Source organism: Camelus dromedarius, chromosome 14 (assembly GCF_036321535.1).
Source record: "Camelus dromedarius isolate mCamDro1 chromosome 14, mCamDro1.pat, whole genome shotgun sequence".
Lineage (NCBI taxonomy): Eukaryota > Metazoa > Chordata > Mammalia > Artiodactyla > Camelidae > Camelus > Camelus dromedarius.
Window position 1 is genome coordinate 22,477,132 of NC_087449.1, and position 207,363 is coordinate 22,684,494.

Here is a 207,363-nt window from a genome sequence, read left to right on the forward strand (position 1 = left end):
AGCACTTTCTTGCTCTCCAGTCAAAATGTTTACACATTGGTTTGTTTATTTAGTAATATACTTTTACTGAGGACCTACTATGTGCCAGACTATATGCTAGGTGCAGTTATTATTGAACTTGGAGTTATGACAAGCAAGTATTCATATAATTACTGTGTGATGGGTGAGATGAAGGAAACCAATAGGGTGAGGAAGAAAGAAAATTGAACTACTCTAGATTGGGTGGATGGTTAATTTTCAAAGATCTCTAGAAATGAACTTACCTGACACCCTCATAGAAAGAGACATTGGAAACAGAGAGAACCTAGCCCAGAGATGCATAGAACTAGAAGCAATGTCTGCCTGCTCCTAGACCCTGCCACTTGGCCAACCTGTGGAACTTTTCCCCCAGACGAAAATCCTTCCAGGAACAATGTCACCTAATAAAAACAAACGTCTTCATTGGATGAAAGCAAGAATTGGAGTAGATACTGACTTACCCAAATTATTGTGATATAAAATAACACAGCAGAATCCTTAATTAGACAGCTGGTATGAACTGGCATATAGTTTTCTAGGGCTGTCTTAAAAAATGACCACAGATTCAATGCTTAACACAACTGAAATGTATTTATTCACTCTTCTGGAGGCCAGAAGTCCAAAATCAAGGTGTCACCAGGTCCAGACACCTCCCAAAACCCTACGAGAAAATTCTCCCTTGCCTCATTCAGCTTCTGGTGGCTCCAGGAATCTGTTGGCTTGTGAATTCATTTCTCCAATCTCTACCTCCATCTTCACATGGCCTTCTCCATGTCTTTGCCTTCTTCTCTTCTGTCTCCTGTAAGGACACTTTTCATTGGATCTGGAATCCATCCAGATAATCCAGAATGATCTCAGCTGGAGATCCTTACTTAATTAAATCTGCCAAGACCCTTTTTTCCAAATAAGGTCACATTCACAGGTTCTGGAGATTACGATGTGGACATATTTTAGGGGGAAGCCACCATTCAACCCACTAGGTTGGAAAGCTAGGAAACTAATGGGGACCAAAATCATTGTCTACTGTGGTATCAGGGTGTCATTCCAGCACCATCATTCAAAACTGTATTAATACTATGTATGTTTAATTATTTCACTGTGAACTGCTAAAAATAAATGTCCTTAAACCTGGGGGGAATAATTATAATAAGGAAAAGCAGTACAGAGGCCCAAGACTTTAATTAATGTTTGAGTCACAGGCAATATTTGAAGGTCAAGCATGGCTCCCCAGAAGCTATCATTGTTAAATTAATACAGAAATACACCCCACATCCGTATGTATGGACTTCTGATAATGTGATCCAATACTGAATGTCTGCTGGGCACCAGGCTCTGAGTCATGAGCTCCTGTGGAGCTTACATTCTAGGTTAGGGGACACCTTTGAATCTCATTCCCTCTGGCACAATGTGTGCTGCATATCTGAGTTCTAATAAAAAGTTGTTGAATAAATAGATGAGTGAAAATAAATCACTACAAATCAGGTAGGCAATTATCACCACATTGAAAAACATCTCCATAATAAGCAGATAAGCTTTACTAGAGCAAAACATATTAACACCCTGACTCATTCAGTATTTTCTTAAGTGAGAAAAAAAAAAAAAAAAAAAAAAACAACCCTGAAAGGAAACCTTTGATTTAAAAGAGAAAATAATGAGATTACCTGTCTTCTCTTTCTAGAAAACATCAATATATGCCTATTTACACAGATACAAATCCTGCTGGGAATAGTCAATCATAAGTGAAGTTATAGTTCCTTAAAGTGAATAAAATAATTTGTCCAAGTATTTTGGTTGATAGTTTCAACTATTAATTTCATAGTATTGATGCATGTCTTCTTGAAACTCTTTACAAACAGTAAGTTCAATGACTCCACTCTCTCCTGATTCACCTCTTCCCTCTTTGAGTTTCCTTCTTACTCTTCCACTCTTACAAGTATAAACAATCAACCAATATGTTAACATCTACCAAACTGAGTCTCATTCATTGACTTACTTGGGTCACAGGCCTGTCTCTGAACCAGTCATGGTGGCCAATGAGTTAGAATATAATGACCATACAGGTGTGAGTTATTTGTAAGTTACTTGGTTAGGGTGAGATAACTCTCTTCCCATCCCTTCTTTTCCAAGAGTGCACAGGTGACTTACACCTGTACAGTCATCACGTCCTAAGTCATTGGTCACCATGATAACTCAGAGTGAGCGGAAAGGGTACCTCAGAATAAAATTAGGGTGATCTTCCTGAAGGAGAAGTGGGCAAAGAAGCCCAGATATCTACTACAATAGACACCTAAAAAGTTTTGTTGTGAGCTGAATACAATTTTAATTGAAACAGCACTTCAACCTATTTGTGGTATTCTAAATGTCTTCTAGAAAGTTATTTTTAATGAAATGATAATTATAACTTGATTGTATATCTGATTACCACACAAATCTTCAAGTTTTAAGTTTATAAAGGACTTTGAAAAATTCTTTGGAGGCCGTGTAGTCAAGCACGTGGGCTCTAGAATCTGATTGCCTGAGCTTTTGTGCTCACTTATTATGAGACCGTGAACAAGTTCCTTATCCTCTTTCTGCCTCCATTTCCTCTTCTGTAAAATGGAGATGATAATAATCAACTCTCTGAATCGTCATCAAAAGTCATGAGATAACAGCTATGAACGGCACTTGTTACCTAGGACTCTATTGCGTTTGCTTACTGTTCATCTCCTTTAGTCGTCAGGCATCTCTGGGAAGCAATCTGGTAGTCACACTTTGATCATTTACTTTTCTCTTAATAGATAATCAGTCTCTGTCGTGTATCAGGGACAGTTACCAAGATAAACAGCATGGGTTCTTTATTCCCGAAAAGAGTCAAGTGAGGATTCTCAAAGTTCAACCACTCCAGGCTGGGGAACAAAGTGTGAAAAGAAAGGCACCGAGGAGAAAAGGCGTGGCACCTTAGGGAAATGTAGGTAGTGTAGTGAGAGCTCAGGGTATGTTCAGAAAAGTGTGCCCAGAAAAGTACATAGACGTCTATTAGGAAGACCTTTGAAGGTCATGTGGGTTTTGAAGGTCATCTGGACTTTAACCTTTATGCGTGATGAAATGTTGGAAACTTTTAGACCCAGGAATTAGTGTTTTCAGGTTTGTAGGAAGGAAAGCGCATCATGGGTATGTGAAGTATGGCAAAAAAAAAAAAAAAAAAAAAAAAGATAAGCCTAAAGCCAGAGTAACAGGAAACTAAGCAATTGCAGTGGACCAGTGTTTCTCAGACTTCAGTATGCAACTGAATCGAACTTGGGAGACTTGAAATACAGCTTCTGACTCAGGAGTGTTGGGGTCGGGCCCCGGAGTCTGTATTTCTAATAAGCTCCCGGGTGATGTCAGTGCTGCTAGTCCAGAGTAGGGCAATAGACTATTTAAATGCCACCAATGCCATTGCCAACAAAAAGAAATGTATATGTAATATATATCAACCTTTTAAATCCTCACGGAGAAATAATTTGCAGCTTGTAAAGTTGCAACTGCTGATTGAAGAACTATTATGTACAACCAGCCAATAAGAAATATTTTATCTTAATCCTTAAGATATCTCTGAGAATAAATCCTTTTATAGCCTGAACATGCGAATGAAAATTACTAGGTTATATGTGAAGAGGCAGCTGTGGTTAATGGACGAAGCATAATACAGGACACGATGATGGTCTTCTTGATGTGTCAACTTGGCAAGGCTACGGTCCCTCGTTATGCAACCCAACATTAATCTGTGTTGCCATGAAGATATTTTGTAGATGTGATTAAATTTAAGTAAGACAGGTTATCCTAAATAATCACGATAGATCTGTTTTACTCAGTTACAAGGCCATAAAAGTAGAGCTGGGGCTTCTCTGAAGAAAAAATTCCACCTGTGCACAGAAGGTTCAGCCCATGACCAAGAGTTCTAGCTTGCCTTTCCTGATAGTCTGTTCTATGGATTTTGGATTTGCCTAGCCAGTCCCTACAATCACATAAACCTTGCAATAAATACCTTAGTATTTATCTTCTACTGGTTCTGCTTCTCTTGTTGAACCCTAACAAATTTTGGTAACTGGAAGCAGGGTGCTCCTATTAAAAAGACCTAAAAATGTGGAAATGGCATTGGAATTGGGAAGTGGGCAGAAACTGGAGGAATTTTGAAGGACATGATGGAAAAAGCCTATCTTGTCTTAAACAGACTCTTAGTAGAAATACGAATGTTAACAACTCTGCTAGTGAAGCCTCAAAAGGAAATGAGGGAAATGGGCCAGCCATAGAGTTAATGAATAAAAGCCTCATGTGGAGATGAGATGGGGAAACAGAACTCTGTATTCTAACAGGCACCCCAAATGAAATTGGAGAAAATTAGCTTTAAAGGAAGGCAAGAATCATAGTTTATTTCAAACACTGGAAAGACACCCCTCCTTTAGCCTTTACCCGACACCATCATGTGCTGGTTGAAATCCCAGCCATACACCAAGATCCAACTAAACTGACCATTTTTGTAATCTCCCAAATTGAAGCTCTGCTATCTATGGTCTATGATCATTTGGAAATTTAGTCTCTATTTTATAATGAAACACTTTCTGATTAACCTAATGATTAGCTGTGCATATATGTATATGAAATGCTCTGAGGATAAAGGTTATATCTTATAAATGTTTTGTTTTGTTTTGTTTTTAATACACTAAAGTGATTATCACAGTATTTCGGATGTAGAAATTGCTCAATTAATATACTTTGGACTGAAATATCAAAAGCAAATCTTACAGTTTTCTGTCTGTATAATTAAAAAGAACAAAAATAAAAATGCTTTCTATGAATAAATACTTTACAAAGATTATTTACCTATAGTACTGTTTAAATTCACATACCAAAGAGAGATTTTTATTCTAAATTTCCATAGCATATGTGTTATAGGAGTTATGTATATACAGCATAATTTTAGTGGGATTTAAAAATATATATGCATAGGGAAAAAATGATGAAACATACACCAAAGTGTTGCCAGTGACTATCTTTGGACTGGGGAATAATCAATGAGTTTGTTTTGTTGGTTATGTTTATCTTTCCAAGTTATCCACAATGATTACATGTTACTTTCACAGTCAGAGGAAAAAAGTTTTAAGAAGGTACCTACATAAGATCATCTGTTCTTTGGAAACTATGCCTGGGAACCAGAGCCATTTAGATGCCCCTTGAGGCCTGGGGTGGCCCAGGAACTATCCGGCAGGCTCAACTTGTAATCCATTTAGGTTCCTAATCTCTTGAATCATCTTTCTCTACTCTTTAAAAAGCAACTAGTATGAATATGGGAGAATTATATTACCCTGACTACCTAAAAAGCCAGATAGCACCAGTGAAACTCACAGCAACTATTTAAATTGCAACCAAGAAGTCTTTGGCATCAGGGTGGGAGGAGTATGGAGTGAAAAGATAAATTGGGAGTTCAGGATTTGCAGATACTAACTACTATATATAAACTAGATAAGCAGCAGAGTTCTACTGTATAGCACAGGGAACTATTCAATATCTTGTAATAGCCTATAATGAAAAAGCATATGAAAAGGAATATAAATATGTATAAATGTATCACTAGGCTGTACACCAGAAATTAACACAACATTGTAAACTGACTATACGTCAATAAAAAAAAAAAAATTTAGAGTTGAAAGGCAAATCAATTAGATTATTTGTTTACAATTTAGTACCAAGAATAAAAATCACTTCACTCCAGGCTTAAAATTAGTACCAGAACCTAGACTAAAATATGACTTTTTTTCCAAGGAATTTATCTTTTACTTTTTTTTTCAGTACTTCCTGCTCTTTCTTTTTTATCTATTTACCTCTTCTTCAGCAGCAGTGGGCATCAGCGTGTAAGAGAAATTACAAAGTTCTCCGAATTTTATACTTAAGCCAAAGTAGTTATAATTTCCTTGCATCCGAAAGAATACAATAAGAAGTAAAGTTAAGGGAATAAATGTGGAGAAGTTACTCCTGGACAGTTGCCTGAAAAGCCTGCTATGAATGAACAGTTGACTAGAATCATTTCAGAATCATGCAGCTAAATGAAGTTTTCATAGAAATGCGTTTCAGCTTTAAGTCCCTATGGACCTTAGAGGGAAGTGGCCAATATTTCTAATAATCCTGATGATTCGGTACACACATGCTATAAACCAATTTTCACATAGCACAAAGCACGTTGTTCTCCACAGGAGTATAATGGGATTTGAGAGCAAAAAGCGCCAGGGCTACTTGCTGGCCTGTAAGCCAAGTCTCATAGTTAAGCTGTTGCAAAGTTTACAAATTTACAATGAAAAGACTGTGTTGTGAGATTTTTTGCTTGTTTGTCTTTTTCAGAGCCCAGGTACTAGTTCTGAACTAATAGGTTGTAAAAGACAGAGGCAGCATCCTATTAATTATTTTAGTTACTTGCCTTGATCATATCAATGCGACATTACAGAAACCTTTATTAGTATGGTCCTACCAGGCAGATACTCAATACACAGGTTATAGATGACACTATTTGTCAGCAGCTCCCCTTCTCCTCTTTCTGATCAAAGCATTTCCTTTTGGCTGAGGAACAGCTTCTCCTGGACTCCAGGCACATGGATCTCGTTGGGGCTGTCAGTTACAGCATCCAGGCTTCAGAGGCTACACAACACATGGTCCAAGTTGGATCTATCATAGAATCTTATTCTGCTGGTGGATCTATCATAGAATCTTATTCGTCATTGGTCCATGGGACAAGAGCATGACTAGAGGAAGGCCATTCAAACAGGAGCTAGGATGGAGTCCAGAAGGTGGAGTCCCCTTTGGGGTAATAAAGAGCTTTTTTCCCTCACATGGTGAATCTGTGTGGTTGCAAGCTGCCACTGCCAGCAGTCAGGTTCTCCGTAATATGGATGAATACAGTCTGCTGTAAAAAATAGAATTTGAATTTCAGGCCGCACAAGCAGGTGTTGAGAAAGTGTGCCTTAATTTTTTTTATGCCAGGAAACTTAATTTCTTCAGTGAGATCTTGTTTTACCAACAATAGAAGCTAAACCTCAATAAATTCCTGTTCCTATTTCTTTTCCTTAAGTTTACTTCTAATTTCTAAGCAGGAACCAATGGGCAGGAAAAGAAAAGCAGGGCCCAGGATAAACAAAGGTTCTGATCCTTGCTCATCTGTTGAATTTGGCATCTAACTCTTCGTCCTGTCTGTTTTTCAGGTGTTGATCTACATGGGTCCATGCCAAAGGTTACTTTAGAATCAATGACTTTCCTCACTTGCCCCTAACACCTTTCTGAAGCTCTCCAAACACCGCTCTAGGCTCTAGGCACGTTGGTGAGGCTTTACAAGGTCCAGACCCACAACTACGCTACTCTCAGGAATTATTCTAAGGCTCCTACACCTTGAGTCAAGTTGGAACTCTATGAGGCTGCTTTAGATTTGACTGCCTTCATCACACAGTCATTCCTATGTACTGTCCCACGCTGCCCGAAGTTGCCAAAAGCCCTAAGGTCTTCTCTCCACCCCTAGTTCTATCTAGGTTAAAGGGCAATGACTCCTTCTACTCCATGACTCTCTTGGCTCTTGGATTTCCACCAGATTCACTGTGAGTGTCTGTTGCTGCTCCCCTATAGGGTTCAGTCCCGGATATAAACTTCATAGGGTGCTTCAAAATTTTTGTTTCAGTTGTAGATTGTCTGTACTTGATGTGATGAAACATACTCAATTTAAAACAATGAACACAAATGGCCACTGTGTGCAGCTTTGTGATGGAGTCACCTACTGGGTGCAGGGCCTCCTTCTCAATGACGCTCCTTGCTTCCTTCTTGACATTCTTCTTTTCCCCCTAACTTGGGATACCTCTCTTAATATTCAGAGCTTGAAATGGCTCCTGGTTAGAGTTTTTGAGGCTCAAAATACAGTCTGCTATGACATCTTCTTCTGTGTCAATGGACACAAAAATGCTCATGAATGGAAGAGGGTTATGAGGTAAATAAATGAAAGTGCTGGGGAAAAGACACAGCAGGTAACATATCGAATTATTCCACATGAAGGAAACTTGAGTCCTGATGGTACCTAACTCCTGGCCGTAGGTTCTGGGTCCCTCCACAAATGTCTGCTCCTGCCTTCTAGAAGCTTCACTGATCAACTTTAATTCTGCAAGCTACCTCAGGTCTTTTCTTAAGTCCCTCTTTTTATTTAAGTTACTTCAATCTTAATTAGCTAACTCAACCTAATAATAACTCAGCCCAAAGGGGGAATTTTTATTTCTGGAATCAGGTAGAACTGAACAGTCAAAAAACAGGAAGAGCAGACATAACAGCTAATCTTCAAGAACTCTGAAAACCACCAGTAACCTTCTCTGTCTCTTATCTCTGCTTCTCAACATGAGTGAGCGTCCTTCCCTCGTACTGACTAATTGGCTCCACACAGTAGGAAACATACTGACTGACCATTCCCAGGCTTTTCATCGATTGGTTTTCACCACCAGATAGAGGAGAAAATATATCAAGGTTTAAAGTTTCTATTAAGTTGTTTCAGTAGTAGAAATGCAAAGAGAAATAGTTCTTGAGTTGACCAATTCTTCTTTCATGCTATATGGACAGCAGTTCACGTTTGGATTGTAACCTCTGTATGGCAAGGCTATTTAATCCTTCTAGAGCTCCCTTTTCAAAGTACATAAAAGAAAGAATGAATTTTAAAAGATTGCTTTGTGCCTTTTCTGATGCTAAATGAAGAAAAGAGAAAGTAAGGAAAATAAAAACAAAAGAATGTTTTTAAACAAATGAAAACAAACAAGAAAACCCAATCCCGTGTTAATGCCTTTGCAGTCAAAACCAAATGTGATATTGTTGCCAGAGAATAGCTTCCTGCCTTGAGCAGGAGAGAATTCAAGAGCAAGGTATAGAGTGAAGGCAAGTTTATTTAGAGAGAGAGATACATACTCCATAGACAGAGTGTGGTTTGTCTCACTCAGAAAGGAGATACGCACTCCGTAAGCAGAATGTAGGCCATCTCAAAAGACAAGAGGTAGAGAGAGGCTGAAAGGTGTGGACTGTTTAGTTTAAAGTAAAAGTAGATTCACACTCTATAGACAGAGCGCGGGCCATCTCAGAAGATGAGACAGACAGCGACCACAAGGTGCGAGGTTGTTTTTATAGGCTCGGGAATTTCAAATGCTAATGAGTAGGAGGATTATTCCAACTATTTTGGGGAAGGGGCAGGGATTTCTAGGAATTGGGCCCTACCCACTTTTTGACCTTTTATATAAGTCAGCCTAGGAACCGTCATGGCACCTGTGAGTGTGCCGTGAGGTTCAAGGTCTACTGGAAGTCAAATCTTTTGCCATCTTGGTTCCAACCAGTTTGTCCTGTCCTCAGATGCTGTGTCATTCCTTCAGTGGTTGTGCTCCTTCCCTCCTGTCTCAGTATAATGCAACAAAGAAGGGTATCACGTTCTCTACATAGAATAATTGTAAAGTCAAGGAGACTGAACTGTGGTAAATATATACCCTATGTTCCTCTACCTTACCCAAGTGTAGGGCACTTCAAAGATTTTGTTTCAATTGTAAATTGGTTGTACTTGACATTATGAAACACATTCCATTTAAAACACCAATAAACACAAATGTCCAATGTATGTTGCTTAGTGATGGAGTCATCTATAAGTGAGCCTTTGTAATAATGTCTAATAAAAAAAAAAAACTTGGAACAGTGCAAATACAAGTGTTTCTGGATCTGTGAATATAGAAGTTGTAAATCACTGTCACCAAAACTTCACAATTCATGGAAGAAGAGCCCTCTCAACTTCTTGCCAAAACTTCCAGATGCACTCATATCTTCTTCCATATCCCTTCCCCCATCAGATCTCCAGAGACATGCAATCCTGAAAGAGGCAGAAAATAAGCACTTTAATTTTTTAAATGCCTTCGGTTTTCCCCTGATACCATTTCCCTCTTTAACAGGAGTGGGACAATCAGTTACCCAAACATCTGAATCCCAGTAACCTGAGCGCCTGCCACAACTTTCACATTGGCAACTTTCACTAGATTTGTAAGATTCTTGTGGTTAAATTAATTACAGCTGAATTCCCTGAATATTTCAAATACTCATTTAGATCAATGGTTCCCAGACTCTGGATTTCAAAAGTGAAATTTCAAAAGTGTGTGGTGAACCAGCATAAGTTTGCCAACTCTCTCTTCTGCCAAGTAAGGATTTATGGGAAATTATGTTCTCTACTATCCTGATGCTTTCACAAAATAAAGGGCATTTTTAAGGCCAAAGAAGTAAGCAGGACATTATCTCTAGTTTTTTTAAAAAGGGGGAGGTAGTTATCATTTCCAAGTACAAAGAGTGGACAATTGCACACGGATTGTTTGTGTCATAATCCTGACAGGAAACAGATGGCATCTTCTAAGGGTTAAACTAAAAATGTTTCAGTGAAGAGACTATTTATAGAGGTGCAGGCAAATTTTTTAAAAATCCAACAAAGGATGGTGAGTTACCCTGAGACTAGTCACAGTAGAAAGCCATTACTTCCCCGGGGCCTGAAGAGGTAAGGAAAGGGAATGGTGTTTCCAGAGCCAAGTGAGAGCTGGAGGACACAGGAACTGGACCTGGGACAAACACAGCTACTGCCAGAACCATGACGAGGAAGGGAAAAAAGTTGGGCTAAAAATACCCCATCCATCTCTTCATCCTGCCTGAACCCAATTGGAAATCAGAGAGTAAGGGGCCCTGAGGGTTGTAATCCACAGAGTTAGCCTCAAGGAGCACAGAACAGGTCATAAAAGGGTGGAAAACAGATCCAGGGTCGGAGTCCACTAGAATGTGTTGATCATAGCCTGGTGAGGTGGCCTGGGACCAGACAGAGGAAAGAGTATGCCTGCAAATATCCTTTTTCATTTCAGTTGCAGAAATTTACAAGAGAAGTTTTATTTTAAGATATAATATTGTTTGTAATTAAATGCTTGACACAGTTGTCAATTAGTGGCTCAGTAGTCAACAGTGTAACATCAAGTGGTGCTCAAATGGGCAGCTTGTTCCAGGACTTTATTTTTACCACATTCATTATTAAAAATTCCACTTCACGTAGGTATAAAATAGAAGCAACCTTCAACACTTTTATTTAGTTTGGAACATTCTGAGCGAATTGAGGAATGCCAAAATATGACAGCCTCCATGCCTCAGCGACTTTTACCCCAGAGATTCCCAAACTTTGCTGCACATTGTTACCACCTGGGATCGTCAAAAAAAAAAAAAAAAAAGTACTGATGCCTAGCTTGGGGCCAAGATGTTCTGATTTAATGCTGCAGAGTGAAACCTGGAGTAGGAATTTTGAATTCACTTTCTATTTTAGTTTTAGATTTAAAGAAAAGTTGTAGAGATGGTAGAGTTCCCACATACCTTGTACTCAGTCTCCCCTATTATTAACATCTTACATTAGTATGATCATCAGTCACAATCAATGAGGAAATATTAATACACATTTTTTTTCACAGTAGAACTTTTAATTCAAGGTGTATCATGAACCATTGTTTCATCTACAAACACTGCACAGCTTTAAGAATTTTCTGAAACCCAACTATTCTCACTATATGTGGTAAGTGCAAAGTCTGATTACAAGCATTCAAATCCTAGCACCTAACTGAATTGAGTGAATAGATGGTCCCAATTTTACACAATTTTTTTTTTAATGGAGGTTCTTGGGATTGAGTCCAGGACCTCATGCATGCTAAGCAGGTGCTCTACCACTGAGCTATATCTACCCCCCGATACACAATTTTTAACTAAAGTTCATACTTTACTCATATTTCATTAGTCCTTAATGTATGCTCATTTTTTGTTCCAGTATTCCATTCAGGGTAGACATTATAATTAGTCACCACATCTCTGTATTCTTCTCTTGGCTCTGATAATTTCTCAAAATTTTCTTGTTTTTGATGGCCTTAGTATTGAGGAGTATTAATCAGGCATTTTGTACAATATCAGATCTGTCTAATGTTTTTGTCAAGCTTAGAGAATGGTTGTATGCTGGGGGGGGGGGACATCACAAGTAAAGTGCTATCCTCATCACATCATATCAAGAGTACACACCACCAATATGACTTCTCACTGTAGATGCTGATCACCTGGCTTACACAGTGTTGATCAGGAAGGAGTAGAGAGTAATGTTCTACCTCTCCAAGGACAGAGGATCTACACAGATTATTTGAGATTTTGCATGGGAGATTTGTCTATTCTCTTATGATTATTTACTTAATCATTTATTTATATTAGTATGGATATTTATTTTTTTCTGGATTGTAATCCAATGTTATTTACTTTATTGCTCAAATTGTTCCACCTTTGGCCATTTAGAACTCCTTTCACTGGCTCTTGTCTCCTTCATATGCCCCATCATTGTGGGTATTTTTTTTTTTTTAGCACTTCCATATTTTCTTTCTGGCACTATAAGATACTCCCAGCTCATCCTGTGTATTTCCCTGTAATCAGCCACTTTTCCAAGGATTCCTGGTTCCTCTTATTGGAGAGTAGTATTAGAAACAAATTTATCGGTGATAGATGTGATCTTGCTTCTATTTTGGCTGACAGAACACAATAATAATAAAATATATGTGCACATAGCTAATTCATACATATATACACACATATGTGTGTGTATATGTAAACATCTGTATCTGTGGTAAGGTAAGCATGAGTTCATACTGATGTCTCCAACTCTAATCCATATCCACGGGGATCATTCCTTCCTTCTCCCCTTGCTTAACTATAAGCTCCCATTTCAACAGTAAGAAACCTGGCTCCTACTATCTGACATCCATTTACTTAATTTTTTAGTTCCAGTATGCAAGTATAGTAGTTTCAGAATTGTCAACCCATTCCTTTATGGAAGATTTTATCAACTAGAATGTAGTGGTAACAAAAACATACATATGGGCCAATGGAACAGAACAGAGAGCCCAGAAATAAACCCACACACTTACAGGCAATTAATCAAAGGAGGCAAGAATATGCAATGGAGAAAAGACAGTCTCCTCAGCAAGTGGTGTTGGGAAAGCTGGACAGCTGCCTGTAAGTCAGTGAAGTTAGAACACTCCTTCACACCATACACAAAAATAAACTCAAAATGGCTTAAAGACTGAAACTTAAGACAAGACCCTACAAACCTCCTAGAAGGAAACATAGGCAAAACATTCTCTGACATACATCTCATCAATGGTCTCCTAGGGCAGTCTACCCAGACAGTAGAAATACAAGCAAAAATAAAGAAATGGGACCTAATTAAACTTACAAGCATTTGCACAGCAAAGGAAACTATAAACAAAACAAAAAGACAAACTACAGAATGGGAGAAAATATTTGCAAATGATGAGACTGACAGGGCTTAATTTCCAGAATATACAAACACCTCATAGAACTTAATAACAAAAAACCAAACAACTCCATCAGAAAATGGGTAGAAGACCTAAGCAAGCAATTCTCCAATGATGACATACAAATGGCCAATAGGCGCATGAAAAAATGCTCAAGATTGCTAATTATCAGAGAAATGCAAATGAAAACTACAATGGGGTACCACCTCGCACTTGTCAGAATGGCCATCATTAAAAAGTCTACAAATGATAAATGCTGGAGAGGGTGTGGAGGAAAGGGAACCCTCCTACACTGTTGGTGGGAATGTAGTCTAGTGCAGCCACTGTGGAGAACAGTATGAATATTTCCTTAAAAATACTAAAAGTAGAGTTACCATATGATCCAGCAATACCACTCCTGGGCATATATTCAGAGGGAACTCTAATTCAAAAAGAATTAGAATAGTTCATAGAAGCACTGGTTACAATAGCCAAGACACAGAAACAACCTAAACATCTATCAACAGATGACTGACTAAAGAATTTGTGGTACATATTTACAGTGGAATACTACTTAGCCATAAAAAAGAATAAAATAATGTTATTTGCAGCAACATGGATGGACCTGGAGATCATCATTCTACATAAGCCAGAAAGAAAAAGAAAAATACCATATGATATCACTTTTATGTGGAATCTTAAAAAAAAAAAAAAGACACAAATGAACAGACTCACAGACATAGAAAACAAACTTATGGTTACCGGGGCGGGAGGAAGAGGATGGGAAGGCATAAATTGGGAGTTCGAGATTTGCAGATACTAACTACTATATATAAAATGGATAAACAACAAGTTTATATTATATAGTGCAGGGAACTATATTCAATATCTTATAGTAACCTACAGTGAAAAAGAATATAAAAAGGAATATGTGTATGCATATGTATGGCTGAAACATTGGGCTGTACATCAGAAATGACACAATATTGTAAATCGACTATATACTTCATAAAAAGAAAAAAAAAGAATAGAGTGCTTATGTACAGTTGCTTTTTTTTACTCCACTCATTTCTAAAGCTATTTAGATCAGCCAACTTCTCCCCTAATCCTTACAGTGAGGTTTTATCCATATATTTGTAACAAAAATTATTTTGTCATGTTCTGCATTTCACCCTGAGATCCTGCAACCTCCTACATAATTTTTTTTTCATTTGCATACATTAAGGCTCATTCTTTGTGCTTTAGAGTTCTATGGGTTTTGATAAATGTGTGATGTCAGGTACCCACAATTACAGTATCATACAGAATGGTTTCACCAGCATTATTCTCTTACTTCACCTATTCAACCTTCCTTTCTCTCCAAACTCCAATAATGACTGATCTATTTATTGTCTATTTAGTTTTGCATTTCCAGAGTGTAAATAAAGTCATGGAGTATGTAGCCCTTTCAAACTAGCTTCTTTCACCTAGAAATATGCATTTATCATTCATCAATAACTTGTGTGACTTGACAGCTCATTCTTTTTTATCACCAATAGTATTTTATTATATGTATGTACCACAGTTTGTTTATCCACTTACCTACTGAAGTACATCTTGGTTGTTTACAGATTTTGCTGATTGTAAGTAATCTGCTATACCCTTTGCAGGTTTTTGGGTGGACATAAAGTTTCAGATTCACTGAGTAAATCCCTAGGAATTGATTTCTTGATCATATGGTAAGACTGTATTTAGCTGTGTAAGAAACTTACCCTAATCCATCCTACACCTCATGTTGCAAATTTGGGGCTATTCAGAAAATTTATTAAATGAGACTCCGAATGTTTTTCAATTTAGCACAGCCCCTTCCAGAAAGGGAAGAATATTGTGAAAAGACAGCAGTTCTCTTCGGGAAATGAACTATGTTCTTGGATTGCAGTTGGTTTGCCATCTATTGCCCTCCCCCCATCTTTCCTAGCTTCTAAAAAGTTTCCTAGCTCCAATGTTTCACTATCATAAGCATTTAATAGCTTTCTTTTTCCCTCTGGTACCCGAAGGCATCAGGTGCATTTTGACATAGCAAAGGGAAGTACCCCTTTTGAACCATCAATGAAGTGCAGCTAGTCAATACATGTTGATTTTCCTTTTAAACTAGAATCACTTAGTGTTCCTCTGTCACACACTCACTGATGACCATTTAACCTTGAGACATACATGAATGAATCAGACAATTCTTTAATGTTACCGAAATGGCAATAAACCGTACCTCGATTCCTACTTGCAAGTTTATTGTATGAAAATAAAAATACACACTTTTAAAGAGGGCATTCTGTGCTTGACAAAATAGGACAGAAGCTATCCTTTGATGAGCTTTTAAAGAAATCCTAGATTTATTTATTTTTAACAGTAAAATACTAAAGTCAGTGCATACCTGCATATTTTGGGCATTTAAGCAAGTGATCAATGTCATTACAAGGTAACTGGCTGCCATCTTTTGAGAATCTAAACTAAACCCAAAACAGGAGAACCAGAGGATTCGGAAAGAAGAGCACAGAGACCAAATAATTGTCTTTCCTCCTTCTGTTTATATAATAAATACACTTACTGTTGCCATGGCAAAAGAGCCAGTCTGTTTTGCCCATTCCTCTGTTTCTAACCTTTATTATATCCAACACCAGAAAATGTCATATTTCACCAACATCCATCTTGGATCATTATGTTTACCCATGTACTCTGCATTTACTACTATTCCCACGGTCTTTTCCATAGTTAATATGTACTTAAGAGAACTAGTGATTTCAGGTGAGGGAGGTGGTTTCAGACAGAGTTAGAGGAATCAGGGAGCAAAGAACGAAAGAAGGAGATGGGGGGAAATCCCTGGCAGTGTATTTAGCCAGGAGAGCATTCCTAATCTTGGAAAGCCCCTCAGATCCAAAAGGAAAAAAGAAAACTCTAAAAATGCCCTTAAAAGCAAATTCCACCTTGTTGCTAAGCTAAATCAACTTTGTAGAGTTCTATTAGGCTTTCTAAACACAGGTAACCATAATGATCGGGGTCATAATCTATTTTGTCATTATTGAGCTGACCTCATCAGCACATGAAGTCCAAATTAGGGGAATAATACCACTACTCTAAAATAGTCATGTAACACATAGAGTATGATGCCACATTTTGTGATGCTACATTTTGTCAGAGACAATAACACACTAATGTGTTTTCGAGAGATGGTGACCAATTTCTCAAAAAGTTCCCATTCCAATCCTGCCATGCAAGAGGGTAGTTAGATGTTTGTGAACAGGGTGTTTTTAGTTCAGAAAAGGGAAGACTGAGTTTGAAGAACTGTCCCTGAGAAGATAGTAAACTTAGGAAAATGCCACAATCTATAGGAAACAATCAGTAAGGGTGAGAAACGTGGTTTTATCCTCTTTATATGCCCTGAAGCGTGAGTGCATGAATAATCAGCTTAAATGTTCTTTCTTGTTCATTGCTTTCCACCAATCACGAGGGCAAAGGGATGAGGCAGCCTGCCTTTCCTGTCATAAATGTTTCAGTTACAGACTGACACTGTTGTTACAACAATCCTGCAGGACAGAGATACTATGGGAAAGCTCAGGACAGTAACGGTTCCAGCCTTAACGATCTAAGAGTCCAGCTAAGGAACAACTGGGATTCTGCCTTCAAACATTTGAACAGCTGTCTTGTGGAATAAGGAATAGATTGCATTTATGTAAAGTTACAAGAAACTAAATTGAGACTAATGAGTGGATACTGTAAAGAATAAACTTTTAGGTTGATATTGTAAACCAAAAGTCCAGGGCAATACTTCTCAAATTTTAATGTGCAGATGAATCACCAAAGGACCCTGTTAAATGTAGATTCTAATTCAGGTCTGGTGTGGGGCCCAAGATTTCTTCATTTCTAACAAGATCCCAGGTTGTGCTGAGGCTTCTGGTCCCAGGACCACATCTCATGTATCACTGCTCTAGAATTCTCTGACAATAGGGCTCATTAGGACAGATGGGGTTGCTAGTCACTGGAGCTATTCAAGTAGAAGCTGAATAACTATTTGTCAGGACTGAAACAGAAAGGATTTCTGCAACACATGGGAGAGCAGGCTAGATGTTCTCTTTTAAATCTAAATGATTTGACTCAGGGCTTTTCATAAAAGAATTAATTTTACATGTGATTGTTTCTTTTAAATATTAAAATACTTGCACATAGATAATGAAGAAATTAAAATGAGTCTTTTCTTCCCACTTCAATAGATGTGGAAACAGAATCTTAGGCATTAAGTGACTTGTCCAAAATTCACTCTGTCGTATAATTATTGAGCACTTACTCTCAAGCCGAGACCTGGCATAGGGCTGGGTAACCAGCAGTGAACAAAAGAGACATGATCTCTGCCCACCAAAGGTCACAGCTGAGCTGAATAGCACATAACACACCTCTGTGATAAATTTCATTTCCTGTTAGCCCAGTGAATTGTCACACAAAGACTCTAGGATCAGGAAAAACTGATTATAATGACAGTGAGATTGTAAAGGTGAGGGAAACAATGGATCATTTGAAGTGTCAGGTGCCAGGGAAGGGCATTGCTAAATTTTACAAGCAGTTTTGGCTGTATTAGGATGGACAACATGACTCTGACACTTGGACAGGCCAACCTTTCACCCCACCCCAAGAAAGTATGATATTAGCAAGGATTGAAGCATTCCAATGTCTACAAACAAAACAAAAACTCTCAAACTCCCACCTACTCCCTTCCCCACCAGCTGACCTACCCTCTCCACCTCCTGCTTTGTAGGACAGAATAGAGACTTCCCATTAGACCCTCTAGCATTCTTCATGCGGCAAAAATAAGCAAACTGAGAAAGGGAAATAAATACCCACCAAGATGCTGCAGGCTGCTAACACTCGTGTGTTCAGTTTTGGTGTAAAGTTAACGTAGAAATTTCTTTCTTTCTTCAACAATCTGGTCCATTCACCACCTCAGTGTTACTCTCTTTCAGTCCCCTCAGTTATTCCCTGGATGATATCCATCATATTTTATCTGTTTCTTCTAAGACTCAGAGTATGGCTAGGCCCATTTTGGATTAATGTCCTCTGACTTTTGTCTCATTCTTACCGCAGATTCCAATACTTTAATTGTTTCCCTATATCATCTTTATCTTCTATCTTTCAACCTACCATTCCTGGAAAGAAAATGAGTAATTCTGGACCTGGAGTAGGAAATGTACAAGATAGACCAAAATATCTTTTAATGCCAGAAAATGAGAAGGTCCTAAAACATTAAAAAGTCCAAAAACAATAAATGCTGGAGAGGGTGTGGAGAAAAGGGAACCCTCCTATGCTGTTGAGAATGTAGTCTGGTGAGGCCACTATGGAAGACAGTATGGAGATTCCTTAAAAAAACTAAAAATAGACTTACTCTATGATCCAGCAGTCCCACTTCTGGGCATGTATCCAGAGGGAACTCTAATTCAGAAAGATACATGCACCTCAATGTTCATAGCAGCACTTTTTACAGTAGCCAAGACATGGAAGAAACCTAAATGTCCATCAACAGATGACTGGGTAAAGAAAATACACACACACACACACACACACACACACACTGGAATACTACTCAGTCATAAAAAAGGAATTAAATAATGTCATTTGCAGCAACGTGGATGGACCTAAAGATTATCATACTAGGTAAAATAAGTCAGTCAGAGAAAGACAAACGTCATATATCATTTACATGTAGAATTTTTTAAAATTACACAAATAAACTTATTTACAAAACAGAAAGAGACTCATAGACATAGAAAACAAACTTATGGTTTTTGGGGGGAACGAGGGGAAGGAAGGATAAATTGAAAGTTTGGGATTGGCTGATACAAACTACTATGTACAGAATAGATAAACAACAAGAACTCACTGTATAACACAGGGAAATATCTTCAATGGGTTGTAGTAACCTATAATGAAAAAGAATATGTATATGTGTGTGTATATATATATAGAGAGAGAGAGAGAACTGAATCACTGTGCTGTACACCAGAAATCCAAAAAAATTAAAATTGTAAATAAAAATAAATGAATAAATAAAAGAAACAAACAATAATTAAAAAAAAAAAAAACCTACAATGATAGCAGTATGTCAGAGAGAACCAGGAACCCAGGAATCCAAGGTAAAACTCCCAACGACCAAAGCTTGAACAATTTGAGCAACAAAATAAGTAGCATTGGATTATAGCCCAGACCATAAAATAAATATCCATGCATCTATACTAATATAAATAAACAATTGAATAAATAAATTTATGAGAGAGAAGAGACAAGTCTACCATGCAGAAGAACTCCGAATGATTTATTTAGCTCCTCTAATCTCGAGGAGGCGGGGCAAATTCCCCATTCCTTAAGTGAGGGCTACACACAGTGGCTTCCTTCCAAAGAATACAACATGGGAAGGAGGGAAAAAGAGTAACTGTGCTGTGGGGAAACCTGATAAACACTAGCTCAGCCAAGTGATCAAGGTCAACACCTACACTCATAAGTCACATTGATGAAAACCATGCTTCACCTTTGTGATCTTCCTCCAAGAAACAGATAACTCCAGAGTAGTCATGAGAAGAATATCAGACAAATCACAACTGAGGGACACTCTACAAAATACTGGACCAGTATTTGCCACCTCAAAAGTAAGTTCACAGCTGTGAAGAGTCTAAGAAGACATGACAACTAAACATAATGTGGCATCCTGAGTGAGCTCCTGGAGCAGAGAGGGGACATTAGGAAAACATTAAGAGACTTTGAATAAAGTATCCATTTAAGTTATAATCATATATCAGTGCTGGTGCATTGAGGGGTGGATATAGCTCAGTGGTAGAATGTGTGCTTAGCATTCACGAGGTTCTAGGTTCAATCCCCAGTACCTCCATTAAAAAAAAAAAAAAACTGGTGCATTGATTGTGACAAATGAGCCATACTAATGTAAAATCTTAATACTCAGGGAAACTGGGTGCAAGGCATATTGAAATTCTCCATACTATAGTCACAATTTCTTTTTAGAGCTAAAATTTTTCTAAAACAAAAATGTTTTTAAAACTAAATTCTTTTTAGGAAGATAATTATCTTTTTAGTAAAAAGAAACAAACAAAAAAATTTTGCCATTATAATAATGGAATGATAGTCCCAGGGCATAATAGATAGAAATTTGGGCAAAATAAGCAGAAGATGAGGGGTGGGAAATAGCTCAGTGGTAGAGCGCATGCTTAGCATGCACAAGGTCCTGGGTTCAATCCCCAGTATCTCCACTAAAAAAAAATTAAATTAAATTAAATTAAATTAAAAAAATAAAGAGCAGAGGACAAAATTTGGTGGGATTGTGATATTCCAAGAACTAACTAGCAGAAGGAGATTAGGGGCCTGGATATGAGCAATAAAGGAAGTGGAAAGAAATCAGCAATATTGCAGGAGACCCTGGAAAGTGAAGAGTGAGGTCGGTCCCCCAAATATTTTCAGTGGTAAAAATGGCTAAGAAAGTTTAAGAACAATTTGCCTAAAACCCAATTTTAAAATGTTTTGCTCTATTATTATGATGGAAGGCAACCTCCACCTTTGTGCTACCTCTTTCTCCATTTAAATATCTCTTCTAGACAATTACCTTAAATAAGTGGTGTGTTTGAGAAATCAACGTAAATGGGTTGCTTTGGGGCACATGTTGGGTAGAGGATAGAAAACAGCCACCAGAGCCAAAATGCAGACAAGAAAAAGAATTCCAGAAGCAGCAAATCTGAACTAGAGGCAACTATAAGAGACAGAAGCCCTCAGAGAACCTTCGGAGAGATGGAGGGGGAGTAGGGAGATAATGGGTTTCGCCTAAGTCTGGAGAACCTAGGTGATGTGTGCAGTATAATACCGTGAGGCGGTTACGTAAAGAAATACATTACTAGTAGAGTATAAATCATGGAAGTATTTGTCACTTGGCCAATTTCATGAGTGTAAAATATTAAACTCCAGTTCACATCAACTGTTTCAAACAAATGGAAGTTGCAAATTATTTGTTACCATCTTAGTTAGAATAATAATATGCCAGCACAGAAACATCCTTTCAGTTATGTGCTCCTGGCTTCTTGCCTTCTTAAAACAAATAAAACAGCTTTCCCACCTCCCAGAACAAAAACAACAGCACCACGTAACAGTTAAGCCAAAAAGCAAAACCTCCTAAACAGATGCAGTATTGCTCAGGCCAACTGCTAACCCTGCTGACACTCATCTGCCTTGCTTACATAAGTGGAAATGTTTTCAAGATGCACCCTGTTTCATTGACTGGTCTGTTAGCGGAGCAGGGTTCCTGTGGAGAGGACATTAGATGAGAACATAGGGGAAACTTGGGTCAATTCAACTTCGTGAAGCAATTATTTGTTGATTATAACAGGGAGTTTGATAAGGGATACAAAAGTCAGCAACATAGCCTTGGTCTCAAGAAATGTTAAGTCTAATAGGCAAGGAAAAGCAAGCAAATAAATGACTAATTAAAAATACAAAGGAAGTTCGGAGGGGGTATAGCTCAGTGGTAGAGTGGAGGTTAGCACGCATGAGGTCCTGGGTTCAATCCCCAGTACCTCCACTTAAAAAAAAAAATACAAAGAAAGTTTGCAAGATGGAGAGAGTTCTGAAGACTAGTTGCACAGTGACATGAGTATACTTAACACCACTGAACTATACACTTAGAAATAGTAAAGATGGTAAAATTTTATGTTATATGTATTTTCCCATAATTTTTTTTTTAATTTTAAAGAGGAAAATCAGTTTTAAAAAGGATAATTGAAACCGACAACATAACGCCATTTGCAGCAACATGGATCTTCCTGGAGAATGTCGTTCTAAGTGAAGTAAGCCAGAAAGAGAAAGAAAAATACCATATGAGATCACTCATGTGTGGGATCTAAAAAAAAAAAAGAAAATACAAAACAGAAACAGACTCAAAGACATAGAATACAAACTTGTGGTTGCCAAGGGAGTGGGGGGTAGGAAGGGACAGACTGGAATTTCAAAATGTAGAACGGATAAACAAGATTATACTATATAGCACAGGGAAATATATACAAGATCTTGTGGTAGCTCACAGTGAAAAAAAAATGTGACAATGAATATATGTATGTTCATGTATAACTGAAAAATTATGCTCTACTCTGGAATTTGACACATTGTAAAAAGACTATAACTCAATTAAAAGAAGTTAAAAAAAAAAAAAAGATAATTGACTGACCACCACCCTGCCTTGGGAGAATAGAGAGGGGAAGGTTGGTGTTGGTTTGGCCCCAGGCAAGATTGGTCTTTTTTTTTTTTTTTTTGGCATTCTTTTATATTGAAGTATGGTCAGTTTACAATGCTGTGTCCATTTTTGGTGGACAGCATAATGTTTCAATCACATATATTCATACATACATTTGTTTTCATATTCTCTTTCATTATAGGTTACCACAAGATAGTGAATATAGCTGGATTTTGAAGAGAGTAGAATAAAAGCAAGATCTTACCCAAGAATATCCATTTTAAGGAAAAAAAGCACACAAACTAGTTCAAAATCCACTATGGAGAATCAATCATCAAATGCTAAGAGAAGAAGTAGAAATACCTAAAAACCAGGATTGGTGTGGAGGTGCGGGGAAAAAAGGACAAAGATGGGCAAAGAAGTGGCAGAGTCCAAGGAGAACGGGCAGAGTACACCAGTGTACCAGGAATGAGAGGGCAGATGCTGGAGCAGCTGCTGACAATCGCTTTGGGCAAGTCTAGCGCCCTCTCTAGGTTGCTAGGTAAGCAATTCAGAATGTGTAAGCACAGAGCCTGGATAGCCAGAGAGTAAGGAGCAAATCCCAAGGATCTGCCAAAGAGGAAGGAGGAGGGAGAGCAGGGAAACCTTCCTGAAAAAAGTGATCATTAAAGTGAGCTTTACGAGTGGATGGATTTTTGTCGTATGGGATACGGGGTGGGTGGGTGGGGGTGCATTCCATATGAAAAGAACAGCATAACCGCTGAAACTGGGAAAGGTAGTATACCCCGCAGATGAATTTGTCCAAAGTATAGGAAAATTAGAGAGTAATGTGAGGTACCCCTGCAAAAAATACTAGGGCCACACTCTTAGTCTTGCAGGCCAGAATGAAGCATTAAACAAAATTAAACTGGCAATAGTGTTTTTGACGTAAGGCAGGGAGAGAGAATACATAAAAGACCCATCTGAAGGTAAGAAGCTTATAACCAACATGAGATTTCAGCTCAATTATTGCTGGTATTTTCAGCTGCTAAATTCTAATACAAAGTATGTAAATAATAAATGTTTGTTGAATGAATAAATTAATGCATAATAAACATTTAATGAATGAAGAAAGAAGGCTTGGGCTAAGATAATGACAATGGTAGTGGAAAATGGGGAGCAAACAGAAAAAATACTAAGACAAAATTAGTATGATTTAATATTAGATTAGAAGTGGAACAAGAACTAATACAACGTTGTCAATCAACTACAGTTCACTAAAAATGTTTTTAAAAGTCAAGAAAAATCATCACTGGAATTATTTCAAAAATATTTTTTAAATGAAGTGGAGAAAGAACATATGATTTTGAAGTCAGGAGCCTGGGTGCTTTGGGGATGAAGGGAGAAGATAGTGTCTTCCAACCCCACCTGTGCATAAAAAGACTTTTTACTGTCAGTCTTTCTCATCTGAGGTATAAACTATGGTTGAGTTTGGTAAATACCCACGGCACAGAAAGGAGCTTAATAAGTAGATTCTAATTGACCTGCAATTGAATTTACAAATTGTCTAGCTATACTTTTTAGAATGGCTGTAAACAGCGTTCTTAGCTAACCTAAAAGGATTCTAAGCAACCTGGATGCTCCAGCATCCCACTCCATTTTTCTCCGCAGCAAATACAAAAAGAAAAAGGCCAGTTAAATAGAAATGCTGCCCTATAGCTCATCTCATAATTTTAGAAGCAATCCATTTGACTTTAACTACACCTAACAGGTACTTTCTAAAAGGCAAGAATACCAGTAAAAATGAAGCTCAGCGTTCCCAGCTCATAATGTTTCCATCTCTGCCCGAATGGACGGTAAAATAAGCAAGATGATCTACATCCTCCCTACGGTCATACTTGGCTATTTGCTAAAAAGGATGTTTGCTCTTTGCACCGGGAATGTCCCGAGGCTCCCTTAGGCAGTCCCGAGGCTCCCCTAGGCAGTCCCGAGGCTCCCCTAGGCAGTCAATCAGAGGACAAAAGGGGCTCTCTCCTAGCAGAGGAAGTGAATCACACTGATAAATCTGGCCACACTTCTCTTTGAAATCTTAAACTAAAGCGCACATAAAGGCTGATCCTTGGTTATCTGAACAGGGGATTACTTAGCAATAGTGAGCTATTCACTCAGAAATCTCATTTCTTGCTTCAGAGTAACATGAGCATTGGAGAGTTTTCTGAAGGTTTACAGGCTAAGCACAGACAGACACAGACCTGTGAGCTGGAAAGGGGGCTTCTTCTGAAGTTCTTTGATTTCCTTAATACATTCTGGGTATGTGAGAAATTAATTGCCTGTGCCATTTTACCATAAAAAGATTTTAAGTACATGACAAATATTAGCCAATTCACAGTTGAACTAGCAGCAGCAAATTTTGAAGACCAGACTGATTCCCCTGCCAGCAGCAAGGACTTATATGGGGTAAGAAAACAGAAGCATATCACACACCCATACGTACAATTGTAGATTGTTTTCTCTTGGAATAGTAACTTCATGGTCACTTGGTCTAGCCAACCCCCTGCTTTCCAAAGAGTGTTCTAGTATATTATTAAAAACCAGCAGGCACCTAGCTTCCTCAGCCTCCCCGACAGGTTTCGTCCAGTCTTCCAAGAACTTGATCAATGACCCACACGTCCGAAATCAGCCGTATCATCACAGTCCTTACCAGGTCTTTGTTTAAGTCTGAGGAAACGCACTCAGGCATTAGATTGGGAGCTACGTCCACAAGTCACCCAAGAGGATGGAGACCAAAATACAAAGCACTTCACCTTTAATGGCTTAGCAATTGGCTAGAAAGAACTTTTCCTTAGATCCAAGGATTGACAGAAAACACACAGGACAGGCCATTTTCCACAAAATGTCCGAGGAGGACAGTATTCGGTGTAAAAACTGCCATTTCTCGTCTCTTTCCTCTAAATACCATTCTTGCCGCAGACCCGATTAAAGCTACTCAGATTGAAAGGGGAAACGTTGAGAAAACCCACAGTGCATTAGGGAAAATAACTCTCTACCAAGAAAACAGAAATTTAAGAAGCACGGGGGAATCTGTTCTCACAGAAAAAGAAGCTTGGGGTAGTCCTCTTAGAATTCATGTGATCTCCCGGACGGGCCTCTAGATAAATGGTGTTACCACTGACACATTTTTAAGATTTTTTTAAACTAGAGCCAGGATTATCAGGCTTTTATACATTACTTCTCTCAGTACTCTACCTCACACGTTGTCTTCTGTGTTCCTCTTTAGGGGCATAGACAGCAGAATCTCACAGTAATAAAAATAACAATAAAAGCCACCATCTATTGAATACTTACTGTGTGCCAGGCATCATGTTAAATATTTTATAGACTTTAATAAGTCTTTTAACCCTCACAGCAATTCCTGTAAGTTGGTGGTGGTGACCTCATTTCAGATACGAAGAAACTGAAGTGCAAAGAAACTGAGAGACCTGCGAAAGGTTGCACAGCTGAGAGGCGGCAGCGCCAGGGTCAGATCCCTTACCCGAGCGCTGTACTCTCCTTGTTGCTAATGAAAACGGACGTGGACCGGTTTCAGGCACTGCCATTTGGACTACAAAAAGGTCTTCCTCCTCATGTCCCCTCTCGCCCCTAAAACTGAACCCACAAATGACGGGGGCCAGGAGGGTCCCCTACAAATTGGAATTGCCGAAAAGCAGCTTGGGGATGGGTTTTCAGTGGTGGTTAATTTGATCAAAGTAAAGAGTGGGGTGGAAGAGATGAAGTCAAAGCCCAAGGAATGGCCAAGTTTAACCTTCAGTTTTACTCACGGTGCGTAATCAGGAAAAGTCTCTAGTACATCTGCTGGTCCGTAAACGTAACCAATTTTATTTACTTACGTGATCGAAGTTTCCTCATTGTTGCATTCCGGTAGAAACTCTACTCAGTGTTTCCCTAGCTGTGCCCATATATTTAGACAGAAGTTTATATAAAGTATGTGTGTATGTATGTATGTATAAAACCACACGTAACACTCCAGTTATCCACTATTTATTTACTATACCTTCAACAACCCAGAATCTAGGAGGAAAACAGAAAGTAGGCAAAATGTTCTCTTTGCACCCAAAATAGCTAGAGTCAACATCATGTACTTTGAGCCCTGCGTCATCCTCGCACAAGCCCACACTAAGAGCTTCTGATCTCCCATTCGGCTTGTTCCTGCTCACGACCTCGGCATTTGGTAAACTGTTTGTATTTTTTCCAGTGCTGATAAGAAGCAAATAGGAAAGGAAGGTTATTAGAGGCCACGGTCCTTGTCAGTAGCAAGCAGTGACAAGTGATAGGCAAAAAGCTAAACTATAAACAGTACATTCACATATAGTAGTTGCTTAAGATGCAGCTCCTGCCGAATGAATGGATGAATGAGCAAACTTCCAGAAAAATCTATCGCACTTAGAACTGCTGAATTTTAGCAGGAGTTCATGTGAAAAACCTGGGCCTTTTAGTTATCTGTGTGCAGAATATGAGCCAAAAATTAGTGTTATATTAGGTAGATATAAACTGTTACTAGGCAATGATAGTTTGATTGGAAGGAATAGAACCTAAGCAAACTTCAACAAAGATGTGTGTGTGTGTGTATGTGTGTGTGTACGTGTGTGTGCATGTATGTGTGTGCGTGTCCCTCTGTCAGTGTGGGACAGTGATTATTGTAAAGATTCAGCGATCTCACAAAGTGGAGGCAGCTGACCCTTATGGAAACTGGAGCCAGGTATTTGGGGGCCACGTGGTTCATAGGCAGGTATGCGGGCCTTTTCTCAGTAGCGCTGTGTCTCTCCTCTGCGCTTCTCCCTGTGGAACTGCACTGTTGTTCTTGGCCCTGTTCCATGGGGCTGTAACTAGTCATGTCTTTACTTTCAACCTCAATGCCAGACCTTTCAGCTCCTCTCCTGGGAGATAGGCCTTTATTCCAAATTCCCGGGAGAGGAATCTAACTGGCCCAAATAAAAGCAGATATTTAGCATTATTCCAACAAGTTGTGGCCAAGTGTGATAGGGTCAAACATTATACTATAACTGCCTAGAGCAGCCCTTATGCATTTATTCATTCAACGGCTCACTTATCTGTTTATATATAATACATGGCCCCCGCATAGAGCTCACACTTAAGAAGAGTTAATGGTCACATTTCATGTTTCACAGTCAAAGAAATAGAAAGATATCAAGACACTAGACGATGTTCATAGATGGATCACTAAGTCTATGAGAAATTTAGAAGCCATAGCTCACGAAGAATTGTTCAAGACTTAGAAGCTGCTAGTGTAGAAAAGAGAAAACTCATTCAGCCATTCATCAAGAAATTTCATGAGTGCCTACTTTATTTCCCACACTGTTCTAGATTCTGTGCTTATAATGGAGCACAAAATGAGACCCAATTTTCTCACATAGGAAACCTGTCTCAGGAAGGAAACATGATTGCTGTCTTCAAATTTTAAAGATTTGCTGTGTATAAAATACACACTTATTCTATGCTGCTTTAGAAGGCAGAACTCATCAGAGAGTGAAAGTTACAGAAATGAAGATAGAAGAATGAATTAGCTAATTATTAGTGGAGTCTAGCAATTGTGAGGAAAGAATTAGATCAGTGGTAGAGCTCATGCTTAGCACACCCGAGGTCCTGGGCTCAATCCCCAGTACATCCATAAAAAGAAGAAAGAAAGGAAGCAAGCAAGCAAGCAGGAAAGCAAGAAAGATCCCAGGAGATTACGCCTCTCTCCCCAACTACAGCAAGTGGTGATAACTCTCAGGAATATTGTCCAAGTGATTCTGGCAGAGGAGAAAGGTTGAACTAAGGTACTCGCTAAAGTCCCTTATAATTCTAAGATTGCAAAATGGAGTGGAGTTCAGAAACATAATATGAACATCTGAACCTCCAGTTTACCTCAGAGAGAGGGCTTCCCAACAGGCTGAATTATTCCCCATCCTCATTCTTCCCAGATGTACTCTTTGCACAGATGGCATTGCAGATATGTTCAAAGAGACCCACGGTGGCTCCAAAAGAACATTTTTATGAGTAGCGTTGTAAGCTGACTGTACAAACTGGTAATAGAAGCACTATAGGATCTGTTGTCATGAATCTGTTTTTAGAACAATATTCAAAAATGACGCAAGTCTCAACCAGAAAGGGAAATAGGCTGGCCCTGAGTGTGTGATTGTGCGTGTGTGTGTGCCTGTAATGTCAATAAAGGATTTATGTAAGCAGCCTTGAAGGTCATCTGTATCCCCCTAAGATGCAATGCTTGCTATGGCAACAGTGGGAGGCAGTAAAGACAAGAGCTTTACATGCAGACTTCGGAGCCTGCCAGATAAGGGTTTGAGCTCCGACTCCCTCATCCCTATGCCTGTTTCCTCATTTGTAAAATGGATATAATCACAACACAGGTGATTAGAAGAGATACTAATACACCTGTGGCTCCCAGCCCAGTGCAATGCCTGGCCTGTGGTAAGCACTCAATGTACAGTAGTGACAAAATTTACATGACAGTAAACAGGGAGTGAGTGTTCCTTTACATGCCAGCCAGTGTGTTGACTGCTTTGCACACATTTTTTCATTGCTTTTCTCTAGTTTTATAGATAAGAAAATTGAGACTTAGAGGAGTTAAGTAAATCGTTCAAAGTCAGACAGCAAGTGACAAAACTGGAATTTCAACCCAGGTAGTTTTAAACCAAGAGCCAAAATTCAACTCTAGCTCCACTGAATATAGCTCCACTTCAAGTGCACGCTGTCTGCCTGGCGTCTTTGATACCAGGCTTCTGTCTGAAATAGTATCTCCTTGTGGTGTTAATTTGCATCTCCAAGGTTACTAATGAGTTTGAGTTCATTTTCATGGTTTTTTTTTTTTTTTGTCTTTCTCTTATTCATTTGTAGAAATACTGTATATTCCAAATACTAATTATAAAATTAATTGCCAGATACACACACACAAATACATGTGATGTATATATATGAACTATGTATATATACATATATAGTGAAATTACACATTAACATAACATAATATATAACATAAGATTTGCCACAACAGTTTGTGTGTGATTTCTTACAGACCAGATAACTTTATGAGGCAAATAATCTTGTATCAATTCTTTCATATTTTTTTATGAAAGGAATTAAATGTTGTAAGTAGTTGTTTAAAACCAAGCTCCCAGGGGGTGTGTGTGTGTATGTGTATAGAATTGCTGCTGTAAATAGAATTGTATCTTTTAACTGGAACTCCTTTCCTAAGTTTTTGTTGCTATTGTACAGAAACACAATAGATTTTCTATATTAATTTTTATTCAACAACTTATCTAAATTGTAATCCATTTTAGTAATGAATTTTTAGACTGTATAATCATAAGTTCCTCATAATTATAATTTCCTCTTTCCTTCTAATTCTTATACTACTCTTTTTCTAGTTAGTTTATTTTCTTCTGTTTATTTCTAGCATTAAAGACCTAAAAGCTAATGTGTCTAAAGTTGTACCATTAAGTGTGGTTTGCTGTAAGTTTTGGGGAGATACCCTTTATCAGGATATGAAAATTTCCCCTATTCCTAGTCTTATACGAGTTTTTTTTTTCCCAATCATGGACAGATATTGAATTTTATCGAATGCTTTCCCTACACACATTGAGACAGTAAAATATTTCTCTTCTGATTTGTTATTGTGCTGAGTTTTATTAACAGACCTTTCCAAAATTGAAGCATGTTTATATTCCTAGAATAAATTGTACTTGGTCATGATGTATTAATGTCTTATATACATTGCTGTTCTTTTAAAATATGTATATATGATATACTGTTTGGGATTTTTGCACTTAGTTTTTTGCACCTTGGATGATCTGAGGAAGATTCAAGGAAGTGGGGAGTCGTTCTAGATGGGGTGCTTCCAGGAAGTAGGATCAATTCTATGACTGTACGTTTTTAATATGCAATCTATGGGGAACTGGGTCAAAGACTCCCTCCTTCCTTACATGTAACCCTGGGTACAATTTTATTAACCCCTCTGTGACTCAGTCTCCACACCTACATAAAGGAGATACCTACTTCACTGGGTTATTATGAGGCATAAAAAGAATAATCCACGTAAAGGACTTAGAACCATGACTGGCTACAGCAAACGCTTCATCAGTAGTAGGCAGTATCATTACTATTGTCTAACCATGCTCTTACCTTGTGATAACCTTTAATGAAAAAGAATATGAAAACGAATATATGTATGTATACGCATGACTGGGGCACTGTGCTGTGCATCAGAGATCGACACATTGCAACTGGTGGTGCTTCAAAAAAAAATAAGTAAATAAGGCTGCTGTTGTGAAAAGTGCTGTGTTCAGATATAAATCTATTTCTATCTCTTTCAGCTAAATAATTTTCCTGCCCTTTCTATTGAGATATAATTGGCACACAGCTTTGCATAAGTTTAAGGTATACAGCATGATTTGACTACATACATCATGAAATGATTGCCAAAATAAGTTTAGTGAACATCCATTGTCTTACAGAGGCACAAAATAAAAGAAAAAGAAAAATGTATATTTTTCCCTTGTGATGAGAACTCTTAGGATCGACTCTCTTAACAGCTTTTATGTATAACATAAAGCAGTTCTAATTATATTTGTCATGTCGTACAGTACCTCCCTAGTACTTATTTATCTTATAACTGGAAGTTTCTACCTTACAATTTTGAGCTTTATTTTCTTCTCTGCACCTTAATTTTCTTGTTTGTAAAATTACGGTGTTGGGATACATAATCTTCAAAATCCTGCCTATCCTGACATAGTAAGATTCTGTGGAAGCCATAGCAACGCTTTGTTTCCTGCGTCCTCTGGGAACGGAGATCCTTTATAAGAAGTCTGTTTTAAACAAACACAAGTCTTTAAATCCCACAGAGCAGAACTGCGCCTGGCACAAGTACTTTAACACAAAGATCTGTTTGTTCCAGTGGCCCTGATCAAACATATGATGCTTTCGCAGGGCATCTTTTTTTCTTCTTCTTCTTTTTTACCTCCTCTCTGAGGATCTTTCCCGCTGTCCTAGTCAGCTTGGGCCACGATAACAAAATAGCATAAGCTGGGTGGCTTATAAACAGCAGAAATTTACTTCTCACAGTTCTGGGGGCTGGAAGTATGAGATCAGGTGCCCACGGTCAGGTTCTGGTGTGTGCCCTCTTCTGGAGGGAAGTTTGCCACTTCTCCTCATGCCTTCACATGGAGGAGAACAGAGGGGAAGCAAGCAATCTCGTGACTCTTGTAAGGACACTAATCCCATTGGCGAGGGTTCTACCCTCATAATCTTATCAAATCCTAATTACCTCCCTAAGCCTGGTGCCACCATAATGCCATCACATTGAGGGCACTGGGTTTCAACTTGTGAATTTCAGGGGGGCACATAAACATTCAGTCTATAACATCCTTCATTTCAAATTCCTGGGTCCTTTTCCTTATCAACATGCTATTCCTCCCCTCCAGTTGACATAGTTCCTATATGAATTGATTCACTGACTTTATGAATAATGCTTGCTAGGCATGCACTCTACCACTGATCTATACCTTCAACCCTCCACATAGTATGAACACTTTAGTCATACGATTACATCAAAATTTTCTCATTCACTATACAATGTAGAGTTTTGTTTCCCTGGTAAAAAAAAATCCCAGGCACCACTAAATAGGTGTGCAAGGTATTTGGTAATGGAAAGAGATGAAAATAATCTTACAAATCATACACATTTTTATAATTTCTCCTACCAAGATGAGGCTTTATCCTCTACATTACCTATGTCAGGGCCTGACCCCATGACATCAGAGTATTTTTTACCAGGTTTGAGCAGAACCTATTGCGAGACCACTCAGCCAGACTCTGCCTGGTCCAAACTGCCAGAGCCCACTTCTTTACTTTCACTGCCTTAGCACAGATTGTACCACCATCTTCACTTCCCAGAATCATAACTCAACTCCATTACAACCTACTGTCTACTGCAAGAATTCCAGATACTTGAAATAACTTCAGAACCAGGAGTCAAAGGAGGATCTGTCTGATCCAGAGCCAGTGGCCTTGATCATTCTTCACTGCATACTTGGGATCTGCATTTCCCAAAGTGTATTCAGCAAATGTCTAGTTCCATAAAGTATAAGTGGGCTTTGTGAAGGAGTATAGTGAAAGGTACTATGGTCACAAAAATTTGGGAAGCACTATGCTTAGCAAGATCAAACCAGTTTATTCAGACCAGGAGTTCGCAGAACCTTTAACATGCCATTATGTATTGGGAGTATCTAAGAAATTCCCAAGCACTTCAAAACATGTTCTCATTTTTTTCAAAGGACATCTGTGGAAGTTTGGGTTAATATTTAGCAAACAGTCACTCCCTTTGCCCCCACTGTAGGAGAAGTACACTTCCCAATTCCATTGACGTTGGGCTTGGCCACGTGACTTGCTTTGGTCAATGGAATGACAGAGGTGTGATTAGAACAGAGACCTTCAATTTTCTTGCATAGATTAATTTCTCTCTTGCACTTCTGCCTCTGCCCCGAGAACCTATCTTGGTTAGCCACATGTCCAGAATCATGAGAGACACATAGAGAAGGTCTGAGCCCATGTCTGTGAGTCAGTAGCTTGGAACCAAGCCTTAGTGACTGCAACTTTGAAGCAGAGCCACCCAGAAGAGACCAACCTAGATCAACTGAAGTGTGGCTGAACCGCAGACAATAAGTAGGAACATGAATGCATATGGAGGATAAGCCACTGAGATACTGAGGTTGGCAGTCAGCAAAAGCTGACCAAACACATCTCACTAAAGTAGTGCTCCATGCAAAACAGTTTGAGAAAATGAGCTCTAACGTCCTGCAACATCCCCTCTTCTACCATTCTACCATCATTGTCCAATGCTTAAGGAAATTAGTGCAGCTTTTTAGATGTAATATAATTTTGCAGTCTTCGTTGTGATTCACATTATATAAATATACATGTGGAGAACTATAAAGTTTCCCCAAAACCAAGCTTATGAGTTAGGATGAGCAGCCCTGTTTCCCAAAAAATGGGGGACTTGCAAGGGGAATAATGGGCAGAGATGCCTGTGGGACCCAGATCTCCTGAGTCTTGCCTTAGTGTTTTTCCACTAAACTTTGCCACCCCTCTTAATTTTTATAAAAAGCCCTTCATGATCTTCTGTGTAATTAGTTCCAAATTTCTATTTTCAGGCTCTGATTTGGAAATTCTGTAATTAAAGACTGACTTCAAAACATCTCCAGCTGAATAGTATGAATGTGGGTTGCATGTTTTGAACATCAATAATACCAAGAAGCCTCCTATTTATTTAGTTGCACAAAAATAGTCATCCAATGTACTCTAACCAAAATGACCCAAGTGCCTTTAAAAGCTACTCTAAAGGGATAGAGAGCTGTGGGAACTGACTAAATAGCACTGAAAGCAGTACTCTCCTCATAAAAAGTTCAAAAATTAGGCAATCTGGGTGGCAGAAAGAAGTGAACTAAAGGAATCAGAACATAGTTCCAACAAGTCTCCAAATTTAAAATGTGGACGAGTTACGTGCTCAAGTGCTGAAACCCACAGCTGGGCATGTTTTTTAAAGTACTCCTGTTGAACTTGTTTCAGGGCAGGTGGTCTCTTCAGCATGGCGTCGGCCTCGTGTGTGGCGCCCTCTATTGGCTGAGTGGCGCCAGGTACCGCTCGCGGCTTTAGGGTTGCAAGACTCCTGGCTCCTGAACCCCTCCACAGAGATCCTAGGAAGTCTTCAAGCAAGACCTCATGGTCCCACACATCAAAAAAATTTCTCTAACGTAGACACTGCCTTATACTTCTTGTAGGAGTGGAAATAATGCAGCATTCTTGAAGAACAATTTGGAGATTTCATTCATTCATCTCTCCATCATTCAACAAAGCAATATTAAGCTCCCTCTCTGTGCCAGGCACTCTTCTAGAGGCTGCAGATACAGCAGTGAACAAAGCAGACAAAACTCTCTGCCCTTTTGGAGCTGACATTCTAGTGGTAGGGATGGGAGGTACAGCGGGAAATCAGATGTGCTGGGAGAGAAAAATAGGTGAATTAAAATGTCATTAATAAGTAGAAGGTAAGAAATTAAGTTTCTCTATGGAAAAAACTTAATTATAATGGGGAAGGGAATGGAGATAGGTTATAATTTTAAATAAGGTAGTCAGGGACGATCTCAAAGTTAAGGTGACGTTTATCCCAATATTATATTTAAGATTTTGTAGTTGCAAAAAAGAAAGACTGACTGGGAACATGCCAAGTGCTATTTGTGATTATCTTAAGAAGACGAGATTTGGGGTAAACTTTTGGGTGCTGTGTTCTGTCTTTGTGGGCTTGTGTGTTTTTAGCTAATTTTTTTAAATTGAGGTATAATTGATTTACAACGTGTTGATTTCTGGTTTACAGCATGATTCATTCATACATATATATATGTTTCTTTTCATATTCTTTTTCATTATAGACCATTACAAGGTACTGAATATAGTTCCCTGTGCTACACAGTAGGACTTTGTTGTTTATCTATTTAATATATAGTAGTTAGGATCTACCAATCCTGAACTCCCAGTTTATCCCTCCCCACCCAGTCCCCCTTTTCCCCCTGGTAACCATAAGTTTGTTTTCTATGTCTGTGAGTCTAATTGAAATTTTTGAGAATGTACTTAGACACTTCTGTTATTTAAATGCACACCCAAGGCAATTCTGATGCACAATTAGATATAAAACTCTTCTCTTCCCACCCTATATTTTAGATTCTATAGTCAAAAAGATCTCAATAATTCTGAGCATTTTGAATTCAATATTTTAAAATTATTTATTTTTAAATTCTTCCTGAAATCCCCATCAACTAGATTACTAGAGTCATACATAAATACCTCATAGTGCATCGTGACAAATAGATGACATAATCCAAGTGAAGAGACTGGCCACTGCTCAGTAGACGTTTAGCTACCATCACTGTTGTTATTATTGTAAGAGGCTTAATGGAGAATAAGCTATTTGATCTGGACCTCGAAAAAAGACTGGGATATGGGTCAAGGGTAGGTAAAGGATGTGGTTAAAGGTCAGATATTGGATTTTCTAGGCAGGAGAAATGCATGGCCAAAGACATCGGTGATGAGCCGACTGAGCAAAGGCAACTCTTCCTTTCGTTCCATATACATTACTGGGTTATTAGACCACAAGCATCCACAAGTGCTGGGACTGTGTTCGCCTTGTTCACAGCTTTATCCCAGAACTTGACACAGCACGTTACACAGAGATGGAGACATCTGTTGAATGCTCAAAGTATTTTAACCAGAACTGAAAGGTGTCCATTTAGGATGCATCCTAAAGCCATTCTATGACATCAGTCATCATTTTGCTAAGGTGCTAACCAGAGAGTCATGCTGAGAAAAGGAGATAACCAAGATACATTCAAGGTATAAAAATAAAATGTAATCTTTTGTTGGATTTGTATGCAATAATAATTCAATTTATCTGATGTGGTTAGGAAATCAGTAAACTCTTTTTATTTTATTTTATTTTATTTTATTTTATTTTATTTTATTTTATTTTATTTTATTTATTTATTTATTATTCTTTTAAAGTTGAAGTACAGTCAGTTACAATGTGTCAATTTCTGGCGTGCAGCACAGTGTCCCAGTCATGCATATATAAACATATATTCATTTTCATATTCTTTTTCATTAAAGGTTATTACCGAATATAGTTCCCTGTGCTATACAGAAGAAATCTCCTTTTTCTCTAATTTTATACATAGTGTTTAACATTTGCAAATCTCAAACTATTTCTTTTTTTTTTTAACATTTTTTATTGATTTATAATCATTTTACAATGTGTTAAATTCCAGTGTTCAGCACAATTTTTCAGTCATTCATGGACATATACACACTCACGGTCACATTTTTTTCTCTGTGAGTTATCATAACATTTTGTGTATATTTCCCTGTGCTATACAGTGTAATCTTGTTTATCTATTCTACAATTTTGAAATCCCAGGCTATCCCTTCCCACCCTCCACCCCCCGGTAACCACAAGTCTGTATTCTCTGTCTGTGAGTCTATTTCTGTCCTGTATTTACACTTTGTTTTTGTTTGTTTGTTTTTGTTTTTGTTTTTTAGATTCCACATATGAGCGATCTCATATGGTATTTTTCTTTCTCTTTCTGGCTTACTTCACTTAGAATGACATTCTCCAGGAGCATCCATGTGGCTGCAAATGGCATTATGTTGTTGGTTTTTATGGCTGAGTAGTATTCCATTGTATACATATACCACATCTTCTTTATCCAGTCACCTGTTGATGGACATTTAGGCTGTTTCCATGTTTTGGCTATTGTAAATAGTGCTGCTATGAACATTGGGGTGCAGGTGTCATCCTGAAGTGGAAGGAAATCAGTAAATTCTTTAGAATGGAAATATCCCTTTAATGCTAAAGCTTTTTAATTTTATTTTGACAAAGTTGAATGGAAATATTTAAAATTTTTATAAAGATACATGCATCCCAATATTCATAGCAGCACTATATACAATAACCAAGACATGGAAGCAATTTAAATGTCCATTGACAGATGACTGGGTAGAGAAGTTGTGGTGTATATATACAATGGAATACTACTTAGCCATAAAAAAGAATAAAAGAATGCCTTTTGCATCAACATGGATAGACCTAGAGATCGTCATTCTAAGAGAAGTAAGCCAGAAAGAGAAAGAAAAATACCATATGATAGCACTAATAATGTGGAATCTAAAAAAATAAAAAATAAAAAGGACACTATGAACTCATCTATGAAACAGAAACAAGACTTGCAGACATAGTAAACAATCTTATGGTTAACGAGGAAAGAGGGTGGGAAGGGATAAATTTGGGAGTTTGAGATTTGCAAATGTTAGCCACTATATATAATAGATTTTTTAAAAAAGTTTCTTCTGTATAGCACAGGGAACTATATTCAATATCTTGTAATACTTTAAATGAAAAGGAATATGAAAACAAATATATATATATATATATATATATATATATATATATATATATATATGCATATGCATGACTGGGACATTGTACTGTACACCAGCAATTGACACATTGTAACTGACCGTACCGCAATTAAAAAATAAAATTAAGTAAATAAATAAAATTTAAAAATTTAAAATATAAAAATATAAATAAAAGAAAAGAAAATTTTTATTACAAATACCTGTCACATATAGAACAAAAATTGAGCCTTTCCTTTAATGAATCTTTATCAGGTATGAATCACAAATTGGGAGCAGCCAAAAAAATTCCTTGGGTTAACTTAAGCAAGTTAAATTTCAGATTCCTGCAAGAAGTCAGCTCAACCAACTCAGCTGCCCAGCTTGGATGATGTGCTCAACCTTATCCAAGAGAGAAGAGAACATCTTAAGTGAAGTTTCTGCTGGAACTAAGTACCTCTTGGGAAAGGTAGTTTTCCAAAGGAAAAGCACAGTGTTTCTTCCAAAAACGAACAGGATGAAAGCTGGACACGTGGAAAGACAGAGGTCCAACACAAGAATTAGTGATCATTTTAAACATCAAAGGTAGTACTAGATTATAATCCAGTGATGTTCTTGGAATCTAGTCAGCTGTTCAAGGCTACTTTTCCTCTTTACTTAATGGTCTCAGACTTCTGTACTTTTGGGGTTTCCAATTTTTACAATTTTTTTATCTCCCTTTTTCTTTTAAAATGGTTGTTTCTTGCTACTTTCCTTCCACCTACTTTTGGTGCTTTCAATTTACCTACCTCACTACTTTTAATGTATCTGCCTTCCCCACTTGGCTACGGACTAGGAAATGGAAGAACCAAGCTTGTTGGACATATGTGCACAGTAAAGCTGTAAGTGAGAGTAGGTCTTCGAGTAAATGCAGACTTGGTGTCATCTGCATTGCTGCTCAGAGACTTATCTTGCCAACGTTTAGTTGTTCAGCTGATCTGATGGTGACTAAGATGAGGAATTTCTCTATAAATGGTAGGCTGCCATTTTTTAAGAGCACAATGTTCTTTTATAATTATTTTTTATTTCATCTTCACCATAGCACTGAAAGGAAAAAGGGGGCAAATATTTGCTCAGTTTCACAAGTAGACAAATGGAGCTGCAGAGAGTTTGAAGCACATGGATGGAAAGGCTGGTGCTAAGCCCTAGGTGTCCCAGTTTCCATTCTAGAATTTAGTTAATAGATTCAGCTATGTCAATATCAGGAGATCTACTGCGTCATAGGTCAGAGGCAGCTTAAAACTCAAGGGATCACTAAGGGACATAACAAGTGTATGATGCAGACAGAAAAGCACAGGGAAAATTCCATATGTTGCTGCTGAACATGGGCAAACTCCTGAGACCAGTGTACGTAAGTGGAAACAAATATAGAACAGTGCAAGTTAACTAAAAGGGAACAAACAAGGTCTCATTGTGCAATCACTTTTAGCAACAACTTGGATGAAATACTGAAAATATGTTTACCAATTTTCAGGTGACATAAAACTTGGAAGTATTACTAGTATATCAAATAACAGAAACAAGATTCAAGGTGGAACTATTGGCTAAATGAAATTTAACATGAATTTTTAAGAACTTCTTATATACGGATATCTACAATTTAAATGTACAAACATGGTATGAGGGAAGCCTGGCTTGACAACAGTCATAGGGACTTTGGTTAACTGCAAATAAAGAAATAATACTAATATTTACCATTTATTGAACATAATGGTAGACATCATATGAAGTCCTTTACATGTATTACATCAATTCTCACAACAATTCTAACAAGTGGCCATTAGCATTGGCAGCATTATTATCATAATCCCCGTGTTATAGGTGAGAAAAGGAATAATCTGGAAAATAAAATGCCCAAAGTCCAGCAGCTTTGTCTGTGTTAAAACCAGGAGTTAAACCTACCTAAATCCATGTCTTAACTAGTATGCTTCTGTTCTTGTTTAAAAATAAATTCCATTAATAAAAGACTCGAGGAAGTCCCTTTGCAATGTTCACATCTCTATTGGAGCACTGTGTGCATTTTTCTGGGGATCAAAAACTTTTATTTTGATCTATATTTACCTATTATAGAGATACAGTCACAGTTGATCCTGAAAGCACTAGAAAGCATGCATAGAGGATATGAATGAGGAAACTAAGAAGAGTTTAAGAGATGCTTTAAAATACACAAATTTGAAACAAGAACTATGCTTGGTGTTGAGGAAGGGGACTCGGTGTTGGATTTAGCCAGACTGGGTCCACCTTTCTGACCTGTGTGACCTCGAGTCAGTTTCACCATCTGTAAAATGTGCATGATGGTCCCCTCCTGCCACTATTGTTGGGAGCCCTAGAAACGATGCCTGTGAGGCTCCTTGGCGTATCTCTGGGACAAAGATGTGCTCGAGAGATAGTGTCATGACTGTTCTTTAAAGGAAAATGGGCTTTACCTTGATATTAGGGAGAACCTTTAAAGACGGCCGCTGTCAGCAAGAGAATTAGCCGCCTCATGAAATAGTGAACTGTCATCCTGGGGAGGCGGGAGGCGGGTGGGGAGTGGACGGACGGCACTTAGTCAACGTATAGATGCGCTTTAGGGGAATGGCGCACTGCGTGAGAGGAGTTTTTGGATTAAGTGTTCTCCGAGGTCCCTTTTACGGCTGAGATTCTGAGTAAGCACAGACGTGCTTTCTTCCATCTACAAAACGTGCTGACCAACCAGCGGGGGGACCCATACTTTGAGATGCAGCCGAGGGGTGAGAGTACACGGAGACACTGTCACCACCTTCCCTACTCCCCACGGGCTCAAGGACACACGCTTTCCAGAAATCTATCAAAATAAAGGATCTTTTGTAATCCCAGGTTAGCAAGTACTCTTTGTATTATGAAGCAGGTGACTTTGGTATCAATCATGGTTAAATATAAATAAATATATATACATCGGATTTTAAAAATATTTACATAGCTATATGTAACTTACAGCCACAGCTAAATGACCCAGAGGAGTAAAGCTAGTAAATAGGGCAAAAATGGAAAAGGGAAGGACAGACTGCATGGCTGCATGTGAACTGCTTTGGCCACCCTTCACCCTTCTCCCAGATGACAGCTCTGTTTGTGAATTACAGCATCTGGTCTGAGTTGCTTCACTTTACTATCTCACACTAGCATGTCATGGGAGTATTGATTTTGCCCCTTTTGTTTTTAATGACCGTTTGGGAGTGCCTCATTTTTACACAATGTTTTGAAGACCTGAGTTGATCTTTGCTTTATCTTTTGAGCCAGATTTCATAGTAAGTGTCTTTATTTACAAAGGCAGAAAAAAAAACATTTACTAGGTTACTAAAGTCTGGGAATTCATCTGGGATGATGATAAAGAGTAATTACAAACTGACCTCAAGTGCTGGGGAAGTGTTCTGAGCATTTTGTTTATAAGCCAGAGAAATGGAATCGTCCCCTTTGAAGGTTTCTTCCTGACACTTTTCTGGCCAGTCTCAAGTAAAGTGATGAGATTTTCTAATACCATGGGAGGCTGAATTTCTATTTTGGACTTTGAAAATATTTCACAGAATGAAACTTACTAAAGTCAAAATATGCTCTGTCCCATGCTGCTCCTCCTGTCTGGGAATGGCTTCCCCTCACTCTGGACCTGACCATTTTCTACTTATTCTTCAGGTCTGCCTTAGAGATACCACGTCCTCATAGAGCCTTCCCTGTCTACCCTGCAGTAGCTCTTTCTGTTCCATGCTTTCACGGCACTCTTCCATTTCCTTCTCTTGATGACATTAAATAAAAGAAAAATAACTCAGTGTTAATTCTCTAATAGGATAAGTCTCCTCTAAAAGTTAAAAGTTCCACTCATCCCCTCACTACTCTCAGCTTTTTGTTTTTTCAACTTTAATCCACGTGTCTTACTCTAAAAGCATGACAGTATAGAATTTTATTTGTAAGTAGATCCTTCTTGAAAACATGATTCTCTGTTTGTCCATCAAAGAGTCAGACAAAAGTCTTTCAGAAAAACAGGCCAACCAGATCATTTTTTGACTGGCCATCCAGTCAAAAGTATTCTTGCACAAAGGTCATGAGCAAGACAAACATTATAGATGGAGAACTGCCACAGTTTCTTTACTACTTTCCCTAATATCTCCTGGGACTATATTGTTGTCACGATAATGTTTTGGGGAAGAGTAAAATTTAATTCAAAATATGGGCATGTTTAACCAATAGTAGTGGTTTCCAGTTTGCCTCAAAGATTTCTTTTTGTTTCTTTCCACATGCTGACCTCATAGCCCCACTCTTACTATAGATCCTTGAAGGCAGAGACCAAGTTCACAGTGTTCTTCATCTTACTCTCAGTGCCTGGCACAGAGAAGGTGCTCAGTTAGTAATCACTGAGTAATGAGTAGATCCTACCACAACCACAAGTATGTCTCCTTGCACAGAAGCAAATTAAAGCATGATCAAAACAAGAAATGATTCCACTCCAGGGTAAATATCCAAAAAAACCCAAAACCACCAATTCGAAAAGATACATGCACACCAATGTTCATAGCAGCACTATTTACAATAGCCAAAATATAGAAGCAACCTAAGTCGCCTTCAACAGATAAATGGATAAAGAAGACGTGGTATATATATATATATATATTTGCAGTGGAGTACTACTCAGCCATAAAAAGAATGAGATTTTTGCCATTTGCAACAACATGAATGGACTTGGAGGCTATTATGCTTAGTGAGATAAGTTAAATACAGAAAGACAAATAGTGTATGCTATCACTTATAAGTGAAATCTAAAAATAAGACAAACTAGTGAATGTAACAAAAAAGAAACAGACTCACAGATATAGAAAACAAACTAGTGGTTACCAGTGGGAAGAGGGAAGTGGAGAGGGGCACAATAGGGGTAGGGGATTAAGAGGTACACACTACTATGTACAAAATAAATAAGCTTCAAGGATCTATTGTACACACAGGGAATATGGCCAACAGTTTACAATAACTTTGAACAGAGTATAACCTTTAAAAACTGAATCACTATGTTGTACACCTGAAACATACAATATTGTAAATTATACCTCGATAAAGCATAATAATAATACTAAAAATAAGTAGAAATGTTTATATCAGCAGGGAAGTTTGATTATATAGTAGGTAGCTCTTTAATCCAGCATTACGTGATTACCAATCACCGTAAGTATTGTATCTCTTTACTACCACTTACAAAAAACACGTTGACAGTTCCTCTGTGTGAATTCACATAGCCTTCAGGATCTGTTTTTGAACCTCATTAAAAAAAAAGACTGTCTTGCAGGGAGGGTATAGTTAAAGTGGTAGAGCCCGTGCTTAGCACGCAAGAGGTGCTGGGTTCAATCCCCAGTACCTCCACTGAAAAACCAAATAAATAAATAAATCTAACTACCTCCCCTCTGCAGAAAAAAAAATTTTTTTAAAGATTGTCTTGATTATTTCTTGTACCCTGTTTACTGCCCTTAAAAGATGATCAGATGTCTCAATCATCTACTTTAGTCATCATACTTGACTTCAAATAGTCCTTGATAAGTGTTCCCAATTATTTAATGAATACAAAATATTTTGGACATTTTTTAAATAAGGGTAGGATCTTTTCCTCATGCTATTGCTTGGAAATAGGAAACACTCCTTTAGATATCAAGAATGCTCATGATTTAAGTTTTTACATGAAGTTTAACGCTATTACATGTACATAAATAAGTTGTCATTGTAAATACAAACAGCAACGTCGTAAGCAACTTTGGGTTATCAGTGGTAAATCACTGTGACTAAAATCAGAATTTTTCCTCTGTTTGTTTGGTAAGGAAGCAAGTGGTTAGAGAGCCCCATTAGGGATTTACACTATTCATTTAGAACTTTATGAAGGTTGCTAATAGTTGCTGTTATTTAATAAATGATCTTTCATAGACTGGAAATGAAATTGGAGCTGCTCTGAGTTGCCTCAATGGACAGAACCAGAACCAAAGGGTGGAGTAACAAAACACCAACTTTAATTCTTTTTCAGAAAGGACCAGCCAGCCATTAGCACAATTCCACCAGAAACATGTCGCTGCCAGTTTCCCGGCCTCTGGTGTTTGTACTCTCACCGCAGTGAAAGGGTCTTATCATAAGTCCTAGAAATGACATTTGATATCCTCCGTGATGGCGGTGAGGTGAGAGTCGTTATTTCAGCCTCTGGTGCGCTATAAAAAGGCCAGCATGAGAACAATAATAGCTTGAAACATAATCCTATTGTTTAGGGAGGAATGTGTCCATCTAATGGCCCCGTGGAATTTGAAGAGTTTAAAATAAAAATTATGGGCTAGAATTTAGGGGAAAGGATGCCTGAGGGAGGGTAAGAAGGGACAGCCAGGCAGAGAGGGAAATGTTTCCCCCAAAATAAACTCTTTTTTATTTTGTTAGCTGTATGCTATACTCAAGAAGGCTCCCTAGCTGAGTCGGACCTAATCTCACAACAAATATCACTGCCGTGTGCTGTGTGCACAGGTCAGGCATGGCTTTCTCCATTTCAGCAGCTCTGGATCAGCACAATAGCCCTTGGAGAGGTTCAAGAAACACCAAGAGAGGAGTGAGAATTAGAATGAATCTAGTGTTTGCTTGTGTTATAAACGGGGTGCCCACGGGAGCTGTTCCACATGGGCCAGCCTAGCCCAGTTGGAAAGGTCATATATGCACTACATAAAGTCACATACATACACACGTTCTCTTGGGCTAAATGTTATTAACAGCCACTCTCACCTGAACCCAATTACTCTAACTAGACTCAGCATATTAATTTACTCTTTGTTCTTCTGGTTGGAAATTCCAGCTGTTAACATCAGATTTCTCAGTATAGTGCCTGACTTCTGCTCTGGGCTTTTCCAGGACAACCTGGAGATAGTCATTGGTTGCCAACAGCACAAAGTCCACATGCCCAGGCTCAACATAATCTAGCTCCCACCTAACTTTCTAGCTCGGTAACCTCTCTTCATGAATCTTTTCCCCCAATCGTCCAGTTCCCTAAACACACACTGTGATGTTCTAACCCTGGACCTTTGCTCCTGCTACATGCCACCAATACCATCCAGCTGTGCTCTCCATCGTCCAAAACTTTCAAGAACATTAGACATTTATGTCCATTCATTGATCTAGTCACAGCCCAAGACACAGACCAACTCCATGCTTTATGTCACACAGACAAAGCTCTGGCTCCCCAGACTGGTCCAGGTTTATAGACAGAGACCAGGTCTATGGACAGGAGTTACCCGGAGTGTGAGGACCATGTTTACAGGAGTATTTCCTTCAGCACAGTTTGAGTATGCACGATGTTTAACAAAAACTATCGGAATTAGTTGCCAACGTTTAAAAAGTAAGTGAGTTAAATAAATGCAATCCAAATACTAATACTAAGAAATCACTTTCCTTTTATTGATAGTTTAAATGTAACCAAGCGTGAGCTCTGACAGCAAATATACCTGAATCACACCGAAGTCAACTTACAGGATCACCACAAGGGGGCGGTAACACCAAAGCATTTGTACGTTTCTGGACTATGTCCCACCCACCCCCACCGCGGTATCCCAGCCCTTGCTGCTAAATCAAATGTTAACATCCTCGGTCTTTGTGCCTCAGGAACACACAACGCGCTGCTGGGGATGTGGAACACCAAATGCCACATTATTAAAATATAGTTTGGGTTATTTTGGTTTTATACAGCATTCTTTGCCAACTTTACTGAAAACATGTTTTCATAAGAACCCATCTCATTCCACCCACTGAGGGCTAAATTTATCTCCGCAAAGTTTAACAACATGGAATGATTAATTAGGGACCAAGCCATTTCCTGAGTACTTTGGACATAACTGATTCTGTGACTGTGATTCATCCTCATTGCTTTAGCCATCTGTCCCTGAATAAAATGCATTTATTTATGTTTTCTGTGGTTTGTTGATCTCTTTTTCCCTTCTTTCAAAGACAACGCAGTTAATTTGGAAAAGCAAAATTGTTTATTCCTCTCTCTTTAAAAAACAGTTTAATTAAAACACAATAAAGGAATCCCATTAAGAGTTGTCCTAGCACATCATGTTACTTCTGCTCAAGTCCCTCTAGTGACTTCTCATCTCTAAGCAAAAATCATATCCTTACAATGACCCATAAAGCGCATAGGATCTGTCTAGCCCTACACACACCATCTTATCTCCCTCCACTTTCCCCCTGAGGGCTCAGCCAACAGGCATGCTCTACGTCAGAACCTTTGCACCTGCTTCTTCCTCTTCTAGGATCATCTTCCCCCAGTGCCACCCCCATAACTGCATAAGTCTTCCTTCATTTCCTTCAAATGTCATCTTCTAAGTCTTTCCTGTCCTCTGTATCTTAAATGAAAACCACCACCCTCGCCCATACATGTATGCACACTCATCTCTCTGTCCCCTTCCTTTATTTTTTGCCTTAGCATTTCCAATAACATACCATACCTTCTACTTACTTATGAAGTTTATTCTTTGTTTCTCTACAAAAAAAGTAAGCTGCCTGGGGGTACGCTTTTAAAATATATTTTATTCACTGCTATTATTCAGCATCTAGAGTAACATTTGGCTTACAGTAGGAGCTCAACAAAAATTTATTGAAAGGATGAATAAATAAAACAAACAAACAAAACCAGAACCACACACTAAAAATAGTCTTAACATGTTTGTTTCTTCTCATTATTCACATCTCTGCTCAATAATCATCTGTATCTACCCTTTTAAAGTAGCCCTTCTTGCAAATCATTTTCTATGCCTTTAACCTGATTTATTTCTTCATAGCATTCACCATTGTCAAGTTTTATTACTCAAATATTTGTTTTACTTTAAGCAAATTAATTATTTGTCTTATCTGTGAAATCTAAGAAAATGAGACAAATGAACATATTTACAAAACAGAAACAGACTCACAGACATAGGAAACAAACTTAGGTCACCAAAGTGGGAAAGCGGGGAGGGATAAATAAGGAGTTTGGGTTTAACAGATACAAACTACTATATATAAAATAGATAAACAATGACGTCTTACTGTATAGCACAGGAAACTATATTCAATATCTTGTAATAACTTATAATGAAAAGGAATATGTATATATATATATGACTGAATCACTATGCTGTACACCAGAAACTAACACAACATTATAAATCAACTACACTTCAATAAAAAATAAAAATAAAAATAAATAAATAAAAATAAATGGGCAGAAGAAAAATAGACTTTTTTTTTTTCCCAAAGAAGACATTCAAATGGCCAACAGGTACATGAAAATGTGCTCAACTTCACTAATCATCAGGGAGATGCAAAATAAGACCACCATGAGATATTATTTCACACCTGTCAGGATGACTATTATCAAAAAGACAAGAGATAACAAGTGTTGGCAAGGATGTGGAGGAAAGGGATCCTTGCCAACATTGTTGATAGGAATGTAAAATGGTGCAGCCATAATGGAAATACCATGGTGGTTCCTCAAAAAATTAAAAAGTGAACTATCGTATGATGCAGCAATCCCACTCCTGAGTGTGTATCCAGAGGAAATGAACTCAGTATCTCAAAGGGATATCTGCACACCCATGTTCATTGTAGCGTTATTCACAATAGCTAGGATATGAATGGACATAGATGTGACATATATGTGATGGAATATTATTCAGCCAAGAGAAAAAGGAAATCCTGACATTTGCAATAACATGTATGAACCTGGAGGACATTGTATAAGTAAAACAAGCCAGGCAGAGAAAGACAAACACTGTATGGTATCACTTATATGTGGAATTTAAAAAAAAAAAAATCAAAGGCATAGAAACAGAGAGTAGAATGTTGGTAACCAGGAACTGGGGGCAGAGGAAGGAGTGCAGGGGAGAAATTAGGATATGTTGGTTAAAGGGTAGAAGCAGTTATAAGATGAATGAGTTCTGGAGACCTAATGTATAGCAGGGTGGCTATAGTTAATATTACTGTGTTCTATACCTGGAATTCTCTAAGAAAGTAGATCTTAGTGTTACCCACCCCACCTCCTCCGCACAAATGGTTAACACTAGGAGGTGATGAATGCGTTAATTTGTGGTAATCATTTGAACAACACACACATATATCAAAACATCCCATTTTACACCTTAAACATATAAAATTTTTATTTGTCGAAAATAAATAAATTTTTTAAATCAAAAGAAAAGAAATCGTTATGCTAAGTGCAAGCAGCCAGTCACAAAAGATGATATATTGGATGATTCCACTTATATGAAATATCCGTGGTAGGCAAATCCATAAAGACAGAAAGCAGATTACTGGTTTCTTAGGGCTGGGGAGAGTTGGGGCAGGGGTGTGGGATGAGTGACTGCTGTTACGTACAAGATTTCTTTTGGAGTGATGAAAGTGTTCTAAAATTGATTGTGATGATGGTTGTACAAGTCTGTGTGTATGCTAAAAACTACTGAATTGCACAGTTTAAATATTAATTAGGTGGTATGCGAATTATGCCTCCATAAAGCTGTTTTCTTAAGAAAATCAAAAAGACAGCACAACACATCATATATATATATGTGTGTGATTAATTTAATTCACTTATCAATTCAGGCGCTATTTATTCCCATGTTGCTAAGAGTCTGTCAAACCCAAGCAAGCTACAAAGGAAGAATTTGAGAATTTCTCATTGGGTTAAAAGAGGCAAACTTAAAAAAAAAAAAAAAACCCTTTAATAAGAAACCACAACCCTAAATTGCCAAGGACTGAAAACAGGGCTCAAATATAGGTCACAAACTAAACACTTTAAACAAAATAAACCAATTTTTTTGCTAAAGCTATTTGATCTTACTCCACTACCCTCTGTAAGAGACTCCTTATCAATTAAATTGCCATTTCATATTGAGTTCCTTCTGTGTGCTAGCTCTATTTGTCCAAATTAAAATATTTCTCAGTCCAAATAAATCCAAACCAAAATCAAGGTCAACTGAAGAAACAGGTGAAATTAACCTTTTCTAACTGCTAATGCTGCCTTCAGATAGAAGAGCTGAGCCTTTCTCTGAAAGCTTTTGAGCACCTGGATAATCATTTGGGTTATTGTAGATACAGTGGGGTTAGAAATCCAACGGATTCGGTTTAAAAGAGCCTGTAAGAATTGACTGTTTTTAGCAGTTTCCAACCAGCAGGAGGATAATTTCAGAGAAAGGAAAAATGTATGAAGAGTAGAAAAATAAAGAAGAGAAAGAAAACAAAAACATTTTCTTGTCTTGTCACTGACTTACTTAGTCCTGTAAGTTAATAGTCACTGCTGCAGCTGCTACTGCCTGTTCGTCTGTAACAACCACCTTACTTCCTCTCCAGCTCAACCCTCTCTTCTCTTTGGATGCCCGTAGCCTGGCCAGCACGACTAGCACATAACTCCACTTCTTCAGTCAAGAGCTATTCTGTTCATACTTTTTATTTCTCAAGCTGTAAATGCCAAAGCTAGTAGGAATTGTTTTTTTTTTTTTTTTTGAATGAAAAAAGGAAAAAGAAAAGGTAGTGCAAATTTATTCTACCAAATTTTAAAATGTTCTTATATATAAAGCTACACTTTTTTTTTTTTAATGTGGTACCAGTTCAGGAATACATAAGTCAAAAAGAACAGAAGAGAAAATCTGGAAATAAACTAGGTGGATATAAACTTCTCCTATATGTCAAAGGTGATATTTGAAATTAAATGATTTAAGCAAGTTACCAGCCAGCTGAGCTACCTGGCTAAAAATATCAGGGGAAATACTCTTACTTGATCTCATTCACCAAAGTAAATTCTAGGTGAATGAAAGATAAATGTTCTTTCAACGAATCCATTGCTCTAGGAGAAAATATTTTTCTTCTCTTGGAATAGAGAAGACATTTCCAAGAATACATACAAATTCAAATTTTTAGAAAAAAATTAATATATTTGGGTACACAAAACTCAGAAAAATTCTGCAGGTAGGAAATTCACAGGACTACCTTTTGCTGGTCTATTATCTGATATTATCTGATTAAAAATATATATTTGTAAAAAAGAAGTGTTTAGAATCTTAATATGTAAAGAACTCTAACAAATCAATAAAAAAATGATGAAGGCCCTAAAAGAAAATATGTAGGCAATCCATAAATGAGAGAAAATGGTATTAGAAAAAAAATATGAAAAAGAATTCAGTATCACCAGTTTTCAAACATACATTTAATTAAAAATAACAATGAGGTTGGGATGTTTTTTCCTGAAAAAATTAGTAATTCTTTTGAAATATAAAAACATATTTTTCTGGAAGAAAGAGCATTCTCAAGGACTGCCGAGCAAGAACATGATCTGGCAGCATGAGAAATACTCTTTAACCCAACTTGGCCCCTCTAGAAAAGCATCTTAGCTAATCAAAGATGTGCTCAAAGATGGACTCATCCCTCAAACCCACACAGCTCTCTTGCTCACCTTGTGTGGGTCAGCACTCAAAAGCCTTTTCACAGTGAGGCAAATGCTGCCTGTCCTACTCACTCTCCTTCTATATTTTCCCCTGTGCCACCCATCGTATCATGTATTTTACTTTTTACCTAGTTTTTATTCTTTTTCCACTGGAATATGAGTTCTCGATGGCAAGTATTTTTGTCTCTTTTGATCACTGCTATGGCCAGGGACAGGCCTACATTTTCTGACGCACAATTTGGGGGTTCTCCTTAAAAAAAAGAAGTATTTTCAAATAAATTTTAAAATTTCAAATTTTAAAAATCTGAGAAATAAAATATATATTATAAAACCTAGAAAAATGATAATTAATGCTGGCAAGTTAATGCTTATAATTTGAATTATTTTGATATTGGCTGGATTCCTAGAGATATTTTCCCACTAAGCCTGGGAATAACTGATACACCTTTTTTTTTGTAGTTCAAAGAGTTCACTCATTCATCCATTCATTATGTTTTGCTGGTTTACTGAAATACAACTCACATACCATAAAACTCACCCCTCTCAAGTATGTAGTTCAGTAGTCTTTAGCATAGTCAAGAGTTGTGCAAATGCCATCATGATCAATTTAGAACATTTTTATCACCCAAGGTAAGTTTGTACTACACTTTTCAGTTGATAGACATTCAAGTTGTTTCCAGTTTGTTTGTTTGAGTTTTAGTTTTCTGTGTTTTTTTTTTAATGGAGGTAAAATTTACCTGCTACACCGTTCACCCTTTCAAAGGGTGCAGTCCAACGGCTTGGAGTATATTCAAAATTTGTGCAACTGCCACCACTAATTCTAGAACCACTGTCATCTCCCCAAAAGGAGACTCGTACCCATGAGCAGCCATTCCTCATTTCCGCTTCCCTCAGCCCCTGGCTATGTATCTACACTCTACTTCTACAGACTTGTTTATTCTGGACATTGTATATAAATCGAATTATAAAATATATGGACTTTTGTGACTGTTTTTTCCCCACTTAACATGATGTTTTTAAGGTTCATCCATGTTGTAGCATTTATCAGTACTTCGTCATTTTTTATGGATGAAAAATATTCCATTGTATGGATGGACCACATTATGCATTCATTAGTTGACAGACATTTGGATTGTTTCCACTTTTGGGCTATTGTGAATAATGCTGCTATAAACATTTGTATACAAGTTTTTGTGTGATATATATTTTCATCTCTGTTGGGAATGTGCCTAGGAATGGATTTGCTGGGTCATATGGTAACCCAATGTTTAAAATCTTGAGGAACTTCCAAAATTTCCTGCAGTGGCTGCACCATTTTACATTCCCACTAGCAACTTACAAGGGCTTTTTCCAATGCTTGCTAACACTTGCTATTGTCTATCTTTTTTATTTTGCCATTCTAGTTGCTGTGATGTGATATTTATTTTTTTTAGTAATTTTTCTTCTTTTTTCTAAGCCAGCATTTTATTTTATTTGGTGTTTGTTTGTTTTTTGGTGGGAGGGAGGTAATTAGGTTTATTTATTTTTAGAGAAGGTACTGGGAGTTGAACCGAGGACCTCGTGAATGCTAAGCATGCACTCTACCACTTGAGCTATACCCTCCCCCTGTGACATGGTATTTCATTCTGGTTTGGATTTGCATTTCCCTGATATGTAATGATGTTGAGCACCTTTTCATGCATTTATTGGCCACTTGTACATCTTTGGAGAAATGCTTATTCAAGTCCTTTGTCCATTTTTCAACTGGGTTGTGATTTTACTATTAAAGTGAGATGAGAAGTCAGTGGAGCAGAAGGGTGACATGATCTGATTTACATTTTACAGGCTCACTCTTACTGCTCTGTTGAAACTAGCCCGGAAGAGGAAAAGGACAAAAGCAGGGAGACTAGTTAGGAGGCTAGTGAAATAACCCAAGTAAGACCACAGAGTCTTGGACCACTGGTAGCAGCAAAGGTAGGAAAAGTGTTCTGATTCTGGATACATTTTGAAGCTAGAAGCAACACGCTTTCCTGGTGGAGGGCCTGCGGGATGTGAGTAATGAGGAGTTCTGAAACACCAGGTCTTTTGTTCTGGGGGACCAGGAATAATAGGGGCTGTCAGGAGTTTTGATTGTGGACATGCTAAGTTTGAGATGCCTAATAGGCATCCAGGTGGAGAGGTGATGCTGGTAGTCAGATACACAGTTCTGGGATTTAGAGAAGTCTGGGCTGGAGATTAAAATGTGTGAGTCAGCTGCCTGCAGAAGGTAATTAAAGCCATGAGACAGCATAGACAGCATGAGGTCAGCAAGTCAGTGAGTGTAGATACAGAATGGGAAAGGTTTCTGTTCAATAAATGAAAAGTTTATGCTTGATTATTATATATATATATGTACAATTTTCTGCTAATTAAATTTGTGGGAAGTATATTAATTCTGTAGCTACTTATGCCACTAACTAGCCCTCATAAATATGTTTTATGTGACACCTTGCATTCATCTCTCAAAGATGTGTCAGAAAGTCCCACCTTCAGCCTGTGTGTCTGCCCCACAATCTTCAACTTCCTCTTATTGATAAGCTCTGGAAAATGAGGAGATAAATGTTGATGCCAGTGCTTGGTGGGGACCCTCTGTTTCTGGGCCTCTAGCTAAATGGTCTCCAGGTGACAGAAAACCTCCAAACAGGAGACATACGCCCAGAGAAAGTGAGCAGATGACAGAAGTGCTCTGTGGCACACTGCTGGGATGTGGGTTAGAGAGCTTTGGCTTAGGCACCACTGCAAGAGTCACAGCAGATACTAAGAGTGGTACCTTGCATAAATCAAGCATCTGATTAAAACCTGTGTTTAAAGCTCACTGGACTCATTTCCATCAGCAGCAAGCGGATTTGAGCAAGAGCACCGCCAAGGACCCACAAATGGCGAGGCCGCAGCAGTGAGAGCTGGAGGTGCTGGAGAATTCTGGAGTTGTCGGCGGAGCGAGCACACGGGTTTGGGGGGAGGGCTGTCAGAACCATGAAATTTTACAGAATGTGGCAATCAGATTTGTTTCTCAACAGCAGAGGACATGACAGTATAGAGGCAGAAGCATAGATGCGTGTATGCTTTAAATAATTCAATGAAATAATTATCCAGCTGAGGTTGAATTGATGATTTGATTATTTCATTATTCTGAGAACGAAAGAAATGAATGCACAACTTTTGATTTAATAACAGCTAATAATTAATTTGGAAGTGTGTGAAACAGCTATAATTATCCAATTTTGATAAAAAGATAATCAACAGTGAAGAGATACTGCGCCAAGCCTTCAAGTGTGTTCTTTCCCAAGTGAGCAAACTCAAGACCAAGACCACTTTGCCTGTATGCCCAGTACTGAAGATGAATATTTGTTTCAAAATGGTCAGTTATTAGTCTTGTGCTATTCTGGGTGACTACAGAGAAATGGAAAGGAACTGAAATTTACTTTCTACAAGGGTACACTTTTTTTAAACGTGGGGAAAGGCTTGAAATTTAAATTCTTTGTCAACTTTAGTGCTTAAAAAAAAAAGATAATTGTCTTCTACTTCTGCAAAAACAAGGAAAAGGAGAGTGAAACTTGACTGATAAACCAAATAGAAAATTTTAAGAGCCACTGTAGGAAGCACAGAGGAGAAAATAATTTCCCAATTACAATTACTGGATACTGGCTAAGACCTTTTTATTTACATTCAGCTCAAAAAAAAAAAATAGGGAAGTATTTTTTTTTAATCTCTAGACAGAAGATGCTATGTTTCAATATTAGGTACATGATTTCTCTAGATACATCCATTCCTAGCCCTAGACGAGGTGCCTTGATGCACCTAGCATGCTTTCTAAATGAAAGTGCATACATACAAACCCTTGAACTAGAGACGTTCCTTTGGGAACTGTTTTTTTCTTAAGGACATTTTATAGTTATGTTGGTGTTACCCAATTTAGTAAGAGTTTAACTTTACGCTTAGTTGAGCAACATAATGAAATATCTAGCTCGGTTTCTTTATAATCCGACTGCCTAAATCCACCTGCAAAACTCAGATCTTCCCCAGATGTCCTGAGAACAAGGAGGACATTTACTCCTTAAGCAATGCTTTACATGTGTGTTTTCTTTCCTGTCGTGCACAAAACGATTCTTTAGAACATGCACAGCTACTTTTTAAACTGTTGAATTTATCTGCCTTTTCCAAGACAGTGAATTCTTGATGAACCCTGCCCCCCACACCCACCTCCAACCCTGGGAGTATTGGCAAAGCTGTAATTAGGGACTGGATTCCTCCCAGTTACACATGTTCCTGGACTGCTTCTCTTTAACTACAACAAATATAGGCTCAAAACTAGTGAAATTCTCCAAATTTGATTATTAAGATTATCCAAACAAAAACACTGGGAAAATAAATCTGCTGGTCTCCTTTCCAAATATAAAGCATCCCAAAGCAAAGTATAACCATTTTAGTTTAATAAGGTATGTAAAGTCTTTGTTAAAGCACAGGTGACAAGTTTCATTGAAAAACAAATCACCCTGGTCAAACGCAGACAATGCATTCTGAAGCAGTCTTGCGGATCTTTCGCATCATGTTTGGGGTTACACGTGTCACTGCCCTACTCCGGAAGCATGGTCACTGGAAAGCAGATTGTAACTCATGAGTTATTACACACTGGGATCTTTGCAAATAAGGTACTTCATGAGGCAGAATGGCAAAAAGAAATTTAAATGCACAACTTACATTCATTTACAGAAATAATATTTCCCAGTTGTGAATGAATTACTTACTTGGAAAATGTTAGCATCCTCATAAATATTTTGGTCAAATTATGGTACAAAATCTGAATTTTGCAAACTTGAAAAAGGCACATTTTTGTAACATCTCCTAAGTATTTCTCTGGGAGCCTAAGGAATGCTGTTCACTGAGTGAAACATTTCAGCCTCAAGAAGCATCTTCATCAGGAAGCTACCTCAGAGGTAAAGATTTCCTGGGGACTGTAAGAAAAATCTGTGGGTTCCTAAGTCAGGGAAAAGAAACAACTATGAAATGTAGGACCAGCTGAGAATTCACCCTGAGGAAGGGATGAGATGTGAGGCAGTTGCCCCTGGCCCCAAATATTATCCTTCTGTAAACTGCTGGAATGCTTTTTTCACTTTACTTTGAAACACTGCCACTTCTGTGATGGGCCCCAAGACCTGCCCTCGTGAGAAGGCAGCGGCGGCACCACGAGCTGACGGTGCTCCAGCTGTAGGGACGGGGATCAGTCATTCTCCCTGGGAAACAGTAGGACCAGACTGCTCGCTTCTTAAACATCACACGCTATCAGCTATACTAAGAAAACTGACTGGTCGGAGTAGGAAGGTGGGTGACTTTGGAATAAGAAGAACCTGGGGAGGTGGGGCAGGCGAGGAGGAAGCCTCGAGTCCAGAGAGGAGGCCAGCAAACCACGCACGTTTAATGGACCCCAGGGCATTAGGCGATGGAAAGGGCTGTAAAAATTGAAGTAAGAAAGACCCTGTTCTTAGGAAAAGAGGTGGAAATTTACACTTTCCTTCCTCTAAACTGTCCACACCACCCTGTTTCCAAGACCCAAAACTCAGGAGCATCCCTTGAGTCTGCTAAGTCAGGGTTTCGCCCTCCCCAGAAGGCGTGGCTTGGTAACCCCCTAACCAACTCATGACACCGTTTCTGTGGGAAAAATGTTTCAAAGTGTAAGCCAATTGTTTGTAATGTGATAATCTCTTCATAAGATTACTCGCTGTGGGCAATTTTTCCTGTCCATTCTCAGTTTTAGAATGGAATCAATGTGCTTAGAATCTCCGAAATATATTCTATGGTCTTTGGGGGAAAAAAAAATGAAACTTTTATAAGGAAGAAAAAATACCCAAAATTTGTATTACCAAGAACGAAACTTTTGTATCGCACATTCATATTCAGCAATATTTCCTACTGACACTGATTACCTAAATCATACTTTGGCGCTGCAGAATAAATGCCTCTGTTTCAGACACGTAGCAAATCCAATAATCTACCATTTCGATAAACCATTCCATTAACAGGGAGTAACTACAAATATTCTATACACAAGTACTTCGTATCATTCTGGAAATACAATCAAGAGGCAACACTTGAAGGCCACATATTAAGGCTATCTTGGTTATTTAAAACGTTTATAAGCAACAAAGACACTTTTGCAAAAGATAGTACAAAGTAAACAGCATTTCCATCTTAGGAAAAGAAAAGCCATTATAAGCCAACAACACATCCAAAAGGTATCTTACAACTTATTGCTATTATTCTGATGCAGGACAGATTATTGCTTAAAACTGCACATTTCAGAACAGCAAGAAATTTTCTTTTTTTGTTACCTTTTAAGCAAGGCGACATCAGAAGAAAGAATTTTAAAATTAAACCCTTCTTTTGTGTTAAAAGTGAAATTTATTACAATATGGTAAGTGCAAGTATTAATTAAAAATGTTGGTTAAAATTACAAAGTGTCTATAGAATTTTTCTAATATAAATATTGGAAATAACCTTAACAATTCTATACACACATAGAATATTGAAGACATAAACTTGTGCACAAGGCTAAAGTATCACTTTTATTTTCTCCTGATCCCAGCATCATGCCAGAATCTGAAGGGGTTACAGTTCAAAGTTTCAGTGTTTTGAATGTATGTCAGTCTTTACACATTAACAAGGCTTTACAATCATTCCTTATGTTTTAATTAAGCAGTTCTATTTCCTATATTTCCCTTTCTCGATAGGTCTTGGATAAAAAGTTGAACTAGAAAAACTGTGATTACGGGACCCAGCCTGACATGAGTTCTCAAAGATTCATTTAAAAGTGGCACAAAGTATTATATATATATTTTTAAAGTCCTACAGGACAGGAAAGACAATAAGTACACCAACATGTAAATAAAATTAAGCAGCTCACCTTCTGCTTGCTTACTTGGTTCCAGGTCTCTGTTGAAAGAAGCCACAGCCACAAAGAAGTGAGGGCAAATTAGACTGCTGGGAGTGTGTGTGTTGGGGTGGGGGTGGGTGGGGTGGAGAGCAGCCCCGGGGAAGGAACTGGGGAGAAACGTCAGATTATAAAGGGAAATTAAACACAGTGTTACGTATCCATTCTTCCCCCTCCTGCCAAAGCAGGGACTGGTTCCAGCCCAGCCCCGCTCCCCTGATTCCCAGTGGGGGCTCTGTCCCCCCAGCACTGTGAAGACAACCACTGCCTTTCAGACACTGTGAAGCCACAGCTGTTCCCACTTCACAAATGTGAGGAACAACCTATATATTATAGGTTCAGACACTTCACAAATACCAAAGAGAGGCTGAACTGGGCCTCAACATGAGGGGCAGGTGAAACAATGTTTACAAATGAGCAGCTAACGCCCAGAGAGGTTAAGTGGTCCGGCCAAGGGGAGGCAATACCTATTCCTCCATGACGGCGCTTCTCTGACTTTAACGTGCGTACGATTCGCTTGGGATCTCATCAGAATGCACTGGCTTGGGGGCAGGGCCTCAGATCTGCTTCTGTAATAAGCTCCTAGGAGATGCTGGTGCTCTTGGCCTATGGACCACACTTTGAGAAGCACGAGTCTGCAACACGAAGAGGGAGCCACCTCTGTCTCCCCGGGCCACAAGTGTATCTTGGCAGTCCTGAGCGGAACTGAGACAGCCCCAGCGTTCCGTGCCTGCCCAAGCACATCCCCGGGCCTGAGGTGGCGAGGCAGCGCACAGCTGTCTACAAGCCTGTGTTTGTGAACATATCTTCTGAGAGCACCGTTGTTGACTATACGAACAGCTAAACAAGTAACATAATTCAACGGGATGGAGAGGTCATTGGCTGGGAATAAAACTAACCTTTTTCCCATGTAGTCCTCCTAAAAGTGAACCTGATTACAAAGGTATAAAAAACCAGCATATTAAATTTCAGAGTAAAAGGCCACATGTGCACATGTATACATATAGTATGAATTCTAAGATTAAATGCATTTTGTCAGAATAAAGTGGGTGCTACCACTGCTCCCAGCTAAAATCATCTCCTCTTCCAAATACAAGGTAAAAACCTTGAATTGTAAGGAAAATGACCGCATTGCCTGCCAGCACCAGGCCACAGGCTCCCCATTTGATCTGAAACACAAGAAAAGAGGATTAAATCTTACTTTCTTCACATTGCACTTTTTGGATATCTATTTCCTGCATTAGAAACATCCAATGAAATATTACATAAAACTGCTAAAAGGCTTGATAACGTAATAGGCAGAAGACAGTGAACTGTTTAGTAATTAGTCCAATTATTTCGTGATGCTTGTTAATGAAGTCTAGTATCGTCCTTAACATTTTCCCCATTAGACGTATTTCCCTACTTGTTTTCAGTAGACAATGGCGATCTCAAGTAAAATACATGAAGCAAGATTACAAAGGCTCCAGTTACAATACTAGGCACTGAAAGTCCTGTATGCTTTGCCTTCTTTCACAAAAATAGGAATTGGAGAGTTATGGGATGATCTGTTTCTTTTCTAGGCAAGAAAAGATTTTAAATAACAATCTGCATGCAAACAAAAAGAGCTTTCCAGTGTGGCAGATGGTTTCACAGAGGCACAGCTGGGGGTGAGAGTACCCTCTAGTGGGCATTTGTTTTGTTTTGTTTTAATTCAGCCAATAGAAAACAATGAAAGTTTCTTCATCAAATGTGGTAGGGTACTGAAAGGTAAAAACAGAAATCTTTAGAGCAGAATTTAAGTACTAGTCTAAGGTACAAGAAGAGTAAGATCATGACAATCTTACATTCAAAAACCTTCACTGCTTCTCTGTTATCTGACAGAGTCCAAACTGGCATGGCCTTCCAGACCCTTCCCAGCGAGGCTTCCCCAGCCTTCCAACCTCAGTTTCAACCACTCCCTTTTTCCTCCATCATATTGGACTGTTCTTTATTCCACGTATTGCATTTTCGCACTTGGGTACCATTCCATATAATAGCCTTCCCGACTTCAATCAAGACCCTATTTATCCTTAGAGGGGCACATCAAATCCCAGCTGTAATTTCTCTCTTCTTCATGCTCCAGTGACATTCTGATCATTTTTTAATTACCACACAGAGCACATTTATAGACCACTTACCCATCAGGCTAGTTTCTGTGCTCTTTGAGAACAGAGACAGTATCTGGTTCTTATTCCCAGTGTCTTATTACAAATAGCATATGTTCCAAAGATGTTTACTGTATGAATAAATAACACTTGTGCAGATCTGATATTCAGTGACCCACACAAGAGTTTCATGAAATTGAAACAGTATGTAATTGGGTGAAATAAAAGCAAATAGTATGAAAGACAGTGAACATCAAAGAACTTTATAAATTATACCCATAATGTGTGTTTTAGAGATAAAAGAAAAATTTTTATATTGGATATTGGTGAAATAAAATGCACATTTTATGGCAAGACAAGAAAAATTAAACATAAAAATTTTCTCTGCCCGATTGTGTCTTCTCTTTCCCCTTTAGTGCTTACTGTGCATCTGCATTAACCAGGCCTCCTTAGGAGATAACGTTCCTTCTTAATCTCATAAAGGGTTACAACTGCTTAGAAGATAACCTTCCATCTTGTCAGGGGCCACGATGACCCATGACCCACTACTTGCTTTATACATGCCGATCTGGATTGTGTAAACTGTCAATAATACGTTATTTGACGTATAACCCTTTATCTCAAAACCTTTGACCTGGAACAAGTGGAACAGATGGAACTTTCTTTTCTGGAAGACTGTCTCCCCAGTTATAATCCTCAGGTCAGCTCGAACACAATTTTCCATTTCTTTCTTAGGTTGACTATTGATTAATTTTTTTCGTCAACAGTATGAAGATGTTCTTATTCATTGTATTTTCTAGTTGCTATACAGTTTTCCCTCAGCATATGCCTATTGTGTTGAGAACTGTGTCCATGATCCTATTTGCAGGAGAAGAATTTGATATGATGTTGAGATGTTGTGATTTATAATTAGAAATATATATTTGGTCTTTGTCCCCATTTCTTAAACAAAGCTTCTAAAACCCTTGGAATTTCCTAAGTGATGAGAGTAATAAAGGTGACTTTTTTTCTGTGAATGAGGTGACTTTTGGAAAGCACCTAAGGATGGAAGCCGGTTGCAGGAGACAACCACGTGACTAGAGAGTTAGACCTTTCAGTCTCAGCCCCTAATCTCTGGGGATGTGAGGGGAAAGGAGGTGTAGGAAAAGGAGAGGAAAGGGGCAGGGGGTTGACTCGATCTCCAACGGCCAATGGTTTGCTCAGTCATGCCTGTGTAATGATGCCTCCACAAAAACTCAAAAGGATGGCACTCGGAGACCTTCCAGGTTGATGATCTGGTGATCTGGGGAAAGTGGACGTGGACGCTCTGTGCCCTTCTCCCACACCTAGGCCCATGCATCTCCCCAGCCTGGCTGGTTCTGAGCCATATCCTTTTACAATAAACTGGTAATCTAGTGAGTAAACAGGTTTCTTGAGTTTTAGCAAATTATCGAACCCACCGAGGGGGTTACCGGGAACCTTTTTATAGCCTGTCAGCCAGAAGCACAGGTGACAACCTGGACTTGTGATTGGCATGTGAAGAGGCGGGCAGTCTTGTGGGACTGGGCCCTTAACCTACGGAATCTGCTGCCTCCAGGTAGACAAGAGTCAGAGCTGGCGGACACCCAGGTGGTGTGGAAGAATTGTTCCATCGTGGTTTGGAGAACACCTCCGCATCACACACACATGGGCACATGTACGTGTACACACACACACACACACACACACACACACACACACACACACACTGGAACTAGGTAATCAGGACTCATTTTGATGTTTGTTGTGAAGGTATAAGAGTACTAGTCTCTGGATTGCCCTAAGATCAGAGGCAAGGGTTTCAGAACAACTCCAGAAAATAGGATACTATAGAAAAAGCAAGAAATCCCTTGGTCAGGCTAAAAGCAGTAAGGGAAACAAAGAAAGCACTCTGAAAAACACGGGCAGGATGCTGACAGGGAGCTCTAAAATGGGGGATCAGAGAAACCAAAAACAGTGATGGAAATAAAACTGTGGTTCCAGGCACAGGCCTTTGACGGAAACTCAGCAATAACTGGGCAAAACAACAGACAACCAAACTTACCACAGCCACCCGGGCAAGAATAACAGGAAATCCGAAGGCAGAAACAACGATTCCAGTAGTGAAAAAATAGGCCAGTTCCCGACAGGCACTGCTTGTTGCATCGGAGTCATACGTTGCTCTCTTGGCGATGAAATAGGGAATGGGAGAGATGGCATGGAAGATCAGGACGAACAAGGGCCAGTAAACGCTGTCCGTTGGACCCAGAAGAAACCCAAAAAGAAAAGATGCAGTTATATGATATTTAAAGATACATTACTGTTTCAAAATTAATATTATTTTAAAGGTCCAGGTCAGAAATTATTTATTCAGTTGTCAATATGAGTACATAAAATGATTTCTACCAGAAATAGATAAGGAGTGATCATTAAAAATTACTAATCCATTAATGTGTAGATAGCTTACATTGTGTGAAGGAACAACCACACAGTGTAAAATCTAGACTCTATGGGTTTCTGTATTACTGAGCTGTAATTTCTTTAAGGGCAGAAGCTTCCCTTAGTTATCTTTGCCGTCTCTATAGAACACAGTACAGTGCTTTGCACACGCTGGTTCAGTAGTGATCTTTGGAGTGTGCACACATTGGAAAGCTTTCAGATGTTTGGAATAAAACCCAGATGCCTTACCCTGGTGTACAAAGCCTCACATGATCTATAAGGCCAATTTCTTCCATTCATGCTGGGCCATCTTCCCTCCATTCGCTTAAACTGTAGCCACAGCAGCCTTTCTGTTCTGCGAACGCTCGGAGCTCATTCCTTTGTCTGGAATGCCCTCCCCCTAACTCATCAGCCTGATAAATTTATTCATCCACCAGGTCTCAGCTTAAAGACAACCTCTTCCCCGCAGCCCTCCCTGACGCTCCCTGGGGAACTCGCTGGCTTGAAGCTCTCACAGCACTTGGTACATACCCTCCACCAGAGCTGGCTTACTAGCTGGACTGTTTGCCTGTCTCTCACTCCCAACTAGAACTGTAAGCTCCCTGAGGACACGACTCTGTCTCTTCATTCTTGAATCCCTACTGGTCCAGAGGAGGTTTTCAATAAATGCTCATTAAGTGTTTACATCAGTTTTAAAACGAGCTTTTCTGTGAACAAATACAACTCACCCAGGATGGGACTTGATTCAAAATTTGGGCTTCATTAACTCATTGGTTAGAGCTCAGTGCTACACTGACCAAACACTCTAATACCCACAGTATTGGTAATAGTGACAAAGACACAAAAAGAATAGTTCTTTTTGAAATGATAACTTACCCATAATCCTCTAAGGCACATCCCAGCATAAGAAAAGTCAGCCCAATAGCCCCACTGAAGGACAAAGCCACAAGAGCTGTGAAAAATAAAGCCAAGAGTTGTTAAGCCCCAGTGGTTGCCAGGGGCTGAGGGAGGAGGGGAGGAATGGGGCGGGACTACTACTTGGTATAGAGTTTCTTCTGCGGATGATGAAATGTTCTGCAATTGGAAAGTAGTAATGGTTGCACAACCTTGAAATCTACTAAAAATCACGGAATTTTTCACATTTTAAAAAGGTTAATTTTATGGTATGTGAATTCTATCTCAATTTTAAAAATTAATTAAGAAAATAATAAAAGGTCCTAAATTGAAGTAAGAGAAGTGATTTCCTTATTTCATTAGTTGATGTTACATCTGACTAGCAAATGACCACCTGCGTCCGTCACTTCTGACTCATCAGGTGGAGAAAAGAGCTCAAGCACGCCTAGTACTCAACCCCTATCTAATGGGTGGATTCCCCCCACGTTTGTGACAAGAGCCAGCCAGCCAGTCGATGTAACTCCAGTGAAGGGAAACTCACTACCACCTGAAGCAGGCCATTTCATTCTGACGGTTTTTAAAAGCTGAAAACCCTCTTTCCTTAAATTGCAGCCCAAACTGCCTCCCTGTAATATACACCCTTTGATCATTTTGCCTCCCCAAACCACAGTGCTTCAGATGTCTGAAGACTGCGTTCATGGCTTCATAGAAAATGCTTCCCAACTAGTAGCCACTGAATATTCATGTCCCCGCATCTGTTGGACATTAATCTTTGATAGGGTAGGAACATGTCCGTCTTGTGCTGCTGAGTGGGAGACAATATGAGAGTTGTTAAAAAATCTTGAGCTCCGAGTCACCAACATGGGTCCAACATGGGTTCAAATCTTAACTCTCACTGACTGGTTGTATGACCTTGGGTAGAAGCTTTAAAGCTGCTTTTTTTCACCTGTAAAATGGGAATAATGGTGCCACCTTATTAGGGAGTGTGTGGGAATTAAATGAGACAATCTACGCAAGGTGCTCAGTAAGCAAATGTTGACTGTGGCAGGAATCTGCTCACTTTAGCAGTGTTCTTTGATAAAGGGAGAAATCAAAAGCACAGGACACTGAATTACCCAAAGATTCTTCTGAAAAAACTCCTTAATACTCAAAATTAGTTACTGATTAAACTAATTAACGCTTTGAGTGCTTCCTTTCACTATAAGAGGCAATTTGTGGAGACTATTATAGGAAGATACCAAGGTTCTTTTTACAAATATCTGGGAGTGTACAGACATTAGGAGGCAAGGAAGGACTATCAGTTTCATATATTATTTTCATTTCATGTCACTTTTGAAAAAAAAAATGTACAAAAGTAACTTTCCCCATATTGCTTCCTTGTAGACGATCTTTCCCTCAGTGGCTTTGTGCCCAACCATCTGCACGACTCCCTCCTCCAGGCCATTCAAAGCTAGGAACCCTACACCTCTTCTGTGACACCAGTCTCTCAAAGTTCACAACTCTATCCCTGGTTGATGCTCTTTACCCCCTTGCTTTTTCAGGAATTGCATCTTCCACCATCTCTTAAACTTGGAGCCAAGCAGGAATCCAACTTCATCTCTCCTGTCACTCCACACTCTTGCTGGGACATTGTATTCAACCCACAGCTCCCCAGTACCACCAGGGCCCGGCCACAACTGATGTTGCAGCCCAGAGGAGGTCCTAAGAATTAGGCCCGTGCCTCCAACTCCAATCTGGACTTCTCTGTCTGGGGAGCCAACAAGGACCTCAAATTCAACCTGTGTAAAAATGAAACATCCCCACCTTCTCCTCCAAAACACACACTTCTTCCCTTCGAAGGTTCTACCTTGAAAGATCGACACCAACTCTATACTCTGTTTTCTAGAAAATCAGTAAGTCAAGGTGACTCAATCTCCCAGACCTCATTCAAAACCACTGCTAAAGATGGAGTGACTTTGTCCCACCCCCCTCAAATTCGTATATTAAATCTTAGCGCCCAGTGAGATGGTATTAGAAGGAGATTAGTTCATGAAGGTGGAGCCCTCATGAATGGGATTGGTACTCTAATAAGAGGGACCCCACAGAGCTTCCTCGTCCCTTCCACCATGTGAGGACCTGGAGAAAAGACAGCTGCCTAGGAACCAGGAAGCAGGCCCTCACCAGACAACAAATCTGCTGGCATCTTCATCTTTGAGATCCCAGCCTCTAGACCTAAGAAATAAACGTCTGCTGTTTAAGCCACCCAGCTGACAGCAGCCCTAAGGGACCAAGAACCACCTCTTCTCTCGCCTGCAAACTCAGCCCAAATTTCCCTTTTCTTATAAGGACACTAGTTACTGGATGAGAGCCCATCTAATCTGGTATCATCCTGGCTTGATTACAACTGCAAGACCCTATTTCCAAATACCATCAAATTCACATATACTGGGGAGTTAGAACTTGAACATATTTATTTGGGGGATACATTCAACCTATAACACCACCTAGTGCTCCCACTGTATCTGAGCACACTCCCTTTAAACAGTAACAATTATTTCTAGCTCTGTTACCCGACAATAACCTCCCATTTATCCTTTTATTCCAGGCCTCAGGCATACAGTAGTCCTTTAAAAGTTGCATCAAATTGTCTGTAAAAAGCTTCCATTCCTTAGCCCTTTTCCATTTCACAGCCTATCTTTCTTTCTACTACATCACAATTTCTAACACATTCTCACATAAACATCATTGTTTGATAGTTTCTGAGTATGACTAAACACTGTGTAGTGCTCTCACTTGTCATCTTTTTCTGCATTGGCTTCAAATGGATATATTACACAAGGGACACTGTCCAAGTAAATCATGTTTTCTAAATTAATGCTGAATATAAAAGTCAGCCAGAAATAATTTTAAAATGTGTCTGCTACTAACAGCTTACACATTCAGATAAATTTCATAGTGAACACACGCATGCGGAGAAATATATCCACACTCATGTTTATAGCACATGTTGATCAACTGGAGAGGGAAGATCTTTGGGTACAAATGTCAAGGATAGGAACTCCAACATGGAAACAAGTTATGCTACTCTATTCAAAAGATTAGAAATCTAACGGTGTCCTACGAAACCAACAGGAAGCCTTCCAATAACCTCTCCCACCGCTGCCGGCCACCATCCCTCTGAAGGCACACCGATGAGGGAACTGGTGTGCTTGGTACCCCCCTTTTTTTAATCAACTGTCCCATTCAAAAACACATACTACACAAAACACTACCTTCTTTGTCCATAAATGAATAAACGCTGATGAGAGCAACGATAAAATCCCACCTAATCTACTCTCCCCAATTACGAGAAAAACAGCATTTCAGGGGGCTTCCCGTTGACACCGCCTGCAAACTCTGCCCAACTGGAAAAGCCATCAGGAACAACAGATGTCGAGAAGACTGGAGACAATGGCTCCTTTGCAAGAAATGGGAAACTCAGCAAAGTGGCAGGAAAAGGAAGGAGAGGCGTTAGAGTGGACATGTCAGGAAGTGGAAATCCAGTTTGAAACTCGACAGAGGAGGGGGTGAGGGGACGATCCAAGGAACTGAGAAGGAGCCGGGAGGTGATGCCCTCCGGGGCTAGCCCGGGTCTCCCAGGGAGGGACCGCTCCCGGCGCGGGCTCCACCTGGAGCGTCCGGGAGACGCCGGGAGAAGGCGTGAAGGCCAGCAGCCTCGCAGAAAAAGGAGTGAGGTTCCCCGAAACACGCCTCCACCCGCACCCCAAGGGGCGATGGGAGCAAGAGAGCTCCTTCCCACCCGGAAAGGCGGGGAGGGCGGCGGGTCTCAGGGAGGCCGGTCCCCGCCCACGCGCTGAAGGCGCAGCTCCAGGATTAGCCCCGAGCCGAGGCGGCGACCTCACCGCAGAACCAGCGAGCCGGGGACCTCGGAGGTACCTTTAACGCCCGCCATGTCTCCCAAGCTGGAGCCGCGGCTGCTTCCGGCTTCCTGCCACGGCCCGGGCCCCCGCCCAGACCCGGCCCCGGGCCGCACCCCGGGCCGCGAGCCCGCCCCGCCACGCAGAGCCGCGCCCCTGCCGGTCCGAGCCCGCCCCGGCCTGGAGCCCCGCCCGGCAGTGGCGGGGGCCGGGGTGGGGGCACGAGAGGGGAGCCCCAGAAGAGCTCGTTGTTTGCATGGGCTTGCCCTGCTTAATACCAACTTTAGCGCTTTCGAACACTGGCATTTTCTCCTTCACACCCTGGTTTATCTATACAGGTTTTCACAAACCTTTAAATAAATAGCTATTATTTAAAAATCTGATGTAATCTGATCTCCCCCAGCCTAGCCGCTCAGAGCCCCGCCCCCGCTTTCAGAGTCCCGCCCCTACCGGTCCCGAGCCCGCCCCGGACACTCGGAACCCGCCCCCGCCGGTCCGCATCTCCTCCGGCCGCGCCATGCAGAGCTCTGCCCCAGCTAGTTCATAGCGCCGCCCTTACCCGGATCCCGCTGCCGGGTCCTCCCCGCAAACCCGCTCTCAGGGTAACGTCGACGCCCGAGCACCACTCCTAGTTCCCGAGTTTGCAGAAGCCCCAAACCAGCCCCACGCTCCTCCCTTCCATCGGTCTGCTGGGACCTCGGCTCCGCCGAACCTCTGCGTTCGCGGGCCGAGTCCCTTCCCCGCAGCCCACTCGCGGGAGACCCAGTACCGCGCTTCCTGGCTACAAAGAATCTCTGTGCGAGGGCGGAAAAAATGGAGAGGGGAGGGGAATTACTATCGGTGGAGGAGGAAGGGATACCCAGTTACTCTTATGTTACATTCTCAGCCCCAACTGCGCTTGTGCGCCTGTTTGCGTTTCCGTAGCAGCGGCTGCTGCGGAGGTAGGGTTGGGGCACCAAACACCAGAGAAGAGGCCCGGAGAGATCCCCTTTGTATGAGCTTGCCTTGCTTAATACCAACTTTAGCACTTTGCGAACACTAGCATTTTCTCCTTTATACTCCAGGTTATCTATAGAGACAAAGACCAAAATATGTGCCTGAGGCTTTCATGAGCCTTTAAATAAATAGCTCTTATTTTTATACCTCAAGGTCTGCAGGTAACCAAGGCCAATTTAGACTTCACAGGGCAATTTAGCACTTTCTTCACAGGAACGGAGAGTTTTGTCTTGGCGGAGACAATCTGAAAAAGACGTTAAAAACCACCTGGTCCAAGTGCTTCTTTATTTTACCTCTACAGCGAAAGGCTCAGAAAGGACAGAACTTGCCTGCTTCACACACGTCTTTGGAGGAGGTTGGATTATGGGCCATTTACCCTTATTCTAGCAGACAACCCTTTCACCTTATGCTGCTGCTCCTCTTGCTTTTTCCTAATTTTCAAAAGGGCTGAAAGATAAAGGGGTTCGTGGGAATCCAGGTTCCCTTGGCTACGTAAGTACAATGTCTCACCATCACCACCTTTCAGGATCCCTGTTCAGTTTCCTTTTTCAAAACCACACTGAGCATATTATTGTCTCAACGCATGTTTAATTACTTGTGAGTTTATCTTCTAGCTCCTCCCACTTCTCATAAATGGAAGGTACACTCACTAAGAACATTGTGTTGCCAATCCCTGGCTCACTGCAGAGTTTACAGATCCAGAATCACACTGCATTCTTTATTTTGTAGTCTTCAATCTATTCAAGAGCGCTGATAACTTCTCTTTCCCCACGTTGAGTTAAAGCACTCAGGGGAAACTGCCTACCACCCAAACCCTGGAAGCCTGGTGTTTTTTTGTTTTTTTTTTTAAGTTTCCTTCCTGAAGTGCAAAGCTGCACCCATGAGGAAGACTCTACCCTTAATTGGTGAGGATTTATGTGCAAATTTCCCTTGCATTTCCCCTCCTTTACCCCTCCATTCCCAACCACCCAGCAGGTGTCTAGAAAACCATATTTAAGGGTTTGCTGGAGCCTTCCACGTCAGTGTGAGGCCCGTCCCATGGAAGGGGAATGGTTCTGGAAAAAAGTGACATGACTTCAGAGGCACAGTTTGGTTTGAGAGCCTCAGGCTTAGCCATAAGAAACTGGAAGATGGCGAGGAGCACAAAGATAAGGTGTTTGCCCCAGGGTAATGTCTGGAATCAGAAAAATGCAGAGACAGTATTTGTCTCCAGCAACTTTCCTGCCCACACCAGCTGTCTGTTCCAGTTTTTAAAGCACCTGAAATTTAGCCATCTTGCCAGAGGCTTTAACCATCTACTGAGACAATCTGCATTTCTCTTGCCAGATGTCCACTGGAAAATTGTTCTTCCACATAACCCATTCTATGTATCCTCAAGAATGAAAGAGTTACCAAAACCAGGAAGTAAAACTTTGGAAGCTGAATCCTATCCCCAACTTGCGGTCAGTGTGTTACTTGGAAGTATAAGACCTGTGTCCTTTGTCACACTGCCCAGGACTCCACAGGACTTATTTGGATAAATTTTTATATTCTCTCCTTGCATTCAATTCTCTCACACTATGAACTAGGTTTTATTATGTTCATTTTACAGATGGGAAAACTGAGGCTGAGATAGTAATTAGTGAGTAGGGAAGCTGAGATCAAGCCCCAAACAGTTTAAATCTGAAGTCAGACAGTCAGCACTTCAACCATTCCCCATAGTAGATCTTACGCACCAAGAAGGCAGGAACCATCATAGTAATCAGAAATAACCCCTTATTGTTTAACAGGGCAATCAAATCCATTCATTAATTTAATTTCCCCTTACATCTCTGTTAGTATCTTGTATAAAGTATACACAAAATATCAGTCAAATTCACAAATATTAATAAAGTTCACCATATATAGTATCATATCTCCCTATACTACAGAAAAAAATCTAACCTCAAACTTCAGCTCTGGCAATCTCTCCATGCTTCCATTTCCTGAGCTAGGATTTACAAAGTTTGCCTCTCAGAATTTTTTGAAAATTAAATGAGAAAATGAATATATATAATAGCACCTAAGGGCAGTACATTCAAGATGGAGGCAGTGGCATCCTGTCCGCACTGGGGTGGCTCTCACGTTAGCACTTAAGTTAAATGCAAGTATCATGCAGCACTACTGAAATCAGTCAGTGTTAGTTTTCCTCCCTAACTCTCAACCACCACTTCTTTATACATAGCCATTCCCTTTACAGAACCTACAATGTAAGTCTACCATTCTATGCAGACAGATTTCTGTTAGTCCAGAGAGAAAAAAGGGCCAAGGCACACTTTACTTTTGGTTGCCTTTTCCTACTCACTCCCCACAACCTGAGGGTTCAGTGTAATTCCAGCCCCATACTGACCCCAATACCTATCGGCAATAGGCTTAAATTCTCCCCGCGGGGAGGAGACATATATACTCTGTCTTACTGACTATCAGTTACAGTAACTAGTTACTATTTAGTGAGTACCCACTTGATTACAGATGGTTTATATACACAATCCCCAATTCCTCCATTGCAGGGTTGTTAGAATCGTCTCTGTTTTACAGGTGATAAAATTTAAGACTCAGAGAGTTTAAGCAGCTTGCCCAATATGATAGTCCTTAAGTGGAAAAAACAGGATTCAGATCCAGTCTTTTGGTCTCCAGCCAACACTGCATCACAACGCCCAAACATCATGATTTATGTGTAGAACCGCCAAAGCCTGTCTACTTGACCTGAATTTCCTGACAGACGTTTCCAGCAGGAACGGTCCTGTTGCTGTGATAACTGGTTCTGGAATTCCACCTGTGTGTTCACTCCTTAAACAGCAGGGTTTCATCGGCAGCATTAGGGTCCAGTTTGAACGTTCTTCCAGACAGAGACACAACAGTGACAGTTCAAATGCTTTTCATTTGCAGCACTTGCTTCCAAATGAACATGCTGCTTCTCTTCTTAAAGACCTAAATGATCTGTTTCCTATGACAAAGTCTCGGACTCCCAGGCTCAATCCCTTTGCCTCAGCACACAAATGCATCTTTGAAAGTCCTGCAATGGAGGAATTGGGGATTGTGTATATAAACCATCTACTATCCTAGCTAGAAGACCGGGATTTCTATGCTGATTGTTTCTGAAACATAGCATTCATGCAGCATTATCCAGTGTGTCTACACATGAGGGAAGAGTGGCAGTGGGGGTGGTTAAAGTATAAACCAAGGAATCCTGCCAGATTATATTTTGGTGCAAATGTAGTACATGCTTCTCGTATTCTTGCCCCATAACTTCTTAAAAGTGAATCTGACAGAGGGTGTAAGTCAAGCTTGTTGTTACATTCCTATGAAGGCAAAAATAACTTACGTTTCTACAAATATTTTTGAGCCTTTTAATATACATTACAAATATTTTAGACCAATCACATTTTGTTGAGTGTAACATATTTACAAAACAAAAAGTATATTACAATAAATATGAATGAAACAGTGAATCTGATCAACAGCGAGCTCTGTCACAACCAGATGTTTAGAAGGGATGCAAAAACCTGCTGGTCAGCGTATGTTAAGAGTTTTGATAAATACGGGTCCAGAATTATAATGTATCTGGAAAAGAGATAAGGGACATCCCAAATGTAAGTTAGGTAAGATTCTTTCTCATTGCTAATTACGTAATGTTTAATGATCTTTTAAATTCTGAGCATTGATGAATTATGCAAACATGGTACAAAGCTAATACAGTTCTATCATCTCAAAATGTACGTGACATTCACATAATATCCTTTTAATTATTATCATTATATACTGTAGTTCACGCAGTATCTACAAATGTGAATGAGAAAAAAAATCACAGCAACATGTCTCACATTCCAATTTTAAATAAGACAAGCACATACGGCATCAAACATTATTTTATAATATGTTAATAAATAACATCTAGTTTGTTATGGTTACTCTGAACAGTTTACAGCTGTATATTTAAAAAGAACATTTTCTGCGAGTTTCACATTGTCAGCAAAAGGTAAAATAAATAATGAAGCTTTGTAACAAAAAGAAAAAGAGAACAAGAAAGAAAAGGAGGGAAAAAGAGAAAGAAAGAGAACGAATATAGAACATAAAGTATTTTTGACATGCTGCTTTTCCGGTACAGTTTGTCACGAGAAAATAAAAATAGAAACCAAAAACATGATTGTCTTTTAAAAACAACTTTTGAAAGCTTTTCAGGATATTGAGCATGAACCTTTTAAGATTAGCATGAAAATCGTTTTGCCATCTGCTTTGCATATATCTACTCTGCGCACTGTGGACGTGCACACCAGGAGAGCTTTACTAAAGTCGCAGGACAGCAACTGCTTACCCCTCCAAATGAGAAACAGCCAAAAATGAACCGAAATCCAACCAGTCTGAAGTCTGCGAAGGTTTCATTCTTGCGTTGCTTTCACAGATATGCCTGTGTGGACCCCCAACAACTTTTAAAACAATAAACTCCACTGCAGTAATCCAAGGGGTCCAATTTCATCAGGTGGGAAGACGAACCTCAAAAAAGCAAATCCTGCCAAGCCATCTGACTCTGTCTGAAGTGAGCGTGGCGCTGTGGCTGCAGCTGCACCTGTCTGGTTACCAGCAGTCAGTGCGGTCTTCTCTTCCCACAGCCCTTTGCAAACCCGGAGGACTGGGAGTCCATACTAAACATCCTTCCTGATCAACTGTGAATGTGCCAAACTGCCTTCCAACCTGCTCCCAGCTAAGAGCATTTTCTCTGCTAAGCAAAAAGAAGAGCATTAAGCCTTATGGCAAAATTAGAAGTTTCTTTTAAATCAGGTTTAGGGTTGTTATGGTATTAAGACTTTTTCTTCAGGCAACCACAGTTTTTTTAAAAGGAAAAGAAGGTAGCAGCCCAACTTTCTGACCAGGAATACAGATTTCTACATCCTCAGAGTCCCTGTTTTCTTTAGTCAGCATTTTCACTAAATTTTAGCTCATCCAGGAAGCGTTGGTAGTAATCACTGGATTGTAGTCTAATTACTTTCCACAATCCAGGTTCTTTTACATTGGTTAGTCCTCTTGACCAAAAGAAGTGAACAGTATTATGCTACAGACCATAGTAAATTTCCACTAAAAAAAAAAAATACTTGGTGGTTGTGTTCCTGGAGTCTATGTAAAGCCATTGCTCAAATTACATCTTTCCAAGAAAATCTAAAAACCATTCGCTAAAATCCATTGTGTAATCCTACCATAACTTTTGCTCGTTAATCCTATCCGCAGACAATGAGATGGGTGTTATGCCTTTGGTGGCCTCTGTTTTCCATTTCCCAACAAAATGCTAAGTAGGCTCCCCAAAGGGCAGGCTGGAATGTTGTAAAACTCTGCAAGGTCATCTGACTAAAAGTTCCTCTCCTGCTTTGGACCTTTTACGGTGGGGACTTGAGAAAATAAACATCCACATTCCTTATCAATGAGGAATTAATTCACGAGTTACTTAACAGTTTAGTACTGGATACACGTTACTGGAGTTTTGGGTTCACCTGTGAAAACCTCAGAACTGTGACACACACTAAGCATTAACACAGGTCTGTAGCAGAAATGGAAATGCTCGTAAGTTAATACAAGGGCTTTTGGCCTTGATTTTCAAATTCAGACCAGGCGTCATTGAGCTCCATGAAAATCATCTTTGCGTATTGTTCATAGGGCTGCCCGGTAGCCTATGGAGGAAAAATAAAACACGCGTTAAATACCACAGACCAAAGTTTTTTTATATTAAATTTTTCACTGCCACTGTGTGGGCTCTAAATAATTGAAATGTTTTTCTATTAGGCTACTTCTCTTTTTTACAGCCCAATCCACCTGGCCCTAATGACTATGACCCCCACAGAAAGCTCACCATTCACATATGGCAGCAGGAAACAGTCACAGAGCAGATACCAAAGGCTTGTTGGGCAGCGCAAGATGCACCTGCATTCTCTAGAATTACCCCCCAGACGACAAAGGTTCATGACTGCCCATCTCCAATGGATTGGCTGTCTTTCAAAACACCCATTTTTCCCATTTCTAAAAGAAGTTAAGTTCCTGGAGACCCAGAACGCAGGTATACAGTTTGTAGAGTTCTCTGGGTTGTTTCTTTTCCTCTTTGATTCATTGAAACACATTGTTTTGTTCATTCTATGCAGATCAGTCACAAAAAGTGTGGCGAGATGAAAATCAAACACGTTAGATTCAAGCATGTGTTCCCAAGCAGGACGCCAGTCAGAGCCTCCCATCACAGGACTGGGATGTTCCACACAACAGCAAGTGGCCCAGTTCTGCCAGGGAGGGTTCTGTGTATTATGGTATTCTGTGCATTAGTCGAAGTTTCTGACGATATACAGCATGTTTATGTGTAGGTACGTCAACGAAAACATAAACTAGCATACTCAATATAGTGACGAATTTAGTTCCATTTTGAATATTTGGCTGATCCTCACCAATTCTGCCAACTGCATTCTAAAGCTTTGTCACTATAATCCCGGCTAAAGATTCTACTGTATCTCTGTAGGAGAGTATTTTCCTCTGTCCAGCTCTTAGCCCATCCTTATTATTGTAAGTCAGGACACAATTTACATCTGATCCCTAAAAATTAGTCAGCGGTGAATCTGACACCTGTCTAAGGAAAGCCCCCAGTCCATTATTTGTAATACATGGTTTGGTTTATTTCCTTCTGCTTCATAAAGTGTAACTATTTGTTTAGCCCATAGACTATTTTATCACATAAAAGGCCTAATAACCAGCAAGCTGAAAGCCTGACATTTTGACACATGCTGATGAACCCAGGACAGGAGGACCAGACAAGCGATGCGTGCAGGCAGGTTCTACTCACTTTATCCGGGTGCACCACCAGCACGGCCCTCCTGTACACCTTCTTCACCTGCTCCGGCGTGACCAGGTCTGCCATGCCCACTGGTTTCCACTTAGTCTCCCCAGCCCACAGCACGGTGTGCATCGTGGACAGAAGTGCTCGGATATTTCTCTCTTTGCCTTCAATCCATTCCAGAATCTGCAAACACAAGGGGAATGAAGAAATTCAGATGCTTTGAAGTCCAGACGGTCTCCACTGAGACCCTGGAAACCTCTCCTGCTCCAGCAATAATCGAGAACTTTAATGCTCCAAACCTTCCCTCCACCTGGAATGCTCTTCCTCCGCCGCTGCCTGCCTTGTCTTTGTGGTTAACACTTCATCATCTTTCAAAAGCTTGCTCAGAAATTTCATTTGCCTTTGAGAGTTTGAATTCCTTCCTCCTGGCCCGCTGAGTTAATTACTCCTAAAGTATAAACTCCATGAGGGCACAGACCACATCTATTCCGGTCCCAGCTATCTGCTCTGTCCAGTATGGAGTCTGACACATAGACACTCAAAAAATACTCCTTGAAAAAAAGAATAGATTTCTCTGGGCTACCTTTTAAACATGTTTCTCTCATGATATGTGCCATATTTTATGGTAATTGTGTGTTTGTCTTTCCCTGCCACCAGGCAGACCTGTTTGAGGAAAGATACTGCTTCCCCCATATCACTATGACTCAGCTTCCCCCATATCACTATGACTCAGAAAGTGAACAACATGCCTGGCACGGAGTAAAGCTCAAAAAGGTGTGTTAAATCAACAAATACACTTAGTCGTTCATTCAAACTGCAAGCATTCATAGTTTGAAACTTCATGGTTGGAACAAACGAGGTGATTAAACCGAAAGGTTTGGAACAATATGCATCGGCATTTAGTGCATAACAGGGACTCAGTCAAGGTCAATGATGGCCACTCTCCCATATGGTTAAGTACCTTGGACCAACCAAGCAACCAAGCATGGTTTAAAAGACATAAATGACTTTCTTTCATAGAAAACTGTCAGAGTTTATCTAATGAACAAAGGTTCTTGAGAGGGAGCACAGTATTTTTGGAAAGAATAGGAAACCTTTGTGCTGATGTACGGTGTGAAAAGGAAATGCAGACAAAGGATCCTGCATCGTGCACCAAACAGTATCAACGGGTCTGTGCACCTTCGACAGATGTCCGCATCTGGGAACACGCAGGGAAATCTTGGAAGACAGTGGTGTATTTTTTTCAAAATGTGTAAGCCTGACTGGCTGTGCTAGTCCTGGTTTTGGAGTAACAGACTAGATCCTCGCCTTCCTCATCTGTCACAGGGTCGCTTATTTTGTCTTCCGCCCCGTGGGAACTCAGCCTCTCTGTCTGCGACGCATTCCAGTTCCCCTGATCCGCACAGTGTCTTTCACCACCTCACACCACTCATCACCATAACCACCCCCTTGTTCCAAAACGAACCACCCTCCTCATACCATCCGCATGTACGAAGTAACGTCTCCATTTTCTCAGCTATGAAACAAGGGGGTTAGAGTCACTAGTTTGCAAACTTGAAAAAGAAAATGGGGAAACATGCTTTTTCCCCAATCAAATCTTACCTACATTTCCAGAATCAAAGGCAGATCGAAGTGGAAATGTTCTGCTTAAAATGGAAGGAAGCAGTGGGGAAGCCAGGAACCCCCTCCCTCAGCCTCCCTCTCAGCCACCTTCCCAGACCTCCAGGTCTAGTGGTGCAGGAGCGAGTCATCCCCACGCACATCTATATTTCTCTCTCTATCAGCAAAGAAGAGATCCTGGGGGCTCCGGTCAATCTGCTCTAATATAAAGCTCTCAAGGCAGAAGGAGAACATAAATAATGAAGTCTTCTCACCACCAAATCCTGACGACTCACCTGTAGCTCAGAATGCCATCGGAAGAACAAAATCACCTCTTAAAGCATGCCATTGCTTATTTGAACACACAAAGAAAATCTATACTACTATGCCATGGAATAAAGTGCAATTTATGACAGAAATGAAACAGCATATGTAACACTCCCCAAAACTACTTTGCTATTAAAGGACACAGGTGTCCTCCAATCTCAGCTGCAGGGACCAAATGAAAGCCCATGGGTGGAGAAACCCAGCGTGGCGCCCTCTGTTGGTTAGTCCCACACCGACAGCTCCACACGCCACCTTGTCAGACAGGATAATCACACCGGGTCAGGGGCTCACTCACCTTTAATTTCTCGGGATCCATTTCCTTAGCCATTTCCTCCTTTCTCATCTCAGCTATTGTTCGAGGCCCCTTTTTGTCTTTGTGAGCGTTAAAACCTTGACCAGAGAGCAGGTCTTCAAAGTCAGCTGCTTTTTGTTTCCCTTCTACAACATATTTGAAAAAACATGACAGTTTTTATTCTTCAACATAATATCATTATGTCACAGCACTTAGTGTCTTCAAGGTGCTTTCACGTGCATTAAGCCCCTTAGTCCAAGGGGTGAGTGGGGTATGGGAACGTGGGTCATGTTCATCTTACAGAGGAGGAAAGTGAAGTCTGGAGAACTTACAAGATCTGTTCAGAGTCATATACTGTGTCCATGGCAAAGCTAGGACTCGAGGCTGGATTGCTAGACTAAATCTAATTGTACAATTTCATTCCACTGGTCCATCTTTTTACAGGGGAAGATACTCTTGATTCTACCCTCTGCTCCCTCCCAGCCCCTGTCCCCCAGGCCCCAGTCATACAACTAGTTAGTATCAGTCACAGGACTGAGTCCTGGGTGTTGGTACTTGAAATCCATGCATGCCACTGCCTTCCTGCCCACACTCAGCTGACACTTTCAGTCCATCATAGTCCTCTTTTTCTCCAAAGCTGGTTTTGGCCTCATGATGTTTCTCAGTCCGTTCAGAAAAGCAGCCTAGCATGGTAGTAAAGGGCAAAGGCTCTGGAGACAGACTCCTTGGGTTTGAATTCCAGCTCTGTCCCTTCTGAGCAATGTGACCTTGGGGCATAAGCGCCTTACCAGCTCCATACCTCAGTTTCCTCATCTGTAAACTGGGCGTGGTGTTAACAATACTACTTACCTCATAAGGTTTCTGTGAGAATTGGTAAATTAATATTTTAAAGTGCTTAGAAGAATGCCTGGCTATTTAAATGTTTAAGTTAAAAAAAAAAAAACAGAACCAAAACACAGGAGTCCATGCAGTCCATGCCCATCAGTCAAAGTTGGCGTCTGCATTGAAACCCACTTGCATCTCTAATACTGCAAGGCAGTCTGAACACACATGCTCTCACACGCACACCTAAAACGTGAGTGCTCTGACACTAGGGGTTTTGTCTGTCTTGTTCACTGCCGTATCTCCAATGTTTTCTACACTGAAGATGTTCATCCACCATCTACTCAAAATAAAAGTGGAGGGGAAGCCACGCAACCCTATGGAATTGCCCAGGAATTTCCACTGCCAATCAAAGAACAAACATGATGTTACGTATTCCCAGCAAGAGACTCCCTGTCATGTTAGAATTGTGAGAAGTCACCTGTCCAGGAGACTGGTGAAAAACAGGGGTTCCACAGCCACCCTGCCTAGGTTCAAATCTTGGCTCTGTCACTCCCAAGCTGTATGGACTTAGGAAATGACTTTATCCAGCTTTATCACAGATTCCTCATCTACAATGTGGGGCTGGTTTTGAAGATTATACGAAAAAATACATGAAAGTGCTTAGACTAGCTCCTGACGTATAATAAACACTTAATAAATGTTAGCTACAGCTCCTAGAAAAAGTGGAAGAATTTCCTTTTCCATATTCCATAGAGGGAAAGGCTTGTTTCCTTATCATGTGTGTGTACATTTCATTCTTGGGTATGATCAAACCAACTGAAATGTAAAAAGAGCATAACAGGCCTTTTCACAAACTCAAATTTAATCATCCCTGCAAATGCCAAACATATTCATTTTTCTACATTATCAAAAATCTCACTCAAAAAAGAGAGAGGAGAAGAAAAAACCCGTCACAGGAAACCCAAAGATCTCAGGAACATCCTTCAAACAGAGCATAATCAAGACCAAACATCCAAGATATGTCCACTCCTCTAATTGGGATCCAAGGGCAAATGTGAACCTAATGCTTGAAAGGTTCCCAGCCTTTCTCTTCTATCTCCTCTTCCAAAGAAATGACAGCTTCAAGATCCACCCATCCCTCCACTTACGTCCATTCAATACTCAGTGTCCACTACATGCCAAGCACTCTGCTAGGTGCTAATGACAGTGAGGCAAAAAAAAAAAAGCCACGTTCCTGCCCGCCATCTGGTCTCAGTGTGGACAGCGGCAGACAAGTGAGCCCACGGTCACAACACGACAGAAGCGCGAGGAGCCGGGCAGACCCAGGAGCGCCAGCCACAACGCGGGCGTAGAGATCCTGCTGTGTCTCTGCAATTAAAATACTGCCTCAGAAACCACTGGAAGTGTTTTCTGTCTCCTTCTTCACACATCCATCCATCCGAGTTTCCTATAGCCAGGCTCCAGACCACCATCCTTACCCAAATTAGTTGCTCCTTTGCCACGTTCGTTCTGGCCCCCAGGCATGGATGAGAAGCTCACGTTGTAGTTGGGCCGGTTCTGGGGAGAGGAGTGGGGCATGCCGGGCTGGGGCTTAGACTGCGTCTGCTGCCAGCTGTAGCCACCTCCCTGCTGCCACCCTCCACCCATAGGCTGGGGAGATGCTTTCTGAGGCGAGCTGAGAGGTGGAAATCCTCCACCCAATCCAGTTGGTGTGGAGGGTTTGCTGGCAAATGAAGAACCACCTATAAGGGAAAAGAAAGGCGAGGAGAAAGAAGGCAATGCTATTTTGAGTGGCCTCTCACTCCTGTGTCCCAAGTTACTGTTTGCAATGACTTTAGTGGAAATTCCCTTGACTAGTGGCACAATTAGCCTTTATAATAGTTAAAGAAATTGCAGGCATGTGTTTCCTTTAATCCTCACAAGGACATTTTCGGGTATGTATTAATAGCCCCATTTTTTTTCTTTAGACGAATAGACTACAGCTCAGAGCAGTTAAGTGATTTTTCTCAAAGTCACACAGCTAGAAAGTGGCAGGACTGGGACCTGAATCCAAGTCTTTGTCTCCAAGCTAGAAGGGCCTTGGCTCTTCCCATTGTGCCATCCTTCCCCTCCTTCCCACCTTCTCAGCAGATTCTGTTTCTTCACTGGAGTAAAAACTATCAAATGACAAGAACAGGGAATAAAACAAAATACGTTCATTTCTGAAGGTACTACTTAAACTGCAATGATCAGGACTGTTGATTGTCTGTTATAAATACAAGCATGTTTAGTGCCCAGGAGTAAACAAAGATGTTTGGAAATTTCATAAATAGGTTTCAATTTCACACCACTTGCATTTCATTGCAGTAGAGTAAACACAGCCAACACTCTGACAACTTTGAACAGGGCAACAAATTTCATTCAAGCCTTAAAAATTGATGTTACTTTGTGCAGGAATTTAAGTAGAATTCTCGTTCCGTAACTCCTGTTTTGAAGTACTCACTGCATACATGCTGGCTGTTTCCCAAATATGAAGACCAGTTGTGGCTCATGTTTAAAGAGGTAAAATGAGAAACTGAAATGTGGTGATCTCCAGGGAACCTTTCAGGCACCAGCCCCAAAGCAACAGTGATAATAAAATAACTAACGTTTGCATAGCTCTTTAGAATTTACAAAATATGTTTATGAACATTACTGCCTTCAGTCTACACAACACCCTTAGGAAGTAGGTAGTCTTACTCACCCCACTTTCAAGATGAGGAATTCAGGGCTCAGAGAAGTATACTGCCATGCCCATGATCACACAGCTAGTTAACGGAGCTAGGACTTGACTGCAGGTCTCCTATCTCCAAATGTCATGCTCACTTGCTGCGTCCACAATCCCTAATTCCTCCCCAAGTCTCTGAGTCTTTCATCAAAATTCATCCCTCACCTGCTGTCTCTTCTTTCTATAGAGATTGTTCTTCTGTTGTGATCTGAGATCCTCTTTTCTTCCCCACTGGGGATGTGGTGTTATGACCACCGGACTTGAAGTCAATCTGAGTTTGAATCTCTGCTCTATCACTCATTCATGCATTCATTCTTTTTTTTTTTAACTTTTTTAATTGAGTTATAGTCACTTTACAACGTTGTGGCAATCATGCGTTCATTCTTGCATGCATGCATGCATTCATATATTCATTCCTCAGTATTTGTTGAGCATGACTAAGTACCAGATCCTGTGCTGGTCACTGGGAATATAGCCAAAAACAGTCTACAGAGAATCCTCACTCTTCTGAAGTTTGGTTAAAACCCTTCACCTCTTTGATCTCAGTTTTCTCACCTGTGAAATCTGAATTATGTCTACCTTACAGGTATACCATAAAGGCACAGTGGCTATATGAAAGTTCTTCAGAATCCCTAAGTTAAGCAAATAGGAGGTATTTTTTTTAAATAATGAAAGTTCATATGCTCAGCACACACCACTACACCATAAGAGCTCAATAAATACTTGGTAATAGAAAAAGGTAATAATAACAAGGTTGTATCCTGAAGTTTGGCGTTGCCCCTATCGGTCTCTAACTCAGATGAAGCCCCTCTTCACAAGCCCCTGGGCCCTCCTGCCAACAGCACATCAGCACATGCCTTAGGCTGGGTATGCATTCTGCACTGGGATCTCATTTTACGTTTTAAGGCTGCTCAACATCTTCTTTCTGAATATGTATGTTTATTATTTTAAAATTCAATAAATATGGAAAGGCCTGAAAAACGTAAAAAAACACTTCCATAACCCTATCACTATGTCATTTATGAAACCTCACTGAGCAGCTTTTACACGCCAGGCTGCAGGTACAGGGGGGACATGGTAGACGCTGACTCTGATCTCAAGCTCACCAACATTGCAGGACTTTCTGATGTCTACCCTTCCAGAATATTTTCTACCCATGTTTAGCAATTCTAATTTTTAATGCCCCTGAAGCAGAGAACTGACAGAAATACAAAGCAGCAGCTAAACCCAGAGGCCACTGCTGTCCTCATTAAACACGAAAGCAGTGGCTACCAAGCTTGGCTGTGCATCAGAACCACCCGGGCAGCTTTAAAAACCCTCTATCCCCAAGCCACAGCCAAACCAATTAAATAAAAATATCTGTGGGAAGAACTAAGGTGTTTTTATCAGAACTGCTCAGTGTGAAAATACCTTCAGGAGAAGGACACCATCTTTTGTTTTTTCTTAACTGCAGCTATATAATTGGGAAGTTACATTTTTACTCTAAAGCAACTGCCTAGGAGTCAAACATCCTAGCTTGTAGCTCTTGCTCGTGTACCTGTTCACTGTGTGGCTTCAGGAAAGTCACTTGACTTCCCTAAGTTATGTGACTTGGAAAATGAGGAAGTTTAGGAAACCGTTTTCCCCGGCAGTTTTGAGAAGCACTGCATTCCAAAAACAGCAGAGAACTCTCGAGTCCCTCTTAGCAGGCCTGTTGCTGCAGCGACGTGGGTGCAGCTACTCTGAGACTATTTTTGTTGTCTGCTGATGTTGACACTGAAGGGAATGGAAAATGCATATATGGGATAGGGGGAGGCAAGCAAGCACCATGTGGTATTGGATGATATTTTATATATATATATATATATGAATGGCCATGCATCACTTATCTCTATCTCCTCAAAGGCAGAGCAATGACAGCCACCCTAGCATCAAGGAACACACTTGGAGCACAGATTTTGGTTTCGAAATAACCATTACCCACAAAAGGGAATGAAGATTCTTGGAAAGGCCTGATACCAGGACTGGGGTGTAAAAAGTTCAAGACAAGCCTAGAACATCTTGTTGTGCCATAAAGAAAGAAAGTTCTCAAAAATGATGGGATCAACTGAAAAGGACATAGAAGCCAGAACAAAGAACTTTCACAAACCAAATGTGGGACGATGTGAACATGACAGTAAGTATCAGTACTATTTGATGACTAACTGAGTCAAAAAAGAATCCACTAGTCAGCTAGGAAGCGAGAGAGGGAGGGCGTCAGCAAGGAAAGGAGAAGAGATTCTTCCTTAGAGGGAAATGCTAGTTAATATATATAGAAAGAAGGACGGAATCAAAAAATCACAATTTTGCAGATACCATACTAATAACTGCTTCAGGCAAGAATCACTAATGAATGCTCAAACCACTGGGTAAAAGTCAGATGGAGAACAGGATATCCTCAAATAGAACAGTCTCAAATTATCTCCCCCGGTTACTCATTAATTACGAAAGGGAAAAACGGTAACTTTATAGTGAAGGAACCTGGCAGACATCACCTTAACCAAGTGATCAAAGTTAACCAGGCAAGACTTCCTCCACTGGCCTGGACCCTTCAAGTATCAATGTCATGAAAGGCTGAGGAATGATCCCAGATTAAAGGTGTCTAAAGGACATGACAACTAAATGCAAGACATGATGTTGGATTTTTAAAAAGAGCTTCCTATAAAGGTCACCTCTCCAGCGAGGCCTTCCCTAACCACTTGATCTCTGATATAACACCCCAGCCCATCCATCACCCACCATCACCCCCCATCACCTTCTGCCTTATTCTTTTCTCAGCAGTCTGCATGGGGGTTGCAGTGCAAGCTCCAGAACTAGTCTTCATGGTGCTGAAACCTTGCACTTTGGGCATATTACTTAAACTTCTGTGCCCCTGTTTCTTCATCTGCAAAATGAGGACTATGACGGTCCCTACTTCAAAAGATTATTGGGAAGAGTAAATGAAATGATGTATGTAAAGCACTTCATATAGTGTCTGGCACATAGTAAAACCTCCAGATAAATACTAGTTATTTTTATTATTTGACACTATATGTTTATTTGTTTTGTGTTTCCTTTCCCTTCTAGAATATAAGCTTTAGGAAGGCAGGAATTTTGTTTTGGTTTTGTTAGTTTGGCTTGTTGGTTTTTACTAAAATAGTGTTAGCACATAGAAGGCACTTAATAAATAGTTGTGGAATGAACAGTGAGTAAGATTTTATTTGAAGTAGAACTTTGCCTATTATATACAATGTTATTATTTTAAAATCTGAGGTTGATATTAAGATACAAAAATGGGAAAATAATTTTGAGGGTTCCTAAAAGGTCTAAAGAGTACAAAAGGGAAGGTCAGGATTCTGACACAATTACCAGCAAAAAATAAAATGGAAGCCATGTTCTCATTCCCTGCAGACAACTTGGCTCTTAAATGGCTCAGGAGGGCTTTCTGAGAAACCAAATCATCTACGTGGCTCATTTAAACCTTTGCGTCAGGACTACCTTCCCCTTATTGAACAACTCTGCACTGCCCAGAGGAGGAAGGAAAAGGAAGAAGAAAAGGCTTCAGAACTCGCCAGTCCAGTGAACTCCTCCTTGAAGAAAGGTTCCTTGGTGAAATAGTTTGAGAACCCTGCATCCTGTATCCCATTCGGGATGGGGGCATCACCGTGAGCACTGATTCTCAGAAGTTTTCTCCGTAATCCAAGTCCACTGAACCCAGTGTTTCCAAAACTACTTGTCCGTGAAACACTTATTCTATAACAATGATTAAACGTTTGAGGGAAAAGACTTTGGAAATACTATCCAGAGAGTCTATTTTCTGTATGGAGTTTTACAAAGTGACCAGAGGGCACTGCAGTCAATGGAGAGAGGAGGGGTGCAGTGTGAGGACCTCACTGGCAACGTCCCAGCAAGGCCGGCGCATGGCTGCCCCACGTGGCACAAATCTGCCTGAGCAGCCTCGCTTCTCAGCGCTTCCCTACATGCTCGTGACTTCTGCTGCAGCCAGACTCTGCTGTCAGATGTTCCCAGAAGTCCTAATTTCATTCATGCTACTACTCCACAATCAGGCGTTGGAGAAATGGATTAACAAGGGTGAGTTCCAACCCAATATTTGAAGTCTGTTGCCTTTTTTGAAGAGCCAATCTCGGGTCTTAGAGTACAGCTTAAGAATACGCATGATTTTAGATCCCTGGTAAAAGTACCAGCTTATTTTAACACCAAAGGTTTAGATTTGAGGCTTTGCAGCCATATGTGTTATTTATATCTTAACCTGCCACGTGTGTACCTAATGTCCCAAGGTCGGCAAAAGGATCCAGCGTCTGGGGTTTGCTTTGATGGGTGGGAGTGCCGTGTGACGAGCCTGTTGGGCTGGTGGCAGCTGACTTGCTCCCCATCCCAAAACTGCCTGAAAAAAATAAGATCATTGAAAATGAGTTAGTTGCCCAAGGCTGAACTCTGAAATTCAGAAACCCAGAGCTACTGCTCACCTTGTCTCTAAAGGCAAACTGGGACAGGGTTTGCAATCGCGTGAGAAGCTGCTAGACCTCGTTCCCCTGACTTAAGTGAATAGTGGCCTGGAGCAGGGACAGGGAACAGAGAAGGGATATGCTGTGTCCTGGCCACCCTGGAAACTGTTAGGTCTAGCGTTTACCTCACGTGTCACTTGACTTCGTCTGAAGTCAGGTCTGAATGCTGGTTCTGCCACTTCCTAGCTGAGTGACCCTTGGCATGCTGTTTAACTTCTCGGGGCTTCATTGGTTAAATAAGGAAACAGCAACTGCTTTAGAAAGTTGCTGTGATATATAGATATATAAAGATATATATATATAAAGATAGATGGATATATATAATATATATATATATATATATATATATATATATATATATATATATATATATATAGTGGGTGTGTGTGTAACTTGCACAGCATCAGGAACACAATCACACCAGACAGCTCTCAAGAGATACAATACTAGCCATGAGAAAGAGAGTTGATTTGTTACAGAAAAATCCAGCCCTGAAACAAGTTCTTCGGGAAGAAAGAAGTCTATTCAGATTATTCAGCATCTACTCTGTGTGAGAAATTTCAGATAAGTTATTTCACTTCAACTTATACAGCTGTGTGGGATAAGAATTATGAACCCTGTTTTACAGATAAGAAAACTGAGGTTCAAAAAAAGAAAAAGAAAACTGAGGTCCAGACTTGTACAGAAAAATCCAAGAGCTTCTAACGGGTTGAGTTAGCCAGATTTGTCAGACTCTAGCGTCAAGGCAGACATTCAGCAAATGAGACTTAGAAAAGGTAAGTAACGTGAAGTATGCCGCACTGTCGTGTCACTGAGGGCAACGTGAAAAGCCCAGCCCAAACGCGGGCTGTCAGGAACTTGCACAGCTGAGCTATGACACTCTGTAAGTACTCACTTCATCTTGGGTGAAGGATTATGTTTAAGCAACCGGTTAAATATGCACAAAATTAACCTGCTGACCTTTACCTGGTTTAGTGTGCCAGTCCCACCCTCCCGAAACATCCGGCTGAATGTTCACAGCAGGTGTACTGGAGGCTGCAAATGGGGAGAAGAAAAAGAGTCAGTACAAGATAGCTCGGTGCCCACTTTTCTGAGTTCACATGGGAAAACACTCTCCCTCTCATGAGGCCCACGTGGCCTGTCAAGGTCCCAAGTGATTCAGCTCTTGCTCTGAGCTCTCTCCACATTCTGCAATGTTGTTATTTTGTGCCAACATCTATGGTCACTTACATCAGCGTGGGTGGAAGCCATACACTGCTTGTCTCTGTTCCATCCTTGACTCACCTTTATTTTACCTCCATAGCTACACTGTGAATTATAACTGTGCATATGTCTGTCTCTTAGGCTGAGTTCCCGGAAGGTGAGAACTCTCTTATTCATCTTTGTCTGTCCCACCTCTACACTGAACACAAAGTCAGTAGGCAATTTTAAGAAAAGGTGAAATTAAACTTAAATTGCTGTAAGGTTGGCATTAACAAGTATATGAGGCACGAGCAACTTGGAACTGAAATTTTGTTTTCTCCTCTGCTATGACATGAATGGAGAGTGATGAGTCAATCAGAACATGTACTAGGGACTGACTACATACCATCCCCCTTTTATTATGGTTATTTGTTTAGACTTCTCTCCAAATTATGCCCGAAGTGATTATTCTCTTCAGAGTAGATGTTCAATAAATGTTTGTAGAACTCAAAGGCAATATTTCTTGATTTTCAGAAGAGACTGAGGGTGCCTTGTGAAAATCAGAGGTGGGCAATCTGACATCTGAGTCTCAGCTGTACATGAAGAGGATGCAAATGACCCACTAGCAGCAGAAAAATTCCCTTCTCAGCAAGGATAGTGGAAACTTCTTCCATTAAACTAGCATGGAACAGATTAAAGTAAGTGTGGCCACAAGGAGTGTTGACTGGCTGAAACCGGGTAATAAACATCTCCTATCCTGCTCACCAGAGAGCACCACGTCCGGTACCACCGTGCCTAAGCATGAAATCCATGCCTGTGGGACACAACGGGCAGTAGTCATAGGCAAACAGTAAATTCAAAGTATTAAAGTCAGGCAAATACTTCACCTTATTAACAGTACCATTCTGCAACAAAGACACTTAGGGGAAAAAAATGAGTGAATTTATTTTATAGTTACACATTCCATGGAAAGATAGATAAACCCTACTGTGGGGCCATAATTCTTCTAGACATGAGGAAAGCACTCATAAACGAACAAACAAGAACCCCTGCCTTTGTGAGTTCGTGTTCTAGTGGAGAGAGACAGACAAGAAAGAATAAACAACCCGTAGTAAGTTACTGAGTATACTGGAAGTTAACAAGTACAATGGAAAGGAAAATGCAACATAGGGGCAGGGGGGTGGGTTTCAGTGTGAAATGGAGCAGCCAGAGTAGACCCACTGAGAAGGGGACAGCTGAGCGAAGATCTAAGAGATGAAGGAATTAGCCAGGCCGATCTCTGGGGAAGAGGGTGCTTCTGTGCAAAGCAGAGAGGCCGGTGTGGCTGGGAAGGAGAGAATAGGAAATGAGGTCACAGCACCGGGCACTCAGAGCACACAGGGCCTATGTAGGCCATTCCAAACACATTGGCTTCCATGCTGAGTGAAACAGGGAGCCATTTTGAGCAGAGCAATGACGTAACCTACATTTGAAATAAGTGAACAACAACAACAACAAGGCTTTAACCTATCTCCCTGTATCTTTCCTCTCAGAGGAGCCAACTTCCAATCAGGAGATTCTCAGAAGGGGGCACTCACTACTCAAGGGTCGGAGGTGAATTTCTTCTATGTTGTCCTGCAGACCCACTTCAAGTAGTTTGAGACTTAAGACCAATAGTAAATCAGCCACAAAGGTTGTTTCTGAGCTGCTTTCTCATTGTCGGCCGTTACAGTTTGACCAGAGTTGCACAACGCATCTAACTTGTGCACTTGTGTGGCTTCCATGAAGTCAAGCTGATGGCTGGACTGTGTTCTCCAGGGTGGCTCAGGGTGTCTTCAACAATACATGGCCCTCGAGGTTGAGGCCAGTGGTGTCCAATAGCCTTCAACATCAGGCATGAGCATCAATCCTCCAGCTCAGAGCCCTCTGTCCTTCACTGAAGAGCTTTGGTTTTAATCAGTGTTACCTAAGCGATACCCTCTGGCTCTCACAAACGGATGCGATTACAATTCTTTCCACAAAACCTGTCTCTAACGTAGAAATATAATGTGGGCCATGTGTGATCAAAAATTTTTTCTAGTAGTCACATTAAAAGGGTAAAAAGATACTGGTAAAATTAATTTTAATAAAATGTTTTATTTAACCTCATATATTCAAAATAGTTTATTAAGTGACCAATATCTAAAATATTAATGAGATAGTTCACATTCTTTTTTTGTACTAAGTTGTTGAAATCTGGTATGTGCTTTACATGTAGAGTACATTTCAAATCAGATCAGCCACATTCCAAGTGCTCAGCAGCCACACGTGGCCAGTGGCTTCAGATCAGACAGAACTAGGCTAACATATCAGGGTGCTGTATTCTGAACTGTTCTGTGGAATCCTAATTGTGTGGAATGCTCATCACATCACATTTTATTAACTTAGGACTCATATTCTTTCACATTTCATAGACTTCAACTAGTACACATCTTCCAATCAACTAAAAGTGGCAATGTTTTCCTTCTTTCTTAACAGGACGTAAAATAAAGATAAGTCTTACAATCAATGGTGCCCTAAATTCTGTGCATGTAGCTGTAATGCAAAAAAAAAAAAATCCTACAGTCAAATTAAATTTTAGGAAAGCTGAGTAAAACTAAGTTAGGCAGGCTTCCTCCCTGTAAGACAGCTCAGAGCTTTTAATATGTGAATGTAGATTATTAATTTCCAAAGGAGAAATGTATTATATAGCTTTTCCAAGAAAATAAAAATAAAAAACACCTACAGAATGCTTTTATATCTGAGCACCTACTGACATCTTGTGGAAAACACTGTTCCACTGAACACAATATAAAATGCTTCCTTACCGTGCACTGTGGGTGAAGGACTTCTCGTAGGCTGAAGGAAGGGGTCACTGGAAGCACTAGCTGTGTTCAGAAAAGAACCCAGCAAATCTTGACCTGCTGGTTTAGCAGGTGCTCCGAAAGGGTCAAAGGTGGCACCTAGAAAACAACAGGAAAAAGGTGTTTGCACAATGAGTTCATTCATTCAGTAAATATTAAAGAGCTGTCACTCTTGCAAGGTCCCAGGCCAAATACTGGAAAAATCAGGATGCTGCCTGCCTTCCTGAGGTGCTCCGCAGGCCCAGCCTATCCTTAAACTGCCACCAGGGTTAACAACAGATGAGCCCAAGGATTTCCAACCACACAGGAATAATCCCACCTTTGTGGACAAAGGAGAATTCTGGACTTACCTGATGGACTTGTGGCATCTTAACAGCATGAAGTAAGTCAGACTAAGAGGAATCAGTGAGCGGCAAAACCATGCCTGGACCATAGGAGATGCTCAGTAAATAAACTGTCCTCATATTAAGTGAATTAGTGGACAAATACCAGGCCGGGGAGCTTTGCTATTAAGGTGAACAGTAGAAAACCTCGCCACCAGGTTTTGTTCAGTTTTGTGTTTTTTGTGGTCTCTGGCTCATTGAAAGTTGAAAAGAAAAGAAAATGAGTGTGGCAAAAACTGAACTGTCATCACACCTTGTGTCCTATGACACTAAACTGTTTCCAAAACACTGCCTGTAAACAACTTGCTAGAAACTAGACACAGATGTGGTGAAGCGAGAAAAAGTTTGTGAATGAACTAAGACAAGAACAAAGCAGGCAGCTGAGGTTTCCAGCAGCAATGCAATAACGTTAATAATATATCATTTCTGTAGGGTTTACATTGTCTTTCATAATACCTCAGCTGACCCTTAAAATCTCCCTGTCAGACAGAAGCTGTATTATTTTCCTTCTACAGACAATGAAACTGAGGTTCAGAAGGCCAGGTTTCTTGCCCAGTATTAAGTAAATAACAAGGCTGGAGTCATGCTCCAATTTTCCTACTTCAAATTCCAGGAATTTCCCAGCAGCATTTCACATTCCTCACAGGCGTGAAATAAGTGTGATGAAAACCAGGCAGGGTGGCATATATATAAAGGGGTTTAATTCCTCATTATTGGGCAACAGACAAAATTCCCTTTAGCTCCCTGTAGTGAGATGTCACTTCCTAATTTGTAAGTATGAAGCTAATCAGCAGAGGATGCTAACGTCTTCTCAATATTACTTGGTATACTTTTAATAGCACCTTCTGTTAAATTAACAGCATTCTCCAATAACTAAAAGTGAACTTCCCAACACAAGACCTCAAAATTTAGTCTTTATAACAGTGCTGATAGAGAAGTGTTATCCCCATTTTACAACAAAGAGGGTTAAGGTTTTTTAATAAGGCGACACAAGTATGTGTCGGTCCTTGCACTCAAATCCAAGCCTGTTAATCTGGACTCAGTGTTCTTTCTACTTCCTCTTGGAGGACAGACTATTTGAGTTCCAGATATAAGTTTGCCCTAATCAGCTGTGTATCCTTTGACAAGTCAATTCATATATTTAAGCCTCAATTTCATAGTCTGTAACCCGAGGCACAGATTGAACTAATGTCTGAAAGCAACCCGCCCCCTGTGCCGGCTCTGACACAGGAGCACAACTCTGTGCATGGGCCTATGATGAATTAAATCACTGAAAGTCACACAAGGTGCATGGTCTTAAAACGTGACCATCAGTAAGTACTATGCTGTTCTGGATCATGGGGACTTCTTTCCTGACAGAGCTTTTGTTCACTTCGGTGAGTGAGAACGGCTGCGGCATGGAGGAAATAGCCTGGATTCGGGGCCCTGGCTTCACACTGCATCACTAACTCACGAAAGAGCCTGAGCCTCAGCACCGACACTCCACGATTCTGAGGCTCACTCATATGCAGAAAGCCTCCAGCTGAACTACCTTCAATCAAGACCAGCCCAAAGCCTTCCGAGAACTGAAGGATGAGCTTGGGAAGGGAAGTTCCTAAAGGTTACCACTCGGCTGGAGAGCTAAGGCAGCCCTCTTTATTCTTCCTAACGTGATGCCATCTTGGTTAATGATGACCAAGTGACAAGGGCAGCTGGTTCTTTAGATTCTCTAATGGACCTCTGCTTACCCCACTGTCCTGCAAATGTCAAAAAACTGTGGGCGACCCCCCACACTGGTTGTTGAGTCTGTGGCAATGAGCAGAGTGAAACTAACTGAGAGCTTTATGGGGCTCAGTCTCTTTATCCGGCACCAATTGTTCTGCTCCATCAGCTGGGCTGCTGGCAGGAGTCCCTTAAGTGTCTCTTGAAGTAACTAAGTACTTCTCTGCACAGCCCAAGTGTATTCAGAAGACTACAATTCCAGGAAGGCATTACAGGAAAACTGAGGGGAAGCTCTGGGGTCCTAGTTTTGGACCCCAGCCCCGTCAATTACTAGCCGTATAGAAGTATGCTACCCATTTGACCCTAATCCTCTATTTTCTCAACTATAAAATGGAGATAATAATAGCACCTATTTACTGTGTTTGTATAAGACTGAATTCATGGCTAGTGTTAAATTTCATGTTTGGCAAATAGTAAGCACCTCACAAAGAGTAGCTGTTATTATTAATAATAATTCACCAGTCTACACATCCAAGCAGAAATAACTAAAGCAGCTCAGGGATTGAAGCCCTTAAAAAAATAATAATAATAAAGGAAGGGCGACAAGCTCAAATATTCATTCTTAGACTATCCTACCAAAATGGACAATATTTCTATTTCCTCCTGTAGCACCCATTCAAATGAAGATACAGACCTTTCGGGGACTTTCAGGGAGATCAGAAAAGCCTAGGTTATTAGGGAAGTTCGATTCTACCTGCTTGGCCCCAAAGTTATCATTCAACCCTGAGAGGCACAGCACAGCATGGAAAAAATTACCTTCTCCTCCTCTTAGCGTTGGAGACGCGGAGGTGGAGGTGGCAGACCGGCGTGGCGTTGACTGGGTGGAGGTAGGTCCACTCGGATGAAATACGTCTTCCACCCCCGACTGTCCAGCCTGGGCAGGGCCGGCGGCACCTCCACCCCCAAACAGGTCGCTCAGAAGTTCAGAATTGGTGGGAGGAGCCGCTGGCGAAGAGAAGTTCTTACTCACTGCAGACCCCTCTAGACCCAGAAGGTCCACATCCTCGGGGGGCGGAGGGGCAGCCGGCTCCTGCTGCTTCTTGCTGGGCTTCCTGGCGCCGTGAGGCTTGTCACCACTGGCATTGCCGTGTGGACTGGAAAGGGTCAGAAGTTCATCGTCCGACTGCTCGCTTTCCTGATTCACTAGGGCAGCGTGGTCCTCCTCACAGAATGATTTCTCCGATTTCTGATCTAAGGAAGGCCAGCATGCCGGGAGACAGTTACTTGCTAGCCACAGAATGAATGCTTTTTGGTAGAGTGTATGCACACAACTTCAGACAGAGAGAAGGGGCAGCCTGAGAAGGCAGTGCTTTTAGACCCTTACCCACGAAAAACTTGATGTTTTTCACATTATGTTCGATTACTACCTGTGGAGCACCCGAGAGGCAGCAGATCATAGGAGAGAAGAGCAAGAACTCTAGGGTCAGCCTGGGTTTGAACCCTATTTCCACTATTTACTGGCTCTGTGACACTGAGAAAATTATTTTACTTCTCTGCACCTTGGTTTTCCCCTCAGAAAAATGGGTAATAAATAGAACCTAACTCACATGATGTGAAAATTATATGAGATGATATATGGGAAGTGCTCAGATGGATATAGTAAGTAGTGCTTCAGTGATTTTTATTATTTTTTAAATTATTATTGTCATCATCATCATCACAATCATATTCTTTTCCAAGTACTATGCTAAGTGCTTTGGAAAAAAACTATCTCCTGGTCCTTTACTGCCTCCTCTCACTGTCTTTTTCTTCTCCATGTGGCCTGCAGCCCCAAGCAAGGCCTTTCTCCCACAGTCTGGAGCAGAAGGGAATCCCAGACCTAGTAAGTGACTAGAGGGAATGGCTCTGCTCAGGCTGGTCCTTACACCAACCAGGGAAGAGATACTTTCAGCATAACATGGGCAGCAGGAAAGAGGCCTCTTCTGGGGGAGGAATGGAGAGGCTGGTGAGTGAATTCCAGGCCCTCCTTGAGACAGACCCCCAACTGAAATTTGTTATTTACTGTCAGGTTGAGCCACATTCCAAATCAAGCATGGATCCACATCCCTCATCCCCAATTTGGAAATGCAAAAAAGCTCTGAAAAAGGAAAAGTTTCCCTAAGCGTGGCGCAAACTCAGCTGGTGGAAAAATCTGACTGGAACTGACGTGAAAGTATTTACAGTCTCCACTGATTTCACTCAGGGTTATGGGTTATGTTTCACTGCAGACATATTAACGTGTTTGATTACTAAGAATATGCAGTTTATGTACCATATCACCTTCCTAAAATCAAAAAAATTCAACGTTCTTAAACCCACCTGGCTCTGTGGGGTTCAGATAAAATATTGTGCATTCATCTGAAACCTATTTCATAGCCTGGTAGGAGTGATTTCTAAATTACTTACTAGAATAGCAGTGGAGAGTAAAAGCGAAGTTTTATTTAAAGCCCTTATGTGGGGAAGAAAGATTAGGGGAAACCAAGAGGGGACTGGGACATCTATCTGCTTCTAGGTTTCACTGGGTTTTCCAAATTTTAAATGTTGACCTCATTTCTAGTAGAAAATTCTGAAAGTAAGCCTTTCAATTCAAAGGAATTCTACGAACAATTTTTTTCACCAAGTATGGAAAACTCTGTGTAGGCCACAGAAATACTGCCTTATGTTTACACAACAAAGGCAGGTCAATCAAGAGGATTTTAAGTAAACCATCCCCAAAGCCAGCTTCCTACCCCTTTCTTAGAGAAAGTCCTTACTAAGCAATTCTACATGAAGACTTGCAGTTAACCTCAGCAAACTCTAAAGCAAGGATGGCAAACAGGTATCACTCAGAATGCCAATGTCTGAAGTGTCACATTGGGAAAGATTCTAAACACATCTCCAGGTTCAGCAGAAAAGGACACTGCGATCAAGCCCAATTTCTGCCAAGGTTGTTAAAGCAAGTAGCAGAGATATGTGGACAAAGTGTCTGCCTTCACTGCACCACAGAAGCTCAGCTCTGCCCTGCTAGTGGTTAGAGCCCTGAAGGAGGGTGGGGGGGAATGCCAGATTTTATATTTTTTGAATATTTATTTAAGGGCAGGAGATAGAGTCCTTTGTTAAGTTCTTTGTTTGTCAGCAGCCTAAAGGGAGATCCTAGAAAACATCGTGCTTGTTCATAAACCCAGAACAGATGTGATCTGAAACACTGCATAGACAGAAAAGGTAGGGTTCAGCTTAAGATGGCCTTTTGCTTCAGTCTGAGAGCATCTGTGGAGTTGAAAGTAGGGAAGCTGCTGATTTGGAAAAGGAATGAGCAAGGAATGTGAAATACAGAGGACCCTGGATGGGTCCTCTAAGTGCTGCTTTACTCAGGCTGCTTTAAGGACTAATCCCCTTTATAGAAGAACCACGTGACTTAACCACCTAACCACGTAACTCAAAGAAATGCTTGGAAGTACCTTGCCAACAGAGAGTGGAAAAGAAGCCACCTTGCCCAAAATGCCTGGGGTTGTCTGGAGGGATGTCTATCGGAGCCTGTCCTGCAAGACCAAAGACATCAATGAAACGCAGGAAGGAAGTCAATGTGATAAATAAGCCAGAGGCTTCGTCCCAGACACAAAGCCACCAGGTGACTCATACCTCCTAAGACTAGAGTATCTTGATGCTCCTGGTGAGAAGAGAAGAGGATGCTGGGGTTGACGTCTTTTGTGCAGTAATGTTCCCACGGTGGGGTTAAGTCTATCACTTTGTCGTGGGGCTGTAGTTCTACATCCAGAGTCACCTGAAATAGCTGAGGGTACTTTTCTGGTACATCACATGCATCCAACTCAGGTCTAGATAGGGGTTTAAAAGAGTAAGATCAGTGAAAAACAGTGAAACCAGTATGATGATCAGCACAGAAACCACTGAAGGGTGATTCTTAGGTGAACTCTGAGTCTCCTTTCTAGGGAAAAATCAACCATTAACCAGAGAAGAAACTTTGCTTTCCTGAGCGTCAGTTTCCTTATCTACAGAAAAGAAGAGAATATTGCCTACTCATAGAATTTGAACACTGCAGCATGTGATCGCATTCTACAGAGCAGGGTGGATACACCCAGCCAGCATGCACCGACATGGTCAAATCAGTTGTTAAAATAGTGAAACAGGCCCACAGCCATCATCTTGAGCTCTTGAGTGTCTTCTCTTATCTTGACCCCAGCAACTCCCACCTATCACCCTAGCTTCAGCCACTCCTTTGAGTTTCCTAGACCACATTATAATATAGCAGCTAAGGGTTAGTATCTGGTGCATGGGGGTCCCCCAGGACCCTGCTTCAGCGCTATGGCCTGGCATCCATTCTGATGGGTCACTGTTCCTATCTTACTGCTAATGACACTGCCTTCCCTTTGTGAAAAACACAAAAGGATATATAGATGCAAAGGATCACAGTACTGAAACTTTGTTTCCTCTTTGTTCACTCTTATCCCCTCACATGGTATTTTAGACCTTTCTATTTGAAGGCTGATCCACTTGTGTTTAAGATAAATCATACCCAACTGAAAGTTATAAGATGCAACCAGCTTCTGTGTGTTCCTCAGCCACACTCAACAGTCCTGCAGCAGAGGATTCGAGGGAAAGCTGCAGCACAGCCTGGGACATGTGACTCCCAGCATCTTACAGCAGTTTGGATTGAAAAGGGTTTTCTTGTCCAAACAGCACTCACTTGGTGAACTTTAAAACAGTTGTGTCCAGTGGAATGAATCCTGTATGAAACTGAAGCTGGAATATCTGCGTGTTGGTCACCTAAAAATACGAGAGAAGCACATTATAATCAATTAGTGAAAAGGGAATCAGATCAAAAGATTATACTTTGGGAAGCCACCCACTGTCAACTGATTCTACATCTGAGCCTTTGTTTCCTGTGATTATTAAATGATCTCATCTGAGGCTGGCCCAGCTTCATTTTAAGCCTCTCCTCTCCATGAGCTCTGCCTTGGCAAGCCACTTCCTCACCTGCTAATGCCCTGTGTTCTTGCACCCTGCCATACTTTGACTCATCCCATTCCTTCTGTCCAGGATACCCCTGCTCCAATTCAATGAACTCATCCTTCAAGGCCCACCTTGAAAGTCCACATCCTCTGTAGCCTTTCTCAGCCACCACTGGATAAAACAAACTGCTCCCATGGTAGCATCTCACCCTATCTCTATAATGTTTGTACATATGTGAATTTCCCCTGCTATGCTGAGCTCCTTAATGGCATGGATACTGTCTTATTCTTGTGGATCCTAAACCCCTAGGCAATGGCTGGCACAGAGCATGCCCTTAGCAAATATCTGATGAATTAAAATGCAATTACTTGCTATGAACTAGGGTACCTATTATCTTTTCAAATTAGTGTTTTTGTTTTTTTCAGATAGATACCCAGAAGCAAAATTGCAGGATCATATGGTAGTCCTATTTTTAATTTTAGGGGGAAACTCCATTCTGTTTTCCACAGGTGGGCTGCACCAATTTACATTCCCTCCAACAGTACACAAGGGTTCCTTTTTCTCCATATCCTTGCCAACACTTGTTATTTCCCATTTTGATAATAGCCATTCTGACAGGTGTGAGGTGATATCTCATTGTGTTTCTGATTTGCAGTTCCCTAATGATTAGTAATGTTGAGCTTTTTTTAATGTGTCTGTTGGCCATCTGTATATCTCCTTTGGGAAAAAAAATGCCTATTTAGATCTTCTGTCCATATTAAACTTTGGTTGTTTGGCTTTTTGTTAGTTTATTTTTAATACTGAGTTCATAGCAGCATTATTCACAATACCCAAGATATGGAAGCAATCTAAGTGCCCATCAACAGATGACTAGGTAAAGAAGATGTGTGTGTGTGTGTGTGTGTGTGTATGTATGTATGTATAAGCCATAAAAAAGAATAAAATATGTTATATATATACATACATACATACATACATATATATGGACCTGAAAGGTAATATGCTTAGTGAAATAAGTCAGACAGAGAAAGATAAATACTATATATTTTTACTCATATGTGGAATCTAAAACACAAAACAAATGAATAAATATAACAAAACAGAAACAGACTCTCAGATAGAGAGAACAAACTAGTGGTTGCCACAGGGCAGAGGGGTGAAATAGGTGAAGGGGATTAAGAGCACAAACTACCAGTTATAAAATAAATATGTCACAGGGATGTAATGTACAGCACAGGAAATATAGTCAATATTTTATAATTACTTTGCATGGTATGTAAACTACAAAAATATGGGATCCCTATGTGGTACACTTGAAAATAATGTAACATTTTAAGTCAACCGTACTTCAATAAATTAAAAGAATTTTAATGCAATTACTTGCAGCATTATTCACAATACCCAAACAGTGGCAATAACTCAAATGTCCATCAACTGATAAAAAAATTAACAAAAGTAGTACAGCCAAACAATGGAACATTACCTGATTATATAAAGAAATACTGATACATGCTATAACACGGATGAACCTTGAAAACATCAGCCTAAGTGAGAGGAGCCAGTCACGAAAGGCCAGATATTGTATGATTCCATTTATATGACATGCCCAAAATAGGCAGATCCATAGACAGAAAGTAGATCCCCGGTTGCCTAGGGGATGAAGGAGGAGGAATGGACGATGGCTGCTAATAGGTGTAGGGTTTCTTTGCAGCTGATGAAAATGTTCAGGAATTAGATAGCAGTGCTGTACAACTTTTTAAAAATACTAAGAATAACTATTGTACAGTTCTAAAGGATGAATTTTATGTTCGGTTAACTTTATCTCAATTTAAAAATTGGAAAAGTATAATGACTTAATCCCACATCCTTAATAGAAATATCTCTGCTCACACTGATGCAAAGGGGGCACTTTAAAAAAAAAAAAAAAGCACAACCTTGTAAAAAGCAAGGTTTGCCCTTCTTTAGTTCTAGGGTTGCCATCTTCTGGCAAAAATCACATGGGCAAGTCACCACCTCCGAGTCTTAAGTTTCCTGCCCTGTAAAATGAGGGGGATGGGCATAAGTAATCTTTTCATGCTTTTTCTGATTCTAAAACTGGAAATCACTCAAGCCCAAAGTGACATAGAGAAAAGACTCTGAAACACTCCTATTAAAGGATCAGATGAGCTTAGGTCATGATTCTTTCTGAAATCATACCTTCGCCTGTAGCCGGCTTCCAATGGTTGATCTTAAGTGATACATGGAAACAACCACATCTCCTTGCACGGTGATGCTCAAGGGAATGAAGATTTTCCCATCTTGCACACGGTATTCTCTTTAAACAGAGACAGAAACATACACTGAAAAAGCGACTACTTTGGTGCAGTAACACAGGTATAAAGGTACAGTCCTCTGTGGCTCTAGCCAAGGGACCTGTTTGCCCAGGCCTGAACCCAGGAATCATTTCTATCTTTTTTTTAAGGAAGAAAAGCAAAATTTTCATTCGAGCCGAACTTGAATATTATAACCCAGGAAGAGCATCTCTGAAAGCTCTGAGAACTGTTCTGCCCGTTAGAATTCAAGGCACAGTTGTGTATGTTTTCTGAGACAGAGGGCTCATGGATGTGCACATCCCCATCCCATCCTAAGCAAAGTCAGGAGCACAGCCAGTGCCAATCGGGTGCAAACTGGTTCCGCCACGGGATGCCGGTGGTCTTATGCCAGGCCCCCCTCTCTCTATCCTATCCAGGCTTCCGATAAATCAATTGCCCACTTGCAAAAATCATTTTCCTCAAATACATGTTGTCCCGGTGTATTTACCTTTCCCCAACTTTGAATTAATAATGAAAACAGAGAGAGAACGAATAAACCCAACCAAGATCAATACAGAAACAGCAATGAAATGCTCTGTGAGGGTCTTGGATACCAATCCTGAAATTCAATCTATTTCAGACTAATTTCATTTTCTGTTATTATCCCCTCCCTTCTCTCTGCATCCCCTACCACCTCTCACCGGCACCTGCTTCTATTACAGATTACGTAACTTTTAAAATTACATTAGCATCCACCCAGCTGCTCACCTAGAAACCTCATTCATTCCTGATTCTCCCGCCATGCTCACCAAATCTCCCCAAGGTCATCTCCCCCTTAAATGTCCAGCTCTTCTACCCCACACCACTGTCCTAACCCTCACTGTAGCTCATGTCGGTCCCTTAGCTGTATCACCATTTGAAAGGGGGCTGTGTGCTTTTCTGTGATTACCACCTATGTGGAACTTTTTTTTTAATATCAGCTATTTCACAATGATGTGGTCCTCAAAGGAAGAATGGGACCCAACTTACATAGGAATTGAGCAATTTGCAAGAAGAAGTCAAGGAAAGTATCATGACCTACTTCATTCGTTCAAAATCTGCACAGGTTGTATATATTTTGGTTTCTCCAATCAGTACATCACAGTAAGGGCGACATCCATTTCTCTGCTTGTTGAAAAAGGGAACTGGACTGACAGTGATGGACTTAATCGTGAGAGGCTTGAAGTGAGGGCGGTAGGGTTTGTCCGCGAGGAGGTCACACATGTAGCCCAGGTACCTAAAACAGAAGACGTACTGTTGGTGCTGACCACACCGGGAGAGATAACCAGTTTGCTATAAAATTTGTTCTCATAAAATATTAACCTATAATAAACATTTACTGTGTTAATTCCTTAAACATTAACTAGCAAAAGAGAATACTGCCGAAAATTTAGGAAAATTTTTTAGCTAGTGGCACTGCCACACTTCCCTCCAAAGAGCTGATAAAGGGGTATTTATCAGATGAAAAAGTTTATGGTGGTTTTATACGAGCTCAATGTTTGAACATCTATCTCTGTTTGATCCAGCAGAGTAAATGTATCAGTTAAGGGCTGGCTTTGGGAAAAAATCAGACTTCATCATCAGAATGATAATTCAAAAGAATGTAAGGAGATGCAATTTAAATAAGAGAAAGAAGCAATTGTCACTAAAGGAAAGATAATACGTCCATTATCTGAAAAAGGTTTTTTCCCTGTTTTAGCTACATGATACCAATCAGACCACGTCTGCACCTGCCCTGCCTCTAGCTTACATTACCTCCTGTGAGATGGTGAAAGTCCGATTCCTGGTCGCTTCGCATACAGCAATCGAACAGCTGGGCCAGGAGTCGAGTAGAGATTACAGAAAATGAACATAGCACCAACCAGAATTGACGATGCTGCCCGTCCGTCCTATCAGAGAAAATGTATGAACTGGTCATAACCAGGACCAATCAGCCACAGCACTGAGAATGGCTGTGCTTGCAATTAGAAGAGAGAGACTGGGGGCGAGGGTTGGAGGGGAGGAGAGAAATCTTCTTAACTGGGGGTGCGTGTTAGTTCAAAATAGTTTTCATGAAAACCAGAATCCATCCCAGCTATTTAAATCACAAAGCAGCAAGGGAAGACGTATTCTTAGGAGACCATCGACTCTCTACTAACCTAAGAAACCCAGCAATATAAATTTGATTTGTAGATATTTACTGAAAAATAATCTAGTCTTCAAAGTAGCTTTGGACTTGTAGGATCAGTTGAGGTCTCTCAGTTGAGAGCCAAAGGTAGAGTTCACAGGTGAAGCAAATACTGCTTTTTGGAATATGCTGTGTGTATATTTTACCCAAAGTATGTTCCTAGATTCATATAAATAAAGAAGCTTCACCTGATTCCACCGCAGTCAACACAGGAATGCACACAATAACATTCCTGACAGCTTCTTCTAGAATACTTTAAATGACAGGGAGCTTCCTGCTACAGTCTACAGCGTTCTTCCTTACTGAATATGCTGAGTTGCAGTCTATTCCACTGAACAATCCTCATTCTCCCTTCAGTCAGTTCAGAGAGTGAACCTACTCCTTCCTCCCCAGGACAACCCTTCACATTTCTGAAATACTCTCCATGCCATCAACTTTTCTATTTTCTATGTTTGAAAACATGGCCGATCTGTGATGGTTAATTTTATGTGTCAACTGTGCTGGGCTAAGGGATGCACAGAGAGCTGGGAAAACATTATTTCTGGGAGTGTCTGTGAGGGTGCTTCTGGAAGAGATCTCAGCACTTGAATCAGGAGACTGAGTGAAGAGATCCCCCCTTATCACAGTGGGCTGGCATCACCCAGTGTGTGGAGGGCCTGCAGAGAACACAAAGGCAAAGGAAAGGCGATTTCTCTGTCTTCTTGAGCTGGGACTTCCATCATCTGCTGTTCTTGGATATTGGAGCTCTCAGTTTTTGGTTCTACACCAGCAGCCCCTCTGGTTTGCAGGCCTTCAGACATGGACTAAATGTTACCACTAGCTTTCTTGGTTCTCCATCCTGCAGGAGGCAGACTGTGGGACTTCTAGGCTTCTGGAATCGTTTGGCCAGTTCCTATAATAAATCTTCTCTTACATGTATATCTCTACACAGATCCTATCGGTTCTGTTTCTCTGAAGAAACCTAATACATAATCCCTTCCATTCTTCCTTCCCTGATATTCCACTTTAAGAGACGTCATCATTTGGCGTACTTCCTCTGAACAGACTCGTTTTAAAACAACAGCCCTAAATGTGCTGCCCAGATGTGAAATGCAAGACATAAGATGTGTTCTGACCAAACTAGGGAGGAAGTATCTTCCTTCGTGTGGTTAGAACACTATGCTTTTATTAGCATAACCCCAGGCTAACCCAGTTTAAATGCAAGGTAAATCTCACCGTAACCTCTTATTGCTCTTTCTATCCACTAAAACCGTTAGCTCTTCTTCAGATGATGTGTTAAGCTAATAGACAAATACACTTAATCTTTTAGAACCAGAATTCCGGACTTTACATTTATCCTGTGTTTAATTTCACACTGGTAGTTTCTCCTAGATGACCAACCTGCAAAAATTTTAAAATCCAGATTCACTGTGTGATCCTCCCAGTCTGAGAAAACTAAGCTGATCTCCACGTTTTCATCAAAGTTGTTAATTAAAAGGTCAACCAAATGCAACCTTTCCCTGGGAGGCTGCTGATCCATTAACTGCCTAGATTTGGAAGCAATATGCAGCCAGTATTTGACTAAATGTATAACAATCTAGCCCAAATTTCTCCATCCTGAATATAAGAAATTGGGAAATGTCTTGCAGGAATCCAATAAACTATCTCTAATAAGCTACTAGTCATGTTCTGAAAGTTCAGTTGGTTTGATACATGTGTTCATAATGAACCAATGTGGACTCCCTTTTTCTAAGAGCTTAAAGTCATTTGTGCAGAATTTATATTTGAATTTTGCCTTGAACTGTCATCAGGCTCACCAGCCTGTAACTTTCCAGCATCAACCTCCCCTGTCTTTTGGGAAAAGTCTCCTCTGCTTGTTTGCCTGGCACCTCTTCGGTTTCCTCATGTTACATAAGGAACCCATAATTGCTTTTCCAAGTGCTTTTAGCATTCTGTCATATAACTTAAGTCTAGAGAGTGGATTATCTTTAAGTACTGCGATGCTCTTTAACTGTCTCACTATCAACTTCATCTTCATTATCACTGTTACTCCCTTTCTAGCCTAAGATTCGTTCTCCCAATGAAGGAACAGAATGAAGGATTTAAGATTATACCATTTGCCTCAAGTATCTGTTGTTGTCCTTACTGTTTTTTTAAAAAGACATTTTTCTCAACCTTGTTTCTTTTTAGAATGTAGCCTTCCTACACTCTTTTAACAGGTTCATGGCTCTTGGATACAATTCCCCTCCTTTTTCTCTGCCATGCAGGTCTTTTTTAAAGTTTTATTCATTTTTTAAAGTTAAAAGATAAGTATATGCTTGCTATTTTTTATAAAACAGCAGAATATATAGGATAAAAATTTTTATTTTTTTAATACATTTTTATTGACATATAGTCAATTTACAATGTTGTGTCAATTTCTGGCATACAGCACAATACTTCAGTCATATAGGAACATACATATATTCATTTTCATATTCTTTTTAACCATAAGTTACTACAAGATATTGAATATAGTTAGTTCCCTGTGTTATTAGAATAAAAATAAAAGCTCCCACCTCCAGCTTCAATTCCATTTCCAAAGACTCAGTGCAGACTTCCAACTCATATACATCCTTTTTTAGTAAACCTACAGAGCAGGCTACAGTGTCATAACCCTTTGCCTGCCTCTTCTTTCGTCTTCATTGGGTTTTTATTCATTATAATTGCATCATTAGAAATGGGAGCCTCTGTTCTCTCTTGAGTGATCGTCCCTCACTAAGTTGCCAGACCTAGGCTCTCTGAATTTTTAGAAAGTTCTTGAATGAAGAGAAAAGTACCTAAAGCCTGCTTAGTTTCTAAAAATAATCTGTCCTATTACACAGTCTGTTCTGCCTCCAAAAGGAAAACTCTTTGGTCTTTCACATTAAACTCCAATGAACGCCAAGTGTTCTTCCTTTAATGTCAAGAGTTTGGGGATCAGAAATGGAAAGAAGTAAAAATGTTCTTCAGTTTTCATTCCTCTTTTAGCCAACTGGCCCTCAAGAAAGAGGAGGAAAATCACCAACTAAGATTATAGCAAAAAAATATATACCCTGAAGTTTATAGAAGTGATAAACAGTTCCAGTATTTATGCTCAGATTCCATTTGTGTGTTCATTTGTTCATGGATTCAATCATTTACTCAGATCTTTCACCCCTGGGGTACAAAGGTTAAAAAAGGCACACTTCTTACCCACAAGACGCTCATAGTCTAGCAGGAAAACTGGCAAGTCACCAGCTTTTGATGATGCAGTGTATTAAATGCCACCAAAGACAAAGATACACAGTGGGAAGGTCCATATTGTGAAAATACTCTAAAGAGTCAGAAAGATTTTACCTAAAGTTGAGTTTTAAACAATAGGTAAGAGGCCTCCAGAGGAAGGATTGGGGAAAGGGACTCTAAGAAGTCAGTGGTCAGAAAAATCATCAGTCCCACTGGGAACTGCTATAAAATACAGTCAGTCTATGTGACAACTTACAAGGGTACAGGTGTTTTTATTTCATTTTTACTCAAACATAAAGGTAAAAAGATATTCCAGTGTGTTTATGTCAACTCTACTCACACAGAACTCAGTGGCATTTTTGCCTGTGCACCCACAGCTCTTGTTTCTCCCATTTTTATAATAGTTAGCACATTCCAGAGGCCCTGCAGGATGTGGGTTGGGCACATATCTGCCTCTCCCACTGGTATTCAAGCTTTAAGGCAAGAATAATCCATTTCCCCCTCATTTTTCTATCCCTCACATCACCTAGTTCTTAAGTAGAGTCTTACTAAATGCTTATTCAACTTATGCATGACCCATTCACCAGTCTGTGTTAAAGTCATTTGTATTTGACCAAACCAAACCACCACAAATGACAGCCACAACAGCCACGACACAAGGGCACTCACCAAGCAGTGGACAACACAGACGTTTTTGGGATTCTGCAGTAGCCAGTTATACATATTCCGACACACAGCGAAGAGGTTGTGCAGACTGGGGGCCTGCCTGATGGGCCAGCTGCACTCGGAGACCTGAAGGAACACAGCAGAAGGAAATTAATCTCCTGAGCCACTTCCTCCCCATGTGAGGGCATCACACTGAACAACTTCTGGAAGTGACGCTAAGTCCTCTTAGCATAGCCAGGAAGAGCCGGAGACAGGGTCTGAACATAGGAAGACTTGTTTAATCCAGTAAATTTTTTTTTAATTAAAAAAATTCTGTTTTAGTAAAGCTATGAAAACACATTTTGAAATACATTTTAAATTAAACGAGATGACTTAAAGCACATATTTGTATTTTTAAAAATTCTGCGAGGTTACATTGAATTTAATTTCTATTTAGTATAAAATGTTTTGACCTGCCTACTAGATGCTTAATTATAGGATTATATTATAAATCCTGCACTAACCCTAATTTTATCGCAGCTGATGAAAGTGAAAACGTGCAAAGTGCTGCTGAGGGATCCAAAGATATGCTTTTTCAGGGGATCTTATTTCTTTCTCTTTTAAAGAAGGAACCCACAACTCCTTGGGGGCAACCTTCAGCATTTTCATTCATTTAAACACACGTTCATTTAGCACATTGTAGGAAGTGGGACAGTCACTTTGTCCACTTTCATCCATTACGGCTTATCAGTAGGGCAAAATGGTTAAGCCCACAAGTTGGGTGTCCACTTCAGCTTTACCACTTACTACCTGATTAGCCTTAGATAAGTTATTAACCTCCCCAAGCCTCAACTCTCTCGTGTATAAAGTAAAAACGGGCATTACAAGGTTGCAGTGAGAATTAAGTAGCACAATGGAAACACAGTAAGTGGCAGCTTCTTGTCAAGACATATTCAAATCAATTGTTTATATCTGCCTCCCCTCCGGACACCAAGCTCCACGAGAAGAGAGACCGTCGTTCACTTCTGTAACCCGAGTCCAGGGTCCACGCACTAGTCAAACAGCAGGTACTCAGTCGCCATCTGCTGAGTGAATGAATGAGTGAAAGAATGAAGGAACGGCTTCTATTTGGCAATCTCTTCTCACAGTACAGTTTGTCTTTGTCTACATGGACAATATCTTGAGGAAGGAACGGTGAACCAGTTCTGCTGTTTTTTTAGATTGCAGTCATGCAAAAGTGTAGGAAATGTGTTTTCTCAGGCAGAATTTTTAAACCTTCTAGAAACTGTATGCCCCCCATACAAACACTAAATGCAGTATCTCTAATGAGTCTCAGCTAAAAGCTGGCTAAATTGTTCTTGCGCAATAGGCTCATTGTTCAGAATCATTAAATCAATCGAGTAAATAATATTAATTTAAAGTACTCTGTAATTACATATTTACTTGATATATAATTATACACCAGTAAGCAAACATACAATTACAATTTTTTAAAAGCATGTGCTCTGTCTAAAGGGGAAAAACATTAAGGTATAAACAAAACCAAAAAAAAATTTTTTAGGGAATTCAACCACTGTAAGCTATTTTTGTAGCTCTCTGGGTCTCACAGCTTCATGCAGTAAGCACAGTTCTTGGGCAGGTGACACTTCACGATGCTATCTGCCGTCTCTTTGAACCCCTCCCGGAGATGCAGAGCATCAGAAAACACCATATGGATTACAGGGCTGCCATGATGCCACCCAGTGGGAAAAGTGGCCAGAACAGCACCAGGGCTGGATGCTGTTTGGCTTGCATCTTTCTGTCTCCTCAAGCATGAGAGAGGATGACAGAAGCATCCTCTCTGCTGAGCATAAGAGCAAAAAGGTGCTGTGGAGAATCAGACTGAGGAGTCATACCCGGTGTTCTAAGGATCTGACACCATTTTTGGAGGACAAAGGTCCTTCAGTCAATCATTTATCTGGCATTTTATTTTTACTGATGGTAACCATAGCTGCCCCTTACTGAATGCTCACTCTAAGCCAGACACCGCTATCAAAAGCATTCCTTACAGCAAACCTACAGAAAAATGTTCGAAGTATTTGTGGGATAGTCTCCTTATTGTCATTTCCATTTTCTACAGGGGAACACTGAGTTTTAGATGAGATGAAGTGACTTACCCAGGAAGAGGGACAGCTGAGATGTGACTCTAGGGTCCTTTTTAAAATTCAGAATTTGTGCATATTATATGAATTTCACCTCAATAAAAAAGATAATAAAATGTGTATACCGCCTGATGATTATTAGCTACAATTCCATCTTACATTTGCGAGGTGGTTATGATATCAAGTGATGGCTATTTTTTCCAAGGTTAAGACATTCAATTCACTGAAGGCTCCAGAACCAGAATAGGGGGGCTTCCTGATTCTCTGGGTCCCAGGCCAGGGTTGTATTCTGCCCCATCACTTCCTGTCCTGACACTGACGCATGGTAGCAGAAGAGAGGTGAATACCATCTATAAAGTCACTCCCTTACGGACAACTGCCATCGTCACCCAGCAAACCCCAGCAGAAACAACTGGGAGCTATGGTGATCTCTTTGGGAAGCTTTGGAAGGAAAAAGAAAAGAAAAATTTGACCTTCAAATAATCATGAGCCCTTTAAGAAAACCAAGTTGATCATATATTTTCCAAAAACTAAGTTGTTTGCAAAGAGGAAGAAATCCTACAAGATTATGCAGCTTAGAAATAGTCAGAATGAAGGAAGATTCTAAAAGAAGCAGCTAGGTTTCTCTTTTCTATGCTGCTAACAGGGTTCCTCAGCACACTTTCCTTCCTGGTTGGGCAGAGGAAGGAGGAGGCTCAAAGTGGCCCTGGAATAGCATTAGAAGGAATGTAAGAACTTCAGGGCAGGCTGGACTTGGCGTCCATTCATCCACTTGTTGCCAACAGCAACACCAAGAAACGTGCAGAGCAGTGGTTCTAGACATTCTAGGGCATAGCTATTAACTTGCACAGAAGTGGAACTAGTGCACACACGTGTACACACACTCAGAGTGGATGGGTGTGCTGTTTATGAGGGATGACGAGAAAGGTTTGGGTGTAGATATCGGTGATGGTTACACAACATTGCGAGTATATTTAATGCTGCTGAACTGTACACTTACAAATGCTTAAAATGATATGTTTATGTTATGTGTATTTATTTTACCACAATAAGGAAGAAATAGGAGTGGAAGCAGATGGTTAAACTCTCTGAAGCCTATGCATGGATCTAAATATATAGTGGATCCATCTAAGTTGAAAATGTCTTTTTTAACTCAGATTCAGAACATCTGGTTTAGATGGTGCATCTCATTGGTCTCCAGGACTTTGCTGTCAACATCAGGACTTTTATTTTCTCAAAGTGGATACTGGCTAAGAAGAGCCAAAAGACTGACTGAGTACCTCCTCTACAGTCCTGCATAGGTGTTCTAGCTCTGAATGCAGGGCTATTTGCCATATTTTGTTTTGAGTCAAATCCTCTGCTAAAACTGAAATTAAACACAGAGTCCTATTTTAACATTCCACTACATATGCAAGTACTAAGAAAACTGCTATTAAATTATTTCATATGAGTCCTGTCAACCCATGTGGCTTCTAAGCATAAAAGCTAATCAAAATACAGAATGATGCCCATCAGCAAAATAAAAATCTTCCTGGAAACAGCCTGTCTCTGCCACCACCACCTGTATCCCCAAACACGCATCACATAATAAAAAGGAAAAGTGACTGAATTCAGGATTCAAGGCACAGAGACATAGAAGATGGAGCTGGACTCCTGTGACTCTGCGAATAAACCAGTCTTGTGTTTGGTCTTTTCCAACACTGACATTGATGGAAGCTTCAGCCATCGACATTTATTAAAATAAGATTTAATTGCAGACCTAGCAGTCCACTGGCCTGGAAGAAGGAGAAATTGGTTTTCGTCTTCACGGACCAGAAGATGAGAACCAAGAAAACCTTCCTAAGTCAGGCAACAATAAGTTGCAAGTCGATTTGCAGTGTCGGGGCTGAGGAGAGAAGGGACTAGGGGCTTGAAAAGAGATGCAGTCACATGAGAAACAGAGCTAAGTTGAAAATACTAAGGCCATGGGACTGTTTCCTTGGGATGCAGCTGAGGCTTGAGGGAGCTAGGTCAGAGGGTCCAGTTCCATTCTGTAGAGTTCTGGGACTATCTGTAAAGGGCTAAAGATAGAGTGCAATCCTGCATTTTAGGGGAAAGAACTGGAAAAGCTTTGTGACATGTGGGAGATCGTCCCCTTAGCGAAGTGAGAACAAAGAAGGGGTGGAGGGTGTGGCATGGGTGGCCTTTCAGGGAGTGGGAACAGCTCATGCAAAGAGACGGTGTCTCCCCCAGTGGGAGCACGGGGTTCTCAGGCAGTGGGGAGCAGTGAAGGCTGAGGCTGGAGAGGCACAGAGGCCAGATCCCGAAGAGCCTGGGAAGACAGTCTCTAATTTGCATGGAGAAGAAATAAGCCTCTCCTTTCACCTCTACAAGACTGCCTCATGCTTCCAGGTCCAGCCCCCACTGCTGCCTCCCTTCACTAAACTCCCTCCATACGTATTGTTACTATTATCTGCAATTAGAACATCCTGGGTTCTCCCTGCTACTAGGCTTAAGTGCCTTGAGAACAAGAACCAAATATGTATGTGATGGCTACGTGTTTAACAATTCTTTGCACGTTCATTCTTCTGGGCAAAATTGACTAGCCATGTCAGGCACCATTCCAGGTAGCAAATAAAATAAACGTGCTCCCTGCTCTTCTAGGGCAAGTGAGAGGAGCCGAGGGCAGGTGCTAAATGTGTAATTCCCAGTTCCTTTGGTAAGACTGTGGATTCTGGTCACAAAATACGGAGTTACACTAATAGATGCCTTTCTTTAAATATCTGTATAAAGATCGCTTTTATAAATAATATATGAGACATCTTTATATGCTTGAATGTGTCTATAATGATATTATATCTTTGTTTACTTCCAGAGGGAAAATTTTCCAGACTACCACAAATACTTCAAGATTAAATAAAATTTCCACAAAATATTATGCAGGATGTTCCACAGTCCTTGAATTATGAAAATGATGGCACCGAGTCCCCAAACGAGACAAAAGTCAATTCAAAAGATTTGCATCTGAATTAGAAACAGAGCATCTACCCCCATTTTTGTTTGATGTTCATTCACTTGCTCTGAATTAGGTAATAGACGGAGTAAGAGTTGGAAGGGCAGCTTACTTATAGGGAATTTTAAAGAGCTGCCTTTAAAATCTGCATTATAGAATGGGAATTTAGACCAAACCACCTCAGGATGGTTTTACCAGAGCTTCTCCGAGAGTGTGGTCCCCAGGGCAACTGCGGGAGGAGTGCCCAGGAAGTTGTCAGCAAGGCAGAGTCTCACCACGCCCTGCTCTGCTGAACCAGCAGTGCTGGGCCCAGGGGTCTAACAAGCCCTCTAGGAGATTCCCATGTACACGAAAGTTTGAGAACCACTGGGTTACTGCTTGCCTATCCTGGGAACACTCTGGGAAAAGGGTCCTTCACAAAATTCTCCCCTATCTTACTGAGCTTTGGGGCAGGAAGTCTGGGAGAGCATACAGACCAACCTTCGTCTAGCTTTTAGAGATCAGGAAACAGGCCCAGAGATTATCATGGCCAACTGAAATTTAAAGCAAAGTCTGACATCAAAGTCTTCTGACATCAAAGCTGAGACCCTAGATACACAGTGAGAACAGAACAGGCGGCTATCACTGTGCATGTTGGAGATTAAGATTCACTTTTAGTAAAGGGTCCAATGTGTAGAAAACCCTCTCCATTTATTAACAAATCCAAATGGAGTTGTAGGACCAGCCACGCCTAAAGGCTAAGTCAAACTATTTTTAAATGTTCTTGAGAGAGAAAAAGCCTCATTTTAATGAATAATGCCAAGAATTCAGTGGCCAGAAATATCAGCTTTGACATCAGATTTAAACCAAAGCCAGATCTCATAGCTCCTTAACCAGCCTGAAACTAGAAATTTTTCTTTCTCTAAATACTTAGCTCCTTAAGAGGATAATCCAGGTTTCCAGGTAATACTGTTATTCCACGGTAATGGCTAAGAACACATGCCTTAGGCCACTTCGTAGTTGTGTGGTCTTGGGCAAGTCTGCTTACCTCTCTGTGTCTTAATTTCTCCATCTACTTCAGAGGACTGTTGAGGGAATCAATGAGGCATTGCCTGTTAAGTTCCCAGCACAGCATAAAGGCTCTAAAAATGTTGCTTCTGACTGCTATAAATATTAGCAATAGTATTACCAAACCCACAGTGTGGATGGCTTATGTGCGACACCCTACTTATGAAAGATGTACTTTCCCGAGTGTCAGAAAGCTATTTCCATTAATACCGGTGTGTCTCTACTGGTCCGGCCACACGGCCTCATCGTGATGCCCAGCCAGCAACAAGGAAGGGTTAAAAGCATCATTCGTGCTACAGTATAAGGTCACCAACCGCCCTGTGCGGCAATTCCATCTCCAGCTGAGCCTCGCAGCAACATGCCCTAACAACTGAGCAACCGGCCACAACTGATTGGAGGCCCTCAATTTGATGGTACCTCACTGACAGAGAACCTTCCCTGCCAATCTCGCCCAAGAAAAGCTTCAGAATATCTCATAATAGCCTCATAAAATTTTGTGGATAGAGAAGTGTCCAGAATATACAGTTGTTTTTTTTTTTAGCTCCCCGGGCCTGAGGGCAGAGGCTTTGAGGATAGCTCTTACGATCAGGGCGAGAATTCCTTACCCTGCTGTGAAACTTGGCAGTTCGGTAAGACTTGGGTGACAGATTGTACACCGTGTAGTGGTCAAGGTGTCTGGAATCCAAGAAGCTTCGAATGTCATCAACCTGATTCCTGAATCCGATGTCAACATTGTCCAGAGGAAAGGACATCACTGGGCAGGGTCACACAGAAAGAAAAGAGGTTAAACAGGTCTGCTGTCACAACGGGCAGCAGTGGAAGCTGAGCTACTGAGCGTTTAATACACACGGGAAACTTACCGATAATTCTGGAGGTAACATAAGTGAAGTCTAAATCTCCTTTTGTGTAGCTAAAAGCAAGACAGGAAAGGGCACTCATTAAAATCATCCATATATACCAAGATCTCTCTCTAAATCACTTGCTCATCGTGACTTGGGACATTTCCACCCAACGGGCATATTCTGACCTCCCTCAAGGCTTTCACTTTAACAAGGAGGCATCGTTAACAGAAGATAAGCCGTACCCTCAGGAGCATACATCTACCTCCCCAAACAGGGTACCCCAATACCCTATGAAGATGCCACTTTATGAACGGCATCCATCTCAGAATAGAAGACACTGCTTATTTATTGATCCCAATTGTCCCAGCCTCTTTGCCTACAGCTGCTACGTGTCAGCAGCTAGGAAGTAGGGAAGGAAGTGATGGAGAAAGAACAAAGGATCCTTTTTTTAGCCTCTCAGGCCCAAGCTGGGGATTGAAGGTAAGAGATAAAACTACCTTTGAACAAAGATTAAAATGCAGGTTAATATATTGGACTCCACATTTGAATCTGTGATTTAAAACTGCATACTGTAACTTAAAGTGACCCTAGAACTTTCTAATACTTAAGAATAAAAAAGGAATTCACATGACCTGCTTGTAAAAGTTTCATACGGTAGAAGGGTAGAAAGCTTCTCCCAGTAAATAAATTTTAAAGGGCTATTAAGATACAAAACCAAAATTCTGTTTTGATTACAATCCATGAGTACTGCTTATTTAAATCGCCCATGCATTATTATCTCATGTTAATTCTCAAACCACCTAAAGACATAAATCTTACCAGGATAAAAAAAGTAAAGCTCAGAGAGGTTAATTAATTTGCCTTAGGTCACTTGGTTAACAAGGGCAGATATTGCATTAGAATCCAGGACGCTAGATTCAAAAGCCAGGGATGGCAAACACTATCCTCCAAAGTACCAGTGAGCTGAGTCATCCCAGCCTGGGCTTGTAGCTTCTGAAGGACCCAACTTCATGGCTTCAATGGCATTTCTCAGTCAATCAGATCCCATGCAATTACATCACAAAACTGACAGTCTTTGAGGCAGACAAGCAGCTGGCAGGTACCCAGATCCTTTGGGGTCACAGAGGTCCATTAACTTAACCGGGAAAGATGCACATACCTGGTAACAGATTGTATAACTCTGGAAGATGTGTCTTTGAGGGTGTCTTTCAAGTTGTCCTTCAGGTTACTAAAGAGCCTCCCCGCACCTCCTTTCACCATGTCAAAGAGACCTCCCCCGTAGCTGGGCTCCATGTCTGGAGATGAGGCACCTGCCAATGAAAATCAGAAAAAGAGGTAACAGCACGGAATACACAGGACACCAATCCTTTGTTCCTGAAACATATGCAGACCACCTTTGGGAATCTGGAGCAGATATTCCTGTCAGTTACATCATGTTCCCAGGACGTACTGACTCTGGGTTACAGTGCTGCTGGTCCTCAGAGGGGACCAAGGAAAGTCCCTCACCAAGTTCCAGGAACAGAAACCTTCAGAGCTGCACGTCCAGTACTATAGCCACCAGCCCCATGTGCAACTGAGCACTGGAAATGTAGTTAGTCGAATTGAGATGTGTTGCAAGTATAAAATACATATCCAGTGTCAAAGACAGTGCAAAAAATGTAAAAGATCTCATAAATATTTTTGAATGATCACATGTTAAAATGATAATATTTTAGATATACTGAGCTAAATAGATTACACTATTAAGTTAATTTCACCTGTTCCTTTTTACTTTTTTAATGTGGATGCTAGAAAATTTTAAATTGTATACGTGGCCTGCATTAGACGTATACTGCTGCTCCAGAGAGAGAAATGAGTCCAGGGGCCACCTCTGCTCTTTGATGGAGTTAACCGTGTTAGAAGACTCCTTCCATGGCCATCCCGCAGAGTAATAGCTCACTTCCATCCTGAGGTTGCATGGTGGTCACTGATGTTATTTGTCAAGTATGTCAGGTTCTCCTCCCTGACAGTTTCATACATTTGTATGTCGTAGATAATACTATTTTTCCACTTTATACGTCAAAAAACTGAGGTGAGGCAGCTTCTCTAATGGTATAGAGCTAGTAAGGCAGTGGCAGAGCTGGGATTTGGGCCCTCCACCTTTACAACCATACCCCTCTTTCCTCTCCTAATGCTATCCTGAATTTAATATTTACCATTCCAAATAATTTCTTTAAACTTTCATTACATATGTCTGTTCCATAAGCAATATATGAATATTGTTTTTCATGCTTTCAAACTGTTATATAGATGGTTTTCTGTTTGCAACTTTATTTTTTTTGCCCACCATTATTTAAAATTCTTTCAAACTGATACCACATGTGCCTTTAGCTCACTCACCGTCTGCATCCGTTACCCCACTGATGGATACCAAGGTCGTTTCCTATAACAAACAACGCGGTTATGAACACATTGGCTTGACTCCATGCGAGGGAGCTCTCTAGGATACACGTGGGAGTGGAAATCTGCTGGTAGGTAGGATATGCACATCTTCAAACTTCTAGACAGTAACACAGTATTTCTGAAGTAGTTGTATCGGTTTAAACTCCTACCAGTAGTGCCTCTGAGCCCCCTCCCTGCACGCTCTCCCGAACACTTTATACTGTCAGACTTTACAGTGTTTACCAATCTGGTGAGTATGAAACAGTATCCCCTTTTGGCCTTATTTTGTGGTTTCCCCAATTACTAGTGAGTTGGGGTATCTTTTATTGTGTCTACTGGCCAGGCAGTGCTTCTTTAAATCATACGTCATGTAGCTACTAAACTCCTATGAGCCGTGTAGATGTTCACACATATACCTATCAAAATGTGTTGACTGCTATGTACGTACATCCTAATCACAAGAGCTTTGATGCCTGTGGCCACAGGCATCTATTTGAAAATGAGGCTCTATTAGAAATTGCAAAGAACAATTAGTGCTGGTGAATAAAGGAATGACTAGACACATGGACAGACACTGATAACGTCTAGCACTCACGGAGCTCTCCCCCGCACCAGGAACCCCACTTGGACTTTGATGTTAGCACAGTTTCACGTTGTGGGAAGCAGGCAGGGGGGTTATTATGCCCATTTTATAGGTGAAGAAATGGAGGCTCGAGGAAGGGAAGCAACTCCCCCAAGATCTCAGCTAACGAGCAGCGGAGCCAGGGATTCAAACTCAGGTCTGTACAATTCCAAAGCCACTGCCGCCTCTGTGTTCCACACTCCTCCCCAGCCCCACGTCAGCCCACGGTTCCCACGGCTGTGATCAGGACAGTCCTTACCTCCTGTGCACACAACCACCCCTCTCCCACCCCTCAAGCCCCTTCACCTCCCACGTATGTGCCTTTCATCTGGCTGCTCTCAGCAGCGGACGTCCTCGCAACAAGCACTCTCATAAATCACCGCATCTGTCAGACCAACCAGACCGATCTCCCCATGCATGCAGCCCAGCCTCTGCACCCCCACTGCTTCACAGCCCCGGATAACTGCCAGGAACGGGTCCGATGAACAGTGCCACAGGCCAGGGCGAGAGCTACAGGTGTGAGAATATCCTCGTGTTCTGTTTCCCTATGACATAAGACGTATTACTTCCCTTTAAACACACCCTCGTATAAAAATCTGTATCGTGTTTTCATTTTAAATATATCCTTATACAGCAAGGCCAGAGCAGCATGTTTCTAAGTCCTCATTTCCACTCCAAGTTACCAGTCAGGCCTGGACACCCTTCAGATACATTATTGTTCGAAGAGATGACACCAGCTTGATTATCCAGACTTCTCTCTGACTCTCAATTTCATGATGGAACAGAATTCTGAGGCACCAACCTACTAAAAGATAAAAGATATAAATATCCTTGATTATCTAAAAATCAGACTCTCAGCATCACTCAGGCTGCACGCTGCTCATTAGCACCTTGGAACCCTGCAGAAACCAGAACCATCTGCCAGAGTGACAAAGTCTGTAACCTCCATAGACCCAAATTATATGTCAAAAAAAGGGGAGAGGGCCACTCTCTGATTTTGCCCCTGCGGCTCTCTTAGGTGGCTGTTCTGGCTCTCCCTAACGAGCCGAGCCGTGGGAGTGTCAGAGGCTCAGCTTCTTAAGAGGATGTTGGAGCCTTAGCCAGTAGACAGAAAGGACAGAAAGGCTTCCAACAAAGACACAACAAAGAGGAAAATGGTGCAGTCAGAGCGTGATACGCAGAAGGGAAACAATGACTAGCAGATCAGGGGCTGACACACCACGGCCCGCAGGCCAGATCCAGTCTGCTGCCTATTTTTACAGTCTGTGAAATAAGAATGACTTCTACATTTTTAAATGACTGAAAAAAGTCAAAAGAAGAATCATGTTTAATGAGGTGAAAACTACCTGAAGGTCAAGATTCAACGTCTATCAGTGACGTTTTAGTGGAATGAGCTACCCTTACTCATTTAAGTACCGTCTACGGCTTCTCGCCTGCTATGCCAGCCGAGCTGAACAGTGGTGGCAGCGGCCTTATGGCCCACAAAGTCTGAAAGTACTTACTATCTGGCCCTTTATGGAAAAGTCTTCTGCTCTTTGCCCTAGATGGTTCACAGATTTTGCATTCTTAGGAATCCAGATCTTGCCACCTCTGACCCTTTCCTAAAGGCTTTGGCTAAAATGGCACCTAGTGGGAAGCACATATTTTGAAGGTCTAAGAGGGTGGGAGCAGGGAGGGCAGAGTTGAGAGGGCATGAGAATGCCACCCAAGGGGAAGGAGTCCAGGTCTGTGCCTCTGAGGCTCCAGGAAGATTCTTGCTCTATGATATCTTGTCACTTTAAAATCTAAGAGGACCCAAGCCAAGCATCAGAGCACTGTGTTCTGCGCCCTGTGACATTTCTAAGGTTGTAATAAACAAGTTTTTCTTGTGATTCCTAATATTTAGGAAACCAAAAGCAACATCCTACCCCTCCCAAGTCCTGGGAACTCACCATGGATACGACCTGACCTGTTCTCACTCACAGAGTGACACAAAATTTATATCTCCTGGGAGAGAATCTGTGTCCTACTGGGCTGTTAGTTAGCTGTTTTGCTCATTTACTTATATTAAGCTTTATTCCAAAAAAAGATTTGAGATGATTCAATAGTTATTCAGAAAAAATATGTATCATTTTAAGAAAACCAGCAAAAAGTTAAGGCTGGTCTTGACTGCCTTAATGTAACCAGAAATACAAGAAAAGTAAGTCCAGCTACTTTTCATAAACATCTTATTGATTTGTTAGCTGTGGGCAAAACACTGGGAGAAGTATTGCAAAAGAGGAAGAAAGATGTTGACAAAGGCCTTGCCCTGGAAAGTCCACATTGCACAGTGGTCATTCCTGACACCTGCTCCCAGTGCTCACACAACCAATATATATGCTCATCAACCCTGGGCTGCAGATAGTTTCACTAGGTGACCCCTAAGAAAGGATGCTTCCCCCAAAAGCACAGTCCTCAAAGGAAAAGGAAGGTATGCAAACATTTACCAAAAAAAGACGTTCATCAAGCAAAGCCAGTGACCCTACTCAGGTACTGTCTGCCTCGGTGGGCCTTCCCTGATCAGGCAACCTTCCTACTTAGGTACAGAAACCATTCCTTGTGTCTCCTCACGCCCAGTCTCCTATCCATCCTCGCCAGAGTTCCTCCCTCAGTTACTTGGCTTAATAGTTTTCTGACTAAAAGAAAGTTAGAAAGAAAAGAAAATTTAAATCCAGTTTCTGAAATGTCTTCAGCTCTTTACAGAGATCTCTGACTTTCTCAGGACACTCTTTAGGAGACAAGAGGATAATCGCCAAGGCAATAATGTTATGGATGAAAATATGAGGCCCGAAGCTACAGAAGTGTTCATCCCTGGAGACAGAAGACAGTTCCCTGTCCTGCCCAGCACCGTGGCCAAGGGCCGCAAGCAGCCAGTCGAGCACTTGAAACGTGGATTGAGATGTCTGTAAGTCTTAAACACCCACCAGATTTTGAAGATTTAGTTCAAAAGAATGAGAATATCTCGTTAATAATTTTGTATTGATTAATGTGTTGTAATGATAATACTTCTGATACACTGGGGTAATTAAAATGAATTATTAAAATTTTAAAAAAACACATGTTCCTTGAGGTGGTGCTTAAAATGGCAAGAAACAATAAAGGATGTATTTTCCCATAGTAAGAGAATTGGTTGAGTATCTCTAAGGATGCCACATAATTAGCTATCAAAATCACTTTTTAAGAGTACAGATGCTCATGACAAAGGGCTAAGTGAAATATTAACAGGATACAAAACATGCACAGTATAATCTAATTCTTGTAAAAGAAAAATATTTGAGTTTACAGAAAGAATTAAGACAATTTAATAAACATCAAATATAAATAACAGCAATTCAAACTTACCGAATGCCTACTATGTACCAGGCACTAATCTAAATTCTTTACAGGGAGTATTTAATCTTCACAACCACCCTGTGAAGGAGACACCATTGCTATCACCATTTTCCATGTGAGGACACTGAAGCAAAGATACATCAGTGACCGGCCCCAGGTCCCACAGTTAGTAAGCCAAGATTTGCACCCAGGCAGGCTGCCCCAGGGTCCAGACTTCTGGCTGCTACATTTTACAGAATAGTTACAGCAATTATATCTAAGTAGGATAATGATAAGTGATTTTTGTTGTTGGAATGTAATTTCTAAACTTTCTATAATTTACTCTCATGTATAGTTAAAAATACATCTGAAAGTCTCAAGTTGTTTTTTCAGAGTACACTTCAGTTCTTATTAGTTAAAACTTTGTATTTACATAACATAAAAATTAAGGTTTCAAATGATTTTATTATAAGCATTAATCCATCTTCACAATTGGTGTTATTTTCCCCCCATTTTCAGACACAGAATGTATTTAAACTTACAACAGAAATAAAGAATTCCAAAATTTTGCTTCCCAAAAAAAAGTTATATAAAATAAAGATAACAGCCAAGTGCTATGCCATTACAACTCAATTTGTCCTTCTTCAGTAGCTAGAGAGACCTCCCTCCTCTGTGCATCATTTACTGTAGCTTATAGTCACACAGGGTTTCTCAGCCCGCCCTCTGAGATGTAGGCAAATGTTGCCCATCAGCCCTCAAGTAGCCCTACGTGGATCTTTAACTTCATGTGGGCTAGAAACTTGCCAGGAACACCTTTCAGTACTTGACTCTTTTTCTACAACCTGAGACCCTGCTTCCTCATGGTAGTAACCACGTCAGCTTTGGCTTAAATACTCCAGATAATCCTGCACATTAACAACAGGGAAGAGATGACAAAGGGCGCTTGGCAACAGTTGAAGTTCTTGGAACATCAGCCTTCCTCGGTGGGTCCTCTGGTCCTCCACAAAGACACTGCCACAGACCATCACCTTTCCCATTTCTGGAAAGTCTTTGTCACCCAGTTCTAATAATTGTGGGTTATTATTCCATAGTGTTCGGGGTCAGCCTGTATGAGGGATAACTGATAATCTGAATTCTGGCACGATGATTTCTTCATATTCATGTTCTTTTTCACCAATGGTACATTTTCCTCCATAGTTATTTAAGTGCCATAAAGCTACAAATGCCCTTCCCTGGCTTCTACAAAGTTGGCAATTGCAGGTTAGAAATTCCCAAAACTAAAGGGACCTTGCAGAGATGCACCATTAGCCCCTGTGCCAGGAAAATACTATTTCTTCTCTAAAACACTTGGCAAGAGACAAAGAATCAGTGTCATCACCACATAAGGCTTCATCATCCTTGTTTACAGCAGATTTGTCAGCTCTTGGCTTCCCACAATTTAAAAAAATGGATCACATGGGGATAACAACTAGATAGATCACGGAAAAGCCCACCATCTTAACTCCCAGACTCAGAGACTGCTTAAACCTCATTCCCAGTTCATCCCAGTTCAGGGGAGCTTAGAGAAAAGAGGATGGACTTTGGGGAGAGGGGTCTTAGACAAGAGACTTACTTTTTTCACATAAAACCTGTGTGACCTTACGCATGATGTTTTACTCCCATAAGGGCTTCTTCTCCCTTTACAAATTGGAACAAATGGAAGAAAAATAAACTGTCCTACATGTCTCATGGCATCAAAATGATCAAGGGAGGTCATGTGTGTCAATGTGACTTTTAAGTAGTGTGATTTCCTAAAATAACCAGGAATTTTCATTTTAATTCTTAGAAATTCATCTCTCACGTAAATGAGTCACTGGATTGCCAGCCACAGAATGCACAGGAATCCAACTAGAAATAACAGTTCCACAGAAAAAATAATTAAGTGAAAAAACGGACACCCCCTATGCCAAACAAGAGGCTAGGCATGGAACAAAGCCACCACAGTCAAAAGACGGGATTTGGAGTCAACTTCCACTACTAGCTGGATACATTAACGCGCAGCTGAGTAGCTGATCAAGGTCTTCACTTCTTTATCTGTAGATTGGAAGCTTTTAATAGAAATCCCACACAGGACTGCGGTGAGGATTACATAAGGCAAGTTTCTATAAACTCTTCACACGGTGCCTGGTGTGTCGCGCACTTAATAAATGATAGCTACAAGGCAGCTCCGGGGAGTGGGAAGAATAAAGCCAGAAAAATGCTGTCTCCAGCAGAGTTAGGCAGCCTCAGCGAAAAAAAAAAAAAAGAAAAAGAAAAAGGCCACGCTGTTCAGTTTCAGGGGTGACGAGGGCAGACAATAGGGACGTGCGCAGCAAGGACAGAATGCTCGTCTGGAGCTCCTGCTACAGCACAGGTAAATTCTTCACTTCTGATAGTTCAGAATCAGGAGTGGTGAACAGAGGTGAACCTCTTTATAAGCTCCGGGGTTTCCTCTTCCCATGCTGAAGCGCTCTAGCACCTACTATGGGGGGTGATTATGTGCTGTCTGCACGGCTGATATTCAGGTTCACACAGGTCCAGGGATCCTGGCTTCTGAAACACGGAAATACTTCTGTGCTATCTGGCACATAACATGAGCTATGAGAACTACAGGTCACTTGATGGCATTGCACAGCAGTGGCCCTAGACACGGACCAGCCTGGTAGCTGCTCAACAGACCACAGGGGCAGAGGTGTGGGGTGAGGGGTGTCCACCAGCAGTTCCAGAGAAGCTCAGGGCCGGCAGACGCAGGCCACGAAGCAGATCGTGCCGATGACTCAGGCGGGTCCAAATAACGCGGGGTCCTCAAAGTGCGTCACCGCCCTGACAAGTCTACAGCATGCCCAGTCCTTCTTAGGGGGGAATAAGCTGCCAGGGCCGTTGCGACAAGGGGTTTAACAGGGATCTTGCTGGAAGGATCTGGTACCATTTCCTACATCAAACTACAGCTTGGAAATGGAAATCATTTAGCAAGTGACAAGGATACTCTGGAGAATGTCCCAAATCAACAAAACAAATGGAAATTAGAATGGTAAATAATGTGTGCTAAAAATATTATCACATGGTAAACAATTATATGTGACGTGTAGGTGCATATTTGTATAGAAAATAAAAGGGACTATACCTCACATTTTATACATATTTACATATTAATTTGCATTATTATAACAGCTATTAAATATCTTACTATTACTCCAGATACCATCAAATCAGTATGGACAGTATTTCTGTACCCACTCTCAGGACTTTGATGGGAGAAGCAACCCTAGCTCCTTCCTGAGCTGTGTGGTCATAAGAGAATCACAGACTTGGGGTCTCAAGAAGATAAAAACAGGGTAATGGATTTAGATGATTCCCTAAGTCCCTTCCAGTTCTAAAATTCTTTGAGACCATCATCATTGTAAAAGGGTCATCTTTTAAGCACATGCCCTAGACTAGCCATTCTGCTAAGCAGTTTGCATACACCACTAAATCAGACCCTCACACTAAGCACAGTGGCCCTCAGGCATCCCACTGATAAAACTGAGACTTTGGTAAAATTAACAATAGTTATGGCGGAATGAGATTGGACCTAGGTTTGGCTGGCTCCAAAGACTCGGGTCTTACCCACCTCCCCATCCTGAAGTCTTTCATAAGGACTTCGTCTCTCATGCCCCCATTCTCCCATCTGACTGTGCACCTCCATCCTAGGATCTGAAGCAGTCTGACCTACACAGAATTATTTGTGAATGGGTCTGACCCATCCACCTAGCAACTCTGGTTCCTCAATAACAGGGACAATGTTTCATGCTTCTTCATGCCTTCCTAAACTCTTAGGGTAATACTGGGCACACAGTAAGCACTCAATAAATGTATGTGAAATGGGGCTGCTGTAGATTACAAGAATCAGAAGATGGCAGAGATGGCATGCAAGACCAAACAGATCAACCTTGGTAGAGACTTGGTCTTGGCTTAACTGTAGACAGCAAATATAACCAGATGCTTTCACTGTCTCCTCATATTTCTCTGAATTTCTGACTAACACTGTACCATCCAGCACCTGCTGAGCACGCTTGCCTAAGAGATGGAGATTTCATGAACAAGAGCTTTATTATACAGAAGACTAACACTTGACAAGAAAACCAGAGAGGCATTTTTATATTCAGACAGATAAAAGGAGCTAATTAAGTAACCACCTCAAGCTCCTCTTTCCAAAGGGATCCAAGATATTTTTTTTAATGATCAGAGTAGAAAGAATAAGAAATAGAGTCAAAATGAAGACCACACTGAGACCAAAACTGACTCTGTGTAGAATAAGGGCAAGGCATAATGGTCACTAACAGGGCTAGGGAAATTCCAGCTAAATGGATGTAACACATTTGGTCCCTTCGTGGATAACTGGAATCAGGCTACAGTTGCCATCCAAATTCTACACAGTAAATTCTCATATAAAACAATACATGGATATCGCTTACTTTGATTCAACGAACATTTTAAGTACTCCTGGTGTGCCAGGGAAATAGATCTATCTAAGAGATCCTTGCTCTCCAACATTTGGGCCAAATAAAGAGGTTCACCCTCATGAAATAACAATGATCAGATCTACTTAATGAGATCAGAACCTTCAATGGAATTCTGAAGAACTAGGAAAGGCTCTGTTCACCACATGGCCTCTCAACCCCAGGGAGTGAGGGACCGTCAATCTTGTTTCTTCCTTTCTTTAATCAAAAGGTCAGGGCTTAAATCTCATTAAATGGACTATGACATTTCCCCTTAATGGCTAGTTTTGTTGCCTGGAACAGAGAAAACATCCTCACTGTTATCTGACCCTGTCTGTGATGGGAGACAGAGACAGCAAAGGATAGCTGGCCTGCTTAAAGAATACCACAAAGAAAAACGTCAAGCAAAAATCTTCTTTTCACTGTTTTGGTTCCATTCAATGGAGAGAGGGAGGCAATAGAGGCCTCAAAGATTGACTGAGAACTAACCTTCCTCCCAAACTACTCCCAGATACACTGAGAACCTTAGGAAAGCACTGTTTGTTATGCAAATGAAGTTCTAAGAGGCATCTCTCAACCCTCCTCCTTCCAACAAGATTGTCCTTCTTGGCTCCTCCTAGACAGAAACTCTAGAGCTGCCATTGCAAGCAGATTTCTCAGAGAAAGACCCCAGCACTGCTCTCCAAAGGAGCAGCAACTGTCATGGACAGATATTGTTTGTTACTTACAAGATCAGAGTACATGCATCCCACACAATAAAACTGAAAGGTATTTGTGCTCTTGTTTTTCAGACAAGGCAAGTATGTCTCAAAGAGGCAGATTCATTTGCGCCAGGATTCTTAGCTAGGATATACAAACGCCTGTGTGATGCCAAGACCCATGCTCCTTTCCTTTCATCAGTGACAGTCATCTATACTCAACCACAGAGGTGGAAGTCCTGCTTGAACCATGAGAGGAAGCAAACCAGACTCATACCATTTCAAAACTCAGTGGGATATTAGCAACACAGTCCCATGCTTCACATGGATACACCAGGAAGATAAAATTATTCCCCACAAAGCGTTGCTAGGATTGACTTTGGGGAAAAAAAATCAGCTTTATTGACATATATACAATTGATCTATAATGAACTAAACATATTTAAAATGTAAACATTTAGTAAATATAGTAAGTATTAACATATGTATATGTGGGTGTACACATGTGTGAACGCACACACACACACACAGCACTAACTCCAAAACCTGAGTCCCTCTTGTCTTACCCTTGAATGGAGTCCAGACTGTCTGGGAGAAGACAAACACATGGGTCACCACAAAGTACCATCCTTGGTCCCATTAGACTGTCCACCTTGCCATGGCCATCCTCTGTCAAAGCTCTGTGCTGTGCTAAGAAGTAGGAGGCTGGCTCAATCACTCCGGACAATTCAGAGAAAACTCCATGCATCGCCATACATCACAGAGCTCAGGGGAGGGGTTGACCAACAGACGCAACAAAGAATCCTCAGATTTTAGATCCAGAAGTACAACTAACTGGTCAAGAAACTGTCATGTGTGTGTGTGTGTGTGTGTGTGTGACTGTGAGGCTGAGAGAGGGAAGGAAAGGGGGAAAGAAGGTATGAGACAAATGCACATTCTGGTTTCTACTTTTTAAAAAAGTTTTGTTCAGATTAAAATACAGTATATATAAAATATATGTGTAGATGTTATATATTATTTTATATTATATTTTGTTATGTATCATTATACAATATATATTTTATTATAGAATAATACATATACTACAGAGGTCATTCATACTCAATACAGAAAATTTAGGCACATCAAAGGAAACATAGCAAAAGCATTAGGAAGAAAGCAAGTAGAAAAGAGGATATGATAGGGGAAAAAAGGAGAAAAATGGAAAATCTAGAATAAAACCAGACAAGGGCCAGTGTAATGCAAAGACCACAGAGCAGTATGGTGAACTCACTTCTCTGCACCTGCGGTCCACCAAAACCAGAGAAGATGGAATTAAAACAGAAGAAAATGAAACAAGAAAACAAACAAGGTGACCACTGTTAACATTTTGCAGAACTGCTCACATTTTCAGTTCTGTGTTTCTGTGGACATGCACAGATACATATTATATGATCTGTGCACATGTACACAGAAATAAGATCATACTCTACAGAGGTTGGACCTGCCACTTTTTCCACTTAACAGTGAAAAGCATTCTTCCAAGTCGTGAGGACCTTTTCTCTGCCATCTCTCACTGGGCTGCACCAGCACTGTTAACTGCTTCTCTCTTGCTCAGACTCGCCAAGTATTATTACATATACACATGCATGTAACGTGAACAGGACTTCAGAGGAGTTTATTTCCAGCTCGAGGAGAGGGATGCACGTTGCTGGGAGGAGGCAAGAGGAAGAGGTGGTGCGGCCGCCTCTTGAATTGCAGTTTGGGTAGACCGTTTCTACCCAAGGGCACTTCAGGCTGTGGGAGGACAGCAGGCACAGACCAACAGACCGCCAAGTCAAGGACATACAGAAGGAGGAACAGGACCGAACCTGGGCCCCAGTTAGAACTGTACTGGCGACCGTGTCAGAGATGGCTGTTACAGTCTCCATCCACTAAGTGGATGAGGAAGGAGGGGGACTCGCGATAGCAAGCAATTGGTTTGAGGCAGCAACTATAGTGCACATTGCAACCAAGAGAGCACACTGTTTCCTCGGGGAACTGGGAGGAGGCAGAGGGTGTTAGAGAAAGAAGGGAGGTGAGACTGGGCAGGTGAGTGGTCCTCAGATCCCAGGGGACTGAAGGGCAAGCAAAAGAGTAAGAACTTTTACCCGCTCTCTGTATAACTGCTTGAGGGATATGGTCCTCACACTGACATAAACGACAGCAGATTTCCAAGAAGCCCTTCACAGAGCAGATTAATGCTGCCTCAGACAAGTGGAATTCCCCAGGGATAGCACACACTTTAGAACATATTTCAAAAGCTGGAATTCTGTCTGAGGGCACCTGAAGGAAATTTCAAGGCAGTACCTTCAGCATCTAATTACCAGATAAATGTATTCGCAGGAGCCTCTGACGCGCAGGCTCTGGAGTAGGTCATGTCAAGCATGAAAATGCTCGGTGAGGCTCAGTGAACTTGGAGTGAAGACACATCTATCTGCTAACTACCCAGGGAATGCGGAAATGCTCTGAAGGTGAATCCTGGGACAAAAGCAAAACAGTAACAAAATAAAACAAAAACCCATAGCAAGCAATCGGAGGAAACCCTGCTACCTAAGTGCAAAGAGAACCTACAGCGCCTCATTTCACTGGTCTCAGGACAAAGCTTCTGGCCTGGACTCGCCCGAGAGACATTCTCATAGAGGTCTCACCACTACCCTCTCGCATGGGAAAACCAAACACTGAGCCAACTCGACCGAAGTCAGTGATGGGGGTTGGCTTGGCCAGAACTGGGAGACCACCTGGGTCTGGCCTCGCGCACAGCAGACGGGAGGTAAAGCTCAAGGGCACATCCTCACCTGTTGGATAGAAGGCTGGTTCCTAACCTCTCTTCAGACCCCCTCCACTCAAAAGGAGATGCCCCTCTGTGTTACTTGTCCCAAAGACTCTCAACTCAACAATAATCACTCCTGGAGAATTAGGAAAAGAGAAGCAGCATTTGGTCCCAGCGCGATGTAATTGAAAGGACCCAGGCTTTACAAATAAGCAGACCTGGATTCATGACACTGACCCTGCTTCCTTACTCCCTTTATAGCGATGGGCAGGCTAATTCATCTAAGCCTCAGTTTCCCCAAGTGTAAAATGCGGGCCGATAGTACCTTCCTTCCATGCATGGGATGGGGTTTAAACAAAATAATGACAGATAAACATTTGTCACCTGGAAGGCAATCATAAATAGTATTTTCCCACGCATGCCTGTCTTCTTATTCCTCTGTGAGAAGTAGAGGAGACTCCCCTGAGAAACGCAACCATGAGAAAGGGAAGGAAACAGACACTTGAGAATGGTCTGCATCTAGGAACTGCCACCGTCTTCCTCAATTCAGTGGAAAGGCTACTTACTATCTGTGTAACCTCATGCAGAGAGAAAGCCCATGACACCTTCCTCACAGAATCAGCACAAAGATTAAATCCACCATCTGTAAAAGCACACTGTCTGCTACATTTACAACTTAGTAAATGGTAATGTGAGGTGGAGATGTCTGTGGTGGAACTGAATTAGCTAGAACATTGTTCACAATGGATCTAACAGGGACTCTGAAATCCTCTCCCTGTCTGGAGTTTTTCTGGCTTTCTGTTTTTTGTTTTGTTTTGTTTTGTTTTTTATCATATGCAGATTTGAACTGCACAGAGATCAGACATCCAGGAAATGGTTCTCAGATAAAAATCTTCACATGTGGGCTCCATGTCACCTGAGGCAAGCTTATCAAGCAAAGGAAGGGGGTCCCCACCTGGCTCCCATGTTAACTAGCTCCTCTGACTGTCTTTCTGGCTTAATTATGCTCCAATAATCCTGACAAGACTGGCTGGGCTGCACTGTAAATCATGACAGTGGAAATCCTACAATAAAAGCAAGATTAATGATATGACCTCAATCTTGGCATGCAGGCCCATTAATTGGAAATTATGGACTTAATTGAATTCTGGGCATAGCACAGCTAGCTGGTTTAAATTTCCTGAGACCTGTTTCTTCACCCACATGAAGATAACTTGAATGTACCAATGACAACTAAGCCAAACAGTGGGTATTGCTGAAGAGACAGATAATTGATTATTTCCTTGGCACATTAGCTACCCAACCATTAGTCATGCTTTGGAGGGGCCATCACCATCATCTCAGCCACCTCCCTGTCTTCTACATGTTTGAGGGTGAGGCGTAACCTCTCCAAACTTCAGTTTTGAGATAACTGTTAATTTATCTGACACACACACACACACACACACACGAAGTACCCAGTAAGAAGCAGCCATTATCATTGTCCCTTATTTGCCATCACCTGCTATGATAAGGAGCCTGGAGGTGGGGAGGGAATGGGAAGGAGCCGTGTGGCTTCTCCTCTGCAGGCTGCAGAAATAGCACCACAAAGGGCCCTGACAACGCACTGTACACCCAGAGCCTCCCTGAGTTCAAGGCAGCTTCGGCCCCACCTTGGCTTTCGACAAGTGCGGACTCTGGTATGTCTCTTCTGTTTGCTTCAGTCTAGTCTGTGTGAGGCAATCTGCTCCTGGGACAAAGGTTTACAGACATGAGTCCTCCTCGCCCGACACGGAGATGGGTATCAGAGTCTCCACTATGGAGGAGGAAGGGGGGGACTCCTGGGATGGTGAGAGGGGTGTCTAAAAGTGATCAGTGACTCTAGAACATGCTGGAACCAGGATATCACGCTGTTTCCTCAGGGAGTTGGGGGGATGCAGCGAGAGTGTTAGAGAGGGTGGGAGATAAGGCTGGGAAGGTGAGTGGTCCTCAAATCCCCAAAGGCTTGAAGGTCCAACTGAGAACCTTTAACAGAAGAGATGGAGTTATTTAGAATTATTGGGAGGGGTGTGGGAATGCTTTTGTTGGAAGCTGCACATAGACAAGCTAATGTGCAAGAAAAGCTTAGTGAGAACAGAGACAGTGCTTAATTTATGTCTGTACCAAGCACCCAGCAGGATGCCTACCAGGGTAAACAGTCCAAAAGAGGACGCTGAATCAAACGGAATTAAATCTGTCCAGAAACCAGGAGCGCCACTTCACTCTTAAACCAACTGCAATGGCTTTGAAGTGCCGCAAGGCGATGTGGCAGTGCCTACAAATCACCTTCTGATTGCTGGGAACCGGGACCACGGGCTTTATGTCCATTAGCTCTTTTAATCCTCACAAGCATGTTGCCAAGTGAGCTCTATCATCCCCCTTGTTCAGGTGAGCAAACTGAGGACCCAAGACACAAATACAGTCACACAGCCAGGGCTGTTCCCCAGGTCTGCCACCTTCCAAAGCCTATGATCTTCTCATGACATTTTATATATTAATCAAAAGCTTAAAACAGAAAGGGAAACAGTCAGGAGAATAGAGAAGCCAGATCCTGTGAGGGACCCTGTGCATGAGCGAAGGATAGTTTTAGGACCAGGTGCTAAGGCGAGGAAACTGCTAAACGTCGCTTGTTGGGAAGGCACAAATGAATGGAAGCCACCTTGCGGGACCTGAGCAGGCAGGAGAGGAAAGTCATGGTCTCTCGTGGGCACTGGGTAGCCACACCCAGGGGTGGGGGCAGTGCCTTCAGAGGCTCTTCCCTCACATGTGGAATCTAAAAAAGCCAAACTTGTAAAAACAGAGAGTGAAATGCCGGCTCCCGGGGTCTGGAGGGTAGGGGGCAGGACTGATGTTTAAAGGTATAAACTTGCAACGAGTGGTAAATAAGTCCTGGCAATCTAATGCACAGTACAGCGAACACAGATGATAATATTACATTTTAATCATCAAGCCTGCTAAAAGATTAGATCTTAATTATTTCAAGCACAAAAGAAGTGATAGTTATATGACATGACAGAGGCACTAACTAATGCTATAATGGCAATCGTATTACAACATATAAATGTATCAAATCGGCATGTTGTACACCTTACATGTCTGTAACATTATATGTCAAATATATTCCCATTTTTTTAAGAAAAAGATGCTCTTTCCTAAACTGACCTCTTCCTGCTGCCCAGTCCTACCCACCCTCCAGGCACAGGCCCTCTGCAGGGTCAGCAGCTGCTCAAACTTGGATTCTGATGCTCACCAGGCATGTGTACAAGCATCCCAGCGAAGGCAGCGGAGGTCGGCCACGTATCTAGCCAACAGCAGGGTGAGCCATGAAGCAGGCCTGCCTGGCTCTAAATCCCACACCCTTTCACCATCACGCTCTTCATCTTCCCCCGTAAGAGAGACAAGTAGGGGTCTCAGTGCAATTGCCAACAGTGCACGAGGGGAGGTACCTCTGAAAGAGCCCCACAGAGACCCTGCCCAACAAAAATCAGATATCAGAAATGCCTACGTCCCGAGATGCCCAGCTCTCCCCACAGCAGCCATCATCACTGTGCTTCTCACAAGAGTAGAAGACTGGACTCACCGAGGACAACGCAGGGGGCAGCACACGCGGAGCCAGTATCTCTCCTCCTCGCCCACTTACACTTGAGTCCTCTCCCTCCCAGGCATGAGTCCAGGCATTTGGGAATCCACATTATCTGACCATGACAGTAACCAAAGGTATTCAGTTCCAAATATCAGCGTGCCCTGAAGCACACGGCTTTTCCTCTCTGGGCAAAGCCTCTTCCCCTTTAAAATTAGGGGAGGTGGAATCGGCTGCTCCCTAAGGTCCCATAATACTGGGTGACTCCATGGGTCACAGACTCTATAAAACATGAGTGTTAAATTGTGATGGATGCAATTTGCTACAGGGCAAGGCACTGGTAGGAGCGCCACCAAACTGGACGTGGAGCTGAAGTCTTAACTGCTGCTACAGGGCAGCACCGGTCAAACAAAAAACATTCCATCCTCCATCGTGGCTTTCGTTTTCCATATCTGTGTGGGAAGCCCTGGTGAGGACTGTTATGTAACAGGCTGGCCAGCTGCAAGCTCATTCTGTCTTCTTTCTCTGCACTTGGCATTAATCTCAGAGTGACTGACCTCTCCCCGGCTGCCCTTTTCTGTTAAGCTTTAAACATCTGCATCTTGCCTTTATAACTGTGAGCTTCCAGAAGGCAAGCTGGGTGGTGAGACAAGACTGCAGACACAGTGCAGCGCACAGAGCTGTGGACACAGCGCTGGTGAGTGTTCCAGTATTCTGCTACTGAAAACAACAAACAGTAACTGAAATCAGCTAACCCTTGAGCACCTACTCTGTACCAGGCACCATTCTACATGCTTTACAACTCTTCGAGGTACGCATTATTGCTATCTTATATTTTGTACACGTGGAAACACATAGAGAGAGGCTATCAAATCTGCTGAGGTCACACAGTTAATAAAGGCAAAATGTGGACAGGCTCCCACAAGCATGTGTTGAATGAAATCACCTAGAGAACAGTTGGGAACATGTTCCTTTGGCATCAGAGAGACCTGGATCCAAATTCTAATTCAGCAGTTTACTCGCTGTTTCTTCAGATAAGCTGCTTAAGCCTTTCTGAACTTCAGTTTCTTCATCTGTAAAATGGGATAACAATATCTACCTTATGAGGTTACTCTGAAGATCAGAGACAAATGCCTCTGAAAGAACCTTGTGCGGTGCCCGGCCTAGTGATCTAGTCATGTGTGTGCTAAGCTCCTATGGTGTAGAAGGCGCTGTGGCAGGTGGTGGGAAAACAGAGGAAAGCATGGTCCCTGCCCACAAGCTGCTCAGAGTCTCCTGACCGGGCAAACATAAACAAAAAAAGTATATCCCAGGAGGAAAGGACAGTGTTACGCAAAAAAAAAAAAAAAAAAAAAAAGTGTCCTTTTTTTTTTTTTCAAGATTTTTTTTTCAAGATTAATCTTTTTAATGCTATCCTAAAACAGAATGGGCCAGCAGGGCCTCTGGGCTCAGCAGCTGTGGAGGAGGAGGGACCCCCTCCATACCTCCTAAGGCAGGTCACTGCACGAAGGCACTCATGAGGGGGACTTCAAGCCCCTCTTCTATTTCTTCATACAAAATTGGAGGAGGAGGGGAAGGGCAGGAGCCTGGAAAACATTCTTCCCAGCCTATGGGTAAAGGAAAAACTCAGGGAGCAAAACACTGCTAACTCAGGGTCTACCCTCACACACACACCCATCTTCCATCCCTCTCTAGAGTCTGCAGTGGAGACCTGGGGAGAGGACAGCCCGGGTTCACCTCTTCTTCCTTCTAGCTGGTACGAAGTTGATAATCACCACTCTGAGTGATATAGCAGACCCACGGCAGGGCCTGGTAACCACTCTTCTCGATGATCTTCATGTATCGGACCTGGATCCCGGAACACAGCAGAGAGCACCTGAGGGCAAGGAAAGCTGAAGAGAGTCTGGGCGGATTGTTCTTGGCTGATGAGGCCATACCCCAGGGTACTGACCTTGACCCTGTCCTCATATCTCACATTCAATCGGTCAGAAAATTTTGTCCAGAATCCAAAATGTGTGTAGAGCTTCCACTTTAAGAGGAAACGGAGGAGCTATGAGGGAGGGGTATATATTATACACACACCCTCACAGTCTTATATTGTTTCTAGCTCTGTCCACTGAAAAGGGCTAAACACAGAGGCCAACTCAGTAGCCCCGGCACACCAAGATTGTGGTCTTGAAACACCACGGCCCTCTAAAAACCACTAGGGCCCTTTGGAAAGTGGCTGATTCTAAGATCGGGGCAAAAAATATACAAGATGAGCCTGGTCTGTGATATGAGAAACTAAAAGAGAAGAGCACGGTATGAAAAAGACTCAGATGCCAACTTCAGAGGCTCCCACTTGCCAGAGACGGGTCCATGTGAACGTGAGTGAGAACAGTCCCTGCGATAGGCTGAAGCATAAATACATGTTCACAAACAGGAGTTCATAGTGATAAAATTACAGAAAGAGAGAGAAGCTTCATCAGCTACCTTTGGAGAATGCTGGGGAACCAATTTTTTTAATTTTGAAAACTAATAAGTAAAGGGAAAGACTCAAGACTTTTCGTGCCTTTGCCATATGAGCTGTACTTCAGGGTAACCCAGTATCTGATGAGGGAGAAATACTTCTCTTCATGGAAGTACTCCCAGCTCACAGAGAAAGAGTGGTAGAATTTACCATTTGCAATTCCTCATAAAATAATGGAACTAGGTAGTGATCACAAAAACAGAAACAGCCATGCATTATGACCCACAATGGAAATACGAAACACAGTCTATGAGACAGTTCTGATCTGAATCTAAACCTGATCAAACCTCTAGATCTAACTACCAGGGGACTCAGGGGACACAGGGGACAGAGGAAAAGGTAAGTGCTACCACAGGGGTGTAGTCAGCAAAATCCGGACTTTGGGGAAAACTTAAAATGCAAATCACCTAACTTATTAACAAAGACATTGCAAAGGGACAAAAAAAGAGATGGAAAGGAAACTTTGGAAAATAAAGAGAATTAAGACACATGTCAGCCAACTTCAAGGCATGAACATTATTTGAATTCTTATTCAAACAAACTGTAAAAAGCGAAAAATTAGACTCCCATTTTAAAAATGGGGATATTCTGAACAGGCTGAATATTTGATATTAAGGAATTACTCTTCTAGATGAAATAAGGATGGGTAATGTTTAAGAAGCCCTTCTATTTTAGAGACATATTGGATGACATGATTATTATGACTGAGATTTACTTCACAGAAATCCATAGGACCAGGTACAGGTACAGAAGAAATGAGACTGATCAGGGGTAGATAATTGTTGAAGCTAGGTGACAGGGACATGGGTTTCCACTTTGCACTTAAGCTGTTACCCCTTCCTACTTCTATACATATTTGAAATTAGAAAGTTATATATATTTATACATTATGTACATTATACACCATCATATATAATGTATATATTACTATATGCAAACATGCATGTAGCTATAACCCGCCTTTCCTCACTCCCTGCAGAGCCACCAGTCATAGGTCTAAGTCATCATTCATTTCTCACCTGAATCGTTGCTATAGCCTCTAAACTGGTGTCTTTGCCTCCACCTTGCCTCCCTGCAGTCTGGTCAATAAAGAGCCACAAAAGCATTCTTTCAGGAAATAAGGCAAGTCATGTCAGTCTTCTGCTTAAAATCTTCCGGTGCATTCTTATCTCACTTAGAATAAACATCAAAGTCCTTACTACGGTCTAAAGGCTCTTTGGAGTTGGCCTCTGCACACCTCTCTGGCCTCATCTCACACCCCTCTTCCCCTGTCTCTTTGTTGTAGCCACACTACTCCCCTATTCAACATACGCCCGCCTCAGGGCCTTGGCACATACCATCCACTGTCCCCCCGGAAATCCACATGGCTCGCTTCTCCACCTCCTACAGGTCTCTGCTTAAATGCTTCTTTTTCAAAGAGTTGTCCAGATCACCCTATATAAAGTAGCACCCCCAACCTTCTTATTTTAGTTACTTTTCTTCATCGTACTTTTTAATCCTGATTTTTTTCTGTCTCCACCTACTAGAAAAGAAGCTCTATAAAAGAACACATAGAGTTTATTCTAGGCACTGTTATTTCCCAAAGTGTCTGGCTCAATCCACATTGTTGATTTTGACCTTAAATTCTGAACCATAAACTAGCCAGCAAAACTGCACAGGGAGTATTGAGCAAAGGGTGGTAGAGCAGGTAGGAACCACAGTATGGAAAGCTGTGCACCTGTTTAAGACACTGAATTTTATCTTGTAGGCAATGGGGAGTCTCAGACTACATATAATAGGCCTTTGAATATTCCTTTTGATACGGTTTTGTTATTGCCCTCTCCCAAAGCAGATGTAGTTAAATTAACTTAAAAACAAAATTGCTTCTTGATTATCTAGTCCAAAAGATTCAAAATATATCTTCAAAATAATCTCTTATAATGAGTGAACCAGATATGAACATGGCTGAAGCGTTGGTTATTTCATGAAATAGTTTATTTTAAATTTCTATTCATATCTATGTTTCTTTTAAAAAAAAAAAAAAAAAGGAGAGGTCATTTAAACAACCTCCAAGTCCTTAATAATGATTCTCAAGGCTCTCTTCAACATGATGTAATCAAACACAAGGTGATATTAAAGACAAAGCTCAGAAATAATCAAATAGTCATGAGGAATCCTGGACCCAGGGATGTTATAGAATGCATTATTAGGGATATGGAACAGAATTTGCAGTTATTTCCTTAAAATGTTTAAAATAATACCTATAGGGGAAAAACCCCTAAGTCATTGTCCAAAAAATGGCACTGCTGCTTTTCAACATGTTAAAGCTACTACGTTTTTCAGGAGTTATGACTGTAAGTGCACAGTATCTGAGCTGGAGTCCTGATTCTGTCCCCTGTTGTGATCTTGGGCCAGCCTCTTACCCCTTTTGAGCCTCAGGCTCATCAGCCATAAACTGAAGATAATTATATTCAGCTTAGAAAGCAGTTGTAAAAATGGAGTAAAATGATGTCCGTGGAAGCACTCTGCACACTAAAAATAAGGCAAGGATGGTGTATACTGAGGCCAATGCCAAACAGCATTGCGATTAAAAGATAAAGCTCTTCCCAGAACTCCAGGTCTCCACCTCAGAGTCTGCTTATTTCTCCAGGCTGTTATTTTTATTGCTATTGGAAGTACATCAGAAGGATCACTGCTGAGCCTGGGCAAACACCAAACAAGTCCAGAATGTACTATCAAATGCCCACAATTAGTTACTGGGCTTGTGTGCTTTTTGCCTTTTTTTTTTTTTAAAGAGCCTCTTGGTATGTTACAAACCTTAATGTGACTAGCTGAATTAACATGAGATTAAGAACCCAAGTGCCCAAACTGGAACCACATGCAAATCTGTAGGGATGGATGGCCTGCTGCCAGTGGATGCACATCTGGGAGGCTCTAGTCACTGTACATAAAAGAATCTGCCATTGTTCTCAGAGTCACTCAGCCCCTCTGCCAACAGAACACCCTTTGAGTACCTGCCAACTTTCTATGCATTCCAGGTTTGAGATTCTGTTGTCATCATCTGATTTCTAATCCTTTAAGTGCTTGAATGGATTTTAAGAGGAAAGGGTGATCTAAATATTTTTTATCCACCACTGCTAATATTAAAAAACAGCACTGCTTTCTTATGTTCAAAGCCTCTGGGAGATCTCAAACAATTTCTGAAAGGAACGCTGTCAATGTAGCCACTTGTAAAGATGAGTTTAATGAAGCAAAAGAATAACACTTCATCAAGGAAGCTGTTGATCACGCTCCCAAAGATGCCTAGGCAAAGCAGAATTTGACCAGCATGAAGGTATCTGCCCCAGCATCACTGATGCTTGTCCAAAGTATAGCCATTGATTCTCCACGAGGAGGTGGGATGGGCACCACTGACCATGAGCTTCTGACTCCTACTCTGCAATGAACAAACTCTAAAATAGATGAGGCTTGAGCATATTAGTTTATTTCTTGCCTCTCTTCCATTACGTCACTCAGGGCATTTGCCTCTGCTATTCCTTCTACTAGGAAACTTTCCTGGCTCTGTGCTTGCTTGATTCCTTCTCATGCTCCAGAAGATCCTACTATAAATGCTACCCATTCAGAAAGGTGTCCCCTCCTACCAGCTCTAAAGCAGCCCCCATCACCACCCCATAATTCATCAAATGTTTGTTATTCTGAAATATCCAGGTTTCAAGTGCCCCTCCTGTTGTCCATCTATGCTGATTTGGAGTTGGAAAAGAGACTTAACCATAGAAATATGGTTCCCTCATAGACTGCCCCACTGTTAATATCTGTGGTGTACTATCCATTTACCATACTGATGAGAAAAAGCAAACCAATGACAAAAAGTAAGGTTATCTACAAATAAGGGTCTGTGATAAATTGGAGCCTACAATCTCTAACCAAGCACAGCAAAGCCAGCAACCTGGGCCTGGCATCAGGTCCCAGGACACACTGAGAGACTCCAAAACATGAGGAAACAGAGTTCAGGCTCACCAAAGTAATGGACGTGCGGCAGCAGGCAAATTAAGATTTCCAGCTTGGCATGAGACCCAGGTGGAGTCAGATGTCAGCTCTACCACATGTCGTAAGCCCTGTGATATCTCTGTGCGTCTGTTTCCTCACGCAAAAGAAAATATTCCCAGAAGCAACGGCAAGACGGAACGCAACGACAACAGCTTTTGCCATATTTGATCACCAAATATTTTCTTCTGACCTGAGCTCATACTCAGCCAACCGGACGTAAGACCAGTCCTTTCAACTTGGGGCTCCTAACCTACTTAATACAACACTTCCTGCTCAGGTTATAATTAGGAGTATCTGATGATTATGAGGAACATGAGAGTGCTTTATGAAGTGCTAATGAGCAACTCTGATTTGTCTGGCATCAGAGTGGAGAGGACAAGGACCTCCAGCCACAAGAGCACTAAGATAAACAGGCAGCAGTTTCATTATGTATTTGCTATGTGACCTCGGGGAAGTTACTTCACTCTCTGGAAAATTTGATCTGCAAATTGAGGCTTAATGACAAAACTTGCCTTCTAGGAATCTTCTCAGAATTAAATAAGATAATGTATGTTAAGTATTTAACACATGCACGGCAAATAAACTGTAAGCCCCAAACAAATGTCAACTATTTTTATGAGTGTGACCTCCTCATTAAGATGAATTTCAGTGTTTCATGAAATTCTGAGACTTTTTCTTGACTACACTGGGACATCCTGCTTTGCCATCTTACCTAGAAATGGAACTTCCTAAGTCTGGGAGGCCAGCGGCTGCAGAGTACCAATGAAGGGCCTGTTTTCCTGAAGCTGAAACACAAGGAGGTGGGTGGCAGGACTGCTGTTTGTCAAACGAATGTCCATTCTCCCCTTCTTCTTCCTTGGAACTATTTTTAATCTGGTCACAAGGCCTCCCAGAATAAAAGACTACATTTCCCAGGATTCCCTTCAGCAAGACGTAACCATGTGATTAAGTTCTGACCAATAAGATGTGAGTGGTGGTGAGAGGGAAGAGGTGCGCTGGGAAACAAATGTGTTGGTATCTTAGACAACGAGGAAGAGAGTAACACCCTAAGAAGCATAAAGCAACCAGACAGAAGGAGACTGGGATCCTAGTTATTTCATGGAGTGAGGCTGACACATTGCAGATCAGGCTTTCATATGAGCAAGAAATAAGCTTCCATCTGCTTAAGCCACAGTTATGATGGACTTTGTTACCTGCAGCCAAACTTATAACTCATATATATTATAGACAACGTGGAGAAAGGAAGAAGAAAGGCAGAATGTGGTGGAGGGTTACAACATGTCCCAGGCACATAGTGGGTTCCCACATTTACTTGCAGAATTAAATATCCTCTCTAGGACTCCAGGCAATCAAACCCAATATGGACTACTGACGTCAGCTCCAAAAAAACAAAAGGGACAGTGACCAGCTGGAGAGTGTCCATAGGAGGATGACTAAGGCAACAGAAGCTTGAACAACCCCATCTCACCAGCAAAGACTGCACAAGCTGGAAGGAAAAGGTAAACCAAAGCATCAGGACTAGGCTTCAAGTAACTCAAGGGTAGTAAGTTGAACAGGGGTCCCTTCTTTGCACTCCAGTTTCCTCATCTGTAATAGATAAGACCAGAAAATTATTATAATCCCTTCCAGCTATATAATGAGGGAGCTACAGATTCAGAGGAATTTATGTTGCTTCAAAGGACAGAAATACAACCCACCTAGATATAGCACTGAGAGAGTGAAGGACAGATTTCTGTTGAACGTTAAAAGACAATTTCTAAGTGATATTTCTTGTCCAGCAATAAAATGGCTGCCTTCCAAAGTCCAGAGTTATCTTACGGGAAGAGTTCAGTCAAGGGCTAGACAGGTTCCCAGAGGAAATGCTGAGTTTGGCAAGGACCATAGAGTTAAAACAGCTCCTTCTTACAGACTGGTCAGAAAGTGGGCTTTATAGTAGACAGCCCTGGATTTTAATCCAGTTCTGCCACTTGCTTGTCTATATTAAACAAGTTATTCACCTTTTTTTCAGTCTCAGATTCCTCATTTTAAAAATGGGGAGTGTAAGGGGGAGGGTAGAGCTCATGCTTAGCATGCACAGAGTTCTGGGTTCAATTCCCCGCATCTCCACTGAGAAATTAAGAAATTAAGAAAAGAAAGAAAGGAAAGGAAAGGAAAGGAAGAAAGGAAAGGAAAGAAAGGAAGGAAGAAAGGAAGAAAGAAAGAAGGAAGGAAGGAAAGAAAGAAAGGAGGAAGGAAAGAAAGAAAAAGAAAGATGGGGAGAGTAAGACATAATTTAAAAGTACATTTGTGTTAAAAAGAGAAAACACATGTCAAGCACACAGCACAGTGCTAGACTTAGAGCTGCTTATAGTGGTCATCGTCAATATCACTCTAACTCTAGAAATGGGGAGGAAAGGAGAAAATGGGAGGAGCTCAGAAGATGAGAGTCATCCATCCTGATGGCAGCATCAGCAGGTAGAGGGGCTGAAATTTGTGGACTGGGCAGGCAGTTGCACTGCTAAAGTAAACCCAGGCTTGCCGTATGAATGTGGTGAGTGCAGGCGGAATCGAAAATACTCGAAGAGCAGGAGAGGAAGGAGAGCTGGCAGTTGGAGACTCATCAGAAACTGGGGAAGGACCCATCTGGATATCATCCACCCATCTAATATTTGTTGATTATCTATGAGCAATTATAAGATGAGAAAAGTGCCACAATAAGGAAAGTATGGAGTACAGGCAGGGCACAGAGGAGAAGCATCTGACCCAGAGGTAGACGGTCAGACGGGGGTTTCCAGAGACTGTGAGAGCTAACTGAACACCTGCACTACTGAGACGAAGCCGTTTGGGGTGAAGGGTAGGGAGAGAGCTCAAGCTGGTAATGTGTTTGAAAGAAGGGGTAGATCATAAACCTCTTCACCACCCCTCTAAAATTCCCACATTCTGAGTGGCCAATCAGATGGGGAAGTCCTTTCTAACTCTAAGGTTCCACAGTTATGGCTTCAGATGAAAAAGCAAAATAAAGTAAATGCCCTACTCATTAGAGTTGAATACTTTTTTTTAAAGAATAGTGGTGGGTGTGGATGTGGTTATAAAAAGGCAACACGAGGGCTCTTTGCGGTATGTTGGAACCGTTGAGTATCTTGACTGTGATGGTGGATTCACGAACCCACACAGGCGACAAATAGTATAGAACTTACGTGCGCGCGCGCGCACACACACACACACGTACAAATAAAACCAGGGAAATGTGAGGTAGAACGCATCCATGTCAGTATCTCGGCTTTAATACTACACTACAGTTTTGCAAAATATTGCCTCTGGAAGAAATGTGCCAAGTTTACAAGGATCTCTCTGTATTGTTTCTCCCAACTACATGTGAATCTATAATTATTAAAATAAAAAGTTTAGCTACAAAAGTAGCTACAGAAAAAGAACAGAGTTACATAAAATTGCAGTGATGAAATGTAAATTCATTGTTGAAACTGCAACAAAATACATAAAAATAACCTGTTAAAATTACTGGCAACCTACTATTCAAATGTCTTTTCATAGTATTTTGATCTAGTTCCTTCATTTATAGACTATTATATATCTTTATAATGATTTTTTCTGTATTATATATATATACAAACATATGTGTGTGTTTTATATTGTTTAATTCAGCATGTAGTTTCTCTTATTCCATGAATTTTACACTTTAAAGATCTTCCCATTATAAAATATTCCTTGAACAATTATTTTTAATGGCTGTTTAGTAATACCATATAGGCATATCATAATTATCTGAACCAATCTCCTATTTTGGAACATTTTAGGTTGTTTTTTCTATAAGCAATTCTACAATAAATCAAATCTAACTGGTTGCTGACATTACTGAGATGAAAGAAAAGCAGTCCCTGAACATTAAAATGTTAGAGTCAGAAAAGATCTTAGAAATCACCTGCCCAAACAATCCCCCTAAAACAAACATACACTCACACAGAAACCACTTCATAGTTACGGAAACTATGTGCCTATTTCCACTTTAGGAAGTAAGGAAAACACACAATTTCAACAGCTATTTAAAAAAAGAAAAAAAGCATGAGCCGTCAACCTTGCTCTAAGTCATTTTTGACCTTGTAGGATCAAGTAGAAAAAGCATCAATGAAGAAAGTATAAAGAAAAAAATTTTAAGACTAAAACATTCTAGATGGTTCCTTCTAGACGTCCTGGATGGACATTCTCCGTGACACTGGGGACACAGTTTATTACAATTTTGTCTCTTCATCCATTATCATATCCTCCTCCTAGAGTCCTCAATAAATACTTGTTATCTGAGTGAATGACCCAAGTCACTGGCACATATAGTACTCAACGCTCACTGTTACCCGAACATTCCATCCTATTCGGCTCCCCTGTGGCACGTCCTCCCTAACCCCTTCTCCATCTGAGGAAATCTTGCCCGCCCTTCAGAGCCAGCACTACCGTCCCTCTTCAGAGAAGCCGTCATCAACCCCTAAATCACTTCTTGCTCATATCCTTCATCTCGTACTTTGTTGCAGATACACAGACACCTGTCTCCACTGATCATAAAGGAGCAACTTGAGGGTCAGGCTGTCCCTTTTTCAAGTGTGAGCAGGGCTCTGCCAATCACACTGACAGGACAAGACAGACTCCTGACGTCCCCCACTCTGGCCACCGCTACTGGATGAGAGGCACATAAGCAACACCTAGTAAGCCCACTGGATTTTCTCCTCCTGGAATTAAGAGTTGGGATTCACAGACAGATGATCAGTGAAGACCAAATGCTTGAATTAGTGACACGTAAACCTGGAAACTTTGGGGGAACCATGTGCACAGAGAAGATAAGAAAGCTGGTCTAAGAGAGAGAATAAAGAGTGAAGTAAATACACAGGAGGAAGCAAAATAAGAACCATGAAGCACCAGAGGGAGAGGCTGCCAGGTGGCTCTGGGCTCTGGAGTTCCAGGCACGAAGAAGGCAGAGCTCCACTCTCTGAACCTAGGACTCAGAAGGTAGTCTGTGACTTTATAACAACTCCCTTTCTTTGGCTTTCAATTAAGATGTTCTGAAATAGGCTTTTATTACTTGCAACCAAAGATAATTTACTAAGACATGGAGTCTTCACTAAAGACACTAATGATTTTCCCTCCAGCCCTTTATCATCTATTTCTTCCTCTAAAAATATTCTTCCCAACTTTATCTGAAAGCTCAAATTCTACCCATCCTTCAAGACCATCCTTTAGAGCTGCTAAATACAACCCAACCAAGGAGGAGTCTGTCTCTGCCTTCTCCAAACTCCCTCCAAGAGCACTGGTTTTGTGCTTGACACACACACATATCAGAGTGATTCGTGTACTTTCCTTATCCTACCCCCCCCCATTAAACCACTTCCTCTCTCCAGGCCTCAGTTTCCTCACTCTTAAAATGAGTGAACTGGATGAGATCAGTGGTAGTCAAACTGGATTCTTCTCAGGTTCTGCAGTTATGCGTAAGAAACCACGGCTGGGGCAAGCGAGGCAAGTGATCCCAAGAAAGCAGTGCCCTGGCCTCCCATCCTGACCCTAACCAGAGTTGCTCTGTTTTCATGTATTTCACATAGTAAGAATTTGGATAAGGCTTTATTGAGAAAAGGAATCTAGTACTCATCAAACTTGAAAGCCCTAAACTAGGTAATCCATAGGGCTCTAAGATTCCAGCCATAGTAGTGAAACAAAAAACAACAAGAACTAAAATTTTGCTGAACTAGACACTGCTCTAAACACCCTGTGTTTGTCACTATTTTAATCATCACAGTCATGTAAGGTAGGTATTCTTAACTTCATCCTAAAATGAGGGCCCGATCAAATAAATTACAAGTAGCAGAGGCAGGATCCGAGCCTGGGTCACAACCCAGATCCACGTCTGAGTTCTTAACCACAATACTGTCTTCTACACTCCTCTACCTCTTTCTTATCTCACAGCACTGTATTTGGGCTGACGGTCATTTAATAGTGTTTGCTGAATGAATAAATGCTTAAATGAACAAAGGAAGCCTATCTTGGAGTCCAGGGAAAGTGAGACACAAAGGTGAACTTTCTAGGACTTCGGCTGCCTCCAGGTAATAATCTCAGTCAAGCGAAACTATTCTATAACTTAGGCCTTTTCCATGCCATCTCCCTGAAAAGCAAAGGAACTTCTTGCAGCCAGGAAGAAATTCCTTTTAGGTTCGGTTTAATTTGTAACACTGACTAGTTCCATCAGCTTGATGGGTCCATGGATGCAAACGTCACCATATATGCCATCTGTAACTCATAATCAATCTACTCACTCTACGAATATCAGTTTCTCAGCCTTCAAACTACTGACATTTGGGGCCAGGTACTTTTTTGCTGTGTGGAGCTGTCTTGTGCACAACACCCTGGCCTCTACCCACTACATGCCCACACTGTGACAACCAAAAATGTGACACCCAAATTTGATTAGCACTAGGTCCCCCACATTGTGACAACAAAAAACATCTCCAGACATTGCCAAATATCGACGGAGTAGTGGTGCATGGAATAGTCCCTCATTGAGAACCACTGCTTTATAGGGACTAGGTTTTGTCGCAACACTGGGGGAAAATAAAGAAAAACAAGCAATGCCTAATCATGCTTAGAACAAGAATAATAGTTTCCTTTCATCCTTGGAAAGCTCCTGGGTTTCATCCTCCACCCTGAAAATTCTCCTTCAACTGAGCTGTCCTGAGCAGCCTGTAATGTACCACGCCTGCTGACCACGCCCACGGACAGTTCCGGTGGTAACAACCCTACACATTTGTGAGGGCTACGTGGTGACCACACACTGTCTTAAGTCTTATGAACAGTCCTGTAATGAACATAACAAAGCAAACAGTCAGAATCTTGTAAAATAAAAAAAAAGCAAAATAATCTACCTTGACGAATACGCAGGATAATAAAATATTCCCAACATGGGCTCGCAGAGCTTCAGCCTCTTGGTGAAGTCAGCGTTTATCAAGCGTCTGTTACAGGGCAGGGAATGCACTAGGCATATTTCTATACCTTAACCCCTTTGACTTTCCTAACAATCTAACAAGAAAAGCATTATTCGTTTTACAGAAGGACTCAGAGGAGTAAACTGACTTGCCCGAGATCACAAGGCTAGTCATTGATGTCAGAACTGGAATCTAGAATAACCACCAGCTCCAACTCCAGTGCTCTCTGCTAAACTGTAGTTCCCTTCAAGAAGTCCAGTCCTCTCTCCACTGCTATGCTGCAGTATCCTACAGGAAAATTAGCAGCTCCAATTAATAGAGAGCCCAGAAGGTAACAAAACCTTTTCGTTCATATTTTTACACATAGGTAAGAGACAAAAGGATAAATTCCAAAATGTTAACAATGGTTATTCACGGAAAACGAGTTTACAAGTTATTTTGTGTATGTGTGTGTACCTTTCTGCATTTTCTAAATTGTTTTTCCCTAAATATGTATTACCTAAGTAGTGAAAAGTAATTAGAACCCCTTTCCAAAAGCAAAAATAACTCATGGAAGTATCAACATGTAATTCCAGTTTTAAACAAACCATTATCACTATTTCTCACTTACGAGACTGCCCCAAATTAAGAAGTTCAACAGTACTCAGCTTTGACAAGGATGTGGGAAAACACGTAATCTCACACGCTGTTAGTAGAAATGTGAGTTAGTACAGGTTCTTAGAAAGCAATCTGGCGATATCTGTCCTAATGTGAAATGAATATGCGCTTTCTCCTAGCAATCCCATTTCTAAGACTTCACCCCACGTGTATACCACACATACAATACACAAAAATATATATTCAAAGACATCTACTGCCTATCAGTAGAGGAACTGGGGTGGTGGAATTCAAAGCAGTCATTAAGGAAATGAGGTACATCTCCAGGTATTAATGTAGAAAATTATCCAAGACACAGTATTGAGTAAAAACCAAGCTATATAACAGCATGTAGAGAAGGCTGCCAGGATGTACAAGTCTCCATCACATATGGATGTGTGTACATGCATGTGTGGGTGCGCAGGAATCTGCACCTGTCCATGTGGTGGTGTACAAGTTTGCATATGCTTGCATATTCTGTAAACACACATAAAAAAATTAATGTTAATTATAGCTGGAGAGTAAGACTAAAAGCTGGGAGAAATAAAATGCATCTTTATTTTCACTTTTATACCACTCTCTGACTTGTTTTAAATTTTCTTTCTCATAAACATGTATCCCTGCTATAAAGAAAAAAACAGGGGCTTTTGTTTGGATTTGGTTTTGGTTTTTAAGAGACAAGAAGCCCAGATCTCACGCAAAGGCTTGAAAACAAAGCACCATATGAAATAGAACTGTCTTCTGTTACAACTGCAAATGCTCACAAAACAAGACAGTGTGAAAGCCTGCCAGGCTGTGTGTGCCAGTGAGAGGCATAATGGAGACAGCTCTCTCCTGGCACATTGAGAGACAAAGCCAGCCTCCTGCCTTATGAGGAGATTTAATGGCTGGATTTTAAGGCCAATAATTAAAGAGAAATCTTGCTATACCTTTTTGAGGCAGCCTAAGCCAATTTCCCTAACAGCTAAAACCCCATGTTTCCTGTCCTATCCCTCCAGCTTGTCTCCCCCTAAAGTAGCTGACACAGCTTGGCCATCGGGTACCCGAGATCTCAGCCGTCCTTCTGTTCGATCCCTGTCACCCTCCAGTGTGTCAGAAGACTCGGGCCCTGCTGCTGGCTTGGCTGAGTGTCAGCTCACTGAACTTAGCTCTATCTCTAAAACGTTTTGTAAATGTCACCTACTCTGATGGGTAATTGTAAGTACTAAATATGACAGAGTATTAAAATAAATGTTGCCAACACTACAATGCTATGAAAATGTCATGTGAACTTGGGAGGGAAAAAAAAAGGCTGACCCTTGAACAGTATCGTCGCTGACCTCACCCGTGGTGTCTAAGTCCTGCCTACAATCAGAATACCTACGAAGCCACCTCAAATTCTTTCTCAACACAAGCAGCCAAGTGGTCTCTTAAAAACACAACTCAGACTTCACGTGTCACTCCCTCCTGGCGCTCTACATGCCCGTTACACCACTACTCCTTTCTGCAACGCTTTCTTCCTCTTCCAGGTCTTTGCGTTTGCTGTATGTAGTACTTGAAACCTCTGCCTCCAGCTCTTCTTCTTCTTTTTTCCCTGTTTGCTTCCGTTTCTTCAGGGGTCAACTCAAATGTTACCTCCTTAGAAAAGCATTCCTGATCACACTCTGGAAAAGAGGCCTCCACCACCCTGAGTTAATCTCTTCTCACTCTCGTCCCTCCAGGGCACCTAACACACCATATCATCCTTTATCTTTGCTTACTGGTGTGTGGTATGTCTTCTGCACTAATAGCGTACGCCCCTAAGTGCCGAGGTCTTAGCTGTCTCATCCTCAACTGGATCCCTGTGCCTAGAACAGGGCCAGCAAACAGCAGGCAGTCCAGAGACACATGTGAAATGAGTACATGAAGAGATACTCACTGCTAAGTGGCTTCACCTACATTATCACAGTTCGCCTTGCCTGTGAAGCAGGGAGAGGCAGTGGGATTCCTCTCACTTGAATTGCCTGTCCAGGGTCACAGCTGGCAAATGACCGAACCAGAGTCTGGATCCGGGGTTTCTGACTTGTGACTCCCTAATACCCCGACGGCTCAACGGCATCCACAAAGTGAACTTGGAAAGGATGAAAACAGCAGTTTTTCAAGGCTTCCGCAACCCGGAAGGGGAAGAGAAAGATCTGCTTTCCCGCAGGGGTGAGGCAGGAGAGACGGGGAGCGGTAAGTGGGGAGCTCTCACCTTGCACTCCCTAGTTGCGAATTGGTAAGTAAGATTCTGTCTTTCATCTCAGTGAAACACAGCTGCCTCTGGGATGGAGGCTTATGAAACCTCTCCTCACCAAGTCACGGTGTGGAACACTTTACTAATCGAAACAGCAAGTGAAATTTTAGGTAGGTCAGATGAAATTACCCAACTGGAAAGTGACACCACTGTTCACACCTATTGGACCACCCACAGCAGGCTGGAATCTAAGTCACACACATATACACACACCCCCAAACGACAGTCATCCACACACCTTCCCACGGCACGAGGCTCCAAGTCTCCCAAACATGCTGACTCACTGTCTGGGGAGGAGGGAGAAGACCCGGACAGGAAAGGGGGAAAGAAAGAGAAGAAGGGAGCAGAAGAGTAGCAGGGGCAAAGGAGGAAAGGGGAAGGGTTGGGGGGGGGGCAGGGAAGTTAAAGATGGAGGGAAAGGAGAAAGGGAAAGAAAGAAGAGACGACGGACGGAGGACTGCAGAAGAGGAGAGAGAAAGGAGAAATGAGGGCTGCTAGGACTTGTGCTGCAATGCTCAAATGACCTGATGCTGGGACAAGGCAGGCCTTGCAGATTCCTAGGGTCAGGGCTCTTTTCAGGCACTTGTCTGTTTCCATAGAGACCAAGAATTCCTGCTGCAGTGATCAGCTTCCAAGTTTCTCTGGTGCTTGAGCTTTCTCTTTCTGTGCCTCCATCACAGGCAAGGAACCGAGAGCCTAGAGCTCACCCAGTGAGAATGGTCATAAGCTCAGCCCTGGACTCAGCCCAGCACCATAGAGCTTCAGTTCTAGCATTTCCACTGATTACCTTCCTCCTCCTCCAGGCAAACACAGGTTCTGCTCCTGCCTCCTGCCTCCTGCCCCCTCCACAGCAGTCCCCTGGAGGTCTGCACAACCTAACGAGCAGCCCACCAAAGCTAAGAGCCTGGTGAAACCTAGTGACAAGCTGACAGCATATTTAGCCCTTCCTCGAGCATGCCCATGGTGCATTTGCAGCAGAGAAAACCAGTTGGTCATATTTTCCACTTCTGGCCAAGACCACAAGTACTACCTTCTCTCCTCCTGCCATCTAGGCTAGACATCTCTAGCTCTCCCCATGCCTCCCACCCCACATCCAGTCAGCTGTCAGTCTGTCCATTCTTCTGTGCGATGGTTTCAGGAGCAGCCTCTTCCTTCCAGTTGCACTGGCCCTGTCCTGAGCTTTAGTGATTTCTCAGGTCTTCAACTAAACTGATGTTCTCCCTGTCCACTGGGTGTATGCTCTCTCTTTCAGTACACCGGCTCCCTCCTTACTAAATCAGAAATTCCTGCAACCTAGGATTCAGGAAAATCTGATGCAGCCAGGACACAAGTGGGACCCACAGATGGCATCGATCCCTTACCCAGCAGCAAATTATCGCCAGGATTCACACATTACACTCTTCTCTCTGGAGCTGCAGGAGACTTTGTGAGCCCTGGGCACTTCTGCCTTTCTGTGCCCATTCCCTCATTTTAAAATAAAGTTTACTTTTTTTTTTTTTTACTGCATTGATATAAAGATGAACTCCTTACTGTTATATTCATTTATTTTATTCTGGTTGTTTAAAAGATACTGAAATTAAAACATTTTTTGTGGGCCTTAAAATTATTGTGGTCCCTACACACTATGCCTGTTGGGTAAGTTGGTCTTGGCTCCCACTCCCAAAGCTTCAGCTCCCTCCCACTGCCTACAGAATAAAGTCCAACCTCCCCAGCAGGCTCACCCTGATCTATCTTCCGGCACCACCCCCTAGAGCACTTCCCACCCACCTGGGCTCCAGCCTCCAGGTCTAGACGCAGGGCTCTCAACACACCACGCATAATGATGCCACTGTGCCTTAGCCCTCGGCCCCCAAAAATTTTCCTTTCCTTCTCCACCTACTGACTTCTGATTCAAACATCACTTTCCACTGTGACCTTCTCTAGTCTTCCTGCTTGAAACGATGGCTCCTTCTTCTACACCCGCATCGCACCTTCCATGTCTCTTATTATACTCTTTATATGCCCAGTCCCAACATGCACTCCTTTCACAGCATAACGCTCCTAAAATCAGGAAGCGACTTACAGTGTATGCTAAACTTGCCAGCCTCCAGGTAGAGTACCAGCTGCAACATGCCAACAGTAATTTTCTGCACATGCAAACCCAGCACTGCACAGAAGGTACTGGGTGATCTGACTGCTTCCATGTTGGGGTTATCTGCATTGTTAACACAACAAGAGCTGGATTTTAATTTCTATCCCCAGGACCTATTAAAAGTATGGTTTGAAGCATTATTGATATAAGAAGATATTTTGGATGTAGACTCTAGCCTGTGACATGTCAGGTAAAGCAATCAAAGGTAGTAGAAACTGCCAGGTCTCTTAGCACATGTCATGAAATTTCCTACTTCCTTGAACTGGGAAGGACTAATTCTCAGACACTGAGCTGCTCTGTCAAAAGCTTCCAAGTAGATTCCAAGAGAAATTTTTCATATACAATAACTGTAATCTAGTTTTTTTCCCCTGAGTCACAAGTTTTGCCAACAAGGAAATGCACAATCTATACTGCAGGATTCTTCAATCCACCTCAAAAATATAGATTCTTTCCAAAAGGAGTTCAAGATGGTGAGTACAGGTTATAAAAAGCAGTAAGTCACCATAAAGCTGTATGTAACTGCATGTGGCCAAGGGAGATACAAAAAAAATGTTTAACACTAAACCTGAAGAGAGCTAAGATTCAAACCTTGTGATGCTGAAGAAGAAACACACAGATCTACAGGGGAAAGTCACCTATTGTTAATTTATTTTTTTAATTGTATGTATTTAGCATTTCTTTTTTTTTCTGCTGGAATAGTTACCTTGATGAATCACACAATAGATTGCATATTTTAGTCAAGAAATCACAGTCTTTTGGTAAACTAATTATTTCTACATTAGAAAATCTCAAGAGTCTGGGACTATGTATTAATCATCCTTCTCCCCCCTCTCATGTCCTTGCATATGAAAAATGCTCATTATTGAATTGGTCTAGCTTCTTGCCAACAGTTTCATTTCTTTCAAGTCTGGCCTCATTTCTGTGAAAATCTAGCTGTATGCTTATTTTTAGGTTTGGATGGGCATATTTCATTATAAATGCCCTTTTTAAAAATTCAAAATCCGTTCATGCTTTCATTCATTCAAAGAGTATTTATCAGGCTCCTAATAAATGCCAAGCAGTGACAAGAATACAAAGGTGAAAAAGACACAGGCTTTCTCTGAACTTTACTTACTGTCTGGAGGGAGAGACTGGACAGGCAACATATCACAACTCAGCGTGATGAGAGCTATGACAGGGACATACAGGCTGCTGGAGCAGCACGGAGAATGGCCATATGCAGCCTAGATAGGGTTTAAGAATATCAAAGCCAAATCCTGAAGAATGAGCAGGAGATAACCCAGAAAAGTGGACGTCTAGATGGCTATGGGGTAAGCTGGCCTAAGCTGAGGGGCAGTGTATGCAGAAGCATAGAGATGGAGGTGGGAGGCAGGGTTCCTACCAGGAGAGGAAGGACAAGAAGTTTGATGGGGCTGGCTTGCAGAGGTGCCACCATGAGCTTCTGATGTTCAGTTAAGAATATTTTGGACTTTACTCTGAGAGCAGTGGGAACTCATTTTCAGATATTGTTCCATAAATTTATGAAGCTGCACCAATCATACTGTTTTCTCAGTGTCATAGCAGGATTTAATAAGCCTTATTCAATACTACTTTTACTCTGTCGCCTTCATTTCCAGCATTTTAAAATTCTTTATGTTATATTTAAGTCAAGAGGAGACATTTGTCTGGTTTCAGGAGATTCAACGTAAAAAACAACCACACTCATTTCCACTCCCTCAGGCACTCTTGTGTCGTCTTGCCTCAGAAAAACAAAAAACAAAAAACAAAAAAAAAAAACCTGATAGAAACGTTCACTACTAAATTCCTCGCTTGCAGTCCTTTAGGCATTTCTCCATGGCACTTTACTCAATATAGAATGAACAGAGCCTGTGTAACCTCAGGCAACTCACTTAACTTCTTTGTGCCTCAGTTTATTCAACTATAAGAGGAAAGTAACTATCACCTACCTTAAAGCATTCTTATGAGGGCTAAATAAGATACCACATGTACAATGCTTAGCATGATGCCTGGATTGTAGTCATTAAATTGTAGCTATTTTTATCATTAAGCATCATTAAATAATGTATGTACATGTTTACAACTTTGAATCTGTATTTTATTACAATTTTAATCTCATATATACACATATATATACAATATATATTTGTTTACACAAACGTTCAATAGGGATTATCTCTGAGGCAAGGGCCTAAAGAATCAGGGAGGGGGAAAGGTACATTTTTACCTTTTTCATTTTATTCCTTTCTGAAAACTTTTATTCTCTTTTAACTAAGAGCATGGAAAACTTTAATAATAAAAATCAATGAAAAAAAACCTTGTTACATAAAGTAAATTTTAAAAGTTATTCTCAAAGCTAAGGATAATTATATGGAAATCAACTTACACAGGGGGGAAAAGAGGTAAAGAACCAGGTTTGATTAGCCTAGAAAAGAAGAGAACTGGGCTAAGACAAGAAACAGTACCTGTCCTCAAATTTTATAAGGGCTGCCATGTGGAAGGGGATTGGGTTTATTTTGTACCGAGAGGGTAGAAACGCTGATTTTTGCATAAATAAAAGGAAGAACCCTGTACCAATGAGAGCAGTCTGCCTTTCAGAAGGCAGAGAAAACACCCTCACAGAAAGTGTACCTCAGGAATATATTGCCATCTTGAAGAGACTGGGTTCAAGGGAGCCCCATTCTAAGTCTATGAAACAGGGCAGTCTCCAAGTATTTGAAATTTGACACAGGTGCATCCTTAAACGGTTATCCAGAAACATTCAAACATTAGTCACAACTAAGTAAGTTAGATGAATCAACTTTGTCTTCAACCTTCAAGACCCTGAAATGGGCAGGTTTTCCTAAAGTAAGTAATATTAATACATATATGCTGATAATATTTCAATGAATTAAAAAGTTATCCAAATAAATATTGCATAATGTTAAAGCCAGATGCAAAACGAGGATGCTGTGTTTAAACACTACCCCAAACAGTATTTGTTAAAGATAATTTTTGTTTCCAGTCAGAGTCATACTAAGCTGGAAAGCATTTTTGCATTCTTCATTATCCTTAAACTTTTAAATTCCATTAAATCTGGGAACATACTTTAATTGGACTACTGTTTTATGGCTTATCATTATGAACTTGGTAAGTAAAGTCTAATGTTAGAACGCTTTAGTGACTCAAGATTAGGCGTTCCACTTTTGTGGAGTCTACTTTCCATGGAAGGTGAAATGCACACAAGAGAAATACGGAGTTTCTGAGCTAATGAATTGGGATAGCTGCAAGGCCATTTGGAATATGAGAGGATGACCTTTGAATGCCAGTCTTCTACAGAATAATTTGAATGAAGAGAAGGTGAGCCAGGATAGGCAGGGAGCTCTGCAAGACACATCCAGCAAGGGGGCTGCTCTGGAATCTACCACTTGAGAGTCTGTTAACTTAGAAAGCCATTACTCTTCCTAAACATCTGTCACTCTTTCATCTAAGAACAGAGGGGGAAATCAAAGCATATCATATTGTTTCCATTTCAACAATGATATTATGCCTACGTAGAAAGAGAGCTCTGTTCATTGGAGAAAACCTTAGACCTCAGAGTCAGAAAACTCAATCTGGCTGTCACTAACTTGCTATGTTACCTTGAACAAGTTTCCTGCCATCTGTAAGAATAAGTTTCCTCATCTCATAAACTGGAAGGGCACAGACAGCAAAGTGAAGAAAACCTGCTAATGTATTATCATGTTGTTTCAAGGCTCAAACTCAAGCTATGGTTAAGAACAACTATTATGAGTCTCCTTTTGTAAAACGAGAACAGGCTTAAAACATTTCTAGGTTTTTGCAGCTAGTAACAATTGTGCAGAGGTTTGATCCTATGTCTCCAGACACAGACACATGCTGCTTACCCTATCTAATAGAATTCTGGGGAAATCAAATAAGATAAATATTCAAATGTTCTACCTATTATAAATAACTATACAAGTGTAAGGTATTGTTAAGACTAAGCTTTAAATTCTCTAAGGGACCTTGGCATATTTTTTCCATTCTTAAACATTTCTGTTAGAGCAAAAGCCACATGAACCACCTATCCTATCTGGCATGTCACAGTACAATCAGTTGAACAAAAAGGCAGATTATTGCTGGTTTAGAAGTGATCCATGAGTTCAATTATATATCTTAAACAAATGAATATATTTACAGTGCACAAGGCCATTCTGAAAATCTTAGAAGAAAGAACTAATTAGACAAGACATATATGGTTGCACTAGTAAATGAAACCCACTACAAGAAAGTCCACTCTCAAGGCCCAATCTGTCATCCAAACACATTCTCCTGAAATTCCTGCTGAAACAAAGCCACAATATTCTCCTAGCCTAAAGGGGGTGCCTGGTGATCTCTGCAACCTCTTCATATAATGCTAGTTTGACCAAATTGAAAAATCAATTCCTAGCAATAGCACTTTAGAGATAACAGTATTCTTAACACAAATGCTTTTCCCTTACAACAATTTACCAAGGCAATTCATTCTTTTTCTCTAAACCTACTGGAAAAGCCTGATTTCATAGAGAAAAAAAAAAAAAAACCCTCAAAAATCCAGGACTTAGCATAAGCTGCTCTGTGTTCAAGTCACTGCCTCTATTGTATGATGGCCCCCTAGAGGTCAGAAGTGTCTCATTTACTATTATATTTCTTATAGTGCTTAGCACAGTGCCTGGCATATAACTAGACTCAAGAAATATCTGTTGAATTTATTCTAGACTGTAACATATGTTTTAAAAAAACAAATTTCAATTTTTAAAATGAAAATTTCTATGAAAAATGAAAACACAAAATTTCATATTTCATTTCCCTGAAGTGGGGCTCTGCTACACTCATTTAGAAATGTTTATTTTCATTTTATTTATTTGTTTATACACACACTATGTTCCAAAAAAGGATTATAGTGATATCATTTAGAGTACATCAATTTTTTTTAAGATTTAAAGGAGATCACATCCAAACAAAAGATGGTTTGTACTTTGATATACCACACATTTGCAAAAACATAAATCAAATAACCATAAATCAAACACCAATACCAAAGCCCTTGAAACCATTAGCCCCTTGGGGATAATTTTAGCTTTAATTTTAAATGAGTCTGAGAAAACATCCCCCCAATACCTCACTTAATTTCAGTAAGAGCTTTTATGGATAAATTTAGTTTTCAGCCTGGACACAGGAACATCTGTGAACAATATTTCATTCCACTCATGGGATGAGGAAAATAGAAAGTGGTAGCCCGGGAAGAGCCACTACACAATTAAAAGAAATAAGCATTTGTTTGCAAAGTGCAAGAATAAAATTGAGTTTGGTTTCATTACTGTCCAAACAACTCAACACAAATCTTTCCTCTGAAGTTCTCAGTTCCAGTATTAAAGTTACCAATACAGAACAAATCACTGAGCACATCAATTATAAATTATCTTTATGTGAACAGTTCTCCTATCCTGGTTCCTTGAAATGGTAAGCAAACAGTGATAATAACATTCCTGGTCCAACAGGGATATATTAAATAACTATTTTGCTACAGAAATCACTAAAAGAGCATTTGCAAGAGAAAATCCAACTTGCTAAAATGATTTCTAAAAGACGGTTGCAAGCCCAGATTCAAAGTTTAAAGGCATTTCCATTTTCCTTACATGAAGAGGTTTATGAAATATTAATACACTCAGTGCAAAAGTGTAAGGATAAACAAGATCAAAGCCAACAACAGATGAAATAAATTTCATTGTGCAAATTATAAGAGCTGTGTAAAAGAGCTCTAGATTCCAGGTAAAATTTGCTCAAGAAAGGTAACAGCATTAACCCTAGCAGGTAGTAGAAAAGAGGCAGAGCTTTGCAGAATTGCAAACACCATCAGCATTACGAAAATAATAATTGGAATAAATACCGTCAGCAGGCTGCAAAAACAATCAACGCACTTGGTCCTTCACCTCTCTCCGTCATCCAGCTGGGTAGTGAAAGCAGCTGCCTCTCCCCTCCTCCCTTTCCTAGCCGTTCCTCGTGCCACCCCCTCCCCTATCCCGTCCACCCCTCCCCACCCCTTACCCCTCCTCTCCCCGCCCCCAGCTGGTGTATTCAGCAGCGTAGAGAGATTAAGAGGCGCTCGCTACGGTCACTGGGCCTCCAGAGTAATCTAACCGTTTCTTAGCTCCCTAGACTAGAGAAATTAGAGACGCGACACCCTGGTGGCATTAGATGCCTTCGCTTTCATCCTATCCCCTCCCAGGCCGGGGCTGGGGTGGGAGCCTCGAGCTAGTGGACTGGGCCGCAACTGGAGGGCCCGGCGGAGTTCAGCGGGGCTCTGCCCGCCCGCTGCGCTACCTGAGCTGTCCATGGTGCTGACGCGGTTCTGAGGCTGCCGGGCGGGACTCCGCGCCGCCGCCGCCGCCGCCCCGGCGTTCACTCTCTGCTTGCCGCCTCCCCCGCCGCTCCCCGTACTTAGGTCCCCATTACTGTCCACCAGCTGCAAGGATTCATAACCATCGTTGCTGGTCTTTTTCCGGTAGCTTCCGAGGAGGCTCATGGGCAAGCCCAGAGGAGAGGGGAAAAAATCAACCTGAGGAGATGACGGGGGAGGTGGAAGGTGGAAAGGGCTAAAGGAGGAATTTTTTCTTATATTAAAAAAAAAAAAAAATCAAGTGCCCCACATGACGCAAAGAGGAGGGAAAGAAGGAGCGGCTACCGGAGAGGAGCTTTGCGGGGCGCGGCGAAGCCACCGCCCTGGGCAGAGCGCGGCTCTGGGCGCCAGGCGCGAGGAAGGGAGGGAGGAAGGGAAGGAGGACGCGGGCGGGCGGGTGCGCGCGTCCTCGGTGCAGACGCGGTGGAGTCGCCGGCCCTGCCAAGCTCCGGACACCGGGCCAGCCACCCTCTGGCTGGGGAGTGCCCGGAAGCAATCCTATAGGTGTCGCCGCGTCGCCCCACCGCGCAGCAGGGCAGCTCCAAGCGCCACTGGCCCACGGGGAGGGAAGGAAAAAGGGAGTAAGGGAGGAGAGATTCTGGGGGAGGGGGGCTGAAGGTGGAAAATGGGGCGGGGTGGGAGGGGGAGGGCCCTACTACGACTAGGATAGAGGGTGTTTTCGCGCACGTGAGGTAAAGAAAGGGACTGGGTGTCTCTGCCTATTATGCTTTGGGGACGAGGGGGTCTCTTGGTAAGATCCAGACACGCCCATTTTGTATAACTTAGCCTATATTTGCTGGAAGATTCGGCCAGTCAAAGCCACTCCGACAGTTGCCTTCCTGGAGGACTGACTTGTAACTCAGTTGAACAGAAAAAGAACGCATGTTGTGCCAGGCTAAATGTATGCCAGGACAGAAAAAAATAAAAAATAAAAAACAGCAGTATTGTGCACATTTCCCAGAATGGGGAAGATCCCTAAATGAGATATCAAAGACCTGACTATTCTAACACTAGGAGGCAGTTATGGTCCATTCCACTCAGTGAGTAGATATGACTAGTAACTATTTGTTGAACGAAAAAATCGGCTGGGGGGCATGGGGAGCAAGGCTGAATCAGGTGCAGTTTCAGTTCTGGTATCATTTACCTTGGTACCTGGAGAAAGGTCTATACCACTCAGCTGGCTTGAAGGGATGGTTGAGAAGCAAGCTGGTCTATTCTAGTCTCTAGCCTCTCCCCCTTTTTTTCTTTCATAATTCTGGGCAAAGAGAGCAGTCACTAATTAATCAAAGAAGAATTTATCACAAAGTTAATGAACCTTAAGGGTCAGGGCCCTTTTTTGGAGAAGCCCCTTTCAAGGCTGTGCACCTAATTTTATATTCCTGATTTTGTATTCTTATTCTTAAAGAGGACCCCAACACTGCATAAGTTTTAAGCCTTTGAAATCTGGATATAACTCTATTAAGTCTCAGAATGCAATTACCAAATGTTCATTTTCACCTGAAATAATAAGACTGCAGAAGTATCTCTCATTCTCATCATTTCAGGTGAAGACCAGGTGAAAATTTTGTTTAAAAAATGATCTTTTTTTCCCTATTAGGATTTGGAAGGACTAAGTAAGGTGCTTTTCAAGTCATCTGACAGAGTTTTATCTCCAAAACAAGAAGAAATAAGTGCATGTATGTAAAATTTGCTTAAATCCGTACACAAAGCTAAATCTGCCATCTCACCTTTCATGACTCGCTATTATTTTGATATCTTTAAGGATGCAAAATCAAACTATAGCATCTAAGAGGCTTCAGTCTAAATAATTTGGGACCCTAAGAGTTTCCTGGAAGCTCTACCTCTACATAGGTCTACATAAAATAAATTAATTGGATTGAGAGTCATTTTCCTGTTCAAGGATCACCCAAATGTGAACTCGTACAGGAAGGGGATAAATCAGTAGAGGTCAAGAGTGCTTGCTGTCTTCTAGATCCCTCCAATCCCTCTGGGAAGAGGTAAATTATCTGACCAGTTGCTTTCCTAACTGCATTATCTGATGAATGTGTTGTCTCCCAAATCACAAATCACAGTTAATGCTCATTTACAAGGTCAAACAACGAGTAATGGCAGTTAAAACTGTAATAAAATTTAAACACAAATGTTATACTTTCAATGTTCCAAATCTGTCGGTTTGAGCTATTTTAGACACCTGACTAACACTATGTAAATTCTAACAAATAAATCTTTTCCAATAATATTTTAAATAATCTTTTTCTATACCTTTCTTCTCCTTTAATTTATTACTGACCCACTGGAAATAAAATACCTAGATCTATCAAGTGCCTTGACAAATTCTGGGTTCATACTCATTGGATCAAGAGAATTTAGAAAAGACCATCTCTGAAAAGTGAAAATTATTATTTTCAAAAAAAGCACTCTCCGTTATTTTTGCTCAACTGTTTTCAGAGCTGCAGTCATATTGCTCTAAGAAATTATAGATTAAACATACGCCTTTGTATTTTAGGGTATCTATTTCCCCAGTTTGCAAATTTAAAAAGAAAAAACCATGAGTGGGCTACACGAACCATTTTACTTTTTATCTTTACACTTAATTTAACATAAGTACAATCAATTAAAAAATTATTTATAACCTGACAAAATTAGGGATATAAAGAACATAATAAGGCAGGAAAATTAGTTTACAACAGTCTAAAAACTAGTTTGGGGCTTAAATTGGAATATACACCAATTTCAACACTAAAATTTTTACTATCCTAAAGATCAAATTCATATTTGACCTTTCATGTATCCATGAAGATCTCACTTCTATACCCCATAGAGCATAATAAAAGTATCATCATTATACAGTTGAAGTAAGAATTAGATCAGTACCTAAAACATACAGTAAGTACTTAACAAACATTCTCTATTATTACTATTATTAGTCTGGCACAGCTCTATCCTCAGTGCTGACAGTCCGACTTCCTCCCATGGGAGGAGCTCAGTAAAGGCTAAGTATTACTTTCTCTAGGACTTTACTAATGGAAATTTGTCTGTGTGGTTCAAGAACTTAAATTTAAGAAAGAGGGGTGGCACTGGTAAAATCCAAGGTGAACATTTAGAGTCAAACTCTGTTTTTCCAAGATCAAGTTTGCTCCATAATTTATTTTATTTCAAGAATATCACATTACATATGGGGCAGAGCCAAAAGATTAAATGCCCTGTTTGGGAAAGAGTTCTTTTCCCTTGCCCTTTCTACTGCTGACTTCAGTCACTTTTAATAACTTGATGAAGATTACCCACACTAAGGAATATTTGAGAGCCACACTCTATTCCTCCCCAACCCTTCCACCCTCTAAAAGCCCTCCTGTTGTAGCAGGTGTCACACAACTTTTGTGGTGGTGGTAGAAGATGAATATACGCCACAACGTAACTGGGATTAGGCTCTGTGCTGTTTGGTTTCCCGGAACTATAAAATACTGGTTACGACTGAGATTCTGCAACATATTTCCTAGGACTGAATCCTAGTTCTATGGACTATTAGCTCCATGTCCTTGGGCAAGTTACTTAACCTCTCTGCCTCAGTTTCCTTCTCTATAAAATGATAATATCATCATAATAAGGTTTTAGTGAGATTTAAATTAGTACGTAACACATAGTAAGTGCTTAAATGGTATCTATTATCATTATTATTGTTCAGCTATTTTTGTAAGTCATTTTTTCAAAACATGTTTTCTTATCTCTAAAATTAGGCTAAAATCTGTCCTGCCTACTTAAGAGACATTGTCATTATGATGCATGATAATATAAGACCATTATATATAATGTGAAGTGATTATTCTGCCTTGAATTTTTAGATATTTTCATGTATGTCTTTCCTACTAGATTTTGGACTCCTTAATGAAAAAAATCTATATTTTGCTCATGTCTCTACCCCCATGACACTAGAAAGACCACCACACACTCATTAGATATTGATTATCTACTGAATTAATAAATTAATGAATAAACAAAAATGTATTAGTATCACCTAGTCCGGGGTTTTTTAAGCTACACGTTATGGTCTACTAGTGGATTATAAAACAAACTTAGCAATTCATGACTATTATTTTCATAAAAATGAAGTAGGTTGGAAAACATCAATTTTTAGCACATGGCAAGACATTGTTTTCTTGAAATATTCCTTTGGGTTTGTGTAGTGAATGTGTGTGTGTGTTTCTGGTCAGTAATGATATAAATGTATTTCTCATTATAGGTCTGTTATGTTTGAATGTCTATATATGGTAAAACCTCCATTACTAAGACTGAATTTCCAGCTGTGAATGTCCTACACACTGTGACATCTGAATTCACTTGGATAATTGGACAACAAAGAATTCTGGCTAATCAGACAGTAACTGAGGGCAGAGCTTCTGCTCTCTGTTGCAAAGTGTATTATTATCTGGTTTCTAAAATAAACTTCTTCAACTTTCCACTTTAACTAACATAAATTATTGAATAGCATTAAAACTTTCTTTGGCAACATGTCTTAGGTATATGATTTGATTATCTCCTTACTGAATATGGCCTATGGATATAGATGGTGCAAAGCATTCAAACTGGGGATCAGCAGGCCACATCTGACCCCAGACATGTTTTGTTTGTCCTGTACTTTCTAAAAAAAATGTCAGCTTAGATGCCTTTACAAAATGTACACAGGTTCCAGTTTGAGTGCCACAGTTCACCACCATTTCCCAACGTGGGATCCCCAGCTGGCCCCACTCAGCCCCATTATGTCAGCCCTGCAGGCATATGAATTTGAGACCTGCAATGTAGTGGCGAACCTGGAGGATGAGCAACATCAAGAGAGATGCCAAAGCCATACCTTCAATCCAAGTCCAGGAGAAAGAGCAATGGACTGGGAATTCTCTCCTGATTCTATTATTACCTGACTCTATTATGAATCAGAAGAGTGGCCCTGACTCCTGCTTCTCTTAGCAGTAAAATTGAAGATGTTAAATTATAGGATTCTCTCTACCTCTTAAATTTTCCTATTTTTCTCAACACTTGAGTTGTCCTTTCCCTTCTTCTCTGCCAAATGAAGCCCAAAGGGAAAAACCATGGCCATTGAAGTGTTCCAGATGCTAAGTTCCATTTAATCAAGGTTTTACCATAGAACACATACATAAACAGTGGCAGCTGTCAAGAGTTACACGTAGAGCAATAGAGAAGAGGAAATATGCTGGGAAAAACTGAGTGAGCTGATAATATTTAACAGAAGAAAATCTCAATTATTCCTATAGTATTCGTCAGAAATGAGGTAGTCTGTTCTGGTGCCTGATGGAGTGCTGGGTCTCCCAGAAGATAGGACAAATTTTCCAGGAAGGGCAAATTTTCAAAGATAACTCAATACCCTGCAGCCTATCCTTCCTTGAAGCTCAAATCTAGTAGTAATAAAAATAACTGGCATTGATTACTTACTATTTTCCAGGTACCTTACTCACCTTAACTCTCACCTTCCCAACAACCCTGCAAAGGTGTTATCCTTATTTTAAGGCAAACTTGGAGATGGTAAATAACTTGCCGAAGCTCACACAGCTAGCTATCAGTTGGGATTCAGACTCCCATTCAGAAAGATTATGCTTTGGCCCTGCACCAATCTGAAGAGGCAGCTGCAGTGGTCAAAGTCAAAGCTGGAGGACATTTGGGTCATTCCTTGGCTCTGACCTGCTTTACTAAGTGTGATCAGTGAAGATGGTCAGGGCACCTTATGGGAGTTACCTTGCTTTACCTACCCCCAGAGCAGGTTCTATTCAGTGAAATCTGAGAGTTTTAATTAATGTAGGTTCCCAGTAGGCAATCTTGTTTTGTAACCATCTAAATTAGAGGATATTTTATGTTGTGCTCCTGAAAATTGATAGGTGGCTATTGTCTGGCCTAGTTTTAAATCACCGGAAGGAAAAAAATATATTTTCTTTAAAAGCAAACTCCTCACTTTAAAAGAAGCTTGACCTTCATTGTACTCACACACATGTATGTGCACACGTATGTGAGCATGCAGATTAAAGAGACATCAAGGTACAATGAAAAACCACTAGCTTTGGAGAAAAAAATACATCTATGTTTGAGTCCTACACCTGCCACATATAAGTTTTCTACAGTCTGCTTACCACTCACAGCCACATTCCCTTTCTGTAAAGTGAACTACTCAACCTCCCTCACAGGAAGAATCAAATGAAATAATGCACATGAAAGCACGTAATAAACACAAAAGCCCTACGCAAATATGAATCTCATCAAATCTAACAAATCATCCAGTGTAAGTCACAGCATGGAGAAAAACGTAGGCAAGGTACAGGATACAAGATTAACATACAGAAATCAGTTGCATTTCTTTACTCTAACAATGAAATAGCAGGAAAAGAAAGTAAAGAAACAATCCCTTTTAAAATCACATCCAAAACAATAAAATACTCAGGAATAAATCTGACCAAGGAGGTGAAGGTCTTACACATGGAGAACTACAAAGCACTGATTAAGGAAATTAAAGATGACTTAAAGAAATGGAAAGATATCCTATGTTCTTGAATTGGAAGATGCAATATTGCTAAATTGCAATATTGCTTTTCACTAGAACAAATAATCCTAAACTTCATATGGAATCACAAAAGACCCAGAATGGCCAAAGCAATACTGAAGAAAAAGAACAAACCTGGAGGAATAACCCTCCCGACTTTAGACAATACTACAGAGCTACAGTAAGCAAAACAGCATGGTATTGGTATAAAAACAGACATATGGATCAATGGAACAGAACAAAGAGCCCAGAAATAAACTCACAAATTTTTGGTCAATTAATCTTTGATAAAAGAGGCAAGAACATACAATGGAGTAAAGACAGTCTCTTCAGCAAATGTTGTTGGGATAACTGGACAGCAGTATGTAAATTAATGAAGTTAGAACACTCCCTCACACCATACACAAAAATAAATTCAAAATAGCTTAAAGATTTAAACATAAGACAAGACACTATAAACCTCTTAGAATAAAACACAGGCAAAACATTATCTGACATAAATTTCAGCAATGTTCTCCTAGGGCAATCTAGACAATAGAAATAAAAGCAAAAATTAACAAACAGGACCTAATTAAACGTAAAAGCTTTTTGCACAGCAAAGGAAACTATAAGCAAAACAAAAAGACAACCTATGGAATGGGAGAAAATACTTGCAAAAGATGAGACTGACAAGGGCTTAATTTCCAAACTATATAAACAGCTCATACAACTTGATTAGAGAAAAACCAAACAACCCAATCCAAAAATGGGCAGAAGACCTAAACTAGCAATTCTCCAATGAAGACATAATGGTCAGTAGGCATATGAAAAAAATGCTCAATATTGCTAATTACCAGAGAAATGCAAATCAAAACTACAATGAGGTTATCACCTCACACCTGTCAGAATGGCCATCATTCAAAAGTCCAAGAACGATAAATGCTAGAGAGGGTGTGGAGAGAAGGGAACCCTCCTGCACTGCTGGTGGGAAAGTAGTTTGGTGCAGCTGTTATGGAAAACAGTATGGAGATTCTATGAAAAACTAAAAATAGACTTAACATATGATTGAACGATCCCACTCCTGGGCCTATATCCAGAGGGAACTCTAATTTGAAAAGATACATGCACCCCCAATAACCTAAACGTCCATCAACAGATGACTGGATAAAGAAGTTGTGGTATATTTATACAATGGAATACTACTCAGCCATAAAAATGAATAAAATAATGACATTTGCAGCAACATGGATGGAACTTGACATAATCATTCTAAGTGAAGTAAGCCAGAAAGAGAAAGAAAAATACCATATGATATCACTCATATGTGGAATCTAAAAAAAAAAGGAAAAAAGGGGACACTAATGAACTCATCTACAAAACAGAAACAGACTCACAGACACAGTAAACAATCTTATGATTATAGAGGGAAAAGGGGTGGGAAGGGATAAATTGGGGAGTTTGAGATTTGCAAATAAATGTTAGCCACTATATATAAAAGTAGATTTAAAAAAAAAACTTCTTCTGTATAGCACATGGAGCTATATTCAATCTTGTAATAACTTTCAATGAAAAAGAATATGAAAATGGACACATGTATGTATATGCACGACTGGGACATTGTGCCGTAAACCATTGTAACTAACTACTTCAATTAAAAAAAAGAAAAAGAAAAATGTATTACTGACATACTATCAGTTTTAAGATGCTTCAAGATTTCATAAATATTAATATATTTTGAAAAACTATTTTAGAATAGATGAAACACATGTTATTATTTGACTATATGTTAGACTGAGAATATTTTTTGTCAATTTATAATTCAGGTATTTTGATAACTCTGGTAGGTAAAGGCAGTATTCACCGTGACTTGCCAGGCCTAGTACAGTGACTGCCAAGCAGTAGGTGCCCAATAAGCATCTCTAATTGAATGAAAATGCAAAACATTGTCTGGGAGGCCATCTTTAGCTTACAGGAACATTCACCAGGGATTTTCTTAGTGAGCTCACTGAAAATACAGTTCCATTTGCTAACATTCAACTTACCCTTGACTTTTCAAGGACATGCTCATAGTACAGCAATGTTACACATACATTATCATTTCAAAAGTAACTCATGGAAGCACCTGTCCCTTTCATCTGCCATTTTACATGCCGGGAAACTTCACCCTCCTGGACAGACAAGGACAGACTACTAAGAACTGGCCCTGCACTCAACTGGTCTCATTCACTGGGAAAATAGACTGAAAAATTCTATATGGTAAATAGTTCCCCAAAGTCAGGTGAAAATCTGCACTGAAGTGAAAGTTTCCCTAAATCCTGGATATCCCCATGTTTGGCTCTGAGCTCGTTATATGCTCAAGATGATTAAAATCTCTCGTAACCCCACTGTGCCTAAAGGTTCTGGGCCCTCGAGCATGCAGCAAATCCCCTGGTGAAGAGAAGGGCACTGACTACCTCAGATGCGGGTAAAGTCAATTCTCGGGGTTCTGAGTCTCTTGGACAACCAACCACTGCTGCCCACTTGACCACATCTACCTATAGGGAAGGAACCAGCATTCCCTAAGCTCTAAATTAAGTGCCTGGGTTTTTCAGGAATTTACTGATTCAAACATGAAAGGTCTTTTGAGAAGAATTACCATGTCCATTTCATACCCAGAGACCAGAGCTCTGAAATACAGTCGAGTGTGGGCTAAGAGTGAGTTCTAGTGATCCCCAATATTAATTATCATCTTCTATGCTAATAGAACCCCTGATCTTTAGCTGGGCACAGGCCACACAGTTTTATAAAGAATGTACTTTTCAGTCCTCATTCATATCTCGGACTTGCCACTTGCAAGTTTTCTATAATCTACTAAGTATGTTCATGGGGCTAAGTAAAGGTCATATAATATGAGCAGAAGTGACATGTGCAGTTTCTGGTATGCATCCTTAAAAGAGAAGATGGGTGGTATGCCCTTCTTCCATTCCTTTTCCCTTTCTTCAGGTTGGAATGAGGCGCTCCAGCAAGTATCTTGGACCACGAGGTGACCTTGAGGATGGCAAACACTCACAGAGGAGCAACAGGATAGAAGGACTCTGATCCCCAGAGAACCATGGCAGCCCTGGACCAATTATCTGTAGACTTCTTAAAGGTGAGAAAGAAACTTTTGTCTTAAGCTATTATTATCTTGCTTTTTTCTATTATGTGCATCCAAATATAATCATCTCTGGGATACAAATTGAAACCTAACCACTGGATTTCAGTTATTTATTTATCATAAAATTTCCTAGGAATTACATAAAGCCTATGTAATCGTGGAAAAATTATACAACCTCTTCATGCCTCGGTTTCCTATTCTGTAAAATTGTAGCATCTAACTAATAGGGCAGCTATTAGAATTGCATTAGACAAAGCACACACAGAGCTTAACACAGTGCCTAGCATACAGTGAGAGTTCAATGAATGGTAACTATTTTGTTATTTCTTGTCATTGTCCTTCGACTGATAACACAGATGAGCTTATCATGCCTGAGTCCAAAACCAGTCATCTCTCCACCTCACCCTGCTATCCAGAAACTGCCTTCCTGGGCACACCAAGCCCAGAGCCATAGAGCGCTTGCTTGTGTCATTAACAAAATCCCTGAAGAGCTGCCCCTTCCTTAAAGTGCGATTCTCTTTCTGTGATCTGCCCACATAATCTGAATGCAGTCTGGAATATTTTAAGCCATCAATGTTGATAACAAAAATTTAAAGCCAAGTGTCAGTGTTTATGACACAGTGGTTCTGAGTCTATTTATTTCAACATGGCCAAATGAGAGAGTCTGACTCTTTCTCCACTTGTGCTAAAAGTAAGTAAAGCATTTGAGTAATAAGTTGGGGCATTTTCATATTATTATTTTACCTTTTATTTTACATTGTGAAACTTTTCAAACATATACAAAAGTAGAGAAAATTCTATAATGGACCCTTTTTCCCATCATTCAGCATCTACAATTGCTAAGTCATGGTCAGTCGTGTTTTATATCTATGAACCCCCAACCACTTTTAAGTAAATTCCAGACTCCATCAGCAAATACCATTCCATCAGTAATATCTTAGTAAGGAGCACTTTCATTTCTGGAAAACAACCATCAGACCTGTACTAGAAGCGGGGCAAAGAGCCATTCCACCTGTCTGCTGAGAGGCTAAGCTGTCCACCTGCTCCCTTTCAGGAGACTGTCAGAGCAACCTGCACAACCTCTCTGCTTATTTCCCCACAAAAATCACCTCTTCAAGCACCAGTAATCGTAGACCTTACTACCCAAGAGATCTGGAAATCAGCATGGAATTAAGTTTTGCCAGCATAGCAGAAATTTATGGAATATTAAAATTGGAAGGAGCTGTAAAGGCAGACTATCCACTTCAATTTAGAGAAAAGAAAGTTGAAACAAAGACGTGAGTGAACTGATTCACATTTGAGCTTTCTAAAATGCAGATCCAATTATGTGACTCAGCTGCTCAAAATCATCCAAGGGTTTCCCACTGTCCTCAGTCTGTGGTATTCAGTGCAAAGGACCCTCCACATTCTAAGATCAACTACTTCCCTCTGGAGATAGCTCTCACTTCTTCTGCTTTCCCCATTCCTCTCTCTAAGGCCAAACATAGAGCTTCTTTAAGATCCCCTGCCTAGCCAACCCTGCTTGCCCTTCAGATCCTTCCACAGAAAGCACCTCCTCCAGGAAACCATCAAGGTTCTCAAAACCAAGTTAGGTGTAATTCCACGTGGTCCCATAGAACACTGTATGTCTTCTAACACAGCACTTACAACATTACACTGAAATTTCCTGTTACATGTACTCCTCCCCACATCAGACTGTAAGCTCCATGATGACAGGACTGCGTTTGGTACCTAACTACATGCCTGACACAGAGCAGACACCTGATAAACACGTGTTAAAAAATGAACGGCTACTGCCACTGGGAAGAGTCTACAAAAGACATAAGGGGAAACTGGTCTATGTTTAATGCCAAAGATTAGCTATTTCATTTATTACTTCTTAAGGCCACAGAACTACATATAAGAGACTGGTTTTCTGACCAGTCCAGGTCAGAACTCTTAGCTTTCCATCACACTGCATTAATATGAATTCAGCCAATAAAGGTGTCACACTGCTTTTTTCCTATGTAAATGAAATCATTTATAGAGGGTTAAGTAAAGACTTGTAGACTTTTGAAGTCATTTTTGTTTGAAAAATATTTACTTTTTGACCTGAGTAAGAGAGTCACAGACTCTAGATCACTTTTTTTCTGAAAGATCGTCATTTTTAGAGAGTATTTCCTTTGGGATAGATATTGTTGATGAATCACAGAACATAACTCTTTCATCTTTGCCTCTGAAATCACTATGCCCACGTGGTACAGACTGCGGGGAACCACGCGTTGGTGAAAACTGAGATAGGGACTAGGGAGGTTTTCAAAAGAAGGCAGATGATCACAAATTATGAAAACAAAATACCCAAGTGGTGGTATGTTTAAGGCGTATTACTATAAAGGTAACTATTGTAGAGCTTTTTTATGCCTTTAAAATACTGACTGTAAGATGGGAGAGCACAGTAGTACTGGTTTTCCATTCAAGAAACCCTTACTGGATGTTTCCATGGGCCACTTTCCTTACACTCATTCTCACTGTAAGTTTCAAAGGGAAGCAATCTAGTATAGAAAAAAAAACAGCAAATTGCTAATTCAGTAAAACTTAAGTTAACACAGCCCCAATTTACTAGAACTCTCTCAGTGTAGTGTTTAAGAACACAGGCTCTGGAGATGGGCAGACCTGGGCTTCCAGCTGGATGTTTGTACTTGGACAAAATATGTAACTTCTTTTTAGTCTCCTCATTTCCAGTTTGGTGTATTACCCCACAGCATGGCTATACTGATTAAATTCATTAGGGTAGGTGTGGGGCATATCCATTCTCTTCTCAGCCCAAAGCAGCACTCCCTTTCCCAGGGAAATCCTCCTCCTCTATGGTTGAAACTAGAGCTGCCATGGCCCAGAGGGGGGGCACCTGAAACCAAGCTAAGTCAACCATGGCCTGTTCACAGGACTTCTCAATTTAAAACCAGTGAGAGAGTAAGTCTGAGTCTTTCCTAGAGCAAGGAAGACAGGCAGGATTTGTAGGAGACATGCTTTCTGACATGTGGAGATAAATGATCCAAGAAAACAATGTTGCTAAGGAGGAAGAAGTGACTTTGAGAGAGGAAGCGAAAATAGCATGTACATCCCAGGAATTCAAGATAATCAGTTGCACTCCTACTCATTTCATGGTTACAAAATCCCCCTTTTTCAATTCAGTTAAATCAAATTGGTTCTCTGTCATTTGTAACCAAAGGAATCCTCCCTAATGTAGTACTGAGCACCATCCCTGCATCATCTTAGCTCAATGCACTTAAATTATTATTTACTCCCCCGTCTACTTCCCTGCTACGAATAAAAAAGAAAAATTAAGATGCCTAAATAAAAGCTTGCTAAGAAACTCGGTAAATATAATAAGCTTCTTGTTCTCACTTGGAATCCTTATCTATTCAATTAAACCGTCTACACTTCCTGGCTATAACTAACACTTATTCTTTGTACGCTTTGTTCTATCGAGAACTTTCAAGCAGTTTAGCATTGTCCAATAAAAATACAATGCAAGCCACAAATATTAGTCATATATGTAATTTTACAATTTCTAGTAGCCACACTTTAAAACAGAAAACTAAAATGAAATAAGTGAATTAATTTTAATAATATCTTTAATTCAATGAGGACAAAATATTGCCATTTCAACATATAGTCAACCAAAAAAAAGTAATCAATGAAAGATTTTTTTTCATACTAAGTCTTCAAAATCCAGTGTGTATTTTACACTTACAGCACATGTCAGTTTGGACTAACCACATTCCAAGTGCTCAAAGGCTGCTTACCACTCTGGCGACTATTAGACAGTGCACGTGTTAACTGCCTCAATCTTCACAACAGCTCTAAAAAAGACTGAAGCTTTTGTAACTGAAACTCAAAAGAAATTAAGTACAGTTGACCCTTGAACAACATAGGGGTTGGGGGGCCAACCCTCCACACAGTGGAAAATCCACATATAACTTTACAGTAAGCCCTCGGCCTACACAGTTCTTGCATATCTGCGGGTTCAACCAACCACAAATCTTGTAGTGCTGTGGGACATGTTTATTTTTAAAAATCCATGTACAAGTGGACCTTCCCAGTCCAAACCTGTGTTGCTCGAGGGTCAACAGCAATTTAATCTCGGCCAACAGCTAGCCAGTGCAAAACCAGGCGCAAACCTTGGACTTTGGCCTCCAAACTCTATGCTCCTTATCACATTATGTTGCCTATACAGTAAGAACTGATGTTCAACAAAACCCGTTTTGAAATACAGCCAGTTCAGTCAAATAAACTAATGTGATGTGGCTTCACCTATCAAATGAAAGGTGTGGACAGGTGGTCTCTACGTAAAAGGGGCTGTATTTTCTAACTGATTCCTCAGGACACAGAGCCTGCCAATGGGGCTCTGTGGGAACAATCCCCCGAAGTCCACCCTTCTCTGTATCCACTGACCCATGAGGCTCGTGCTGTCACAGATGGATGTGTTCTCTCCATCACACCTTCTTCTCTAACAAGCTATTCTTACTCTATTCACAGAATCAATATCAGAATCTTTGCAAATAAAATTGTTCACTGAGACAGTAGGTGACGGCCTGCAGTGTGGCTTTAACATGTTAGCTGGTCTAGCAAGATGGTTTCTTTAAGCAAAAGGGAGAAATGGCCCTCATTTACTGCCAGTGGCCCGACCCTCCCACCACAGCAGGGAGACGGCCCTCTCCAAAGCAGCTAGAACTGACAGATAAGGCTTTCAGGACAAAAATAGGCACTGCTGATATATCTTAACTATTATAATTTTCTCTGGATCTTTTATTCAAAATCCACTGTCTTTTCTTTGCAGCAGCAACTGAATTCTTTGTTTGGTGACAGAATGTCAATCCTGCAAATTTGTTTTTTAGTGAAGACAACTGTGTGAAAGTGCTTAGCATGGTGATCTGGAACATAGCAATTAACGTTGGTTTCTTTTGCATCAGAGGGCAAACCACACTGTGAAGGAATATTTAATGTCTGAGAAAATGCCTACAATATAATGTTAAGGGAAATGAATAGAACACAAATATTATTCCAAAATGTGAATCTACAAGGAACTATGCTGATCAAAATATATTGTATTTGTATCTTTGTCTATTTTTATACTTTTTATAATGTTTGCTTTTTTCTGTATATATTGTATAGTATACAAAGTTTCTTCCTAAATCTGTCAACCCTTGAATGTAGTTTCACAGAATACTTATGTTTACTTTCTATTTTCACAAACTTACTATGGAAAATACTCTTTGGAAATAAATGTGTTATATGTGCAAAAAAACTGATCAATGATCAAATTACTGATCATTCAAAATATGTTCAATATCTTGTAGTAACATTTAACGAAAAAGAATATGAAAATGAATATATGTATGTATACACATGACTGGGACATTGCACTGTACACCAGAAGTTAACACATTGTAGCTGACTGTACTTCAATTTGAAAAAAGATGTGAATCGTATTCTTTAAAAACAAAAAAAAGAAAAGGTCTACCTTTATATGTGCATAGACAAAACAACGGAAGGAAATACACCAACATATTAACAATGGTTATCACTTAATGGTGGTATCAGGAATGATTTAAAGGATGTTTATTTTTGTATGTTCTGGATGATTGTTTGTAAAAATGGCTAGTCATTCACCCCACCCTCACTCCTTGCCATCCACACCACTTTGTAATATTACTTCACATTTTCTCTCACCAAGAGGTAGAGTTAACTTTCACATTCCTAGACTCTGGGCTGGCCCTACAACTGCTTTGAACAATAGAGGGTGGCCTGAATGTGCTCCCCTCCCCCAGTTCATATTTGTAGCCCTAAACTCTAATGTGATGGTATCTGGAGGTGGGGGATTTGGGAGACAATTAGGAGTAGATGAGATCATGAGGGTGGGGTCCCCATGATGGGACTAATGTTCTTGTGAAAAGAGGAAGAGAGACAAGAGCTCTCTCTCTCCCTGTCGCGTGGAGACACAGAAAGATGGTGGCCATCTGCAAGCCAGGAAGAGGGCCCTCACCGGGAATTGAATACGCAGGCACCTTGCGCTTGAAATTCCCAGCCTCCAAACCCTTGCAAAACAACTGTCTGTTGTTTAAGCCACCTACTTTATGACTAAGACAGAAGGGAAATGACATTGTACCAGTTCCAAGGCTAGGCCCAAGAGACCCTGTGAACCTGTCCTTGCTCTCTTGGCTTCCCTTCCCTTCCCTTTCCTTAGGAGAACCCAACGTTAGATGGCCTAAGGATGGGAGACCACAAGGAGGAGTTGGCTCAGTCATCCCAGACATGTGAGCAAGCCTCACTGACAAGAGCAGAGCTTGGCCCAGATCAGAAATGCCCAGCTGGGCCCACCTACTGGCCAAAAGAACTGTGTTAACTGTCTTTAGTAAGTTTCGGGGTGATTTATTATACAACAAACCTAATTGATAAATATATATTTTCCAGAGTTTCTACCTCATTAAGCATAACATTCATTTAAAAGACAAAACAACCTTCCTTGTAAAGAAGAAAGGAAGAGATGGAGGTAAGGAGAGGCAAAACTCAGATCTGGGTTCAAATGCTGACTCCACCATCCAGCAGTTGTTAGCTAAGCTATCCAAAACATACCCAACTTTTCTAATATTACCTTCTGCATAGAGTTGCTTTTTAAATGCAAGGTGAAAATATGTACAGCATCTAACAGAGGAGCTTAGTGGGCACTCGGTACAGTTCAGATCCCTTCCTTACCTTCTCCCTCCTTATATTCCCAGCAATGCCTTAATTGTATGGAAACATCTCAGCTTTATCTCACTTGAGCGGGCAATGCTGTAGTTCACTTTTTATTCTTAATTCATTTGCGTCTTCTTTCCTAGACAGAACAAGCCAAGTTACTCAAAATCCACTTAATTATGTCCTTATGTATGTTTGGTTTTGGAAAATATGTTAAATCATAGAATGCTATAGCTTCATTAATAGCTAACATTTTATTATGAAAATTTCAAACATGCCAAAAAGTTGACAAAATTTCACAATACCCACATAATCTAATACCTAGGTTCAACAATTGAAAACATATTACCAGTTTTTCTTTATCTAGATATTTGAGGGTTTTTTTCCTTTTTGCTGAACTTATTTCAAATGAATTGAGAAGTCATATTACTCTACCACTCATTTCTTCATCATACATCTCCTAATAAGAACATTCCTCTGCACAGCTACAAAGTTAATAATTCCCTAATAACCAGTCTATATTTAAATATACTGAATTGTCCCTATAACATCTTTTGTAATAGTTAACTTTTTAATAACGGTTTACATTTAGACGTGATGCTCACAACAGTACTTCCAGGTGGATATTATTCCCATTTATAGTTGAGGAAATTAAATTCAGAACGCTAATTTGCCTTGGCAAAGATCACACAGGTAGGGAGTTTGTGGCAAAGTCATTATTTTATACTATTTAATATTTAACTACTTTCAATAGATCAAACTGACATGTGGACAAATGCATTTAAATACTTTTTAATCAATACATTAAAGCTTTTAGAAGAAAGCACAAGACAACATCTTTATGACGTTAGGGCAAGCAAAGATTTCTTAAACAGAACCCCAAAAGTAGTCACTATACAGCAAAAGTAAACAAAGACCTACTACGTTAAAGAATTTCTAGTCATCAAAGGATATCATGAAAAGAGTAAAAAGCCAAGCCACCTGTGCTAGAAGATTTCTGCAATACAAGTATGCAAAGGATTCATATCCAGAAAGTATAAACCAATACGAAATATTCAAATCAATAAGAAAAAGACAGAAAACCCAAGAGAAAATTTGGCAAAAATCATCATCAGGACTTTCACACAAAAAACGATATGCAAATGGCCAATAAACTTCTGGAAAGATGTTTAACCTTGGATTCATTATGGAACTTCAAATTAAAACCACAGTGATCCGCCACTACACGCAAACCAGAATCACTAAAATTTAAAAGACTAGCAGTGTCAAATGTTGCTAAAGATGTAGAGTGACTAGAAATCTCATTCACTGCTGATGGGAGGAAAACTTGCTATATTCACTTTGTAAAACTGGCAGTATCATCTAACGCGATCGTACACATATGCTGCACTCCAGTCATTTTACTCTTAGACTACAACCAACAGAAATATGTACAGATGTGCACCAAAAGACACACAAGAGAATGTTCACAACAGTACTTTTTGTAATATGCCAAAACTAAAAATTACCCAAAGTCTGTCAAAATTAAAATGAAAGAAGTGAAGTGGCATATTCACTGGATGGAATACTGTATAGCAATGAGAATAAATGAACTACAACTACCACATTACATGGATGTATCTCACAAATACAGCACTGGGCAAAAGAAATTGGAACAAAAGATCACATACTGAATATTTCCATTTACATAAAATTCAAAAACAAGCAAAACTAATCCACAGTAACAGATCAGACTGGTAGTTACTCAGTGGTGGTAGGGTTAGTAGTGACTGGAAGAGGACTTCTAGATTGCTAGTAATAATCTATTACTTGATTTGGATACTAGTTTCACAAGTGTGTTAACTTTATAAAAACTCACAAACTTGTGTACTTAGATGTTTTGTGTACTTTTCCATATACTTAAAAGTTTGCTTAAAAATTCAGTATTTTCAGGGCATAAACATACAAATCAATATGAAGAGTTTTGATGTCAGTTTACCAGTTTGTATCCTGAGAAGACTCTAAGTTGCCTATTTATGTAACGTCCTGATTTACTTTCATATACTGCCAATTTGGCTTTTCCCTGTGCTGTCTTTAGTCATAAATTTCTCATTAGAGTTCAGCTGTCTTTTTATTATATAAGTTTCAGGTGTACAACATTATAATTTGATATCTACACACATTACATAGTGATCACCTCCAAGTCTAGTTACCATCCATCCCATATACACATATACATGGGGGTTTATACCCAGGCTCCCAATTCTGTCCCACTGATCTGTGATTCTGTTTTCGTACCAGTGCCATACTGTTTTGATCACTATAGCCTTGTAGTATAGTTTGAAATCAAGGAGCATGAAACCTCCAGCTTTGCTGTTCTTTCTCAAGATTGCTTGGATTACTTTGGATCTTTTATGATTTCATACAAATTTTATTTTAGAATTATTTTCCTAGTTCTGTGAAATATGCCACCAGAATTGTGATAAGAAGCGCTTTGAATCTATAGATTGCTTTGGGTAGTGTGGACATTTTTAACAACATTAATTATTCCAATTCATGAAGATGAAATATCTTTCCATTTGTGTTCTCTTCACTTTCTTTCATCAGTGTACTATAATTTTCAGTGTACAAGTCCTTCACCTCCTTGGTTAGATTTATATCCAAGTATTTTATTCTTTGCAATGCAATTATAAATGAAATTGTTTTCTTAATTTCTCTTTCTGATAGTTTATTATTGGCATATAGAAATGCCACATATTAAATTTGTATCTTGCAACTTTACTAAATTCATTGACAAGTTCTAACAGTTTTTTGGTGGAGTCTTTAGGGGTTTCTATGTATAGGATCAGGTCATCTGCAAATAGTGACAGTTCTACTTCTTCTTTTCTGATTGGGATGACTTTTATTTCTTTTTCGTGCCTAACATTTGTGGCTAGGTCTTCCAATATTATATTGAATAAAAGAGGCAAGAGTGGGCGTGCTTGTCTTGCTCCTGATCTAAGAGGATATGCTTTCAGCTTTTCATTGCTGAATATGATGTTAGCTTTCGGTTTCTCTTATATGGCCTTTATTATGTTGAGGTACATTCCCTCTATAGCCATATTGCTGAGAATTTTTATCATTAATGGGTGTTGAATTTTATCAAGTGCTTTTTCTACACCTATAGAGACAGTCATCTAATTTTTATCCTCCATCTTGTTAATATGGCGTATCACACTGATTGATTTGTGAGTGTTGAACCATCCTTGCATCCCTGAGATAAACCCCATTTGACTGTGGTGTATGCTACTTTCAGTGTATGACTGGATTTGGTTTGCAATATTTTGTTGAAGACTTCTGCATCTATGTTCATTGAGAATACTAGCCTGTAATTTTCTTTTTCTGTTGTGCTCTTATCTGGTTTTGGTATCAGGATGATGTTGGCCTCAAAAAATGTGTTTAGAAAGCATTCCTTCCTCTTCAATTTTCTGTAAGAATTTGAGAAGGATAAGTATTCTTTCACTGTTTGAAAGAATTCACTAGTGAAGCTGTCTAGTCCTGGACTTTTGCTTTGGGGGAAGTTTTTGATTACTGATTCAAACTCCTCACTAGTAATTAGTTGATTTAGATTTTCTATTTCCTCATAACTCAGTCTTGGTAGATTACATGTTTCTAGGAATTTGTCCCTTTCTTCTAGGTTGTCCAACTTGCATTCTTTCCCTATGCCTTTGAGATATCAACTACCTGACCATAGCAGGAAACTCTCAGATTCTTTATCTAGGTCATCTGTTTAAAATACCAACTTTAGGGAGGTAATTCCTATCAGAATAAAAACAAAAGGGTGAAAGGTAATTTGGAACTTGGGCAAATGAAAAATCTTTAATTCCACTCCACAAATATTAGTAAAAAGCTGTAACTCTGAGCAAGTGAACTTAACTAATTCCAACTGCCAAAACAGAATTTGGATCCAACTGCTCTTTAATAAACTAGTGAGTTTTGCATTATCATACCCATTTCATGTCTAAAATCTCAAAACATGGGGGATGGGAAGGGACAGACTGGGATTTCAAAATGTAGAATAGATGAACAAGATTATACTGTATAACACAGGGAAATATATACAAGATCTTATGGTAGCTCACAGCAAGAAAAAAAATGTGACAATGAATATATGCATGCTCGTGTATAACTGAAAAATTGTGCTCTACACTGGAATTTGACACAACATTGTAAAATGACTATAACTCAATAAAAAATGTTAAAAAATAAAAAATAAAATAAAATTTAAAACAAAAGCTATAAGGTCACTATTTGCATCTGTCAACGTAATTATGTGTGTCTATATATATATATGTTGTCTATATATGTGTGTGTGTTATAGATGTGTGACATGTTTCTACCTCTGAATGGTATTGCCAAAATTAATGTGCAAAAGAGCTCTATTTAGTTTGGTTGAAGCTCAAGCACTTGTAGGGACTGGGTATTCCAAAACTCCCAGAAATATAGAAACTAACCCAAATGTTTTTTAAATTCATATGATCTAGGATAGTCTTTGGTAAATAAGAACTAGTTTAAGTTCGTTGGATTAATTAGGTTATGTCTTCAGAATTATCAGCACTAAAAATAATGTAGATGGACAACTTCATTTTACTTGGGTTTATTGGTCAAATAGATTCATGTCATCTCTGGAAAATTTGTCAGCAAGAAAAAATAGCTTGCAATGATGGCTGACTTTGTCCAATGTCTCATGAAGTTTTTGTGGGTAGCCTAAAACAATTAAAGAGAGCAAGTGAGTTAAATAGATATAATCAGGATATAGGTTTTTAGGTGAACTTTTTCAATAGTTTAACTCTTTTAGGTAACATGAAACTTAAGAGTTTTGCTAAGTTAATGGATGGAAATTCATTGACTATCTATCATTTCCAAACAAGATAAAATAGTAAAGCATTAACTACTGAACATAGATCTATCTTTTGGCATCCTATTGCAGAGAAACTAGAAATAAATTTGAGTTTATTTGTAAACATGTCTGTTCCATGTTAAAAGGCTGTATATGAGGAAGCATGTTTCTTAGAGATTATGAAATGCATTCATAAATTTGCCAATCTAAATAATGCTGGTATAACAAAATAATTCATAACTGTTTACTTGTTTATTTTCACTAAGGTTTTAAGGGTTAAAAAGTCTAGTATATGTAATTAAAGCTACTAAAAATAATAATAAAAACACCTCAATATACAAGGAAAGTAGAATGTGTGTTTTTGGTAAAAGAAAGTATGAGGAATAGAGACGCATTTTTTGTTAAGGAAAAATTTAAGGAAATCTTTTCTCTTAAGCTATCTGTGACTTAACTATGATTTAGTAAAGTATATCTTTGTACACAAAAATGGAATATTTCCTATTTCTCTCTACCTGATCACTCCAGAATTCAGAAACCCTTAACTATTCTTTTCATGGCAATATAGTTAGTTATTTGCATAAGTTCAAAAAGAATCTGTTCTCTTTGTAACAGGAAACATTGGTTATATTATCAAGACTTCGACTGAAACATTATACTTAAGAGAGATGTGCAGAGGCTCAGATATGACCAGACAGCTTTAAGGAACTAAGATTGACTTCAATGAAGTCAATAAAGCCCCTTGGAAAAATTGGCCTGATACTCTGCTTACAGGGTTCCCAGCAGCCTTACCAGGTCCTTGGCTTGGCTTGGCTCCCTGGCTTCAAGAGGCTTTTTGAAAGTTCAATCTGTGATTCCTTATGAAAGGTTCCAGCAAAGCAGATTTAAAACAACCTATATGGCCAATTACTATTCTTGCAGCACTTATATAATCAGGCCAAGTTTGATACAAATAAATTCACTTTACTGTGATAAACTTTAGTAAAAACGGGCTAACCATAGAGAGAAAACATATTTGCACCTTTGTGGACTAGATTCTAATCCTGTTAATTGTCTTTGAGGTTTTGTTATATACCTACAAACTGATCCTGGATTCTTCTAGTTTCCTTAACTATCTGGCTGCAACTTTACAAGCTAACATTTCCAATTTTCTCCCTTCCCTCTGATTTGGAATCCTTAAGAAGAAAGACTGCCCTTGAGTCTCCTTGGAAGGGACCACCCCAGCTCCTCCTCAATACCTGTATGGCAGCCAAATTTCAGGAACTTGAACCTTGGATACATATCTCACCGCTAAGGAAGGCTCCACCTGTGCAAATGCTGGAGACCTCTGAATCGAACTGATGAGGAAGAGAAGTAGTTGACCTTGATGTAGACTGCTTCCACCCAAGATGCTGGATCAAGACTTGATATTTTAACCTAACATGGAATTCTTTCTTCTCTTTTTTTCCTTTCTCTGGCACTGGCCTTCAAATATAACACCACCATCCATATCTCCCAGGCCAATGTGAAGATGGGCAACCTTTCAGACTGCTGAATTCATCAAAAACTCCAATCCATCCATTAACAGTGCCACCATAGCAGAAGTGGTTTATGCCCTGACAGGATGCATCTGTGCAGTGGTTATCATTCTCCACAGGCCTTGAAGGCCTATATAGCTGGTGCATAATGGGAAATGCCACTTAGGTTCCCTAACTGTGCCCCCTAACTGTTCACAAACAAGCTGGGACATCTCATGGGTCAACTCCCCTGAATTTGGATTGTCAAGTTAGAAAGGACCTATTGGGAGGCTTTCAAGATTCAGGATTAGCTTCCTTTTGCAGGGCCCTACTTCCATGACAATAAATACAAAGGAGGCTGTAATCAGGAATACCTCCTCAATTCTTGAAAACAATGCGGAATCCCCTCCTACAGCGATAGCTGCCCAACAAAAACCCTTAGACTCTCTGGCCAAAGTTGTTCTTGGTAATAGGATAGCCCTTGATTCTCTTTTAGCCGAGCAAAGAGGTGTCTGTGCTGTGGTCAACACCACCTGCTGCACCTGGATTAACACTTCTAGGAAGGCTGAAACTCAAATTACTTAAAATCACTGAGCAAGCCACCTGGCTTAAAAAGGTAACTCCTTTAATGGGATCTTTCTTTGAATTATTTGATTTTGACTGGTTTGGGTCATGTTGACCATGGCTCCAAAGTGCATCCAGACATTGGGAATTATTCTGCTTGTAAAAGTCATAGCATTCCCCTCAAAAGTTTTAAAGGCATGTTTGCAGCTGCTAACCACCACGCAAATAATCTCCGTAAGACTGGAACACCAAAAAAGGAACAAATGACTGACCTTAAAAATGTAAATCTTAAGTGGTGACCCGTGAATACCACAGACATTCAGCAAAAAAAATGTCATGACCTGTGAATATCACACCAAGGATTAACAAAAGCTGTGAGAACTACAGAGCAGTAGTTAAGAATGGTGCTAATGCCTTAAATTGTTATCACATCTCTCAGGCTAAGAGTCTGATCAAAAAGAGAGGATTATTTAAAAAGAAATAGCAGGCCCCAAATACAGTCACTTGTGCTACGCTCCATGTCAAAACTTTAACCAGTCAATCTGGAACTACCTGGTTGGCACTAGTGAGGTAATCTGCCTGACAGACTCCTGCCTTTCCCCCAAAGGAAGGTGACCTTCCCTGAAATAATCCACTCTTTGGAAACTTCCTTTTTCCACCTTCTTCTGCCTATTAAAGTCTTCCATTTGGTACAGCAACTCAGAGCTCCTTTCTGATTTTTAGATGGAATGCTACCCAATACATTGAATAAAGCCAAAAAAAAAAAAAAAGCTTCAAATTCACTTATCTGAATTTTGTTTCTTTAACAAAGTCAGTCTGTACCCTAGCCACTATATTATTTGTTTACCCTGGAATTTGAATTACCCTCCTAAATCATAAACATTGCCCTGCAGAGTTTGAATGGTTGAAGTACCAGTTTCCAGATCTTCTTTTAATAGCTGAAGGCCTGGTTACTATTATGAAGTATTATGACTATAACAATATTTTGCACACACTAAAATGTGGAAAGTAGGCAGTCACACACACAAGAAGAAAATATGATCTCAAAAAGGTAAAGCACATATACAGAAATAAAATTACATAGAAAGGGGATACACTTTCTATGGGGATGAAACTGTTTTAACAAAAATTATCTCAAAAGCATGGATTGATGGTTTTATAGGTTTCCTCTGTGCTTTTCATAACTTCTTTTTGGGAACACATATTCATTTAAAATATACTATGTTGAGTACTTACTATGTGTCAGGTACAACGCTAGGTGCTTTTTATGTATTATTTCTAATTTCACAATATCCTTTGAGTTGGGTATAGGCATTCCTCGGAGATGTCACAAGTTTGGCTCCAGGGCCATCACAATAAACTTGAGTATCATAATAAAGCAAGCCATACGAGTTGCATATAAAGGTTATATTTACATTACACTGTAGTCTACTAAGTGTACAACAGCATTATGTCTTAAGAAAGCAATGTACATACCTTAATTAAAAGATACTTTATTGCTAAAAAGTGCTAACCATCACCTGAGCCTTCGGCTTTCAGCTAGTTGCAATCTTTTTGCAATAGTAACATCAAAGATCACTGATCACAGATCACCAGAACAAATATACTAAGAAAGAAAAGGTTTGAAATATTGCAAGAATTACCAAAATGTGACATAGAAACACAAACCGAGCAAATGGTGCTGGAAAAATAACGCCGATTAGGCTTGCTCAACACAGGATTGCCACAAACCTTCAATTTGTAAAAACATAGTATCTGCAAAGTGCAATAAAATGAAGTACTCCTGTATTACTATTTCACTTTTGAAAATGAGGAAATTGAGGCTCAGAGACTACACCTGTCCATCTTGTTAGCCTAAGAGGAGGGATCCAGACATGGCTTTCTTTACTTTTCTCTTTCCTCTTGCCCTCCCTCCTTCTTCTTTCCTTTTTCCCTCCTTCCTCCATACTCTAGTATATGTTCAAGGCCTACGATGTGCCAGGATTTAATCTAGTAATTAAAAGTATGGGAAGTGACATAAAAGGGAAAACACAGGGTGCTTATAAGGCAGGGCATGGGGAGAAAACCTGGAGTCAGAGAAGAAATCTTCTAGAGGAAGCTACTACTTGAAAGTGGCATAGAACTGAGAACCAGGCAAAAAGGAAGGTAAATATACTCCAGGCAGAAGGAGCAGCATGTCGGCAACTCAGAAACTAGCCTTTGAGAAAGTAAAATGTTTTCAGCATGACTTAATGACTCACTACCAGTTCCAAGGTGTACATGCCCATGTACGTGTGTGTGCATACACAGAGCATCCTCACCACATCCTCGGAGGCCAAGTCTTGCAGAATTCTGCAGGAGGAATAACGAAGATACCTCCCACTGTTTCTTTCTTCTTATCACTACCCCCCATCCCAATTAAGGCAAGTCCCCTCCCCTGCCACCCACCTTCTTGAGAGCCCTCTTTTTTTTAATACTGATTCCAGATTTTCCCATTTCACAGCAGCAGAAGTCACAGCTGGGTTCAATCTCTGCACCACCACCCCCAGTTTGAAAAAGGTACTCTAAATTTAAACTATAGAGCACCAAACTAAAAATGGCTTAGAAAGGAGAAAAAATATACCTTGTGCTGGGCTCCTGTTAGATTTCACAGGAACAAATTACCCTTTTTTTTAAGCATACATAGTCAAATGATTCTTAGGTGATAAAATAACCATCTCCAAGTTTGCAGTGAGATAAAAGTATCTGTTTTTAAATGACCAGGGAAGAGGTTGAAGAGGGCAGAAAAAGAGCAGGGAGCTAAGTGCTGACTCATGCAAGATGCATTTGGGGTTCTGAGAATGTCATCCAGCTCCAGTGTTAGTGCATGCTGGATTTTCCCTCTTTCCTATTTCCTGAACCAACTAGTTAGAAAAGTAAGACAGAACTAGAGACAGAAGGGCTTGAATGCCAATCATATTTGAACTTGGGAAGTGAGAGTTGACAATTCCAAACCATAAAATCACAAAAGTATTAAACATTTAGATGGGGGACCAGACTCATGAAAATGAAAAAGTCATTCAGGATACATATTGTCTGGAGCAAAGCAATATAAATGTGTAAGCGTTTCAGAGAAAAGGGGGGATAGAAGATACAAGCTTTTAATAAGCAAGAAACAGTAACTAGAAACCACCTGCACATACCCTTTATTATTTACATAAGATGTTTAAAATGTCATCAATATAGCAGGTTTTTGCTTTTTTAAAAAAATAGTCCACACTAAAAAAATTATCTGGTTCAGTTTCCATCTATAATAGAGTGGGATGTAGCAGACCAACATTTCTGCTGAGGGTGATTAGCTTTAAACAAACCAGATAAAATCCAAAAACACCTATTGAGTAATAAGAGAGCTACTGATCATGTGGGATTTGAGGAGCCAGATCTTGGAGAGACAGAAGGCTCAGTGTGGCAAGCTCAACTTTCCGAAAGCTCATTTTTCCCTCTAGGGCATTTGTTGATTCTCGGTATGGGGCAGGAAGCGGAGAAGCCAGGCAGAGAGCAGCTGCTAAGAGGCAGAGAAGCCTGCAGAAGTTCAGCCACTCTAATGGGTCTGTAAAGATAAACAATGGAGTTCAGGACTGAAAAGGTACATCCTGGAGGGACTCAGAGAAGTGAGCCTGAAGTGAGCTTTCTCCTTGAAGAATCACTAATTGAGGTGCATGGGGCAAGGGGCTCAAAAGCCAAGGAGAAAAGAGATGAAAAGCAGAATGAACATTTTTTGCAGAGCAGAGTTTTCAGCAGACTCACAGTATAGGAAGACAAAAATTGGAGTTTAGATTCCACTGAGGGAAATATCTCAGGCGCTCAATCTGGTACTCTAGGAATGGGAAAACCCAAAAGTGGACCAAATTGTAAATATTATCTGCAAAACAGCCTTAATTGGACTGAATGCCTGATTGGATTGAAGTGATCTCCTTACTGTGAGCAATGAATAAATACTCTCATAAGAGAGATGACATCATCCAGAGCACCTTCATACACAATGTTGGACATTTAATAAAAAACTGTCAGAAATATGAGGAAAGAAGCCAAGAAGAAAAACAGAAAAGGTAAATATACAAGTGACCCATGCTGGAGTTATTAAACGTCATCTTTAAAATGACTATGATTAATATACTTGAGGAAATAGATGACAAAGGTGAAAGCATTTTAATAATTTAGTTAAAATTCTAAAACTGAAAAATATAAAATGAAGTTAAGAAATTAATAGATTGTGTAATAATAAATTAGACACAGCAAAAAGAGCTAGTGGGCCCTAAAATAACAAAAATTAATCAAACTGAAAAAGAGAAATAAGGAGTAAGAATACAGATAACAAAGTAAGGGATGTTGGAAGAGAGTAAAAAGTTTTAATGTAAAAGACTCAAAAAGAGGAAAGAATGGAGCAAAAATAATATTTGAAAAGATAATGGCAGAGAATTATGAGAATTACAAAAAACATCAGGTCTCACAGATTCAAAAAGGGCTAAAAACCCCTAGCAGGATAAACACAAGGAAAAAAATCACACCTAGAAAAACTGCTGAAAATCAAGTATCTAAGGAAAAATCTTTTTTTTTTTTTAAGGAAAAGTCTTAAAAGCAGTCAAAGATGGTTACCAAAGGGGAAAGGAGGGGGTTAGAAACTATTATATGCAGAATAGATAAACAAGGTCCTACTGTAGAGCACAGGGAACTATATTCAATATCTTACAATAACCTATAATGGAAAAGAGTCTGAAAAAGAAAAAAAACATATATAGAGTATGTGTATTGAATCACTGTGCTGTACACTAGAAACTAACACAACATTATAAATCAACTGTACTTCAATAAAAAAAAGTAGCCAAAGAAAAAAGATGCAACATCAAACAGCAACAGTAAGACTGACAGCCAACTTTTCCAAGAAAGGAAAAAAGTCAGAGACAATGGAATGCCATCTTTAAAGTGCTAGGGGTGGGGGCAGTGGGAGACCACCTCTCCAGAATTCTACAGAATTCTATTCATCAAATGAAATTATCTTTAAAAGCAAAATCAAAGTCATTTCCAGACCAAGAACCTGAGAATATTCTTTTATAGCAAATATGCACTGCAAGAAATATAAAGGAAGTCTTTTTTTTTTTTTTAATTCATTAAGAAAAGATCCCAGAGGGGTCTTCCCACTGCAAAAATTCAGGAAGTAATGAAAAGCAATGGATAGGGTAAATACGTGAGGAAATCAAAGTGAAAATTGATTGTAAAAATCAATAATGTTAGTGTCTTATGAGGGGTTAGATATAGTTAAAATGAATTATAATAATGGCACAGAGGCAAAAGGTGGCGGAGGGAGGACTGGTAAGGGGAGGGCACAAGGTAAACAGAGGTAAAGTGCTCTCGGAGCCTAACATTGTCTGGGATGTGACAAGTAAAACTAGCACTGGAGTAATCACATACACAACATGAAAAGTAAACAGGAACAAATGTGTAACATGCTAGTAGAGAGGGAAAAGGGAAGTTAAAAATAATGCTTGATTCGTCCAAAAAAAGTAAAAAAGAAAAGAAAAAAGTGGTACATAAAACAGGTGGGACATAAATAGGAAACAAGGTAGCTACAGATCTTAATACATCAATAATTATATTAAATGTTTTAAATACTGAAAGATCAAAACTGTTAGACTGGATTTTTAAAAGCTCATTTATATGCTGCTTATGAAAGATTCACATTAAACATAAGGGCATAGAAAAACTGAAGTATGAATATAGAAAAGACATACCATATACATATCAACCCAAGGAAAGCTGGTATGGTTCCACTAATATTAGAAAGATAGACCTTCAGGCAGGAAGCATTACTAGAGAGAGAGTGTTCACAGTAAAGATATAGCAATTCTAAATTTGTATGGTATGCACCTAAAAAACAGAACCTCAGAGTTAAAGTAAAAATTAGCAAATACAAAAAGAGACACAGGCAAATCCAAAATCAGAATGGGAGAGTTTAACCCTTTCTCAGGAACCAATAGATGAGAAAAAAATAATAAGTGGGTATATAAAAGACCTGTATTACAAGATTTTAAAAACTAATGTAATTGACATATATAGAAACAAAGGGCAAAAAGATAACTAGAAACACCCCAACCACTTAGAAAATAAGAAGTATATTTCTACATGACCCTGTGTCAAAAAAAAAATCAAAATGGAAATTATAATAATATAAACTAAATGACAACAAAAATATGGCAGAACAAAACTTGAAGGAGACAACAAAAGCATGCTTAGAGGAAAATTGACAGCCTTAAATGAAAATTTTTTAAAGAAAATTGAAAATCAAAGATATAAGCTTCCATCTCAAGAAAGTAGGAAAAATTTCAGAATTAGAACCACAATTTCAAAATTTGTAAAAGTAAATAATAATAATGATGAAAGTAAGAACTCATGAGAAAAAAAAATGTATTATACTAAAAACAACCAAATCAAAAAAGCTAGCTCTTTGTAAAGATTAACAAAATTCACAAAACCTTGGCAATATGCATCCAAAAAATGAGAATAACCAGTATAAAAAATAAAAGGCAAATGTCAATATCAGGAATAAAAATAGGGACAAGACCATACAACCTACAGACATAAAAAGATCTTAAGAGGATATAAAGATAACCTTATGCCAATAAATCTGAAAGTGCAGATGAAATGGATGAATTCTTAGAAAAACACAACTTACTGAAACACAAAAAGAAATAGAAAGTCTGAATAAATCTATGCCTATTAAAATAAATGAATCCATATTTTAAAACTTTCCCGCAATAAAATGTCCAGGCCCAAATGGTTTGACCAGTGAATTCTTCCAGACATTTAAAGAATAATTCCAATATTACAAAATTCTTCAGTAGAACAGAATAAGGAATTACTTCCTAGTTTGTTTTATAAGGTCAGCAAAACCTTGATGTCCATACCTGGCAAGAGCACCACCACAATAGAAAATTACAGGTTAATCTCTCTTGAGAACAAAAATGTTCCTCAACAAAATATTAGCAAGTCAAATCCAGCAAATAAATACAAAGGATAACATACCACAACTAAGTTTATTCAGAAATTCAAAGTTAGTTTAACACCCAAAAAATCAATATAAAAAATACAACTGAATGAATATAACAAAATAGAAATAGACTCACGGATACCAACTAGTGGTTACCAGTGGGGAGCGAAAAGGGGGAAGGAGCAAGATAGGCGTAGAGGATTAAGAGGTACAAACTACAATATATAAAATAATTAAGGTACAAGTGTATATTGCACAGCATAGGCAATGTAGCCAATATCTTGTAGCAACATTCAATGGGCTATAGTCTATAAAAATTCTGAATCACTATGTTGTACACCTGAAACTTAGGTAATATTGTAAATCAACTGTATCTCAATTAAAAAAAGAACATTCAAAAAGAAAAGTAATCCGTGCAATTCACCATATTAACAGAATAAAATAGAACAGTTGTATGATCATCACAAAACAGGAAAATATTTTGATAAAACTCAGCACCAATTCATGAAAAAGACTTGGCACACTAGGGATAGAAGTCAGCTTTCTTAATCTAGTAACAAGTGTCTAGGTAAATCCTACATCAAATATGGTACTTAATGGTGGAAGGCTGATAGCTTTTCCTCTGAGATGAGGAACAAGGTAAGGATACTCACCATCACCACTTCTATCCAACACTGTGAGAGAGTACCTAGCTGGTGCCACGACGCAAGAGACAAAATGTATAAGGATTGGAAAGGAAGACATACAACAGTCTTTATCTGTAGAAAACCAACTGCCTTCCAAATATCTAAAAACTATTTAAATAAGTTAATTTAGCAAGGTCACTGAAATAAGATCAACAAACACAAATCAACTTTATTTCTACGTCCTAACAACAAACCATTAGAAAGTGAAATTTAAAAATGCCAGTTAGAGTAGCATAAAAAAAAAAACTACCAGGGATGTCACTTTTTATAAGATTTATAACACCTATATCCTAGTATTTCTGTAATTAAAGAGTGCAGTTTATGCTCAGCTCAATCTCATTGTTGTCGATTGTTCTAATTTTTTAAAGGAACCAGAAATACAGATTTGAATATATAACCTCCAAAAGCTTTCATGTTGGCTGAAATTCTCTTAAACTAATAAGGAGGTCAAAATAAAGTCATTGTGTACACTCTGAGTAACACAAACCTATGCAAATATTAAAATATTTTTTATTTCCTTGTTTGGTATTTCAAGATGAAGTCTAAAGAAAAAATAACCTACCTAACACACAATTAAAAATATGTACACATACCAACAATAATGTAAAAGAAAAGGGAAAGAAAAGTTAATAATAAATTAAAAAAAATATGGATTTCAAGATGCAAATGCTCAGGCAAGACTATGTTAGATGACACCACAAAGTTGTTCGATACAAGTATCAGTACCCCGCATGCAGACCAAAAGAGACAGGTGTGTTGCATTGATGTCTCTCAAACCAATTGGTGCTTTGGGTAAGTGACTTTTCTGAACAAAATGGAGTATAATCTTTCCTTGATTTACACAAAACTTTTAATCCTGGAAATTTCAGTGTGAAACTAGCTTATGTTCTTGGCTCAAAAAGGTATAGAGGGCTTTCACTTACCTCTTCAGCAAAACATCTGAAGTTGCACAGGACACGGAATAATTCGTCATTGAATGGAACAGTCCAGAATATTGCAGGACATCTAGCATTTCTGGTTTCTGCCCAGCGAATGCTTCTACAGCCATTTGCATATTTCCTGTATGTTCCACAGGAAGCAGTATCATGCCCATTTGAGAACCACTGGCATAGCCCAGGCTCTAAACCTAACTCTGTCACGTGTTGGCCCTGAAAGCTGAGAACTCACTCAGCCATTTACACATCACCCCAACCAAAACATCATTTCCCCAACCTGCCCAGTCCCAAGCAGCAATGACAAAAATCTTGAAAGAATTTGAGTTTTCTCTAAGGGCATCACTTTTTCTAAAAGTAGTCATTAAAAAAAAAATCAGTATTTTTGTATTTCCTTGCACTTATTTCATTTTGAGTTACAAATTGGCGGATGTACACCATAGTCTTTTAAATATTTAGGGCGTAAAAGTGGGGGACTATATTCAAACTCCCAACCAGATTTTGTAATAACTTTCAGTGAAAAAGCAAATTCTTTCAGGAATCACTGGGCTCACAATACTCTAATCCTAGCTTTACCGTGTTAAAATGTTATGCATTACTTCAGCAGCTCACAAAATGTCATGTCTGTCATTCTGAGATAAAACATAGAAAAATAACTGAAAATTTGAAAAGAGAATTATCTGTCCTGAACTCTTGTAGGAAAAAAAAAAGTTTCCACTCAGATTTTCAGATTCTCCATTCCTATTCTTTTTTATTTCTGCTCCTAAGACCTTACTGTATAAAATACTCAGAGAACTTAACTAAATAAAAGGAAAATGTGTGCTGACCTTAAAGAGTTAAAATGCCTATTTTTCCAAATAAACACAATCTAGAAAAATAAGCAAAAGCCATCATTTTCTATCATTCACATTTCCCTCTGTAGAATAAGTAAATTAATTCCAGTAATAAATGATGCTGAATATTTTATTTAAAACTCTGCAATTTTCCCATGCTACTTATACTCAAGCCCTTGCCTACCATGTGAATGGCTTTGGAAGTAAAATTACCTGGGTTTAAATCCTGACTCTGTCACTTACTAGCCATGTGTCCCTGTGCAAAATGTTTAATCCACTTCTTTACATGTAAATACCCCCTACCTTGCAGTGTTGGGACAATTATGTACAGCACCTTGCAGAGAGCTTTTCACATACTAGCTGTTCATTAAATAGAAACTATGGTTGCTATTATTACAATTAGCTGTCATGTTTGCTAATACCTACTTATTAACTCATTCAACTATTTTCTTCTGAGTTGCCTCATGCAGAATTTTTTTTTCCAGGGTTGGAAAGCATTTTGAGATATGCTGGGTAAATGTTACACAATGCCTTTTGTGTTTAAAGGCCTCACTGGACTGTCTTAAGACAAGATGTGCTAAAAAGAGGAAAAAGAAAGAAAGGCATTTATTAAACACAAGCCATTTATGAACCACTAGTCATGTGATGGTAGCTTATAAAAATTCAGTTTCTGCCTCCCAACATCCTGATGATTTATCTGTCCCTGTCAACCTCTTAAAATTATACCTGGTTCTTGTCTTCAGTCTTTTCAAGGAGCACTGACTTCCAAACAATGCATAACATTCTAATAGTTTTTTCTGTGGTACTTTTCAGCACAAAGACTTTAATTTTTAGATATTTATGTTTCATATTCAGGTCACCAACTGGCACTTTGGAACCTACAAATAGTTCTCAGGGTCTGGTTACCATGGTCACTCCTTCTCCTCAACATGCGCACACACACCCTACCTCACATCTCACTCTCAGCTGGTCCTGTCCACACACACCCATTTCCTAGCCCTGAAAGGACTCTCTGAACCCTAGGAAGTAAGCTTGGAAAGGGACAGGGGGAAACACAATAATTCATAATCTGTTTGGGGCCTTAGACCCCTTTGAAATTTTGAGGAAGACTACTGACATTTGCAACATATACAGACAAAAATAGACTTTGCATGTAAAACTGCATTTCACAGACTCCTCGACAAACTAAGCTATGACTGATTCTCATACTTTTTTGACTGGGATTCACAGTGAGAAACAAGACCTAATATCCAAACAGCCCATGTCTACATACATAAACAAACATAAATACCTAAAACAGAAGTTACAAGAAATACCATTTACCCTTACCAAATGCAATGGTCTCTGACATTTTCTACTGTTTCATCTTTCTAAAATGTTGCTTGAGACTCACTAAATTGCTTATCACCCACAATCTAATGAACAGTGATCCCGTCTAACATTTCTCCATCTTAGAGATAAGGAAACAGATCCAAAGAAATTTGTGTTCTAGGTCACAAATAAGTTAGTGGCAAAACAAGCCAGAAGTTCACTATCCTGACTTCCAACCAGAGGCTCCTTCCAAAACAAAGTGAAACAAAATTTCTATATGCCTACTCCTCTCGAAAAAGCAGCTGGGGATCTGATATTTAAAGCATCCCAATACACTGAGAAACTGGGAGGGTTTCAATTCCAAACCATGGTGAATATTAACCTGACCTGAACCTACAATTCCAGCAGTCTTCTCTTTTTCTAAACCATGCCACTGGCCTAGCATGACATGGCTTATAGGCACATTTTTTCTTTCCAGAAACCTTTTCTCCGGCCACTGAAAACCACACAGGAAAGGCCAACATTCTCCCTAAGTTCATTTAAAATACCTTGATTGCACAAACACACAGGTTTTATTCATTCGTGAGAGCCTGGCTTAGAAACAGAAGGCGACAGGCCCTCTTTGCACTTACAGAGCCGTGCAAATCTGTTTTCCTCCCTGCTAAGTCTGCTTAATTAAAATTTAAACATCAAACCACATAGATCGATTTGTGGATGTGAATGATCCAGAGCCTATTAGATGTTAATACTACTGACACCAGCTACCTGGCCCCTTTTAAAGCCTCAGTATAGAAAGCAGGATTGCTTAAGAGCCTTCAGAACAAACAGCTTGATAGATTAAAATACCACTCTCCCCACTGGCATCAGGCTGTGTGTGGTTTTGATTTGATACTCTGTTGGTTGTGGGTTTTGTGGGTGGTTTTTTTTAATATGGACTAAACATCATTGCCCCTTACAAGGTGAGAATCTTATAACAAGCCAGAGAGAGTAGCTGGGAACCGGTGGGAGACCCCTTGTGCAGTTAGAAGGCTGGGGAGTGTGTGTCTTCACTGATCACCAAACAGCTTCGCCCGGGCGTCGGGGAGGGTCGGTGGGCGCGAGTAGCCTGCCCGGGGGCTGCATGACAGCCTCCACCAGCGCGCCCAGGCCCGGTGCCCAAGGGCAAAGTGCTGGGCTTTCTTAAAGCAGAGCGCACTGGGAGGAGAGGGTGGGGTGCAAACTGCTGCGCAGAGGCCCCAGGGTGAGATCAGTGACCGCCCGCCGGGGAGGAGCGGGGGGAGCGCGCAAACCCTAAAATTAGCGCTCGGGATGCGGCGGCCGGGCCAGGCCACGCGGAGATGGCGTCCTCCCGAGCTTCCCCGGGAGCCCCGCAGCTCTGCACCTTCCTCCTGCACCCGGGAAGCAGGAGGAAACAGGATCGGGGAAAACGTGAAGCCTCCTGGGACCTTGGGCTCTATCGCTCCTCCCCCAACTGCGGCAGAAATGTAAGGCGCCTCGGAATTTAAAACCCCAGAATCCTCCAGAATCGTTGTTGTTTAACTTAAAATTTGGCTGGCTCGTTTTAGAGTACCCTGTCCTTCCCTGACTTTTCATTTGAACTCGTTTCACTCCTCCCCCAGGCCTCCAGAGGAATTAAGAGTGTTGGGGGTTGGGGGGCGGTTTCCAGGGATCTAGGGGCTGGAGGCAAGCAGACTGAGGGGAGTTTGCATCGGAATCTCTCTCTGCAAGATGAACAGGCCTAAAGGTCAGTGACGGCTCCCCGTTGGGTCCTCCTGAAAGGTTAATGTTCATTAAAGGATACTCATGAACTTTTTTTTTGAAAACCCAAACTGTAGAAGTCCGAAGTATTTCAGATATTCCAATGCCAATAATGCATTGAAAACCTACATATTAATTAACTATTGTGAACACTCTCAAAATAAAAGGGAACTATTATAAGGATATCTGTGACATGTAAATATGTTACTCAGCCAAGATTAAAAAAATGAAAAAAATGCAAAAATGTTACTATATTTAGTAGCCTCCCCCCCAAAAATGGAAAATGGAATGACACAATATTTGGAAACCAGAAGCCAGTTATTTTTTAAAGTCATGTTTATTATATAACTAGAATTTTTAAATAATATATGCACAGTAATTTTAAATCAGCCATTTAATACACACTAAACATGTCCATGGAGTGACATCTTATCCCTAGCCTCTTTTAGCCTCCCCTCTGCAGTCAGCCCCTTACCTTTATTTTCAGAATCTTTCATTCTCTCCTTCCTCCCTCTGCTGCAAAGGAGCAGGAATGTCCGGCTGATTCTGCAACCCTGACTTTTGATTTATCATTCACAGTCAGCGGTCTCGGGGGCGAAGTCCCTCCACGGGAGGAGCACCCAGGCTCTGATAATTGCATGCAAAGTCAGTGTGCGGGGTTATAATTTTGCTTATGCTAGAGCGGAAAGGATGGGGATGAAGGCAGACGTAAACACAGATTCCAAAACATGGCATGGAACTGGATCTGGAGCCTAGGCTTGCCTTTCACTGCAGTAAGTTAGGGCACCGTTTAGTGCCTCCTTGTCTCTGGAGAGATTTGATTCAGGTTGCATGAGGAATGTGCGTGCCGGGTGCCAAGCTTATCCTCAGATGGAGACCTTAACTTTGGAGGGGGATTAAGAGCCCTGTGCTTCTTTCCTCCTACATATTCATTCACTCAGCAAACATTTCTTTTACCTCTCTGTGTGGACCAGGCTTTTTCTAAGTACTGGGGATACAACAGTGAAGGGGACCAGCCCAGTCCTCAAGCTGTTACAACACAGAGACATACAGTGCAATACAACGACCTATGTCTCTGCATGGACCCCAGTTGCTGAACCCATTTCGCCCAGGCGTTAAGTTGATACTCAAGGCTTTAGTGATTGCTTTTAAGCCACTGAGTGGCTGAGACAGAAATGGATCTGTGGAAGCAAGACCAAGACCCCTCTGTTAGGCAGCAAGGAACAGTCAAGCAAATCTTTCCATCATTCAATACAAGCTTCCTTTTAATCACTGCATAGCTCAGAGTCATTCTTTCATTCATTCACTCAACTAATGGTTATTGGAGCCAGGCACAATTCCACCTGCTAATGATTCAGGAGTGCAGGAGACAGACCACATCCCTGCTCTTGTGGCTATCACATTTGGGTGGGAGGATTCAGACAGGCCACAAACAAATATAAACATATAATAAGCAGCAGTGAATGCTGGGAAGAAAAATGAAGCATGATAATGAGGTAGCAGAGCCGCCAGTTTAGATGGCATGGCCCAGGGAGCTGCCGTCTAACTTAATTTATGGAAGATGGATCAGAGTCATCACAGTCCCTTCCAGACACCTTCACTCAGAAATTGTTTTTTAAGCTCTGAGCCCTCACAACTTCCTCTGCTCTAAGTGCACTCAGTGATGGCTGGTGTTCATTCCCCATTGTACAGACTGGTAAACTGATATCCAAAAAGGTTAACTGTCCCACTCCAGGACCTCACCAAGTTGGGAGAAGAGCCCCAGAAATACACCCACCTGTGGCTCTCATCCCCAGAAACTGCTAGGATAAGAACAATATTGATGTGGAACGTCTGCTGGCATAGGAGTGCAGACAGTTGAAGACCTGTCTCTACCACTGTTACCTAAGTGCTATAGGGCAAGTAGACCGAAGTCCTCTGGCACCAGTAAAGTGGGGCTACTCACACCCGCCCTGTGTGGGTTTCAGGCTGTTCAGAAGATCAAAAGAGAGAACAGATGCAGTACTTTGTAAAGTAAGCTCTGTATGCATGTGAAGTGTAATTATCCACATACTTGGGCACACTGAAGAGAACTAATTGCTAGTGTTTACCTGCCCATTACTGCAGCCCAAGAGTCAAATATATCTATAGAGTGAGAGCTTGTCATGGCCACAAGGTTTCCTGGAGTTGATTTCCCACTGCCAAACTTTAAAGACTCCCTGAAAGTTTGGGGAGATTTTAAGTATTTGGTTTTTGTTCCCGTCTTTTTGCCTTTGACACCTTAAGGCCCCTTGGGAAAATCTGCCTTCCTTGAACCCCTCACTGGCCACCAAGTAAGCCATGTCGGCCCAGAAGCCACATCAAAGAAACGGGCATCTCCATCTCCAAGGACCAAGGCCAGGGCAGCTAAAAGATGCCCAGTTAAGAGCACCTTTAGGGGCAGGTAGGGTGAGAGAAGCAGGGGGCTGAGAAGCCACCATCTGGGCACTCTTTCATTCATTAAATAGTCACTGTGCCAGGGGTCTGCTCTGAACACTGAGAATGACACAGTGCTGAACAAAACATTCTGTCCTCAAAGAGCCTGTGGTCTCAGGACAAGAGGTTTCCACAAGCTATGCTAATTTCCTGAATTAGGCCACGGCCTGGGTTTGAATAGCTGGGCAAGGGCTCTAGGGCAGGACAGACTGGGTTCAAACATGGGCTCTGCCCTTTCCTGGCTCCTACAGGACACTGGGCTACGTCCCTGCACCACTCCAAGTCTCCCTGTCCTGATCCGTAAGATGAAGGTAATGATGGTACCTACCTCTTAGGGCTGCGTGAGGCTCAAATGAGATAATACAGGTAAAGTACGTGTCACAAAGCCTGACACATGAAGTGTCAGGGCTCCATAAATGCTGTAAGATTAATATTATTACCTACTGACCTGGATCACGTCTACACCTCTGCACCTCAGCTTCCTCATAAAATGCAGAAAATAATAACTAGCGTACGTGGCTATTGTGAGAATCACCCATCAGGAAGAACATAAAGCCCTGGCATAAAGGATGAGCTCAGCCCCTGCCAGGCTCCCTCCAAGCCCTCTTTAATCAAGCAGGCTTCCCAGGAAAAAAGACTAAGGCTGAGGGAGTGAGGAAGTGGGAGAGGGGCTGCCGTTCATACTAACAAGGAAGCAAGTTTGGTTTTTTTCCCCCAAGAGTGTGGTCATTTCTACTGCATTTTATCCAACATTGTATTTTGAAAAGATTCAAACATACAAAAAGTTGGAAGAATTGCATGGTGAACATCTTCAAGTACATTTTGCTAAATCTACTTTATCACGTATCTGTCCTATCCATCCTTAGCTGATTTTTTTTTAAATTAAGTTGAAAGAGATTTGAAGTCTTCTGTTTTCCGTCCTGATGCAAATTTTACAGAAGCCTTAGACCGCCTGATTCTGTGGCTATTCTAAGCAGGGTCAGGTGAATTCTCAGAAGCCTTGTCCTGCCCACAGTAAACCTCAAGGCCACACTAAACTGAGGGACAAGGAAGGACTCAAGCCCTGGAGCTTTCCAGAACCCAGCAGTGCCTCTGGCAGACCCCATGCTTCTAATAAACTGGTACCAAGAACCATTATAAACACCCATTAATGGAAATGATGCCCCATCTCAATAACTGGGTTTTGGGAAAGCATCAGGCTGGCTCCGCTGGCTGCAAGTCCCTTCACAGCTCTGCACAGTCCTTGTCTTGTTAGATGCCACTTCTGAGTCACTAGACCGGTGAGTCATGCCCAGCAAGGGAGGCCATCTTGAGAGCAAAACCAAAGAGAATTTTCGAGAACAATGAGTGAGACTCTGAACTGAAAGAGAATAAGGCTTTTCACTGTCCTAGCAAAACAAAAATGAAAGAAAAAAACACAGCTGTTAACATTGTGGGTTTAACTTCCCAGCTGTAAATTTTACTCTAAAGAAAAACTAAGCAAAAAAAAAAAAAAAAAAAAAAAAAAAAAAAAAGCTTTTTCTATTCCCTCGGAAGTTTTCGAGGAAAACAGACTTGGAGGATATGTCTCCAATTAGGCAGACCTAGTGATCTTTCACTAACTTGCACGGCCCCTCCTCTAGCTTAGTCATTCACTCCCAAAACACGCCAGGGTGGGGAGACAGGAGAGGCGTCACTTCACCTGCACCACCACATTCGGTCTTCCTTCCTCCCAGCCAAGCCTCTGTTTGGTTTGCTCAGAGCATCCAGGTAAGAGAGATGAAAAGGAGAGAGAAAATTGCTGACAAGGGGGCAGAGGAGGGGATGGAGATTTGTGATTAGGGTCCCCGGAGAGTAGGGCAGCATGACTATAAGAAAGCAGGGTAGATTCCCATAAAACCAAGTCCACAAGGCAAGGGGAAGAGAATTAATATGCGGAGTACCTGCTGGGTGCCAGGCAATCTTATCATCATCACCATGCATTTAAAGAGAACTTATTATTTGCCAAGCATTGCCTTTAAAGCGAGGACTTTTACAGCACACTGCTGGGGTTCGAATCCCAGCTTACTCGTTGTATAACTTTGGAAATGTTACTTATCCTCTTTGTGCTTCCAATTTCTCACTTGTAAAGTAGAGACTGTAAAACAGGGTTGTTGTAAGAATTAAATAAAATAAAAAATATCTACAGGTTTAGGACAGTGGCTGGCACACGGTAAACAGTGCATATATGTTAATGATTGCTGGTACCTCTTTTGCAGATGAGAAAGATGAGGCAGAGAGGAGACTTGCCAAAGGACACATAGCTACAAAGTAGCAGAGCCAGGATACTGCCTGTCCTTTATTTGTGAGGGAAGCCACATCATCTTCCTTTTATTGATGAGAGCTTGGGAGCCCAAGAGGGGTCTAGTAACCTGCTCGTATCACAAGCTGGCAAATGAGAGAGTTAATATTTACAACCCACATTCGCTGACTTGAAAGCCTTTTCACATCCCGTTAGGCCAGTGGTTCTCAAATGTTAGCATACATCAGAATTACCACAGGGCATGCTGGGCCCCACCTCCAGCGTTTCTGATTTGGTAGCTCCGAGGTGGGGGGCCAAGAAATCGCATTTTTGACAAGTTCCAACAGACACTGATGCTGCTGGTCTGGAGACCACAGTTGGTGAACTAACTGCCACCAAGAGAAGGAAAAAAATGGGAAAAGATATGAACAGGAGTTCACACATGTCCTATTCACACATGTGAAAAGATCTTCAGCTTCATAATGCTCATCAAGGAAATTCAATATAAGACAACCATGCAGTACCACTTCACCCCCATCAGAAAGTGCGACAGTGCTCAGTATTAGCAAGGAAGGAAGGAGTCAAGGATCTCACACACGCTGGTGGTAACTAAATTAGCACAAATGTGTGGAAGTCAACTATCTTTCAAAATTAAAAAAGCACATACATTTAACCCAGTAATTGTCCCTCTAGGTGTTTATATTTATAGTCACAAGTGTTCGGACTGTAAATTTCAGATGTCTTCTCTTTGGATGGAGATACAGATAAATGATAGGCAGGCAGGTAGGTAGGTAGGTAGGTAGATAGATAGATAATCTTCTAGAGGATTCTTTCATTACAAACATATTTACTAAATATCTGTTATACTCAATACACAATGTTAGGCTGAAAAGATACCAAGAGTCTCCAAAAGTTATGCTTTTCACTTGCAGCCTCCTAGTGAAAAAAAAAAGGGTGGGGGGGGCAAGGGGGAGAAAGAAGGATCCTGACGTGGAAGACCTTCTGGCTGGTCCCTTAAGGAGCTTTCGGCCACTCTTTATTTCCACAGCTCGCTGAACTTCCCAGCCCCACGGCTAACTAACTCTATTTGGAATGTGATCATATGGTGGAACATCTGGACTAATATTAATAAAAATAACAACCAGCCAACCTTGTAAGCCACTATGCATGAGGCTCTTTACATACATTAGCTCATTTAATCATCACAGTAATATTATGACATCGGGATTATCATCCCTATTTTACTTTTGAGATATAACTGAGTTTTATCTGCAGCACCTGCCCAAGATCACATAGTTTATTAGTAGGCCACTTATTAGTGGCAGCTCCAAATCATAGTCTGTCTGGCACCAAAGCCTATGATTCTAACGCCCAAAGTGATGTTGACATCACCATGAGAAATTTAGGCCCCCTTTTTAAAAAAATCAAATTAAACTGGGATGTGGATTTCTTTCACTCCATAAATATTTATTAATTTTCTGTCTGTCTCCCATGACTATAGATATTGGAACATGTTTACTTTGTGCAGGGAGATGTGGCAGAAAGGATGCTGTGTGGGTAGTCAGGCCTGGGTCTGGCACACACCAGTCATACGACCTCCTCAAGCCGCTCTGTCTCTTGCTTCACCCTCCTCATCTAAAAAATGGGGGAAATGAATACCATTTGTCCTCCCTCCTTCCAAGGTTTTGTCAGGATCTAAATAAGATCTTGTAGTCGACCTATTCTATAAACTGTAAAGTATCATGTAACGTAAGACATTATGAATGCCTTATCCCCAGGTTGGATGGGGGAAGGGGAAGTAGAGAGATACAGTGGGCAGCCAAGATCTTACCTAAGAGAAGAGAGGTGCAGTGTGGCCATGGGCCACAGGAAGCCACAGGTGAACTCGAGGACAGGATCAGAGAAGAGAAGACAGAATGGCTGTCTATTCAGTATAGACCTGGTTTTAAAAATAATAAAACTAGAAAACTTATTCTAACCCAATTTACTACAACAGGAATATCCATTTATTCCTCTTTTGTAAACATTCATACAACACCCGGAGTAACACAATGCATGTAATTACAACTCAAGGAATATTTGTTGCAGTTACCAACTTATTCAACTACTCAGGCAGGCTGAAGAAAAGAGTAGTCAGCCTTCAGACCTACATTTCAGCAACAGTTCTCAATGCAGTGGGGAAGGAATTTAATTGGCACATCGATGAAAAGTAATAACCCAACCTTTGAAAGCCAGCAAGATAACCATGCCAAGCCACAGAGTCTCCCTAACTGTCAACAATATAAAAGACTGTTTCTAACAAAATAACTAAATATTTGAAAGATAATTATTGCTGCTCTTCATCAAATTCATTTTTAGAATGCTTACTATGTGCCAGCAGTTTACAATTATTAACTCATTCATACATTCAATCTTCAAAACAGCCCTGGGGCAGAGGTGGGGTGACGAGCATACCAGTGACAGGGCCCTGGTACAAACTAGCTTCTGCCCTGGGTCAGGTCGGCCATTTTAGAACTCAAGGCATGTCAGCCTCGAAAGAAGAACACTCAGATGATGGAAACAGATGAAAAAGACAAGACAGGACACACACACACAAGCAAACAGGTATCTACAAAGTACATAGCCCTGACTTAGCCTGATGGGGGATGCAAAGATGAAGTGATGAGAACCCGCCCACATAAAATCTGTAATAGCAGATGAGCAGTGACAAATGCCCTGTGGATGATGAAACACCAAAAGAGAGGTTACAGGTGGCAGGAACCTCAGGAAGGGCTTCACGGAGGAGACAGCATCCATGCTAGTCCTGACAGATGGGTAGGCACTGGCCAGGCTGACAGATGAAGGCAGGGCCACTGCAGGTAGAAGGCAGTGAGCCAGCAGGTTGTGTCATGTCCCTGCTCAGAGCACACCAGGGGCTTCCCAGCTCACTAGGAATAAAATCCAGACTCCTCATCATGTCCTACCCAGACCTTGACCAGGGCCCTGCCTCCTTCATCTTCCCCACGCTAAGCTCAGGCACACTGGGAACCTTTCCACCTGTTACTGCCTCTGACAGTAAGCTCTCCCCGGGCTCCGTGCTGGAGTCACTCCGAATCAGTCTTCAGGTTCAGCTTCCATCACATCGCCTCAGAGAGGCCTTCCCTGTCCACCTCTCCTCTCCCAGCAAACGACTTGATTTCTTCCCAGCATACATAGCAATTTGTAATGGAATTTTTTACCTGTCTTATGTGTGTAATGTCTGTTTCCCCCTCTAAAAGTAGTTCCATGAGCTGTGGCCTGCCTATCTTGCTCACTCTGGGCCCTGACACACAGGGGACTCCATAAAAATTGTGGGATGAATGAATGCAGTGAGTCAGTGGTTCAGTGAATGTGAGTTAAGGCCCTGCAGGTTGCGGGCCTGGTGGAATGTGTTGGGAAGTAGTTAATTGTCCCTGGAGCTTACAAGATAACAAGGGCTCACCCAGACAGGTTGGAAAGGGGGTGGGTCCAGTTGGGGAGGCCCTTGAAGGCAGATAGACTTGGGTCTGGATTAATTCCCTCAACGGGTACTGCATTGCAGGTGCCTGCCGGGTGTTGGCCGGAGGGGTGGGGGTGGGGGTCGGCAGGCAAACCTTCAGTGGACTGTGCTCCTGAGGCACCCTGCATTCCCTCTGTCCAGAGCCAAAGGCACAGACAGGGACTTTGGCGAGAAATAAATAAGCTGCAACCACCTGGGCCAAGGGGGATGCTCAAGAGGAGGAGTGGTAGAGGGGACTGTGACAAGACCGGCCCCTGAGCTTGTCGAGTGGCTCCTGGGAAGCTCGGGACTGAGCTAGTCCCCGCGGGCAAGGCTCAGGATAGAGGGTCGCCCAGACAGGGTCGGACATTCAGGCTGCGCCGCTCCCGCCCGGGGGTCCTTGGGGACCGAGAACCCAGCGGGAGATGCCGCCTGCCGCCCCCGGAGCCCCCGCCACCCACCTGCAGCCCGAGGCCCGCGCCGGCCGCGCGCCGTAACAGGTCCGGCGGCCGCGCCCACACTCACCCTGCGCTGCCTTGGGAGCCGAGCGCGTCCGCCACAGCCGCCGGGTCGCCTTCCACGGCCGCAGCGAAGAAAACAGCCTCCGGCTCTTCTTGCCGCCCTTCTCAGTTGCTCCCATCTGTGCGCCCGCGCCCCTCCCCCGCCTCCCGCCGCCGCCGCCGCCGCCGCCCTAGGGTCACCTCCCGCTTCCCCGGCCGCCGCGCGTCTGCCAGGTGCCCGGGCCGTCGCCGGGGAGGACGCGGCCGCGGAGGGAGGAGCTTGCGGGCGGCGGGGGGCGGGGCTTTGGGGGGGGGCACCCAGCGCGAGCCGAGCCTGCGGGGTGCGGCCGGCCAGCCCGGGCGGGGACGCTGCCGGGATGCACTAGCCGGGGAAGCGCTTAGCACCAGGCAGCTCACAGGCGAATGCTTTAGTCATTCGTCCGTCATTCCGGAGATGTCGATGGAGTACCCAGCTACTGCTACGCATCATTAATTAACACAGAAGTCCCCTGGGATGGGCACTGATTTTTTTTTTTTTTTTTCATCCCCAAACTACAAATGATAACACTGAAGCTCCGAAAGGTCAAGTAATCTGCCCAGAGATCACACAGCCTGTAAATCGTGCCGATTCCCAAGTCCTGGGCTGTAGCTATTTTTTTTTTTTTTTTTTTTTTTTTTTAGTCCTTTCTGCTGCCTCAGAAAGATTACGCATTATGTTAGAATTAAAAAAAAAAAAAGTCTGATATTCCTGTTTTCCTCATATAGCAGATTAGGATCCACCTTTTTTTTTTTTAAGAGCCTGTTCTATGCCCAGGCACTTTTACACACATACCTTTACATCACAGCTCCCCTTTGGGGTGGGAGGCCTTTCCCCATTTGCCAGACGAGGAAACAAATATTAGAGCTGAGGCTGCCCAGCCCCCACCTATTTCTTTTGTCTCTGTCGTGATTTTGCTTGTAGTTGGAAGAGTCTGGGAGGAAAGCAAAGCCAAGACCCTTTAAACACTGCCTGGCTGCAGTAAATAGCTAATATTTATGGAGTGCTTTTCATGTGCCAGATTTTACATACATTACCTTATTTAACTCTTTTAATGATACTCATGGGAGAGAAATTATTACTATCCATGCTGAACAGATAGGAGAAACTGAGCTTCAAAGAGGTCAGGTTACACATATAAAACCTTAATAGAGTTATATGTTAGGTTGAATCGTGATACTGCCATTTTTGTAGGCTCAAACAAAAGGCTCAGTTTGTCGCGCAACAGTTTCACCAGGTGATCAAAATTAGGGTCACCAATGGAGGCAGATGCTAATCCAGTGCATCCAGATGATACACTGAGAAAGATATATCAGCTCTGTAATATTCTGGCCAAGAACACACAACCTGAATCTAATCATTGGGAAATATGAATTAAACCCCAAATGAGGACTGTAATATTAAAAATGGAGTACCAGGGTTGGGGGCAGAGATGGCATGTTCTTTAAAGTGCCAACAGCATAAAAGATGAAGAAAGGCTGTGGAGATGTTCTAGACTAAAGGAGGCAAAAGAGATATGGCAACTAACTGTAATACCTCACTCTGCAATGGGCTGTGTCGGAGTTTTGAAAAAATACTCTAAGGGACATGACTAGGTTAATTTTTAAAAAATATGTACGGATAGTGGATTAAATAAGAGTTTTTGTCAATGATAAACGATTAAAGTTGATGACTGTATTGTGGTTATATAAGAAAATATCCCTATTTTTAGAAAATACACACTAAGGTATTTAGGAGTAAAGGGTCACGATGCATTTAATTTCGTTTCAAATGGTTTACAAAAAAAAAGTTTCCTATATATGCTTGGGAAGATGGGGAAACAAATGATAAAGCAAATACAGTAAAATGTAAATAATAGGTAAATCTGGATAAAGAGTATATGGGTATGTTTTGTACTATTCTTATTCTTGCAACTTTTCTGTACGTTTTCAATTTACTCCCAAGTGAAAAGGTAGAAAAATCTTGAAGTTTCACAGAAAAAAGGAAATTAAGTGGGAAGACTCACTGCACTCAGTATTAAGGACTACTGTACAGCTATAGTTATCAAAACAATGTGGTCTTAGCAGAGATGGATGCATAGGTCAATAAAGAACCCAGAGACAGTCCCACATGTATATGCCCAGCTGATTTTTGACAAAAGTGAAAATGCAATTCAGTGGAGGAAAGAGGGCTGTTTCAACAAATGATGCTGGAGCAATAGGACATGCATTGGCAAAAAAAAAAAAAAAAAATTAACCTCGACCTAAACCTCACATCTTATGCAAGAATCAAGAAAAATGTATTATAGACTTAAATGTAAAATTATAAAACTTTTAGGAAAAAATAAGAGAAAATCATCTAGGATCTGGAGCTATGCAAAGAGATCTTAGACTTGCCACCAAAAGCACGATCCATAAGGGAAAAAAATTGACAAATTGGACTTTTGTTTGTGAAAGACCCTATTAGGAGGACGAAAAGACAAGCTACAAAATGGGCAAAAATATTTATCCAACAAAGGATTAGTATTTATAATATATAAAGAATTCTCAAAACTTCACATTAAAAAAAATAATTCAATTAGAAAATGTGCAAAAGACATGAGCAGATATTTCACTAAAGAGGATGGACATGCAGATATCCAATAAGCCCATGAAAAGATATTCAGCATCATTAGCTATTAAAGAAATGCAAATTAAAACCACAGTGAGATATCACTGCACACCTATCAGAATGGCTAAAATGAAAAATCGTGACAACACCAAATGCGGGTAGGGATGCAGAGGGAGAAACTGGATCACTCATACATTGCTGGTAGGAATGTAAAATGGCACAGCCACTCTGGAAAAGTCTTTCGCAATTTCTTATAAAACTAAATACAACTACCGTAAGACCCGACAATTGCACTTTGGGGTACTTATCCCAGAAAAAAAAATGAAAAGTTATGTTCATACGAAAACCTACACACCAGTGTTTATAGCAGCGTGATTGTAGTAGCCCTAAGCTGGAAACAACCCAGATGTCCTTTAAAGGGTGAATGTTTAAGCAAGCTGTGGTACATCCCTACTGTGGAATACTACTGAGCAATAAAAAGTAACAAAGCTGTTACTACAGGCAACAAACTATACTAATCTCCAGGGAATTATGCTGAGTGATAAAAGCCAGTCCCCAAAGGTTTACATACTATATAGTTCCATTTTATATAATATTTTTGAAATGACAAAATTGTAAAAACTGAGGACAGATAGTGATTGCCAGGGAGGAGGGAGATCAGTATGGCTCAAGAAGTCCAACAGGAGAGATCTGTAGAGATGGAACTGCTCTGTATCTTGACTAAATCACTATCTCTATACCGGTTGTGATATTAGACTGCAGTTTTGCACAATGAGTCCCTTAGAGGTCTAGATGAGTGACATTCTAAAAGTAATTATGGCCTAGACTTATTTTATTCTTTCTCTAATCCAGGAGAATAGGAAGATATAAATATGAAATGAACAGGGAAATAGGACAGCCTGGGAAGAGGGTAGAAATTGAGGGGTGTCCTCTGTCAGCAATAAGCTGAATTTTCCTCTACACCAGCCTCCATTCTCCATGGCATCCAGACTAAAGTCTAAAGAAATAGACCCTTAGAAGAAATGATCTAATTAGCAAAGCTACTCAGAAATAGTGACCACATGCCAACAGCTAATACCCTAGACAAAGGCTGCCCTCTGCTCCTGGGACTTTTAACCTGGCCTTGGATTTAGAACACTTAAAATCTAGTTCTCACTACCTGAACCATCTGTGGAATATTGACTATGTCCTTTCTCCTCCTGGCTTACTATTTTCATCACCACCATCATCCCTACTCCTGTTAATGAATAGGATTTAACCGGATGACCCAGATGTTTCCTTCCAGGATCTCCCACCAGCCGTCCCTGCATGTCCTAACTCTCACTAACTGGTTTTGGAATACTATTTAGCATCAGGAGGCCCAGTGGGCCTTGTTTAGAGACTCACCTTTTCATCTATTATCCCAGCACATCCAATGGATTACAGTAGCTCCTTGGAGGGGCCCATTTGTTCTCTGCTTAGACCTCACAGATCAGGCAGGATGAGAGATACATTCTTCAGCTTGCCCTTTTAGTCCAAATGTCATGTGATTTCATGGCAATTCTCCAGCTCAGAGCTGAAACTAGGCCAGAAGTCTCGGGCTCCCACAGTCACAGCCTGCTCCAGGCAGATCCAGCGGGAAGCCTTCTCTGCAGTCCCTGGAGTCCAGGGGAAAAGAATGCAGCCTAAGAGAAGATCTTCCACCCAAGTGCCCTTAGGCACATTCATGGACACTCGCAACATGGAATTTCTTTTTAAATGTTAAAAATACAAAACAAATATTGGGCATAGGACAAAACAAAAAGACCAAAACAAACTCTAAATTCCATTCATGTCATTGTGTTTACAAAACTAAGTCCAGAAATCGAAAATGACAGTGCTCAAAGTCAACGGGATACAAGATTCTTTGTGTGTGTGTGTGTGCGTGCGTGTGTGCGTGTGTGCACATGTGTGCACCCACACATGCATGTGCAGTGTGAGGGGAGAGGGGACTAACAGAAAGGACCTAGGCTTTCCGGCTAGACAGAGCTGTGTGAATCCTGGCTCTGCCACTTACTAACCATGTGACCTCATCCAACTCGCCTAACTTCCCTCAGTCTCAGTTTCCCCAACTGCAAAGTGGAGATAGTAAATAGTACCTACCTCACACGGTTGTGATAAGTTTTACTACCATATGTAAAGAATCGACTAGGCTCAGTTAAATAAAGGAGCTTATTATAATACTCTGTCGATTTAGAGATAAGATGACAGATTTTTTTTAATGGCATATTCTTTTGCACTGAATAAATAAATGTGTGTGCGTGTGTCTGCAATGTGTCTCAAGAGAGACATGGGAAGGTTGATTATTGGTGAAGGTTACATTCCTCAGACTTCATGATTTAACTCTGAGTCTGTCTTTTATTATGCCTCAGGTGTCCTGTTACCCTCCCTTACAGAAAATTCCAGAATGTAAGCTAAACTGTGTAACCTAAAGGCATCTCAAGTGCCTTTGGAACCACTGGAGCCAATGATGCTGTTCCATGTCACCCAGGGGCAACGCCAGTAGGACTATTATTAGTGCAGGAAACAATTCAGGGCAATCTCCACATTAAACTTGTTTTCAGTCTAAAGTTCTGAAGTTCCTATTGTATTGAAAATACATGCTTAAATACAGTCTTTCTTCCATAGAGGAAAACTGATTGGAAGTTTCCTAAAACCACAAACATACATCAACCCTATGATGTTCAAGTCAATAACCAGAAACAGGAAAACACATGTCCACAAAGAGCCTTGCAAAAAAATGTTGATAGCATTGTTATTCATACTAGCCCCAAACTGAAAACAACCCAAATGCCTCTGTACTTGGGATGGATAACCAAATTATAGTATATCCAGACAGTGGTAAACAACAACAAAAAATGGGCCAGATCTCTGAAATACATGACATCGTGGATGAATCGCAAAAGTATCAATCTGAGTTAGAGAAGCAGACACAAAAAAAGAGCGTAGGGTATGCAGACATTTATGAAGTTCTAGATTAGGCAAAACTAATTTGTAGCGACAGAAATGAGAACAAGGGTTATTTCTAGGATAGTGGGAATTGATCTAAAAGGGGACAGAGGAACTTTCTAGATTATGGAGAACATTTTAAAATGACATTTATTGTTTTCTTTCTAGTTTTACAAGCAATACCTGTTCATTGCAGACAACTAGAAATACATAAAAGCATAAAGTAAAAAATTAACAAATACCAATATCCCCCACCCCTATCATTATCATTTCCTCCCAGTATCTGCATATTTTTTCTGTTTTTTTCTTCCAGCTTTACTGAGATGTAATTGACATACAATATTGTATAAGTTTAAGGTATATACCATAATGATTTGACTTATATACATCATGAGATGATTATCACAATAAGTTTAGTGATCATTATAATCTCAAATAGATACAAAATTTAAGAAATAGAAAATTTTTTTCCTTGTGATAAGAACTCTTAGGATTTAGACTCTTAATAGTTTTCATGTATATCCTACAGAAGCGTTCACTGTGTTTATTTTTTTGGACATCACATCTCTAATACTTATTGATCTTATAACTGGCAGTTTGTACCTTTTGACTGCCTTCATCCAATTCCCCTTCCCCTCAAACCCCTGGTAATCACAAAGCTGATCTCATTTTCCATGGGTTTTGTTTGTCTGTTTTAGAAGTATAATTGACCTACAACATTATGCTGGTTCCTGTTACACAACATAGTGATTCAAGATTTCTGTACATTTCAACATAATCACCACAAGTCTAATTACCATCTGTCAAATATATTACATAATTATTTATTATATTCCCCACACTGTACATTTCATACCTGTGACTCAATTATTTTGCAACTGGAATTTTGTACCTCTGAATTTCCCTTAGCTATTTCTCTCCTTTCCTCACCCACCTCCCCTCTGATAACCTTCTGTTTGTACTCTATCTATAAGCCTGTTTCTTATTGTTATTTTACTTGTTTTTATTTGGATTCCATATATAAATGAAATCATACAGTATCTGTCCTTTTCAGTCTGACTTACTTCATTTAGCATAGTATCCTCTAGGTGTATACACATTGTTGCAAATGGCAAGATTTTCATTATTTTTTATGGATGAGTTATATTCTATTGTATATATATGTGTGTAAATATACATATACATATATCTCACGTCTTCTTTATTCATTCCTTTTTTGATAGGCGCTTTGGTTGCTTCCGTATCTTGGCTATTGTAAATAACGCTGCAATGAACGTAGGGATGCATTCATTTTTTTTTTTAATTAGTGTTTTTGTTCTCTTCAGATAAATACCCAGGAGTGGAATTACTGGATTACATGGTAGTTCTATTTTTAAATTTTTTAAATTTTTTTAGTTGAAATATAGTCAGTTTACAATGTTGTGTCAATTTCTGGTGTATAGCACAATGCTTCAGTCATACATGGATATACACATATTCATTTTCATATTCTTTTTCACCGTAAGCTACTACAAAATGTTGAATATGGTTCCCTGTGCTATCACTCATATGTGGAATCTAAAAAAAAAAAAATGAACTTATTTATAAAACAGAAACAGACTCACAGACATAGAAAACAAACTTACGGTTAATAGGGGGAAAGGAAGTGGGAAGGGATAAATTGGGAGTTCGAGATTTGCAGATACTGACTGGTATATATAAAATAGATAAACAAGTTTAGAATCTATTTTTAACTTTTTGAGGAATCACCACACCATTTTTCATAGTAAGCCAATTTGCTTTCCCACCAACAGTGCACAAAGGTTCCCTCTGCTCCACATCCTCACCAGCACTTGTGATTTGTTGTCTTTTTGATGACAGCCATTCTGACAGGTGTGAGCTGATATCTCATTGTGGTTTTGATTTGCATTTCCCTGATGATTAGTGATGTTGAGCATCTCTTCATGTGCCTGTTGGCCATTTGTATGTCTTCTTTGCAGAATACCTAGTTACCTTCTCTGTCCATTGTTTAATTAGATTTTTATATTGAGTTGTATAAGTTCTTTATATATTTTGTGTTTTAATCCCTTATTGGATGTATTTAGAAATATCTTCTCCCATTAAATAGGTTGTATTTTTGTTTTGTTGATTTGTTTTGGTTTCCTTTCCTGAGCAAAAACTTTTTAATTTGATTTGGTCCTATTTGTTTTCTTTTCCCTTTGTTGCCCTTGACTGAGGAGACAGATCCAAAAAAATACTGCTAAGATCAATGTCAAAGAGTTTACTGCTTATGTTTTCTATGTAGAGTTTTATGGCATCAAATCTTACATTTAAGTCTTTAATCCATTTTGAGCTTATTTTTGTGTCTGGTGTGAGAAAATGACCTAATTTTATTCGTCTACATGTGGCTGTCCAGTTTTCCCAACATCACTTATTAAAAGAGACTGTCTTTTCTGCATTGTATATTCTTGCATCTTTTGTCATGGATTAATTGACCAAATGTGTGTTGGTTTATTTCTGGGCTTCCTATTCTCTTCCATTGATCTATGTGTCTGTTTTTTGCCAAGACCATGGTGTTTTGATTGGTAATACAGTTTGCAATCTGGAAGCAAGATACCACCAACTTTGTTTTTTGTTTTGTTTTTGTTTTTTTCTTAAGATTGCTTTGGCTATTCAGGGTCACTTACAATTTCATACAAATTTTAAGATTATTTGTTCTAGTTCTGTGAAAAATGCCATTGGTGTTTTGACAGGGATTGCATTGAATCTGTAGATTGCTTTGGGTATTATGGGCATTTAACCATGTTAATTCTTCTGATCTGTGAACATTGGATATCTTTCCATTTATTTATGTTGTCTTCAATTTTTTTCTTCTATGTTTTATAGTTTACAAAGTACAAGTTTTTCAACTCCTTAGTTAATTTATTCCTAGGTGTTTTGTTCTTTTTGATTCAATTGTAAATGAGATTGTTTTCTTGATTTCTCTTTCTGATAGTTCCTTATTAGTGTATAGAAATGCAAGAAACTTCTGTATAGTAATTTTGTCTATTGCAACTTCTCTGAATTTACTTATTAGTTCAAATAGTCTTTTGGTTGTGTCTTTAGAGGTTTCTACATATAGTATCATGTCATCTGCAAATAGTGACAGATGCGACTCCTTTTCCAATTTGGATGACATATCTCTTTTTCTTGTCTGATCACTGTGGCTAGGACTTCCAATACTATGTTAAATAGAAGTGGTGAGAGTGAGCATCCTTATATTGTTCCTGATCTTAGAGGAAAGTTTTTAGATTTTCACCATTGAGTGTGATCTTAGCTATGGTTTATCATAAATGGCCTTTGTTATGTTGAGGATTTGATAATCAAGGTATGCTGGCTTCAGAAAATAAGTTTGCAAGTGTTTCCTCCT

At 40.5% G+C, this 207,363-nt stretch overlaps 2 protein-coding genes across 10 annotated transcripts; both read right to left on the reverse strand.

Annotated features, from left to right (window-relative positions):
- Positions 1 to 56,188: 56,188 nt before the first annotated feature.
- LEPROT (leptin receptor overlapping transcript) lies at positions 56,189 to 66,479 on the reverse strand. The gene is made up of 4 exons (XM_011000959.3): positions 66,374 to 66,479; positions 62,441 to 62,516; positions 61,191 to 61,377; positions 56,189 to 58,171 (listed from the first exon to the last, which is right to left on the reverse strand). The coding sequence occupies exons 1-4, from the start codon at positions 66,387 to 66,389 to the stop codon at positions 58,055 to 58,057; spliced, it is 396 nt and encodes a 131-aa protein (XP_010999261.1). The 5' UTR covers positions 66,390 to 66,479; the 3' UTR covers positions 56,189 to 58,054.
- A 4,225-nt stretch (positions 66,480 to 70,704) lies between these two features.
- DNAJC6 (DnaJ heat shock protein family (Hsp40) member C6) lies at positions 70,705 to 202,483 on the reverse strand. Of its 9 annotated transcripts, XR_004140836.2 has the most exons (20): positions 153,789 to 154,469; positions 112,144 to 112,294; positions 111,003 to 111,052; positions 110,748 to 110,896; positions 103,987 to 104,109; positions 99,684 to 99,817; positions 98,971 to 99,165; positions 97,795 to 97,912; positions 95,333 to 95,412; positions 94,270 to 94,463; positions 94,089 to 94,169; positions 91,429 to 91,863; positions 88,493 to 88,627; positions 85,452 to 85,520; positions 84,245 to 84,364; positions 78,695 to 78,958; positions 76,395 to 76,537; positions 74,180 to 74,356; positions 71,684 to 73,028; positions 70,705 to 70,932 (listed from the first exon to the last, which is right to left on the reverse strand). XR_004140836.2 is itself a non-coding variant. In XM_011000958.3 (19 exons), the coding sequence occupies exons 2-19, from the start codon at positions 112,275 to 112,277 to the stop codon at positions 72,927 to 72,929; spliced, it is 2,703 nt and encodes a 900-aa protein (XP_010999260.1). In that variant the 5' UTR covers positions 112,278 to 112,294; positions 202,395 to 202,483; the 3' UTR covers positions 70,705 to 72,926. The 9 variants fall into 9 exon arrangements, 8 of the variants coding, with proteins under 8 accessions (XP_010999260.1, XP_031321174.2, XP_010999257.1 ...); XM_011000958.3 differs by lacking the exon at positions 153,789 to 154,469 and adding an exon at positions 202,395 to 202,483 and having other exon boundaries at positions 70,705 to 73,028; XM_031465314.2 differs by lacking the exon at positions 153,789 to 154,469 and adding an exon at positions 198,408 to 198,611 and having other exon boundaries at positions 70,705 to 73,028.
- Positions 202,484 to 207,363: the final 4,880 nt, after the last annotated feature.

Excerpts from the sequence above, each read along its gene's own strand:
- DNAJC6 (XM_011000953.3), bottom strand. The coding sequence starts at position 153,990 with ATGAGCCTCCTCGGAAGCTACCGGAAAAAGACCAGCAACGATGGTTAT. Across the intron at positions 104,110-110,747 it reads CTGCCAAGTTTCACAGCAGG|GTCTCCGAGTGCAGCTGGCC; the intron begins GTAAGGAATTCT and ends GTGTTCCTTCAG. Across the intron at positions 94,170-94,269 it reads AGATACTCTAGTCTTAGGAG|GACAGGCTCCGATAGACATC; the intron begins GTATGAGTCACC and ends TTGGTCTTGCAG.
- LEPROT (XM_011000959.3), bottom strand. Across the intron at positions 61,378-62,440 it reads TGTGCCTTAGAGGATTATGG|CGTTTACTGGCCCTTGTTCG; the intron begins GTAAGTTATCAT and ends TCCAACGGACAG. Across the intron at positions 58,172-61,190 it reads TTCTTGCCCGGGTGGCTGTG|ATCAAATGGGGAGCCTGTGG; the intron begins GTAAGTTTGGTT and ends CTTGTGTTTCAG.